General features: G+C 35.2%; 9 protein-coding genes across 12 annotated transcripts in view; 5 read left to right on the top strand and 4 right to left on the bottom strand.

Annotated features, from left to right (window-relative positions):
• LOC144447664 (uncharacterized) overlaps positions 1 to 9,766 on the top strand; it is a 75,877-nt gene extending 66,111 nt beyond the window's left edge. Inside the window, exon 5 of the mRNA XM_078137741.1 lies at positions 7,958 to 9,766. Within this exon, the coding sequence (XP_077993867.1) occupies positions 7,958 to 9,766 (1,809 nt within the window). The remainder of the gene's footprint in view (positions 1 to 7,957) is intronic.
• A 19,661-nt stretch (positions 9,767 to 29,427) lies between these two features.
• LOC144447027 (tight junction protein ZO-1-like) lies at positions 29,428 to 105,124 on the top strand. Of its 3 annotated transcripts, none has more exons than XM_078136894.1 (25): positions 29,428 to 29,579; positions 48,116 to 48,344; positions 48,951 to 49,086; positions 71,847 to 71,894; positions 76,938 to 77,062; positions 85,510 to 85,612; positions 86,850 to 87,053; positions 88,165 to 88,370; positions 90,157 to 90,314; positions 90,873 to 90,975; positions 91,509 to 91,659; positions 92,060 to 92,162; positions 92,730 to 92,949; positions 93,614 to 93,762; positions 93,986 to 94,036; positions 94,720 to 94,815; positions 95,257 to 95,348; positions 95,824 to 96,040; positions 96,500 to 96,597; positions 97,265 to 97,417; positions 98,268 to 99,711; positions 100,226 to 100,748; positions 101,203 to 101,411; positions 101,809 to 101,952; positions 102,330 to 105,124. In XM_078136894.1, the coding sequence occupies exons 1-25, from the start codon at positions 29,510 to 29,512 to the stop codon at positions 102,428 to 102,430; spliced, it is 5,133 nt and encodes a 1,710-aa protein (XP_077993020.1). In that variant the 5' UTR covers positions 29,428 to 29,509; the 3' UTR covers positions 102,431 to 105,124. The 3 variants fall into 3 exon arrangements, with proteins under 3 accessions (XP_077993020.1, XP_077993019.1, XP_077993021.1); XM_078136893.1 differs by having other exon boundaries at positions 97,265 to 97,501; XM_078136895.1 differs by lacking the exons at positions 29,428 to 29,579; positions 48,116 to 48,344; positions 48,951 to 49,086 and adding an exon at positions 55,371 to 55,554 and having other exon boundaries at positions 97,265 to 97,501.
• A 187-nt stretch (positions 105,125 to 105,311) lies between these two features.
• LOC144447663 (Ig-like V-type domain-containing protein FAM187A) lies at positions 105,312 to 110,632 on the bottom strand. Its single transcript, XM_078137740.1, has 11 exons — positions 110,493 to 110,632; positions 109,907 to 110,124; positions 108,455 to 108,496; positions 108,121 to 108,270; positions 107,658 to 107,795; positions 107,310 to 107,387; positions 107,111 to 107,168; positions 106,660 to 106,856; positions 106,335 to 106,361; positions 105,784 to 105,867; positions 105,312 to 105,340 (listed from the first exon to the last, which is right to left on the bottom strand). The coding sequence occupies exons 1-11, from the start codon at positions 110,630 to 110,632 to the stop codon at positions 105,312 to 105,314; spliced, it is 1,161 nt and encodes a 386-aa protein (XP_077993866.1).
• A 787-nt stretch (positions 110,633 to 111,419) lies between these two features.
• On the top strand, positions 111,420 to 158,744 carry LOC144447854 (dynein axonemal heavy chain 6-like). The gene is made up of 69 exons (XM_078137972.1): positions 111,420 to 111,525; positions 113,002 to 113,268; positions 113,663 to 113,860; positions 114,427 to 114,689; positions 115,224 to 115,491; positions 116,080 to 116,214; positions 116,640 to 116,774; positions 117,138 to 117,283; positions 117,562 to 117,724; positions 117,963 to 118,228; positions 118,542 to 118,650; positions 119,287 to 119,407; positions 119,584 to 119,735; positions 120,245 to 120,397; positions 120,875 to 121,126; positions 121,695 to 121,937; positions 122,418 to 122,561; positions 122,997 to 123,206; positions 123,690 to 123,902; positions 124,229 to 124,506; positions 124,945 to 125,111; positions 125,572 to 125,909; positions 126,225 to 126,506; positions 126,927 to 127,226; positions 127,501 to 127,654; positions 128,032 to 128,303; positions 128,808 to 129,020; positions 129,349 to 129,540; positions 129,936 to 130,132; positions 130,791 to 130,974; positions 131,729 to 131,953; positions 132,268 to 132,489; positions 132,878 to 133,025; positions 133,415 to 133,572; positions 133,845 to 133,976; positions 134,738 to 134,909; positions 135,187 to 135,482; positions 135,851 to 135,930; positions 136,468 to 136,699; positions 137,168 to 137,469; positions 137,635 to 137,701; positions 138,110 to 138,264; positions 138,833 to 139,013; positions 139,645 to 139,880; positions 140,572 to 140,734; positions 141,186 to 141,268; positions 141,785 to 142,022; positions 142,683 to 142,985; positions 143,573 to 143,758; positions 144,038 to 144,210; positions 144,737 to 144,917; positions 145,261 to 145,674; positions 146,079 to 146,225; positions 146,562 to 146,735; positions 147,202 to 147,486; positions 147,856 to 148,096; positions 148,573 to 148,673; positions 148,796 to 148,900; positions 149,668 to 149,782; positions 150,387 to 150,508; positions 150,837 to 151,007; positions 151,506 to 151,592; positions 151,957 to 152,142; positions 152,517 to 152,577; positions 152,886 to 153,049; positions 153,799 to 153,804; positions 154,793 to 154,867; positions 156,906 to 157,128; positions 157,765 to 158,744. Exons 2-69 carry the CDS (start codon positions 113,029 to 113,031, stop codon positions 157,866 to 157,868), a joined length of 12,702 nt encoding a protein of 4,233 aa, XP_077994098.1. The 5' UTR covers positions 111,420 to 111,525; positions 113,002 to 113,028; the 3' UTR covers positions 157,869 to 158,744.
• A 62-nt stretch (positions 158,745 to 158,806) lies between these two features.
• On the bottom strand, positions 158,807 to 167,856 carry LOC144447855 (uncharacterized). Its single transcript, XM_078137973.1, has 6 exons — positions 167,782 to 167,856; positions 164,392 to 164,999; positions 162,870 to 163,074; positions 162,342 to 162,443; positions 161,819 to 161,923; positions 158,807 to 160,051 (listed from the first exon to the last, which is right to left on the bottom strand). Exons 2-6 carry the CDS (start codon positions 164,979 to 164,981, stop codon positions 159,752 to 159,754), a joined length of 1,302 nt encoding a protein of 433 aa, XP_077994099.1. The 5' UTR covers positions 164,982 to 164,999; positions 167,782 to 167,856; the 3' UTR covers positions 158,807 to 159,751.
• A 4,076-nt stretch (positions 167,857 to 171,932) lies between these two features.
• Positions 171,933 to 172,916, bottom strand: LOC144447662 (transcription intermediary factor 1-beta-like). Its single transcript, XM_078137739.1, has one exon. It carries the CDS (start codon positions 172,914 to 172,916, stop codon positions 171,933 to 171,935), a length of 984 nt encoding a protein of 327 aa, XP_077993865.1.
• A 3,058-nt stretch (positions 172,917 to 175,974) lies between these two features.
• LOC144447847 (tubulin alpha-1A chain-like) lies at positions 175,975 to 180,192 on the top strand. The gene is made up of 3 exons (XM_078137963.1): positions 175,975 to 176,084; positions 177,884 to 178,106; positions 178,634 to 180,192. The coding sequence occupies exons 1-3, from the start codon at positions 176,082 to 176,084 to the stop codon at positions 179,761 to 179,763; spliced, it is 1,356 nt and encodes a 451-aa protein (XP_077994089.1). The 5' UTR covers positions 175,975 to 176,081; the 3' UTR covers positions 179,764 to 180,192.
• Positions 180,193 to 186,718: 6,526 nt separating this feature from the next.
• Positions 186,719 to 190,842, top strand: LOC144447238 (tubulin alpha-1A chain-like). Its single transcript, XM_078137140.1, has 3 exons — positions 186,719 to 186,832; positions 188,682 to 188,904; positions 189,280 to 190,842. Exons 1-3 carry the CDS (start codon positions 186,830 to 186,832, stop codon positions 190,407 to 190,409), a joined length of 1,356 nt encoding a protein of 451 aa, XP_077993266.1. The 5' UTR covers positions 186,719 to 186,829; the 3' UTR covers positions 190,410 to 190,842.
• Positions 190,843 to 192,295: 1,453 nt separating this feature from the next.
• Positions 192,296 to 256,536, bottom strand: LOC144447047 (semaphorin-5A-like). Of its 2 annotated transcripts, none has more exons than XM_078136924.1 (26): positions 256,406 to 256,536; positions 254,953 to 255,369; positions 237,391 to 237,487; positions 229,013 to 229,062; positions 224,799 to 224,863; positions 218,262 to 218,360; positions 217,445 to 217,658; positions 215,260 to 215,348; positions 210,837 to 210,869; positions 206,137 to 206,245; positions 205,656 to 205,713; positions 205,168 to 205,303; positions 204,609 to 204,751; positions 203,733 to 203,806; positions 203,447 to 203,530; positions 203,114 to 203,157; positions 202,731 to 202,807; positions 202,512 to 202,586; positions 201,839 to 202,059; positions 201,182 to 201,358; positions 200,663 to 200,809; positions 199,878 to 200,060; positions 199,209 to 199,400; positions 198,441 to 198,611; positions 197,618 to 197,773; positions 192,296 to 197,093 (listed from the first exon to the last, which is right to left on the bottom strand). In XM_078136924.1, the coding sequence occupies exons 2-26, from the start codon at positions 255,083 to 255,085 to the stop codon at positions 196,735 to 196,737; spliced, it is 3,186 nt and encodes a 1,061-aa protein (XP_077993050.1). In that variant the 5' UTR covers positions 255,086 to 255,369; positions 256,406 to 256,536; the 3' UTR covers positions 192,296 to 196,734. The 2 variants fall into 2 exon arrangements, with proteins under 2 accessions (XP_077993050.1, XP_077993049.1); XM_078136923.1 differs by having other exon boundaries at positions 203,114 to 203,164; positions 203,451 to 203,530; positions 224,799 to 224,867; positions 229,017 to 229,062.
• Positions 256,537 to 260,843: the final 4,307 nt, after the last annotated feature.

Raw genomic sequence — 260,843 nt, 5'->3', positions numbered from 1 at the left:
CCAGTTTTCCAAAAAGTTCTACATTTTGTTGTGTATTAGCACTGAGTTGTTAACCTACATACTGGAATACAAGACATTGGCATGTGTTACCTTTTAACCAATAATTACATGTTCCTGAACACAAAATGCCCACCAGTCGAACACAAAATGCCCACCTGTCAAATTTAGAAACCTCAGATTTATTTCCTGACTGGTATGTAAGAGAAAAGTTTTCAAAAATTACATATATAGTGATACATACATTATTCATATAAATTAGCATGACATGTTTTAGTTTATGATGCTAATATTCATTTCCATATAGGTATGAAAACTCTGAAAGTTATGAAATAAAAAATATATATATAAAATGTAGCATATTTTCAAGTCAACCATAAATAACACTGGTACAAGTATTTGTGACAGTACAAGGGATATTTGTATATTATTATGAAGTTAATCATATTTACAACTCATATTTTATGAGGCACTCAACTTTATTGCAAAACTAAAATCTACTTGAGTTTGGACATATGTTTGTGTACTAATTGCATTTGTATCATTGTAAAATGGAATATATGATCCTAAAGCTAAAAAAAAATACAGAACCTTGTGACATACATGTTCAGTATTCCATTAACATTTTAACTCACAAATATCTGGAAGATTGGTTTAACCATTATAACTAATCAGTTTTATTACTTGTATAGTCGTACAGAGACACTTAATATCAGGTCACGTTGAAATAACATTTACAAGAATTGAAAGAAAGATTGTGAAAAACCAATAAGAAATGATTTGATAAAAAGTCATAAGTGTAATATGTATTCATTTATTGCAATCGTGAGTGGCATGCTAATTTTGTAGAACTCCTCAGTTATTAGAAGGTATACAGTACTTCCACTTTATGAGTATGCCTCTTGAATTAATATTATGTCAATAACCATCCAATCGGAACTGTACATAAATTACATGTAATTCCATCTCCAATATGCTGACTTCCAACTCCATTTGCTGGAAGATTGTCACTCTTTAGCTGCATACAAGGTGACCGGAAGGTAAAAGAGCAATTAGTGAAAGGTGCAGGCAATTATTTAATTGTCATGCCAGCTCTTACCTGATCAACTGCATATTTCTTTTCTGAAGCAGTTTCAAGTAGGGAGGATATTGTACATGTACTTGTAATATTACATGGATAAATGCTTTCACTTTATGTATTTAAACTTTACATACTTCAACTTGAAGACTGACTGCATTTTCATTGTGGTACTCAGTACTTTGATGAAGTGAGTATCTCGACTATATTTTTACCTTCAATAATTGATACATGTATTTTTACTTTCAAGTAGTGTGGTCATAAGTACATAATTTGATAATAGTTTGTGTATGTGTATGTAATCATAAATCATACAATAGTATACAGTTTATATACATTTCATATATGTATATAACTTGTGGACATGTACCATACAGTTTTGGTAAAATATTATGTACATATAGACTTTCTCACACATTTATGATATAATATATCTTATAATATATCATGTCCACATTCATATGTCCCAATACACACATACTTGCATATAATAGTAGCATGCATACTGATATACATACATGTATATATACATTCACATAACACAACATACGTATATGAACATACATACGTGATACATACAAATACATGTGTACATATGTACATACACACACACACACACACACACACACACATACACACACATACATACATACACACATACATACATACATACATACATACATACATACATACATACATACATACATACATACATACATACATACATACATACATACATACATACATACATACATACACACATACATATGTACATCTTCTCATTAGGCCTACTTTACACTAGAAAATTCAGATGATCATAACTTCTGTAAATTTGCAATTAATTAATCCATAATAACTGAGAACCTGTAAATTTTCTAACTCATAAACCTTTCATAATTTATGGTATTTGAATACTCAAGTACAATACTTCTCATCTCAATTAACTTTTTCTTGATGAATAATTTGTTAAATTTACCAAGTATATCTTAATTACCAGAAATCCTAATTAGCATTCATAGCGTTTGCTTGCCATTTGCCTCAAAACATTAGAGCTGTAATTAAGCCCAATCTATAATCAGAAACTGACAGTATTGTTTTATTCGCAGAGTATAATATTCATCCAATTAATAAAAACTATACTTATTTACATATCTATGATGTTTCTGTCATACTTTGCAATGGTAAATGTATTAGTAGTCTGTAAGATACAACATTAAGGTATCACTCACTTTGATATTGGGCAGTTTAGTACTGTCTTGAGTAAGAATAGATCTGAACAAGACTATGTTTCTTACAGCCTAGTATATTGTAAGTATTGGATGGGAAATTTATAAAGATATTATCAAGGATGAATGCATAATAGAAAAAAAATGTCTGTACAGTGCTATACTTCTAATGACTTTTTATTGATTTCTTTCCACTATACTTTTCAATGCATGTTTGCCTTGAAAGATGCAAATTTTTTTACATGCAGTATTAGTACCACTGTCAGTGATAGGGTTTTCCTCATACCACTTGCTAACAGGGAGTTCCAAATGACTCACATTGTCTGAAACTACTTTTTACTCTAATGTTTGTACTTTGATATAAATTCTATCTATGAGTATGTTTCATGAGAAAAATTGTTCAAATTTTACAATATATCATATCAATGTCTTGAAAATTGTTCTCAAGTAGTGGCTGCTCCATATTTTCAATGTTTGAGATTTTGAAAACAAATGTTTTTTATCTTCAAAGGACTAGACTTCAAAATCTGATACAAAAGTACAATTTTTTAAAGTTCAAGGACAATATTGTCAAGAATGAATGAGATTTGTTATGATTGAATCAAATTTTAGAAAAATGATGTAATTCAAATCATACTTTGTAGTATAGGAAAGAAACACAGCAATGTAGTATAGATGTATATTTAAAAATATATGAAGTACTTGATTCAAATACAACATACAGTACTGCATGACTACAGGAGTTATCCACATGTGCTTGCATTGACAGTAAAGGCAGCTGGCAACTTCTACCAAATACGTGCATGCAATAGAAGATGATTTGACCTCACAACACTTCTAAAGTATTTAGTTACTATTTCAGGTAGCATGAATTCCCTGAGGTATAAGCACCTAGCCCTTTACTGCTATCATATTTGGTATGATCCAATTGTATTCTATGACAGGTCAATCAACTCAATTTGAAATTAGGGGTGAAAGGCTAACATGAAATAACAATGGCTGTAGTATTATCTGTGAGTAGTATAGGAAAGAAACACAGCAATGTAATTAATATTATCAGATTATAATTTAGATGGTAATGGCAGCACACTGGGTAGACTTCTCCCTTGAGTTGCTATATTCAATCAAATTGACAAGTGGTAGATCACACTGCTACTAAGGGAGCTGACAGCACTGCTCTGTAATTTAGTTTACTTATAATGCATTTATTCCATGCAGCATTGTACATGTAAATAGGTGCTGAAAGACTTCTTTGTGTTCAAGTATTGAATGCCTATCAAGAAAGATATGCACAACTAAATGTATACATGTGAAATAGTTAGTCTTATCTGTGATTTGAAAGAATAGCATGCTTGGTTTTTTTGGGTCAACAGCAAGATTGTTGTTATTGTAACTTTTATCAAAGCCATAACAAAAGTCTATGATATTATTGCCAACAATGGAAGCCCAGGAAGAATAAGGGTAAGACCTATCATGTTTGTCAAACTTTCAGATTTTATAAAATCATTCAAATCCACAGCTGTTGTTGATGTACGACTACTAGTCTAGTTCCTATATGGTATTATTATGATTTACACCTAGTCTATTTCCTATACGGTATCGTTACGATTTACACATTAGTTTAGAGACCAGAGTAGTGATGTACTAAGCAGAGCCATTTCTTCGATGAAATCTTGGGTTATTTAGCAATTTTTTTTTTTAAAGTATGTCTTATTATCACCGTATTTTGTGTATTTAAGCTTTCAGTGGTGCTTTGTTCACAAAATAGTCTATGTGTATGTTGCAACTTTAAATTATACCCGGATACATTACAAAGTACATAGTGAGTGCAGTGTCCTCCCATTTCAGGACATGATAAATTTTTTTGGAATTTTTTTCTGTTTATGAATCATGTACCCCAATTTATGCTCACTTGTACAGTTTACAAAAAATATAAGATAAGGATTCAAAATATTGTTCGAAAATGTGTTCAAAAATTCTAAAAATACACTTTGTCTACAAATATCTTGTCATGAAATTAATTTCTGTTTATGAATCGTGTAAGATAAGGATTCAACATGGTGTTGTTCAAAAATGTGTTCGAAAATTCTAATATACACTTTTTCTACAAATATCTTGTCATGAAATGAATAGTGTAGATTTAATATACAAATCTAAATGTATGAAAGTAAATTAATTTACATTATAAAGTTGATAAATGACTTCAATGATGTATTACAATCCTCTTTATTTTGAAATATCTCAAGTCATAAAATTATAGTAATAAAATTTAGTTATTAACATACTGAGAAGTTACAAAATTTATGATCCAGAAATTTGACAAATTAAAATTGCCTTATGTGTACCTATTAGTTGAATAATATCTGTGGGCAAAGAGTATAACAAATCATGGAAACAGTTAGGTTGTAAATTTCTAGATATAAATTATGTATCCCCTGAAAACTTACTAAAAATTATGTTTGAGAAAGTTAAAGGTGAAAAATAATTCAACTTCAAGCCATCACTGACATTAATTTCATGTAGTAGTTAGGATATCATTTATGTGTATTTAGAGTTATGGACAGACTATGAAGTAATTTACAATCATACAATTTATATCATATTAGATTTATGTACAGTAATGCTGAAAGTTACGAAATTTATGATTTGCAGAATAAAAAATTACCTCAGTCAATTGCATCCTTAATAATTTATAGTGTTTGAATATCAGTTGTATTTACAGTGTAGCATAAAAAAATGATGAAAACATTTTCTGTACCTTCATTAACATAATATTTAATGTATTCATTAGTAGATACATCCAATGTTGTCAAATTTATAATGCAGAATAAAAAACTAAAGTGCCTGAATTGCATTCGTAACTCTTAAATAATACAAATATTTTTACAGTATACGTTGTAGTGTGTGATGAAAACATTTTCATTTACTAGTAGGTTTATGCACATGCTGAAAAGTTTCAATATTTATAGTTCAGGAATTGACAAAATAAAATTTGTCTGATTTGCATCCCTGTTAGAATATATCACAATATATAGAATATAGATAGGTAATTATGTCTATATTATATTTACAGATTCCAAACTTGAGGAAAACAAAAATCAATGCTTACAACATCTCTATTTCAATGTTTTTTGAATATCACATGTATTTATGTATACAGTGTTAGTGTATCAGTATGATAGAAATGTCTTCTCAAATCATAAATAGTGAATTTATACAGAGTGAGAATATCTATACACAATCAGTGGACTGACAAATTTACTACTATAGTGAGATTGATCTGATGCTGTGTTAATACTTGCATCACGATAGCACAGGTTTATTGATTTCTTGGATGAGTATACAACCCTACCTTCTCAACCTGTCATGTTGATGTTGATCCTCTAGATTGATTTACTTAATCAGTGGTCACAACATGACCCTTTTATACATTATGCAATACTTTCAATGTGACAGCAGTACTATAGCTCAAATCCGTGAGATGAGAGATGGATTTGTAGGCAAGATGTTAAAGACAAATTATACAGGTTGGACATCATTACTGACTCAGAGAGTGTTCTGCTTATGTTGTGTGTCTGTTGGCATGGCAGCCTATATAACATATTCTAGACTTAGTCTATGTGATGTGTTAGAGGACGCGATGTCTGCAAACTGATCATCAATGTACGTTAGTACCTTTTATTTTGTTTTTGGTGTATTCTTGGATTGTTGTGAAGCCTGCAGTGCATTTTAAAACCATACAGATATCTGCGGAAGAAAATACTGAACAATTACAATGTGTAGGACCTATTCATCGTACATTCTTGGTGATGTGTCTTGGATGGTACTGTAAAAGAGGCTGTGCTTTACAGCGATGTTTTTCCTATAGCTCTCTGTATTTATGTATTAATACTGTGATTGTATTTGTATTTTGTGGAGTGTATATTTGTCCTGATAAAACATACCACAGCAGTTTCAAGAATGAATGTGAGTGAGTGAGTGAGTGAGGGAGGGAGTGAGGGAGTGAAGGAGTGAGTGAGCAAGTGAGCAAGTGAGGGTAGGAGGATGTGTGTGTGTGTGTGTGTGTGTGTGTGTGTGTGAGTGTGTGTGTGTGTGTATGTGAACAAGCGAGCATACATATATTATTATGAAAAGTACTCAGTAAACATTTGTGCAAGCTTGTGATTTTCAGTGGATGTAAATAATCTCTGTTCTATTCAAGTGGTCATGAATATGCACCTGTTCCATAGAAAATGACCAAGTACTTGTGCATCGCTTTCCAACTGAGTAGAGGCCTATTAGATTTCCCACTCTGAAAAAAATAAGAAGTTTAATTTTCATGAAAGAAAATATTTTATACATCATAGAAATATGGAAACAATGCACGTATCAATTTACATTTAATACCCAAAAAACTCAGGACGGCAGCATTTTCCCAGAAAATTAACTTGACAATGTTTTTGACATCACATCTGCTGCTTTTACTGAATATTATAATAATAATGACTATTGCATTTATAAGCCACCAGCCCATAGGCAAAGTTTACAAAATAGTGAAAAATATGTTCACTAGATATTATATTTGCTGTGACAGTAAAAGTGATAAATCAAAATAGGAATACATCATTTTACAGTATTGAGACTGAAAATGTGTCTTGAATTATACGTAAAATTGTCACCACAAGGTTTTCTTTAATATTGGTATATTGTAACATCTTGATCAGATTAAAAGTTTGAACCTTTGTCTGCTTCTGAACATTGCAACGAATATTTGTCCCCGGGTTGACTTTTTTAACAGTGAGAGCAATTTGAAACATCCTGTACTTTTAACATTCATCAAGATCCCAGTGTGCATCACATATATCATATTTCTATATCGTAGCTATGGTTTGTGTTTACGTGTATGTCAGGCAATATAAGTATACCTACTGTACAACCTACTTCAACTTCCTTGCCAATTGCTTTAATAGCATAATTAAGCCCAATGGCTGAATTTCACTTATTTTCTGTATCCGTATAAATACGTGACCTGATAACTGGTTTGTGATCGATGAATCACAGACCAATGGATTTTAGTTATGGTTTGACCCAGGATTTCCTCAGGTACAATGCAGTACCTGTGAATAACAATTGTTTTTCTTTCTTTTCTCCTTTCATTTAGTATAGGTTTTGAAACATTCACAGAATAATGATATTGATACAGAATGTGAATTGTTGCACAATGTGTTCGGTACTTTAAGCTTATCCTTAATGTGGTTTGACTCTAAAACTTCTTATGTAGGATGTGGTAAATGTTAACAAGGCTATTGACACTGGGTGTGTATTGCCATCATGAACTGTCATGTCCCATCAAATCCTAGGTGTGGTTTTGACTCCTACAGTACAATGTGGTACATGTGATTATAGGGCTAGTGCATCACATACAAGTATGTATCGCACTGTAAACAGAAACATTATTTTGGGTTAGACTCAGGAATTCCCTTGGTAGCATTTAGCTATAAACCATGTTATTGGTACTGTCACAGGTACAGGAAGCTTTTGCCTATGCCATTTAATTAGGGGATAATAATAATGATGATGAAATTATTTAATTGTGTATTTCATTTCAGTTTTTACCAGCTTTACACCTTGTGACACAATCACACATTCTAAATTAGATTAATTGTTCTATTTTCAGATCGGTGCTAATGAAACCAGTGGACTAGAAAGCTGTCAATCACCAATAACTCCCAGTGACCATTATTGCCATATATATGTGAACCCTGCCAGTATGGAGAACTTTCCACAGGACAGTCTTAACTCAGGGATCTCTGTCACTCCAGCAATGCAGCAGTATACATGTATCACAGACAGAAACTCTAGAAAACAATCATTGACGGATAGTTTACCCAAGAAGAAAATTTACCCCAATGGAAAGTACGAGCTGGAAATAAGAACAGTGCGTCATATTTTAGCCTCAGCACCAGTACAATATCGACATAGCACTCACTCAGATATGGAAAATAATAACTTTCACATGTTACATAATACTGCAGGTGATCGTGCAAGTGGCAAGTTTTCCGATATTTCAAAATCGAGAGACTCAACAGGAAGTTCTGTACTGTCAAATCAGGTTATAGCAGAAGTTAATACTATACCATGTGCAATAGGGGAAACTGCTATTGATAACTATGTTTCCTCACGTGAGAGTGTACTCAAGGATACTAAAGAACCTCCCCAAAAAGGCATTGAATGTATGGGTCTATGTCAGGCAACAGTTGAACTTCATAACGAACACTCGCCAATGAAAAATACACACATACCAGTGACTGTCAAAACTTACAATGTCAATGCAAGTGGACATCCTTCGTCAAGGAGGAGCTTTCAAAGTATTTCTGCAGCATCACTGTCTTCTGATAGCGATTCTTGTGAGGAGTACGTGTTGGAAGAACAGTGTAAAAGTTACCCTAGAACTAAAAAACAAAGGCGTCGGGAAATGCATGCATTACGTCGGAGAGAGCGTAGAAACTCAGAGAAAGAGAGTGTACACTTGTCTGTGTCTTGCAGCAGTACCAGTACCCAAGGCTCTCAAAGTGAGAAAACCTCAACAACAAATTCAAAACGACAGAGAAGTAGTAATTCAGTCGGATCACTTTCAAGTCAAGGTTCAAAACCACATGCATCACTTTGCTCCATTTCCAGTTTCAAATCCGTGGAGACACCTAGCCCTGCAAGACTATCCATATGTTCTGTTTCCAGTAAGAGTCGTACCTCTGTGAATTCATTGTCCAGTACTGCCAATAGTAAGGAGATGTTAGACTTTAGACAACCACAAGAAGAGAACATGGAACCCAGTGTGGTGAAACCAGCAAGACCAAACTCACTAGAAATTAAGTCAGTGCACAATCTGCCAACACCTTCGGAAAGACAAGGTCTCTTAGTAGCCAAGAAACAGACAATGATGAAGGAATTACACCCATCAGAAATTAAACGAAGGTATATAACTCATGACAAATCTAGCAAACTATCTGAAGCAGTCAGCAAACCCGTTGTGAGAAGGAAAACAAAAACTAAATCCAAAGTTAGACCTAAATCTCTTGCCGATTTCAAATCATTCAAAGATGCTAAGGTGTTGGTTGCCAAGTTCATCGAGCAATCTAATGGAACAGTGTCACCCGCAGTCAAAAGTGTGCTAGAAAATATCCAAGCCATGATAAAGTCTGATGAAAGACATATGGCAGAGGCAATTCACAGTGCTAATGTGTTGGGACAGTATACCCAGCCTGTACCAGAAGTACAACCACCTAAACCAGCATGTACAACAATTGAAACTCAACAAGAACCCAAAGAGACAATCTATAAAAGTACAACCAGTCTAGGCAGTAGACATTGGAGAAGCTGCTCAGATATTACAGCGTTATCTGACCACAGTGATGACAATACAGGGGAGTTATTAGGACAAGATCTTGTCAAAACTCTTACTATATGTAAAGAAACTGTACTCTAAAACAGTTTCTAGTCTACGTATGTAGCAGTAAATTGTATCTAAGTGTGTATGCTGTACAGTCATAGCAAATCGTTTAGTTGGCAAGCTTTATTCACAGAAATGCGAAGTGTACATATTTTACCTGTCTGTCATCATGCCTATAGGCCTGTGTTCACAAAAACATACCAGCCATAGGGCACATATACTACTATTGTTATTAGGTTGACATCACTGGATTGATCAGCATTGAACATTCTTTTGCATCCTTTTAACAATGAAAATAATAGTAGTGTCACATGCTGTTGTTGTTTTGTTTGGTTGATAGTAACCCTTGATCCTATCCATTGGTCTGCTAAATGAAATAGAATGATGACGTTTACTATATGCTGGTATACAGACATACAAACAATTTGAAAATTGTACGATTCATTTTGTATACATTGGTCTTTGTAGATTTAAGAGAAGCTTTGTCTCTCAAGACTGGGTAGGGCTGGGATGGATGGTGGGTGGAATTGCTCCATATCAATTTACAGAACATTATATAACAGGGAGAGGGGCCTCCATACTGATTTATAGAATGGTATATGGGTGACAGGGGTTGGGTGGGGAGGAACCACTACTCCGTAGTATAATGGGGGTGGGGGGGGGGGTTGCTATAATGATTTATAGAACAGTGTATAACAGGAAAGGGGAATGGACAAACTGGACCTATATTGAATTCAATAATCGTATCCGTCTTGTTTCTTAGACATGTTTGTAGTTTTCCAAACCTTAATCAGCATAAATGAAATGCAAATAAGAATTGCAGGATGTGAGTTATATGAAATATTGTGTACCGACATTGAACACTTTATGGTGGAGACACTGTAGTGTAATACTAAGTAATGTGCAGAATAACCCAAAGCAATTGAAAACCCCTATTGTGTGGTCAGGTTTCCATTTCCTTCATTAAATACTCCTACATCATGAAAAGTATTAATAAAACCGTCTATTACAGCAAAGTATTTACATGTAGTCATGTAGAATACAAAAGATTGACAAGTGATACATACACACATTTAAAAAGTATGAGGAAGTTGATCAAAGCCACAACAGGAAATCAAAAATTCAACTATTCCAAAAGGATTGTTAGATTACCAAGGAAATTACATGGATGTAAACAGTGTGTGTTCAAAGGATATGAAAGGTAGAATTATTAGTCTTTTGTAGCCTGTCAGCTATTTTTGTCCTGTCCAACCATCCTGACAAAATATTTGTCACAGCTGCAATAATACTGTCTCTTTATATCTTATCAGTTTATGTCAAAGATCAGACCAAAGAAAATCAATCATTAATTATTTCATATTCATAAACTTCAATGATTTATGGTGACCCGATAGGCCTTGATTATTTCTTAAAATTATCTCTCAAGAATTTTAATACATATTACAGAATATTTCAGACCAATAGGATGTGAGTTCAAGTTTACCATGTAAATGTTTAGAATGGAAATCAACATGAAAGTAAAATGGTTGTCAGTCAATTTAAATCATGCAATCCTTGAAGTGTATGATTATTGAAAACAGCAAATTAGAATATGATGTGAGAAAATCCTTTTACACATCTGTCTTCACCCGATGTAAGCTGTCGGTTTTCATACCTTGGAATTAATTTCCTGAGACAGTCATTTCCTTTTATGTGACTTGTGGATACAGAAGACAAGGTTTTTTTTACATGCATGAAACAAGATCAGTTTGTGATGCGACTCAGAAAGACCAATGTACATGAAATAACGTGACATGAATCACAATTCAGATATATCCATTGTGTTGCCATAAACAACTCTAGAGGGCAGTAGTCAAAGGTTTAGGCTGTTGCCATGTGAACAGTGCAGGAGAAAAGTTTTGTCATCATTTATTTAAAGATTACAATATCTTTTTACAGAATCAAGCTATGGTCAAAAGGTTTTTTACAAATCAAACATATTGATTGAATTCAAAAATTATTTTCACTTCAAAATAAACTTTGAATTTACAGAAATGCCAACTTAAGTTTTGCTATGACTGTTTTCAGTATTTGTTAATTGGATGTTACTATGACTATTTCCCAAGGTGCCACAATGTCTGATTTTTCCAAAAGTGTAAAGTTTGTTGGTATTAAAATCACTTAATATAATGAAATAAAAGACATAAGGTCTTTTAAATGTAACAAGCAGACTGGTTGAATTATCACCTCTACAGCTTGTCTACTATTGTCAGATTATACCTACACCTGACATACAGATTATTTAACAGTTTGCAAATACTTCAAAACATGAATGTTTTTAATGAAGTTATGTACTTTTTTACCCCAAATGAAATTTAAGCAATAATTGCAACCTGCAGGAAAATTGGCTTGACTGTTACTATCAAACATATAGGGGAAATGGATATTGCCATGGTTACAGACAAATTAATTGGCAGAATATTTCCATGATTACAGACAAATTAAGTGGTAGAATATTGCCATGGTTACAGACAAATTATTTGGTAGAATATCGCCATGGTTACAAACAAATTATTGGAGAAAGAGAGTTCCAGGGTAATCATGTGATTAAAAATTAAGAATTTATTATAATACTTTGTATATGAACAAGAGTTCAAAGTTCAAATATGTAATTGAGAGCGCAAAATATTATTTTATCTAGAAATGTTTCTCCTACCAGGTCATTAGACTAATTATGGAAGATATACAAATAGGATCTCAAACAATAACTGAGGCAGTGTTTTACATAGTCTGTAAGAATACAACATGTCATGCCATGCCTATCAGCTAGCTCTCAAACAGGCAGGGGTTGGCTGATGCATGAGGGCACCTTGTCATGGCATACCTTACAGACAATGTTATATACACAAAGAACAAGACATGAATTTATCACCCAGTTGAAAAGGGAAACTCTTCCGTCAGGAAAATTGAAGGGAAGCAGAAGATTTAGAAATCTAAATACTTTTACAAGCTAATGTCCACCAAGCTTTAGTTTACTTGGTATACTAAAGGAGTATGTCACTTTATAAAGATGCTTACGACAAGCATGACATGTTTGGGGGGGGGGGGGGGACTCTACAGTCATTACTTTAAAGTACACCCTACAATTTATCTGTCCATATTGTGTTTAATTTGTACAAAGAAAGCTGTCAGAAGAGTTATGACATATAAAATTTCTATTCTTGACAGGATAGCGATTTTTGTTATTTTGAGTGGAAGAAAGTTTGTGATGAAAAAGATTATGACATCCATAGCATATTCATTATCACAAGTATTACTGAAATAAATTTGACACTTTGCTGTAATTTAAGTAGGGATTATAAGCACCATTGCTTCTCAATGTAAACTTTGTTGCATTGTTGCTGGTCAACACTTTGTTTTATTTGGTTACAAAATGTATGTACATTTGATAAGTCACATTGAGGTAACTCTTTTTCAAGTCAACTCATTTTTTTTTTTTTTTTTGGAATAATGTTAACAAGTTTCTGGAACAGTTTTCAGTTGTACTTTTATGTTTATATATGTTGAATTTGACCATTGCAATACTCCATACTTGTGCAGGTCTTCCTCATTCTGAAATTTCAATGGAAGACACATATTGTGGACATGGGCTTACTACAGATGGGTTGGTACCAGAACCCCTTTTTATACTGATCATCCCTATATTATCAAGTTGTCATATCTGAGTACCTATTTCTCATAGGCATGTTTACACTAGACCATCCATTGTACTAATTGTATGGGCTGATGTCTGTATGAATGGATATTTCATGACATGGGGTATGTCTTCATTGGTACCATCTTGACATGGATGGTTTATACCAGAACTTTAAACTATAGATCTATGGGTTGATATCAATATACCCACGAATGGGCTTGTACCTAGCATAAGTATATTTTCATGGAAGCGATTGAGCACCCATTTCATATGAATGGGTTTATAACAAAACACCCATTGTAATGGGTTGATACAGTTATACCCATGGATTGGTAGATTTTAGCTATTTACCCACAACTTACAGCCTAGAATGGTTCTTTCAATAATGAACACGAATGAAGTGTCAGCCAGAAATTGTGTGCAAATTCTCAGTTACTGGGGTTTAAATATATCTGCTGTGTCAGGTAACATCAGTCAGATTGGAATCAGTTAGATGACATCAATAGCATCATCACATGATTGAAATCAGTCAGATGGCATCAGTAGCATCATCACATGATTGAAATCAGTCAGGTGACATCAGTAGCATCATCACATGATTGAAATCAGTCAGGTGACATCAGTAGCATCATCACATGATTGGAATCAGTCTGGTGACATCAATAGTATCATCACATGATTGAAATCAGTCAGGTGACATCAGGGAACTGTTTGGCATAAACTTATTTACCATATCTAAGTAAGGAATGGTCTGTTTACTATTTGAAATCCTAATCTAATTTGAGATTTGAATACAGAGCACCATTCTAGGCTTGAGTTGCAACAACAAGCCAAGAGTCTAGACTAATGGACTGGCTTATACCTGTAAACATTCTTTGTGAAGATGGTAGCTTTACCATCATGGTTGTTTGATAAAAAAAAAATCACAAATGTTGTACATACTATAGAACATTTATACATACTTTGTAAATATCACTCAAATCCGCTATATCCTCACAAACTTATAGCTGTTTTTGTCATTATTTTGTTTGTGTCACCATAGACTATGTAGTGAATCAGGGTCCATGCTGTTGTGTACCACATTATATTACAATAAGTTTGAGTAGCGCATGAACACAGATGTAGAAATATTTATTGTGAATCTCATGGCAATGTACCTGTAGCAAACATTCAACACTATCTTTCCTTTTCTGTTGGTGTCAGTCTTTGAACAAACATTGTCACCATTTTTTTCTATTTTCTTTTGAACCAGGGTCAAAATTTTCTAGTATTCATAATAATAATGGTCTTACCGTCCTTGTGTTTGTACATTGATTTTTTTAATTATTTTCTTATACATTGGACATCTATTTTTACTTGTAGCATTTCATCATTTTCAAAAAGAAGGTTCAGGACATGTTTCTACGACAAAATGTGATAAGTTCGAAAATGCCTCAGAATGATCAGTCAAGTAAAATTTGTATCTTTATCGAAATTCTGTGTAGCGCCCCCAACGACCAAATGACGTGTTCTTTTGTTTATACCCGACGTCATGATTTTACATTGCTGTAAATTTTCAACCTAGAAGTGATGATAGCAATTAGTTTATATGATGGAATTTTTTTCCATGCCATCAACTTTTCAATAAGCTCAATACTTCACCATTCTAGAGTACATTGTTAACAAGTTGTTCATCACATTCAAAGTCAGTCTCGTGTGTGAATTAAATATGCAATTCTGTTGTGCATAATATACTGTTGTGACTCGCAAAAAAAATATCAGAATTTTTACAAAAGTTCAATATAAAACATTTGTAATAATACATGTGATAGCAATTGACTAGAATGATTCAAACTTCCAAATTTATGTGCCTCAAACCCAGGTAACATGAAAAAAGTGCTAAGTTTATTTGATACACGTTTGGATTTTGTAAAAAAATAAAATGTACCTTTAGTATGTTGTATGGTACAGATAGTTTTAAATATAAGAATATTGTAGACTCAGAGATGACTCCAAGTTTTCCTACCAAGACATAAATATTATGTCATGTAAGTTATCTAGTTTAGTAAGATTACAACAGTAGATGTTGAAAATATGAACATTTGGACAAAAACAATAACAGTGAAAGAGACAACCATGTACAATTTGTTTCAGAGTTAAGAAGTAATGTTCTCCATTCTGAACGTTTTATTTATTGAAGACAAAGATGTGCTTGTAGAGTTTAAAATAAAAGCTGTGAAGTTTTAAAGATGTTTCCTGTCTGTGATGATGGATGTATTTATTTCCACAGAATACTGTGGTTTTTATACTGTCTAGTATTAAATGAACCCATGTCCTTCTTCTTGTGAGTTGGTGAATGACAAGAGTGTTTGAATTTGTTAGTCAGAGGTTGGGTAGTCTGGAGGGCAGCTAGCCATGGCTTCAGATCTCAAGATCTCTCTTCACCCTAGACTGTCGACAGTCGTTGGTGCCTTTTTTGCTACATTTCATCTAAACAAAGTCATCGCCTCGCTCCGTAGCATTGAATACTAATGCGTACTGATAGGAACTGCGAGTGCCAAAGGCACGAACTCCAGCACTCGCTGTTCAATCAGTACACGGCTATAGTATTGCTCCGGATCGGAGCGAGATAAAATGTAGATAAAACGTTGCAAAAAAGGCATGAACTACTGTTGACAGTCTATCTCTACCCCATCTAGCTCCATGAGAAATCATGACCCAAAAGTTGCTTGCTTAAGAAACCCGCAACTGTTAGAAGGATGTAAACAGTGTATAAGTAGTATCCTGAGCTGACAAATGTACCATATTTGGACATTATGTAACTGCCCCAATAAATACTAACTTATCATTGGTATGGTATGGGTTGAATTCGGTGGTTGGGTGATACACTGGTGAATTTGAAATTTCATCTCAGCACCTCATTGAGCTAGATATTAGACTAGATTTTAATTCATGGATAGCCTTTACAACTAGAGGTTGAGAAAAGGAAAGTATCAATAGTGGCCTGAAATGTCAGAATAAGGGGAAGTGAGAGGAATATATTGGAAATCATGAACAGAGAGGAATGATTGTGATTTATCCAAATCATTAGCTAAGACTAAGAGAGACTTCAGAGGTAGCCTACATACTAGCCTTTAAGATATGCCATGACAGGGCGCCCTCACACATTGGTCAAGGCCTATGAGGGCAGAGAATTACGACGTATCAAGTTGGCAGTCTACCCACTTGCTTGGAACAAACATTTATTGTTTAACAACTTGGGCTCCATAGCCATATGAAGAGGAGAAAATATAAATATGCAATGACAAAAACTCAGACCAAAGTTACAAAATGTCCCTTCATTGCATGCATTGGAGGGACATACACAGGCATAATAAAATAAATACATTTTCACTGCTTTCAACTCGCATTTTCATTTATGCATAAACTCACCAAAAGACAGAACTGACTAAAATACAAATATTGAACCATTGCTACAACACTTGGACAAAAAAAGGTCTTCTAAAACAATCATTATTGTATGTGACACAGATTTTGTTATACTAGTAGTTAAAGGAAATGGGGCAACTGAAAATTAAAGGTACTAAATACTAATAAGTAATGCCATTGCCATAACTAAAGTTACTCGAACCATAAACGTTTGAGAGACGCCTGTCCAACGCAACATATGCCATGTGTGCTCGAACTTCGGAGTTGAAGGTTAAGATAAGGTAAGATTGAACGTTGTGGGCGCTCGTTTAATCATTGCATTATGTGGGGTGTGATCGAGACGGATCTTTGACAAGTTTGAGTCCACCTAATGATACTGGGAGTTGGGCATAGCGCTGTTGTTGTTGTTGTTGTTGTTGTTGTTGTTGTTGTTGCTGCTGCTGCTGCTGCTGCTGCTGCTGCTGCTGCTGCTGCTGCTGCTGCTGCTCATTCAATTTCTGACAACAAACTCCAGACACTTATTATTTTCCACGATGTTATTTGATATTTTTCAACTTGATGTGGCCTATGTGGGCCTACAGCTGACAAAGAAAAACGTTACTACATGTGGGTTATACTTCCATGATGCAACTAAAAATGTATCCTCAGCATTGAAATATCTTCGGGTCTGGGTCTTTGGGTCGGTGGCGTTTCTTTTAGGTTGAATTGGTTCTAGAGTGTATAATGCACAAAAGAAATATTGGAAAAATATAATCATGCATTCACAAAATAAACTAGTCCTTGTTGGTTCATACAAAATTAATATAGTTTTGTTCCGGGTTGATCCCATTCGATATTCGCAAATTAAATGGAAAAGAACAGACATCCCACAATTAACGGTCAGGACTTAATCCCACCACTGCCACCAATGTTGAAAGTTTTAAAGGCATTGGTTATTTCCTACTAGTACGAGCATATGAATGTGTGTATGTGTTTGTTTGTTTGTTTGTTTGTGTGTGTATGTATGTGTGTGTGTGTTTGTGTGTGTGTGTGTGAATGTGTGTGTATGTATGTGTGTGTGTGTGTGTGTGTGTGTGTGTTTGTGTGTGTGTGTGTGTGTGTGTGTTTGTGTGTTTGTGTGTGTGTGGGAAGACACTGTATTAATCAATACCTGTGTTTGGAACTCATTGGCTGAACTGAAGGCCACATGTCAAATTCCCCAAAGAAAGAAAGAAAGAAAGAAAGAAAGAAAGAAAGAAAGAAAGAAAGAAAGAAAGAAAGAAAGAAAGAAAGAGAAAGAAAGAAAGAAAGAAAGAAAGAAAGAAAGAAAGAAAGAAAGAAAGAAAGAAAGAAAGAAAGAAAGAAAGAAAGAAAGAAAGAAAGAAAGAAAGAAAGAAAGAAAGAAAGAAAGAAAGAAAGAAAGAAAGAAAGAAAGAAAGAAAGCCACTATTTAGCTCAGTAATCAGAATTGTCGACGGTAACAAATGTTTGGTTTATAGTTTACTCAACCGGCAAAAACAACGTCACGTTGTGACAGGTACTGGTGTAAATTTAAAGCGTACATGACAAACACAAAACAATTTAACAAATACATGAATACAATATCACGTAAATTTACAACTAAATACATATAATTTATAAATAACCAGTTGTTCCAGAATTAATGGTTATGGCTAAAAATCACTTTAAAAACTATGTGAAAGACAAGTGTTGTGGTCTCAATATATGTTCCACAATTTAGTGTAGGCACATACTTGTATGTGGTGTAGGCCTTAAATACACGATCGCCAAAAGTAAGCAGCTAACTGTAGACTCCAGGCTTTACAGACATAGTTGGAAATTGGAACATGTATGAAAATACACAATGGCCAAGTTGACCAGAATGATAGTTTGTCATTCGTCCTCGAGTGTGATTGATTAGAAATTGTCTAGCCATGTGTCACTATTGCAGCGTGGCAATGTTATTCAACGTAATTACGTCGGAATGTCACACTTTCACTCAACTTTCATTGACATGTTAATTATATTATTCCTATTCACGGGCATCACTGTTACTTGCCCCTGGTATGCATTCAGAGTGAAGGGCCGCCTACGCAAAGCGGCGTACAGTTTTCCAAGATGGCTGGCAAAAGTGCACCAGCTCGGCTGCTAGCGAAACATAAAGCTGCTATCGTGCGGGACCTTGACGTGACCCAAGTCCTGCCATCACTAGTGTACAAAGGAATATTTGCTATCGCCGAAGAAAATGAAATTTTGGCAGAAAGGAACTCTGAGAGACGAACAACAGTGTTTATAGAGCTCCTGGCACGCAAGGGGCTTGGCGCTTTCCACGAGTTTTGTTGTGCTCTGGAAGATAGTTTTCCACACCTTCTTACGATGTTTCTACTAGACAATCCAGGTGAGTTGATATAATAACATTTAGATAAATTTGAATCTTCATTTGACAGTACATCAAGCTATGACCTTAACATTGTCGTAAAATCATCACTATCAAAGCCAGGGGTCATCCAAACCCTTGAACTTCAGTTGCTTGTTCAACGGCTGGGGAATATTGGTAGTAAGTCGCGGTGAACAACGTTGATTAGTTCTACCAACATTGATTTTTCCACGCCCATGTGAACACTATTTACTTCCTGATATATCAATTGATCACGAAATATACCAAGCACAAAGACAAACTTCCACCTGGGTCGTATACCGAGTGACAAAAATAAAGCTACGAAAGGCTGTGAAATATGATGTTTGGTTAATACGACACGAAAAATACAATATCTATAGTGCGTGCCGCACTGTAATAAGTGACCCCTGTGGACCGACTATTTCTATTTTTGTGTAGACAAGATTACCGTCAGCAGACGATAGATTTCAAGTACTTCATACAAATACATGGACATTCTTCCTTATTCGTTTTGCTACTACACATTCAACAAGAGATAAAAACACGACCTTTTTAGATAGGTTGTCGCGATAGCAACAAAGATTTAGCTTCTGTCTCGAGATAGTGACGTATTCAGGTGTTTATATTTTATAAATTGTGCAATTTGTTTTCTGTGTACAGGAACAAGGTCGCTATTTTGGTTAGATAGAAATAAATCTAAAAAGAATGAATGAAAGATGCAAGGGAGATTACAGTGGTACAAACTTTGGCATTGTATAATAAAAAGAACAATACAAAAATGTTTTGTTCATGCATACCAGAGATGTACTAAAATAAACCCTCCATGTCTATGGGGTCAAAGGTTGAATGTGAAAAAAACAAAAACAAACATTAGTAGTGCACTATTTTCCGTATTAAAAACAATTCTACTACAAGGAACATTGTGTTAAAATTTGTCAAATTAGTAGTATTTTAAAATAAAACTAAATTTTGTTCTTCATTGTCAGTGTGTAAGTAATTTATTGGAAAGGTTTTTGGGTTATCATAAGATCTTGCCAGCAGCCTAATAAATTTAGATTATAAATCTGATATAAGGTAGCTAACATCTTTGTCAAGTTTTGTTTTGCAGCTTATAAGCTTACAGCTTACAACATTCCATTAGCCCTGGAAAACATAATTCCTGCCAAATAACTGCACAGTAGTCTGGTCACCATATTGCCTTGAAAATAAAAAGAATTCCTTCTACACATGTTATACAGGGATGGGGTACATACCATAACCCGGTATTAATTTGTAACAGTATCCGTGATTACATCAGAAAAATAAAAGTTGATTGATCCCAGCTATTAAATTATATCATAGATATCCAACTATGGTTGAACTATATTTATAATTACATGAGTAGTATCAAATTAAACTTTTTTTTCCAAAAACAAACTTGAAATATGTTACCTGATTTTTTTGACCGCATACTTATTTAAATACCATGGTTACCAATAGAGGTGAATTTTCATCTGAAAATTACATGAATATGTTGTAAAAACTGTAATAATTGACATTTTAATAGTGAGTTCTGCAGTCCATAATTTGAGCTTAGTTAATAATATTTACAAACATTTGATTTTAGTGAATTAAATTGTAAGTTCTGCAGTCTATAACTTAGTAAATAGTAAATCAAAGTCACAAGTGTTTAATAGCCTTCTTTCAGTTTATGGTCATAATATTTGAAAAAAATAAATAAGTGGTTTCTATGCTACCATCACTTTGTCTGCTATTAATTCACTTATTATACTACATGTAATGGATTGACATGTTATTTATGATAGAAACGATGTAAAAAAAAAAAATTAAATTCTCCATACATGATATTATAGTAATTTGTTTTTACGTCAAAACATATGTCAACAAATATTGCCCCAAAGGATTCACGTTATATAATAACAATAACATCGTCTTATCAATATCATATCCTGTCTTTGCTAGTTATTTGAACCATTCTAATATGACTGGCAATGTAATAAATATACTATTATTGCATAAAATAACCTCAGGGATTAATTTATGCATAATGGCAAATGTGTTGTTGTGATAAATGATTTCCTAATTATACATGTAATATGTATATCAAACCCTTTGTCAATTGCACTCAAAGTTAGATTGCTGGACGGAAAATTCTATTGTATATGTAAATTGTAAATTTTGAGATTTTGAGTATTTGAAGTGATGAGAGGCAAAAAAACATTAATATAATTATTATAATAAATGTATGCTTTATAGTAAAATATAGTGCTATTGGAGTCTGGAGTGTTTATCAGGCTGAATGAATGAAAGATTCCTAGTATGTCATTTTGTCTGACCCAAACCCACAAATCAATTTTGCTATTTGAAAAATTAGACAGTTCTCATTTTCAAGGATATCCATGCATATTGCTCTAAAATATTAGATTTGCAAAATTTGGAGAATATGTACTTTTTGCTATTCTATGATTCTATACTAAATACAAATGCCCCATTTTGTGAAGAATACTAAATTTTACAGTGAAACTATTATTGTATATCCCATATGTGTCCTGAATTTAGGTGTATGAAATAACTCCATTGTGTATTTTTATGTGTTCTTTACACGATCTATTGTATTAGCAATGACATTTTATAAAAAGAATTAAGTAATAAATTATGCAGACAATAGAAACTGTAGGTGTTAATAGTTACTGTAACAATAAATACCTAGTATAAACTCTATTGAACAGTTTAATTTTGACACATTTTCTATTTGAGTGGGATTCCATGAGGGCAATCAATAATGCAAGTGGTTATTTTTAGTACCATATTTCATAAATTAAACCCAAAATATATTTCATAGCTTGTTTGATGTATTTGTTTAAACTTATTTATTTATTTATTTATTTATTTATTTATTAATCTTTCATACACAGACACCATTTCAGTGTTTAAACACTTCACCCAATTAACTGCTACAAGATTAGGTACATAGAAAAACAAACAACAAAGGAACAAACTAGCACAAAAAGTTACAGAGACATGGTGTACTTTTAAAATATACCCAATTACATTACCAGACTACATTCTTGAGATGTCTTTTAAATATCAATGGGTTCGTAGCTGATCTTATGGATAGGGTAGATTGTTCCATAGAACAGCACCACTGTAGTGAAATGCCCGTTTCCCATATTCAGTTTTAACTGCAGGGATGTATATGTTACCTTTACTGGCCTGTCTTGTGTTATGAAATTAAACCTAAAATATATGTCATAGCTGTATTTGTTAAACTTTTTGTGTAAATGAACCATAGTAATTTCATTCTAGCAAAGTTTTAGCTATACCTTATAAGATATACAGGTGAATTCAAAATGAAATTACATGACTTTATATCAGCTACATTTTTTACATGTAATTTTTATACATTGCTAATTGCAATTTATTTTATTAATTTATTTTCTTAATTATTTTATTTTACATTTTACACAACAAAAGATAATATAAATATCAGAGGAATAAAAGTAATTGCAAATGTGGGAATATCAAAAAATCTATTTTCAGAATCATCATTGGCTATAGATGGTGTGATTGTGACCTTCAAATCTATCAAATAACCTATTTTGTTTAATTTTTGGAAAGGGAAAATAAAATAATTTGTATTGCGTTGTAGTTCAAATTATAATTAACTACTGTCACTATCCAAGTACTGGTGGTATTTCTATATTTTAAGTCTGGTGTTGAATTTCTCAGTAAATGGATCGGTGAGAGGAATACTCTTTCTGTTATGACAAGTAGATAGATAGGGTAACATGGTATGTGGTTATCGAATATAGGAATTCTATGAAATGATGGATCATGTTACATTTTGGTTCTGAGTGTCTTTTTATTTGCAATTTTACTGCCTATCTCATTGTTGTGTGTGTACTTCAGCATGTGTATGTATGTATGTATGTATGTATGTATGTATGTATGTATGTACATGTATGTACATGTATGTATGTATGTATGTACGTACGTACATACGTACGTACGTACGTACGTACGTACGTACATACGTGTATGTGTATATATCATATATGTGTCACAGTGTGTGTATGTATGTATGTATGTATAATGTATGTATGTATGTATGTATGTATGTATGTATGTAGGTAGGTAGGTATGTATGTATGTATGTATGTATGTAGGTAGGTATGTAGGTAGGTATGTATGTGTGTTTATGTATGTACTTGTGTATGGCTGGATGCATGGCTGGATGCATGAATGCATGAATTGGCGACGTTGGCTTAAAGGGCACACTACTTCACAACAAAGTTGGAATTAGACTGTAAGATACGCTGTCCCATGTCGCTCTCCCCTCATCGGTTGACCGATGTATGAGGGCGCCCTGTCACGGCATACCTTACAGACTATCTGGGAATATGATAAGCTCTATCACACTAATACATGTACAATGTATACTATTACTTCTTACCTGTGATTTGGATTGTGAATCACTGAATGAACTATATGTACAGTTATCAAAGGGCTAATATGATCTACTACAAGTTTTGATCATAGCTATTAAAGGAAATTGTTGAATTATGAAAAGGAAGTCAAACAAAATCACCAATTATTGTGGACAGAAATCGTGAGAACTTTCTTGAAAGTGAAGCCTGAAGTATTTTAAGTGATAAATTGTTTTGTACTACCGGTATTTGAATTGCCAGGGACAATTCACAGACTGATAGACATTGCACCACATAAGATAATCCAAATATTGATGTCTTTGAAATATTTCTGTCTGCAGTTGTATCAGGTATTACATATTTGAATGTCCCCAAACTGCTGATAATGTCTTATTCTGGGAGATTATTTCTGTTCCCATGACCTCAGCTAGGGAGATTTTGTGTAAGCAGTTCTTCCATGATTTATGGCAAACAACTTGGCATTGACCCTCTTTTATGGGCTATTAATTGCCCAGACACAATACCAATAGTCACTTGACTTAACAAGGCATAACTTCCACTATATGGCCTACCCTACTGCAGATGAAATATCTACATGCACTGAAGGAAATACACATTCTATCTGATTCTATAAATTGTGTACTAATAGAAACAAGGAACATGTGAAATTTAGGTAGCGCACAAGTGAAAGTGAGCCCTCTATGTCTGAAGTAGGTGAGGTGAAGTCAAGGGTAAAAGCTGTAGTGACATATCTACATTTGTATACAGTGTTCAACACTGAAATCTATCCTTCTCAAACTCTGTATGCATTCCCTGAATCCAGTTCACTTTGTTTTGAATGAAAAATCTGAATTGTAAAAAATTCACAGCATTTCTCTATATGGGAGTTATTTAAAGATACATGTATTGAGCAGAGAGAGAGACACTTGCTGGTTAAAAATACAGGCAATTCAAGGTACGTGTATATACTGTATTAAGTGAACTAAACAGGTGAATGGATGCGTACGTGGTTTTGTTGGCTAGGCTGTGGCTGCTTTCTTTGTTCATGCCAGGGGCATGCTGTCATCTGGCACAGATCTATATACAGACTTTCATAGATCTATTCAATACAGTGATGATAGACTGTCATATTCAATAATACTACACATTGTGTGCATCGAGAGCAGTGGATTAGTCAATAATTATTAATTTGTTTGGCTGTTATTGAAAGAAGTCATGTTGTCTACCATTAAAATCACTTACATCAGTGCATCATTACTGGTTAGTTTATATGTCATGCACACAGGATTTTAGAATTTATCTGAAATCAAAAAGAGAGAAAAAAAAGCAAAGAAAAAGTGTTAGTCAGTTCAGTGGTTTTCAGACAGAAAAAATTGAATTGATGACATGACAGTTATGATAATGGAAACATTTATTTTTAGATATGTGATGTTTTTAGCACTAGCAATACACATGTATGTCATAGTCTATATATATTTCAATTATGAAATCAGAATAATTTTCAATGAGAAGTCTGTTAATTGCAGTGTGAAATCTAGACAAGCACTGGGGAGAAAGAAGTCATGTATTTGTTCCCACAGTCTGGTAAATTAAATCACATCCTTTTACTCAAATCTATCCTAAAGTTCTACTTATTATATTTCATCACTTTGTATGTGATATAAAATTATAATGGCATTGTGAGCTATAATAAACACACACAAATTTATAAAGCGCCTGATATCCATCAAAAGATGCCCAATGGCACTCCCAGTTCACATGAATGCTCTTTGGAATAGATAAGTTTTGATTTTGGCTTTGAAGATATCAACAGTAGGTGCGGTGCGAATGTCAAGGGGGAGATGATTCCATAATGTGGGAGATGAGCTATGATCATCAAAGAATGACATTAATATCTGCAACTATTAGTAGTAATACAGTACAAATGCAACTTGAATCTTCCAATGATGAACTGATGAAATTTCATATTTTGATATTCATATTAAAGTTGTGATGATGGAACATTACATATTTAGCTGCAGTGCAAGTTAAGTACATGTGATAATATCATTAGATATACAGTTACTGGTAAATAAAAGGGTTAACATTTTATTGCCGGGTTCACCCTAGAAGATTACAGAGTTCTGCATACTTGGCATAGTATGATTTTTATTACAGTTTGAATAAACTTTGTACTTTGTTTTCTGCCATAACAAGGATATACTACAGCTTTGTATTAAACTGAGAATCTTGATACCAATGTATTTCAATGATTTACCTCTAGTAAGTCTGTCTATGTTATATATGTATATCTATGCAGGTCATGGCTGTAATGGTATGTGATCTCTTTTTGTGATCCTTTTCGTATAAAAAAAAATAATACAGTAATTTCAGACATATATTCTTCTTTTTGCACATGGGTTGTGGCCTAGTAATGCAATAAATTGTTATAATTATATCTTTCTTGTGATCTTTTCAGACCCATGCCATTTCTGATTTATGAAAAATGTAATTTCATGAAAAATATATTTTGTTTTGTATAGCACTTGCTATGTTAGTTTTCTGATATACATAATATTCATACAGTAAGGCAAAATACATATCTATGCAGCAAATATTTAATAACTCATCTCTGTGTGATATTAATAACTAAAAAATATAATTTTGTAAGAGTTATTTAATAAATTGATGTGAACGCTGTTATTTTGATTGTTGTTGATGTGAAATGAAATAGATTTATACGTTGTATGTCTTTGTGCTGTTAGATAATCTACATATCTCATTCATACACACTCTACTATATTCCGTGTTGAGGTCAATAGGGGAATTTTAATCGACAAGTGAAAGCTTCAACATATTTTGGAATTTTATAATCACTTTGGAATTTAGAAATGAAAATTTCTACTACTCACAGTCAAAATATTTCTTTGAAACAAATCTCAAATTTTTTAAATTTTTTTTAATAAGTATGAACCCAGAGTCCATGAACATTCCTTCTTGCGCTTTGAAATGTTTCCTATGTTATTACTGCTCCGAGGTCAGCTAAAATAAATAGAACTGGTAGAAATACATTTCCATTAAGATTTTCTTTGTTAAATTTAGTGAAAATGAATGGAATTGAAATTAGACATTCCAATTATTCAGAGTGTGGAGACTTTGTTAACAGAGGGACAGTTTGATAAAAACTTGGTTGAAATGATTGTAACTATGATGTATACATCAGGTAGGTTCATGACAGCAGTATTTGCATATGCTGTGACAGATTTTAATAGTGGATTCTAAAGTTTCAGCATTGATGTTTTTTAAATTCAGGTAGGGGGTCTTTTTGTGTGCACATTTATTTTAAGTTCAATGTTTGAGTCCCAAGTTCTCACATTAGTGGTAACACTTACGATGTAAACTGGTATTTTATCTGTGGAGTCATAAAGATTGGATAGCGTCATTCTTTTGTTCAGAACCAACTTTCTTCATTCTTGTCAGAGAAGTGTTTTTCACACCTTTATATTAATCCTAATCTCAATCCATTATTGTCTTTTATAAGCCACTTATACAATCCAGGTTCTTGAATTAGTCTTATCATTTGAGCCTAAGGAGAACATAAGATCATTTTTATGTTGAAAACCAACTTTTTTAGGACAGCCTTACTTAATTCTGTGTCTCATGACCTGACCAACCCATATTTCTCTAATCTGGCGAAATTAAAAACAAGTGACACCTACGACAGGATGAGAACAAATCACAATGCCACTGATTGTCAGATGACAAATAAAACTATCAGCATTTATCTGACAAAAAGTGTCGTTTATTGCTGAAATTTGGGAAATTTAATAAAACATATGGTTCAAAGTTTCCTTCTGACTTTAATTGTCATTTCAAATTAAAAGAAAGATTACGAATTGAAAGTTTCGCTAACATGAACTCATACACTTACTTATTTTTGTATTTCTTCTAAATAGACCAACCGACTCATCATTTTAAAGATTTTATGATGAGAAACAGAGAATTTAGTATGGGCGTCCTTATAGCTTTACCACACAACTATTTTTATTTGTCTAAATTTTAACCTGATCTGGGCATTTACAGGGCTGTAAGTTTATCACATGGGTTCATTAATGCATGTCGGCCACACGATATAATCCTTTGCCATAAAAAGACAGTAATGAATCACTGTCTATGATTATAGCTGTTTTCTTCTTTTTAATTAGTGCTTATTTGCAGTAACAATAAACTGTTATCTTTAGATATGGTGAACTCTTGGATTAATTAAAAGTCAACATATTCACACCAAGAACAATATGTTGGAATTAATGTGTTAATTGATGGTGGATAAAGTGTAGCAGGTGTTACAGTTAGAAGTAACATATAACTGTTGAAGATTATAGTCAATATCTCGTCACTTAGCTGAAAGATGATTAAATAAACGAAATTCCTGAAGAGAGAATGAATGTTCATGGACTCTGGTTTCATACTATAGTAATGAAAATTTCTACTCACATAGTCAAAAAACTTCTTGTAAGCAAATCCCAAACTTTTGCTTATTTCTCATCATTGTCGTTTGTTTTTCAAGAAATTTTTGACTCTGTGGGTAGAAATTTTCGTAACATACACATTCCTGAAATTGTAGAAATATGAATATACATTTAATATGGGTATATTTTATTTTGTATATGTTGTGTTTTTAATGAGGTTTACAGAAGTCAATAACAATATAATTAAAGGAACAGAGTCCAATTAGCACTAAGCCACTTGTATCTGCTAATAATATTCAACAAGGTATAGGTTCTTCAGATTCAAATTGTCAAGTTTATAAAGTCCCATGATTAATTCCTTTAAGTGGACTAGTGAACATTGTTACCAACTTAATGGATATTCATGTTCTGCTTGTTAAACATAAAACAGTGTACGTCCAAATCTGCGTGAAGTGAAAACAAATGCAAAGGTTTGCCTTTCTGGTTCATTTTGCTGCTCTAAAGACAAACTTTGTCCTTTGTTCTGTCAACTTTATTGTTGGTTTACAACCACTTAGTCACTGTAGGAACAAAGAGTGACAATAAATAAACAAAGCCTTTACGATTTTAATTTTCTTTCTTTATAAATTTTGTCTAGATTTGAAAGTAAACCCTCGTCCATAAAATGGTTACAATTTATCACATACATGTAGACTACAGTTGACAACATTTCTTCAAACTATGACCATATTGTAGAGATGTCGGTTTTTTCAGCATTTTTATTAGCATAGCCTTACAAAGAGTTATTATGATGACTTTTCATGTACAGTTATGTAAGACCAAAACAACACTAAATGTAGTACAAATTACACAGTGTATTGAACAATAGACATTGAATTTGCTGACATAGGTGTCCCCCATACATTAATGACACTCATCATTTTAGTATTCCCCTCAAGGTGAAATTCCATAACTTGTATCAGCATGTGTATTTGTCAGTCTTTCTTGTCTTTGTCACACCTGTGTGTAGGAAGTTTGCATGGTTCAATTCAAATAAGCTTTTAAAGGACCGAGAAAAGCAGAAAAATGATATTAAATTTGAAGAGATTTCGTAGGCGTAGTTGTCTTTTTACCTCCCACTCTCACTGCAATTCGTAGGATTACAATAGATGAAAGACGTGAAAGAACATGTCTTGGCACAGGGTGAATGGTTTGCACTCTATACTGACATACAAAGCAAGCCCACTGATTTATTGATTTTGATTAACATAACACTGTAAATTTGCATAAAAATAGGCACACTTTGCATAACAATAGGTGAGGAAGATAGCAACTTACCTGTAGAGGTATTGTGATTAGTTATGCTCCTTTTGTCACTTTTAACTTAGCCAGTATGGAATTGTAGCGTAACCTGGACGCAATCTGTGTTCCTTTAAAAACCTCGGAAAGTAGTTTGGTGCAAACATGGATTACAATAACTATACGTACTACCAACCAAACCAAGCCAACTATCCGTATTATGGTTACTATGATGGTAAGTAGTGATATTAGACAGGTCAAATGTATTAAAGGTGTGTGGAGTGTGTAGTGACACAAGTTTTCTGCAAACAACAAGCAGTGAGTTTGCAAAGCCTAAGTACTCATTCAGGCGTACCTGCAATGTTTTTAGTTCTAGACTAACCTTGATGACCTAAATGTTTGATTTACTTCATTTGGCAAGCGTCACAAACAAATCGTTAACAAGTTTTTGCTGGGGAGTGGTCCTTGTCTGAGTTGAGATTAGAAGACAAGTACAACAAAGCTGGGTTTATGTTTTTAGCGCACCTGAATCAGAGACAGTTTTTTACACCGATCCTGTTTTAGACTTTGAAATTATCTCAAAACTATCCATGTTTTTAATACATAATCATTTAATTGTGTAGTTGTATCAACGATTATAGATATAAGATATATTTTGAGTTGATAATCATTGTTATGTGACTGCTTTGAATTTGACCAATTAGCCATTGATATGGAAAACAAATAACTGCGAGTGAACACAGGGGGATAAGAATGTGGAAAGCTGCTTTATTCCGATGCTATCTACGATACAATACATAGATACCTCAATAAGCTTGGCAGATTCAACATCTAATAAGTACTTGACAATGCAATGTTGACTACGTGACTGCAGTATAATTTTAATGAAGACAGTACTAACTACTTTGCTGTGTTAATTATGAAAACAACCTTGCTGTCACTCGGCAGTTTGAAACCAGGATTCATAAAAACAGCAAATGCTGGAAAATTTGGGTGGAAAAAAAAAGTAGGGTCTGTGACTTGAACTACAAAAACTGCAAAGCCTGGAAATTTTAGATGAACTGTTGTGTTCAAAGTAGATTTTTGTGATTTGATAGTCAGGGAACTTACTACATGTATTATAGTGGCATGGGATCTTGGTTCTGTTGTCTTCATTTATGGAATGCAACTTCAAGGTAATGATTAGTGGCATGGGATCTTGGTTCTGTTGTCTTAGTTTATAGAACACAACTTCAAATTGAACTAATAATTAGATGGTTGAGGGAGGTGGAGAGTGTGTTGTGATATTACAAGGTGATATGTTTGCAGTATTGTAAGATGAACAAGAAGATAGAAAATTAGTGTACAGAAGGTAGCTGAGGCATCAATTTATAATGGCCATCAGAAATAACTTATAAATGTTTTGCTGGGTTTTTTGTTGGTCAAGAAATCCTCAACCTTTTCTCAGTTAAAGTCAGCTAAGAAATGTGGTATCATCACACTAATTTTTGAAATAATAGTCAAAATAGTATTAAAATGTAGTCATTTTAGAGTCCAGTATCCAATATGTGAATACTATATACTGTATGGGAAAATAACAGATTGTTGATTTCCTTGAAAACAAGATGGTAAACCCCCAATTACTTACCCTAGTACAGGGCCTGTACTAGGGTAAACCATTCAGGGCCTGTACTAGGGTAAACCAGGGCCTGTACTAGGGTAAATCAGGGCCTGTACTACTACTAGGGTAAATCAGGGCCTGTACTAGGGTAAATCAGGGCCTGTACTAGGGTAAACCAGGACCTGTACTAGGGTAAATCATGACCTGTACTAGGGTAAACCAGGACCTGTACTAGGGTAAACCAGGACCTGTACTAGGGTAAACCAGGACCTGTACTAGGGTAAAACAGGGCCTGTACTAGGGTAAACCAGGGTAAACCAGGACCTGTACTAGGGTAAACCAGGGCCTGTACTAGGGTAAACCAGGGCCTGTACTAGTTATGTGTGTTTAATCTTCAATTTCCCCTGAACAAGTACACAGAATGTAAAAGGAAGTTCTAGATTACTTCTTCTTTTGAACTTTTGATTGCATTCATAGGGAAATTGGAATGATTACCACTACAAATATAAATTTACATATTACTTATATTGTTATAGCAGACTCTAATTACATTGACTGTGTAGGTTTATGCATGCAGTATTGTACAACCTAGTAGTTTCACAACCAAGTGATAACAAAACAACACCCACTTCCACTCCAGATGTAAAAGAATTAAACTATAGCGGAAGAATTTCAAGAATTTAAACTAGAATTTAAACAAGGGTTGTACACAATGAACCTATGGTAGTTGTTATCTTTAGTTTGTTTGTTGAAGAGACTCATCAAGGAAAATTGTCACCTGTTTTGGTGTAGAGTTCTTGCCAAGGATTCTATATTTATCACTTTGTAATTTAACTGAACTATGGACATGATTGCTGTTGTGAAAATAGTTGTGATTTAGTAGTTATTGTGTATCAAAACAACAGAGATGGATTTACAACACAAGACAAGGGTAGTCAGACTGTGTACAGGAGCTTTTACTCACAGGGTTCAAAGACCAGTAACACCTTCTGTAATTATGTGACATTAGAATGGGAACATTTTTGGTTGTGATATACTTTCTGCAAGAAACATTTGTTTTTGATATGATTTCCAAGATATAAAAGGGTGCCCCAAAATTATAATAGGTCATGACACCTATGTTACCTTGTCTAAGGAAAACACTTTTTATAACCATATACATGTACATATACTAAATTATGAATTTGAACACAAACCAAGTCAGGTGCCTTGCCTATATCTACCCCATCCTACCCAGCACACTCTTACCCACCCCATCCTACATCACCCAGAGAATAGAAGATCTAAGTGTCTTTTTACATGTAAATAGAGAACTGTAAATGAAACCAACCATAGAATACAGTATTATCTTGAATGACATCAACCATGTACATGTAGATGTACCCATACAAAACAGTACATGTTGGTTTGATAGGTTATTAAAGGGCCATGCTTCAATCCCTGGTCATTAGCGCTTTAGGATTACTTGGAATTATTCTTTTATTCTAGGCAAACTTTTTCTATAGCTGTGCCAAGAAAATGTTTTCGCACCTCTAGATTTTGATCCTAATCTGTAGTGGGCCTTTAAAGTTAAGAATTAGTAATTATGTTTTGTGAATGATTACTAAGATAGAAGGTTAGACTTAGATCATCGTCGCAAACCACAGCCTGTTTTACGGCAACGTTCTTAACAAGCCTCCCACAGGAGTCGAAATGTAATGGTAGAAATAATAACTCTGGTTTGCGAGAATGGACTCAAAAATATCATCACCAATCTCGCTGGCGGTAACAGTTTATTTTGTTTGATAGCATACCAAATAATGTAGATTATTTGCCACATGTATTGTGCACATTGCCAGTGATGTATAACTGTATATTTGACGTTGTATAAAATATACTCGTGTAGACCTGCCCCTCTTAGGAATACAGTGATGTGAGGAGATGTAGCTAATGTTTTTGAGTGTGAATGGTGTGAAAAGGTTATGAATAGTTGTAAAAATACACTAAATGATTTGGAATTATTGTAAGTAGGTGATCAGATGTTGAGAATTGAGACATAGGTCATTATTTTCACCATATGGTGGTACTCTTTTTTTTACACCCCTGGACCTGTTGAAAACAAAACAGGAATATAAAATAATTTACTGAATGAAGTTGTCCAATAGCATATCTATAGATAGCAAACATATCTGCCTGTATGGTGTGTATACTATGTATATATTTTAAACCTAAAATAAAAAGACAATGAGTGACAATCCATATTCTTTTTAATATCATATTTGATATTTTTACAATTCAAAGTAACAGCTGTAGAACTTATTGTAAACCAGGCCAGGCATTGTAAACATGTGGAAAAAAGCAGACATAACAAATATTTCAGTATTGGATAGCAATGTAAATAATCCACTAGAATATAATGAAGGTCATATTAAATTGATAGGTCATTTGAAATTAGGGTATTGTTACCAGCTGTTAACATGGGGTAGGTATAATATCTATATCTCCCATGGAAACTGTGTAGGAAGTCATAACCACTACATTGGATGCCTTGAATATTGCGGTTAAAACCACAGAAAAACGACTTTTAAGGGAAATGTGAACAAGGTTATTTAAACTGACAAGAGGTGAGTTTTATTCATGTACAACTTTATATGAAAATAATTCATTTATCAAAGAATATATATAGATGTGATTATACTAATTTTTTTTCATGTCTACTGGTAGCTATTTGTATTTGAAAGTTCTACGGACAGGGTTGCTGTTGTCTTTTTGTTAAATCTTTTTGTTTACTGGAGATGTTGCTTTTTGAAATATTTCCCCTTGCCTACATCATCCTTTGATATGTACAATTACAAACTAATCAAGATGATTTTTTTTTTTGCAAAACATGGACATTTTCATATAGGACATATTAACATGTCTTTTGTGACCACAGGATACAAAATGTGATATGCTTGTCTCAAATGTGCAAAAGTTTGATCTTTGTGAACCATACACTGTAAGATAAGTTGTGTTGTTCAGCCCTATCAGGCTTATTAACCATGAGTGCTGACTGAGCATGGCACAAATGTCTATATCGTACAGACTATGTGAACCTGTGGTCAAACAGAAAATTTGTCAAATTGTTGTAGACGAACGTTAACAGTTACAGTGTCATTCAAAAGATTTACAATATAATGTAAATTAATTTATTGTCTTTGTCATTGAACTGGGTTTTAAGTACTCTAAGTTGTCCAATTTATTTGTAATGAAAATATTTATATAGCAAAATTAAGAATGTCTGAAAAATATTAAAATGTTTGTAAAAGCATAGACTACATGGTAAAATTAAGTCTTTAAATTGTCATATTTCTAAATCTGTGACTTAGAGTGATAGTAAACTTGTATTTTAAAAGCATAAAAGTTATGAAAAAGAGTTAAATTTAAGTCATAAAATTGTAAAAATAAAGATCTAATTTGCAAGATGACATCTAAGTATGCATATTATCTAGAGCATACTATACTGCATTACAGTGTACATGTTTTTAAATCATTCAAAGAATTGCAGTCAGTATACAGTAGATGGTACTAATGTTTACAGACTGAATTATTCATGATTTGGTATTTATATAGTAAGGGATCGCTTACACACCGGATTTTGAGAACAGAGTAACATAATAGGTATTATGATCAACAATTTAATATATACCATGAATGACAACCATCATAGTGTATACATTATTTATAGAAATGATTGTGTACAGGTGCAGGCTATATACATATAGGCTTGTGTTGTATGTAGTAACTGGTGTGTATATGACCCCAGGGGAGTACTCTCACCTATATGGGTATGTGGATATCTGCCGCCCTATAGGGTGGTTTTTTGGCCCTTTAGTCTAAAATGGGTACTGTATTTTTAGAGATAAGGAATTTAAAATGTGGACATAATTTTCAATTTTGTTTGTTCTAAAATGGGGTCCTGGGAGGAACAACAATAAATTTTTGAGTAGTTTGGAGTTTCCCTCAGCTAATTAGCTGGTTGACATTTTCATATCGGTGATTACGTATTTTGGTCTAAAATAAGGAGCTCCTAAAAACTTGAATGGTTTAAAAATGGGTTCTGGGGTTGGCAGTATTGGCTGCACACCCCTACCAGACCTGACCAGTGGTAATGGTGAACCCTGGTGAAAAGCCTAGGGTATACATGTAAATTTTACCAACTGTACTTACAACACTAAGTGCAAACACTAGCCCAGAGACTTGGTTATCTGGCTTGACAATATCCTTTGCTAGAACTAGTCAGAGTATCAAGCCAGATACCCTAGTATCTAGGATACCTAAACACTGTCATGTAGCATCCATCTGACCCTCTCCTTGCATGCCAACCCTTATTTAACTTAAAACATATTCATTGTTGATGTTAGGATTGGTTGAAATGTTATTTACTTTAATATATATCCCAACATGTAGTTTTCAGGTTTCCAACAAAACATTATCCCCAAGGGAAACGACACCTGGAAATACTGCGTGTACATGTACATTTGTACATACAATAGTAAAGATGGTTTGTCTGTCTACACAGACATACTGGCACCACATCATAGTAATGATACATCAGTTCAAATTGATCAGCTAAACAGTAATAAAATGTGAATTAGTGTGTACATGTAGTTGCAACAGTTTATTAGCATTTTATAGGACTACACTACTTCAAGATTTTGACTTGTTGGAATATTTAGATATTATTCCTCAATATTTTTTTTCGTTCAGTTAAAGTGACCTTAGGGTGTCTTGTCACTATGAGTCGCTAGATGAGTAGTGACAAATCCATAGGTCATGAGTAGTTTCCAACTGAATGAAGAATAATATTGGGGAATAATACAATTATACCTCCACAAGTATAATTCATGCAAAAAAAATTGGTGATTTGGAACGTTTTGTCTCATTTCAAGCCCCTCAAAACCATTGACATAGACATGTGTTGTTGTGACGTAGAATTGCCAGCGTATATAATCCATATTTTCTGTTCAACGACAATAACTTGGCTTATGATACTGTATGTTTTGATATTTATTCTTTTAGAAAGTAGTTATAGCTAACAGAAAAATGTGAACAGATATTCTGAAATATTAAAAGTTAAATTGTGATATATTGTATAAAATAGAATGTATTTTGCACAGTATAGTAATCCTTTGTCTATGCATACATTTGTTCTAATTTACACTGTTTGCTGTTCCTTATTATATACTGGCAATGGTTCTAAGTTACACCATGTTTGCATTATCAATTCTTGAGTAAACTGCACATTTATCATCTGTTTGTTAATGTTGGTCAAATAACAAAAGTGTCAGTTACTTGTAAGGTAATATAGCTGCGGAATCAGAATTTTCACTTGGAAACTTTGCAAGTGGGAGTAAAAAAGATATGCATAAAACAGAGCTGAAGTTGATTTTATAAACAAATCAGGTATACTAAATGTATCATGCAAACTTGCAGTATGACATATTGTAGTGAATGAACAACAAAATGGCCGGACAGGATGAACCAAAGTTGTATGAGTGAGAAGTCTTTCTGTATGTAGTTTTTAATAATGTGGTTTATTTTCAGTCCACCTCAAAATAGAATGTCAGTATAGACTCCATAGTGTGTTTCATCGATACCATGTGTTGCTTTGAGTTATATGATGTTTATCATCATAGTTCTTCCATTAGAGCTGTACAGATTATGTTACTGCTTAGGAGTTCAAGAAGTCAGGTTTTGACTGTGAGGGTTGCTTACTATGACTTACTACATTCATGTACATGTTTATTAGGAAAATAACCTATTTATAAAGTGAATGGCTGGTGTATTTAATAGTGAAGTGTATTGTGGAGTAACATATTTTCAGGGATTTAATTTCTGCTGAAAAGAACAATTGGACCAAATTTCACTGGTTTAGAAAGGTATGCATGATAACTATGACACACTAATGAATTGTTTGTGTAGTAATAAAACCACGCCAGTGAGTATGGTGAAAATAAATCTAAAACTAAATTTTTTTATTTTTGAAAGGTTATGCATAGACACCATCCCTTCTTCCCACCAGTTCCTCCCCTCCCCATTGACCCTACAAAAGTATTAGATATCCTACCCTCCCATCAAGTAAAGTGTTTTTGTGTGATTTAAGTCTACTGTTCTCATCTCACAAATGATATAGGCACCTCAATAAAGTATGGTACAAATTCCATTATTCCAGTCAGATGTTTAAGAGAACACTGCAAGTATTGATCTATGCATGCACTATTTTAGAACTATACCAGAGATGTAAGGGGAGGGGGGGGGGGGGTATCCGTATAATTTCATATATACAAATTCAGTGCCCTTACTTGACTGGTCTGTGGAACTGATGGAAATTACTTTCACAGATCAAACTTGTCTTTCTTCAGTAATATGCCCATGTTTTATTACTATGGAAGTAAGCTATTGGCTAACTTAGATAGACACAAACTAAAACTGTTTTTATTATAGATACACAAGCTGATAATTGAGGTGGCTTGGTCATGTTGATATATAATTACCTTTTAATCGTAATACTAGTGGTGGAAACAGTGAGTGAGATTTAATGTGAGAATGAAATGTTCATGGATTCTGGGTTCATACTTACTGTATAGTTATGAAAGTTTTACTCACAGAGTCAAAACATTTCTTGTAAATGAATCCCAAATTTTCACTGATATCTTGTCATACACCCCTGATGATGCTGATGAGACGGCAGTGAAAATTGGGGATTTTCTTCAAAGAAATATTTTGACTGTGAGTCGAAATTTTCATTACTGTATTAGGCCAAAAAAAATTATATCTGGTTCTGGTCAGGGTAAACTTTCTAAAGTGGTGCGACGACGCAAATTTTTTTTTTTTCTCATTTTTTTTTTTTTTTTTTTTTTCAAATTAGTAAATACACATTTTTTTGACACTTTACATACTCTGTTCTATCATATTTATCTCTTGAAAAACTTCCTTTTTCTTCGAAGCAGTTTAAGCTTTGTATTTAAGCAGTCTTGGCATGTACGGTAGATTTCAGCTGCTTGTTCTCCTGATTTCAGGATTAAATAAGGAACAGGAAAGCAAAAATTATCAAAAAAAAAAAAGGATCGATGTGGGGGGTACTCAGGACACGCGCGCGCTGACCAGAACCAGATATATTTTTTGGGGGGCTATATCTATTGTTTGCTTAAATCAACATGTTGCAATAATAGTTTCACTTTGTATCTGTGTAAGCTTCCTGATAGCTTACATTTTGTACTTGTTGTCATCAGAAATGATCTGGTCTGCTTCTATAACAGATGTGTCCTGTGTACTGTAAAAGTACTGTAAAAGTTTATTGTAGGATAAAGAACATGTTTTGTGACGGGGTCATGCTAATAACTTTCTTTGTGACAACTTTTGTATCTCAGGCACACATGCATTAAATTTGGTGATAAAATCTAAGTAGATACTATGTTTGCAAACACTGATCATGTTATGAAGCTAAACAAAAGAATTTGAATCTTAATTATTCATGATTACTTTTGACCAATCAGAAGCCAAGAACAGTTAAATCAACCAATCATATACACACATTGAGTAAAGCGTCAAAACTGTGTTCAGAGTCACTAGGGGAAAACAGTTTTGTCAGTGTATTAAAACCAGCTGTATATGATCACTTAGTTTATGTACGTGTTGTTGCAAAGTTGTGAACTCTGGTTTGACTTGTAAAATTCTCCAGAATATATTGATGTAAGATTGGTACTCTTAAATAAACTGTAGTGGAAATATAGCTAAATGTACCACTCCTTTACTCAAGTTTTCTGACAGCAGTTTTGACCATTATAACCTTCTAAATCTCAAATAAACTGTAGTGGAAATGTAGCTAAATGTACCACCCCTGAACTCAAGTTTTCTGACAGCAATGTTTGACCATTATAACCTTCCAAATCTCAAATAAACTGTAGTGGAAATATAGCTAAATGTACCTATAACCTGAACTCAAGTTTTCTGACAGTGATGTTTGGTCTTGTTTAATGTCGTAACTCTCAACATTTCATATAAACTGCAATGGAAAATATAGCTACTTTGTACATGTACCACTCAGGGAAGAATCCTTACCTGTCTGATTTCTTATGTCTAGCAGTGTGTTTACTGATATCTTTGTTGGATGTTGATGTCACCTTTGTCCTTAAAGTAACTCATGTATGACAATCTAGTGTAGATGACAGTATATAGTTGGGTTTCTTTACCCTATGTACAGTCATGTTTATCTAGGTAATAACATCATAAAAAGTTTGAAACTGGTGTAAAGTACATGTATACATGTATGCTTATAAAAAGATTACAGATCATGATTTTCAAAGAAAACAGGGACCACCATGATACTGTGGCACATACATGTACATACATACATACATACATACATACATACATACATACATACATACATACATACATACATACATACATACATACATACATACATACACAGATACTGTGACACTGACTCATTGACATACATACATGTCCAGCCTTCCCATCTCCACCCCACCCCCCACCCACATACACATTCAAGTTCATACTAATGTACACAGATATTAGATACACATCTGATGCATGCATGTTCTGATTTAGTCATATAACCATCATTTGCAAACTTTTTTTCTATTTTCTGAAATATTAAATATTCGCAACCACCACTCTCCAGGACTTCAGTGTAAAATAAACTAAAGTTATTGAAATACTTAAATTGAATTTTCAGGTTTAGACAAAGTAATCAAGTTGACTCACTGTCAGTTATTTCTAAAATGTTGGTGTATGTTTTGGAATGGTCTGATTTAATTTGCTTACACCACTTTTCTGTCACCGCCATACTTTCCAACACAATAAACGGGATGTTGGTAGTTCTACTGTAGATTGACGTTATTGTTCAACAAGACCTTGTTTTCCATTGTTCACATTATTTTATTATGTCCCCATGTCACACGGAATGTGTTATTTCTGGACTACCTTTCTTTCCATTGATAAAGGAGGCTTTGTTAGAGAGGTACAGAGGTACAGAAATATTGTAGGATTTCTTGTCATCAAAGGACATTACATGTAGTTGTAATGAAAATGGTAATAAAAGATGATTTGAATAAATATGACCTTAGAGTTAGAATGGTAGGGACATAACAGTAAAAACTAGAATATGTTGGGATAGTTTATAATTTATATGGGATTGACATCCTACCTGGTACTGAGGGTCATGACCTGGCTACTCTATGTAGATGGTGAACTCTGGTCATTCAGTGTAGTTCAATAAATTTTACACTGTAGTGTTTCATTGTTGAACTGCTGTAGTTAAGGAATGTATTGTAGTAAGGTTTTTGAAACTCATATTTTAATGGTTTTGCTGCCATCGTTGTGCAGTATACTGTACATCTCAAGAATTCCCTTCAAATTTGCTAACACAGTGTCTGCCTGATGTTAACCCTTGGCTAGTCTGGTCTATCTTACAGTATAGCCCAGAACCCCTTTTGATTTGCTAGTCTGGTTTGTGAGCCAGATATAACAGTCACTCTCAATAATGTCTTTCCAATTTGCTAGCCTGGTATCAACATAACAGTGGGGCTAGCCTCATGTTAACAGTACATGTCATGTACCACACGGAAAAACAGAGTTACATTAATGTAATGGACTTGTGCATCAATATATGCATGTTCATGAGATGTTAGTTTTGGCCCAGTATCAGCAATTTGTTAACCCTGTGTTAGTTTGATGCTAGCCCATTCAGAAAGTGATTCTTGTACATGTTGTAATTTCATATGTTTGAAAAACAATTACCACTAGCTAATACCAGGGTTTGCCACCAAAAGTACATGTATATTACCATGAATAATGAGTATAAAGTTAATTTATTCAACAAGTTGTACTAGATACCGTATTCCTTCTTTATTGCTGTTGGTTCTAAAACATCAGTTTCTATGTGTTAAACACCTGCAGATAGCCTAGAACCACCTTCATTGGGATTGTTTTTTATCTATGTGTTTGTCTAAATTTGTTATGTGTGGCCATCCATGTCCCAGAATTATATATGTAAAGGTTTGTTTTGTGATTACTGTTGTTGTGACTAAAATTAAACTAAGTACTTGAAAATACTTGAACACAAGGACACCTTAAGATTAACTATGTACATACATAAACTTTTAAAAATACATTAACCTTAAGTTTGTAAATATTATCACTTATATATGGTGTGTACATATATAGGAAACAGGTGTATATTATTGTTTTCTGGAAAAAAATTTAGTATGATTTTGAATGTGTTGATCAAAGTGTTATTGAATTATCTATCTAGAAAGTGCATTAGCGGTCAAAAAAGGAGAAAAAATGGAAAGTAACAACCAATTATTTCTCACTTGGAGTCCATATCTGCAAAACTGAAGAGACAAGGGCAGATTGAAAAATGAAGTATCTGAGTTATAAGTAGTATAGTGTAAGCAGACTGTCAAACATGACTTGATAATGAAAAATCAACTCCTTTATCAATTCCAATTCATGGATTCACAAATTTGTATGTTTATCTTGGCTTGACTTCAAGCTCAGCAATGTATAATAACCCAGTGATTAGCTGTCCTCCCCTAATTGTAGAATGGAATAGTCCATGTGGTCCGCAGGGGATATTTTTGTGGGTCATGACCTCTGTAGGAAGTTGAGCTGAGGAGTCAGTGAGTGACCATAAATCTAAAACAGGGCTCTAATAAGTTAGTATCAACATCAAGTCTCAGGGTGCTGATACAAAGAAAAGTTTTCGTTTGCTAAAAGGATGTACAGAGAATCGGACAACTGGTCCTGGATAAACTAATCCTGGTAAGGTGTGTCTATTATTTTTTCTCTGGTATTTTTTTGAAGCTCTTGGGTAAAAATACTACAATTGCTCATTATTCTGGTTTACTCTTGCATAACTTGAGACTCATCACTGTCACTCTAAACCATTTGAGATTTTCAAATTGTCTTTGTATATGAACAAATCTTACATAGTTTGTTTTGCCCACTTGCTGGGTAGAGTTCAATATGTGAGCTTTGCATGGTTTATGATTAAAAGTTGTGTATATTACAGTTCAGTGATGTTACCTGGTGAACTAAAAATCTGCATACCATTGAAGTGAAAAGAAAAAATAGTTTGAAGTAACAGACCAAGTATGAATCAGTTCTTTATTTTATTTTCATCTTTAACTTTGAAGCTAACTTATAATCACATGAAATCAGTATAGCATAAACTATATTTGAAGCTTTTCAAAAAGATTTACTCTAAAAAGTAAGAAAACAATTGAACTCTGTTGCCAGTATTGTTACTTATTATACTAGTAGTAAAAGTATACAAAATGTAGTTGTGTATACTTGCCAATCAGTGGGAACCTTCATTACATTGGCCCCATGTTTGAAAGTATATGGGCCTTGAACGTACATCTTGCACTGATTCATTTCACATGTCTTCAATGTTAATATTACGTTTCGTTTCGTACCTATGAGCTTGGTTTCATTTAAACAGGAAATCACTGTAATATTAGATGATAGGTGTGGTAAGGGTTGAACCGTGAAAATATGTTGTATTTCTTTGTACTGAAAACGTAGGTAAAAATGATGGTAAAATAGAAAGCCGAAACAGAAAGTGATATAGAGGTTGTACGTTGACAGTGTGTACTTTGTTATCACAAAGGGGCCAACAGTACTGTTCAAGGGCTGTTTCAAATGAAGTGTACATAGACATACTATATTAGGTCAATATTGTACACAATGAACGTTTGTCATTACACACACCTGAAACGGTCGCCTAAGGACACCAGTAGGTGAAGTTAGGGCAATCTCCAACTTCCAAGGTCCAAAGATTGAAATGTCTGAACTTTCTCACTCAAATAATGAAAATCTTTCTGAAAATTTGTCCCCATTTTTACCAAAACTTGTATACATCATACATAGTAAACGTACACAGTGGAATTCTGGTTGTGAAATTGAAATGTTCTTTTGTTAATAGTTATTTAGAAATGCAACACTGTCACATATCGTATGATCTGTTCTTGTGACTTTAAGCCTATGGTATTTATGAAACAGAAAATTATATATCCAATTGTTTATTTTAATATTTCAAAGAATTACTGAAGGCCACAACTTGAAACCTGAACTCTTGATACTGGGTAGGGTAGTGGGTTTGGCTCACATTCTTCTGGACGGGGGTGCTGTGCACAGTGTACTATCGATTTCTTTTTGCCAGTTTGATCACAAGTTTTCAAAAGCATTAGTCTATAAAAACACAATACATGGTAGTTGTTTCACACAGGACTACTGTGCATTTCAAGATGTACTTGTCAGAGGTGCTGTGACGTTGTCATAGTAACATGACAGTCTTTGTCACCATAAATCTGAACACTTTTAATACAGTGGTGGGTTCTTTAGCTCTATAAAAGCACCATTGTAATAAGTTGTATGTGCCAAGGTTGTAGTGGTCAATGACAGAAGGAGGTTATCTCAGATTGAATGGTGAAGTGAAACACTGTATATCAACACTCACCTTTATGTTCAAATGTGTGTACTTTTGTCAAATAGTGTACCCATCAAGGTCAAGGTAGAGTCAGTGTTTTCAACATACTGTACTTTACTTCTGTAGACTTTTACCAGGGTTCATTGTGTACATGTGTGGGTTGATTGAAGAGGAAACTGCTTGGATGTGATTTGCGCACGGTTTTTTCCTGTTTTAAGGTGTTTATAACATGGCTTTAAAGAATAATAAAACAGATTTAGTTATCTTAATGATAAAATCTCTCAAAAATATCATTGCATAAAGCAAGAATACTTCCTAAACATGCATGGTTATTGAGTTTCTACGTACAATTATCAAAATTATTTTGTTTCTACAAAGTTTCATGCTAAAAAATCCTTTATTAAAGAGATTATGGAACAAATCATATGATGATAACTTGTTCAATTATTGACAGTTTACCTCAGGTATGGGTGGGGTGAACAGTAGAATAAAAAAGTCAATATAACCTAACACTAAAGTCAACTGTGTTTACCTGCCTTTATTATTGTATGTTAGTTGTTCAAGGTATTTTAATATGCCAGTATAGATTTGAGAGAATTCCCTTGTATGAACACAATAAAATGAATCAGTTATTGTTTACCAATTAACATCATTTTTATTGCAATTTTGTATTATTTGATGTTGAGGTCCATAATTATGACAGCCTCTTTCAAGTTGTTATTCAGTAGCTCTGTTTGATACAACAATATAAAACTAATAAAAAATAGCACATGCTACATTTAAAGATAGCAAGATTGAATGAATACAGTTTCATGTGACATTTTGTCATGAAATGAATTAACATGCCAGCATGCAGACACCAAATGTTGATGTCAACACATTGGCGTCCACTTGTCTGTGTCTGGTTGTACAGTTATATAGACAACAAATGTAACCAGAAATTATTGTCTTGTCATCTTGCTACATTGTAAATTAGTGTACAACATGTACATGTAGTTTGTTGTTGTTTTCTGTATGGTTGTATCAAACAGAATTGCTGAATGGTGACTTGAAATTGTAGTGTTTCTGCCAAGGTTTAGGAACCCAGCTAACAAAAAAAGGGGAATATGGTAAAACTGGCGTAGTTTCCAGTACATTGTACCCTAATAATAGTAAGGAAGACTTAGTAATATGACAGGGGAACTCGGGTAGATTTTACTTGCTTACCCTCCTTAACAAAAACACTGAATGGGCTGTAGCTATAACTGCTGTTGTAAAAGTTAGGTGTGTGAAACTGGTCGTAGGTGATATTTTTGTCCTGATCTCTGATTACCTTGGCGATAACACAAGTGGTGAGACATGTATACATGTTGTTGCTAAGTGTCATTGAAAAGCACTAAAAGAAAACAATGAATAGATGAAGTGTTGGTATATGATGATATGGCTACTTTGCGATAACCTTGATCCCTACTTTAAAAGTTTTCTTATCACCTGTTCCCAAGGAAAGTTAGATTTTGGATCAGTTTGAAAAAAGTGATTCCACTCTAGTGTGAATAAGAAATCCAACATTGTCATTGAAACCAGTGTCATGTTGGTTGTTAAACCATGTTAAATGATTGACTGAAACACTGATAATTACTGTCAGTATTGCCTTCCCTTCGCTGAGTCTCCAAAAGTTTTTGCCAAAAATACTCACTTTGATTCCGATTGAGTTGTCAGAAATTTGCTTGATAAAAGATGTTATTGTCATGTTCATTACCTTCCTATGGCTTACAGTTTAGAAGGTTGCGCTTCATCATTTGCTAAACCCATTCCCAAAACTTAAAAGAATACTGTGTTATGAGTAAATTGTGAAAATGAACAATTAAAACACATCTAGCAAAGCAGTCGGTTCCTGAGTAGTTGAAAATGTAAACTGAACAAACTTCAGAAATCAGATTGACCTGGTGATGACCCCTAGAAGTCTGTAGCCCTAGGAAGGTCTCATATAACTGTTTATTTTGTTGTATTTTTTTCTGAAATTCACTGCATATCTCAGACTATTTAAAAACATGTATAAACAACTCTTGTGTATATTTTCTTAAACCCTTGGGTTTGAAGAGTACCATTGTTGGTTGTAGGTTGGTTTCTAAACCATAACATGGTGTGTATATATGTGTGTGTGTGTGTGTGTGTGTGTGTGTGTGTGTGTGTGTGTGTGTGTGTGTGTGTATGTGTATATGTATGTATGTGTGTGTGTTTATGTATGTGTGTATATGTATATGTATGTGTGTATGTATGTATGTATGTATGTTGTATGTATGTATGTGTGTGTATGTATGTGTGTATGTATGTATGTATGTATGTATGTATATATGTATGTATTGTATGTGTGTGTGTATGTATGTATATATGTATGTATGTGCGTGTATGTATGTATGTATGTATGTATGTATGTATGTATGTATGTATGTGTGTGTATGGTCACAGTGGTTAACTGTCACTAATAATATATACACATGATAAGTAACAGCTGTTGTTTTGTTTAAAGTCAATCTAAATATTGTGTAAATGATACAAGTCTGTACAAATTGTAACAGAGATATAGAAATAGCGATCTGATTGCTTAGGGTATTTTAGCCCGGGGTGGGGGGAGTGGTTAGCTACTAGGGTAAAGATTTGATGAGGTGGGGGTACAGTGTAATGTAACTGATGTCAATAAGAAGGATTGTAGTGGTACTAATACTGTTAGATATTACTCTCAAATATATTACTTTGCTCAGCCAAGTAAAATGCAGTGACGAAAGGAGCCTTGTCTAGTTTAGTTTAGTTTATTTCAGTAAAACAACAAGATCGACAGTACAGATATACAAATAAAAACTGGTACAAATAAAAACTGGTAAACTACTAATTGCTGACAAACCCCATAGGTCATGAGCATTTCCAGCTGAATGAAGTGATATATTGGGGAATGATATAATTATACTGGCTCAAGCGTAATATGAAAAAGTGGGAAAGCTAGTGATATTTTGAACAGTTTCACTCATTTTGAGCACTGCAAAATCCGTAATGTAGCAGCTAGTTGTCATGACTTAGAACAACCACTTCTCCAACATATCCAATTTGGCTAGTTTAGTTCCTATATAGTATCGTTATGATTTATACCTTCACTCACTTGTACTTCACTTTATTTCTAACTGTGGTTAGAAACCACAGTTAGCATCCAGACTAAATTTGGCATGCGTGTGGTGTACATGTATGTATTAAAGAGGCACAGTCAAGGTTACACTGTTGACAGTCGCTCGCGCCTTTTTTTCCCTACGTTGCCGCGCTCCGATCTGGCGCAATACTACTATATTAGCATACTGATATGTGATTATAGTAGTGTTGCGCCGGATCGGAGCACGGCGACGACTTAAATTTAGATAAAACGTAGGAAAAAAAGGTGTGAGCGACTGTCGACAGTCTAAGTCTAGGTCTGAACGTAGTGATGTAGAATTTTCATTCCTGTGAAGAATGACTTTAAATATGTTATTCTACTTTAACTGAAAACCTAATTCATCATCTCTTGTTAGAGTAGTGTAACCCTGAAGTGGTTAATGAGAATCAAATACATACCAGTCACAGATTACATAATTGAGATCACAGATGGTGAGAAACCAGACAACAAAACACCCTCATTATATGACACTTTAATTAGATACCATTTGTAATCTGATCTTGTGCTCATTTCAAAACTATTGTCAGGGGGATACAGAATTAGAAAATAATTTTAGGAAACTATTAGTGTCTGTAATCAGGAGTTACTCAGGAACACAGTTTATTAGTTTTAACCTCTGTCATCTCTGGAGTCCTGGTCTACTACTATAAATACCTCTGTTATGGTGTTCCTATGTCTGACAAGTTACATATGCCCAGACTGTAAACGTATAATGATCAAAGAGTTCCAGATCATCAAATACAGATTAGACATTGAGGTTTGAGGTTTCTTACTTTTTGATGAAGCGTACACTACCTACATACTTTAATAAAGTTTATCTTGTTATGGAAAGGGTAGCTTTCTGACCAAATATGAATTTGATGTTGAGGTGTGAGTTTTTAACTTTCTGATAAAACTTTCACTGCCTTTCTTCAGAGATTATCTTGATGTTTACAATTTTGTCATCAATATATTTGTCATTACTTTATGAGCAGTATAGATATAAAAGACAGTTTTGAGTCTTCAACTAGTGTCACACCTGAGTGGGATTTTTCGTGAAGTTTCTTTTTGTTATATTGCTTCAAAGGATGTTCACGTTTATTTAGTGAACTGGTAATAGCTAATAATAGATAGACACCAGGGAATTTCAGAACACAACTGTAGAGGGCGCTATTTATCTGGTGCACAGTTTCTTGGTGGATGCAACTTTTAATGACTATAATTGTGACTGTATAAAGTTGTTTGCTTATGAATCTAGAAATGATATATCAAGTGGTCAAAATACTACACATGCAAATTATTATGTCAATTTCTAAATTGTGACTTTTTGATCAACTTTATTCACCAAATTATGACATTTTATCACTTTTAAAGTCAAACCCTGATGACTAAAGCTACTTCATTCACCAGGGTTTGACTTTTTGATTAATTTTATTCAACAAAGCTTGATTTCTAATTAACTATATCCTCCCAAATTTGAGACTTTGATAGATTTTACTAACTAGAGTTTAAACTGTTATTATCTTTCAGAATCCCTTGCAAATGAAGCAGAAGGTAAAACCCCTACAAAAGCATTGCAATTAAGCTTTGAAATGGCATTGAAGGAGAGAGATGCAGTACTGAGAGAGAATGCACAGGCTTTGATGGAACGAGATTCAGCAAGAAAACAATATGAAGAAATGAAGTATGAAAGAGACAGAGCTCTGGCCAGCTTGGAAAGCCTTACACAAAAACCATATAGCCCACCACCAGTTGGAAGGTATAGTAAACTGGCAGTCGGTGTTCTCCCTGCACAAACTAATGAGAACACTGTACCTGCTTGTACTTCAGTATCTTTGCAATATAATGCAAGTAGTACTACAAACCATTACAACCAGGATGCACAACTGTATCAAACAACCACTTGGTATCAAACGAGGTTTTTTTTTCAAAAATGGTATTAAAACAAGCACTAGACCCACAAACAGTACTTTGAAAGGAAAGACACATTTAACTAAAATAAAATCTACATCAACAGTTTTCTATGAAGCCCATAAGCAAAGGGCAGGTGTACTTTATATATATATGAGCATATGTTCACTGTTCTCAAAGTCTTCTGTCTGTTAGTTAGTCTGTCTGTCTCTGTCCGTTAACCCTCTTTGTAGAAATCTGTCACATGGACTTCCAATTGTGAATTTCTGTTTTGCATTTTGCTCCATGGTCTTTAAATACCCAAACTAATTTTTTTTGGCAATGGGATTGAATTACTTGTATAAGGAGCTCTTTTGAACTGTTTGAAGATCAGCCCTGTTGATGATGAAATGGGAATAATAAGAATGAATGCAATAAAATGTATATACTTACCACTAGAGTGCTCTATCTACAGATATCATCAAATAGACCCTTATCACCCACCATCATCACCCACATTGTACTATGAACCACAAATATACATAGATCCAGCAGCCAGGAATAGATCACCAGGTAGAAGGAGAGAGAAAGGAAGAAGATCACAAAATGAGGTGAGGAGATATCCTAATTGTCAATTCATCTTTGTCTTCTTACTGTCATAACTACAGTCATTTCTGATTTGCTAGCCTGGTGTCAGTTGAAATTGATGTGTTAACACTGGGCTTGCTGATGTAAGTCTGATGTTAGCACTGGGCTGGCTGGTGTCAGTCTGATGTTAGCACTGGGTCAGATGGATCATGGTGTCAATCTGATGTTAGTAGTGGGCCACCTGATGTCAGTCTGATGTTAGTACTGGACTAGTCTGGTGTCAGTCTGATGTTAGCACTGGGCTGCCTGGTGTCAGTCTGGTGTTAGTACTGGGCTGCCTGGTGTCAGTCTGATGTTAGCACTGGGATGGCTAGTGTCAGTTTGATGTTAGCACTGGGCTGGCTAGTGTCAGTATGATGTTAGCACCAGTCTAGTCATACAATTCAGTTGTGATCACATGATGTCTATGAGGCACAAGACAGTGTAGTGTTAACAACACTGTGGTGACCCTTTGTTATTACTTACCTTGGATATCTTATGCTAGTAGTCCAGTTAAGGAATGATTCTTGAGATGATAAAATCTAAATGTATTCTCATTGGAGTCAGTCCAGACACATAGATTTGTACAATGGCCAGCATTAGTAATCCAATTGCCAGTCTTGAGACAACTATCAGTCAACTCTGGCATGCAGTAAAATTTCAACTCCATGGCAAGCGCCCTCAAAGTTGAAAGTTAGAAATGCTTGTTTATAACCAGTGGCAGTAAATCAAGTTGAAAGTAAGTTTTGTAACCTATGCTAAGAATTTGAATGATCTATATAACAGAATTAACCCCATTCAACTTTTAAAGTAAGATGACCTGTACAGGATGGAATTTGACTTTTTCTTTTCATAATGTCAGCTTGTCAACATTGAGTTTGACAACTGCACTGTGTTGTACAGTGTTAAATTTATACTACTTCTTCAGACACACCCACATTCATGTGAACACAGTCAAATACTCTCACAAATACCTTTGAACTGCTCATGAATGACTAGGCTGACAGTTTCAATGATAAACAATGATCAGCTACTCCAGAAGCTGAGAAGGGAAAGAAAAAGTTGACCAAAAGACAAACCTTTTACTTATTTATTTCTGACCTTGATCTGTAAACTAGGTCAGTGTTTTTGACTAGACTATGTAAGAATGACCTTGAACTTATCAAAGATAGAGTTGGACTTGATGATTGTAACACATGTTTGCTACAGATTAATCTCTAGCATGAAGTGAAACAAGTTAGTGTTGACAAGATTATTAGAGGCTGTGTGATGTCTAGTTATGTCAACACTGAACTCTCATTGCAAGTCTTAGAAAACACATATGATTACACAGCACTGTAAGTGTTTTATAATGAACTCATTGGTAGACATGGAAACAGTTTTATTAGAATGATGTGTGCAGTTTTATGAAGCATATACTCTGAGATGTACTTATATTTGGAATGATTGTATCATAGAGAGTGGAATTTGTCTTTGATTGTTTAGAAAAATCATTTACTTTATTAGTTTGTTTTATAAAGAGAAATTGTGCAATTATCAAATATTGAAGGACTCATATCTTAACAGTTCATGTGAACATTGAAATATTGACTTGTAACACTTCTATTTGAGTGGCAATCCTGTCAGTTTTATAAACAGTTTAACTAAACTGTCTACTTATTCTTAGTATGTGTTCTGATTGGTTTGTATATGTTAATCAACCTTGCTGTAGGGATATATTAGTGAATTGACTTTCAAATTGATAGAAAATATACATAATCCTTCTTGGTTGTCGGTTCTTAGTATGCGATGGATGGACATGTCAGAAACCATAACTTGGAAGATTACCAGTAGCACTAGAGAGTATGGAATACAAAACCCATTCTCGCAAACCAGAGTTATTATTTCTACCACTATACTTTGAAATAAAAGTAGGGACCGGCTCGTTAAGAACAGTACCGTAAAACGGTCGTGGTTTGCGATGATGACAAAACCAAGAAGGAATTTTAACCACACTTTGTGTTCTGAAACAAAAAGGAAACATTTATGTACCCCTGTATCCACAAGAAAGGGCAGAAATTTCAGAAATTTTGGTGAATGAATTTTTCACTGATGTAAACTGCAACTAAACTTTATTTCACTATCCTATAGTATACTTTTGGTATGAGAGTGAAAAATAGTTACCAGAGATTCAAGGTGCTGTGCTTTTCACAACCTATGTTTCTTTTTGAAATCAATGCTTATGGTTACATGTATAGGTAACTGCATTAAAACTTGATCAGGTTTCTTCATAGTTCAACCTGAGATACTTAAAGGCACAGTTCAGATTAGGAGTCAAAATTTTAAGTGTGAAAAACAGTTGCCTTGCAGAGCTGTAGAAAGTTGGTCCTGAACAAAAGAATGCTCCTATGTAATCGTTACAGCTGCACTGATAGGATAACACTAATATGTTGACCTGGGATTGACTCCCAGGCCTTTAAGTGTATAAAATGTTTACTTAGTATACATATCTTAAGTGTGATACAACCCATATTGATGTAATCATGTGTTTACAGTCATATTGGTAATATGGAAATACTTCAAGTCATGTCCTAGTTAACACATACACACACCCAACATGTGATTGTGATTTACCATATTAATACTGTGTGATATGTTTATTATGATTCTGTTCATATTAAGCTTCATAAAAAATGAATACAAAAAATTGTTACCTGATGTTTGCAGTATAGAGTTTTAAAATATGAAAACTGAAAATGACATATCTCTCAGAATTGTTTGATAATTGGAATCTCACTAAATATTTATACATCACTTGGTAACTTCAGGTATTTCAATAGAAAATCGGTGAAATTTTTAGTCTGTTTGACCTTGTGGTTGGTGTGTGTATGAATGCAGTACGAAGGTATTTCTCATTAGATTCTGAAAGAGTTTGATGCAAACCATGCCAGATAAGTTATAGAAATGTGTGTTTGATGTTACGATGTTATCTCTCCTGCATTCTGCCCTTAGGGTTGATCTCTGACTTCACGTAAGTTGTTGATTCATTCATGAGGTATAGTTCCTCTTGGAGAAGAGAAACACTAGCAAAAAATGATCAGTCATTATACTTTTATAAACATAGTTTCATGTTTGTATGTAAGCCTTCAGCATTTTGTTGCTCCTCTAACTTTCAATAATAGGGTATAAGAATATCTACATTTTCACCTGTAGGCAAACCTTGCAGTTTGTTTTGTAGTATTCTGGCAAGAATGTAGAGCAGTAAGTAGACTGTAAAAAGACACATCTTTGTTTTCAAGCAAGGAATACAGACTAGGGTTAGATTCAGGAAGGGAATAGGTTTCATTTGGTATGAAATTAAGAAACTGTTGTACGTGTGTCCGTAAATTTATTATATCAGCATAGAGACTTTGCAAGCATGTTGTCTCCTTTAGCAATATTCTGTGAGTTTGAATTCAAAAGATGCAAGGTTGGGATGTGTAAAGCCAGAATTTACTGAATATGTTCAACATTTGAATTGTATGCAAACAATCTCTTTCATGGGCTTAGATAAAAAGTTGATGCAGTTCAAAACTGGTCACCAAAGGTGATACTTTTACACAGTACATGGATATTGTATCTAGGTACTCCTGCATAAGATTATGAAATGATGTAAGCCAGAGTACGGGGGTTCAATCAGCATGCTTGCAATGTTTCACTGACATCCCTCCTGTACCATGCCCTTGGGCTGCCAGGGGTTGATGTCTTAACTATACATGTATTGGAGTTGTTGTCTGTGGTATGTTATCACAAGAATGGTAGGTCTCCTCCCTGTCTGTAAAGAAAACTTCCAGTTTATTTTCTGCTTAATAGGATAAATAGAAGGAAATAAACATCAAGGCTTTTGAAATAAACATAATTATGTTGACGATAAACAAGTCCCTAACTGTGATGGTCATCTTAAATGTCTAAGCCATGGGCAGCAATATAAACATTGCATGGGTGAACAACTTGTAGTTTTACCGTGCTACAGATAGTAACATTTTAGGAGGAATTCACATAGAATAACATTTATGCTGGTGTATGCTGTACATAGTAATGGCTTGTAATGGGAAGAGTCGTTTAAATTTGTAAACAGTGCCATTTACTTAAGAACATAAAACACAATGTTTCACCTACCTGATAAACTTTTAGTACACTAGCTAATGGTTGGGTTCTTTCTTCTTGGACATGAATAGAAAAGTACATAAATTTTTACCAGATTCCTTAACATGGCAACTGTAAATAGGACTTTGTTTTAACATCAAAAAATACCTGTGTTTGAGCACTTAGCTTAGCTTCAAACTTATGCCAAGGCAAAAGTGAAATACAATGCTATCAATGAAAAATGATGAATTCAAAAGTCAAAATTTGTATCGGTGATGAATACATCAGTTGTAAATGACTTCTGTAATTACTAGGTGCAAAAATGATGATGCCATCAAAAGTAGCTCTTTTTTATCCCCATCATGTATTGCAGAAGGAACCTCCTTTCAAACTTTAGCCAAGTACATGTATATTGCACTGGAAACAACCTTATTTCAAACTCTACCCATATCGCACTGAAAGCAACCTTCTTTCAAATTGTAAGTGTAACTATTGCATATTGCTCTGTAAATAACTTCTTTCCATCTCCTTGCTGTACATGCAGTATTGCACAAGCAACTGAGATCCATGTCTAGTAGTTTGTTACTTGCAGTATTTTGTCATTCTTAACAAATGCAATGTATTATGAAGTTGTTAATGAATGTTTTATCACACTCTCTCTACAAGGGAGGTATTTGTTTGTACACAAATAACTAGTTAAGCACAGACAGGATTTAATCACCACGTCTAATCATAATACACAAGCTATCTTTCAATTTTATGGACAACTAACACATATTGCATTTTGTTTATAGTATGTTAATTCACTAAGTAATTTTTGCCAATATTGTTAATCTTGTCAGTGAAAAACTTCTCACAAACAAAAGTATTTTACTTCAAGTGTTAAGTTATCATTCAAGCATACTGATTGTAAGTTTACATTATACTTGTAGTAAGAAGTATTTTGTTTACTAACTTAGCTGTGTAAGATGACGTGATAAAAACAAGTACTGGATGATTTCACAAACCATAACAATTCAATCGCATCCTGTTGTTCCGTAAAGATAGGAATGTTGATGTGTACAAATCCCTTCTCTACCACTGTGCCCAAATCACATCATTGCTTCAGGCTGCTAACTGTCTTCACAGATGAAATAAAAATGAGAATCTAGGGCTTGCATGTAATGATCTCCTTGACCTCTGACCTCTGATAAGGAATATTGTCTGCAAATTTTCTAGCTGTCAAGTCGATGTTTACAGCTTGCACTTTCTCTGCCACTGTTTTTACTCAAAATGTTGTATAGTACTTTTATTAGTATTATTATTTTTTAAGTAAATCTACTCCAAATAATGACAGAGTTTATTGTAAACATGGCAAGCAATCTGTTGAAAATTTCAAAAGTTTGCAGGGGAAAAAACAAAAAAAAATTGACTGTTTGTGAGAGATAAATTTGTGTCATGTGAGTATGTCAGATATTTTATGGGGCAAGTTTGCTGACTCCAGTTGAAAACTGTGATGTATGAACTGAAACTGTGGTAGCTGAACAGTGTGTATATGAGAATTAAACAACCATCTCTGTTGTGTCCGGAATGAGCACCGGAATGAGTACCGGAATGAGTATGGAATTGATTCCAATGGTTCAAGTTTACAATATAGCATACCATCCAGATAACTGTAAATTTTCACAGTCCACTCGAGTAGTCCAGTCAACAGAACTATGTCCAAATGAGCCGTGAAGGAAATTTTGTATCACATCTTAGCTTATTCATTCCATTAGAAGTTTAAACTCACAAGTGTCTCTCTGCAACAAGAATTTAGAGGAATATTTAAATGTCCTGGTCAAAGGTCATCAGTTGAAGGAGCTGGGGCTTGGTATGCTTGGCGGGAAGTATGTGTGTGTGTGAAACTTGAGAATGTAGCATCATGTCAAATTAATGTGAACCAACCAGTTGCTCTCCTCTATCTTCCTAAGCCTCCACACTGCTCATAAATTATGCATGAGGTAACACTAACATTGGCCCCCTTCAACTTGCTAGCGTTAGCATAGTAAGCACTGGCCCTGAGCATACTGTGGACAACATCTCTCTCTCAGTTCTCCGGAAGACTGGTGTCGTATGTACGTACGTGACACAAATTGTACCATTTAACAAGACATTCTTGCACACACCGCCTGTATCTATCGGATTCCCTACCATCCACATCATGCACTATGGAAGACACTAAGACTGAGAAGCCTACTGACGATAAAAAAGTGGAAAAACCCAAGGAAGAGGAGGCAGGAGAAGGGAAAAAAGAGGAGAAGAAAGAAGAGGTGAAGGAGGAGGTGACAGAGAAAGAAAAGTCTAAGGAGTTGTGTATCTATGTGACGGTAAGGCAACGATAGATGGATGATAGTCAACGACATCACTGTCTCTTATTTTGATAGATTTGCAGTGCATCTCAGCTTCATGAGACATCACCCAAAAATAGTAAGAGGGTTGATTAGGTGTGTTTATCGTGATTTCCACCCTGTTCTGTTCTAAGTTTAGCTCATTAATGTAGTTTGTCAGGAGGGAGTATTAAAATTTACACAGCAGGGAGGTGAGACTTTGTTTTTAGTCATTATCGCCAAGTGGGGTGTATGTTCTTGCCTAATCCTACCACATACAACAAACTGAATGAGAGTCTACTCAACCAGTAGCTATCTTCTCATATCTCACCATGATATGGATGACCCTGTCAAAAAAAATTGGACGCATCAAATTTTTTGGAGAAATTTTCTCAATTTTACTTAAATTTTTTGGAAATTATCGTCAAACTAAACTACTGTCAACCAGAAGTGAAAATAAACAAAGAAAGTGTAAAAAGTTGCACAAATGCAAGAATTTGTGTGTCGAATTTTTGGAGGGAAACTCATGGTGATGAGTTGTAGTCTGCTGCATATGGTTTTAATCACTGAATGAGGACAGTGAGTAAAGCTGACACATGCATGATGGCCGACAGTAGACATGGTTGTAATAAAGTGCTGTACCGCAAAAGTGAACTCAGACAAGACTTTATTAGACTTTTCCTCCCTTGTGGGTACTTGCAAGACAAGAAGCTGGAAACAGACCGGTATCAAGTTCTCACCCGGCAAATTCATAATTTATATTTTACAATCTATTTTAATTTAGGACTGTATTATATCTTTAGTGACCCCAAGACACAGATAGTGAATCATGAATGATCGGGTCAACATATATTTGCGTCATTTCTAAAAATGGCCTCATATTCTCGAATATAGAAACTCTCTGTATGCTATTATCTTAAAAGGGTAATTTTATGTTGAAAAAGAAACAGCTGGTGTGAACAACAGTGAGTGGCGTGATTATGAACATATATGTTTGAAATAATAACAATAAGGGTTAATTTTGTAATAACAAGAGAAGCTTTTATAAACAGTGACCTCCTGTGGACTTAAACCAATCCAAATCTGTTTCCTGTCAGTCTGAAATTAGACAAAAATAGGAAAATGTGAAGTTTGGCATTTAAAAATGAGAGTCCATGATGAACTGGATGACCCCAATAGAGTACTAACAATGGTTGGTATATTGGCTAGTTAATTCACAGTTCAAATGAAGGGTAACAGTCATCAATGTATAATGTCTGAATAATCATGCCTTTAGATTATCAACGGATATACCCTGTAGAGACAGAGCAAAGTTTGTAGTGAAAGTTCACAAACAGGGATAGAGGGTGGGGAAAATGCTAGTTTATCTATCTGGCTGTCTGTCTGTCTGTCTGTCTGTCTGTCTGTCTGTCTAGAGTTTGTACAAAAAAAACCAGACATTTCCATTAGATTGTATATATGTGTAAAAACAGACGTCAATTTATCGTAATATTTTACAAGGACACTGTTTCATACATTGGTTATGTATTGTTACAGTATTAGAACTCAAAAAACAACAACAGTTTAACAACAACAATTGATGTAATAGGAGAAGGCTACTAGAGGCAATCAAAAGGGATCTTCACATATACTATTTTACTTCGGCACAGTTTGTAGTATTCAGTGTATGTTTCCCCCATATCTTTGTCTCAATAGTAATGATCACAATTTTGATTGTAGTTGTCATCCTGTGAAAAATCCACTTCAATAAATTGTGCATCACAAATATAATAATCTGTGTGCTTTTGCAGAAGATATTTTATTTTACATTTTTCAGATCAATGGGGTTGTCCAAAAAGGTGAATGTTGTAGAAACTGCTTTCATTTTAGGAACATATATACTATAATTATTGAAATTACAACAGAATAATTAGCTGGGAAGAATTGCACTTCTTTCTTTATTTTTTTTCGCCCATCTTGGAAATACTGATTTGGCAAAATTATAGCTAAACTGAAATATGTCTAATTAGCTTGTTTCACACTTTCAGAGTATGTATGTAAACTATATACTTATCGTATTGTATGGATTACATACATTCACAAAAATATTCTTGAATAGACTGTTAAATAGTAAAGATCTGAATATAGACTGTCTGTATGTATGTAGTGACTGACATGCGTACACGGAAAGGTCTAGATAAAAGTGTAATCACAACAAACCAGGGCCTGGGAACAGACTTTGGTGTTGATACATCACTTGGCTTGTGTTCTACATAGACTATAATTGGCTATCATTAGATACTAGTAATGTACTACGTGTAGATGATAATCTATACTCTGTCAGGACAACTTTCATTCATCCTACTCACACAGACTGGTGGAGTTCATTCTTGGTGCCTGTATTTCTTGGAGCGCATGATGGGTTCCAAATGGTAGTATTTTGGTTGAACAAAATATGTTGATGTTCAAAAGTGAACTGAGAATGCCACTTTGTTAATATATGTGTTATTACGCATAACTGGCTGTGTAGGGTTGAGAGATGAGGTAGGGTGGGACTTGTCTGATGTTTGGAGTGTTTGGAAAGTAGGGGACAAATTTTGTTTTGAGTTTAGCAAAGATAGGGATGGGACATACTGGTCTATTGTGGAGTTGAGGTTAGTGTGAGGTTTGTATGGAGTTATAGGATTAGTGGGGTATAGTTTTCATTATTGTATGGCGTTAGGAGATTTGAGGGGATTTTATTTGAAAAGTGTTAATGAAATAGGACATATGCATTTGTTGTGTCTGGCTTTGTGACACGTGTGTGGACTGTCCGTTCTCCAAATGGTTCAAGCAATATTCAGTCAAATTTTTTATAGCCTGGAGATTTGCCATGTCCATTTTCACTGAGTGTGGAGTCCCTTGGAGTGGGTTTTTTTTCTCTTGCCTTCCTAGTTTACTGACTATACGGTATCGTTACAATTTACACCTCCACTCACAGGTTTAGTTCGAGACCACGTTGGCATCCAGACTATGCCTTTCCCAGTGAGCACTGAGCACCAACAATCCCCACACGACTCAACTCTAGGGTAATTTTCACAGGCTGCTTTCTTAAACATTTATTTTCAAGCCCTAACAGTCAAGTCTCTGGGCTAAATTATTTAGTAGTTTGAGAATGTTTAGTGTCTTGTTGAACATGTGGTGGATGAGTTAACCCAGTATATATATATATATAGCCAGGAACCCAAGCCACCCCATCTACTATAAAATATATCTTTCACCCTGTATACTATTAAATAGGTTAACATAGATTCCGGTAAAAAGCTATAAATTGTGGCTAGATGATATGTATATATATGCCACAAGTTTCAAACCCAGTAATTGTTGATTTTATGGAGACCTGGGTGCCTGATACAGTAGCTAAATTTATGTGCTTGGTTCTTGTACAGTTTGGTGTATATAAATTGTAACATCAGAGTTCTTCTATTAATTATCAACTAACTAGAAAATTATGCAGTTAGAAAACAGTTTAAATTGATCAGGTTTGTGGTATAAGTATACCAGTATTGTAAACTATTACAGGAAATTGTGAATCTTGAGTTTTGACAACCAAGGGTAGTTGTATACATTTCAGGTATAAGAGAGAAAGAGAGAGAGATTTGCATCGAAATCTGAGACTTCTAAAGCTAACAAGTGCCACACACATTCCAAAATCAAGTGAAAAGAAATACATACATTCACACTTACACACACACATACACACACACAAACACACACACACATACACACACACACACACACACACACACACACATTCATACACACACCCACACACATGCACACACACATACACTCACATACACACACACCCAGACATCCACACAAATAGCTGTCTGCTAGGGTATTAAAAAGGAAGGACGTCAATTTAAACTAAAGGCCTTGATGAAGGATTTGGTAAGACTGAGAATTTTGTGGGCTGTTTTTCTGAGAATAGGAAGGATTTAAGTATGTAATCCCTTACAGCAGTTTCTTCTCCAAAAGAATGCAACTTTATCTTGATTAAAATAGTGATGAATTGTGGCAAATCAACGATTTCCATTAATTAAGTGATACTTACATCATCTTGTAAGCATTGATTGCCCAAACCCAAGCAGAGATATCTTCCTTTCTCTGATATGTTTAGATTGCTTACAAAATCAAATTTCCCTGTATAAGCAAGCACATTACAGTAGTCTAGAAAGGGGAGTTGTCCCTAGAGGGGGTGGTTGGTATTGGTCCAATTTTCGGAATAAGATCCACATGTGTGCCGATTATCCTGGAAAAAAGAAAAGAAAGTCAATGTATGCCATCAATTTCCAATTCATATTTCAAATATATATTATACAGTTATCAATCTGGAGTTATAAAAAAAAGTAACTTATGTTAATTTGCAACCCAGTTTTCAGATTGAGATTCACGTTTCAAAACATGCACTGTGAATACAAATATACAAACAGTGGGGAGGAAGGTAGACTTGTTTTCAGATTAGGAGTCACTTTCTAATCCATTGATGTTATAATTATCTCATAATTATAAAATTTAACTTTTTGTTCTTGTTGAAGAAATGTGTGTCAGTTTGTTCATTGACTCTGAAAGTATGTTATACTCACAAACATACTAAAACTGCATAATAGACACACTTTGGGTGAAATTGAAAAAAAGATAACAGTGTGTGTGTGTGTGTGTGTGTGTGTGTGTGTGTGTGTGTGTGTGTGTGTGTGATTGCGTGTGTGTATGTATATGTGTGTATGTGTGTATGTATGTATGTGTGTGTGTGTGATTGCATGTGTGTGTATGTATATGTGTGTGTATGTGTGTATGTATGTGTTTGTTATATTTTGTCTACAAGAGCCATAACAGTGAAAACGAAAGATTTTTTTCTTCTTTTTAGGAGTTGAAATTTGACTTTTTTTAATGAAGCAAATATTTGTGAAAGATAACAGTGACAGAGTGCCTTGTTGCTCATTTGTTGATTTGTAGAATTGGTATGTCACCAAATGTTAAAGATTAGAAATTTAATGAGTGTCTCTTATTTCCTCTAATTAGTCTTGTTAACACTAGTTATAATGAGGTGTAAAGTGGTTATTGTCAATACCATTGGAAACTGACATATTGGGTTTCTAAAGACCACCCCTGAAAATCTCTGATTGTCAATGCAGTGGGAATGACCATAGACCCTACATGGCTATGGAATGACCATGGATGTATTAGGTGAGATACATCCATAGAATGACTTATATGATGGGAGTAGATATAATAACAACTGAAGAAGGCTGAGTGACTTAGTTGAAATATACTAGGTAAATTATTTATGCTTTAAGTTAGGAACTATGACTTCAGAGCACTGTTTTAGTTATAAGGTGTGGTTGAGTGGATGCTGGTTAATATGTACCACTTTATACGATCGGAAATTGAGGCAAAAGAAACGGAAATCCAGTTATTTATTTCTCCAAAATATCGCTTAGAATAACAACAAAAGCAAAATAATTTGAGAAGGTTTGGGGTAAATTGATAGGGAAAATATTTGTAATGAAATCAGAACAGATAAGTCTTTGTCATGTGATGTAACTTAAGAAAGTTGGGGTATTTTTTAAAGTGCCCTGGTGGTACTAAAAACTTGAGTTGGTCCTAGTATCGTCTGTTGGGGCTTCTCACTTTGAAAGAATAGGTCATTGTCATAGAGTGTCTGGATAATTTCTGATTCTTGTATCCGATTTGTTTATTCAGAGTCTTGTCTACAAGAATGTTGTATTACTAGGACAGGTATTAGAGTCACCCTCCTACATTTTGTGTTGGAATTTGAATGGTGATCATGGACAGTGCTTGTAGACATACCTATATGCATACAATATATACCCATGCATGTACACACACACACACACACACACACACACACACACACACACACACACACACACACACACACACACACACACACACACACACACACACATACATACATACATACATACATACATACATACATACATACATACATACATACATACAATACATACACAAGCACAGACAGACAGTCAAGTTCTTGTGATGATAATAAGTCTAAGAAGCATTCCCATAATGCATTGTGGGTTCTTGTATGCAAATGTGTCTGCTGTTATTCCTTGATACATAAATGTACATAGCAAGAACCAGCGGCCAAGGAACAGATAAAGTGAAAAACACCATATGTCTGGGTTTCTGAATGAAGATCCTGGGTTTGTTAATTCTAAGATGGAATATTAGTCAGTCATTATATACAGTAAATATATAAGGATTGGAATATGAAAGGCAGAAGTCAGAAAGTCTTCAAGTAAATTATAGACATTGAAAATTTTGGTCTTGCATGGATAAAACTTCATGTCAAATTCATTAACAGATCATAAGCTGTATAAGATGACACTATTTTAGTAGTTTTTCACCGTAACCTGACACACTATTTTATGCTTTGAAGTTACATTTTTATTTCTCATAAAATTTAATGCCATTAAAGGGAAACATGTGGTGATGTTTTTGTATGCTATTATTTTATAAAATAAAATAGAAATGGGCCTGACCCACTTCCCAGTTAAATTGTTGTTTTTAGCAATTTAGGGAAATTTGTTAGCCAGAAACAAGAGATGACAGTATAACTAATTTGCATAATTAGACATGTCAGCCATTTTGTGTTCTCATACATGTAATTAATGTTAAAGCTACCTGTTATGACGTTGGTTGTGTATTATTGAGGCTGTCAATTTTGTTGAGTGATGATGTTTTCGAAAATCACTCAACAGTATGCAATTTAATATAAAGAACTAGACAGCAGAGCACAGTGAAGATGACTCACAGTGTCATCTGTGTTGTCTTTTAATAAACAGACATGATAAATGTATGTAGTGTAGCCTTCTAGAGTTCCGTTCCACAGAACCAACCCAGCACCTTTACTGTCATAAATCACATACTGAATTATCTCAGCTATGCTTCTGAACCAAATGAAGAACACAACAATAAAGAGGTACATTATTTAGCTGTGGAAGTCATCAAAGTTTTGGGTCACGATGTCAGCAAGTATCTTAAAAATGAGTCCATGTATACTGTTTTATACAACCCACTCTGTCATAGTTTGGATGTGAGCCAAGTATTTGCAGGGAGTTGTGTTTTTACATCAAGTCTTGTACAGTGAAACATTAGTAGGACATCCTCAACGTTTAGGTGATCACACACTTAATGAAACTAATTGACCGGTAGCGGCATGCATCAACTAATTGACAGATAGCGGCATGCATGAACTAATAATGGTGACTATACTAAAGAGATACATACTCCAAATCTCAAGAGAAGAAAAATCAAATCATAGCCAATTAATACATGTAGACAGACTGGTTTGATAGAAATATTGTTATTGTTATCATACATTGTATTCGGTGATTCTTCTTAGCAATTTTAATTGATAACTCATGCAGTGGCCCAATGACTAGTACGCATACACGTCCTATATACTATGCATTTTTGGGGGGTGATTTTACCCAAAGATGCATTGCGGCGCAATGACTACGCATGTGCATTCTATATGCTATGCCTTTTCTCAAAGCCGAGGAGGCTATCTACAATACCATCGTGAGGCAGCCCAGGCACCCGATCACAAATGAATCTACCCTGCACAAGCTTTGCCAATTTTTTAAATATTTTAAAGCGGTCACATGATGCCAAATTGGTGAAAATTACTTTTCTGGGTCCTGAAGCATAAAGGAAAGCAAACCTAACCCTGCCTTTGTTTGCCTATAACTTTCAAAAAGGAGTTGAAACAAGAAAATAACTTTTCTGGCATAATTGATGTTCAGTATTGACTAATTAACTTAAAGGGAGCCACACTCACCCCAAAACACTTCCTTAGTCTGAGGAAATTCTTTATTGTGAACACTCCTTTTAATATCACTGTATATACGTAACTCTGTAGTGAGTTAACGAAGTGTCCTTTGAGAGGAATCTCTCAGTCAGTGTATATACTATATCACCACCCATCATGGGAGGTGTTAGCTGAAATCCCCTCAGGACATGACTCTAGACTAACACTTAGTTTGTATCAATTTATATGTATATTAATTTGCAAATACATGTATATTAATTTGCAAATATTTAGATTTATTTTTGTCTTTCACTTTTATTATATGCACAAACTTCCAGGCTCTAAATCTGCTGATAAAAAATGATGTGTATACATAGGTATGGGTGGTAGTCCTTTGAAAATAACAGACATGACTCCAACAAGAATGTAAGCAAGGACATTTGTATTGTGTTAGGCCATCTGCTATGTAATGCTAGAACTTACAAAACATATTAAAGATTCCTGTCTTAATGAGCAAAATTGTCCAGAGATTCATTGCAATGTTTCTGAGTCAGATGTCATTTGAGAATATGAATGGTAGATTCCTTAGACTTAATTTTGTGAAATAATTTCATATGAAAATATCTGTCATATTTTGATTTGTTTATCTTGCTGTGTTCACATGAATGATTCCTGTCAATGTTCCTCAGTTTATAATCAGAAGTAGTATTATTATATCGTTAGTATATAAGACCTGAAAAATTACTCACTGAGTCCACACCATCATTTCATGATATTCTTAAAACATTGAGTGTGATTTCACCAGATTACTGTTGGCTATCAAAAACATGCCGGTTTTCAAACCACAGGGCGTCTTTGTGGTCGCAATAGAACACACGTCTAGCTAGTGAGAATGTCAAAAAAGTCAAACACATATTTGCAGTAATTGTAAACATGATAAAATTCAGGTACAGTTTCCCCAAGAGATTTGTCCTGGTGTTACTATCTGGAGAAGCTCTCTACACCAAGACACTGAAGTCTCTGCAGGGCTAGATACAAGTTTGGCATTAAGATAGTTCAAGATATATGTTCATACAAATGTTAAATAATTACTAGTATATGCTTTGGTAGTCTAGAGGCTATCCATGGCCTCACATCTTGAGATTCAAAGATATGAATAGCCCTAGACTAATGCCATGGCTTAGAAAATAGTCTTCCATTCATCTATCTTCTGTTTTCTCACCTCAAAAGTCTTAAAGGAGAGAACAGAAATTGCACATGTGAAGACATCAAACACAGTATTACATTCTGCTATATGATGCCATAGTTACTAGTACAAAATCACATAAGATAGCAGTTATCCACCCACTAGTGAATGTGTTTAATACCTAGTAAAACCGCATTGCAACAATGCATCAATGCATAACTTGGGTACACCATTAGAAATTATATCAGAATACAGCACAATGTAATATGTTCAGAGTCATCAAAACTTTTCAGGATCATTCCTGTCTCTGTGTTGTTTACTTGTAACATACTTGATGATGTCTGGAATCTATTCTGTGAAATGTTATTAGGTCACAGTTTATAAGTCATACATAGGTTTGGGTGTGGAATTCCCATAGGAATGACAGTAAATGAAAATACCGTTTTTGAGACTCAACAGAACTCATGCACTCAGATAACCTTTTACCTGACTAGACTACCTTATTATGCCCAAGTTGAAGTGTGTGACCTGTACACAGAGGAGAATTTACAATAAGGGATGATGTCATTCTTGTATCTGTATCCCTGTATGGAAAGGTTGCACCATAGATGCTTTAGAGAGAGCTCTCTCCAATGTCTATGATAACAGATATCAGGGGTGAACAAATCATTTTGTGAACTGGTGGTCCCCGGACCAGTGCCTTAAAAATCCAGTGGTCCTGCTGAAAGAATTAGTGGTCCCAGCTAGGTCCCGCTAATGTGAAACATTAAATCTTGCCTATGAATCTGTATATCCAGACGACTTTTTAACATAGTTACTAACAGTAAGGTACTGGTCCAACTGACCAGACAAGGTAAAATTAGTGTGGTCCGCCCCAAAAAATCGCTAGTCCTGGACCCAGGACCAGTGGATTTGTTCACCCCTAGATATATTTTACTTTTCTGTTATGTTTCATGGAAGGTTTACATATCATTTTGTATTTACTTGGAACCAACATATAAAAATTACCTCGTGTTATAATAGGCTGCTACAGACAATCAAAAAGTTTACAATACTAATAAAACTTCCATACAACAGTTGGTGAAAGTTACAACCTTGAACACTTGGTATGTATATTAAAAGTGTACTATTGTACTAGAATCGTGTTTGAGCATTGCAACCTTTGATGCATTTTTTTTCAAATTCAAATTCAAATTCAAATTATAATATTATGAAAGAAAAGAAAAGAACAATATATTTTTAACATAACTTATAAACATGTTTTCTATTTCTACCATTCAGTTATTGTCATTTGATTTAGTGGAAAAACATTAGCCTCTTACACATATCAATTTTGTGATGCATTAAAATTTGGTGGGCTCCTATCTCTGACTATTTGGTAAATCACAACAAAACACAGTTTTTATGAGTGAACCCCCCCCCCCCCCCAAAAAAAAAAAAAAAAAAAAAAAAAATTAAAACAATTTAAAAAAAAAAATTTTTAAATTATAAAATGCCTTTGATGAGAGGACACAGTGGTACAGTAAAATATTATTAAATAACACAGCTATATTAAAACTGCTTCCAAATCAATCTCTTCTTTTTTTAAGTTTTAAGAAAGGAAACTGTTAATGAGATGAAAACAATTTACAGTGAAATAGCATTGATTACAGAACACAATACCAACATACACCTGTGAACTTCGTCCCATAATGACCCTTCTCTGTCCAGGGTTTTTAAAAAACACCAATTGTAGTTCATTGTCTCAACTCCATTATTTGATGGTAGGAGTCATAGCTTCTTATTGTTATTCAAATGTCGGCCTAATAAAGTATCAACCGAATTCATTGATTTGTCAATGGCTTAGCAGTATACTGTCTAAAAGAGACAGTAAGAATCGGTCTTTTCTCTTAAACACATGCAAATCAGTGTTATTGAGGTCAGTGAATAGCCGTCCTTTCAAATCATTATAGCGTCCAGCTGAACGTAGCTGCCACTGAGTTCGCGGGATTCTCGATCATGATTTCTGGTCAGATTTTGGAGAAACCACAGATTTGAATTCTGGTATTAGAACTTGAATGCCAACACCTTGGGGCATGGATGTCACCTGTATGATGACCGAGTGTGCTTGAGTGCCGTTTTAAACTCACTGTCAACACTGGATTCATTCACAGTCAATAAGGCTCTGAAACCCTATTGAAAGTAGTTAGGTTGAGAAGCAGGACACAGGGAGTGAAGCCCTACATACGACACCAACCATGTGGTCCCAACAGCATTTTGATTACATTTGTATTCCAGTGGTGAGTGAAATCAACAACAAACTTGCACTTGAACTTTTTGTCATGGGAACAACTTTTATTGTATTTTAGTGAGTGAAAGTTTCTAAGTAATTGAGTGGGTGTGCACAGTGTATATGTACATAACTGATTACATGTAGCATTGGTACCTTTTGACAGTTGAAACATGATCGTCTTTAGAAGTAACCGTTGCTCAACTTGACACATAATATCATAAGCACTGTTTCAAGTCTGTGATAAGCTATATCTTTCTCTATATGAAAAACAACAACTGCTTCACCTCCACCTCAGTGGTCAGTGGTCGTAAAAAAAAAACCTGACCTTGTGGTGACATGCTTGATTAATCTAGCTGCAAGTAAAAGACAACAGCTCTGTGGTCACTCACTTGTATCAAGCCTACTGTATGTTGCATATTAGGTTCCAGTAAAGTTGGTGGGGATTCTAACCAAAATTTCATTTCTATACTTTGTAACTTTTACCAGTTACATATACACTACTGATCCAAATTCAAGTTGAAGTGTAAAGTAGTTGTAGAACAATCTACACACTAAAGCTGGCAGACGTACTCTTAGAAACTGTATTGTACCTGGCGTCAGTGGAGCCAGCCGTCGGGTATTCATACAGCAAGGAGTTACTATATTGTTCAGACTTTTATAAATTATGGTGATTTATTTTAGCATTGACTCAACTTGTTAATTGTATCGTATAGCTACTCTCATTCTCAGACTTCACAGTAATACCCAGCTCAGGTATATTTGACAGATTTACTTTGATATTGACCTTTAACTTTTGACAATGCTTACTGAAATACTTGTAATATGAAAGCAGTGTTGTGTAGGTGTAGACAGTATTATGATATAGGTGCACGACTTTCACTCTTCATTTTGATGTTGTTTCAAGAAAAAAACTTGTCATATGTACACACATATACATATATACAAATGTACATACACAAATTATGTACACACGTACACACACACACAATACATGCATGCACGCACACACGTACATATACGTACCAGTGGACCATCTAAGCTGATTTGATGCACCCTAGAAATCACACATCCAAATAGAGGTAATTATGGAATCTACCTCCATAGTAGTATTTATTCATGAGATACCATAGTTTGTAATCACAGTTCTTCAGTGTCCATTGTAGATGCATAACAATCAGCTCCACCCTATCATTAACAAAAACAATAGAGAATCATTACATCAGTTGTTGTCTTGTACAAATTAACCACACACTGTCCTTGAAAACATTCTATGCCAAAATGCCAGTATACCCATAGACAGTGAAATCTATGGTATAAACAACTCTGTTAGATCGGCAAGATAAAGTTATTGTTTTTTTTGCCAAATTTTAAGAACTTATTTATAATGTAGATTATAGCAAAACTATTGATATTATACAACCAAAAATATTGTTTTCTATTGGTGTTGTGATTTTCCCATGTTCTACAAAATGTAAGAACTTATAATGTAGAATGGGAGCTCTGTAAAAATTGATTGTTTTCTACATGATAGGTGTCATATTCATTTGTCAAGCCAGTGTATTGTGCCAGATAGCCAAGTCTCTGGGCTAGAGATAACCCTGCAATTAAATGCTAACAACCACCGGTAGATTTCATCAACTTGCCATCTTCAAAGAAAAGTACTCAATGTGTTTTATTGAGCCTAATGTGACTCCTGTCTACCAGTCCCATAAAACTCTGTTTGTAGATTTTTTTTTCTTTGATGGCTATTTTGTCTTCAGCATCAGAATCAGAATCAACCAAGTGTATATTCAGACAGTAAATCATGGTGATACATGGTTTAAAATCTCTTCTAAGTTTAGCCTTCAATTGTACAATGACCCATTTCAAGGTATCCATCCTTAGGAAGGTTCATTGTCATGAGTTGGACAGGTATAACAATTGATAAATTGTTGTTTTCAAGGTACGCACTGAAATAGTTCTTACAGTAAAGTTGAATTAACATGGAGACATTTATGCTATGGGTCATTTGAAACCACTTTTGATAGCGTTGAACCCTGAAGGAGTGACATCATTATTGTTATACCCAACCCTGGTTTACGGACAAAGAATGACAAAACCAATTTGAGAATACAACATGTTGACATCACCTTCATACACTATTCTATTATACTGCCATAATGTGCTTTTATTGGCATTTCCTCCCATTCTTTACTGGAGTCTTTCTTTTTTCTCTTTTTCCAAGCAAGATGTTGAAGGTTTTCAGACCCTAAGCGTGAAATCTTGTAAATCTCACCCATGGTTTACTACGATGTTGGTTGTACCATAATTCTCTTGAAGAATTCAGTAAATTTTACCTGTCTATGAATCTTCCAAAACAAAACAACTAACCCATCTTTAGCTTGTACAAGTCATCGCTTTGATCTGTAATATTCATTCAAATTGAATTCTTTCTCATTTTCTGACATTTTTTTCATTTCTTAAGTCATTTGTCCACTACCTACCCAGTTTGACACTCTCTCTTGTTCTCACCTACACAAGTATTGTTGTCAATTATGTTTGCGTAAGACTAGAAACTAGTTCCTTTCAGAGTTGTAATGCCTAGTAGATCAATATTTTGACATGTAACGTCTTAAAGATTTAACATCAAAATCTATAACTAAATCCCCTGTTTTTCTTTTATTTCCTGACAAGAAAGTACAAAGAGATGTTTGTTAAAACTAAGAATACCGGTGTCACTTTCAAGGCTATCAAACTTTGTTTCAGACAGTATAGTAATATGTGTACTGTTGGCTACTTGTCAAACAAAATACCTCATTTGAATATAAATTGAGAAGAGTTTGCCAACAATAAAATAAAGGCTAGAGTATTATGTATTGTAGCCTGAAGTACTACAGTATGGAAACGTTCACATTATGTATTCTAGGGAAGTATAGCTTGTCATATTCAAGTAGTGGCATATACTGTACCGTATTTTGGTATGATTGATGTGTGTGTTTACAAGTTAAGTGATGTTACAACAAAGTACAATTTATGCCAGCAATGTATCTCACCAAAGTTTGTTTTTCACATATTTGGTCAAAAGTTATATTTAAGATTCATGAACTTAGTAAGAAAAATTAGTTTATTTGATATAATCACATGTACAGAATTGATGGCCAAACCAGTGTAACATTTACGTGAACCAGACAATGTTTGGAACGTTGCCAAATTTCTATTCTTTAAGAAGTACCCCCAAAGTGTTAGCAGGAAAAGAAAGGCTTATTATATGTAGCTAGACATTTAAAATAACAATATATTATCTAAAAAAATTGATGGTTTTGAAAGAAGCCTTTGAAAGGTTTGCAAGATGAAAAGGAAACTTTGGCTAAGTTACATAAATGATAAACTATTGAAAAATATAGTCTATATATTTAGTATAATTTACACAATTCAGATAATGCAAGTAATAAAAAAAAGTAAAAGTTGTTGCCTCTTTGTGAAAAGTTATTCTTTGATTCAGACTACATTTAATAGTGTATGATTTATATCATATGAACATTGTCAGCTATAGATTAATTTCCCCAAGGGACAGACTCTACTTATTTGAGGAATTTAGGAAATCTTACAATCTCATAGTTATGACGTGACACCGCATTAATTTCTTGACTTCAATTTTGAGATCACTATCCCCGTCCCCACCCAAAACTGGTTTCTTTCCCCCCACAAGAAAACTGAGCAATGGGTTTGAATCAATTCCCTCTTTGCTTCTGCGATGGTTTATAAGGAATCATTGGTTTCATACTGAATTGACTAAATAGCATCTGCAGCTGATTCACTACTATGTTTCTATCATTGAAGAACACCGCAACCATAAATGATGAATGCCATGATAGCAATATGTGTCATTCTTTAATTTGAAATAAACAAATAACCAATAAAGATTTTTTAATCACAAATAAAACTCACAAGATATGATTGACCAATCAAAACCCACAAAATTCATTGCCTTATAAGAACAATACTTATGATTGGTTAAATATGGTCATGTGACAATTGATGGACAGTAGGTCCATCTGAGGTGACCTCTGACCCTATCAACAGACATTTATTATCAAGTCAGTGTTGAATTTGTAGGTTTTGGTACACTCTAGTCCCAAGGCTAACACCATATGTGTTTATAGAATAAACTATTATGTATACTGTAAAAATACTAAATGTTTATAAATGGAAGTCTATTGTAAACTCTCTACTACCACTATCAAAGAAGTAGAGTTTTCATACAACCTTATGTTCTTGATGACAACAGTGTTGAACTGTTCAGCTTGTTTATATTTGATTGATTCTATGAAGGCTCTGCATGCTTTGCTTTTTAGTATAAGTTGTCTTCATAGCTAGCTATGATTATGGTATCTGCCTGGTGGTGCTCTTACGCAAGTCTCTTAGTGTAGAGAACTTCTTCAGATAGTAACACCAAGACAAATCTCAGGGTATAGAGAACTTCTTCAGATAGTAACACCAAAACAAATCTCTGGGTATAGAGAGCTTCTTGAGATAGTAACACCAAGACAAGTCTCTGGGTGTAGAGAGCTTCTTGAGAGAAGTAACACCAAGACAAGTCTGTGGACTATAACAGCTGTGAATTGGATCAGTAACACTGGCCAGGTCACAAGGAATATATCGCTAAGACAGCAAGTAATGTTATCATATCATTATCAGTTACTGGTAATCAAAACAAATTGAACTTGTTATAAATCGGATACAGTAACTGTAAGGTACTGGTATGTTTTGTTAGGTGCTACGAGCTTGGTGGCCAAACTTTCTAGAAAACATAGCCAAGAGATATGACTAGCTGAAACTGGCAAACAGTATTGTCAAGCCAAATAGCCAAGTCTCTGGGCTATAGTAAACAACAAAGACCTAAGCCTCTTGAAGTGATATGGTTCCAGGCTAGTAAATATTACTTTTAAACTAACAACTAATAACGTTTCAAACTGATTTAGATTGTAATGCTTTGTGTCTTACAATTTTTTTTCCCTTCTTTTTATTTTCAGAGTCGAGAGAGAGTAGTGTGGGAACAATACACAGTAGTTCTTGAGAAGGTGAGTTATCAATGTTTCAGTTTATATATTCAATTTCCTGCCCACCATAGTCGTTTCTCTTGAGAACTCCTACTTTACTCCTGCTGTCAACATTTCCTGTTTTCCTTCATGGTAGTGTTGGAAATCACTCAATACTTCAAGTCTGTTTGAAATGTGTTGCTGACCCATCTAGAAACAAGGTCATAACCTGGGGGATATTTTACTTGTCACTAATATATGCTAATGTATGTATATATGCAAACATATTTGCATATGCAAATCAATTCAGGCTTCAGTTTCTCTACTGTACATGTATCTGTTCTTTTGATAAAGACATGTGGGCTTCATTTTATCACCATCTAAACCACAGTGAGTTGGAAATATTTTCAGATTATTTCACATCTGTTGTCTAAAGTTCTCAAGTAATGCATTACACAGTAAGTGCAACTGTTACAAGAAGACGTCACAGGCTAAATGCAAACATACATTGATCACCCTAGGAGTCTTGGGAATCTGTACTTATATAGACTAGGGAGGACTTTTAATAATTGCTGGTCAGAAATGATTAGACATGTCACATGTGGGTGGACGGTGGTCCAGCTATCTCTTACCTTGTCCTGTCTGTTTTCATAAACGTGTAAGTAGTAGACAGTGATTAAGGGTATAAGTATATGTCATAGGAATATAGCACAGGTTTTGGTTGTTTGCACTTTAACTAGTGTTTTTGTCAAGAATGGTAGTAGGTAAAATCTACTTCAGTTTCTGAGTTTCCAAGGTGTTTAACCATACAAGGTTCCCCACCAAAAGTATTGTACAAGGTATGAATCTATATAAATTTATCTCTGATACCAGAATTCCCAAACCCAACCAAAAAACACTGTCACCATAAAAGCACATGCATTGTGCGTGTGCGTGCGTGCACGCACTCACACACACACACACACACACACACACACACACACACACACACACACACACACACACACACACATACACCACTCTTCCCACCTACCCACACACACACACACACACACCACTCTTCCCACCTACCCACACATGCACACACACACACACACACACACACACACACACACACACACACACACACACACACATGCACACACACACTTATTGCTTAAAGAAATTGTATACAACCAGACTGTCACATCCTTGGACAAGATCTCTATTGCAGTAAACTTTTATGTTGAGTCAATGAATTGGTCAACAAACTTGTTTATCAACAAAATAATGTGATTGCTTAGAATATTCGATTTGAATAGGTATATGAAACACTAAAAAATTTGTATCAAATGAAAAATGATTCATACTTGTGTAGGACCTCTACAGAAACAACATAAATGCTAAATCCTCCACATGTTCCTAAACACTCATACATGTATGTCCATGAATTTGATAGTTCAGTCTAAATTTATATAAAGTGTGTCATGTCATCTCCTTCCATCAGCCAATCACTGATCAGACATGTTCTATTATTAGTACTTTTAGCCTTGTAATAGGATGATGAACCCAACCAAGTCATGATGTACATGTTTATTGGTTGGTTCCCTACTGGGTACTAAACATTGATAGATATTAAGTTGTCATGCTAACATCTCACTACAGAGTTAGATGCTGAGAATGCCTTCTAGTCAGTAGATTGATTCCTAGGCTGCCATCAGCCATCTCTCTGTAGCCCACAGACACTATGTACCGGTACTACTACATGCTAGTAGATATTAAGTTGTCATTTGAACATCTCACTACTGAGTTAGATGCTGAGAACTTCCTCCAGCCAGTAGATCGATTCCTAGGCTGTCAATAGCCACCTCTCTGTAGCCCACAGACACTATGTACCGGAACTACTACATGTTGTCATTCGAACATCTCACTCACCACTACAGACTACCAGTATGTTTAGTCAGATAGCCAAGTCTCTGAGCTAACCTTGCATGGCACGATATAGTGTATCTTTATGCAGACTAGATTCCTCAAACTCTTCATATTTCTCTTATGCAAACGTTTCCTAATCAATTTTGATGTATTGCATGATTTGAAGTAGTTAATGTATTTAATTGGCCAGGGGATTAAGATAGCATAATATATTTTATTTGACTTGATATCAAATGTAATGGTATATAATCTAAGGCTAATAAATACACAAAAAACTAATTTGAATATTGAGACATGGTTTTGGCTATCAGTGATAATAATTATCATTTTGTCATGCCTAGTGCAAGAATCTGTGACGCCATATAATATCAGAAATGATTATGGGTTGTTGTGTATATTGACAATTTGAGATAATCTCCTTTAGGCTTTAATAGTTTTTAACTTGAGCTAATGTGCACTGCTGATGTTTTCCCTTCAATGTACATATCTGAACATACAATAAATCTCTTACCTGGAATCCAGGTCTGTTGAATTTAAACAAGACAGTGGATTCCAGTTTATGTGTTACTTGTCATTCAGAATGTCCATGGTCAGATATATGTATCCATCTTACAATGCAATAGCAAATATAAAATGTTTTCTGTTGGTAAGATTATGTAGTGTTATATAAGCTAGGTACAGCTACATGTAGGTCGAGGCATAGACCGTGGTCAAGGTACCGTAGGAGGGGCACACACAGACAGCTAGATACACCCGATTAATGCAGTTTCTAGTTTATGAGTGCTGTAACTTGATGGTTAGAACTTTGAAGGAGCATGGCAATACTGGCGGTGTTTAGACAGAAGTTAGGATGTATATAAGGTGGGCATAACTACATATGGTGGATGTATATCATATTATGGACCAGGATTGTGGCAAGTATGTAGGACATCAACTCTGACACTAAGACTATTTTCAACAGGTTACCAGGTGAAAGGTCAGGGTGTAGTTCATGAATGAATGACAAGTGAACAAGTAAGTGAACAAGTATGCATACTTGTTCACTTGTCATTCATGAAAGAATGAAGTGAAATGATGAAGAGGGGTGGGGGTGATGGATGGAAGGTGAAGGGAAGGGATGGATGGATGGGTGGGTGGGTGGGTGGGTGAAAGGAGTGGATGAGTGGTTGTTTGTTGGTTTTAAGTAGTCAAAGTCAACTAATGAAGCAATGTATGTAGAAGTTCAAAGTCAACTAATTAAACTGCCCTAAATCCATCAAAGTTATTATTTCATACTGTAAGAAATAATAGGACCCAGATGATGGCATGAATTCTTAGAAGAAGAAAAAGTGATTGTACATGTACTGAAGTATACTTTCTTTTTTTGTACAATTATATTACAAATACGTTTGTTCAGGTGTGCAATTCTAGTAGTTACAAGTAGATTATGTGTGATAGCTCAGTGTCTTCAATTGTGGTAAGAAACCCTGATAACAAGTGTAGAGATGGGTGTTGTTGTATTGCCAAGAGAGTTGAAATATCTGGTCTCTATCATCAGCAAGCCTGTCATATTCAGACCACACTATCACAGGCTAGCCTTTCCTACTGGGGCCAAAGCAGTATTGTCTAGCCAGATACTGATAACCAAGTCTCTGGGCTATAATTTGTTGTTTCAGTGTACCTAGATATGAAAGATTCTATAGCTGTATGGGGTGTATGAAAGACTGTACAGCTGTATGGGGTGTTGTATCTAAGTATCATTCATAGTGTGGTATTCAGAATTCAGAATTTAGACAAATTATAATTGTCAAATGTGCTGGTATGATCTTTCAAATAGTAGAAATACCAACTGAAATGTTTTTTATTAAGGTTTTCAATCCATAGTGACAAAGAAAGCAAATATGTGGTGAAATCTACCTGTACATACTTTCCCATGTTGTATTAAAGTTTTGATGTGTAACCCTGGTAACCTAAATACAATTTGTGACTAGATATAGAGTATTTTGATGCAAGTATTCCTTTGGTCAGTTACTGGGAATGGCTGGTTGATTTCATGGTATGTTAGCTAATTGTCCAAAATTACTCTTCCAGTGAATCTTCAATTGACCGTTTCTCACCTATATAATTACCAGTGTCCAAATGATACATTAATTTATGGTTAGGGGCTGGATAGGTGGATTATTGGTCAGTTTTGAATCGTTGGAATTTTTTTGGTATGTCCACAACGATATTAGAAACCTAAAGGTCCGTTGGGCATCATTTTGAATATGACCCAGGACTAGACAAGGTTAACTGTTCTGTAACGTTTTCTCCTATATCAATGGTATGTACATTGTACTGTGCTACTCCTGTTTGTAGTACATTTAGGCTACATAGCTATGCTGGTTTTGTTGCAAGTAGGAATTGCAGGAAAGTTGTAAAGTTGATATTTTCGATGTGTTATACAAAGCAATATTGTGATTTTAATAATCTGGGTTACAAGAAAATTAGGACCCTGATTAAGTGGTTAGTGGTTTTGCTGGAGGTTTTTGAACCCAGGTTATCTGAAACGGAAAATGTGATAAAACTGTGTGGTTTTTCATAATATATACCATAATTTTTATAGAGAACTCCAGTCAAATACTTTGGATATAAAAGTGAAAATACTACATTATGATAGAATATCTCCTTGTGATAAGTAATATTCATTTATACAATGTACCTATAAATTGTAATGTGTTATTTGTGTCACACTTACAGCAGATTCATCATGGCCATTTTACTATGCATGAACCATTACATCATCAGTGATAATATTATTGGTATATCACACAGACATGGTGTGGGGTGTGATTATAATGATTGCTAATCATAATTGTGTGATTGGTAGTTCCTAAATTTGAAATCATAATCATGATATGAACATTGGCATGCTATTGAATTTATATTTAGAAACAAAACAACATTTATGAAACCCTGATGACTCATTCTGTTACAAAATAATTGTGGTTTGAACACTGTGGATCCAATGTAAGTTGCAAACCAAAAAAAAATGCTATTCAATATTAGAATTTTCCAAGGATCTGTCTATTCAAACTTACAACTAAAAAGTACATTATGTATGGGTTGAGACAAGTGAAAAAATCTCTGTTTTTTGTCTTTTTTGGGGATGATAGATTCATGTATTTTAATGTTCATTTTTGTTTCTAATTACAGAGACCTAATTTTGGATTTGGTATAGCAGTAAGCGGTGGTAGTGACAATCCACACTTTACCAGTGGAGAAACCTCAATTGTAATATCAGACGTATTGGCAGGTGGACCAGCAGAGGGAAAACTCAAGTAAGTTATAGTCTTTGGCCCCTATTTTATTCATAGTTTGGTATGATCCACAACATTATAGTATTGCTGGGGTAACCCCATGTATAATGTAGTAGGGGTGGTACCAGTGGTGAAACTTCAATTTAAATAGACATATTGGCAGGTGGACCAGCAGAGGGAAAACTCGAGTAAGTTATTGTCTTTGCCCCCACCCCCACCCCCACCCCCATTTCACTTACAGTTTGGTTAGACCTATAACATTAAGGTGTTGCTGGTATATTCCCTAGTGTAATGTAGTAGGGGTGGTATGAACTTGAGAATAACAATTCCTCATTTTATCAGTGGTGTTCTGATGTGTTGGCAGGTCTTCGAGGAGCAGAGGGGAAGTATTCTGTGTCTTTCTGTGCCCATTTGATTCAAAGTTTGGATTTGGATAGTATACATGTTACATATTACTAGTGATGATGAGGACATAGTTATGTTTAGAATGTGTAAAGAAAATGACATCACACAGTGAAATAAAATTCTAGTTTATACCATGCATTGGACCCTCTAGAGGGCGCACTATCATTGAAAAGTCACATTGTGTACATCGCGAGCTACAGTCAGGACCAAAATGAAATAGCCAGCATGTGTTTGGTAATATACCTGCCCACATGTATGCCCACAAGTATGCCCACATGTGTGCCCACTACAAGTAGCATATTAGAGATACTGGCAATCAGTAGGCCACCAGACATACATGCTCATTATGTAGCATTTCAGGTAAATGGTCGACCCATCACTAGACCACATGTATGTCCACTGAATAGTAACATGTTAGTCCATTTGTATAATCCAAGCTGGCATTCTATTTCATGTCTGTGTGTTATTAGACTGTAAGATACGTCGTGACGTTTCGCCCTCACCGGCCTCCTCTCACACGACTGTACTACTCTGCACTAGTATGTCGGACACTTCAAAAGATTTGGGCCCCGCCCTGAACTAGCGATTAGAAGGTCGTGCAGAGGTTGTCATGTAGATTAGAAATCAAATATGTAGAATAGCTTGTACGTCAGGCGATAAGAGCGAATGTTGCCATGGTAATATATGTCAATCACTCGGTCGGCGACATCCGCTCTGGGATTTGACTTGCATAACCACCGATACTACCACCACGTAAATAAACACACACACGTGTAGGCCAATATACATTACCAATAGTGACCAATAAAACTAGTTTGAAACTCTCCTAAAATAACGTACTTGTACTTCAAATTTTCATGTTCAGTTTTGAAATAAATGTAACAGAGTCATGGATGACGGTAAAACGCCAACGAAGTCCACGATCGCCACATTCAAACTTACGTGTACGGAGTGTGCCGTCTGTGGTGTACAATTACACCCTAAAAAAAGGCGATCCGTGTTTTCTACAGAAGATCGTTTCAGGTCCTATTAACGTGACTTATTTTGTGTCCCGTTACGAAAAGAAGATCATGAACGTGCTGGGGTTTGCAAGTTGTGTTTCGACCACGTGAAACGAGAGGCGAAATAACAAGAATTATAGAACCTGGTTGACCCTTGATTAAATCGATGACTTTGGGTGCTAGGTAATATATGATCGACTTCTCGTAACCAGTCGGTAGTATCGCGAACACGTCTCTTCCAGTGCAAAAAACCTCCAGACATTCTCTCTGCTTCTCTTTCAACACTATTCCAAATTCATGGGAAGACTTCGTAATGGCATTCACGACAGACATTTTGCTGGTAACTCGACGTACTTTGCTAAATGCTTTAATAAGTCAAACTGAGAACGTAATCGGGTATACATTACATTGTGTACACATGATAAGATACAAGATGGTTGTGGGCGGAATGTATGCTAATATCGGTGACGCAATTTTTGATTACGTCGCCAGTGAAATTGAAATAAATTAACATAAAAGTGTCATTTAACGGCCTCTAATCGTGTGCATGCCTGTGATTGGCCGCAACCAGTTCTGGTTGGAAACGCTGGGAAGAGTGCAGTTCGATACAGACGTGTTAGGGGTTGGCCGATGTTTGAGGGCGCACCGTCACGGCGTACCTTACAGACTAGTGTGTTATGAGAAGTGATAAACATCTGTTGAGATGAGTGGTGGTTTTCTTCATGTCACCAACCACATGGCAGAGGTCATGGTTCTTTGTAACTGTGTCCTAGTTTTTGTAGCCCTACCCTTCCTCCAAGTACATATCAGGGTGACCATATTTTTTTTAATGTTTCTCATTACTTTTTCTTGGCAACTATGGGTCAGTCAGTTAATTTTTTTTAAAGTAAATAAATATAAAATCATCATGTTTCTCTGCTTCTCCTTTTCCTCCTCTCTATCTTCTTTTTATTGGATTCCTGGTAACAAGACCTTTCCCAACTTCTCTACACAATTGTCATGTTCTCATCCCTACTACTTGAATAACTTCCATCATGAAAGGAATGCTGTGTTTGTGAACAAGTGTTGTCGTTGTTGCCATGACTGTAGGTGACATTGACAGTCCAGAAACTTGGTTATTCTTGCCAGAGGTGTCACTGTTCTGCAAAATATTAAGGATGGGCAAAAATAACTATTTTTGTATTTTAATGTTGGAGCTGAAAATTTGGTTTGGTCGCATAATGAGAAACAGAAAAAAAAATAGGGTCAGCTTCATACATGATTCCATTATATCAATGAAGTTCTCAAATAACCCAAAGTAGTTTACACCACTTGAAGTATCACGTACAACCAGACTTTTATCTCAGTTAGTAATCACCATATTACAAAAAATGAAAGTCTTGAAATGATTAGCACATGGCAAACAAACTGTATTGCCTACAGACACAGTATATGTTTTAATTCAGGAATTTGGATATTAAATTCTTTGTGTTGCCCTGCCCAGTGGCAATTGAAGATTTCATGAGACAAGCTACATGTATGTGTAGTTGAAGAAATCCATCATTCTATGTACATTTTATAAATTGAACAACAGGATATCACATACTTTATATACAGTCCTGAAGAATCAGACTTCAGAACAAGAGAAGTTCGAAGAAATTACTATAAAGTTTACAACATTTTTTGTAATTCAAATGTAGTGAAAACAATACCAATAGTATTGCAAAATAGTCATGGAGAATTTGTCTTCAATATTAGATTACATATAACTTTGGTAAATGATATTAAATATAAAGGCCAAGGTTTCAGTCCCATGTTCTAGCATTAGTGTTATCTTATCAGTGAAGCTGCAAGGATTACATAGGATCATTCTTTTGTTCAGGATTAACTTTTTCAATATTTTCTGTCAGACAGCTGTTTTTTCATAACTAATATAAACTAGACTATTTGAAAATAGTCATTAAATTAAGTGAAAACTTTCTGTGATATTTACTACATCATTTCAACACCAGATAACATCCTGTTATTCATTATTTCTGCAGTGTTTAGGTTTCTGTACTTTGTATATTTCTTGGCTATTTCTGTGGCCTCAGCCATCCCTTGGGTTTAATATGCAGGAAAATGAAATCCATACTGAAGCCAGTATTGAATCTGTATGAATTCCTATGTAGTACATGTACTTGTAAAGTACATACCAACGAAATCTGTCATACAGCTGTGTTTTAAGTTTAATAACATGTACGTCATAACTTCAAGGGATGCTAATGGCTTTCATATCCTCTCCAAGTTATCAGTATTCCTCTGAGCTGGTCAAAACAATACTTTCTGACATCTGAATCTGAATTTAATACATACTATTCCATATTTTAAAGGATATAAAAAAGTCTACCAAAGGATATAAAAGAGTTATCGAGATCATCCCATTTAGCCAGTGTATTGCTAAGATTATCGTAAAGATATCTCCAGAAATTTATTTGAAATTGAACCTGCTGTTAGTACTCCTAGTTCAGTACGAAGAAAGTATCATTTCTGATCAACAACATTCTGTTTAGCCTATCAAACTGTAACTTGTTTTTCCCTAAAAGCACAAGATATAAGCCTTAGTCAGTGGTTTAGAGATCAACATACAGTATTTGAATTCTTGAAATATTCGTAAATGCATTCTTTTCATCATACATGTCAAGCAGAATAGAACTTAACAATAATGTCTGTGAGGTACTCCAGGAAACTAACATTAGTTGATCTAGAAACTCTGAGGAAAATGAACTCAATAGTCCATAAAACACTTTAAAAGGGCATGTAGCTACTGTGTAGAATGCTATATGTAACTAGGATGTAATGAAAATGTGGTTTTACTGTAAGAGGTAGTACCTCATCATCTCACCAAGCATCAGCACTATCAATTCTATCTATCAGCATTCAGAAATGTAGCTGTGGATATTTTATTATCAATAATTTGACAGCGTCATGCACAGATGTCATAAGATCCTGCCCTTCAACTGGAAAGGACAGTACAACAAGATTTGAAAATGAAATATTGGCGTGTCATCTAAATATCCAACATATTTGGCCTCGTTTAGTCTCCCACATATTTCATCATCCCACTTAATTACTGTGTGTTGTAATGATGATTGCTTCAACCTGTCTAGGCCAGACACTACTTCTAGAAATATCTTCTGAGACCCCCCCTTCCCAACGTATATAACTCAGACATAACTGTACATACTTCTAAAAGCATCTTTAGGGTCTTCCCCACACCTTTCTTCCCCTCATCCCATTTGTGTATTGTAACTATGATTGCTTCACCCTGTCTTGGCCAGACAGTTCTAGCGCCATCTCCATGGTTTCCAACCCAACCTTCTTCCCCTCTGCCCTCATCACCTCACCAAATCACCTTCTGTCATAACTGTGATTGTTTCAACCCGTCTTGGCCAGAGATCTCCCCTTCTCTCCCCACCTTATAACCATAGACAGTGGTTATGTTATCCACTGTCTATGATAAGACCAATGTTGTTAAGGGTGTCCTCACCACAAGAATGATTTTACAGTAAACATTGTTATTAACACTGTGGGGAACTTGAAACTGACTTCATATCAAATGAAGAAAGAGGCTGTATGATCACCATGTAATATTTGAAATAGAATGGAAATTGTTTAAAATTTATCCAAATTGTGATTCAAAATGGCCGCCACACTATCCTAGCTGAGGGCCTAGCTGAATGGATGTGATACAGGATAACAAGATGATGAACACATTACTTTCTTATCTTTGCCACAACCTTCAAAAATGATAACAATTTAAATTCTACATGACTTTCCTTTTCAAGGATCTTTCCCAGATATAATGTAGTATAAGCAATAAATCCTAAAAAGTTTTTAACAGCTTTCTTCTCATTAAAAGTTCAACATTTTGACGAGAAAATATCTAAAGTTTTTGATTATTTAGATGATTAAAATTAATATATTTGGTATTTCAGAAGTTTTAGGTTTAATAAAAGTGGGTGGAAATCATGACTCATCTGTAAAAATTTGATAGACAGGCAAATGAAAAAATCTAATTGTACAGCTGAAAGCCAGATAAAGATAACAAGTGCCATTGAGGCAAGAAAGTTTATCAGTGTTCTCGTTTATCGCTGACTACACACAATTAGTTGCTGGAGTGAAATCAGTTAGAGTGAGTGAAATACTTCACGGATATTTCCCTAATGCCAACCTTGTAGTAAACAGTAGATAACACTACTACAGAAGTACAGATTGTCTTCTGGGAGTGCCACTGACTTCATTGAAAATATTTCTGGGGAGTGAAACGTGGACGGCTGTATATTTTAAACACTGGTGGTTTGGGATGTTGTATGAAGAGCTGTTAAATGACAAGTAAGAATTTCATGATTTGGAGTCATTTTGAGTTTTTGAAAAGTGTCTAGAATATGGAATAGTGTATAGATTTTCCAGCATCACTTCTCTTTTGTAGGAATATGTCAAATTCCCAAATAGCCTTGGAATGAATGTACAGACATTTTCCGGCAGGCATTCCAGCATTTTATACAAAGGAAAAATGATGCTAATTTTGACTGAGAATGTAATAATATTGTTACTTGTAAACATGTAATAATCTGATGTATTGTAGATTCAAATATATTTGTGTAATAATTTGAAATTACCATGAAAAGTAACTTTATTGTTATCCTAGACTTAGAGCATAACTGTGATTTCCCATCGTTTTAAACCCCCAAAATTATGTATGATTTCTCTTAAAACTGTTTGCAGAGTTATATTGTCAAATTCTTACTACTGTTTGTTGTATCTTCAAGTGTAATTCTTACGTAGACTTAGTGTGACTGTTGTCAAAAGATTTTGTAATATGTACCCTACTGTATCCTTGTGTAAATGAAATGTCTGAAAGCTTTGCTGCAATGAGGTCAACTGGTACTACTGTCAACATAAATTGATGAGATGTGTTTGCATTTCTGGCCATCTGTGGTTTTAATGTTTTGGTTAAAAGCAAGGCTGGTAATAGAAACACATCATTGTAAATAATATACTGAACAGTCCAACTGTGGAATGATATAACATTCTGTTCATGTACCTATTAGAGGCACAGTTCATTCGCCCCTGGAAAGTCCTTGAAAGTCTTCCAAATTCCAACCACTCCTGGAAAGTCCTGGAAAATTCAATATAATCCCTGCATGCACACTTTGGTTCATTCAACCAAACATCCTTGAAAGTCCTCCAAATACCGACTTCTCCAGGAAAACTCAGTGTAATCCTACATGGACACTTGACTTTGGTTGTTTACCCCTGGAAAGTTATTGAATGTCTTCCAAATTCTAATCACTCCAGGAAAGTCCCAGAAAATGTAATGTAATCCTGGACACTTCAGAAAAGTAGAAATGCAGTGAAAAATGTTGAAAATTTTCAATGATTGACTTGTAAACTTTCCATCCTAAATATATCAGGGACTGTTTGGTTGTGATATGTGCTACAATATATTATAATCAATTTTTAGCATCCATCTTTGCCATACCCTGAATTTATCCATGGTAGTAAAGTCTTTAGTATATTCTAAATGATAACACAGCTGGTGGAAAGAGAAACAAGGACAACTGCAGTAATTTACATAAAAAGATTCCAACGTAGAATGTAATCAGTGCATCCCAAAGAATTTGTATATAATTATAAAACAAAATTACTGTATTACACCCAAGGTAGTAAGTAGTAAGTTTATTTAACACCCAAGGGTCACATTGTGAAATAAAACTGGGTGTGTTTCATTTCATTTGCAGTGATTTTAAGTTTCATTATTTGTACAACTGTTTTATAGAGGTTGTGTTTCCCTTAGTCTAGTTCCTATAGGGTGTTGTTACGTTGGCATCCAACTAGGTTTCCCTATGACCTATAGGATAGTTTTATTGAGAACACACTACCTGGACTATAGTTGAGATACAACTACCTGACAGCTGTTTATTTGAAAATGTTTCTTCTGACGTTTGTAGTATTTATATTAAATGGAATTTGTGATTGCATACCGATAGTTATTTTAATTCTGTGATGTAAATGCATACATTCTACCTAAGGTTGTTATTACTTAGTATCAGCATATGGCATACTTTGCAGTTTTCCTGAGATAGGTCAGTATCTGTAATATCTAAGGTTTTTGAACTGCATAATAACCATGGTCTGCTTTCTACATATGTGATTCCACTATACTCACTGAAATTAACACTGTCCACTGTGAGTTTAGCAGTTAATCATGGTTTTCAAATTGCACTGTATCCTGTCAGTAAATGTAGTTTGGTCTGATTTAGGTAGTCAGTTTTGTACTACTCCTAATGTTTTCGGAGTACACCAAGTATACAGCCTTGGGGAGTGATGTACCACTGCACACTGTTACTGATAACGTAACGATCAATTGTGTACTTGTGTTTGAAAATTTGTTTATTCAATACATCAATAATAAGAAAAAATGCTGGTCTGTTTTTGGTCGTAGCTAAATATGGAAAATCTTACCAAATTAGATCAGGACGAATTCAGATTTGACATGGAATCATGATGGTTAAATGATTAGAATAGCTGCTCTTGAATTTGCTGGTTGCAGATTCAAGCTCAGTGCTACTATTTATTTCTGAATGGCTAATGTCCATGGGCAAGATTTGAACCATGATTGTACCCCAATCAACCCATCTCTATAATTGGGGACCTGGTAGGATAGAGGTTGCAATGTGAAGGCTTTATGTGCTAATAACATGAATAAAGGCTTTAATGGTTTGCTCCCCAGGGAGTTGAGGAAGTACAAAGGATTTGTTCCACTATAGGTCCATACCCAAGGTAATATTTGTAAAGTGCTTTGAACACAGTGTGGGAAAACACTATATAAAAACTAACATTGTAAAAGGTCAAGACAGAGACATTATTTGTAGAGTTTGTATACATATGGATCTTTCTACACCTGACGGCAGATTGAAGTATACGATATCTGTATAGACAGCTGTCATTGATGTACTTTATGTATGCTTGACTTGTTAATCCTTGTAATAATAAAACTGGTTAATAATACAGATGATGTTTTTGTTGTGTCTCTTTCAGAGTCAATGATCGTGTTATTTTGGTAAATAATCAATCCATGGAGAATGTTGAACACAGTGAAGCGGTGGAATCATTGAAGAACAGTGGAAACGTAGCAACTGTGGTGAGTTGTCTCTTAGTCTGGTTTTCAATGCATCTTTCATCTGTAGATGCAGTCTGTGCATGTCTTAGACTTAGTGATCCCTAGAAGTTGGTGTAATTTATCTGTTGACAGGGTAAGCTATGGTACAGATCGGTGGATGTGTGTTTATGATGGAGTTTTAGAACCCTGGTAACTTTCAGAGGAAAATACAAACTACTGTAGGGGAAGATATCTAGATTACAAAACATGACAAATGCTGATTGATTTTGCTTTCCTTACTACATCTAACAAAAACAGTATATTATCAGTACATTGTCTGTTTAGCATGAGTTTTTAGAAACCTGGAAACTCAGTGTCAATGTTATGACCAAGGATAGGTCGCCTCGTCTCTACCTTTCACTTCAGATTTATCAACTTTAATGTTTGTATTAAATCAAAACTTTGTGTAAATTAGTGTTCTGGAAATACTAATAAACCCTCATCAGGTCAAGTTCTTGTAAAAGATACTAGCTGTGGCAGGATTTCATCGTCGCAAACTGCAGCCTCTTTTACGGCACCGTCCAAAACATGCCGTCAAGAGGGAGTCGCTTTATTTTAGAAATAACAGCTCTGGTTTGCGAGAGTACAGGATTTGGGTTGAAGATAGTGCTTCATATATTTAGTCAAATTGACGTCAGTGCAGAATAGATGAAAGGATTGAGTGACCGATTCTGATATCAACATTAAATCAGTTTAACCATAACCCATATATTTTGTTTATGAGTGCTAGAAAATTGAAACATAAGAATATGATCTTTGCAGCTGTTAAGATCTAAAAATATCTTGTGTATTGATATTTTTTATGTGATCTTTGGTGTATCTTTACCACATGTGTCTACTTGTCTACTTGATGGGATGTTGACAAATGTCCAAGACTACAGGAATGTGAAAGGAGTTAATAACAGGATACTGATTGGTCAGATTTCGGTAAAGTCAAAGTGAAAAGAGTTTTCATTGGTTAGATTAGTATGTTGACCAAGTGTAACAAAATGTCATGATGTAACTCTGCAATGAGTGATACACTCAAAACTACCCAGATTTTTACAGAATGCTGATTGGTCAGATGTTAGTAGATTAGTATGTTGACCAGGTGTAACAAGGGATTGAAGAATGATAGGGTTCAAAACTACCATAATTTGCATTTTATTGCTAACACCTGTTAACGTCATCATAAATATATTTCAGTTATATTTATGATTATTTTGTTTCCATTTCACAGGTTGTAAAAAGAAAAATGCTTATGCCAATTCCAGGAACACCTGAGCCAGAAAAACTACCAGAGCCAAAAGTTGTCCATTTGACAAAAACAAAAAAAGAGGATTATGGTATAAAACTTGGCATGAAAGTGTACATCAAAGAAATAAGTGAAAACAGCATAGCAGCAAATGAAGGCACACTCATTGAGGGTGACACAATAGTTAAGGTGGGTCATCACTACTGTTGCCATGACAACCATTGTAATGATCTGTTAAGGTGAAAGTCAAATTTTAGTACTGTTCATTGTTATCTGTATCACTGCAAATTTAGGTAAGCTGAAAGTGTGTTGCCATAGCAACCACTGCAACAGTGTGTCAATTTCACATAGTAGTAAAATGCAGTGGTTTCAAATTCTTATGAAATCTTAATATTATGAATATTTTGTTTCTAACTATAATTTTGTTAAAGTATTGCTGTATACTAGTAAGATTATCGTTTCAAAAAAATCGTGACAGTATGGCAGATATTTTGTATTCATGACTCCGTGAAATATATTACATTGGGGTTATGTCTTTGAAGTAAACACAGCCATCAAAACTAAAATACTGAGATTGCTCTCATACACTGAAATCAAAGAATGCTGTCATGACATGTGTATAGAAGTATGGCGGCATCTGTTCACCAATTAAATCTTATAGCTCTGTCTGTGTTACATTGAGATCTGTTTACTTTCCAGACTACGATACAAAGTAATATACATGCACATATGTTCAATTGTGTCAGACATGAAATAGTTTGTTGGAATCTATTTATTTTAAAAAGACTGTCCCTGCTGCTGCTGCTGAGGAATAATCCCAGCAAAGTAACATATTCTAGGGGTATATAATTTTTGTGTGACATGAATTATAACAAATGTGAGAATACAAACGTGATAGACATAGTGGAAGTCTTTCTACGTACTGACGTTTTTTTAAGCAAATACACACACACACACACACACACACACACACACACACACACACACGTGCATATGAATACAAAGAATTTGTTGTCATGATATAAGTGTTTTACAGTGTTTTACATGTTAAAGACCACAACAGAGCGAGACTTTTTGACTAATTTACAATTTTCTATCAATATTACAATCAGTTTGGAAAGAAAACTTGGTGTATACCTAGGAATTCTGTGTACAGTTTACTATAATAAATATCAACAAGATTGTAATAAACAAAATTAGTTTGCTATTTTGCTATTAATTTGCTATCTGTATATGCAAAATAAGTGAAAATGAGTTGCATTGATAATGATATTTTCATTTCTGTATCTCCTATGAGCAGATCAACAACACACCAGCAGAAAATCTGTCACTCTCTGAAGCCAAGAAACTCCTGGAGAAATCAAAAGACAAACTTTCAATCATTGTTCTCAAGGAGAAAAAAGACGACGAAAGAACAGAAGAAGATACAATTGTCAGCAACAAAGCCAATGAACTCAGGGCCAATGCTGTACTCTATGATGGCACTTTTGAACAAAATATAGACAGGTAAGGTATTTTATGAAAATGTAGTCAATTCTGTGCTTTGTGGTAAAAACTTGCTGAATATATAAAATGTCCTTGGTCTTAAAATAGTTGACAAATAGCTAATGTTTTAGGATTTATACATGACTGAGTAAAAGATAAAGCCATACTCAAAACTGTGTACAGTAAATTCATTTTACATCTGCCAAGATAATATGGCATTTGTGAAGGTAGGTTATCATTCTTAGGTATTATATATTCAACTGATGAGCCACCAAGGGCCAAAAAATCATCAATCGTGGGGAATCTTGGTATGCAACACACCCACTGAAATTCTAATGCGATATCAACCCCCACCCCATCCACCCACATACACATAACATACAAATAGCATACTTTACAACTTTACAGATTCAGTGAACCATTACTTGTATTTTTATGTCTTTTTCCATTCTTTAACTTCTCATAAAAATAACAATCATTGGATTTCTTGTTTGACACCACGACTTTCTTGCCTGTGGAATATGAATTTACTGTACACAGTTTGTGTATGGCTTTATCTTTTACTTACAGTCATGTATATATCATGCATATGAAAATAATATCATAGCCATAGTGTTGGAATATACATATATGTCTTCAGTTCAAAATTGCAATAAAATATTTCATCTGAAATGTGTGGTCCTTAGCTATGTAATATTACATATGCCAAAGATACATGTGTGACATGTGTTTTTTGTGGTGATACTACATGGAGTGATTGTAAATACTCAATGAGTTCAGTCAGTTAGTTAGAAATACTGGGTACCTGCTGTGTTGTTACTTTACTCTACATGAATCATTGTGTTTGGATAGTTAAAGGATTACCTGGTATAAACATCCTAAACTAATTACTACACTCCCAAATTATTCTATTTGTAAGGGCTTGTTTTCTAAGTTTATAAATTCCTGAAAGAGCTCAAAGATTTCTAAACAACGGCACTTGAAGGCCTACAAGCTATAACTTGTAAAAAAAGAAGAATTTTCTTAATTAAAAGTTGTTATCAGAGCAAGTCTCTAGTTCCAGTAACAAGTGTAGAATTTCCTAATGACTATCTCGCAGTAGGGAGGGACATGTAGGTATGTAGTGGTAGAAGACAGACCACCAAATACACTCATGTAGTTGGCAGATGATAGTACTGTAATTAAAATGTCTAGCAGAGGATTCCTTGCAGTTTTGTTACCCTGGTAGGTGGTTCTATAGTCAAAACAATCATGTATGTTTCAGATAGAACCATTTGTGGTTGCATTTAACGAGGGCAATTTGTTCATTTGGTAATGGTTTATGTGTAGATATCCAAGATGTGTTTGAAAAGTCAAACAAAAATGTGATTGATGTAGATGTTAGTATAATATTGGAAAGTTGTTTTGACGTACATGTTGAAATTCTTTGCGACTCCTTCATTCCAGTTCCCATAACTGTTTTGGGGATATATATTTTTTATTCTTAGAAAAAAACATCACATCTGAAAGTTACTGAGCCTAGTTTTCCAATTGCCATAACAATTTTGCATTGGATACATCCTTGAAGGTTCAATCATTTTGTAACATAGTATGTTCTCTAATATTTCAAATCTTAATTTTGTTTGTCGCTTGCATTTTGTTTTTATTAACTAGGGTACACAGTACATTTGACTCAGTGTTCTTTAGTCTTGCTATGGTGGGTACTCTGACACCCCTAACCTTAATGGTACTTGTTTCTTTCCTCTTGTGTGAGCTCTTTAAAAATATAAATAAAGGTACTGATTTATGTTCAATGTTGTGTTTACAGTGTTGCATTTGATGGTGACAAAGAAGGCACACAACCAAGGTCTCCGGTTGACCAAAGATCGCCCTCTAGTGACAGACCAGGACGTAGAAGACAAAGCCATCCCAGTGAAGATGAAATAGTACCACCAAGACCTCCACCACCAGCAATCGAAGATTTAGGTAACATTTTATTTCAACTATTGTATAAATGAGTACACAAATAAAAACTGGATGGTCTCAACAAAACTGAACTCAAAAGATTTCTAAAACTCTGACTAAACACAAAGACTTTGACAAAATAGATGCACATAGATCCAGCATTTACAACTCCATAATTATCTGTGTACTTGACCTTGGCCATTAATAACATTTGAACAGTTGATAATGCCATCCCAGCATGAAAGAAAGCTTTGTCATGTTTTGTTTACACTTTTGTGTTCAATGTTTTCTTGTATGTAGAAAAGCATTGAAATTATAGGACATATAATTCACAATATATATGAAAATAGTACTCCATCTACTAAAGTATTAAATTTTGTGAATTGTCGTATTAAAATTAATACATACTGTAGGAAAGGAAAAGTAATTCCTTCTTTCTGTTGTTGACTGTTATACTACACTGAACAGGACACAGTATCTTTATTTGAGAGAGATTCATACCAAGACTATATACTTGCTGAAACTGTCGATACCAGCCACTGATAAGTAATGTATACATCATTGTTTACTATTCTATAGAAGGGTCACACCCACAAAGACCACCAACACCAGGACGTGAAGATCCTAGATATTACCCCAATGATGTCCATGCTCCACGCAGACATAGAAGAAGACTTAAAGAGTAAGTGTGTGTCTGTGTGTGTGTGTGTGTGTGTGTGTGTGTGTGTGTGTGTCTGTGTCTGTGTCTGTGTGTGTGTGTGTGTGTGTGTGTGTGTGTCACATATTTTTGAAAAGGAAATAGTCACCAGAAATCTCTGTAGTGATAAAATGTAGCAGCTGATAATTAATGTACGACAACTAGAAAGTGAAATAACACAGAAATATGTGTAATATAGTCATCGTTCATTCTTTGAGGTGGAAAAATGGAGGAAGTTTCAGACTACCATACGGTACTTATTTATGTCTATAATTTATAGTGTGAAGGTTGGAATCTCTAGAGGTTGCATATAGGTTGCGTATATTCATATAGGGTTATTCTGCTCCTGTGTACTTGTCAAGCATACAGAATTGAAAGAACAGCGCCCCCAACATTGATATGATAGTAAAAAATCCTTTTGTTTTTCGCAATTCACCATGTCGAATTGCCCAAACTATAATCATTTTAACCAGTTATAGAATAATTTTCTAAACAGAATTTCCTTGTAATATTTCCAGAGGAGAAGAGAGATATGTCGTGTTCCGCAAAACCAACAATCTTGGAATCCGACTGGCAGGAGGCAATGATGTCGGCATTTTTATTGCTGATGTCCAGGAAAGTAGTCCAGCTGCCATGGAAGGATTGCACATTGGGGATCTGATCTTACAGGTAAATATTCACAATCTCACCACTTGGGGGCACAGTTCTGAATTTGACTCCTAGATTTCCTACCACTAGAATGTAAACTGGTTTAGTTTTTTTGAACAATGAACTGTATTACAGTCACATTTTAAGGATCTTTTAATAAAACTTTCTTTCACAGGAATTATCACAGAAGCAAATTGTGAAATGTGTCCATAAAATTATTCATTGGTTGATCTCTTTCATGTTAGGCTGTATGAAATCTTTTAAAGTTGTTAAGACTGATTTTGTGATTGAATCTGCTGAAAACAAGAAAACTGTAGGGTACAGAATGGATAAGGGTAGGTGGATGCCACATACTTGATAAGTATCTCTCAGCAACACCAGATGTAGAATAACTGAACCACTACAAATCTTTGTTCCACAGGTCAATGATATTGATATGTATGGGGTGACAAGGGAAGAAGCCGTCTTACTGTTACTTAGTCTACAAGAAGAAATCAGAATGATTGTACAATACAGGAAATTAGGTAAGATATGCAAATTACATGCAAAATATATGCAAATGTATGTAAATTTTCTACCAGTAAGTCAAGTTACAATTGAATTTACCACATGTATACCATTGTATATATATTTAACAAGGTACACACAAATTATGAAAATAAGAATCTGCCATAGATATCTTTATTACTTTAGTCAGTCAGTGTGTGTGTGTGTGTGTGTGTGTGTCTGTGTCTGTGTCTGTGTCTGTGTCTGTGTCTGTGTACATGCATGTGAGCATGCATGTGTGTGTGTTGTGTCTTTAATGGGAAGAAACTGATTGTTCTGCTGTTACTAGTTTTAAAAGCCCATCTTGATGCAATCCCAGATTCTAACATTACATGTATTGCTGTCTTATCAACTCTTTCTATAGCTCTGCCAGATAACTTTTTTCACAGCTAAATTTTATCGCAATTTGAACTTGACATTTAAGAATAAAAGTTGTCACTATTTCTAATTTGCTTGCACAATTTCAAACTTTATCTGTGAGTCTTAATGTTTGTTGTCTAGAATGAAAATCTCATAGTTGATATTTTGTTTTTGTCTTTTCTCAGCATTTGATAAAATAATAGAGCATGGTGGTGGTGATAATATTCACGTCAGATCTCACTTCCATTATGAGAAAGCCTCCAAAGATGAACTGACTTTCAAGAATAATGACATTTTGAGAGTGAGAGACACTCTATTTAATGGAGTTGTAGGGTCATGGCAAGCCATCAAACTCAACCGCAATAATATGGAAATAGAAAAAGGTGTCATACCAAACAAAAACAGGTAAGTTTTTTCTCCATTGATAATTTTTCTCTTTTCATTTTATAGACATATCTTTTGGTATAAAATGTGTATGTTCATTGTAAAGCCATACTTTAAACTTCATCTGTACAAAGATGAAAATGTATTTGTACTCTGGACTCTTTTCTTTAGTCAAAAAAATTCAAAGTCACCCAATTGAGGTTAGGGCAGTAGACTTAAATTCAGCCCAGAACTTTTGAGGAAAGTTTAGTTACCTTTATCTCTCAATATACTCAGTCCATGTTCTTGTATGTTCTTCCTCTCTTTTCACTCTCAACACTTGCAACTGGTCTCCCAGCATTCTGAAAATACTGTAAACCTGGAAATGTTCGCGTAAGATTTATTTTCGCTAATTTCGCTACTAAACAAAAACGCGAAAATAAGTAGTAGCGAAAATATATATTTCTGCATAATGCAATGTACCAGTATGGTTATTAGTGAAAATTAATCTTTGTGAACTACATAAAGACTGTAAAATCGCAAAATTTTCTAGTCGTGAAAATATGCAGGTTTACAGTATGACAAAACTTGAATTTTTACATGTAAAGACATCTTTATCCATCATAGGTACTGTCCTGTGATATTGTTTGTGTCTGGGGAGGAGACAATTTCTCTAAAGTCAGTTTCATTCTTGTTATGTCCACAGAGCTGAGCAACTAGCCCTAGCACAAACTGCTTCCCACACCAACACACTGAAACAAGCACCAACAGACGGTAGGGCTGCATTCTTTAAAAGAAGAAGTGGAAGAAGATCCAAATCACTGACAAGAGAACACTTTGATGAAGTTGTCTTTGGTAAGAGTTCAAACTTCAAACTTCAAACCTCATATATCATGAGTTCAAAGGTCATGTGTCTTGCTGTTCTCCAAACAGGCATAACTTTACTTTTCTGATGTCAAATGATCGGTAATATTAATCTCTTTTGAAATATAAAACTATATTGAAATATGTCATATTTTTGAATGTTTTTAATAGTTTAGGTTTAATTTTTAAGAAAGGAATATTTTTTTTATTACAGGCGGAAAACCACCAAAGTTCCCAGCTTATGAGAGGGTTGTTTTGCGAGATCGTAAGTATACACTTTGTGACAATTGTGCATATCTTTGACATTGATATAAGTAAAGATAAAAATAGCTCCCAGTATAGGTATCAACAAATCACATTAAGTACACTGGTTAGAACAACCTGTTGACCCACAGAATGCAAACCTTTTATCTAGACAGGACAGTTCTTACTTTATGACCAAATGTTTCTTTAAAAAAAAGATACAGAGCACCAATTGTAAACATGTAATAATATTTGTAGGGTGCATGTCAGGAAAGCTGAGTGAGTTTTTATTGAGTGCAGGATGAGGTGGAGACAACAAACATTGGAGAAATAACAAAGAACAGTCACTGATTTTACATAGAAAGTAAACAAGTTTGACCATATTCAACCTAAAGTCAATGACGAGGTCAAGATACTTTAATACTGAACATGTTATCACTTGATGATAGATGGATTGGTACTTTTATTTAAGTCCTTTCCAGGATTAGTACAATAAATGTTCAGTAAACTGTGAACATATTTATTATTGCACTAGATATTTTCAGCCGAAAGACAACATTTCATACTTTAACAGCCTGGAGAATTCATTGTTTTTATTTGTTTGCAATCATGTAACCATAACTGAAATACCAGTGATTACAGGAGTGTACACAATGGCAAACATTTTACTTTAACACTGTTTGTATGATTGTTCTTCCTGTACAGCTGGGTTCCTCCGTCCAATTGTCTTCTTTGGTCCAATAGCAGACATGGCTAGAGAAAAATTACTGAAAGATTTCCCAGAGAGATTTGAGAATCCATGTAAGTTGTGTAATGTTTACTAGACTTTACTAGATAAAGATGTTTTATATAATAGTGATAATAATAGATTCTGACAAACAAATGTTTGTCAGACATCCTAATCTTAGCTATGACAAATATAAAATATCATATTTGCATAGTTTACCATAAAGGTTGCCTTGTTTTCTTTTTTCAGTGAATTAAGGATTGAAGGGAATACTATTGGTATAGTGCTAACAAGTAAATGCATGTCCCTTTACTATGGTACCCAAATCATTCACCTTTCCTTTAAAGTAGAGACCAAAACCATGTATAGTATAATATGCAAAAAATATGAATGTCAAAAAGGAATAAAAAATTATATAGACATTCAAATCGTGGGTACGTCTATAGAGGGCGGCAGACAGGGGAAGAATTATAGAGTCATGAAGATATAGACAAACTATTGATTTGTATTTACAGTGAGTGAGAAGAATGAATCTAAACCTAATCAATCCATGAAGGTACATCAAGGTGTTATTAAATTACATGCCATCAGAGATGTAATGGATAAGGTATGTACACATCAATATCTCTTACTTCTTATCAATTATTTGCATAGATCTAGGAGTATCTCCTCCATAGATTTATGGTATTTGTCAACACAATGAGATTAGAGTGTTCAGTGATGAGGTCATTACCAGAGGTTTTTCCATAAACCTATGCAGGAAATCTCTCAAAATGGCTGAACACATGTCAAGTGTAGTAGGGCTTCTTTACAAGATTTCAAAGTTGATTATGTTACCGAGGTGTTATTTTATCACTGAAACTCTTACGCAAGTTGATAGCAATAATCAATACAAGTGCACTAAAGGTAGAAATAAGGCTGACTGGACTTTCATTTACATGTTCTAGCAATTTCTGGAGCAGACAGGCAGCCATATTGTCTGTACCTTTCCTTTAAGTTGATGGCAGTAATCAATACAAATGTATAAAAAGCAACTGAAATAAGCGTGACTGAACTTGTCCTTTATATCTATTTTATTACAGCAACAACACTGTGTGTTAGACATTACACCCAATGCTGTGGAGAAACTCAACTATGCACAACTCTATCCTATTGTCATTTTCCTGAGACCAGACAATAAAAATACCATCAGGGAACTCAGAGCTCAAGTTGGTGAAGGCAAAATAGCACCTAGGAGCTCTAAGAGACTGTATGACTTAGCTCTTAAGCTGGAAGAATCATTTTCATATATATTCACCGGTAAGTTAGCAATTGCCATGCCTTCCACTTCTGCTGTTGTAGGATGATTAAAGAATAAAAGGAATCAGGCTAAAATATTGAGAGATTATTGGAAAAAGCTTACAGACCCTGGCTCAAACCCTGGAGTCTATTTTAAAAGTGGATGGTATTCAAACCTACCCCAGGATAAAGTTTGTGTGTCTTAAAATAATTAACACTACCATAGTGGAACAGAAATTATATCAATTTAACTCAAAACAGTTAAAAGAACACCACTGCAGGAAATAAACACATTTTTATAAACTTTGGATTCTGGAGAGTCATTTCATGATTTTCCGTTACCTACATGACACATTTTCAGAGACACATCAAATATATGAATATTGAAAAAAGCATGGAAGTGTATGAACCCTTTGCTACATACCTGAGAGAGCAGATGTATTAATATTTCTGACTTGTTGATTTTATTTCACTTTTCAGCCACTGTGCATTTAGGTCACAATAACATGTGGTACTCTAAAGTCAAAGATGCTATCAGACAACAGCAAAGTACTCCAATCTGGATGGCAGAAATGAAGGTAAGAACTGTCTTGTTGAAACATCATTTCACATCAATACCAAAGTAGTAGGAATCAATTTGTATTGTAGAAGCACAGTGGAATCATGTATAATATTCTGAAAACTGTATTAAGAGAAAGAGACCGTCATACAATATAACATGTTGCCATAGATAGTCGCATAATAATGTATAACATATGAGACATAGAGTTCTAGAATCATTACGTATGTACCAGAGATTACTTGCATCGGTTCAAGCACATTCTAGTGTTATAATTTACACAGTGACTGCAGTGCAATACCAAAACCTCATTGCTTACTTGTATGCAAATGATATGCAAATGAGAGTGCATGATCATTACATGTACACAGTACACTAAATTTGAGTGATGACACAATATGATTTGTTTGGAAATTTTCTGTTTCGTATAACCATATAGATAAACAGAAACCCCTTTCCACATGAGTGCCAATGTTATAACCGGGCTTGTGTTTGCTGTATTTTCTGCTGAACCTTCACAAGCATACCACAAGCACACATGCAAATGCCCCCAAGTACACCACACTTGTGCTCATGCATATTTGGTTTCTGTTGATAAATTATATGATTTGATTTGATACACTGCCTAGTATCCATTGATGGTGCTCACTTAACATCACAAATATACTTTATCTGTTTGTTCATAGATTGATGATGCTTTGACAGAAGATCTCCTGTTTCCGATGACAACTCGTCTATCATACGCCTCGTCTCCAGAAAGCGATCTTTCACTCAATGCCCTAGACCGTCACAGTAATTATGAGGCAGAAACGTCGCCAACGATGGAGAGACAGAAAATGGTGAGATCTTCATCCGACCCAAACTTAATGGGTGTTGAAGGTTATCATATGCCTCCTCCATATCCCCATGATAGAAAGTATCGGGTAAGTTGGTTGGTGTGCATGGCTGGCATGCTGCAAAATGGTCCTACTGTGGTCGGTGTCTCCTCTCTGCATGCTCTTCGTATCTCGTCTTGTATGCAAGCCACCTTCCTATTGGTCTCCTGTGTTGTCCCAAAAATGCATGTCATCGTCTGCATGCTCTCCTTGTCTTGTACGCATGCCACCATTATATTGGTGTTCTGCATCGTCTCAATTGCATGATCGTTAATCGTCGTTGTGTGTTCCCCCATTCTGCCTTTGTCTCAACTACATGATTGCTATTATCATGTTGGTTGACTGTGTTGTCCTGTCTGCATGCCACTCTCATTTCAGTTATACCTGTTTCCTGTCTGTGAGCCCTAGTGTATTGTAAGTGTTGTTTATCTTGCTGTGTATATCTTGTTCAAAATATTCCTTGCTAGTCTGATTTCAAACTGGTTTGCTTGTATGATATTGCATTTACCATTGTTTAAAAATCATTATTCATTGGTGGACCTGAAATAGCATGGTTAGTTTGAATTGAACTGGTTGCTGCCTTTTCATTCATTCATTCATTCATTCATTCATTCATTCATTCATTCATTCATTCATTTATCGTAAATATTCTGATGCCTTTACAAGCCTTGATAGCTTTACTTCCAGCAAATTTGGAAGTTTTAAAGTTAGCTTTCATTTCATTGTTACAGCTTGGTTCATTACATTTTCTACATACATCTACAACTGATACATATACATTTAAAATTGACACATCTTATTTTCATGATTGCAGGACCCCTATTATGATCAGAGATATGCAACTTATGACCATCGGTCTCGTCGCGATCATTATCAACAACAACAACGACCTGGACGTGGTGACCCCCGACACCAGAGGTCAAATTACGATGATCCATACAGAGTTCCGAAAAAGGAAAAAGATTATGACTACCCACGACAAGATCGTAGTGTTTATGTACCAACTAGAGCTCCAGGAGACCGAGACCGAGACCGAGACCGAGGGAGAGGTGATTATAGTGATTATGAGCCAAGACGTAGAGTTGATACTGATAATGTTGATCCTAGAAAAGCGACAACAAATCATACACAAGATAAGCATTACAGTAGTTATCCTAGAAGCAAGTCCATGGGAAGCCAAGATTATCCTGAGAGATCAGGTAGTCATGATGCTAAGTACCAGACAGCAGACTATGGACGAAGTCATGACAAAGAACGTAGACGAATGGATAGACATTTTTCTGATGTCCATCCATCTCAGCAACCTCCCACAAGACCACCAAGAGATTATGAAAACTATCCTGTGAAAACTAGAGAAAGGACACAGGAAAGTGCTGATCGCCCGGAAAAGCCACCTCCGAGAGATTATTATTCAGACCCCTATTCAAACAAACAGGATGATGAAAAATCTAGGGATAGATATCCTTCAACATCATCACGTTCACAACGTCACCATGGTGATAGACCATCTGAAAGGACTTCTAAAAGTGAAGCACGGAATGACCCATATAAGTACACCCGAAGTACTGCAATGTCATACAAATCAGCAGGGGGGCGTGACAATGATCCAGCCGCAAAGAGGAGACATGATTCTGATACTTACAGGAGAAACCAAGATTTGTATTCAAAACCACAAAAACTGTACACAAAAGCTGTCATGAGTGACCCAAAGGTACATCAACCAAGGAGGTACGGTGAACATCCTCCATCACCACCACCTCCCCCTGCCAAAGCAAGATCAGAATCGCATATTTTTCGTGCCATTGAAGATCCACGAGACAGGGGACATGATCCCAGAGGTATGACATCACCTGATGATGTCATGCAACCCAATGTGTATCCAACAAAATCATATCCTCACCTGGAATCAAACCCACCAATATCAAAACAGCGAGAACCACCCCGAATTCCAGATCACTACAATGACAGACGCAACGCAGACGACAGATACTACAGAAGTGACCCAGAGAGGTACCCAGAACGAGACAGGTACCCTCCAGACCGCTATCATCGACGACGAGAACCAGATAGAGAAAGGGGTCCAAGAGATAGAAGTCGTGACAGGGGGTACTACTCTCATAGACCTCAGGATGATTATTATGAGTACCAACAACACCGTGCTGAAATTGTACAGAATGATGTTAGTCAAGATGACAGTGGCACTGACCATGATCGTCGTGGTGACACTGACAGACAACAACCATCGTATCCTGTACAAGGTAAGTTATAACCAAGTCTTGTTGGCCACACCTGAAGGATACTGGGTCCAGCTGTCAATGTGATAATAATTAATTCACATAGTCTCTACTCCTAACATCACTTATCGTACCCAATGTTACTTGTTTCCTCCATTTTGTTGTGTTGTAAAATGAGCTAGTGATACAACATGTGTATTGGGACCAATATTGTTCAGTCTCGCCATGGTGAGTACTCTAACGTCCCTAACTTAAATATAACTTGTCACATTTAGGGTTGCAAAACAGGTCCACAACATGTAGTCTTGCCTTTTGTTGTTTTAACTTTCAAGGTATTATCTGCTGGAATGAAACTATCTTTAAGTTTTAGTGTGGATTTAGTTCATACACCAATCTGTATCTTCAGAGATCTGTTGCGATTGATTAATATTTGTGTCTCGGTAATAAAGTGAAGTGTAGCTGTTGATAAGAATGATAAGATGAACTACAGCAGTGATTGAATATTTGATCTGTAATTATATTAACTGTCTTGTTATAGGAACCAGAATACAGAGAGAACCTGAGGAAGTACAAGAGAAAATCACCCAACATCAGGAGCCAGCATTGGAGGCATCCCCAAATGAGGAAGATATCCCTCCCCCTTTACCAAAGGATCCACCTCCTCCTCTGGACCCAGAACCTGTGCAAAATGGACATGACTCAAGTCTTGAAAGAAATTCTAAGTTTCCAAAAAACTGGGAAAGAGACCGGCAACGGGAGCATCCGGTCTATAACCCACCAAAAGAATGGAGTGATTCCCTGGATTCTGGTACTGGGACAACTGGAAATTCTATCCATCCATACCACCAGGAATCTTACAAGGCATACAAGGAAAGGTTGAGACAGAAGAGGAATCAGTTTTTTCAACCTACAACTGTGATAACTAAAACTGTTACAACAACGGTTGATAGGAGTCCAGAACTGAGAAGTGACGGATCAGAACGATCACCCACCGATGATGGAATTGTAACAAATGGAGAGAAGGAAGATGGAGATGATGTCTTCATGCCAATACCAGTCAAGTATGTATTATGAATGTCAAATTATAAACTTTTATTTACTTTCTGTGTTCGCAGTTTGCAGAGTATGTCCTTTGAGAGTAAAATGTAGATGAAACTCTCAGACCATACTTTGACAAAGCGTGTTAAGAGTTGATACAGATGGACAATTGTTCACTAACTCCATAATTATTCTCAGAAAAAGATATCCATCTATGCACTCTTGTATATTGACAGGAGTATGCTGGAATTTACTTGAAATAGAGATATGATCATTACCTAACTACAGAATGTATTCTTAGAAAGGATTTTGTAGATGTCTGTAATTACAGAGTGCTAGATACAGATGATTATAAACGAACTGCAGAATGATTGCTTTCCATACTCTTGTGTAATGTGGAATTATAATGCTGAATGCAGTACTCTGCTTGTAGAGTAATATCGTAAAATTAACATATATTTCTTCCTCATTCTGTAGTGATAGTTCATTTGAAGCTGACGATGGCCATACTGTGGTTGCCACTGCCCGTGGTGTCTTTGATCACAATGGAGGCTGTTTGTCATCAGTGGAATCTGGTGTTAGTATAGTTATTCCAAAAGGTGCTATCCCAGACGGTGTACAGCAAGAAATCTATTTCAAAGTATGCCGAGATAACAACATTCTACCACCTTTAGACAAAGATAAAGGTAAGTGTCATTATTCTCAGTTACAAGTCAGTTGTCATTTTGAAATTCCATGCAGATAACTATGTGTTTGTCATATACAGGGGTGCTCAAGTATGACCCCCACCGCTAGGATTTCCTTAGGTGTGTGTGGCAAGAATAGGTCTTTATGGTATACAACTGCTCTAAGTCTACTAAGGAAATGAAAGAGTTTTCGGCAAGTGTAGAACAATGGCCGTTTGTCGTGGATGATGATTCAAATCAGTCCGGGGGGGGGGGGTTCTAACCCTATTGCTATCTCTAACCTAACCCCCAATCCTAAACCCCAAGCTTGAGTATTGTAAAGTCAATCCACAGTTCTACATTCTTACCACAATTCTATAATTTTATACCATACTGACTACATACATTTCCTTTACAGGTGAAACTTTGTTGAGTCCCCTTGTAATGTGTGGACCACATGGTTTGAAGTTCTTACAGCCAGTAGAGTTAAGGCTACCACACTGTGCTTCCATGACACCAGATGGATGGTCATTTGCATTGAAATCCAGTGATACACCATCAGGTAATGTAGTCTGATCAATTTTCCCGCCAAAAATATTTCAATGATGGCACACACACACAAAAAAAATTAAATATTGCAATTTTTGCCTTTTTTCACTAAATTTATATCCATTTGAAATAATTTATTGTTCATTCATCGTCATGTCACCGAAGATAACGATGTCTGGCAAATTCCTTCAATAATATTTTAAGCAAAAATTTTACAAATCAATTTTTATATTTTTAGCATTACTGTTAGTCTTGAAAACAAGTGAATTCCTTCTTGGATGCAAAATTTCATGACAAAAATATTTTCGTGAGAGCTAAGATATTTCTTTAAAAGTAGTCTGTGAAGATTATAAGCTAATGGTGACTTCTCTTCATTTTATTTGCATCTAGGTGAACCAACAAAATGGCAGAATTTAACACTAGCTGGAACAGATGAGTCACAATGTCAAGTGGGAACAAACAGTGTTTCTGTACTTGTAGACCACTTCTAGGACACAAAACACAAATATCTAATGAACTCTAAAGTGTAAAATTTTTCTACTTTGAAAGAAAATACCCCAAACCAAAATATCTCATTGTGAGGGAGACTGTTCCATGAAAGACGAACAGAGACATAGTTGTATCTACAGTCAGATCTTCAAGAAGTGGTCAGGTAGTAACTCAGAGGGTTTCCATTGTGACCTGAGACGTACCAGGATGTGTGACACCTGAACTTTGACCCAGTGCAATCAGATTGGTTGCTTTGAGAGAAAAGTTCATGAGCATCGAAACACAGTCATTGAACTAACATGTGAATTTGTGTGTGTGTCACGTCACGTTCATGTGTTAGAATTGATTGTAAATGCTGCAACTATCGACACGTCCAATAGATTTCAGCAATTTTAGAATGCTGCAAACGAACTGTGCTGTTTTAAGTGCCTTCCGACAGTCGAACGATATGTCAAACTTTGTAGCATTGGTCTCACCACTGCCATTTTGTACCAAATCAAATATTTTTTGAAAAATTAAATTTGTACAGATTTTAAAGAATTACTCAGTATTATTTTCCAATCAATCGTAGAGTCTAGTTACCTCTGTTAATATATTTTCCATCAATGCATGTTTCAGCCAAAACAAATCTTTGCAAAAATTTTCAAATTAGTTATGAAGACAAAATTCTCAACTTGAGAACTTCTCTGCGTTACGTTCTTAAAATTACTAATAATTTCCTGTAATCATGTTTTTTACTGTTACATTTACTTATGTATTCAGCAATAATTTGACTATAATATACAGATTGTCATCAATGGACAGTGTTTTGTTACCATAGCAACTGTCTGAATTAGTCTTTCAAGTCAACTAACACTGCCATTCTTTTATCCCTTTGTAACCATGGAAACACCTGATTTTGTTTTAATACCTTGTCCTGACTGCAAACAGGGAGGAATGCTGCAGTCGCAACAATTACACAGACACACCTCTTTGCCTTTAAAAAAATTCTGTGTTTGTTCTGGCTGCAAATTTTCACTTAAAAAGTTCTGTTGTGATGTGTTTCGGGGAAGAAAATAAAAATTGTCAGATAGAAAATAATGAGTACCTGGAAAATTAAACTATGATAGCTGATAAGGCAATATTAAGTTTATCAACTTCAAAATTGACTGATTTCTTGTCAGTTATTAACTTTTAAATTGACTGTTTGCATATTGAGTTTATCGACTTTAAAATTGACTTTTCCTGTTGACATGGTTACATAAGGTTTGTATTATTATTAGCCCTTGTATTTACCAGTGTTTCTTGTTATTACCCTTTGAATTTCAACCCTTTTATAGAGTCTTGCCAACCATTGATGAGGTCAATATTTGTCCATATTGACCAGTCATGGAAGCAGTCAATATATCTTTATAATGACCCCACTCAGGGGCAATATCTATATTTATTTACCAGTTGTTCTCCATTTAGTCTTTATATTGTACGTATCTTTTTTACTTTGTACTTGCATGCATCAATAGTGTTTCTTGAGTTTCACAGTTTCAGTTCAGTGTATTTCAACGATAAACTGTGTTACTATGACGACAGCTTCTCACATATTTATTATCCTGTCTCAGCTTGTCTTGTCTCTCACATTGGTGGAGGAGTTTGTGACTGACATTTCTGAAATGCTACATAAAAAGTTGGAATATTACTTACAAGTGCCTTCATATTAAAAAAAAAAAAGAATAATATATTTTTATCGTTTTTTAATGGAAAAATAAGATTCAGACAGCAAAGAAGTACACAAAATGCCATCACTGCCACTGTGTGTTTGTTGAAAATTACTCCAGTGCAGTTGGTCCCCAGGGAGTTTTGTTCTCAGTAAGTGCCAGGATGTGTGACCCCTTGAGGTCAGGAGAATACTTGTCATCATTGGTTTCTTCATCAAGTCTTAGACTTGGTGATTTTGAAAATTACAATGAATTTCACCACCATAATTGCTGTACAAATTCAAGAAGGAAATCAATTAGTGCCTTTCAGACACCAGTTTTGAAGAAAATGTCATTTTCGTAAACCATCTTACCCTTGCAGAACATTTCTCTTCAAAAATGTTTTAAGAAAATACTTTCTCTGTTTTTCAAGTTCAGAATAGGCAGCCATCTTGTCCATTTTGTAAAGCTGCTAGGGAGTCTTTGTGTCCCTCCAGGGAATCTAAAATTATGTTTTCTTTTAAATTTTAGGAGGGTCATTTTGTACCCTTCAAGAATCCAAAATGATCATATTTTCTGCTACACCCTTAGGGGGTATTTTTATGCCCCCTAAGAGAATCTAAATTTATCAACTCAAGGTCAAATATGGCCGTCTGTTGAATTTTTATTATTGGGTCATGAACCCCCTGTAACCCTTTAAGTTTTCTATTGATAACAATATCCAACCCATCCAAATGAATAAGAGGAAAAGAAAAAAATTGGGGTTGAGCAGGTTTGAACAATCTACTTTTTCAAAACGTTCCATACTTTTGGAGATAGTTACTGTATTTGACAAAGTTAGTCATGGAATTAACACTGTTAGTTTGGTTGTATATCAAAGCCATGTTGTACAACAGCAGAACTTTCCTGCAGACTAATACAATTTGCAACAAATTTTCATAATAATTTTTGTATTCTTGTTAATACTTTAGCAATAGTTTTAATATTGTATACATATATTCTCCCATTTTAATAAATAATGATCTTACAGCATTCATAGTTTGCTTGTTTTTTTTAATTTTGGATGTGAGATTGAGGGCTTGAGTGTTAAATAAGTCTGGTCGTGCTCATGTATATAGCGCCCTCAACGCCTATTCCTGCCCATGTATATAGCGCCCTCAACGTCTATTCTTGCTCGTGTCTATAGCGTCCTTAATGTGTGAATGTTACACTGTCATGATTTTTCTGGCATATCAGAAATTTCTGCAAGATGAGTATAATAAAAACTACATCAAGAAAACTTTATACACGTATTTTAAAAGAAGTTGCATGCTGTCTATTGGTGTGCGTATTTTCTTACATTCCTCAACCAATTAGAATCATCCTTACTAACAAACTACGTAGAGTTTCCCAATGTGAAGTTTCAGGATTAACTTTTATATCTATAATTGACAATGAACTCAAGACGTACATTACAATCACAATGAAAACATATTTGTAAAAAAAATAATGAAAGTTTATTCAAACTGCATCCATTGATAGGAATTCTAGGTTGAGAAATGAAAATGTTGGGCAAAAAATGGAGAAATAATCGAATGATTACTGCCAAAACATATATCATGCTTTATTTTATGCTTTGTCATATCACACAGGTTGATGGTCATACTATGTGATATGGTTTTGTTATTGCACGCTTTGATTCTTACTATTCCGTACCACAGATACACCAATAAAAAGAATAACTATAATGACAACAATTAGTCCACTGTATACCAGATAACCTTTGACCCCTGCCAAAAAAAAGGGAATGTAAACATGTCAGAATAGAGCATAGCCTGGTAAGATTCTGTAGTTTGGTGGAGGAACTAGAAATACTTACAACACCATTGTTTTCATATTGCCATCTGTGATTGGCCTACATTGTATCATGTGGTATGGACTATTGACCCATAGTGACCTCAATTTGCATACAGAGGGTAATATTCATTTCCTATTTTCCCTAGGGCACTGTTACAGTAGCACATGAGTTCTACCGGTGATTTGCTTTTACTCTACTCTACTCTACTCTACTCTACGCTACTCTTTTCTACTCTACGCTACTCTTTTCTACTCCACTCTATTTCCTCATTTTCCACATTGCACAGTACATTTGTGTACATGACTAAAAAGAGCCAAGTTTGTTGACTTCAATTTACTTGCGTTTAGTTTCTGTAATGTTTCAAATAAAATTATATGATGTACAATATTTCCACCTTACCTTTGTCCACAACAATGGCTCCAGTCACTATTGAAATAACAAAAGGAAATTAAAAAATGAAAGTTATGAAGAGAGTTACGAAATTGATCTTGTTTTTACCTAAAAGAAATCTTGTGTCATTACTAACACAATTTTGTTCAGCAAACTTTTCTTATCCTAGAAAGTTGGTCAGTATTTTGTACACTATTTTCATTTATTTCAGTCAGTGTGTAAAAGTTTAGCTTCGTTGTACATATTAAGTACATGTATTTTCACTTTCATTTTGTATAGTTCCTTTGCTCATATATCAATCTAAATCAAACCCTGTCTTGTAAAATTCCCTTACCAACAAGCCTTACAGTTGCTAGCAACTTGTTCTCCAACCAACAACTGTAGATGGCGCTGTCTGAGATGCTGAGTTTGTGAATGTGCAGCGCATTTGTACCATCGATATTCACCCGACCTTCAGATTTCATCTTCAGATATTTAGACATTATTTGTCTACTTTCATTTTGCCAACGAACTGGAACACCAACACCACCTCTGTTTGACATAAAGAAGAGAAATCTTAATAATTACATGACTCCTGACAGGAAAATTCTCTCTTACAAAACATTAACAACAAAATTGTTCTAATTCTGTAATAGACACGAGATTGGTGACTTATAACTGTGTATACTATATGAATATACGCTCCTATAACTGACATGTCCCACAGAAATCTCTTGGGGTTGTCAGAATATACATTTTCAGAGCTAGTTGACTTATTTCTAATTCAAAGATTTTTTTAACCATACCTTGGACAAACCATCGCAACTCCTTCGCCAACTTCTTCATAAACTGTTTTCCTGTTGGCTGTATATTTCATGTAGAAAGGAAAATAAAGTAAACAGCTATAGCTTGGTTTGAAAAAGAAACAAACACATATAACTTTTGACAATCAAAATTAAAAACGTTCGCAAACAAAACAAATGCAACTTCAGAAGATTCACTTGCCCGTTGGTGGCACTGTCGGTTTCCTACTCTCAGCTGGTGCAATGTTGTCAACTTTTTCTTGACCCGTTAGATCATTATCTATACATTAATACATAAAAGCAAAAAGAAAATAAAAAAAAAAAACATCTAATTCTCAAGTTAAGTATCCGTGTAAACCCAGTATGCCTGTCTAAAACCAAATAGAGAGTCTACCTGTTTCTGTTACTTTTTTCCCGTCCGTCTGTCTGTCGGTCTGTCTGTCTGTCTTTCCCTTGAGCTCCTACTCCCCGCATTTAGCATCTCTTCAACAAATAGATCCATACATTTCCCTGATTATTATCACTGCCTTGCTTCTAATTCACATTATACCTGAACAGGTTACAGAACAGTCTTCGATAAGTTGTTCATCTCGACGATACTGATGACTTTTTCTCTGCCATACAGAATCCACTGCACAAGGTATTCCCATCGGATAGTCTGAAGTTGGATGTTGAATGTAACATTGACCTGAAAATTGCAAGACGAATTGTTATCATGTTTCTTTTAATACGGCATATTTTGTATACAATATGTGTTTGGTGAACTGCACTTAGAATCCTCAAGAAAGGTATCGATCGTTTCTGTACGATATCAATATTCTTAATAACAAAATTTCAGGTTCCCATGAATATTTTGTATGTCTTTATATACCTTTATCGCATCAACAAACCATTTCATTTCGTTTCTGTATCAAGTTCGTATAAACATAAACGTTGCAGACTTTCTCGATTCTTCGGCACGTATGCTATACTGTACGAGTCTATAAAATACGCCGTGTTGGGCGCCCTCATACGTCTGCCAACTCCTTCAGTAAAGCAAAGTCGAGGGTCTCCAGAATGGTTGAAAGATGACAACATACCAATTCTAAATCTTTCTCCAGGTTGGTTACACATATTACATTCACTCCACGGACTCCAGATAGTATAAACCGAGCTTCCATTTCCTAGTGAACAAAATTGCGAACATGTGTTTATTAGTTACAGATGCAATTTTTCTTCCTTTCTAATCCAATTTGTATAGTGCGCCCTCTGTGCTGACACCAGTTATCTAAAACATACTTAACTCGAACCAAAAGATATTATACATCACGTTTCTCAGTAGCATTGTTGACAGTTACGACAACTTACCTTCAGTCTTTCCATACGACTTTTCTTCAAGGGAAATGAAAACTTGCAAGAAATTTAAAATAAACAATTGTCATTATATGATTAACAAGGCTGTGAAGAAATTATCAATGGAAGTCAACAAATACAACTTGAAAACATTACCTATAAGCTTACATGCAAATACAGAAATAACAAGTCTTTACAGCATATATATGTAACCCCTCAAATACCGGTACTTAATATCCATACATCACTACAAACAAGTGTTATTCTGTTAATGTAGAATTTCTTTAGAATTGTTATCCTACCTTGATGGAAATGTGGTTTCTCAACAACTGAGAGTAGAGAGAGAGAGAGAGAGAGAGAGAGAGAGAGAGAGAGAGAGAGAGAGAGAGAGAGAGAGAGAGAGAGAGAGAGAGAGAGAGAGAGAGAGAGAGAGAGAGAGAGAGATGAATAATCGTTAATGGAATTATTGAATTTAGATGCTATTGGGGTGCAACTTTACAATGTAATAAACTCTGCTTTTAGAGAACAAAAACAAAATTTTCAATAACAAATATAATTTTATTTTTATTTTGAGATACAAGGCGGGAGGCAAAATTTGTAATAAAGACATGAGGATATGTGACGTCAGAGAGAGTTTTTTATTGGTCATTTGTTAAATCACGTGTCTTAGTTATTATGCTTAATGGCCAGGTGTATTCACGAACTATTAATTAACACAATCTTTAAATGGCGGAGACAGTGCCACGTCGGCTGTTCTATAAGTGCTGGGAGTTGAGACATTCCATGGCTCGTTCCTTTTAGTTTTTCCCAGTGGTTTCGTCAAAGGAGGTCCGTCTTCACTTTAGCTGTCCGGAGAAATGCCGTCCCCGGGTAAAGTTGGATGCCGTCGAGAGTAAGCGGACCCTGACGTATAGTATGTGATTATGCGGACATTGCCGTAAAAGTCTGGAGAAATCTTTCGAGGACAGTTTGGTACGACGGAGCAACCGTGAGTAGAAGTTTGTTTAATTTTTTTTTGTGAATTAAAAAAGATAACTGAAGTGTACTGTTGTGTAGTGTCCTGTGTTTGACTGTTTCGACTGGAAATTATTGAGAAAGGTATTTAATTGTGATTGTGCTCTAGAATCTCTAAATTTTCGGTTCGTTACAGACATCATGCATATTATATGAATTTAAATTCAATCGTTGAAGTTCGCTCTCAATACATAGTCGCAAATCAAAGATGTTATTTCCTCGTTCCGCTGCACTGCGAAATGACAAGTGCGTCTTGGATGATGCCGTAAAAGAGGGTGTGATTTACGACGATGTCTCCATATTTGTCATGACAATAAAATAAATGATTGAGTGATTCATAATTATGATTATACTGAAAAAGCTTAAATAAAATGTTTTACTCCTCAGAGAATCAAACAAACATACAATTATCCAAACAATGAAATGACTCAATTGTGTTTCTTTCCCCATTACCTGTGATGTCATACGAAGTGATATATTGACTGCCCTTTTTACAGTGATACTTTCCTTCGTCACTCTTCAAAACGAAACCGATAACCAAATCACTGTTTTTAGAAATCACTACGCCTTCAAAAGTTCCCATGGTTACTGGAATTTCACTAGCTTCATACTTAGATTGTCTGTACCACTTGAAATTTGATGACTTCGACCTTTTTGTTTTCTTTTTGATGCTAGAAAAAAAGAGGATTATAAAAGTAAGTAAGGGCCTGTATAAATCTAAGTTTTGACCGCGATATCTAAATTCCAGCCATGAGACTGTAGTTTCACTGTGGCTTTGCTATGTTGGTGTGGACATATGACAGTTAAAATGTTACAACTGACAGCACTATACAGGTGAATGATCACTCACTCTGTTTGAAACAACCATGCAGAAACCAATACAATCTGTGCTGGCACTCTACATTTTTAAGGTAGCAAGATTTGCTACATTCGTGGACGAAGACAAATGTGTGTTGGAGTTCTCGAGCGTACTATGATATTTCCAGAGTTAAAAAAAGTCCGTGGTTTTGTTTTGGATTATGCGAACTTTGACACTTACCACGGGCGACATGGCAAACGCAGCTCTTGGTCCAAGTACACTGCCAAAACGTACGTGTCCAAAGTCGAACTGCAAAGTACGTCCAAATCTATCTGAAGAGAGCTTGGTAGTGGATTTCCTTTTTTCGCAGCTGCACGCATTGCGTGAGACATCACAGAGTTAGCTATACCTCGTTTATATCTAATGTCGATGTCTTTGGTGGATTCAATATTGTAGCTATCACTAGTTCGTGGTTCTGCTTTTAAAGTAAAGGAAAAACAACTTTTTGCAAGGATGAAAAATAAACGGCATCGTGAATTGAGATTCGGCCTACATAGATTAATTATGCAACAGTTTTTCTATAAGGTTATAGGCATTAAGAAAGTTGGAGAAGGAGTAAAGGAGAGTTGGTGATGGCAATGGGGGTGAGAGGCTGAAGAGGAGGGGGTCGGGGAGGTTGACAACGACAACGTAGTATTTGAAGATGGTTCACAACTATGTCTATTTGCTCTGATACATACCTTTCCGTGTTAAATGTAACACTTGTACTTGATTGAGAAAGCAAAATATACCAAAAATTGAAATCAAATAGATCACAAGTCGCCGTCTGGAAGACATGTCACTTTCCAATTTTTGCCATGCCAGACTTTCCTTTAGAACATTAGAATGAGTGACGACTCTCGCTTAGCAACAATTCATTTTACCCTACAAAATCAAATCTCATCGGTGTTTAATCGAAAAAAAGAATCTTAATTATTTATTATGTTCAGAATTGATAATTTATGAAAAGAAAAGTTGTTCATGACAGTGTGAATTTGATAAACATTTCGTTTGTCGACTCTTTTCACCTGTAGAGCGGATTCTATTGTTATGCAAAGTATCCGAAACGATTCGGCTATCTTCGGTTGTTATCGGTATTGTTGCCAAGAGATATAAACCAATATGGCGGCCATGAATACAAGTGAAACCTAAGTTGGTCGTCCAGCAAAACAACTGGTTAACTTTAGTTTCCGTTCGTTCCTTGTAGATAAATACCCATTTCAGATATCGAAAGGTGAGTGATAAACATGTTCTTTTGGTTAAGGTGGTTCATTGCATCTTAAATGAGCTCGTTTATGCGTTTTTCATACCTAGGTCGCGCGTGCGTTGGTGATTTTGTTGATGTGTATTACATGGCTTTACTGAATGCATAACATTACGACCCGAGTTTACCCAGAGTAGAGTAAGATTGAAGTTTTGAATGCAAGTCCGTGTGTCCATGTACACTTTTCCATGTAATGCTAAGGCATAGAAGCTTGCCATGTCAGTATCTTGTTATAACCTTGTCGCCGATTTGTACTAGATTATGCCCATGCAACCCACCAATAATGTAAATATCAAATCACTTCTGTCATCCTGCCATTACTGGCGACGGTTTCATGTTGTTACAAACATTAACGTTTATTTACATGTGTTAACTATAACTTACGGATTGCAAAATAATAGTTAAAAGTCTTTAGAAGTTTTTTAGAGCTGTGACGACGTACCGATCGATTGATTAAGCTCCAGTATTGATTAGCAGAATCAGTTGCGTACTTAATAATTTGATACGACAACCAAACAACTGAATTTGAAGGACTTGAAAAACGTAATTGTACACATAAAATATCATGTTTAATGAACTGATAGCGTCTAAGATCGAGTAAAGTCGAAGTTACGCTGTCCAAGACATCTACACTTCTCAACAAAAGTTGATTTAAAATTGATACTGCAGACGGCGTAAAATAGACGTATCAAATTCACACGTTACAACACTCTTGTGTAAGACTTTATAAGTTGATGCAGGCCACTAAATGTACAGTTGGATCAGCTGTATGTAATCTGTATATCTGTAGCAGTTAGTCAATCGATTGAATCAAAATTACACAGAGTAAATGTATATAATATTTGAAAGATGTGACAAATATTGTACTTCGAGTTCTAAGATGTTCATCCTGAGGTTTCTTAGTATTCTATTCCTAATCCTAGTTCACTTTTTGTAATATTTGTGTAATATTTGTCTGTCTTTCTATTGTACGAAATCTAATGTCAAATTTGAAAAAGAAAGATTTTGAATTTATATGTACATAAACTTGGCAAGAAGCATTGTGTCCAAAGTTTGATTGGCAGGGACATTCAGAATACTGTAGGATCATTTCTCTCAACTTGTTTTGAAAACTGTTGAGTCATCTCTTTTTTCTACAACTGTGTTTTGCATTGCAAGAAATAGTTTGCATATGTCAATTGAAAATTGAGGAAGGCAGTTTAGCATTATTGTAATGTGTCTCATCACTAGTATAATTAATAAACTACACGTCGTGTAGATTTAAAGAAATCTGTAATCCAACAAAGTCTTGAACCATGAGTATGTGTATAATGGCACCTCACCTTCAGATCAGTGCAACAACTAATAGTTCATTTTGCTACTTAAATTAATTCTCAGATAGTGAGAATATAGTCTGGTCATATCAATTATGTACTAAAATAAATTTTTAATTTTTTTTAATTTCAGACTTAAACACAGAAAAGAAGAGCAAAGATGGCTCAACTGAATGGGGAGATGAACCCTCTCAGTCCAAGACAGTCATTGAATGGTGGCTTAAATAGCAGCCAAGATTTTGGTCTTCCTGGAGTAGACGAGGACAAGTTGAAAAGTCGACTGTATTCCTATGCACCCAAACAAATATCCATCAATCCGACAGCTCTAAGGTTTCACAGACCAACTCCAGCACAGAAAATTACTAGGTCAAAACCGGCTGCGGCAAAATTAGAACCTTTGGTAAGTACATTGTATATTGTTCATCAGCATCTTATTCATACAAAATGTAATTATGGTTTGCCTGCACCTTGTTAGAACTTTCATCGTTAGTTTCTAATTTCCATAGTCCATATGTATGGTACTTAGAATCGGCATTTGCAATTTGGATTCACTTTTGACGGTAGTCACCATTTGCAGTTACCTTTAGCTGAGACTAAGCTCATGTCTTTTTTGAAATGCACAACAGGAAAGTGAGTTATGATATACAAGTATACATTCAAACTGTTTTCATGAAAGACAGATTTGTAATTATTATATACTACGTTAACTAACTTGCATATTAACACAATTGTAAACTTGAAGTGAATCTTCTTTTCCCTTTCCATTGATTTGTAATTCCTTCTCCTCTTCCCAGCCTGGACTTGCAAAGTTTCAAGAAAGAAACCAACCAGAGTATATACGTAGGAAAGCAGCTGAAGCATTAGCATTGCAGAAACAACAGTCAGATGAACCACTGGCCAAGAAAAAACGACCAGCATCAATTGAACCTATAGATAGACCATTGACTGCATCACCTCTACCAGACTTACCAGAGGATCTCAGGCAGAGACAGGTAAGAAGTTTGTTTTGAAAAAAATGGAGATACCTTGAGTAGTGGATTCATGAAGATTAAGTTAGTGGGCCAAACCAAATACAAACCCTAATTCTGATTCCCTAGCTTGATCATAGATATCAAGTTATGTGTAGTTATTGTATAATTTGTGTTCAAAATATACTTTTGGCAAAATTTGTTGTCACAGACTCACTGGTTTAAAGCTATACTTCTTGTATAACAGTTGCTATTCTCTTACTGGCTACTTGTAACTATTTTTGCAATCTCACTGAAATGTCCTATAGCAAGTATACTGTTAATAACTGAATTTATGCACAGTACCTCTTATCTACGTATTATGTGTTGTATAGCTATGGTAAAAATGAATTTTAAAAGATTAAGAATGAGAGGTGGAAAGTTGGGAATTATTTTTGTTAAAAAGTAAGTATGTTATGTATTTCATTGTGGTTGCTATAAAAATAATTCAAAATGAGCGTGAAGAAAGATTGGATACTGTTCATTTATGCAGGAATAGAATGTAAATAAATTTTGGATTAAACATTTTGTTTAAATGTGTTGTACCATAGGACTCAATGAATGGACCACGTACAGCAAGGTCACCTACACCACCAAAAGAACCTAAATCAGAATCTGCCCGTGGTAGGAATCACACAAGAGGTGCTACAGTTGCTGCACCTGTTGCCAAGGCAATAGAAGAACTGATAGAGGAGGGCTTTGATGATGTAGAAGAAATTATCAAAGTGATCCGTGAAAGACCAAAGTTGGGATTTTTATACATGACTCCTGGTGTTCCAAAGTCATCCATTGAATATCATCCTTATAATCTCCAGTAAGTTGCATTCTGTTGTTGAAATACGTGTACTTGTGGATTTCATACATTGTGTTCTAAGATTTCCACCCATGATGTACCAAACATTTAGGGAAGAATTTGTATGCACTAGGTTTTGTACATGTACCATGCACAGGCCAAGTTGTACACATTTGAGCATAAAATACCAATTTATTTTTTTGATGAGTCTAACTTCTGTCACAACAATACTCATTCATACCATATTAGTTCTACAGTCAAAACATTCATAATTAATACTAATGTCTTAGATTTAAAAAAAAAATAATTAGGCTTCTTCATGAAAAATCCCTTCGTTAAAATTAGTCTTCATTTGGAATATTTGAGTTACAAGTTATAAATTCACTTTGACTGGTCTTCATATGTGTTTTCCTTGGTTGAACAATGAAAGATATCAGCAACAATGTCAGTGGTTAAGAAATGGTATTAAAATGAAATGAAACGTTTCTACATTTATTCTTGATATAGTTATCATATTTCTATTAATAACATGATTTTCTTTTTCGTTTTTCACAGAATTGTATCACATAAAAATATCAACCCTCTAGACTACTCCACTATTAGTTTGAAAGGTGTCACTCACTTCTCAGGTGATGAGACAGATTTTACTGAGTTGGACAGATGGGAACAAGAATATAAATATTACACCAAACTTGTACAAATTCCGTCCTTCCATCTATTCCGTAAATGGAAAGCTTTCACTGTGTGGAGGAAAAACGTCAGATCTAAGAAGATTGCTAGTTGTAAGAAACAACTACAGGAAAACCTATTTATTGTCAACCCGGTAATGAAATATTTGTTACTTTTGTTAACTTTGACAAATTCAAATTAACTGTAGTTAAGTTATTGATGTATTTTTTGAATATAAACTTATCCGACAACACAGAATTCAGAGAAATGATAGGGAATGGCTTTATTCTTGAGCAACCCAAAATCTTAATGTAGATGTGACTTACTTTCTTATTTGACTGCATTCTTCATAAACATATCGATAACAATGAATTGGATTCTTAATTAAAAACAAAAATTCTCAAGAAAAGAATGAAGAAAATGTATGGATGTGTAAATGATGTTTTCAGTGAAATACTAAGCATAGACATCATCTTACTGGTATAGAAAATAGTTATTGTTGGAAAGTCACATATCACAATGAAATATGTCATACTGAAAATTGTTCAAACTAATTTCACACGACTAGACTCAGTATCCAGAGCTTTGGACTAGAACCTCTAACAATGTTCACTTTCTGCCACTAGAGGGCATAGTTGCAGATATGGTACATACTGACTATATCCATGCAGATTTGCAATGAAATATGATAGTGGTAATTTTGTATGTTTTTATAATGTATGTTGTTTTTTTACTTTGATAGTCTCTCCGTCCTGCATTGCTGAATGTCCGTGAGATGTGCTATAGAATCAGTGACATGGGTCTGTGTAAGGTGGAGAAGGGACGTACATACACACTGGAACATTTCAGTGAAGCTCAGTTTAATCAACTGAATGAGGTGAGCTATTTGACCAGATCTTCCCCATTTTTCCAGTCATTTGGTTTATTCCAGTTGTTTCTTTGAGTTTGGACTACAACATAATAGCATTATAGGGTGGATAAGGTTTCACCCCTTTAAAAGTTCTTGTGGTGATAGAACCCAGATATGTTTACCAGTTGCAATAACAATACATGGAAAATGTTTATGATAATAGCACAAACTAATGTTGTGGTAATGATGAAATTGGCACTTGTGTTAACATAAAACTTGTCTGTTTGACAAACCCACTAAAAAGGTTTAGTTTGTACTCATATACTCACATAGGTGATGTGAAGGAAAGATAAGATATTAGAAGACCACATGCGAGTTTATTGAACTTTGTTTATTTCCATTTAAGATGTCCTTCATTTCTGTATCATAATCCTTTCGTGTTTTCATCATAGGTATCTGGAAGATTGTCAGAATTCCGTGATCTTGTCAAGGAAGTTGTGCGTAGTGCATGTCGGACAGCATTGCTGGAGGCAGGATTTACACCTGATGATTATTTCTATGATGCTGAGAGTCCTATGCCAGGTATGAATGATGTTGTACTATATCATCACATCTTTGAGCACCCCTAAGTGTATGATTTTTGTACACATTATACATCCTTGTATGATATAAAGTATCAAGTGAACAAGGAACAAGATATGAGCTGAAAACAAGAGTTAGTAGATTGACTGTTGTTTCATTAATATCTGTGAAACTTACTAAACTTGCTGGACGAATGTTGTCTTTATGATATATTTTGATACTGTGATCACATGTGGATTGTTTGAGTTGAGATATTTACTGCTTACAAATCCACTTAAAAAAATTCCAATATGGCCACCAATTTTCAAGATGGCTGACACCAGGTATTTGCCACAAATTATGAGTACTACTATAATATTGTATTTTCAGATGGTGACATGATACCACCAGGCACTGCTGGTTCTAGTTACCTTATGCAGAGTAACTATGATATGGATATTTATGGTGAAGCACCAGATAAAATGACATACACAGAACAAGCCAACAAAAGGACACATTGTAGGAGATTAACATGGTAAGTGTCACTGTCTTATAGCATGTTTTGACTTGGCCACTGAGACAAACATTCAAGATGAATCAGAAATTCTATGAAGAGTTGATGCTGTAAATTGTGTATGTTACTTTTAGTAGAGAAGTGTTCATTTTATACATCCTAGGCTATTTGAAATTTGAAAATTGATTTGAAAATTTTTCAGAATTTGAAAATTGACTTATTTTGTAGTCAAAGCAAGTAAACAAGGACTTGCATGTTTACTTCTTCAGAGTCTAATGAAGGAACTTTTTTCATTACAGTTTCATTCGACTGTCAGATTATTTGATTGTGAACACAATGCATGTGTTGGCTGTGAACTCAGTATCAACTTTGTTGAACTATTTGACTGAACAATTACAAAGCACACCAACATTGGCCCAGATACAGGGACTTGATGAAGAAGAAAACAAAGATGATGATAAGGTAAGGTTACATTAAAATAAACCTGCTCAACAAATAGCGCCCTCTAGTGGTATAATCTTGTAGTTGTGTGTTGGAAACAGGAATCATTGTAATTTAAATTTTGACAAATTCCTTAAAAATTATCTTTTAATTTACAATTTCATATTTTTTTGCATAGTGTTCCAACTGAGGTATATTCCTAATTTCAAACTTGTAGATGTATTGATAATAACATTAACATTTGTAACTTGACTTGCAGGCCACCACAGCTGGTGCTCCAACCACTGTTGGTGCCACTTCAACCATGGCAGCCACCACTACTGGTACTGGTGTGACAGAGGAAACTGACCACACTTTACCACCACTGTACCTGACAGAACTACTACTAGAACCTAGTCAGTTATTATTTGCACCAGATGTTGATGATTATCAGGATGGACTACAAGAAGTCATCAAAAGATTCCAGGATTGTGTTCTGAGTGTGGCTAATCTAGTACCAGATACATACTTTGATGCATTCACAAGGTTGGTCAAAATTTTTTACAGCGTTAACTGACCGCGTTCTTATTCCCAGTGTTGTGAACATTCCTGTACAGTGTTGATTCACAGATTTTAGAATCGGGAAGGGGAATGGATGACACAGTATTTCAAATCTGAAAATCGACAAACATTGATAATGCCAACATTTTGTCAGGGATCAACTTTTCTGTCACCAACGTCTGACACAACATTTTGCAGATTGTGGTGTTGATATTCTTAAACACAGAATGCCGAAGAAGTGTAAATGTCAATTATTTAGTGAACTTGTACTGATTCAGACTTTCTTTCATTTTGATAGACCCATTATCAACAACAAATTTGAGGAGAAGACTTGTGGTGATGGACCAAGTCTTGCATCTATGTTTGAAGATGACAAACACTTGATGGGTATCGTTACAAATATCAAGGTAAGTCAAGAACACCCCTTTATGTAAGCCAAGAACACCCCTTTATATAAGCCAAGAACACCCCTTTATGTTATAATGTAGTGGATCTGGGCAGATCTGAATGTATTTAGCATGATAACATAGAATGTTTATACATGTGAGTAGTGTGCCCTCTAGAGAAAAAAAAAGTTTGTTGTAGGTCAAAATGAGAAAAACTAGGATTTATGTGAGTCATAAGGTAAGAGATAGGGGAACACCAAATTTGGTGTATCACCAAAAATTGCTGTATGTCAATTGTGCTTCATATCGACTTAGATGGCACACCATTTGTGAGGAAATATACTGTTAATTGCTCTATTTTTTGCAGAGATTGTGAATTACAGTATGCACCTTATCAGTTTGTCATTGTTATTTGATGGTTCACTGATGGTTGGCAATGCCAGCCAGAGATATGTTAGGTGGTCTAACCCTATTCTAATCCAAATACAACCCCTTTCTAAACTCCCTAGCTTGGTTAAAATGCATATCTGTAATATGTTTGCGCCAAGAAACAGCAGACTTGTCATTAAGCCATCTCAAAAGAAAGATAAGAATAGTACATATTTGTGACCATTTACAGACTTGAGTTTGAATTATCTTGTACATTGCTTGTTGTAGGATGCCATCATTGCAGCATTCAATGCAGCCAATCAATATGCAGACACTTTTGAAGCATTCCGAGAATTCTTCCGGGAGAACGAAAGTCTAGATCTGGAATTGATCAAGAAAGAAGAACATGGTATGTAGATGAAGTGTATTTTTAATCTTATCGTCAAAATGACAATTATTACGACATAAATGAAGCTATTTTCATTCAATTGTCACTCAAAATATTAAATCAACATTGGTTAAGATCCTTGCTTATTATAATAACTCATGTATTCATAAAACCCTATGAATCATCATTCTTCATAGATGTCCAGTTCTTTGCCACCTCACTGGAGAAATACCATGGTGAACACAAACGAGCAGAAGCCATCAAAATCAAACGGGCGATTGGTATGTTGATGGTGAATGCAGATCAACTGAGGAAAAAACTGATACCATCTCCACTCAGATGCTTAGATGTAAGTATATTCATTGATCTTTCAAACAAGGGACTAACATAAAGTGGTAAATTCAGTGGTAAAGTTTTGATATTATAAAGTGTCCACCTTGGCTGTTTATGGTCAAGTTTTCAGGTAATAACCAAAAACGTGAAAATGTATTTTATGAAGTCATATTAAACATATACCTACACTGATAAGTTTGCTATCAGGAATTTAACACAGATACAAACTAAAACAACTATTGCAAAATGTTGATATACGCTGTCAACAAAGGATATAATTACACCCACTGGATGGCGTCTCTGCGAGCAAGTTTTTCTCAAGTGACACATTCACCATCATTCAGTATAGATTACAGAATGATTATATTGACATAACTAAGGTAATACTATCACCTACTTGTATAACCTATCACATGATACAACAACAATAGTTTTAGTTTGCATCTGTCTTGCTTTGTTAATAGGACATCTTTCATGAATAATATTATCCAGTAGTAACCTATTCTTTACTATATCTTTCTGCAGGTGATAAATGATATATTACCAGTACTTGCCAAGCAGAGAACAGATGTACTGATAGCTGAGGCACAAGATGCACAGTATAAGTTAGAAATCACACCAACATCCACCATTGAGTTTGTAGAGAGTCTGACATTCCTTGATGAGATTCAAGAAAGAGTAAGTATTAAAACATGATATTTGGATTGATTTAATCCTATTTTGATAATTCCTTCCATCACACTGCCTAGTCAGAATTGATTGCACTACAAAAAAATCAATGGATCATGATGATTGAATGGTTAGAGTGGTCTGCTTGGAATCTGAACCCCACAAGTTTGAACCTTGCCATTGTTGTTTGTTTCTGAGTGGCTAAAGTCCTTGGGAAAGGTTTGAACCACGATTGTGCTCCAGTCAAAATAGCTTTATAGTTGGGGACCTGGTAGGATAGAGGTTGTCATGTGAATGCTAAAATCATATACATTTTAGGTGCATCACAAAGGCTACGATAGATTGTACACTACCCAGGGAGTATTATAAATGGTCGATGTGTCTCTATAGATCTGTGCCAGGGATAAGAATTGTAAAGCACTTTGAGCACAGCATAGGAAAGCATAACATAAAAAGTAATAATTATTATTTTGCTGTTTATTACAGATTGATAGTATGGATGGTGAAGCACTCGTAGTGAAAGAGATGTATGAATTGATAGAAACATACACTGTCCCTACACCACCAGAAGACTTTGCTGTCTACCAAACACTGAATCCATCCGTCAGTGCCGTCAGGAATGCCATTGATAAAGCAGTCGGTGAACGAGATGCCAACATTGACAAATTCTGTAATAGTTTAGACAAAGACATTGCAGAGTTGAATAAAGACGTCAAAGAAATCAAACAAGAATCACAGGTGAGTCAGATATATCTAAAAAATATGTGCACTGAATATTGTATTTTGGATGTGAAATTGTGAGAAATGTTTGCCATCTAATTGTCCATAGCAGTACAGAGGGTGGACAGCAGATTTAGCAGTGCATATTACAAAGTTAGCAGTACAGATTACAAAGTTAGCAGTACAGATTACAAAGTGTAAATTATGAATTACATGAAAAGATAATCAGCCTTACATGTTTGTCATTTTAAAAGCTCAATTTAGGAATTACAGAGAAAATACCTCCACTTTTACATTTTACACAAAACTAATTGTCATTTACACACGTATAATAAATTCATATGAGAGCAAAATAAATCAGTCATTACAAAGTGTGTAAGACATCAAATTATACTTATAGCATATTTTGTTTGACGTTTTACAGTTTATGCAATGTTACAGAAATACTCCATACCCCCACCTTTCATTACAATCACACTCAAAGATTTGCTACTGTATTAAATATACAAGGGTCATAGGAGTGATTGTCCAGGTTGGTAGATAAATTTGTTAAATTATAAATTTGATGAAATGTTTTCCTTTGCAGAATCCAATGATTTTAGATGGCAATGCAGACCGTGACAAGATCATGACTGTATTGTCCAGACTACAAGAAAGAATGAGTAAAATACAGAGGACAGCTTTCACTTACAAATCTTACCAGAAGAACTTCAAAGTTGAGATCACCAAATATGAAGAACTTGAAGAAGTCCATGCTGAATTGAAACTCAAACAGCTACTGTGGGATTCACTCAGAGACTGGGATGCACAGGCAGAGGAATGGCAAACTGTAAGTATGCAAGGCGGGGCTTTATTGGTTACTGGTTCACGAATATGCAAATAAAGACTAAGTACCCCTTAGGTTACAAAAAAATAGTGTACTAATCCCAGGGGTACTCTTATGGGAAAGTGAATGGGTGCATATCACTAAAAATTGGTTACTTTTTCATGAGAAATTCCTAATATGGCTTCACTTTTGTGTCTAAAAATTCCCTCCACATGGGGTCGATAAGGACATGTAGGTACTTATTCAATGCTCAAGAAATGTCTCCAATTTTTGTGTAAAAGGTAAAAATGCTTTCAAAAAATTGCATGAATCATGCATCCGTACCCACCAAGCTTGTAGCACCATGGCATGTGTAAATGTTGGTTGTCATATTCAGTGTATGTTATCAACTAATCAATCCCATAGATTTGCTATCCAACTTCCTTGATATGACAATGGAAAGAGATCTCACTCTACATTTGTGGGTTTTTTTTTGTCTTTCAGTGTGAATTTGATTGTTTAGACCCAGAAGTACTGAATGGCCAAGTCACCAAGTATGCTAAGTCAGTCTATCAACTAGAGAAGGGCTTACCACCAAACATGGTTGTACCTCAACTCAAAGACAGAGTGGAAAGTATGAGAGAGAAGGTAAGATGATAAATTGATGTCACACCAAACACATATAAACAATGCTTGATCTCTGTATTAGCGAACTGTTTTAACAAAAGCTGTGTATACCTGAAAATAAAATTTTTGTAAGAACGTATCCTTCATTCTAATGAACACTTCATTTAAAAAACAAGGTTGTAATAATTGCAGAAGTTATGGTATACCAGAAGATATCCACCATAAAGCTTCCTAGGATTTTGATGTAATCAAATTCTAAATCTTGGAAGACAGAAAACAATCAACTTAACTTTTATGGAGTTGCTAGAAATGAGCAAAAAGAGAAGATTTCTAAAACCAGTTTAGTGTAAATGAGGAATTTCAACCAACAATGCCACCAAAATCACCAACATATGACAAATATTTTGTGACGAACAAGGTGGGTATAATTTTACTTATCTTGTTTGTTACTTATAGTTGCCAATGGTAACCAATCTGAGGAATCCATCATTGAAACAACGTCATTGGGATATGATAGAAAACATCTTCAACTATCACTTCACTCCTGAAGAGCCTCTGAACTTGGGTCTGCTGGATAAAATCAATGCCTTCAAACATACTGAAGCCATTGAGGAAATTTCTGGTATGGCATCAAGTGAGGCCTCATTGGAAGCCTTGCTGAAGAAGGTAATGTACTTGTACTTGTCTGCAGTATAGTGTACCATGTATGATTGGTGGTACATGATGATGTAGTGGTCTACTAATAGTTGATACTACAAATCAGGGAGTCTGACCCTATCCTCAAAATATAACATACAACTTTATCAATTTTATTGTCTACTGAGATGCAGTTATGCCCCATCACTGCCATTTGTTTCTGAGTGGTTAAAGTTTTTGGGCAAGATTTGAACCACAGCTGTGCAGAAACTTTGATGCGATGTCATGAAGATATATTATTATGCTGAACTGACAAACCTGGAAATATTGTTTGAGCTCTTTTGTCAGCACTTAAAGTCCCACTTCAGATGAAATCTGGTTGGTTGTGAAAAACGTTTGGCCACAACAAAGAATGATCCCATGTAATCCTTATTATTATTACACTAATGTGATGACCCAGGATTGAAACATGGCCCTTTAAATAATTATCCATGTTTTGTTTGGTTTGGTTAGGTTGAAGATGCCTGGAAGACAACAGAGTTTGTAGTTCTACCACACCGTGACTCTAAAGATGTCTTCATATTGGGTGGTACAGATGATATACAGGTTCTATTGGATGATAGTATGGTGAACGTATCAACCATTGCTAGCTCCCGTCATGTCGGACCTATCAAACCTAGAGTTGAAGAATGGTTAAAGAACTTACAGCTGTTCAGTGAAACATTGGTATGTTGGTCAAAAAATAATAAATTTCTTATGAATTAAGTCATGAGTTTATAGTAATAATAGTAAGGAAGATTTTTAAGATGCATAATCTCTGCAAGCAAAGCTCAAGGTGCAGATGAAGTGGATACATTTACTGTGTTATAAGTGGATTCGCAGGTATTAAGGATTTAGAACGACTTATGATATTGTCATTCAAAACACATCTAAGTTTGCTCAGTAAAATGTTACTACTGGATTGTAATTTAATATCATGTTGTAATATCATCAATGGAAATGAAATATGATTTTTGGTACACTAAAATGTTAATTTCTGTTGATAACCTCAGGATGAGTGGTTGAATTGTCAACGTAACTGGTTATACTTGGAGAGTATCTTCAGTGCTCCAGACATCCAGAGACAGCTACCAGCAGAGTCTAAGATGTTTGCCACTGTTGATAAATCATGGAAGGAAGTGATGAGGAAAGTGAACAGACTTCCCAACTCTCTTAGAGCAGCCACACAACCAGGACTGTTGGAAACATTCCAGAATAATAACTTGTTGCTGGATCAGATCCAGAAATGTCTGGAAGCATATCTGGAATCCAAACGAGTCATCTTCTCAAGGTTAGCAAATTAAACTCAATTTTTTACACAGAAATGATGGATATTATGGTATCATTTTCAAAAAATTAGTTGCAGAAAGTACAATTATTACAACATATAAGGGTCTCCAATTGCTATATGTATGTTGACTAATCGTAGGACCTCGTATTATTAATATTTTCTAACTCTAAGAAAAAAATGTTGAATATTGTAATTTTCACTTTTTGTATAAAAGCTTCTGAAATTTCAAGAACATATCATCATTTTTATAGTTCAGTTATTATGTTGCATTTTTGGTAAATGTACCATTATTATTTATGTGACATAAAACATACACAACATGTCGATCCTTGTTTTTCATGATTTCCACTTTCCCAATTGGTATCAGGATACAAGTACTTCTTGATATATCTTGAAAATAAATCTGACATTTTCATTTCTTTCGTCGTTTTTTGTCAGGTTTTACTTCTTGTCTAATGATGAACTACTGGAGATCTTGTCACAGACTCGTAATCCACAGGCTGTACAACCCCATTTACGGAAATGTTTTGATGCAATTGCAAGATTGGAGTTTGGATCGGATGTTGTACCGAAATCCAGCGATGGTAAAGCTACCCCATCACAAGGTAAAACAAGTTTGTCCTTTCACCCTCATGTAGTAAGAACTATGACAGAAAACAATAGGAACATACCAAATGGAAAGAAGTATAGGGGTGTTCAGAAAATAAATAGCTGTGGTATTCTAGTTGTGGACTAGGAAAGAATTTGGGTCATGTTAGGAATGGGGTGAAAATAAGTCAGCTATGGTGGTCACTAGAGAAGATTGTGTGTTGTCCAAATCACTGAGCCACATGTAGATGGGTTACATCTTTGGAAACAGTCCCAGTGTTCATGTCACAAAAATAAAATGATGATTTTTATTATAGTGGTGTTTGATTCACATTTTTTATTTCAACTAATAAACAGTATCATCAGTTTAGGTATAGATATATGAATTGCATGTGTAATTATCTAATTTGCATATGGTTTACATATGAAATTATGTGATTTGCATATTGAAACATGTTTTTCTTACACCGTATACAGAGACAACAGCTTCCAAGCCTAGTGATAATGATATTTTGGCTATGCTGTCACCTGAAAATGAAAAAGTGGGACTTGGAAAAGGTTTGAAAGCCAGAGGTAATGTTGAAGACTGGCTTGGCAAAGTAGAAGAGGCTATGGTCTCGTCTCTCAGAAGACTTACTAAAAATGCTCTAGCTGACTATGAGAGACGTCCCCGTGAAGAATGGGTTGTGTGTCATGCATCTCAGGTGGTGTTGACAGTCAGTCAGATTGTATGGGCCAGGGAAATTACTGAGATTTTAGAAGGGGATTTTGATCGCCTTGAAGCCATAGCAGATTTTGAACAACAATGTTTCAAGGTGAGTAATTTATCATTTATTGACAAGTCAGCATGTTTGCAGAAGAATCTCTTTAATGCCCATTGTCATGAATTTAGTTTCTCATGTTACTCTATGATCTTATTAGTGAAAGTCACAAAGGATTACATAGGATTATTCAAGTAAAGAACCTTTTAATTTGTCCTTAGTTGAAACCAAATTGTTGCTTGGCCATAACAACCTCTCTCAAAACCAAGTCGAGTCCGTGCAACATTATTCATAGGCCATTCACTACCATTACTATGTATGAAAACCATTATTCAAATTCCTGACAGCCTATTTTCATTTTGTTGGTAGAATTTAAACCAACTGGCTGGTCTGGTGCGAGGTGAGCTAACCAAATTAGCAAGAAGTATCATTGGTGCCCTGATTACAATTGATGTACACGCCAGGGATATCGTTACTGAGATGGTACGAGGAAAGGTGGATCAAACCAACAGCTTTGATTGGACGAAGAATTTACGTTATTATTGGGACTACGACATCGACAACTGTATGGTCAGAATGTCAACATCAAACTATGTGTATGGATATGAGTATCTTGGAGCTTCTCCCAGATTGGTCATAACTCCATTGACAGTGAGTAGAAATCTTCTATCAGTTGACTGTCTCCTTTTAGTGAAAAATCTTATTTTGGATATAGAAATGATTGAGTGTAGTTAAGATTTATACTGAAAGATGTACTTATTGGAATGCAATGTATGAAATGAAAGTGTTTGCTACAGTTACTGGTCCAGAACAAGACGTACATAACTCCTGTGTTGAAGGATAGGAGTGATATCTGTTTATTCAGGGCATCGTCTATATAGAAATATGTACAAAGAAAGTTATGTAAACTTGTACATTTTGTGTTAGAGAAATCACAATCAGGATAGACTCTGGTAGATCTCTATATGGAGAATAATTGTAAAATCATCATAACATCATCAAATCACTGTAGCTAAATTTTGACTTCAATGATGTCTTACTCTTACTAAATACAATCTTTTCTCTCAACAGGATCGTTGCTACTTGTGCCTCATGGGGGCACTGCAGTTAGATTTGGGTGGTGCCCCAGCTGGCCCAGCTGGTACTGGCAAAACAGAAACCACTAAAGACTTGGCCAAAGCATTAGCAAAACAATGTGTTGTATTCAATTGTTCCGATGGTCTTGATTACAAGATGATGGGTAGGTTTTTCTCTGGTCTGGCCCAGTCTGGTGCATGGTGCTGTTTTGATGAATTCAATCGTATCGACATTGAAGTCTTATCTGTGATTGCACAACAATTGATCACAATTAGGAACGCAAAGGCTGCAAAGGTAAGAGAGCAAAACCATTAGATTATAATCCTTTATTTGTTAAACCTTCATACCATTAAAAGCTTTCTGTTCACTTGTTATCTGGAGATGTTCACTTTCAGCACAATATCTTTTTTCACACTGAAGTGCTTAGAAATCTTATAAAAGTAGAACAGAGGGAAGAAATTATATAATATTTTGACATGTTATAGAGTTGTTAGTCCACAACATGCAATTTACAGTGTTGTTTACTTTTCACTATTTCACTCTGTTTCCCTTCAAATCTTCATTTCAGGTTGCAAGGTTCATGTTTGAAGGCCGTGAAATCAAGCTTGTTCCTAGTTGTGCAGCATTTATCACAATGAATCCTGGTTATGCTGGCCGTACTGAACTACCAGACAACTTGAAGGCTTTATTCAGACCCATTGCTATGATGGTACCTGATTATGGTACGTTCTACTTTCTGTTGTGAAGCACTACATACTAGGGTTGACAATTATGAGAGGGGGTTATCGAATTGAGGGTCTGAAGGATCACAATCTAGCATAAACATTTCTTTGTAATACCAATAGTGGTATAAAATGAATTATTGTAAATCTATTTTCAGATTCAGACTTGTCAATATTAAATAATTAATATAATTGGAAATATTTTCAGATTCATATTCATCGCTATTGCATTTTGGCATCATTCTCATGTTCCTAAAGTCATATTCAGATTCATATTCATAAAGTCCTATCTTTCCAACTGTTACTGAACACCATTATGTGCATGTAGCTATCCAGATGCTAATTCAAACTCTGTTGCCTTCATTCTTCTTCCACAGCCTTGATTGCTGAAGTGAGCTTGTATTCAGAAGGTTTTGAAGACTCAAGGAACCTGGCCCGTAAAATGACACAGATGTACAAACTGTGTAGTGAACAGTTATCTCAACAAGATCATTATGATTTCGGTATGAGAGCTGTCAAATCTGTACTTGTCATGGCTGGTTCACTCAAACGTGACAACCCTGAGCTTGGTGAAGATGTTGTCCTAATCAGAGCCTTGAGAGATAGTAACCTACCTAAATTTTTAACAGAAGATGCTAGTCTCTTCCAGGTAAGATTTCTCAAAACAGTTTTTTTACAATCTCTCTATTCAGTAATGGTCTGGGGATAACCTGAAAAGGGTCATGATGACCTCACTGTTGTCACATATGACGCAATTGTGCTGCAAAGAAACATGATGAGGGGGTGTTGTCAAGTCATAGAACAGCCATATACATATATGGTTAACCAGAAAACAGAGTCTTCCATGTGTACATGGTTATGGGAATAGTTTTACATTGTCATTAGATACCATATTTTTGTATAAAGACTATATCTTTTCAGCAAAATCCATTTTCTTTTGTTATCTATTGTACTATGCATTTCATGGTACTTTTGAAATGGAATAAGCCCTACTCAAAAGTGTCATTATTTACATTGTACATGGAGAGTGTAAATCATAGACCTCTGTTTGGTAGAGGGTCTATGGGTAACTGTAGCTTGGAGACTTTCCACTGGTAATGAAAGCCATCCTTCTATGTCAGTGTAGTAAAGTTATGTTACATTTCAATTACAGGCTATATTGTCAGATTTGTTCCCTGGTGTCGAGATCCCAGCACACGATTATGGCAAACTACAGGAGTACATCATTCAGTCCTTTGCATCAAAGGGACTACAGATTGTTGACACACTGGTCTTAAAAGTCATCCAGCTGTATGAAACTATGATTGTAAGACACGGTGTCATGTTAGTTGGACCTACAGGTGGTGGTAAAACCACTGTCTATGAGGTGAGTGTGTCATGTTAGTTTGACCTACTGGTGGTGGTAAAATAACTGTCTATGAGGTGAGTCATATGTAGACGCAGGAAGAGGGACATATTGATGCATATGCAAAGGGAAACGTACATACAAATGGAAAATTTTACATCCAACCTTGAATTGCACACTTTCTTTTTTAGATAAAAACCAAAGACAGACAGGAGACAAACAGAACCAGATGGAAACACATGCTGCCATACATACAAACACTCGTGCATACAAGACAGACAGACACATAAACTGAAAATTTTACAGAAAGGGAGAAAACATCTAACATTTTCTCACACTTTAATTTCAGGTTTTGAAGGATACCCTAACTAATCTCCATGCTGATGAGGTTGATGTTGACAACCCATACTACTTACCTGTACATACATTTGTACTCAACCCTAAATCTATCACTATGGGTGAACTGTACGGTGAAGTCAATAAACTAACTCTAGAATGGCAAGATGGCCTGATGGCTATGACTGTCAGACACACAGTCACTGTAAGTAAATCAAATTTCATCTTGTCTACTTTCCCGCCAAAATTTTGTAATATTTTCTGTCGTCTGCTGAACATTTTGGAAACAATTCACATTTTAATGTATATTCTGTAAAGGACTGAGTATTTTCCTGTCAATATCATCTGTGGTGAATTCTCCTGTCAAAATTCAGTTTCAAAATTTTAAAATTTTCTGTCGTCTGCTCAAAATTTTGAAAATATCTTGTGAAATGTAGTTTAGTATTCTGTTAAGTAAATAGAGTTTTCCTGCCAAAGTTATCTTTATCATACTTTGCCACCAAAATTCAACTGCAAAATTTAGATAAAAATTCTGTTATATGCTCAGTTTTAAAAAAAAAATCACACTAAATATGTATTCTTCCTTTTTTCCTTTTTTAGGACACTTCTGAAGATCACAAGTGGGTGGTATGTGATGGACCTGTTGATGCTCTATGGATTGAAAACATGAACACTGTATTGGATGACAACAAAATGTTGTGTTTAGCTAACAGTGAACGTATCAAACTAAACCCAACTATACACATGTTGTTTGAAGTCCAGGATTTGGCGGTCGCTTCTCCTGCCACTGTCAGTCGGTATGTAGAAACAGTTCTATCATTAAAAAAAGTCTAGTAAATGCTGGTATTAAAACATACTTACCTGTGTTTATAACATTTTAGTATAAAGACTACATTTACTAGTGTATAAACTTCTAAGCCTTGTGTTGATCCTTGGGAGTGTCATCTGTTGAATCATAAACCCTCCAGGGTCAATGGTTGGATAGGCATCATACATTGTGATTTCACAGCAGTGTTGTTGCTAAGGTTGGGGAACCCCGGTAACAGAAAGTGGGTAATAGTTACAGTTTCCCATACAATCTACTATAATTTTGTGTGGAAACCCTGGTAAAATGACTTAGAAACCCCAGTAGATTTTACCTGGTTACTGCCCTTAACAAAAAGCACTATCACAGTATTTGTTATTCCCTGAATTTTTATTTTGTTATGAAATTCTGTTCATACTAATACCATGTTGCCCTTGACAACCATTCAGTGTGAATACAGGTGTATATGGGAAGATAAGAGATGGGATGAAGTGGTAAAAATAAAATGAACTTAGTCAAGTCATCTTCACAAAGGAAGCATAATAAAAATAAACGAACATAGTCAAGTCATCTTCACAAAGGAAGCATGGTATTAGTAGGATATACAACTCTGTGTATCTCATTATATATCTTTACTTATTCTTTTTCAGTTGTGGTATGGTGTACATAGATCCTGATGAGTTGAAATGGATGCCATATGTAAAGACTTGGATAAAAAAACATGTAAGCAAACTGAAAGAAGAAACTTACCAGTACGTCTTGGAATTGTTTGAACAGTATATAGATGATGGTTTGAGGTTTGTCGCCAAGAAATTGACACAGGCAATGAACCAGGTGAGGAAATGAATATAATTAAAGTGGCCATATGGATGAGGATTGGGTATTTATTGTGGATTTTTTTAATTTATAAAATAATTTTATCATGGCATCCTACTTGAAAAATCAATGTGAAACAACATTGTCTAAGTCTGTGTTTGTCACTGAATACATTTCAAAAAGCCAAAAAATGTGTAAAAATGTTTGTTATTGTACGTATAATAACAAACATTTTATGCATTTATTATGCTTTTGCAGTTCATCGAACAACAAACAAGGACTTGACATATGCTGTGTCACATTGATTTTTCAAGTAGGAAGTGATGATAAAATTGTTTTGTAAATTAAAAATCCAAAATAAATACCCAATCCTCATCCATATGGCCACTTTAAAGGCTAAATAAGAAATGTTAGTTATGTCAGTAAAATTAGTGAATTAGAAATGTGCATTTATAAGTTAGCAATGTAAAATATACCAATGGGGGGAAAAAGGCTGAGTTTTACTCAGAAATCTATAAAATGGTATATATTATATACTCCAACAGTGAAAACCATGAAATAGCTCAGAAACTTACATTTGTTAAATTCCACTTGTTACTCAGAAACTAACATTTTGAAGCCTGTTGAAGTCAAATTGCACAAAATATGTCAAGTTGTCATGTCAGTGTGTTTCAAAAATCATCCAGTTGTCTCATGCTCTAAATAAGGAATGTTCTATCAGTTTCCTTGAATATTATAAATGTATGATTAATTTTGACATTGACCCTTCTAGGTGGACATTGCCAAAGTAGCAGTGCTATGTGATTTACTGGATGCTGTTGTGTTCGGTAAGAAAGCACCAGACTTCAAGCAAGACGCCACTAGACTCAACCCATTGCTGTGTTCGGCCTTTGTCTTCTGTTATCTGTGGGCTATTGGTGGTAACATCATTGAGAGCTGCTTTGATCAGTTTGACACCTTTGTCAGGAATCAGTTTGAAGACAATGGCGATGCAAAAGTAGGTCACTGACTTGTTACTATCACAGTTTCACTTATGTCTGTCTATGTATACAGTTAGCTAGTTGTCAGACAGGGGTAATACAGTTGTTGTTTTTGGTGGTGGTGGCATATTTGCCCATCTTCTGTGTTCATCTATATAAGGTTTCTTTTAGCATAGATTCCATAGGAGCACCGCAACCCATGTATTGTACCTTCTACATAACGTAGGTGTGATACTGTTGTATGTATATTATGGGCTAGATTTTGTTGATATATTAACAGCTGCCTTTATAGCTATGTCACCAATTTCTTTTCCTCCTGTTCAACCAATAGCTGCCCTCTGGTGGTGACTTGTGGAGTTGTTATATGGACTTTGACACCAAGAGAATGGACATGTGGGAGAGAATTATACCAGCTTTCAAATATAATCCTGAGATTCCATTCTTTGATATGCTGGTCCCAACTGTAGATACAGTCAGATATGGCTACCTGATGGAGAAATTACTGAGTGTGAAGCGTTCTGTGCTGTTCACTGGTACTACTGGTGTTGGCAAGGTGAGTTGTCATGGTGTTAGTCTAGTCCCTATAAGGAATCATTACAATTTACACCTCCATGCACTCACTACGTTTGCATCCTAGTCTAGTCCGTATACAGTATTATTACGATTTTTACCTCCACTCATGGTTAGTTAGAGACCATGATGGCATCCAGACTAACATGTTGTACAGTAGTAACAGCCTTCTTACTACCTACCTCAGTTAAAATCATTCTTTGATGAGGACAAACATCAAGTTATCTAGCTCTGTCACACAAGTCTTTTTAAACCCAATTCTCAATGAACTAAGTAGAATAGATGACTCAAATACAATACTCTTTTCCTTACTGTGATCTTTTGAATATTAATATTAATAAATAATATATTGTGTTTATTTTTATCATCAGTCTGTGATAGCCCGTGGTTTATTACAAAATATTGAAGAGAAAGAGGGCTATGTGTCGGTATTCATCAACTTCTCAGCTCAGACCAGCAGTATGAGAACACAGGAAATGATAGAAGGTAAACTAGAGAAGAAGAGAAAGAACATTTTAGGTGAGTAACTGAATGACATATTTTATATGTTGTGTTCTTGCATTTGAAGGGGTTAGTACCAAAAGGGTCTAATGCCCATCACTTTTAATAATTCTAATTGTGTTCATGTGTGATTTCTGATCTGTGAAATGAAGGTCGACTTATTTTCATGCACGCCTATTGTATTGCTTGTGTAGTGCATCAAGAGGAAGTCTTGATGTCAACCAGAAATCAAGTGATTGTTATCTTTGTGATGTGCCTAGGTGGTAAAACTCAATTTCATGTACCAAGAATTAGATAGGAGCATTACAGAAGTTCACATTATGTTTGATTTGTGTAGAGTATATGTATATACTTCAGTCTTACACTTTATGTTTACTCTTTCTTCCATATTTGATATATTTTTACAGGAGCACCAGCTGGTAAGCGTGTCATCATCTTTGTAGACGATTTAAACATGCCCAAACTAGATACATATGGATCACAGCCTCCTATAGAATTACTACGACAGTACCAGGACTTTGGAGGATTCTATGACAGAGAAAAACTATTCTGGAAAGAACTACATGTGAGTTATTACAGTGTTTGAAGTCCTAACAGAGAACTGTCGTGGTTCAGCATTTTGTGTGCAATCAGTTGGGAGGTCAAAATAGGTCACAGTAAGGTCAAAGTTCACACAAAAGTAGTTGATATGTAGAATTCATAGAAATATTTTGTAATAGTTCATACAAAAATCTTATCCCTAATGCAATAGGGATGTTTGTATTATGCAATTGATGTAAAATTCTGCACCTTAGAAAACAATTGTTAATAGCTATTACATTTTTTACTTCTGTACAGGACATGACATTATCGGCTGCATGTGCGCCCCCTGGAGGTGGACGAAATCCAGTCACACCACGTATGATAAGACACTTTGCAATGCTGTCCATACCAAGTGCTTCTGAGTACAGTTTAAAACATATTTTTAAGGTGGGTTCTTCCTTTTCATTTTTCTCCCTCATTCTGTTTAGATTTCGTAATGCTCTAATTCCATCATTTACCAATAGAAAAGACCACATCAGTGATAGCTAAAGTACAAAACAGTTATTGATAATACAAAGTCCCTAAAAAGAACAAAAGTTTATTATTATAAAAATCAATTTTTGTTAGCCTTTTTTTACCGTCGTCTAAAGTTTCATGGCAATTTTAGAAAACATTGATGAAGGTATTAATAGTTCATTGAAAATATAGAGATAGGTACAAATTGTATATTTTAAACTTTCCATTAAACCTGCACTAGATGTAACTGGTGGATTATTTTTATCAGACAACTAACAACATATTCACTAAAAATTGTTAAAATACCAATAATTAGACATTGAATATGTTGATTAGGGATTGATTGTATCTGTAAGTAGTAAAGCAACAGTTTGAAATTGTGATGATTTGGGTGCTGATTTTTGGGTGCGGACCCAGAATCAATTTGATTGGATTGATTGTACTATATCTATTGTGTGTAAATCTGCACAATATTTATCTACACTGATGATTTATTGATATTCATAGTGTATGATATTATGAGTTAGTTAGTTAATTATATCCCAGCGATACAAAAAACATTCCTGTTGCAGCTAGTGCAGCTTTGAGTTGTCCTTATTTTGTGTATTTATACGCGTTACTTTTTAAAAAGTTCAATTTTGACTATTTGATTTCCGTCATAACATTCCTTCCATCCATATATACCTACACAGTCTATCATCACTGGTTTCCTGGTTGACTTCCCTGCAAGTGTTAAAGCCTGTGGTGAATCCATTGTTAGTGCTGCTGTAGAAATCTATGGCCGTATGAGTACCGATCTGCTTCCTACACCTGCCAAGTCTCACTATGTCTTTAACCTCCGTGATTTGTCTAAATGTGTACAAGGTAAGACAGATAAATATATCATTAATCTATATTTACTGTTGTTAATTTGTACAATGTTTTTTATTATTGTACTTGGTAGTTTAATACCGTGGTAATTCTACTTTTAAGTTTGTGTATTCAGTTGGAAATCTATTGTGCTTCAAATGTACCAGTACCAGTCAGCAAAGAATGAGTACTAAGTGACTGTATATGTATACGCAGTTTGTTTTAAAGATACCATCAAATGAAGTTTGTCTTGTATTGAAACTTAATAAATGTTGTTTCACCCTCTCATCAGGTATCTTACAAGCTGATGCCAGCAGCATACGGAATGAGGAGCAGACTTTCCGACTGTTTTGCCATGAATCCCAGCGTGTTTTCCATGACAGGTTGATCAATCATGAAGACAAGCGTTACTTCCATGAAATGTTGGCTGAGATGGCCGGCAAATATTTCAGTCAAAACATTGACCCAGACTCGTTTGTCAAAGAACCCATTATCTTTGGTGACTTCATGAAAATGGGTGCTGATGAGTCAGAAAAACTATATGAAGATATCCCAAACTTGACAAAACTTAAGAATGTTTTAGTAGATGTAAGTTTATTTGTTTTAGTTTCATTTATCTTGTGAGAACAATTTACAAAGTGTGTATTCTGTATGGGACAAAAATAATGATACGGTTTTAAAATAAGATTTTATAAGAAAATTGACCCTGATGTTGAGAATTTCTCACTGCCTATATGTGTTACTGAGCCAGCACAAGTTCTAAAGTATAAACCAAATCAACATGAGATAAAATCCCCAAAAAATGCCAAGATCTAAATTTTGTTGTACACGTAACTGTTTTGTATCAGTTATCCCGGTTATTTTATTTAGCAAGACATAATAGTAATTATTAACCATGATTTGTTATATCCTATCATTGAAACTAAATCATTTCTTTCTACATTTTTCCTAACCAGTATCTGGATGACTACAACATGAGCTCACCAAAAGAAATGAAGTTGGTGTTTTTCTTGGATGCCATTGAACATGTTGCCAGGTGAATAGATTTCATCCTTGTATCAGTTTCACACTATTCCCAGTTTAGTAGCTATACCCTTGGGCAATTCCGCTAACTTTACAAGGGACCACATGTTGCATAGTGACAAAGGTGCTAACACTGTTGAGGGTTTGTGCCCCAGAGGTACTTTCATCCCTGGCTTTTGTTAGGAAAACTTCCAAGTGTAGATCTGAGGTTTTACTACCAGACTAATAACTATTCCCATGTATGTAATCCATAGATCTATAAAAATGGAAGATGTGTAGCTCATTTGACATTTAACCCATTTTATGTGAAAATTAGTTTGGTCAGCATAGTAATATTGTCCACAGTGGGTAGCCAAAGAATGAAATAACAGAAATTAAGTGGCACATAGACAAAAAGCACAAAGTGAGATAAATAGTGATCACTTTTTACTGTGTATGTGAAAACAGAAGGACTTATAGATTAGTTGTTCTATCTCAAACCTTGTTGAAATGTACTCCCTGGATCCATCCATGATGCATTTCTCATTTGCTTGCTATTCCCTTATTTCAGAATTGCTCGTATGATCCGTCAAGAGAGAGGTAATGCACTGTTAGTTGGTGTTGGTGGTACTGGTAAACAGTCACTGACACGATTAGCATCACATATCTGTAACTACAAGTGTTTCCAGATTGAACTGAGCAGAGGTTACGATTACGCTGCCTTCCATGAAGATCTGAAAAAGTTGTATGACATGGCTGGTGTTGCTGGAGACAACACTGTATTCTTGTTTACAGACACACAGGTAATACCATCTCCCAATTACTGTCACATTTGACCTTCAGTGAAAATTTCTCCTTCTCATTGATAATGCTATCCATTCATTAGTTTTATAAGAATGGATAGTGCCACCAACAAAAAAATCCAACATTAACTTTTGTTGAAAATGTACTTTTGTAGTAGTAGAAGTAGTGATGGATGGTGGTGGTGGTGGTGGTGGTGGTGGTGGTGGTGGTGGTGGTGGTAGGGTGATGGTGCGGGTGGTGGTTGTGAGGGTGAGGGTGAGGGTGATGGTGGGGGTGGGGGTGGTGGTGGTGTGGGTGGTGGCGGTGGCTTTTACCATCTTTAAACCTCTTTCTCCCAGGGGTATTTGTATATATACAAGTAACTACTAGTTGGGAGAAAGAGGACTAAATATCTTGAAATTTTGAAATCCATAAAGACGTTGTTTTTAATTCTATTTTACCATCTTTCAATTTCTTGCCAAAACTAGATTGTTGTTGAGGAATTTTTGGAAGACATAAACAATATTTTAAACTCTGGTGAAGTACCCAACTTATTTGAAGCTGATGAATATGAAAGAGTTATCATGGCAGTCAGACCTAAAGCTAAAGAAGCAGGTATTCCTGAAGGAAACCGAGATGAAATCTTCAACTTCTTTATCAACCAAGTACGATCCAATCTGCATATCGTCCTCTGTATGAGTCCTGTCGGTGATTCATTCCGAGCTCGTTGTCGTATGTTTCCATCACTTGTCAACTGCTGTACCATTGATTGGTTTATTGAATGGCCAAGGTAAGTAGATAGCAAGTGGTTTTCGAATTTTTTCAATTTCTCAAAATATACAAATTAGTCAATATAAAAAAGTTGAATGTACAAGAAGTATTTCTCGTAATCAGGGATAGGGGTTGCAAACAAATTTGATATTTAATGACCAATGTTTTTCTTTGTTGTTTACAGGGAAGCTCTGTTATCAGTATCCCAGTCATTCTTTGAACAGATAGATCTTGGTGAAGATGAATTAAAGGTAAGTCAGTCTATTATCTCCATAGTGCAAATTGATTGCAAAGCTGTGACATATATAAAATACACACCCAAGAGCTGTCACTTCATATTATTTGTCTCGTAATGCAATGAAGATGACAATTGAAGTGTACATTTGTATGTCATCTTTCTGGATGTGTGAAGATCAATGATTTATGGTATCACTTCATCTAGACCTTGGGGTAATTCTGCCAACTTTAAACATGACTAGTGGTTGCATAGTACCAAAGGGTGCTGTCAAGGGCATGCCGGTCAGAAGTACTGTCATCCTTGGCGTTTGTGTGGCAACTTTTCAAGCACATATCTTGGTCTTACTGCAAGACTAGGTAGCACTGTCACTCAAAATTGAAATCTATCTTAATTATAATGATCATCTTTTTCAAAATTTCAGGGCAAAATATCTGAAATGTGTGTTGAAATTCACACCAGTGTAAGTGACATGGCAGAGAGATACTATGCTGAATTACGACGTCGTTATTACACCACACCTACTAGCTACTTAGAACTAATCAATCTTTACCTTGGCATGCTGAGCGAGAAGAAAAAGTAAGTCATCTCCCAGTCTTCCAAAGCAGTAGTAGAATACATACCACTTTCTAGTGTTACAGTTTTATTGAAATTACTTGCTGACTTTGAGCTTTATTTATTGCCAAAGTATTCTAATTGTGTGACAAAACTCAGGAAGTCATGTTGAGGTTATGACCATGCAGTAATCTGAAAGTACAGTGCAGGTGGTATATTCTGAAGAATGTACTTCCACTCGCTAAATTAGTGTGACTAACAGTCCAGTCAGAATGGGTGAGCAGCAAAGCCTGCCACCATGGTTAACACCTACCAACCATGGTGGGCTGCCATGAACAACCAACCACACAGCTGCTGGAGTTAACATCAGCATTCCAGTCACAATGGTCAACCATCTATTAACCATAGTCAAACACTATGGACAACCACCCAGTCAATGTGGTCAACTACCCAACAACCATGGTCAATCACACACCCACCATGGTCAATACATAGTTAACTACCATCAATCATCAACCATGAACAAGATCCTCTTCTTGAAATCAGAATTATACAAACTTTGAACTAATAACACTAAACCTTGTACACACAGACAACTTGTCAATGCCCGTAACAGAATCAAGTCTGGTCTGGATAAGATCCTTGAAACAAACGTACTTGTGGCTGAAATGGAAGTGACATTGACTGCCTTGAAACCTGAACTTGAGCAGAAGTCCAAAAACACTGAAGCACTGATGGATAGACTTGCTATTGACCAGGAAGAAGCTGACAAAGTAAGTTGTTAGGCTGTATAGTTGTCAATGTCATTGTCTATAACTTTGATAGTTGAGTGAAAATGAGAAAGACTGCTGCAATGTAAAATTACTCTACAACCTGAAACACTAGAGACTTTGTATTATATGTTGTTAATATTGCCATTTACTCCATAAGTACACCACACTTTCCTGCCTAATATAAAGTAAACAGATTTTCTCGATTTCTGTAACTTTTGACTTTACTTTATGCATGTTTCTGCCGTCATTATCTGAAGGAAGTTCTCTCTTGTTTTTGTGACATGTCACTAGATAGCAGATTATCTGTACATGTGATGCTGACCATCGAATTGGCTCTACACCTGAAATAGATAAAAACAAAAGAATTTCTTATACATACCATAGAGGTCATCATTGTAGTCAAGACATTAATAAACTTGTATCTCTTGATAACATAATATTTTAAGTATTGTTCACACATGAAGATGACAAGGGGCATGGCTTTATACCTTCATTTTGTTTGAAATAAATTGAAATAAATAATAAATAAAAGCAAAAGAAAATTTTTTGATAGGTGGGAGAGGTCATCATTTCAGTCAACACATGTGAAATGTTTTGCTAAAACTGTATGTGATTTATTTTATCATTTTAGGTGCGTAAAGTAGTGATGGAAGATGAGGCTGTAGCCAGAGTAAAGGCTGAGGAAACCCAAGCAATAGCTGATGATGCACAGCGTGATTTAGATGAAGCCTTACCAGCATTGGAGGCTGCTAATAAAGCCTTAGATTCATTGGATAAAAGTGATATCTCTGAAATCAAAGCTTTCACCAAACCACCTGAAATGGTCCAAACTGTCATGGAAGCTGTGTGTATTATCCTTGGTGTCAAGTAAGTCACTTTTAATTTAACAGCAAGACTGAACTTTGATTAGATTGTTGTCTTGGACTAGTCTGTAAAGTACACTGTCATGACGCCCTCAAGCATTGGCCAACCCATTTTACAGACAGTTGAGGGCAGAGCTAAAGCAACACCATTGCCAACACTGCTAGTTTTGCTATTTTTTGGGTGTTTCTCACACAAGATTTCAGCTCCCCCCCCCCCCCCCCCATTTGAACCCTGTGAAATTGTTGATACTTTATAAGTATTTAGTAATTACTCATTCACCTCCAGAAATCCCACTTGATTTGAATTGTCATGGGTTAACCATTCCAGTGATGTGATTGGTTGAATCTGCCCTACACACATCTTATCAAGCTTACAGGAGATGAATGATGTTTGTGAACTTGGTGACAACTTAAACTTTCATTTGTCTATGCATAGATATTAGAGAAAGACCTCTCTACAACATCTATGGTCTTTGTAATTCCAGAAGTAAATCATGACTATAACAAGACAACCAATCTAGCACAGGATTGGCCAAACCTATGCTACATTTAATATCTATTCTGTTTGGCAAAACTTGTCCTGAGAAAGACCAATAGATAAATTTGTTTTTTGTCATACACATATTTCATTCATTTCAAGTAGTAATCAACTAATACCAATTTTCATAAAATTTAAATTTTTTGTTTATTTTCAGACCTGAGTGGTCAGCAGCTAAGAGTTTACTTGGAGATGCCAATTTCTTGAAGAAAATGGTAGATTATGATAAAGACAATATTCCAGAATCCACTTTGAGGAAACTGAAGAAATATATTGAAAATCCTAAATTTGTACCAGAGATTGTTGAGAAAACTTCCAAAGTAAGTATACCTAGTAACACTGAAGTAAAGCACCTTCTTACACATCAAGTGTAAAGTATACTGTTTCAATTGGTCTATTTACAACAAGCCAAGCATGTGGCCTTTCTAATGTGGTCAATTAGTAAATGAAACAGTATACTTTTACACTTGATATGGATGCTATAAATGATTGTGGAACATATAGAAAATGTTTTACTTTGGTGTCATGGGTTGTATTTTCAGTAATCAGTTTATCTTATGATGTAATAAAAAAATAATTTATTTGCAAACAAATATTTACTTTTCAATAACATTTCAGTTTCAGGGTGAATATTTTTTCTTCATCCTATAAATAACCTTTTTTGTCTCTGGTAATGAGTTAAATTCTAATAAAATATTGTAATTTCTTCGATGGTTTACGATAAAACTTAATATTTAAGTTCATATTTCCATTTGTTTTTCTGTTTTCCAGGCTTGTAAGTCCATGTGCATGTGGGTGAGAGCTATGGACTTATATTCTAAAGTATTTAAAACTGTACAACCAAAGAAAGACAAGTAAGTAATAGTTAATGTTGAATTTACTCTTAGTTATTTTTGACCTGGAAATATTTACGTGAATTACCATACTTAATGATAAAACAAATGATCTTTTGTAAAGAATGAATGTTCATGAACAATTTAGGTTCATAGTTATAAATCAGAAATTTCTATTCACATAGTAAAGAAGTGTTGGAAAATAAACCCTACATTTTTGCTGATGTCTTGTCAGCATCATCAGAGGTATACTACCATTACCAAACCTAAGTCCAGATGCAGGTATCCAGATCTGAGATTTAGTTCATCACATCTCACAGACCATTTGCATTGTAATATACCCCTGACAATGCTGACAAAATATCGGCAAAAATTTTGTCCCATTTCGAAAAAAAAAAATTCTGTGAATAGAAATTTTCATTCATAACTATAGAGATCTTTAAAATATTTTGATTTGTGAATCTTTCTTGCTGAAAATATTAGTGTAATATACTTCTCCTTAAATGTTTTAATTTGTGAATCTTCGTCATTCAACAGGTTAGCAGCAGCTGAAGCCGAGTTGGCTACAACAATGGCTATCTTAAAGGAGAAACAAGATAAACTTGCGGCAGTAGAAGCTAAGATTGCAGAACTGCAGGCACAGTATGAAGAAAGTGTAGACGAGAAAGATAAACTTCAGAAGAAGATGGCTTTGACAACAGCCAGGTTAAAAAGAGCCGGCAAACTTCAACTGGCGTTAGGAGATGAACAAGTCAGATGGGCTGAGAGTGTTAAGGTATGTTTATGTCACTTCCTACAATTTGTCATGGTGGCATATCATTAAAATTATGAATGAAACAAATATGTTACTCTTTAGGAGCTGATGTCAAATTAGGTTTAAAACTTTAGATGGAAAAATTGATCCAGAACAACAGAATTATTGTAATTCAAGACATTGGATTCAAATGTTGGATGTTTAAGCATCTAATTCATGGATTGCAACTTATATAAATTTATTAATGATCATAAATATCCATTTCATGAAGAGAACAAATCCTGCTCCATATTTGGTATGAACTAATTTGCATGATTATGCTAAGTACACACTTTGCATATGTCTCCATATTTGGTATTAACTAATTTGCATGATTATGCTAAGTACACACTTTGCATATCTCTCCATATTTGGTATGAACTAATTTGTATGATTATGCTAAGTACACTTTGCATATGTTTCCATAGTTGGTATGAAATGATTTGCATGATTATGCTAAGTACACAACAGAGTTTTAGTATTCATAGTCAGAAAACAAATTTACATCAAACTCATCTAAAATGACATAATGTAAAAATTTTGATTCATGAATCATAAATGATCTATTTTCCTGTGTTTATAGAATTACTGCACTTGTAAACAGATCTTGAACTAACTATCTAATATGATATTCCCTCCTAGGATTATGATATTGAAATCGGCAATGTTGTCGGCAATGTATTTGTGGCGGCTGCCTGTGTTGCCTACTACGGTGCCTTCACTAGTACATATCGAAATGAACTGGTGGAAAGATGGACAGAGAGATGTAAGGAGCTTGAAATTCCAGTCAGTGATGATCTCAGTCTTGTCAAAGTCTTAGCTGATTCTTTTGAAATTCGTCAATGGAATGCTGATGGTTTACCCAGAGATACTGTGTCTACTGAGAATGCCATTTTAGTTACTAGAGGAAGAAGATGGCCATTGATGATTGACCCACAAGATCAGGTACGAATTTCCCGCCAAACTTGTAGTACAATATTTACAATTTTTTGAATTTTTACAAATTTTTAGATTTGTTTTTAACTTTACGTAATTCTACTTGGTAAACAATCTTGCAGAAATTTGTTCAAAAATTTCATATGTTTATAAGCCTTCCAAACTTTTTTACCAATCTCCGAGACGATGCGTAATTTCTGTCAAGTATGTGGTTCAAATTTCAAAAACAAATTCAACTTTTTCAAATTGTTTTTAATTATATGGCACCTGTCAAGATCTTTTTTACCCAGTAAAAAGCATTTAAATAATACAACAAAATTTGTAATATGAATAAAAAAACTAAAATGTTAAGTGATATTTAAAAGTTTTATTTTTTATTTTATTTTTTAAATTTAAAAAAAAAAAAAGAAGAAAATAAACAGTTTTATTGCTAAACTTTGAAAAGCTAGGACCAGGTATGACTTTGTCTCTATCCTGTCAATGATAACTATGTACACAATGCAAAATTATAAAGTTTTGCTTCTGAAAATGACAAAATTTCTAGCCTATGAAAGTTACGTTTTTAAACACCACTTGTAATGTTTTATTTCTTGCAGGCCAATCGCTGGATCCGTAACAGAGAAATCAAAAATGGTTTGAAGGTCATCAAGTTAACAGACGGAAACTTCTTGAGAACTCTAGAAAATGCAATCCGTCTTGGGATGCCAGTATTACTTGAAGAAGTCGGAGAAACCTTAGACCCTGCACTAGAACCTATACTCCTCAAACAAACATACATGTCGGTAAGTTTTCATTATGACTATGTGAGTACAACCATGGTACATAAAGAATACAACATTGGTACATAAAAACAAAAGTTTTCCACATTTGGCTGCTAGAGGGCAGAATGTTCAGGGATAGAGATTACAGAATGACTATATTCGGCATAGACTCATAGCAAATGACAGGTATAGATTATTTCAAATACCTGATGTATTGTCATGAAGAACAGAGTTTACGAATCACATTTTGTAACTGGTTTAGTTATACACATTAAATTTCATTTCCATTTTTTCTCCCAGGGTGGTCGTTTGCTGATTCGTCTTGGTGATAGTGACATTGACTATGATAAGAACTTCCGGTTCTACATGACAACAAAGATGGCTAATCCACACTATCTGCCAGAAATTTGTATCAAAGTCACCATCATTAACTTCACTGTCACTAAGTCTGGTTTAGAAGATCAAGTCTTGAGGTAAAAAAACTTGAAAACATCTTTATACAATAGTTTATCCAAATTTCTTTACAAAATACTTATTATAAATATATGAATGTTCTCTATTTGTGTGGCATGTGGTATGGTAGAATAGAGTTATGCATATTATATACTTTGCATATGTCTCCATATTTGGTATGAACTGATTTGCATGATTATGCTTAGTACACATTTTGCATATGATTGTCCGTGTTTGGTATGAATTGACTATCACTGTGCAAATTAGTTACATGCCCCAAATCTGTATATTTGTGTATCTCTCAGACTCGGCTTTAATTACTATACAATGTAATTTCCTGGATGGATAATCCATACTTGTATTAACAGAATTAAGCTTTTGATTATTATGCAAATTGATAAATTTGTATGTAGATTTGAAGTTTTCCATGATCCATGTCAAGAGTGTGTACAGTTAGATAAATCCTTTTTATAAACTTTGTGATGATAGATAAATGACACTCTCTCTTCTCAATCTTCACAATTTGTTTACGTTTTCGTCCAACAGTGACGTGGTGAGTCTTGAGAGGCCAGACTTAGAAGAACAACGAAACCAGTTGATTGTCAGAATCAATGCAGATAGAAATCAGCTCAAGGCCATTGAAGACCGTATTTTGAATTTATTATTTAATTCTGAAGGAAATATTCTGGATAATGAGGAGTTGATCAATACATTAAATGAGTCTAAGGTATGAACTCTTAATGCTTTCATCAAATGTTGTGTCAACAATTTTTAAGCGACAATGTTTGCATTTTAATGACTCTGTGATCCAAAAATTGAATGTAAAGTTTCTCAGTTATGATGAGGTGTGCTTGTCACCATTGGTTCAACGTTTTGTCATGTGGAATATAATGTACCAAACATCTTTTAGTTTCTGACCACAGTCCCTCTATCACAGGGACTGTGTTCTGACTTTTCAAAAGATTTGTCTTACAATCACACCTTGAGACACCAAATATTACTTTGTGCTAAAGCCTTCCATATGTTCTGTGTCATTCATATAAAGTCTATATTTTATCTTACCACTGTAGGTTACCTCTGGTGTCATCAAGAAACGTCTTGCAGAAGCAGAACAGACAGAGGAGAAGATCTCATTAGCTCGTGAGAAATACCGTCCTGTTGCTGCTCGCGGTTCAGTCATGTATTTTGTGGTGGCATCCCTAGCTGAGATTGATCCTATGTATCAGTATTCACTCAAGTATTTCAAACAACTTTTCAATAACACTATTGAAAGTAGTGAAAAATCTGATGATTTGCAAACCAGATTGAGAATCTGTTTGGACCAAACAACAATCAATGTCTACTCCAACGTTGCCCGAGGTCTCTTTGAAACTCACAAGTTGGTGTTTTCATTTATGCTGTGTGGTGATATCATGAGGCTGGAAGAAAAGATCAATGATCTAGAATGGAATTATTTCCTCAGAGGAACTGCTGGTATGGATAAGGTAAGATAAAACTCTGTACAGTTCTCTTGGTATTTATTGGTTCAAAACTGGTCACATGACTGTAGTCTTTATTGATTGGTTTATAGCAAGTCATATGATATGGCCTTCTGCTATTGGTTCAGAACAATTCATATGGCAGGTCTCTACCATTGGCTCAAATTTGTCACATGACAGTTTCCTGCTATTGGCTGAAAGTTGACATAAATAATCAGCTGTTCTGCTCTCTACGCACATCTCATTCTTTTTAGGATTTTAAATGTACAGGTTTTGAAAAAATTACTCAATATCAAATTCACAGTTTATGAAAAAGCTACTCAATTTTCCCACTAAAATCTTGATATATGTAAGGATTGCGTGCTAATCTGTGTTTTTTGACTGTAAATTCTGTAAATGTTGTATTACAGTCATATCCACCAAAACCAGAGAAGGAATGGTTGTCAGAGTTTACATGGAAGGCAGCCTGTGATCTACACGATACATTACCAGCATTTAAAAACATTACCAAAGAAATACTAGCCACACCAGTATGGTGCAAAGTAGGAGACTTAGAGGTAAGACAAAGTTACAACTTCTCTCTCTTTTTGGTATTGCACTTTAGTAATTTCCTACTTACCATCTCTTTATTTGGTGAAACTTACTTGAGGAAATGTAAACTCACTAAGACTGCAACCAAACGTTTTTTCTTGCAAAAACCGGTTTGAACTGGAATGTTCTAGTTGGCTTCTCATTACACTTCATGAAGACTTGCATGTTAATAAAGAGTTTCTTGACTTTAATGAAATTCTGTTGTAAATTTTTATACTAAAAATTATTTTGTTTCACTTTATATTCTGAGTCTTGATTTGTTTGTTTTTTTGTGTTGATGGTTATAATTTCTATTTTTGTAGGTTCGTTTGAATCCAGAGAAAGATGATGACTATGGTCCTGAACCAGTGTATGAACCTCCTAAAGAGGATGAAGAACCCAGCGCTGAAGATGAAATGAAGATAAAAGGACACTGGAATACAAGACTGACAGACTTCCAGAAACTCATTATGATTAAATCATTTAAGGAAGAAAAGGTACTATAAAATACTTTACTTCTTTGCCTGTAGTTGTTATAAAATAGCAAACATTTGAGTAAGCTAGGGAGTATCATGGAAGGAAAGTGTGATATAACTAGTCTAATCTGGATTTGTCCAGTATGATTCAATTTATTCGTATGTTTATTTTTTTTTGTTTTCTGCTTGATTCTAGTTTGAGCCGGTTTGATGCAGTTGTAGTCTTATGTTGAACAACATTTATTGCTTGATAGTTTAAACAAGGTTTTCATTTATACTGACCTTTCTTGAATATTTATAAATAACAAGTATAGTTTTGTCAAAATGTTGAGTTTGCCAATATTCTTGTCAACAGTTGATGAGCCCTTGTAGTCTCAGCTTTGCTACAGGTACATTGTAAAAAGTTGCGATATAAAAATAATGTAATGTAATGTAACATAACAAAATATAACATAATATGTATGAATTCTACTCTTTCATGTCCTAGGTTGTATTTGCCGTGACTGACTTTGTAAAGGGTAACTTAGGTCAGACGTTTATTGAGACTCCACCCACAGACTTGGCAACGTTGTATGAAGACATGTCACCCAGTACTCCTTTAGTCTTTGTTCTAAGTACAGGATCAGATCCCATGGGGGCTTTCCAAAGATTTGCCAGAGATCGTGGATTCTCTGAAAGAATCCTGGCTATTTCACTTGGACAAGGACAGGGTCCTGTGGCAGAGAAGTTGATAGCTGAAGCTAGAAAGAGTGGAGATTGGGTGTTCCTACAGGTAATGTTAATAACTGTCAAGATAGTATACATTATGTAGTATATCAGTGACTTGTAGATATTCTCAAATGAAATCAAAACTAGAACAATTGTAGTCTGAAGTGGAAATCAAGGACTTTGTACTTACCTTATATCAGCCCCCCCCCCCCCCCCCATATTTCTTTCTTTGACCGTTTGATTCTCTTTTATTGTCTGCTATTATTATACCTGCCTTTCTTTCTCTCTCTGTCTTGTCACCACTGCCTTCTCTCTCTCCACCATCCAATCCCTCCTTCCAATGTGTTCCCCCCCCCACCTGTAATATGCACTCATACCCATCTGGTCTCTGAAATCCTAATAATGCAATCAAAACCAAACTTTCTATTTCCAGAATTGTCACTTGGCAGCATCCTGGATGTTGTCCATGGAAAACATCATTAAAGGCATGTCAGAACCTGGAGCAGAAATCCATGATGAATTCCGTCTTTTCCTGAGTTCCATGCCTACCAAATTCTTCCCTGTGACAGTGTTACAGAACAGTGTCAAAGTTACCAATGAACCACCCAAAGGTTTGAGAGCCAACACTAGAAGAGCCTTCACTGAGTTAACACCACAGTGGTTTGAAGAACATAGTAAGTACAATGAAGTCATGTGACAAATATACTACTACCACGCCCTCTAGTGTTAGTGAGTGAACAAGGTTGGAGGTTCTTGTTGAAAGCTCTCATGTTTCTACCGGGTGTTTCTAGTAGTGTGACATCAGTTTAAACAATTTTCAGTATAGTGAAGGAAAATGTTATTAACTTTTTTTCTTCAGATTTGTGAGGGAAACATTGTCCAAAATTGTTTCAATGCTTTCAAGACAAAATAAATGAACAATTTGAAGGAAGAAAACACAAGGTGAAAAGAAAGTAACATTTATTCCCTACATGAATTTTCTAGACTAATTGTAATCAGCAGCTAGAGGAATTATCAAGATCTGTCTACATCCAAGTATATTTTGACCCATTTGTTCATCAACACACTCAGCGTAGTTACTCTTGACAGTGGTAGTTCATTCATGGGGTAATTCAGATCTTAACTCTTCCATTTTGTGTCTACTTTTCAGTTCTTGGATTGGATTGGCGTAAGATGATCTTTGGTGTTTGTTTCTTCCATGCTATTATCCAGGAAAGGAAAAAGTTTGGACCACTTGGTTGGAATATCAAGGTAACTAACGGAACAGTAAAATGTGTTCTTATATTTCCAATGTCTGTTATTTCAAGTTCACTTTCTAGTATTGATAGTAGAATATTTTCTGACAAGATACAATGTTTTTTGTTGACTTTCAGTACGAGTTCAATGATAGTGACCGTGAATGTGCCCTAGAAAACCTGAAGATGTATTGTTCTGATGGTGAAATACCATGGGATGCATTAGAATACATTACAGGAGAGGTAAGACATGTTTGTCTATCATCAACATTTTAATATACTGTTATATACCAGTGGTATACTTATGTACTTGGGAAAGCTGGTTGACATATTTTGATATACATGTACTGTCATATACCAGTGGTATACTTTAATGTACTTGGACAAGCTGGTTGACACATTTCAAATAACAATATCTATACCATTGGTATACTCCTGTATTTTGGAAAGCTGGTTGACACATTTTATTGATGTTTAACAACTGCAGTGAATCATATATAGATGCACTAAATTTTGTAAAACTTGCATTATACACATGTATTATGATTTGGCTGTACATTCCTGAAACCCATAGAAATAATGTTAGTCAGAATTTCAGTAAAGTGCTCGAACACTTCTGAATAATGTTGTTTCTGTTAGCTTCACATGCATACAACAATGTTGGCAAGAGGTATATTGTAATTTAACAATATATCCGTAAATTCAGACTAATACATTCTGATAATGATAATGAAATTTATTTCGCATTTAGTGGCTATCAACCCAAAATACACATACAAACAAATAAAGCAAGATAAAAAGTATAATGATTGCATACGTACATTGAACGAAAAGAATATTTTCTGGAGGCATGCAAAATATCCATAGGGTGTGTGTCATTATGGGAACTCTCGACATGGAGATAAATATTGCCTTTGATTTACCCAGCTTTCCAGTAGTGTTTTACAGCGATATGTAGGACCATACAATTGACACAAATCATAGATTGACCCTTGACCTTTCTTTCCCAGATTACATATGGTGGCCGTGTAACAGATATATGGGATCAGAGATGTTTACGTACTGTACTTCAGAGATTCTTTGCTCCTCACACCATGCAAGAAGGATATAAATATTCTGACTCAGGTTAGCTAATACTGTAATATAATATATGTCTTATTATTAATATCTTTTGATAACACTCCATACCTTTCTCCTGAACTTATACTTCCATTAGAGTACTGTCTGTACAATGATGAACATATAACTTTTTATTAAAAAGTCAGATGTTATTCCCCCAATATTTTTCTTCGTTCAGCTAAGAAAAATATGAGTGACCTAAGATATCTTTGTCACAAGTATTTTCCAGCTGAATGAAGAAAATATTGGAGAATAACATAATTATATCAGGGCCAGTAATATCAAAGAAAAATCAGGGAAAGTAATGGCCATTTTGAACGTTTTGACTCATATTTTGAACACAGCAGAACCAATGACGTGTGTTGTTGTGACGTAGAATGACCAGAATATATATTCCGTAATGGTATTTTTCGTTCAACTTGGCTTGTGCATGGTATAATCATTCATATTAAGCTCTGATAAAGTTACAGTGCTGCTGCAAATAATACAAAGTAATTGGTGTACGTTGTTTTCAGAGATGTTTCCATCGTACAGGACAATGTCAAACTTGTATTTAGGCTATTGAGATGATTCTCTCTAATGTCGATATTGTGTTTTTTTATCATTACAGGAATATACTATGCACCAACCCATGACACATTGCAAGAATTCCGTCACTACATTGAACAACTGCCAATCATAGATGAACCCGAAGTATTTGGTATGCATGAAAATGCTAATCTGGCCTTCCAGGTGAGTAGTCTGTAATGATGTCATCAGCCTGCGTTAATAGGAAAGGGAGATTAGACCATGTCCACAATGGCTGATCTGTCGGTCAAAGTAGAAGGGACGTGGAGTTACTGATTTGTAAATCATAAAAGGAAGGTGGAGTTACTGATTGTGTCAATCATAGTAAATCATTCGTAAAGGAAAATCTGAACTGTTTCTAGCAATCCTGGACCAATATTTTTTAATTTATATACAAAACATGAATTTGAAGAATGTTTTGGTGTGAAAAGACATTTTTTGTACAGCTGCAAGGTGATTAAAACTAATTTCTATTTTTTATTGTCATCATCAGATTCAAGAAACTAATGCACTTATATACACAATACTGGATGTACAACCACGTATGGCAAGTACTGGTGGTGGCAAAAGTAATGATGAAATTGTCTTTGAACTAGCTGACAGTATCTTAGAAAAACTACCAGACAAACTGGATATTGAAGAAGCCAACCAAGAAATGTTTAAGGTGAGTTTAGTGACAGACGTGTTTTTCTAAATAGAAGAGACCTTAAAATGAACAAAAGGTAGAAAAGTATGAAATTTAATATTTCAAGTAATTGTTAAGTTGTCAGGCCAAAAAAGAAAAAAGAAAAAAAGAATTGTTTCTGGTCATTGTGCACATCACTACAATACACTCCGCATAAAGTCTGCAGATCTGGGGGAAAAACACAAAAATAACCCTCCCAACATTAATAGCTGCTTCAGTGAAGACTACTGCAGAGCCAACCGTCAACAAGCAAATGACATCTGCTCCACATACACACTGGCTCTAAAGTACTAAATAAAAAGAACAGTAACTGTCATAAATAGTAGACTGCGTGACAGGTTTAAAAATTCACATCATCACACCACTTTAGACAAAGTGTCCTGACCAGAAAAAATTCTTTTTTTGTTCTGCCTAATCTTAAGCTGTAATAATTTGAATGTTAATTTAATTGTTGATGCTATTCATTTTACCCCACAGCCTGATAGCAAAGGTCGTATCAACTCTCTTACCACTGTACTGTCACAAGAAGTGGAGCGATTCAATAAACTACTGAGAGTCATCAAGGTACGTTTAATTACCATCATCTAATAGTCCATGTCATTGATTTACCATACAACAAATATACTGACTTTGTACACATCTAAGAACCAGCTCAGGAATTGATGTATGGATCATTTATTTAAAATATGGACTAAGCAAAGTTTTATATAAGTTGGTGAGTATCAATGGAGGAAAATTACTATGTACAAAAAATTAGCAGTATTTGACACCATACTTCTGCACTTAGCCACAACATTACAATTAATATCATGAAACATGAACAAAATGTCGTCTGGCACAACACAAAGTAAAGGTGTTATATGTAGTAAGTAAAGGTGAATTATTGGTGAATTGATTAAAATTGATTTTCAATTTATCCCCTGTACAGAGTTCTCTGAATACAATCAAGAAAGCTATCAAGGGTCTGGTAGTCATGTCTGAAGAGTTAGAAAGAGTGTACACCAGTTTCCTTAACAACCAGGTTCCTGATTTGTGGGCTAAAGCAGCTTACCCTTCACTCAAACCACTTGCTGGATGGGTTAAAGATTTGGTTCTTAGAGTAGGATTCATCAATGTAAGTATCTAGGACATTGTATCAAAACAACCCAATAATACTGGCACAGTATAACACATCAACAGTATATTTGTAATTGTAATCATGTGTACATAATACATTATATATTTTTAGTCATATTGAGTACCTTGCTGTGAATTTCTGTATATAAATATGTGAGGGGACAGGTCCAGACTAGCTGTAAGCTATTTCCTGACTCCCTATTTACCCACTTTTATATTTATTTTGGGGTAAATAAACAGATAATAATATTTACAGTGTAAAGCAACAAAATATGATCAGTTATAAGATATTAATATCAAACAGTTGATTTCATTTTTTCCTGAAATCTCATTGGAGTACAAACTGATCTTTTGTGTTGTCTTTCCTACCAGCATTGGATCACACATGGAGCACCCAAGTCATTCTGGCTGTCAGGATTTTACTTCCCACAAGGTAAAAAAAAACACCCCTAAAATTCTTCACAAAGGAATAGTTCATTATGTAGATTGTAGGTGTGTGTTAGTTGATTTTTAGTTATCATTTAAAGTGTAGCAATAGAGACAGAAATTTTGGATGTGAAACATAAAATCAGTCTTTTGTGGAGGAACGTCAATAACGGACATTTTGAGCAAAAACTCTATGTCAATGTATATGGCTAGCTAGCATAGTTTTTGAAAATTCATAAGTTCATTTTTATCTGTATGTGATTACTAAACGATGTGAAATACACATTTTGAATTACTGACTATTTACCTTTTCAGGTTTCCTGACTGGTACACTACAGAACCATGCCCGTAAATATGACTACCCTATCGATGCTTTGAGTTTCCATTTCCATGTGCTACCACATTATAGAGATCAGAATGAAGTGGCTGTACAACAACAACATTTAGGATTTGGTGAAACCATGGAGGTCGATAAAGAGGTAAGCAAGTCTCCATGTTAATAGTTTCTTTTTTTTTAAACTCAAAATGTATTTTTTAGCAGGAAATTTCATTTAAAGGAATCTATTTACCAATCTCGTTTAAGAGTCATTTGAACATTGCAGAATGTTTCATCTCATTCTGATGATATTTTGATGGATATAAAGTCTACAAGATATTTTCAGATATCAATTTTTTATTTTTGTTCATTTTTCATTATACATGTTGTAAGAAAATGAAGTTAATGGAAAACATATTTTGGATCACTGTGATTGCTGCAACTACATGTGTATACAGTTTTGCCGACAACTGACAGCAATGTTTTCAAAACGTATTTAAATGAATTTTGATATATAGGAATCAAGTGAAGAAAGTAACAAAACAAATCTAGTGTACATTTATTTCATTGTTAATGTATTGTTAATTTCTGAACAGTGTTTTCCAATGTATTCTATATATATTGATGTGGTTGTGTGTGTATAATTATGTATGTATGGTATACATGTCAAGCTATTCAGATTGTTCAACTCATCCCATTATCATTTATTTCTAATACTAGAAGAAGAAAAAGGATAGGGAAGAAAAGACAGATACAGAGACAGAAACTGTTGAGAGTTCACACTGCTTTTGTAGACATTTTTATCTAGAAAATGACGTAAGTAGATTAGGTATAGGTAGACAGTAGATGTCATGTTGTATGGTAGGTTATATATTAGTTATTATGCTAGACAGGTCTAGTGTAGACTGGAAGAAACAGGTGAGTATAGGTTTACTCTAACTGATGTAACAGGTCAGTACAGGAATTTATTACCCTTTGTAGTATAAGGTAATAATGTTTTCAAATTGTGTAGGTAGTTTAGAAAAGAATCAGGTGAGACCAATAAACATTACAGGAGGTATAGATATGGATACATGTATAGGAGAGGGCATTACAGGAATTTATTACCCATGCATAAGGTAATGATAAAATACATACTAGATAAGTTGAAAGTGCGTAAGAGAAAACAGATGTATTCAAACATATGGGTAGATAGAGAGTGTCAGACAAACACTGCAGGCATTCAGTAACTTTAGTCTAGTGAAATGATCTGAGGGCGGTTACTATGTATGTATGTACATTAGCACTTCTACCAGGGTTTGATAGTAGCGTGTCTGTCTGTGCATAGTCCAAGGACTGTGATATGTGTTTTGTTGTTTCTAACTCATTTGGATTACAGGTTGATCAGTATATCTCAAGACATGGTCTATGTTAGCTTGCTAGCACGACAGCTATAGGAATACAACATATAGACCACTGATGGCTATCAGATGATGTGTTGACTGTACACTACCATCAGATCTAAGAGATAAATACTTTGAGGCAGACTTTTATAGCTATGAAAGACACAATGACTCCACAAGGATTTCTACCGGGATAGAAACAGTCAACATTGTGATGTCATATAGCAGTATTAACCTAAAATCTGTGCTTTTGGTAATTGACACACCAAGTTTATCATAAACTATCAGGTTTTTCTCAACAACAACACTTTGATCATTACATCAAGAAAATGCAGTATTTATAGTATATACCTCAGATCTGTGGACAGTGTACAGTCTCCATAGTCGCATGAATGCACAGTTTCACAGCCATGTATTGCTTTCCCTTGCCATCTTTGACACAACTCACCGAGCCTTGACCCCTGACCTTCATCTCACCTGGTATCTTTTGCCATTTCCTTCCTGTCACTACACTACTGTTATAGAATCGAAAGAAAGGATCAGATAAAGATAGACCTAGCTCTAGTTTCAGTACGGTTGAATGTGAATTAGATCGCAACGTGAGTATATGACCTGTGTAGACCGGTAACACATCGGTAATCTACAACCAAACCACTCACCCCTGCTGTGCATGCCAAGTGTGAACAAGCACCATATTGCTAAACAGCAAATAACCTAACCACTCAACTAACGTTTGTATTTGTGTGATGTGTGTTTTCATCTAAAAAAAAAAGAAAAAAGAAAATAAAAACATTATTGTGTTTGTGGTTTCAAACTTACCAATGTAGTATACACCACAGAAGACTTCCCATACAGTGTGTTATAGATTAGTGTGTATTTACTTACAGCATGTAAACATGCCAAAATAGAAATATGGGAACCTATTATCCAAAAGTGAACCTTAAGGGTGATATTTTCATGCATGAAATGTATGTGTACCATGGGGTAGCATGATTCATTCATTCACTATAAAAATCATCAGGCCCTTGATAATGGTGTTGTTTTACTCATAGCTAAGATATCTATAATCACGTTTTAAGTTTTCTGTTGGATTGATGTATCTTAAACTCAAGGTTTGTGACATGTGGGTGATTATGGTAAAAGGGGTTGCATGGTGGTTTTTTTACTGTTTGGTGGTGAAGGTTGTCATGGAAACAGATTGACTGTTGGTAGTGGTGGTGGTGGAAGTATTTGATTATTATGAAATCTTTATAATAGTGTGTATTTTGCCTAATTTATGTCAAGATTAAGATTTTAGTTGTAATCACTTTCAAACTTTACAAAAAGAAAAAAATACGTACTCATTTGTTTTACTTGTAAATGACATCAACTTTTTGTGTGTGTATTGTACTATCCATTTCACTATTATTATGGTTCATTTACATACCAATATTTTACCCCCACCCCAAAAGTGGGAATATGACTTGATTGCTTTATTTACTACTATTTCCTTCATATATTGTTATTTGTTTTTCCGAGAGTGAGTGCCTTTCCAAACGAAAAAGCACTCGCACTCGGAACAATATATGACAGACATAGAGGTAAATCAAGTAGTCAAGTCATATTCCTACATCAGATTTCCTCCACCCCAAAGTTATCAATATAACCTTCTCCTCAAAGATTCTGTTGAGATCATTATAAAATCTTCTACAATGGAAACTAACACTGCCTTGGGTCTTGAAGCTAATTTATGAACGGTTCAATCAAATAGTTTCCTTAGATTTAGCATTCTATGAAATAAACAAAAACCAACACTATCCATAAATTGTATATCAAAACAACATACATGTGTGTTGTATACACAGTGTTTATGAATGTAGGGGACTAGACTGTAAGTTACATTGTGTCGCTCTGACCTCACCGGCCTGCTCTATGAAAAGGGGTGTTACCAGTGGCTAGTGCTGGAAACCCCAGGACCTACTTTGACCAAAAATCAATATCCTATTTTAGATCATTAAAGTTTAGACCTCAATTCATTTTCCTTATGAGGCAACATTTTGGGGCAATTAATCGCAGTTGTGATTTGGTACCGGACGATGGACCCCATTTTAGACCAGCTCAAAAAAAAACACGCCCCCTCAAAGGGCGGCACATATACGTATACTCAAATAAGGGGAGTAGCCCCCACCCTCCCCCCAGTAACATTGTTTTGACTTTGGAGGCATCAGAGTTTCAACTGACATCGGTAAAGGTAGTACATTTTGTTGCCAACCAACAATGCAATAAGTAGGTTTTTAGAGTTTAGTAGCATGATCAGGGAGCATGGGAGGGGATGACCTTTGACATAACCAACCCCATACATACAGAGATACATTAAGTGGATTGATCTCTTCAGTTTTAATGGCTATTTTTTTGTAACCGTGTATGTTGTTGTGTGATATATATTTGAAATGATGCACTGACCATACTTTTAATACTCACTCAGCACTTTGCACTCAGTAACCATGGTAACACTGATATTAAACACCTTAACAAATTCAAAGTAAGCCACTGACAGAATTGTGGCTTGAATGTTGTTGGTTTGTTCTAACGTGTGTAATTAATAACACCAAATGACAAAACTTTATCGACTAATAAAAAGTTCAATCCTACCTACAGATTTCTAGTCCAGACGATGGTGTACTTGTACATGGACTTTTTATGGATTGTGGGCGTTGGGATGACGAGAACATGATGTTGGCAGATGCTTATTCGGGTGAAATGAACCCACCGTTACCAGTTATGCACATGCAACCTAAAATGAATTTCACTCCTGATAAGTCGGATTATATCAGTCCACTCTACAAGACTGGATTACGTGCTGGTGTCCTCTCCACTACAGGTAAACAAAGTTGTTGACTACAAGAATATATGCATATAGTGTAGTGACTGACTTTCTATGATAGTAACACAAACCATCCTTGGGTCTTCGTAAAATACATTATACAGAGATTTTTTGCTGAGTTAGTCACGAGTGTTGAAGTTCATCAGAACACCCATGACTATCAACGGTTGTTACTTATCAAATTGCTAATTATATATTTGAAATCATAGAATGAATGCAGTTATTTTAAGTGTGCAGTAATAGATACAATAACTGACTACACATAAATGAAAGAAAACAATACAAAAACTGAGGTAAAATGGAAGCCAAATTGACACATACGACTTACCCAAAAACCATGAGTTAGTTCACTGTAGTTGGTTCCAGTTTGAAATGGAAGGCTAGTTTTTCTACTCAATATTCCCACTTCTAGTCCTGTACTAGCCAATATGCAATGTTTAGTATTTCACAGATTTGTGAACTAATGCACACAATACAGACCATGTAACAAGATTGGTCAATCTACATGCTTTCTTTAACCATACTTTTGATTGGCTAATATTCTGAGAAATGAACTTTATGATTCAACTTGTACATTGTAAGAACTATACCCTGTAATTTGTGAATAATTTCTGTTGATCATTTCCTTTCCAGGTCATTCCACTAACTTTGTTGTTGCTGTCCATTTGCCATCACCCAAACCACAAAACTATTGGATTTCCATGGGAACAGCATTGCTGTGTCAACTGAATGAATAAACTGACAATTTTCACACGTGTGGGATTTTCTGACGGACTTGTAAATAATTTTTTTCATATGTAATTTGACTATCACTATTTGTGTTGTGATAAACTATTACAAACTACTTAATACAGTGTAATGATATTTTTGGAGACATTTTGAACATTGAGTGTTACATTTATGTGTGATATATTGAACACTCAGATCCGTCCCAGGGATAGAATTATTCCTGATTTCAAAAATCCAGCCTTGATGGAATTTACATAGACTTTCTTTTCATACCTGATCAATGTCTATTTCACAGTGACAATTGATGGGATATCACAGCGCCCTCACACTGTAGATCATGATGAGTCTCAGACCTTTCAAAGTTTTAACCAAGCCATGAACAAAAAGACTGCTGTAAATTATTTTTGTCTCGCTATATTTATAACCCAACTGTCTGTATAATGCATGAATAAGGAAACTTACCGTCCAATAGTTTAAAACTATCCATTTTTACAATCTCCAGAATACAAATCTGTGTACTTCTTTTTTTCAGTTTGTATCCCTTCTTTAAAGTTGCCTAACAAAAATATAAACATTGCAATCTATCCAGTAAATATGTGTGGATATGTTGTTGACTTTTTTGAGAAAATTTTGAAATTTAATTTTGCATCGTGTGTAGATTGTATTATTATCACAAGAATTTCATTACATTCAAATATCACAAATGTATATCTTGTAGAAATAATTCTTTATATATTTACTTATTCTCAATAGCCACACGATATTGCTTTTGTTTTTCAAACACATTTTTATTGCGTGTAATAAGCCTCCCTATTCAACCTGTATAATTGATGAATTGTAAATCTGAAATGTACATTATTTTCCTCAAAAATGAAAATAAAACATATAACTGAAAATTCTTAACTGTGTGGTATTTAGTAGCCATATTAATGTATCATAAACTTTTCAATTTCCAACAAACAGTTTTAGAAAACCATGTCTAAAGTTCGTCCTTTCACCAAGGACTTCATTGATTCAACAGACTGAAGTAATTACTATGCAGTCTGCTCATGAAATCCTCAGTGAATGGAAGAAAGCTTTAGACACAGCTTTCTAAAACTGTGCGTGTTGGAAGTGAAAAGTTTGTATGACACTAATATGACTGAACATGTAATGTACCATTGGTGTTGTCCATATGAATTCCCTGCATTTGGTTTTCTGTCCAAAATTGAAATAATTCCAATATGTTTTTTAGAGAAACAACATATTACTGTAGAATTTTGTGTACAATAGAACTTGTTTTTGATGTGATATTTCCTTCTGCAATTGAAATATCTATTTCTAGACAAACATAACGCCAAAATGTTCACAGTATATCTTGGAAAGTTCTTGAGAAATATGTGTAATGCTGTTTTTGTTTCATGGTTCACATTGTCATCTATAACTAAGATCCCTGTTTCTGATTGGTCACTGTACAGGTGTACATATGTATCAGCCAATCAACACTAAGGATATCTTGTACAGTCCTATTTTGTGTACATTGTATATCTCTAATTTGATGAAATCATACAATGAGACAGGTACAGCAACTGCATGACAGAATACAGTTACAGGTACAGGTCTGTGATTGGTGAAATGGACACTAAATATTGCTGATGTTATGATATTGACCAATCAGAATAAGTCTTAACACAAAGAAAATTTAAGCAAGACTTAAATCGCGCATTACTTGGACAAGTGTTGCAATTGGTTGACTGGACAGCTTGGGCTATATATAGATATGGTAATGTTGTCCAATCAGAAAGCTAGCATTAAGTCGCACCCTATTTGAAGATATGTACATTAACCAGTGATTGGCTATACAGTCACCATTAGCTAACCAATCCTGATAAATCTTTCAAGTTCCAACCTCCTACGACTTCAGTATCACAATTCCTTTCTTGAGAACTTTACCATCGTTCTTTTCAAGCAAGACAGGCCAAACAAAATGACCTATTTCAGTCCCATTGTCTGGAGTTTGTTGAAGTCTACATGAGACATCAGGTTGGTGTTTGTCGTTGTCATAGCAACGGGCGTCAGCTTCAATGACAAGTGGAGGAAACTCAATGTTCAGTTGCCATGACACCCTACAACAACAACTGATGTATTTTTTCATGATGTCATTTTCTGTGAGATTGGAACTAAACTCTTCTTCAATCCAATCCATAATTCCCTGGTAAAAAGAAAGAAAGAAGTACTAGGTCAAGATCCCTGTGTACTTCACATATTATATATTCATATGACCTTTGACATGGGGGGGGGGCATTACAAACCTATAGATGTAACTGAGTTATGTTTTATCAAAGTATGGCAACAGATATTAAGTTCGATATTTTCCGATCATTACACAAAAAATAGGCCTGGTTTGTTTGTTTTTTTAAAAGAAGAAAACACTAGCTACCATTTAAATTCTGGAAAAAGACAAAAAATTTGAGTCAGATTTGTTGACAAGTTTTTGTAAGTTTTCTGAATGACAAGAAATACAAGCAATAAAACTAGATGTCAAGAGAATTTCAGAATATTGTAGGGTATATTAATAAATAAAACTAAATTTCATGAGAATTTCAGAATATTGTAGGGTATGTTAATAAATAAAATATGAGTAAAATGGTATACAATTTCTTGAAAAGCTTGCTGGTGTACTAGACTAGTCAAGATAAGGGTCAAGCCATCCTTTGTACTCCTTAGATTAGCTATTAGTTGTCAAAGACATACAACCTCTTTCTTCATAGTACATTCCTTTATACTACTATTGTCATTGATGGTTTCGACACATAAACTTTACACTAAATTTAAAAATTCAATACTGCATTCTAAACGTAATGTCATGAAACAACAATGACACATTAGTTGTCATGGAAACAAGGAAATGTCAATTTGATATCCCTTCCCTTTTACCATGACAAATGATTTACACGTCGTACAAACTTCCCCTTCTGCAATCCTACTAAAGAAGTCACCAATAATTACTTCCTTATTGAAAATATCACTGTTTATTTTATTGTTGAAATCACTGTATCTGAACTCAAATCACTGTATCTGTACTCAAATCACTGTATCTGTACTCAAATCAAAGCCTCATGGTTTGAGAAAATAAAGGAATTCTTTTCTACGGCAAGTTTCATCAATTTCAAATCCAATAATATCATGAATTCCTTTATACAAGTGTCTCTTTATTTGCTTAAAAAAACTGTTTAAAGTCAAAAGACAGCATTTGGAAATATAGAAACAATTTTTTTTGAGGTTTCTGTTAATTTTATCATTTTTATACAAAAAACTTATTAGACGTTAGAATATATTATATTCTCGTGGAAAATAATGTTAGGATGTGCATATGAAAAGTTTCCATCATTTTGTCAGTAAATTGGTTTATTATTTGGGAATAATTGTACAAGTATGACATTAGTTCAATTATACCGTGCATGAGCTAGGTTCAACAAAAAATATGGAATATATACTCTGGTCATTCTATGTCATAACAATGCACATCTATTTCACGGCAACGTATCTGTACGTCATTTGTTCTGCTGTGTTCGAAATATGAACCAAAACATTAAAAATTGCCATTACTTTCCCTGATTTTCTTTGATATTACTGGCACCAGTATAATCATGTTATTCTACAATATTTTTTTTCATTCAGTCGGAAAATACTTGTGACCTAAGGGTTGTCACTACTCCTCTTTTGACTCGCATTGACAAAAGGCCCCTCAGGTCACTCGTATTTTCCTTGGCTGAATGAAGAAAAATATTGGGGAATAATATCTAATTGTTACCTCCTTAATCTTGGTATGGTTAATGTTGGCTAAGCAGTTGTTAGATGCAAATGAAAAGCTGTTTACTGATTGGTCAATTTAGAGCTGGCCATGTCTTCATCAACCAATGTAATAACATTTTACAAATGTTCTTTGAAGATATGATGTAAATAATAAATGACTCACCATTTCCAGTTCTTGCAATGGCCATGAGTTTGTGTTACCTTTCAAAAAAGCAGACATCTCTTTCTTGAGTGACTCTGGTAAGATACTGGGATCAGCCCTCACATCCTGTCAGAAAAAAATGTGTTTTTGTTAAAGCAATAAGCAGGCAAAGTCTGCTGATGGAATATTCTCCACTAATTTACCAGGAGTGGCTATTAGTTGGTAAAATCTACAAGAGTTTCATACCCTGTACTTTATAGACGAACAGATAAGGATAAGGCCTAAAAAAATTGTTGGTTCCAGTTACCTGACCGATGTATGTATGTATGTATGTATGTACGTGTGTGTGTATGTTTTGTCTTTGTTGTTTTTTGTGTTTAACAACGCTGAGACACATTCCTGCTTCTAAGTTGTTTTGGTTAATAAAGTATTCTAAATCATAATATGAGGATTATTATTAGTGATAGAGTCTCCATTGTGAATAGACTAAAGTTGAAATGGAGCTGCCAAAAATTGACAAATTATAAATTATTGAAAGACTTACTGTTGATTCCATTTCCTGAGATGGAGATCCTGGGTATAACAATAAGTGTGCAAATCGACTTTTTAACTTCTCCATGTGATCTTTAGCAAGTTGAAATGACACCTGAAGTTGACAAAAAATGCAACATCAATTTTTTGTTACGATCTTAAATTTTCAAACTCAAAAGCAAAGTTCCTCTGCAGATTACAAAAACCCTAACTAGAGTTTTTAGTGCATCATCAGATGGCAACATTAGCAAATACAAGTATATGATATAAATATATCTGGATATTGTTTACCATTTACTATCATGTTTACAAATTTCAAATTTATATAATTTCTTTCACTAAAACACTGAGCACATATTTGTTGAAAACACACTGAAAACCTAAAATGTCCAAGAGTTTGCACAACTTCCAGATTAGTCTTTAAGTGAATTTAATTTGTATATCGAGCAGAAGAATTGGTGATATACAGGCTATCTAAGTTATAGAGAAAATGTACCGTATTTTAAGTTTTTGTCTTGTATGTATTATTAAAATTACTTACCACAAACAGATCATTAAGAAACTCATTTGAATCTGTGCTAATTCCTTCACCAGTCTCAATATCACTCCCAAGCTCCTTCAAAGCATTACTTTTTTCGTTATTTTCAAGTTGCCAGAACATTGAAATAAGATTCCCAATTCTTTTTGAATGTTCTTCAGCTGCCTTATTCTTTTCTTCGTCGTTGGCCGTTGTGATTTCTTGATATCTTTAAAATAAAGTATTAAAAAGAAAATGAGTCTTTCTAGCTCTGGAAATAGTGCTCCGGGATCACGATGCCTCAGAGTGCCAGATGTATAAGTTTCCATAGCTACACCCGAGTTTTTGCATTTCTACATTGTATTCGTTGAGGGCGCTCCAACTCGTGACCCGAGTTGACCTTTTACACTGCGGGGCTTTGGTACATGGTATGTTTGACATTTGGCACTGCTATCCTCAAAACACTTCACAGACAATAGATCAACCTATTACGTGCAAGAAGTGACCATTTCGGCTGATGCAATTAATGATTGATCTAACTCGACCTAATTTATGTTGATAGGATTGTAGGAATTTGGTCTATAATTTATTCCAAAGATAAACGCAAAAAAATAACAGACCGGCATTGTCGAGTGGTTGTTTATGGCTTGTGACTAGACTGCTTGTTATGTGTACACTTTTCAAGTCATTAATTAACAACGGAATACATCGTCACCAGCGATATGCTACGTACAGCATGCATGTATGTATGTATGTATGTATGTGTGTGTATGTATGTATGTATGTATGTATGTATGTACAGATAGAATAGAAGTACACAGGGGCGGGTACTAACATGGCCAAACTTAGTCCTGTTTGCAGACGGAATAAGTCGTCCCTCCAGTGTTGAACGAAACGCCTTGCACTGTACACTGACATTTGTTATACTAGTATAATAACGTCAATATTGGCTTCAGCAAGCAGGACTAGGCCACACTAGTCAGATAGCAGTGCTATTGTACACAGAGTGCATAGTACATAGAGGTGTCCGATCTTACACGGAAGTATGTTTTTATTAATCAATTTTTAAACAATGACAAGGGCTAACAATGTAGTTATGTAGTTTGTGATTTATGCTACTTTATAACTTTTAAAAAAAAACAATGCAAGATACGAACTAGATTTATTATGTCGCTAAACTTTGATTGCAAAACTGGTATATACCAGATGCCGACAATTTACATTGTACAGTAATATACAAGAGTACATACATACACAATAGCAGCGAGTCAACAAGTTACTTCATATTGTTCAACTGTACGTTTGCCGACCCCAAAATAAAAAATAAATAAAATTGTTTGCCCAGTACATGTACAACCATCTCAAGGCCGTCCTGTCTGGTTCACTCCATTATGTTTTGAGTATAATGCGATCATATACTAGGCATGGGACACGTTCCAGTGATTTAAAGTAGCGGCGCCCTTGCTTGCGCTAAATTTGGAAACATGCGACCTAGCAACGCCCCATAGACCACAAATAACTACGTGAAATAAGAGAAACTACTTACCGTGCGAAGAGTTGTTTGTTTTGGTCATTTAATTTTCCGGCAATTCCTTGAATTTGGGTCAATTGTTGCTGCATTCCCGCAAGTTTTTTCTTTAATTCCTCGTTCTCACCCAGCAGTTCGCTATCTTCGTGTCCATTTTGTAGTTCGTGTTCCCTCTCTTGATCAACAGTAGCTAATTTATCTTGCAGTTGTTTATTTTCTAAACGAAGTCTGTTCAATTCGCCAGTAAGTTCGAATTCCCTATCATTTTCCTGTGATAACGATCTCTGTAGCAAACTAATGGCTTCCGTAACAAGCGAGTTTGAACTACTAGCAGTACCCCTTTCGGACGCAACGAGTTTACCCGACTCCCGATTTTGTCGCTTTGGTTTGGGTCGTGGTGCTGGTTTTGGCTGTGTTGTTGGACGATCGTTTGTCTTTTGACCGTATAATGGTTGCTGGATTTCTGTCGGCGACGGTAAACTTCCGTCGCTAATCTTTCTGTAGCTCTCACCTGGCAAGCTATCCATTGTTGGACTCGTTGGGGAATTGGGTGGCGGAGTGTTGTCGAACTTCGCGTTTCCCTTGCTCCTCTTGAATACAGAAAACATACCTGTAGCTCCTGGGACCTACACGGAAACGGAATATAAATTATGACGAATGCTGTCAGTATACAATTCAGCCAAACTAGTTAGGTGAGTTTGCGCAACCAAAGACAGCTTATTCGAAATAAGCCATGGCGGACTGGTATTTGGTTTCTGAGAAAAATACCCTATTTTTCTGCGTTCCACATACGGCATAACGTTGTTATGGAGAGCGATGGAATCGGGTTTAAGGGTAGCAAATTATTGATAACCAATAGCAACTATTAACTCAGAAGCGATCATGTTCATGACCCGAAGACGATTGACAGAAAATGATGACCGTTCACGAAAGCCGGATTTTCTAGTTAAAACATATGTGTCTGTGTAATTCGGAGGCAGTGCTTTTACATGATAACATGTCGTTTGCTCAATACACATCAGGTCACATCGTTATGGCGTCTGAAATAGTTAGTGTAAATTGCTTACCTGACACAAAAGTAGTTGCAACCGTTCTGAATATATCAATACAAACAAAAGTCTATGCTGTAACCCCGTAGGCTCTTAAGTTCACTTGTAAAACTTCACTATAGACTGCACTTAATTGATCCTACTGAAGTTCTTAAGAGATTTTGGAGAACAGACCCGCATCGTGTTCGGTTAACCTTTAGTGACATTAGCTAGGTCAAAAGTTGAGCTACTGGAGATGCAAATATCATCACTTGTAAGCTTATAATTTATGACACAGAAGCGGTAGTATTAACCACTTATTGATGATCAAAAAACAGCTTGACGAGTCAGGATCGAAACTTGGTTCTTTGGGTTGATGTAGTATTGAAATGATGTGTAAAAGCGAGGTATTGATGCAAAATAAGAAACCCGTGGGCCATAATTCATTCCACTGAAACTACTCTCGCCCTATTGGAAGCAACCTGTTTAGATGTTACTCAAATGTGGGTATATATGTGAAAGGCGAAATTCAAATGTACCCCAAAGCAAAATTTATCAAATTCTGTTGTGAAAATTAACTGTACGGGCTAAGAGTTGTACAATCGTTGTGAAAATTAACTGAATGGGCTAAGAGTTGTGCAATCATCTTGATATTCAATTGATTCATTTTTGAGACTTGGATTTTGGGAAAATAGTCAATCAACTTTTGAAAAACAAATTGAACGTTGTCTGTTCATCTATGGCGATGACACGCTATTTCGTCGAGCATTTTCCATAAAAAGGAACCTATTCTGCTCATAATGCACGGCGTTTTGTGAGTAGATAACACATGTATAAAATGGCGACTCAAAACGTTCAACCAAAACAAAATACAAAAATAACTGCGACAACAACGGACGGTGAATGACCGAATCAACAGGTGGCTGTAAATACGTTACGACGCCATCTAGCGACGAAGGTTGGATCAGAGGTGTTGGCGTTCGAATTTTGACCGCAAGACTACACACCAAAAAACAACAATAATCCAGACAGTGGGCAAGTCACTTAATACAAACAAGGGATTCTGACAACAAGTCTACTGTCCTCATCACCGTGTCTCAACAGTGAAAAAGAAAGACAAAATTTACGAAATAAGGACAGTAAATAAAACCACAATTCAAACACGACCATGCGTTTGTAGAAATGTTGATCAAATTTGTTTTTCCATTACAATTGAAATTACAATTACCGTATGTTGAACATTTCCTCAAGTTGTGGGGTTTCTCATTCGATTTATAAGTTAGATATCACGTGACTACTTTGGCGGTGTCTATGACTTGGCCGCCGGGTGGGGGGGGGGGTTGTTTAATGATGTTAAGCATCAAACACAGTATAAGAGTAATCCAACCACCTCCCTTTACGCGATGACGAACAATCACATTCTAAATTAAATATAACTTTAACAATAAACAAAACTCAACACATTTCGCAGTGTCGCGGAAGAAATAACAGCACTGATTTGCGAGAATGTACATTTCAAACGTTATTCACAGTGCTAGTGATGTATTGAGGCCGGCCTTCTGTATTATTTTTTCATATAATTGGAATGTGAAGAAATCAAGAACGTAACGTATGTAAACTTAAAAAAATAACAAAACATCAAATAAACAAGTGGAAAATAGAATTAAATAATTAATATTCTACCACACTCAATATTTATTACTGTTCGCAATAACGTAAATATTGTATGAGACCACACTGAAAAATCACTGGTCTCAACAACTTAAAACTCACGACGTGTATAAATAAATGTCCTAATAAGTAGTAAAATTTAGCAACAGTTATATATCATGTTCATTTGACTGGTACATCAATCGTGATACAGGAAGGCGTCGAACGTTTACTGTGCGTACAATGACATGTATTCAATAATGTATGCCTACAGGTATCTCGATCACACTGTACACCTTTTACCTACCGAGCTAGCTATTGTATGAATGATTCTTTGTCTACATGCACACTCGTCTCATTTCAGCTAAGTTCAGAGACAAATTGACGAAACGGAGCCCATAAATTTGACACTTGACTTGAAGTTGAATAATACGTCATACCTACTCTATCGAATACCCAATAATTTACGAATTGTCTTTGAAATTTTTATCCGTGTGTTCATTAATCTATAAAATTACCGTATTGAGGACACTGTATTCTGTATTGACTGCACGCAGTTTACACGTTCGTACCATTCCCTTTCATTGTCTATAAGCAATACAAATAAACTATGACAACAGACTGATAGGTGGCGAGATATTTAGCAACGATGACAAATTTAGCTTTGATAAATTAGACACCTTTTCTGACCATGTATACATAACTACAACGTAACAATAATTTTACCTACCTTTAATTAATTTGTAGACATCAACAATTCAACAATTCAAATCCGACTAGAGATGGATATATTGTCATAATTATCTACAAACTAGATCGAGACACAGTGTACTGAGTCACTGTATGGCCATGTTTTAGCTAGGCGTATTGATAAAGGTTAAACGCCTATCACGTACTATGGGAAGCTATATATAGTAACCAGCCAGCAGATGTCTCACTCATCTCAATAGCTGAATACAGAAAACTGAAAGTTCTAACTGTGACGTCCGTGGAAACGTTAAACTATGATGTCATACTGCCGCCGCGGCTGCTATTGCCCTATCATGTAGCGTCGTATCCTTGAGTAAGATTTGAACCACGAGTGTGTTATAGTCAAACTAGCTGTTAAATCGGGGACCTTGTAGGATAGAGATTGCTTTCGATCCTATGCGCTTACAATGGGCTGCAATGTATTATATACTTCCCTGAGAATTGAGATAGTATATAGAACCTTGTGCCGTTATAGGTCCATACCGGGTACAAACTGCAAAAGCGCTTTATTTAAAAGTAATATCGCCATTAAGCGGAGATACAATATGTATTTGACTTAGTTCTGAAAATTTTGATATCATTATCATTATTGTTTAATGAAATAAATGACATTTGACCATACATGTTTCATACAGGTAAGGCGATAGTTAAAGGTAGACATACCCTGCCTAGTAGTAGCCTTTACTTTACCAGATTTATAGATCATTACATTTAAACGTTAATTACCAATAAATAAAAACGCACGTTCACGTTTTATATGACATGTTGAATATTTCCTAAATTTCGAGTTTTTGTCATATCGATCGCCGTGTACTGTCACAATACACACGCGCTCTGTCATTTCTGTCAAGGCTTCACGCTCTTCGTGTACAGAGCAGACATATCGCAGACGAACAGACAGACGTGACTCAGACATTGACTGAAAAGATACATTACTATTCACACAGCTTCATCCAACAACAGAAAAAAAAACGTGACTTGATGCTTCATGTTCTAGATCTTACATTTACACTTGAATATGCAGAAACAATGTCGCATAGTCGGCTGACCATGAAATAATGTCAAATAAATAGATCTATTATCGCCTATTTAGAAACAATGTGTTTGATTATCAGAAAGCAGTACATGCAAGTCGTGTCTCCTTTATAAAGACAATTGATATACGGTTGAGGGCGCAAGTATCGCGAAAACCTCAAAGAGACAAAGTCAAAGAGATGTCCATCTCTTGTATAATTCTCAACATTGGGGGCGCTTGACAATAATTTTACATGCCGACGCAATATTCGAGTAATATTGAAAAATATTTTTAAAACTTGTTTTCAATACGTGGTTTAAACGCACTACTAAAAATGTTAGTGCAAATTTCCGGTAACGATAAAAAAAGGCCAAAAAACAAAAATAAAAGCTCAAAATAAATAGAAAAAACTACCACTAAAATTATTGCATCTAATCGTCAGGCTGGTTGAAAATCCTCCAAATATCCAACGGCTACATATTTCGATATGTTGGGGCAGACATTTTCAAAGGCGACCAGCATCATGTTTTTATGATCAAACACGAAATTGAGGCCTTAAGCCGGACCTGTTAGAAACTCATTTTTGTGCCCGAAGCCTGTAATTAAACACTTCGAATTTCGGAACCTTCGTGTTGTGATGACTCAACAATCTTTGAATCCTTCGTTGTAGCGTTGTATTAAACAGACTAACGGGAACTACTTTCAGAAAGACGTAGAGTAGATCCTACCTGCATTTCTTTCGTCATCGGTGGTTGTAAAACATCAGACATGGCTTTTATTTGTTCATCACTCGTACGTTTGCAACTCTGAACTGCTGATCTGTTTTCACCTGTTCCTTCTGTTATGAGTTGTTCATCAAAATTCTTCCGGAACAAGGTGGTTGCTTGAGGAATTGTAGCGTTTGATTCGGGTTAAACGTCGGAACGAAAAAAGGCACAAAAACAGACGAAAAAGCCCTCAAAATCACATCAAACGCTACAATTATTGCAGCAATAACACCCCATAGTGTTGCTTTGCGCGTGGCTGGTGGAACGTGTGCATTCTGGTATTCCTCAACTTTGGTGTTGTCAACTGGAGATAGAAACCGTCGAAATTCCTTTTTGACGTCGGTCAACTTAAAAACTTCAGCGTCATCTACATCGACCTGGGATAGCAAATATTCCATATCCCAATCGACTACAGACTTCTGGAGCGACATAATTCGAGGAAACGAAGACGAACACTTTACTGACGGTTCTCCTGTGATGTCCGACCACGAGACACAATGCTGCCACACCCAAATACACACGTGTGTCTAATTATAAATACTACCACCTGTTAAATCAAAATGTTCTCATTTGATTGGCTAGACTCAATGTGTTAAGTTGTAAAGCAAATGAGAGAGCAACACTGAATAGGTAAACAACTCCCATCAATTGTAGTTTACATGATATGTACTGTTGCATTCATTGCTTTAAAGGGAGAAGACTAGTCTTGCTGCTTGACGTTCGGACTTTCTTTCGATACTATAAGCGAACGAAGTTCGCAGTGAGGGCTTACCTTGGATGTTCCATCCTCGATAGCGATGTTCGGTCATGTGTCGTATTGTATCGGAAGAACATCCGAGGTCTAGCAGATAGACTAGGAGAAGACGAGTTCCGTGTATGTACGGTGATGCAATTTACACAGAAGTTGCGTTCACAATCTGTACAGTGGATTATTGCACTCGGATTGTGGCAATTATCACAACTAAATTCCTCGTCACTTTTGATATTCTTCATGTAATCATGTAAATAAGATAATAGAAGATTTGTTTTAAGAGCTTTCACCCCACCTATCGGTACGACAAATTCCTTTCTACATAGTGGGCATCTGATCGGGCTTCTCTCATGTATGGCTGCCTGAACGGTTGATTCTAAACAGGTTTCACAGAAGCTGTCTTGACATGGCAGAATCTTTGGGTTCTTGTACTCATCCATGCAAATACGACATGTCAAAAACACGTCTGTTACCTCTTCCTTAATGTTTGAAGCCATCTTGTTCAGCGGTAGGTTTCACAGTAGTCGGTGAAGAGAATGGCGTATAGGAACCCGGACACGAGTGAACGGATAGTAAAAGTCAAACATTTATATTGAGATGGATTTGGCTGGTAAATTGCCAAGATCACTTCAGTATATATTATACTTTAGAAGTTTAAGAATGTTAAGAAGTTTGACTATTAGATTTGTTATATTGGTATCCAGTGGTTACATGTCCGGTCATACATAAAACACACACACACACACACACACACACACACACACACACACACACACACACACACACACACACACACACACACACACACACCTATATTTTAATTCAAAAGAACGAGCAATGATTCTTATGACCAATAATATTCACCAGCTTGGTAGATGAAATGACTTACACAGGATAAAGCACAAACATTTGAAAGTTTATTTTTAGCAATGAGCTTTCGATCTGTCTTGGTCGATGATCCTCATTAGAATTACACAAATTGCATAGTTACAGTTTACCACTAGGCTAAAAAAAATTGAACAGCTTAAGTATTATAACCTATGTAAGTAATTCAGTGATTTATGTTTTATGCACCATTTTCAAACCGTGAGTCGTGTCGTCTTGGGTTCGTAGATTTTGAATAAAATGTTATAATCATATTTTTGCGACTTTTACAGTTTATCAAAACTTTTGGACACTAGTACTATGATGCTAACAGAGGGATTAAAGCGTCGACAACTTTGTGGGGTTATGTAGGCCTATGATCGTGGTCACGGATACGACCGCTGGTGGCGCTCCTGAAATTCCACAACTTTTACATGTCCAGCCCTAGCCGAGGGGTACCAAGTTCAAGCTGTAATATTCAAAACTAAACAAATATGTCGAAATGCTCTGATTTTGTCCATTCGTCCACTTCTGTAATGACTATATTCTTAGAATAATTACAAAACTAGTAATTCTGGATGAGTTATGTTTCACTACTATGTAATTTCATGGTTTTAGTCATCGACATTTTCAAATCTTTCATCGTGTGACATTTCTAAGGAATTCTTCTACGGTCTTCTATGAAGTATTCCATACATTACACTGTAACTACATTGTAATGTATGTACAGCCAACTATGTCTCATGAAACTGCCAAGCGACGTTTTCTTCGGCATGAAGTTCACCGACGTCCTCGTCGAAAATGCTAACATTTGGCGAGAAATCTAAGTAGCCATCTCCACTGGTATGAGCCTTTATCTCCTTACCAATCAAATCATCAACGGACTGCTTCATATTGGGCAGGGATTTTAGATACAAGACCGCTTTCGAAGAATCGATCGGTTGTTGAACGAATTCCCTAGCGCTCCGAAGTGTTGTCAAATCTATGCAAAATATTTGGAGCTGCGTTTCCAAAAGTTGTTTCTTTCGTCTGAAAATTTCATACAGTTCTGATTTCTTCTCCTCACGTTGTCTGATGATGTATTCGGTTAGCATTTTACAATGGTAGTCAATATGTTTATCTATATCATAACAGCTGTGAATCAGTTCTTGTAAGTCATGTCTTAAAGCCTCACAGTTTTCACTTATGGTTTTTAGTTTGTCATTTAGCTGATCTGTCAATTCTTTCATTTTATTTTTCTCTTCTTCGGCAGCTGCATCCACATCTTTCTGTTTGTGCTCGGGGTCAGGATGATCCTCAGTCGCACAGGTAGAACACACAGGAATTTCACAAGAGGCGCAGTACATTTGAAGAGGCTCGCCAGGATGCTTTTCGCAATATATGGCTGGATTCAATGACTCCGGGTCACTAGCTAATTGTCGTTGGTATTGTTCCATTGATATCAAATGGTGACCTTTGGTGAGAGAATTGCGTGAATGTACCGTCGTACAGTTCACACAGAAGCTGTGTTCACAATTTAAACAATGGGTGACCGCAATGGGATTTTGACATGTCACACAACTGGCCTCGGGGTCCACGTCTTCAATATCTTTGAAGTAATCTCGCAACTCTGAGATGAAAAAGTTTGTTCTCAGTGACTTGACCCCACCGCTTGGTAGTCTAAATCTGTTCCTGCAAAGTGGACATTGATGTAGGCTGTTCGTGTCACGGTCCGACATTGTGGCCCTCAAGGTCGACTCTAAACATTCCTGACAAAAACTGTGAAGGCAGGGTAAAGTTACCGGACTCTTATAGACATCCCTACAAATACTACAGGTCAGAAAGTCGTTGGTTACCTTCTCCTTTATACTAGCCGCCATTTTACAAAGACGCACAGAATGACACTGCAGCAATCACCAACCTGTGGATGAACAAGTCCATGCGTGTCTTGTACCTTGTAATAAATATCGCAAACATCAAAGGACCTCTCTCGCCAGGGCTTGGAAGGATTCCTAACTTCAAAATAACAGCAAACGGACAGGGTTTCGTTCTGTTGTCATATTACTGTCACTGTGTTTGTTGGAATTGTAAACTATTCGGATGGTAACACTGCACCTGATACCGGTATTATACAGAATAGACGTTGGAGAGAGACGGCAAGCAGCGCAGCGACGCGACGTGTTGGTGATTCTGTCGTCTTTTATATCCAAATCGTTCGCTATTCACTACAAAGCTTCTTTCACATACAAAACTTTTGTATACTACCCCAGATTATTATAATAGTGTGAGATAATAAAGTAATTGAGTCTAACTGTTTGTTGACAAAAGCCAGGTATTGGTCGTTAGGTGTAAGCTAACACTTTGTTTATACGTACAGGTGAACTATGTATCACATGACTGGGTTACAGAAGACAATAAAAATGTGAGTGTCACTACACCATAGACCCCACATACTGCACTATCTCTTGTATATATCACAATAGCACACAGGTACAGACGCGAATTTGAGCTTTGCAAACACTTTCTAAAAATAACTATCGTGATCATGTTATGCAAAACATTGATATTTTAGCAAAATTCACAAAATATTCCGCCAGCCTGAGCCACTTAAAAAAAGCATCTATAGAAGTATATAGAGAAATACAGGGAATATTAAATTAAAAACAAACTGCTATTGACAATCATCCGCCCCTCTATTTGCTAAAATAAAATGTTTTATTTGGGGAAATATATAAAGACTTTATAAAACTCCAATCCCATACTGTCAATATTTCACGACGCTCTATTACACACAGCCGGGGGTGGGGGTGGGGTGGGGTAGGATACACAGTACTTCAAGTTGAAATACACATGAAATTACCTAAATAAATACACAAAGTACAATATTTCAATTGTTTTAAAAGGGCACAAGCTGAGTTTATGCAAAAAATATATGTTTTGGGGCATAATTTCTACCACTTGATGCGTTCAGAGAGTGCACCGTGCTGTTCACGAAAGTTGAAATAGCCGCCAAGAGTGTGCCGAGGATTGTGGGATATATAATCTGCCGTCATGCAGTCCTACTTCCGTCAAGCAAAAAAAAAGTTATGTCCTCGAATGTTCATGTTTCGTTCCCAAATTAATGTTGCATCCTATGGATGAGGATTGGGTATTTATTTTGTATTTTTAATTTACAAAACAATGTTATCACAGCGTCCTACTTGAAAAATCAACGTGTGACACAACACATAGTATACCAAGTCTTTGTAACTCAATAAATTGCAAAAATCAATAAACGTGTAAAACGTTTGTTCTTGTACGTAAATAAACATTTTCACACATTTTTCAGCTCTTTGCAATGTACAAACACAGATTAGACAATGTCGTTTCACATTGATTTTTCAAGTAGGACGCCATGATAAAATTGTTTTACGAATTAAAAATCCAAAATAAATACCCAATCCTCATCCATATGGCCACTTTAAGTTTTGTTACAAATATTTAGAAAAGTTGGTTCTATCGTTTCAAATATTGCATTATTAATTACTTTTTTTTCCAGCAACTTATCACTCGAAAATAAAGTTTGCGCTTCAACTCGTTTTGCAAATACAAGTACAAGATAACAACTAAATATAATAATAAATATGACAAAATAATAATATTAATAATGATACTGTAAAAACCATCGACTAACTTTTGCAACATTAAAATCTTTTATATCGTACAAACATATGAATGCATGGAATGCAACACTAGGTGTAGCTGCAATAATTGTAGCGTCTTGTTGCGGTTTTGTGGGTTTTTTCGTCTGTTTTGGTGACTTTTTAAGTTTTTGTGTTTAACCCGCACCTAACACAAAAACTTAAAAAGTCACCAAAACAGACGAAAAAACCCACAAAACCGCAACAAGACGCTACAATTATTGCAGCTACACTAGGTGAGGAGGAGAACGAATGACAATAAGGCCCGGATGTAGGATTCTGGCGTGACACTTCAGACACCAAAGGTCATGCATGTCTGGGCGGAGTTTATGAGACATACTCATGTCGTCATGGGGCCAGCGGTGGGATGTATTACTGTTGTGACATACGTTGAACAGAACACGTTGTGAATTTCGATTTGAATGACTCATGCTGTAATAATGAAATTGAATATCATCATCAAATTTTACATGTAATACTGTACTTGAATGAATTATTTTATTGTAAATATACATGATACAGCCCATTGTACACTCTGCTGTATCTTGTGACGATGGTATTTCTAATCCGGAAACCAAACAAACTGTTAGGTTAAAAGCAGAAAAAAAAATTGTAGCATATAATCCGATTAATCGTTGGAAATATCCCAAATATTACATAATTTATTAAATTTTAAATATATATACATTGTAAAGTCTCTTATTGTCAGCCCTGCTTGCACAGACGGTGAATTAGGGACTCGATTCTAACAATTGCCCCTCCTATGTCTGGACAGGCTAGCGTGGACAAGACAGGATGGGTGTGGACATCTCGAGAACAGTACTAGGTACACTACTATTCGTCTTTATCAACTCAAAACGGCCAAATCACGAAATTAATTTTCTGAATTTTGAATGAACTGCTATTTTGTATGCTTTCACATACCAAGAGACATTTCAACTGACGGCAGTCATCTGTCGATCAGAGAGATGACATCATGTAACAAAAATTCAAAAATTATCACATGTCTACAACTCCTCCAAATAATAGAATAGTCCATGTGATAAACCAATCGGAATCTAAAACGACGAAATCTTATCTGTAACCTTGGCAACCGTGATATATTCCCCTCCCTAACCATGAAATTTCATTCTAGTTCTCACTGTCTGACCGTCAACGTCAAAATTGTGAGGCAACGCCCTTTGTTTAGTCCAATCTCGTGAAGAAAGCCTTCATCCGTTCAAAATGGTGAGTAACACTCAAGAAGTTTAACAACACATAAGTGATTTTAATCGTGATTGTCTTTCAGGGTAGTAAGATTAAGTCGATCGACAAATGTACAGGAAAGATTTCTTCCAATGTACCCATCAAGTGAATAACGTTATCCTTCATTCATTATAATTATAACTGAAATGTACTGTCTAAATCCATACCAAGTGATGTTTCAACATTATCTCAGAATTTTACAACTGGGTAACAGCTTCATTGTAATTTTGGTTGATATTTCCATTTCGTACGAAATTGACCGTTAACATTCCGTGCCAACCAGCTCCTCATCCATGTTGCATCTTTTTAAATGAAAGGATGAATGAATGAATGAGTCATCATCATCAGCGGCGATGTCAAGTTATCGTCTTAACAACATATCTATATATATGTAGCTATTGAAGGTCGCCACGTTTTTGGGCGTTGTCCTTTTCGTGCAATATTTGTCTTACAGCTTCTTACGACTTCTTATCATTTTGTGACATATCTTGATTTTCACTCTATCCTGTTGTCAATTTTTGAACTCATTGTCTTTAAAATGTCGTTAACAATAAAACAAATCACGCGGGGGATTTACGCGGGACAATGAAAGTATGAACGATACTAATGAATCAATGTGTCTCACATGTGACAGCGAGGCCTCACTCACTTTAACATAAATAGGGAAGCGTCGGAAGACGGATATAATAAGTGTCATGTCCCCCCGGTTTAAAGATGACTAGGGTATTCCGATAGTCAATGTTTATCGTAAAGTGTGAAGGGAGGGCAGTGTCTCAGGTGGCCATCAATGGTACATGTAGAACATTTGTAATGTAAATCGTGTAGTCTGATGCCAACGTTCACGGTTGAGTGGAGGTGTAAATCGTAACGTATAGGAACTAGACTGTAGTATAAATCATGTGGACTGTCCTGAATATCTTGCGCAGAGTTGAAGCCTGTCCTGCGATGAACACTGTCCAATTTCGGTGACGTGTACAACTGGCTACTTTGAGTCATTCTTGTCAAAATGTTAATCACGACGGACATCGTGTTCCCATTACGTAATGAATAACGTTTTACAGTTACAACTTATACTCAGCGATTACACTAAACCAATATTGTAAGAAGTGTTCATTAGACAATCACATGCAAGGCTGTCAGATGAGTCATCATGTGAGGCCCAGTGTAGGAAATATTCACCGGATACATGGCATTTAAATGCGTGTGTTCTGGGCGTAGAACCTATGGATGTCCTATTTCCGATATCCAGTACATTAACTTTCAATGACCACTTCCTCCTATGTTTGCAAGGAGTTGTTGGCTTATTTGCCACGTATACCTAAAATATGTAACATTTCTCATTTGTATAACACATACAACATAACATATGGTTCAACATTATTTGTGAATAGAAAATGAATTATAACATGGTTCAGTTCATATATGAAATGTCTCCAGTGTCGTGTAGTGTACAGTTTACACATAAAAAGTCAAATATTTCCACACAGGATTGTTTGTTGCCCATGCCCCCCCCCCCACACACAGAGTTGTTTGGCTGGCGTAGCTTTGAAACCAGCTGTGAGGATACATGCCATAGTTGAGATAACCTCAGTCAAATATCTCAATAGTGTGTCTAACCAGTTTATCTCTATGTAACCAGGCTAATGTACATCAAAATGTAAACAATTGCTACACAAAATTGAGTCACAATTTACCCGAATGGCCATTTTTTTGTGCTACTTCATACATATTGAATTTGTTACCATAATACTAAAGTGATTTCATTATGTTCTTTCATTCAGCGTGAGTGTATCTCTATCCATGTGGGCCAGGCTGGCGTGCAGATGGGCAATGCATGCTGGGAGTTGTATTGTCTGGAACATGGCATTCAGCCTGATGGTCAAATGCCAAGTGATAAAACCATCGGAGGGGGTGATGACTCTTTCAACACTTTCTTCAGTGAGACTGGAGCTGGCAAACATGTACCACGTGCTGTGTTTGTAGACTTGGAACCAACTGTTGTAGGTAGGTAATAGATATTCATACAACTGTACTGTTATGGTTTGGTAAAATATTTGTATTTTTATGTCACCTGTCACCAATCTGGCATTCTGATTGGTCGAGGACCCTGCAGATATGCAGATGTATTTTTCACCAACAGCCATATTTTTGCTCGTTGTATCACGTGATCATTGCACGTCCCCTTGTAAAATTTGAACTATGAATATGTCAATCAGACTCAAGTGATGCTTAGAATGTTAATGTTAGTCATTGAAAATTACTCATGAGATTAATTCACAGTATACAAATTATATGAGCAAACATGGAAAAGGGAATTCTGTGTGTATTAATCATTATATGCATACTTCTAACAGACCAAATGTCATGCATCTTGCTAAACAGTCCTCTGGCTGGATTTTTCTCTTGAATATGTCTCGTGATCTACCAACGTTGCCCTCCCTGACTTATCTACAGCATGTATTTCACAATCAAAGTAATTACTAGGTGTATTTCAATAAACACTGTTAAAATATAAATTCTTTACTTTTCAGATGAAGTCCGTACTGGCACCTACCGCCAACTCTTTCATCCAGAACAGTTGATCACTGGCAAAGAAGATGCTGCCAACAACTATGCACGTGGTCACTACACCGTCGGCAAAGAACTTATTGACTTGGTGCTTGATAGAATTCGTAAATTGGCAGACCAATGTACTGGTCTCCAAGGTTTCCTCATCTTCCACAGCTTTGGTGGTGGTACTGGTTCTGGTTTCACTTCCCTGTTGATGGAACGACTGTCTGTTGACTACGGTAAGAAGTCCAAACTTGAATTTGCAGTCTACCCAGCTCCACAAGTCTCCACTGCTGTGGTTGAACCATACAATTCTATCCTGACTACCCATACCACTCTGGAGCACTCTGACTGTGCTTTCATGGTTGACAATGAAGCCATCTATGATATCTGTCGTCGTAACCTCGACATCGAACGTCCAACCTACACCAACCTGAACCGTCTGATTGGTCAGATTGTCTCCTCCATCACTGCATCCCTGCGTTTCGATGGTGCCCTGAATGTCGACTTGACAGAGTTCCAGACCAACTTGGTGCCATACCCACGTATCCATTTCCCATTGGCAACCTATGCTCCAGTAATCTCAGCAGAGAAGGCCTACCATGAGCAGCTTTCTGTATCTGAAATCACCAATGCTTGCTTTGAGCCAGCCAACCAATTGGTAAAATGTGACCCACGTCATGGCAAGTATATGGCCTGCTGTATGTTGTACCGTGGTGATGTTGTACCCAAAGATGTCAATGCTGCTATTGCCACCATCAAGACCAAACGTACCATCCAGTTCGTTGACTGGTGTCCAACTGGTTTCAAAGTCGGCATCAACTACCAACCACCAACCGTTGTCCCTGGTGGTGACTTGGCTAAAGTACAACGTGCTGTCTGCATGCTGAGCAACACCACCGCCATCGCTGAGGCCTGGGCTCGTTTGGATCACAAGTTTGACTTGATGTATGCCAAGCGTGCTTTTGTCCACTGGTATGTAGGAGAAGGTATGGAGGAAGGTGAATTCTCTGAGGCACGTGAAGATCTGGCAGCTTTGGAGAAAGATTACGAAGAGGTTGGCGTTGATTCCATGGCAGATGAAGGGGAGGAAGAAGGCGAAGAATACTAGACAGACTTACATTAAAGTTTAGCCAATCATATTGAAGATGAAATTGTCTAAGCCAATCATGTTGTAGATCAAATTATCTAAGCCAATCATGTTGAAGATCATAATGTCAAAGCTGCAAACTTGAGTATAAAGCTGAAAATGGTGCTACTGCTTTGAGTTTGTACACTGCCAACAAACACTATCTAATTGATGTAATCCTTTACTATCCCAAGGTTTTGGCCTTATTGACTTCACTGTAACCCTCTGTCTTCTTTCCTTCTCATTAAATCCTACCTATTGCTATACCTGAAACAGTGATTTGTGTCATTTATTGCGTTCGAGTGCAGTGTTACAACTAAAACAGGTAGTGTTCATCAGAAGACTATTGGATATTATTCCCCCAATATTTTTCTTTGTTCAGCCAAGGAAAATACTTGTCACTACAAGATCTAGCGACTCATCATGACAAATTCTTAGATCATGAGTATTTTCCAGATGAATGAAGTAAAATATTGGGGAATTATATAATTATACCTCCTCAAGAATAACTTGTGAAAAATCTGGAAAATTAATGGCGATTTGGAACATTTTTACTCAGATTTCGAGCACTGCAAAACCAGTGACATAAACATGGGTTGTCATGACATAGAAAACCAGAGTGTATAATCCACATTTTCTGTTCAAAGACAATAACTTGGCTTGTGTATAGTATAATAAATATGAAACGTACATTTATGATCAAAGTGAATTGATCCATTTGCTAGTTTACATTGTTGTTTTACTATGACATTTGTACTGCTGAACACGGCATAGTTATTATTTATAGGAAGCTGAGTGAAAAGAAACAAAACTTTCTAATTCTCTACAATTGATTGCAAGTCTGCTGTGTTCAGCAATAAAAGTTCTCTTATCTAGCAAGTAAAAGAACAATCTCAACTTGTCAAATGATCTCAGCGTTGATGTATATGCTATGTAAAGTCTTCTGTTGAATACTCTGTTTTAGTATTTAGTAGTATCTAATAATCTATGATAGAGGAGCCATGTGTGTGTGTGCAATAACGAGTTCACACAAGGTAATTTTAAATGAATATTTTGAAAATGAATAGTGTACTGTAGAATGGATTTCAATCACACAGAACTAAAGGGAAATGGCCTGAGACTGAATCTTTATTCCTGGATGAGGATGATGCCAATAGATGATGAATAGTTAGTGATATCTCAGTCAAACACTATTTAGGACTTGATGATCTCATTAGTGATATGCAAATTAGGCATGTATTTTAGTCAGAAATATAAAAAAATGGAAACTACGTCATAGAAGTGGCCAAAATTTGATGTCAATATTTCTAGAGGTGTTTAATATTCTGCAGATATCCCTGAAGGCATAGTGACACAACTGGCCTTAACAACCGTGACCACGCCCATAGCAACAGCCAAATGATGATGTATATCACAAAGATAACTTCAGGGATTCATAGACAAGTGAACATTCAAAATGTATGTAGATATGTGTAGCAACATGACCCCGCCCATAGCAACAGCTAAATGATATTGCAAAGATGACAACAGGGGTGGATAGGCAACTGGATAATCATTCAGCAAATGAACACCAGCCCTTTACCTAGTATGGATCAGCATGTGGATAAACATTTTAAAAAACTGTACAGTTGTGTTACGCCATTGGTCATTTTAATTATGAATGAGACTGATATGATATGAAATTGTCAATTATTGTTGATTTTCTATCATGTAAATTATTCTGGACAATGGCAAATTACGCAATCAATATTTCTTCCGACGCGACGAGGGTTTTTTCTGTAATCTGAGTATTATTGTAATACCAACCAAAAGAATTTGTTTTTCTTGGGCCACTATAATATAATATGATTTGTCTGTTACACTGTGTGTAAATATAAAATAATGTGCTCTACTATTTATAAATGTATCGTGTTCTGACGTAACATGATTTTCCTAGTGTTATGAATGCAGGGAATCAACACATTCGGTAAGTACGCCGCGTGACGGGCGCCCTCACACATCGGTCAACCCCTAAGGGCGGAACGACATGATGTATCCTACAGCCTGAATGATTCTATTGTTCCATAAGAAATAAATTTGCCAATTGTCTCAGTCTTTTTGAAGCAACTACACTTACATAATCGACAAACTAGATTACAGGTTATTGAATATGTGTATTGATTTTTCATTTTAATTATGAGTTATGAATTTCTTGTATCGATTTGCAGTTTTGTAAATCACGAACTGCAAATTACGTAATTAATATTTTTCCAGACGCGACGAGTTTACTGCGAGTGTATTCGTGTATTATAATTAACCATTACCATTAACCATGTTAACCATTACGTCGGAACCGTTCTCGCAAGCCAGGGCACGAAATACGTAACTACGGGTACGTTTTGGACGGTGCGGTAAAGAGGTGTGCGCTTTACGGCGTTGACTATTATGGACAAGTTCGAGTAATACACTCGTAAATATATGTATTCGCCACGAAAATCGGGAATACTAGTTCACCATCAACGATCAGATCCCGCGTAGCATAACTAATTTGAAAAAAGTCACAAGTATAACATATTTGTATAATGTATTCTTTCATTGAATGAATGAATCACTCCATCCATGCCAGTGTTAATGTATGAATCATCGTAAAGAAGAGAGAGAGAGAGGGGCCCATAGTATGCACAATTACATGTAGTTGATTCATGTCTATATTATCCTAGTCAGTATTTTGTAAAAACGTTTAATCTTTGAACGGAAAGACTTCATTTCATGTAAAAAAACATCGAATTTTAATTGAGAGGAAAACGCCCACATTTTGTATAATAATAGTTGTCAGTATGAAAACATTACTTCCGGGTAGTTTATAAACGACCATTACTCCAGAACATTTTAATTTTCGGGCCCATCATGTGATATCAACTATAAAGTACTATGTACTATATAATTATATATTGGTACTCGATGCACTTTAAAAAGCGTCCTTGAGGGTATATTGCGGGCTCGTGCCTCTCCACGACTATTTGTTTTCCAGTGAAAAAGACAACTTGATTTTTGAATTTTTGACAAAATTTTCGATTTTGTTCTTTAATATTTTCCGTTAACTACTACATTTAATAGTTTACTTAGTACTCATTGATATTAATGCCAATTTATCATGGCTTGGACATTGCCGTAAAACAAACAGCCAATTTGAAATGGCTTAGACACTTTCGTATTGTTACAACCAGGCCTCTTTCAGGTAAAAAAATTCCGAAAAAGAGAACAAATTACATGTATACGAGAAAGAACCTAGGGAGTCATTGCAAACTCTGTTATCGTTCATGGTTCAACCATTCATAGTATAATACTTTCAATATGGTTATTCAAATAAAATCATCAATCTACACGTCAAATTTTTGATAATTTTTCCTCGTGAGATTGACGAACAGGAAAAATTCATCATAATTCCAGTGTATTCTTATGGCAACCATTGAATGATAACATAGCATTCACCGTACATGGTTTAAACCTGACTCTCAATTCGACAGATGATCTACTCAACACTTTCCAAACGTATGGACTCTACTTGGCTTTCAAATCCAGGGACTACTTTACTCTACTTGGCTTTCAAATCCAGGGACTACTTTACTCTACTTGCACTTTCAATAGAAAGTGACTGATATTTACTTTCCCACCTAGATATGACTCACATGCCACACCCATATAGAATAGCTGTTCGAAAACGATGATCACACAAGAAAAACGATTGTCTCGTAGCGTTTATAGGGGTGAATATGATTGGCTGTCACCCAAAAGCTGGTTTGCACAGTTCATAAAGAGTGGCTGTAATTGGCTGTTATGATTAATAACAACGATTCAAGACTTAACGACTATTTGGATTGGTACAGACAGAACATGGATCATGATCTGCTCAAATCAGAGGACAGCTTACAAACACTTATTATTCTATGTAAAGTAGACTAGTAATTCTAGCTGAAATCTCGCTCTGTAAATCTGCACAATTTCCAACCACACATTTAAACTTTGTAAACATATTTTCAATGAACATTTACTCTAGCTCCAGAACCTTCCTCGACATTACTGATAAAGGATGCCGCCCTCACTTTCATATTTTTTTCGTTAGGGTTCATGATGTCACATCACTTCACAGTAATCCACATTTAAATAATCAACCAACACAATTCAACCAAGTGAAAAAGGAAACTTTGTATCAAAACTTGGAGTTTTGTGATATTGATAAATCAATGTAAAGCTTTTAATCTTACGAAACCAGGTTTTATTGCGGATATGAGGTCTACTTTGCATACGGATTTCCCGTGACGGAACTAGATCAGTGTTGTTTGCTATCACTTCGAATGTTAGAAACATATGTATGCATATACCAAACGATAGCAAAATACAGCAACAAATCACTTCAGATTTAGTGACAGTCGTAAAATCACCAGTTCCTCCACTACAGAACACATTCCCGAATATTCTCGCGAGAGTGGACAGATACTCTGGTTCGCGAGAATGGATAAACTTGACCGCATACACATTTTAAAGTAGTCATATGGATGAGGTTCGGTTGCTTATTTTGGATTTGTAATTTATAAAACAATTTTATCATGGCTTCCTGCTTGAAAAATCAATGTGAAACAACATAGACCAAGTCTGGGTTTGTCACTAATTGCAAAAAGCTAAAAAATGTATCAAAAAGTTTGTTATTGTATGTACAATAACAAAGGTCTTTTGCAATGTATAAAATTACAAACAAGGACTTGGCATATGTTGTTACACATTGATTTTTCAAGGAGGATGTCATGATAAAATTGTTTAATAAATTAAAAATCCAAAATAAACACCCGAACCTCATCCATATGACCACTTTAAAAATACTACATGTATAATATCATATCAATATGACAGAAATTAATATAAATTTTAGCTATATTGAGTAGCTTTACATGTAAATATTGTGTGTAATTATCAAGTTTATAATATTACACAATATTTTACATGTTTTAAATTACCTACATGTGAATTCTCTGGCACGTGGAAATAAATATGACAATGTGAAATATACACATAACGTGGAACACCTCGAATACCTCGTTTGCCTCCTGGCCATTTATTTTTGATAAATCCGTCGTAATAATTAGTGGACATTTTGATGAGAAAAGACGCTACACAGATGTGGCCAAGTCGTCTTAATTTCGCTGAATGTCAAGATACCTGTGTTCTGTTGCTTCTTTAAACGTAAAGGCACACCTTTGATTTCATATTCGTCACCACCTCTCGAGTAGAAATTTGCGTGGTTGCCAAGGTGATCAAGACAGAAAGTCCATCAACTATAATAATCTGATATCATGGATTTCCTTTGGGATGAATGGGGTATTATCCTTCAGTCTGATTCATTGTTATATTATACATCAATGACATTAAATAATCATCCTGTTTCCATCGTATATTCATGAAAGAGTTGTGTCCACTTGTTTCACTAACTGCTGTAAGTCTAACCTATATCAACCGGAAAAATGTTTGGGCAGATCTTCCCGCGTGATTTTTGTTCACTCGAGTTTCACCGTTAGCGGTGTAATAAAAGTATACCTGATTCTTTAAATTGGCACAATTTAAAACTTTAAACCCCCCCCCCCCCCTCTGTCTCTCTTAGCCCGGAACCTAGTCACGTGGGTATTTTGCTCTCGCTTTTCCCGTACTACGTCTGGTAAGGCGAATTTTAACTCAATATGAATGACCAGTACAGGCTGTTGCTTCATTACATTGAGTAACGCAAGCTTACATCATGATAATTCAGATCAATTTAGTAGACCAAAGAAATGAAAAGACTTGACATCACTCCAGGCTATGCTGTGTCTAATCATCCGGTGTGACAAAAAGTTCTTTCTTTGAACTAAACAAGAAAGATTGGCTGGTAAGAACGAAACTATAGTATGAAATGGGATGTAGGAAAAGTGTTGAAGGAGTAGGTACTGCAAGTATACATAAATACCGTCCATGGTCAGATTTGACTTTTTTTTTTCAAATGAGTCGATTCAGGGCACGCAAAGTAGCTAGTACATATTCAGCCCTAGATGCAACCATGATACGTGTGTGGTGCAGGCGGTATATAGACGTACTGGTCATCACTGAAAAGCTATGGTTAGATTTACATGTAATTTACAATGTAACCTTTGACCCCAAAGAACAATATTACAAAATGTCACCCGCTATAAAAACACACACCTTACTAAAATTAATTAGGAAATATAAGAATAATATCAGAAACATGATCTTATAGGTGTCTGATCATACTTTTCGTCGTTATTCCAACTTTTCGTTGCCCTAAAACGTTTTGGAGTGGGCGGTTTAAATATATAAATATCACATAGTGATGGAATGTGTGTCAAGCCTACGGCCCAATGTCCCTATGTTTTTCAAACTGGTATTTGTTACATATGAAATGTTTTGACGTGAGTCAATGTTTTAAAAATCGCGGGAAAAAAACTCATCAGATTTACCAGAACACTGCACTGCCACTACGTAGTGTTCATGTCCTCCATGAACACTCCTAGTTTTCTCGTCTTTTCGCCAATTGGTTTGTGTCATCATCACGTCTGCAAATAATAACTGCAATGTTTACTTTAGCGATTAAAATTGAACGATGTGGTCTGGATGTGGGTTACTGTTAGCATTCTAGTCGTGAAGCGTATCTTTAATTATTTCCATCTGTTTGACTTTTCCCACCCCTTTCTCCATGATTGAAGAAAAAGCAGAAACCTGTCAAGTCACGTCATCTTGCATAAATATATATTTATAGCTGTCCCCAACAATCCCTCATGATAAGTACTTTACCTCGTAAGGGAATGTAGTGATCCATCTATCTCATTATCGTCTGACTGCACCAATCATAAGCTTTATCTGACCAAGTCTAATTTGTTGTCATGGCAACGACAGAGAATAAAATCCCTATTTTGAAAATTAACATTACAGTTTGTCTCTCACTCTCTGACTGTTACCGTCAACGTAGTGAGGTCTACGTTCTGTGAAATTTCTTGGACGTTTTTCCAGTTTACTACATCTCTTCAAAATGGTAAGTGAGAGACACAGCTTCCGTCTTTAGTTTGCCATACTGCTAAAGCATTAGTCTACCTGCAGACTTGAGAACGTCTATCGCTACACAATTCCGTTATCGAAACTGACATTTTGAATTTTTGAATTTTCGCTCCGTACGGAGTGTCAGTTAGGATGGCGGAATAGTGTAGCGATAGCCGTTCTCAAGTCTACATGTAGGCTACTATATAACATGTGTTGTAATGAATGAGTTTACAATGTGATTATGTGTGCGGTTTCTCCACGAATGAATTGACCTCGATATTATTATAGTGGCCTTACGTAGGAAAAACAGTCATTCGTAGAACCCAGAAGGCTGACCCAGTTTGCATGTTCCAACAACAAATTATATAAACCATTTCATTTCCAAAGAAAACAATTCAAACAGGACGACACGTCGACAGTTAATTACTGCCAAGAAAATGTTGTACCTATATTCATATATGTAGTTTAATTACTGACGAATTCGCGCGGGAATTTTTCGCGCCATTTTGAACACATCTCTATATAGTATATGATCGCTTGCAGGATTGTTTTTCCGTAGGAGGAAGAACATAATATGGAAGACCACATAAATTACTCTTGGTTAGACAGCTTAGGATCGACTACGCCTTGTGAATACTAAAATGCTCGGTTCAATAATTTTGTAACGTAATAATTATATAGCGTGTGGCCTGAGTGGCATAACATTGATCAGAGCAAAAAAAGGAAAAACAATAAGTTTGCAAAATACACAACATCCGAAAATTCTGCTTAGGCTGTGTTTCATATTGAAAAAAAATTGAAAAATTATCGTTTGCAGCTTTAGTTACATTATTAATTCATCCGCAGTTGAAACAGTAGCTCACTCGAGTTTCACGTAATTTTCATAGCCATCATCAACCACACAGAGTAACACGACGCGATGCCGTTCGTGTCCACAGCATAGAATAACGTCATTATTTATTTTGTTGAATCCGATTACAAATCTCTGGGGATGATGACAGACTTGCAAACGCAGTCACGTGACCTTTCGCTCTTGCATCTGTTATTCCCAACCATGTGGACTGAGATCAGCTTACCAGACACGTTTCTTATTTGTTATTAATTAAATGAACAATAACACTTTTATTTAGGACTTTAGTGACCTAATATTACTCTACAAGTGTGCTACATTTGTTGGAATTCGACTATTTTGGCAATTAGTTACATAAATTAAACCTTCATTGTTTCATTTACCCCATGCCCTATTTCATTGTAGAACCCCCCCCCCCTCCCCTCACATTAAGTATTTTCTAGAAATTAATTTGATATAAATAATGCTTTAAAATTAAAGCTTGTAGGTCAGACTACAAAGTGACTTGTTTGTACTTGCATGGTTGTAAATTAAAAATCTCTGAACAGACCACACTATGATTTGTACTGGAATCTGAATTGGATGTTAATTTTGTTTAATTAAATTTGATTAATTACCCAAATTTTGTCCTAAATTTTTCATATTCAGGTAGCTGTAAAACCTGGGATATTTTGTTCGTTGAATAAACTACCTTCACCAGTATTTTATGCAAATGTCTTTGTAGCATGACTCATATCAATGAGGCCCCATATCACTCACATAATCCTATTCATTCCCTGTACTGTAAATATTTTGTTTTTGAGGGTTTTTTCAGAAACAGATAAATACAAAGAATTAGAAAGCTTTGAGCAGTGTCCTACAGTTTTCTAATTAATAATCACTAGTTTTTGAGCTAAATTTCATTCAATTGAAATACGATTTTAATTTTTTCATGGCAACAGCACACTTGACATATAGAATAACTACATTTCATGTTTATTTTGCTCTCATTCAGCGTGAGTGTATCTCTATCCATGTGGGCCAGGCTGGCGTGCAGATGGGCAATGCATGCTGGGAGTTGTATTGTCTGGAACATGGCATTCAGCCTGATGGTCAAATGCCAAGTGATAAAACCATAGGAGGGGGTGATGATTCTTTCAACACTTTCTTCAGTGAGACTGGAGCTGGCAAACATGTACCACGTGCTGTGTTTGTAGACTTGGAACCAACTGTTGTAGGTAGGTACTATATCATTATATAGAGGGAGGGTAAACCACTATATTTGTAAAAACCACCTGGAGGAATTTGGTTATGAAGGTGGATTGCTAGGTAGATTACCTTCAATTACTCAAACTGCCTCTTGCAAAACATTGTTAATCTTACTAACTTGATAGTAAAGGTATCACAACAATGATCCTTATTAGTCAATATATAAAGCAAAGGGCAAATACGTTGTTTCTGATATCTTGAAAAGGACTAGTAGCACTGTTATTGGACCTAATGGTAATACATATGTGGTTTTCAGAAAAATTATGGTTGCATTGGATAATCTTTTACATAATGAAATCTAATAAGTGAGAACTAACCTTGTATTTACCTTTATTTTTATTCAGATGAAGTCCGTACTGGCACCTACCGCCAACTCTTTCATCCAGAACAGTTGATCACTGGCAAAGAAGATGCTGCCAACAACTATGCACGTGGTCACTACACCGTCGGCAAAGAACTTATTGACTTGGTTTTGGACAGAGTACGTAAACTGGCAGACCAATGTACTGGTCTCCAAGGTTTCCTCATCTTCCACAGCTTTGGTGGTGGTACTGGTTCTGGTTTCACTTCCCTGTTGATGGAACGTCTGTCTGTTGACTACGGTAAGAAGTCAAAACTTGAATTTGCAGTCTACCCAGCTCCACAAGTCTCCACTGCAGTAGTCGAACCCTATAACTCTATCCTGACTACCCATACCACTCTGGAGCACTCTGACTGTGCTTTCATGGTCGACAATGAAGCAATCTACGATATCTGTCGTCGTAACCTCGACATTGAACGTCCAACCTACACCAACCTGAACCGTTTGATTGGCCAGATTGTCTCCTCCATCACTGCATCCCTGCGTTTTGATGGTGCCCTGAACGTCGACTTGACAGAGTTCCAGACCAACTTGGTGCCATACCCACGTATCCATTTCCCATTGGCAACCTATGCTCCAGTAATCTCAGCTGAGAAGGCCTACCATGAGCAGCTTTCTGTATCTGAAATCACCAATGCTTGCTTTGAGCCAGCCAACCAGATGGTAAAATGTGACCCACGTCACGGCAAGTACATGGCCTGCTGTATGTTGTACCGTGGTGATGTTGTACCCAAAGATGTCAATGCTGCCATTGCCACCATCAAGACCAAACGTACCATCCAGTTCGTCGACTGGTGTCCAACCGGTTTCAAGGTTGGTATCAACTACCAACCACCAACCGTTGTACCAGGTGGTGATTTGGCTAAAGTACAACGTGCTGTCTGCATGTTGAGCAACACCACTGCCATCGCTGAGGCCTGGGCTCGTTTGGATCACAAGTTTGACTTGATGTATGCCAAGCGTGCTTTCGTCCACTGGTATGTAGGAGAAGGTATGGAGGAAGGGGAATTCTCTGAGGCACGTGAAGATCTGGCAGCTTTGGAGAAAGATTATGAAGAGGTTGGCGTTGATTCTGTTGAAGGTGAAGGAGAGGAAGAAGGTGAAGAGTATTAGATCAAAGCAAAACAAAACTATCTTCCTACATTTCTATAGCAATTAGTGTTATCAAGGTATATAATCATGTATACAAGTGTCATCACATTTGTGAAGTCACTGCTTAAATTCGTTAACTCGCACATCATGAACAAAATATTCTAGTAAATTACCACCAACTGCTGGATGGAGATTTCTATAATTCCTACCTATTTCATTCCAAAGTTTGATATATTTACGACTTCTCACAAGTCAGAAATAAAATGACACTCTTTGTAGGAGATAGTACTGGACTTACAGATCACGTTGAAGACACTCTAAAACGTGGATATTGAACTTTATCTTTGGAACACGTCTCAGCACTCTTATTTCTTTACTTGTATCCTCTTTGTCAACAATGTATGTACATTTCTCTCTAAGTTATCATTCTGTTCCATGAATAAAACTTCAATATTGCACCTACATTGTGAGTTTTGACAAATTTATTGTGACGACAGTTTACCCATGAATTACAGGCTTCAAATAATGGACACATAAGTTTTGATGGAAACTTTGTCATTCAACATTTTACATAGTTGAATGTATGACATATAATGCTATAAATATGTATAGTATAGTACATACCTAGTCATGTGACACCCAGATCAGTCATATTCAGGTTAATGCATAACGAAGAAGAATGCCATTCAGAAGCAAATCAGAGATGTGGTCCAGGATTATGTAGTGTTGAACATTCAAAAATCCCTCTCAACCAGGTGCTTCATGGGAAGTTGGTTGTGTTCTATGTTCCTGTAGATCAAATGGACTCAATTTAGTAGTCGTGTTACTGGAAACAAAAAAGTAAATTTTGTAACTTGAGCTGTTGTGACATGAACAGTTATGACCTGGCTTATATTTATATGTAATACTGCCCTCTATGGTAACATTAAGTATTTGTTTTTCTGGAATGTCGGTGATTTTAGAGGTGAACCCCTCTAGACCCTGATGTGTCAACCAATAATCTGCCAAGGTTATTTAGCACAATGTTCTATATCATGAAAATGTCTAGTCTGTAAGGTGTGATGGGGCGCCCTCACACTGGTCAAATAGAGCAGCACAATGATCTTTCAGTCATGATCTACAGTCGAGCAATAACTTTGGTTTGCCCACACCAATGAATTGACATACAACAATACAAGTTTGCAACAATGTTGCATATCAAACTATTGTGTCCCTGTGCCCTGGCATGACAATTTTAATGCTGGCAATAAAGCAACAAATGACTGGTTGACTTCTGTAGTGAGAATATATAAAGATAGGTCACTGGATAGATTTAGTAGGATGTCATCACTTGGGCTGCAATGTTTCACACCTGTAATGACTGACACATTCTTACTCATTTGAAATAAAATTCTATATGACACTAACCTAGACCCCATATTTAGCTGGTCTAAATACAAAATGTTCCTATTTTTTAGCCAACTGACATTGTATCTGTGATAAAGTTAATTGAGTGCTTATGTACAAAAGCGTGGTAATTGAAAATGACGTTTCGGGGGTAACATGAAATGATGTCATCATATAGCTGATGTCATATGTTCTTGAAACTGGAAGGAACATGATATTTTCAAATTGAAACAAATCCACCAAAACTTAAGTCACAAACTGTGACATTGACACTTGGATTACACAAGGACTAGGTGCAATCAATATAATTGTACATGCATGTATACTATCAGTGTGTGTAGTAAGTATTAGTCAAGTGCTATCCTACATTGAATCTCAAGGTGTCTCTTTACCTGGTCAACTTTAGTCATCAGATGACTTTGTAAAAGCTAGTTGTCAGGGTGAGTTTTCTAGCCAGACAAACAAAACCACTACAACACCTCATTTGAATACAATGCACTTTACCAATGTTGGTCTTTTTTTTTATTCAAAAACATTTCTGCCATTTCAAAAATTCAAAAACAAATAAACTAACGTACAAACAAAAATAACATTTCAGTAAAAGCGCAAGTGTAAAGGCTACTCGGGCTGAAAAAAATATTTAAATTTTTATTCTTCATTGTCATATATGGCAAAAAAGTGTGATTTGAGTGGATTGTAGAGAAATATATATTATGTATAATCAAAATATTAGCTTAGTCAATTTACTGCTAAAATGTTGTAGGCTTGGTGTTTCACTTATGGGACATGTTTTTGAGAAAGACATATTTCATCTCTAGACTAACAATAACAGAGACACAACAAACACAGCAGGATCCTTTGCCCAATCACATTGAACACTGATAAGCATTGCTATTCTTTCACAGTGCAGTAAAAACAGACTTCTAATGAAAACATTACACATGGACTTGATGATTTTAATGGCTGTAATTGTATATTTTGTAGCTGATAATCAACACAACAACTTGACTACTTTTACATCCCCACTGTGAACTGCACCCAAGCCTACATCATTTTAGCTGTAAATGTCATGTCACATGAGTGAAACACCAAGCCTCATCATTTTAGCTGTAAATTGAGCCACTTCAATAATAGAAAATACTCTCAAATTGTTCTGCAATTATGCTATAAACTGAGGATTTGTCATTGCTGATATATAGATTAGGTAAATACAGACTAAACATGTCAAACTGAGGTGCTGACAAAATATCCGATCGTTTAGATAACTACATAGAGGAAAGCTATGTGGACGGAATGGAGCATACACTGGCTTTGTCTTGTTGGAGAAGTGAAGTGAAGTGAAGAAAATTGTGTATATTTCAGGTCAAAATATTTGCTAACTGCTAAACTGTATCTTATGGATTCACTAAAAAGGTATTTTAATGGTCATCAGATTATAATTTACTTTAATGTCTGACAAAGGTTTTCATTCTTAAACATTGGTTATGAGTTGTGAGAAGTATTTCTACGCAAGTAGTAGCATTCAGTGATTGGTCAGGTGCTCCTGGCATCAATGATTAGTTCTACAAGTTGACCACTAGGTGGCAGTATAATCGGCTGTCTGAGAATTTTGTAATGTGATTCCCCATACTTTGTACATAGAACTATTAGTATTACCGTCCTTGTGATGATAGCTATTCTTGACAGATCAAATGCTCAGTATCCTATACTACACTATACAAGATTGAATTATGATACACGTATATCAAGTGATTCCTACAATCAAATTCAATTTCTTTTTAATGAATGTACGGCATCGTCATAAACCATAGCCTCCTTTACGACACTGTCCAGAGATATTTCATAGTGTTGCAGAAGAAACATCAACTCTGAAGGATGTACAGAGAATGGTTGCTAGCTAAACCCATCATGAAATTTATGTTTTAGAATTGGTATGTGTAAATAAGAATCAATGTATTGTTTATAGTACATGTATTGGTATGTGTACATTACATACTGAACTTTACAATGTAACACTGCATAGCAGTATGTTCTTGGACATAGTAACTGTAAGATTTTGTATATATCACATACTGAACTTTAACAATGTATAGCAGTATGTTCTTGGACATAGTAACTGTAAGATTTTGTGCAATATAAAGTATGAGGACAATAGCAATAATTTATAAGTTGTTACAAGTTACCCGATTGTGCAGTTTGCTACTAGGACGACTAATGGGAGTTAACACTGGCCATCAAAGTTATTAAAATTCTTATATTGGCAAGACTAGCAAATTGAGCATTAAAACACATTGCAAACATGGACATCAAGTCAGTGTACATAGTACCATCAATGACTAGTACACAGGTACACAAAATGATTGAATTGTTTACACATGGACATCAAGCCTGTGTACATAGTACCATCAATGACTAGTACACAGGTACACAAAATGCTTGAATTGTTTACACATGGACATCAAGCCTGTGTACATAGTACCATCAATGACAAATAGATACATAATTCAGCTAATAGTAGACGTCAATCAATCCCAGTAAAGGTTTGATGTATTTTTCAACGGACAGTATGAAGTAACAAAAACTGCAAATAGTCACAGCAACTAGCAATTGACAAAAAATATGAAATTTTCATATTTTAAATGAAAGATCATTAAATAGAGCAACTTTTCTGCCAGATTGCAATAAAATTATTACATAGATAAATATGATTTTTCCCTCTCTCACAGAGAGAGATACACTGATAATTTGGTCAAAAAAATGTACCTGGCTAAATCCACAAAAAGTACCAGTACTCATTAAATTAAGTATATATGCATCAGTCAGTCCATTCATAGCAGAAAGAAGATTTTCATGTTATATATAGTTTGGAATATTCTTATGGAAAAAATGGAAAATAATACAATAAGTAATTATTGAAAGTTATTTTTTAAATTAAAAAAATGTACAAACAATAAAAACAAAATTATGAACGGAATCTTGTAATTTGTGTAAATGAACAAAATTAAACAAGATAGTAACGACTTCAAGTAAAATGTGAAAACTTAACTCAGAGAACTAATATTTGGTTCAAATAATCAAAAAAAAAATCAAATCTAGTTCTACAATACACAACAATGCATATTATGTTTGAGATTCCTGTTTATCCATGTATGGTGGATACAGTTTCCTCTTCAATCTAGGGCATCAGTATAATGATGAAAAGTGAAAACTGCAAATACTAAAAACTGCACCTTATAACCATCTTTTGAAAATCTACTTGCTATTAAAGCTACAAAGCTGACACTAAGCTGTCATTGTTTTAAATTAACTCTGCCTATTTCATAGTCTGTAGGGTACGCTGTGATGGGCACCCTCACACATCAGTCAACTATCACTGTAAGGTATGCCATGACAGGACGCCCTCACACATCATCAGTCAACCCCTCTCAGAGGGAGACAGAAGGCCGGTAAGGGTGGAGCAACACGACGTATCTTACAGTCTGTCTATATCAAGACAGTTCAAAACCATTCCTTGTCAGGCATGCAATACGTAAATAACTGTTTTTGTTTCATTTTCCTCGTAAAAACAATGACAGTTCTTAACCACTGCATAACCTAACAAGGTTGTTTTCTAATATACATGTAGTTTTGTGCAAAGTTGCAATACTTGATACTTCACTTGTTGACAGTACAAGTACCTCGTCGGTCAAATCCTTGTGTTTTAACATGTAGTCTACAACAATGACAGCCACACTTCTTTTATTCAGTCAACCTGTCATTTACATTCTATAGACAACACCTCTCATTTGAAAACAACATGTGAATTCACACTTGTAAATTGGTTTGAAACCCGTCCAAGACTATGAAAGTCTCCGTAAACAAGACAGCTTGAAGCTATCTTGATTAGGACTGTTCTTACTAAACTTATTCCAGTGTAAAATACTTCCCATTTTCATGTTCACACACACACACAGGATTAAGTGGGAAAATGAACACTCTCAGAACAAAATCCAACACACAATGAAATATGCATTCCTTGGTGAAGAGACTTATCTCCTGCGTTTCTATAAAAACTGAAGAGGACATGTTTATTTTTTTTTCTTCAACTATGAGTAAGTTGCAAGAATCTAAATCTTCACTTCTGCACCTGGTCCAGTACTCTCTTTGTGTTTTGACACAAATGCAGACAGCCTTTTAAGGACACCACTTCCTTCACATAGCAAATTACTAAATTTTACCCTTGGGGTATGGGGAGGACATTTTTATTCCAGTAAGTCATAAAATAAAAGGAACAACTAATGCCACAGAGTGTAATGCCTTTATCTACCACAGTAGCAGTGATGGCGAGTTAAAAGAGACAAAATTACTATCACTGCAGTACTTTATTTTCATGACAAGAAAGATACAACTTATAAAGACGTATACAGCATTATTCTAATATATCAAATATAGATTCTCTAATAGTTATTTTTTATTTTCTGGAGATTAGCCCAGTCACCAAAAGTTTTTTGTTTTGTTGTATATTTTCAGCACCTGGAAAAGTATTTCCCTTTACAATCAAAACAATTCTGTAAGTATAGTCAGGTAGATTCTTTTCATTTGGCACATTTTTGACTGATAAAATTTACACAATCAAAATCTTACTCTTCTTTTATCTATTAACTAACCTTTATTTTTTCTGTAAACTCATTTCTGAGGGACAAATTCACCCTCACGTTTTCAAATTTGATAAAACTAGGTGGGGTGACAAAAATAGTGTTTTATTTTTATACAAAGGTTGGATATTTCAGGTTAAAATGAGGACATTTTTACATAGGGATGTTATAGAAAAATAGTTCAATATATGTCTATTTTTTGGCAGTGAAGTTGATGGAGGCTACAAACCCATCACCCCTATTCTTATATAATGGATTATCCTTCTCTAAGAAAACAATTAGGAGGTACCAAGATAAAGGAATGATGGGTAGATCTGCATGATTGTCTACATCGTCCCACTGTTACAAAGATAAACACCTGAAGTTCTTTGTCCGTATGCTTGATTGATTGTCAGATTACTGAAATAGGAGCTTCCATTTGTACCATTACTGCTTGCCATGCTGGTTCGAAGTCCTTTATTGTTTATACCGTCCTTGTAATTTAATTCACTGTATCCGTCTATCGTTGGGTTGATATCCCGATTATCTGTACTGCTCTTTTTGTGTGTTTTCTTCTTTCCTACGTAGCACACTACACCAGTAATGATAACGGAGACGAAGACACATGCAAAGCCAACAAGTAGGAAATATTTATAGTGGTACATTCCCGTATTATCACATTGGGTCATTCTTCCTACTTCCATGTCTGTAAATGCAGAGAATAAATACAGGTTTCAATTAACAATGTGATTCAGAGTGCCACGGTCATTCTGTCCCAACATGGAAATTTGATTCATTTTGCACATGGTTTCTACTGTCATCATCGTCATCGCCATTGCCGTTGTCGTCGTTGTCGTCATCGTCGCCATCATCATCATCATCATCATCATAACTGCAACATTGTTTGACAAAGTTCCAACAATGTCTGACCAAATTTCAACATTAACCAAATTGCTACAAATGGGCAGGTCTGTAGTAAAGGTTACTACATATATGCAGTGGTGTTGACCCCTTTCAACTTATGTTGAATTTTGAGTCTTAGTTTTCTAGGCATAATGTAAATATTTAACCCCCCTCTTTGTAAAACATCCAAATGATCTAACACTATATACTGGTGATAAATTAAAATGACCAATCATTGATGTTAGTTTACAACCATAAAAGCTACAAATAATCATAACCCATGATGATCATTCAGATGGAGATAGTATATGAAATTGTTATATCTACCTGGTATAGCATTAAATATACATTTTTTGCTATCGGTCTTTCCACCTTCACATTGCCCTATAGCAGCAAATGTGAATGAACAATTTCTATATCTGTGTTGGAGATTATCCGGCCCACATGCTGTCCAAGAACTCCATGCATGCCATCCATCTTTACCTACAAATATACAAACACCATGGTATTAATGGCACATGCATGAATACATTACATTATAGCCATTTGTTTTTCAACAGTTCTGTGTTCTGCTACATCTATTATCAACTTGTTTCACCATTTTGTAGAGAAATGCTACAACTGACCCACTTTGTTTTATTCTGAACATATATGTATCAATTTGTTGCAATATTTTATAGCTATATGTTAGATTTGTATCATATCAATGTTTCAATATTTTGTAGGTATATGCTACAATTTTATCAATTTTTTCACTATTTTGTAGACAAATGCTACAACTGTCTTATTTTGTAGCACTATTTTGAAGATACAATGTTATTGCAATAACCATATCAATTCCTTGCAGTATTTAGTAGAGATAAGCTATAATTATATCCATTTAGTATACAGAAGCTATCATAAATTTGAAAACATCACGTGTGTTGATTATGTTTAGTTTAAATTGATATATAACTTCTGGTAAATTCACGACATAATTTCCTGAGTTACTACATATTACTATTCTCATGAAACAACTCATTTTTCACTATTTGTTCGTATCAGTTATGTACATGTTATGATATAGCCTTATTGTGCACAATATTGGCATGATATATGTGGTAGTAGTGATTGGGTAGTAAGGTTAAAATGAATTGTTAAATAAATTTACCTGGACAGCGATGTTGATTGCATGGTTTTCTTTCCATATCTGTTCCCTGACAATACTCCCCATCTCCTTGAGGTGCAGGATTGGTACAAGTACGATATCGTCCCCGATAACCACTACCACAGCTAACAGAACATTCTCCCCATTCTAACCAACATGACCATGAACCATTCACTGGATAATAATCAAAATAAAATTAAAAAGTCAAATTTTTACAAACATTGAATCCCTGAAAATGACTGGGTAGAAATGTTTATTTGTAACTATGAACCTACAATCATTTTTGCATACAAAACTTGTTTCAAGAAATGATCTGAACACAATATTCTGGTGTTTAGTACATAAAAGTATTCATTTTTTCAACTCCTAGTAATATTTAATTTCCCATGTATCACTGATGATGTTTTCTTGAATATGTACTTCAAAACAATTATTATGAGTGGTCTCCTGACATTACATATCAGCTATAATATTGGGACAAACTTGACATGATCATAAAACCCCAAATGAAGAACATAATAAAATGTACATATATACATCCATCCATACATATGGTATAATGTACAGACATATTGAACAGGTTCTCTACAGACATACATTTAGACATAGACATGAGAAGATCAGCATTTCTCCAAACATTTATATCATAAACATGCACAGAAACACAAATAATTGTCACAGAGATTCTAAAACAATTTTCCATCCTCCCAGTATTGAAATCGTTCTGAATCACTATTCTCACAAGTTTATTTATAAGCATGGTATACTGACCTGTACACGTGGTTTCAGTGACACACATTTTATATTGCATTTTCTCCCCTTCACAGTCATTAGCTGGAGTGCCGTCCAGTGGATGTTGGCAGTCTCTGTCTCTCACTTGTCTTCCTTCACCACAACTGACACTACAGGGTGACCAGGCTGACCATTTAGACCATGTACCATTCAGTGATCTTATTCTTTCCTCTAGGGAACAGATTGAAAGGAAAATTGGTTACTTTCTGAGAGGTTTTTAGACAGTACACAAGATCATTTCATTTGGGGTAAATGAACAAGATATGACTGTCCACAGATAGATGGACAGGGGTCATTTCTATAGCCCCCTCCAGGATGTGTGAGTTGGAACTAAACAGACAAACAGAAGGGTGGACAAACAAACAAACAGACAGACAGTTCATTCCTATAGCCCCCTCCAGGCAGTACCAGTTGGGGACTACTAAGACAAATAGAAAGATGGACAGACAGACAGACAAGCAGACAGACAGATAGACAGACATAGGTCATTCCTCTAGCCCCCTCCAGGCCGTGTGAGTTGGAACTAAACAGACAAATGAAAGGATGGACTAACAGACAGACAGACAGACAGACAGACAGACAGACATAGGTCATTCCTATAGCCCCCTCCAGGCTGTGCCAGTTGGAGACTACAAAGACTTGACATACCTGGCTCAACACATGGATTATTAAGCTGTGGACAAAACCTCACTTCTTCCTTCACACCATGGTGAATGTCATCATAAGAAGACACCCTAGCTTTAAAGATATTCTTTTCTCTGTGTTCATAGTATCCTGTATCAGATCTGTTGTATATCATCCATGGACTCCAGGGACTACTCTTTCTAAACTCTGTGTATAGTGAAAACAGTAAACACATTGAACATTTCATATATACTACACTGTCAAAACAAAGTTCTAGTAGGGTGAGGAGTAAGCAATAGACATCACATTATGATCATATAAATTTGGATTTGGGCAAAAAGTTTTCAGCAAATTAAGCCATTGCAGTGTAATACTGGAATGCTGGACTTATCCTCTCAACATTCATGTCACTTGCTTTTATTTCTAACTTGATGTTGCAATGTTAAAGTAAACATAAATTCTCAGACAAATATTGATCTTACCTACATGTACTTTAAAATTTCACTTCTTTTTTGTGATTCATTGTGATAACCAAGTCTACTTTACTTTCAATATTGAAAATCTCCAAAAAGTAGCCAATCATGTATGCAAACCAAACTTGTACAATATGTAATAGAATTATAGTTGCTTATAAACCCCTATACTAACAACATCATATTTGTACACTATTCCACCATACATCTCCGGCCCATGTAGCTGTACAATTTCACTGATGGAAGGACTACACAATCTGTCTTCAACTATGATTTCACTGAAGTATTAAAAGGAAGTGACCTGTCTACAATCTACAGCAGTGGTTTATTTCATACCTTGACAAACATGTTGATTGCAACCCCTGTATTCGATATCATTACCAGTACACAGTGTTCCATTAAGACAATTTCTGTTTCTATGTTGTGTTCCTCCATTACATGGTTTACTACAATTACTCCACTTTGTCCAGTCACTCCATCGACCTGCACAAAAATAAAATGATATATATTAAGTCTTTTCTGTTATGATCTAAAGACTTGAGGTCAAAGACATATCCTACAATAATATACATACTGATGAATGAATGGTTCTCTTGCTCCAGACAGTAACTCCTTAATGCATATGTATTACTATGAAAACAAATCATCTCCGTCTCATCATCACTGTTGCCGTCGTCATCATCATTGTTGTCATCGTCGTCATCGTCGTCGTCGTCGTCGTCGTCGTCGTCATCATCATCATTCATCATCATCATCATCATCATCTGACTTGCAAGCTTGTTCATCATGTTGAGTCAGATAGCCAAGTCTGTGGGCCCCCTCTAACTGTGCAGTAGAACAGTTAGTTGTACTTACCAATGGGTACACATAGTGGTAGCTCACATTCTTCTTGTTCTATACCTTCACCAATACACTGTCTCCCTCCATGTTGAGGAGCTGGATTGGTACATGATCTCTGACGTGTTTTCACGGCTAGTCCACAGGTTTGACTACATCCTGACCATGCTGACCAATCTGTCCATCTACCATGTACTGTGGTATAAACATTAACATTATAGATATATGTATGTTGAAGATTGTATTTTATTGAAGGTCAATGTCAAATTAGGAATTAATGTAGGTGGGGAAAACAGTTGTCTGGCAAGGCTATAAGAAAAGTTGGTCCAGAACAAAGAATGCTCCATTGATGTCATACTAGTAGCAGTAATGGAGGAACCTGGGATTGAACCATGACTTTTTAAAGGCCTAAGTAGGGTTAATTCTAGGTGTGAAAAACAGTTACCTAGCAGAACTATAGAAAGTGTTTGTCCTGAACACAAGTACACTACTGGTATGTATGTTAACCATGGCAGCACTGAGATTCATAAAAAAGTTCTCCTTAATTCTTCCACTTTTGATTAAGAAATAGAAATAATTTTTTGAACAAATCACTTGTCCTTCTTCAGTGTCTAACTGGATCTGACAGAGTGGGCTGTAATGGAACAGGAGTGGCACAGGTTTGAATGTGTTTACCTGTACAGTTTGTTACTTGGATAGCTTCTCCTATACAATCCTGACCACCACACTGAGGTTCTGGGTTGTTACATTGTCGTGTTCTACATAGACATGACCCTTCACTACCCATGTTGTTACACTGTCTCCAATCTGTCCAGTTACCAAATTCACCATCAATACTAGGTTTCTCCAGTACTGGACAACTTGTCATCTCTTGATGCCAATCAGCTTCATCAAAACTGTCAAATAAAATATAATATGATAAAACATGTTTATATTCCATTTTTTGCCAAAATGTCAGCGAAAGATTTTGCCCCAATACATATAAACTCAGGTTATGCCCCTTTATAAGTTCACAAAAGAAATAATTACAACTCTTCTTTGCTTCTCATCCAAAGTACACCAAAATATATGTTTCTCAACCAGACATTCTAACCCAAAAAAATGCACTATTCATTAAATTTCATCAGTATCCTAAAAACTGAAATATTTTTGAACATTTAAATTTAATGTAATGCACAGAACATGAATACTGTCTTCAGTTTTCAAAAACTCCTGAATTTTGACCAATTTCTAACTTTTCACTGCATTATGTACACTGCACTTGAACTGAAACTGACTCCAGAGTGTAAACAAAATGTTCAAGGACAACACTACTAAGGTCAAGTTCAAAGATTTTGTCTGTTCTTACCTGTGTTCATATGGTGTGCACTGTTTAAGATTACCATTCCAGCCACAATATGGATCCATCGCATCAAGACACTTCCTGTAAAAGAAATAATGTTTACATTTGTGATAAATAGCTATATTTTGGATAAAAGATCATCAGTTATTTCAAAATTCAAGCTATGAAATTAGAAAGCATCAAACCATGCAAGGATATTATGTATATACATTCATTTTTTTTTACCTTTTTGTTTGATATTTGTGACATCTCTGCACTGGTATTTTGATAATGCTATCCTCAGACCCAACATAGAGGGCGCCCTGCAAAATAAATGTTTTAAAATGGAATGTCTCTGTTGTTATCTGAATCTTTACATTGCTGTTTACACCATAGCTGTCAAACTACAGTGACAATAGTATGGGTAACTTGGTAAACATGAGAATCTCATTTTAATGAGTTGGTACTACTTAGTCATTTTTCTCTCTCTATATTAACTGTACGGAGAATAAAGAACAATTTTTATGGGACCTGTCCTCTGGATGACTAAATAGCTTAATAACTGTATGTTGAATCCTGTATTTATTGTACTATATATAATCACAAATGTCATTCTAACTGATACTTACCTCACTCCTTACTAACTTCATGGTTTTGATAGGCTTGGATTTGTCTGTATTCTGTAGAAGCAAAGGTTATACAGTCACTATTTATTACAAACAGACACACAGGAAAGTTGATGTGATGGAATTCACAAAGTGATCAACTCATCTACCCTATGTCCTAAACATTGCAAACAAAGTTTGTGAAATTTGAAAACAAAGGTGAATAGTTTCTAGTACCATGCACTGGCAAACCAAATTTGTACTGAACTTCTTCATTCTTACATGCCATGTAAGGAAAAACATTTTTCACAAAATGTATAGAGAATCTTTGTAAGACTACTTAACACAAAATCAGACTCACAGCAAATGGATGAATTTCTTCTACAAGACATGCTTCAGTCTTACCAATGGGTATGACTACCTTCTTCAGAATGCCGGACTCTACACGGAATAAAATGGAAAACCAAAATATCAGAATGACAATCACAGGTAATTCTAATCCCTTAGCACACTCTGACAAATTGCTATGATGGTATACAAAGTGGTGAAGATATTCACAGTTATATTTTTCTTTTGAGAGAACACAAGTCTTGTATCAAGATATATTTACACTAATATGTAAAGAAACCTAGTGGATACTGACCTGTACCAATAAACATCACATGGAAAGAACGGTCATGTTTTCCTCTCACAACATCCACAACAATCTCAGTAAGTCTGAAACAAATCAACGTACAAAGAAACTGTAAAATTTTCTGACATTACAATTAATTGAAACAGAATATAGTATAGTCAGTCTTGGGTATAAATTGTAAATGATGTGACCATGCACTGTCTATAGTTCCTCACACAAAAATAGGGTTGATGTTACTGGAACTTTTGACCAGCCAAAGTGTGTCTTACTTGGAAGATTATGCACTACTATGAAAACTACTGCTGTGAACACTACTGTTATGAACAACTGCATCTTGCAGTCTTAGTCTTTGGGGCAGATGTAGATCAGAGGCCACTCAGCTAGAAATACATAATTTTATTTATGCTAGGGGGTCTAAAGGTATACCTACCCCCAAGCCTAACCTAACTTTACTCCTTAGCTTGAATACAAATATGTATCTATTGTAAAATCACTCTAATGTTTTAAATTCTTGCCAATGTTTCATCTATATCAGTAAAGCTGCTAGACCCTCAAGCAAGTTTGCTAACTTTTAAAGTGACCTCAGGTCACATGGCAACAAAGGCACTGTCGAGGGCTTGTGCACTGTACTGACACCCTTGACAGACTGTAAGATACATCGTGCTGAAGTTTGAGGGCGCCGCATCATGGCGTACCTTACAGACGAGCTACTAGACTCTCAGGCAATTTTGCTAACTTTGAAAGTGACCACATGTCACATACTACCAAAGGTTCTGTTGAGGGCTTGCCCATGGTACTGATGCCCTTGACTTTTGTTCAGTACCCTTCCTAGCAAAGATCTTAGTCTTACAAGATTTCATATGTCAGGTGAGTGACCACACACACCTTTCATCATGTTCTTCTTCTTTATATATAGCTCCTGTATATTTTGGTTGGACAGCTCTATCCAGTAGTTGATAACGTCTTGCTTGTTCAAGTTTCCTAACAGTCTGCTGAGGTCTGGCATACTCTGTACCCATGGTATCACACTGTTATAATAGACAGGTACAGTGTTAAAGATATCAAGATATTGCTGCAAAGGAAAACCTACCATTTTGAAATATCAAAATTTGGCACTTTATCATTTATCATCTTCAATCCTCTATCCTAGTGTCTAAGTGATAACATAAGTGACGTGAGATTTCACAAAACCTTACATCAGAAATCACAAGAGCGCCCTCTATCATCATCAAATGTATCTTAAAGGCCCAGCATTCAATCTCATGTTCTCATATTGGTGCTATTATATTAGTGGAGTCATAGCACTATGTACGATCTTTTCTTTTGTTCTGTACCAACTTATCCAATATCTCTGCCAGACAAATGTTTCCCTCACCTAAATTCTGATCCTAATCTGAACTGGGCCTTTGTATTTTGTTTTTGAATAATGGATTAGATATCTCACCTGGAAATCAGGATTGGGGTTAGGTGTTTGTACCCATGCTGACTGTGCATTCTCTTGGTATTTAAAGGGTCCACTAAATGCCTCATGGATAGAGTCACTGTCATACACACAAACAGCTGAACCATGGATACTGTTTCTGTGAAAATAAAAACACAAAAGTTTTTTATATACATTTATGTACATTCCTATGTATCTACCTACCAATCTCCGTATCTATCTATCGACCTACCTACCTACCTACGTACACACACACACACACACACACACACACACACACACACACACACACACACACACACACACACATACACGCACACGCACATGCACACGCACACACACACACACACACACACACACACACACACACAAATTTGCAGTGAAGAAGTCATATAGAAGCTGGACTTATCTGCATGTAAATGAAAATGCCTTTTAATATAGAAGAGAATTTTGAAAACATTCCCTAATAATGATATCAAGTCATTACTTACTTTGAAGTTGTAAAAACTGCATATGTAAGATTTTCTTCTTCAATATAGTATGTGCTTTCTGTATCGAAAGATAAAAAGTGAACTTTATAGATAATTGACACTAAACATGACAAACATATTTTGGTAATTATCAAAACTACAGTAGCATTAGTCAATAATAAATAATATATTTGCTTCAAAATGTCTTTGATATCATAAATTTTCGGAAAGAGTAAAATTGAAGTCAAAACAACTGGCACTCAATTGTCACAGTCTGTACAAGCTGTAAACCATGCCATCTCAATAAATGTAAAGAGTGCCCTCACAGTCATAAATATTGTAATAAGGTTGCATATGCAGACTGAACAAAGAAAGAACATGACTGACAGTCTGCAGGCAAAACTTTTCAGATTATCACATTATATCATGTGTGTTGGTTAAATTTCTAATTCTGAGCTTTGGTTTAAGATAATGAAAGTCATTTTGTCAAAAGTATACTTACGTATTTCATTGAAATAGAATGGGAATTCTCCAGGAAGAGAACAATTCAGTCGAGCTTTAGTAAAAGTTGTCCAGTTATCTTCCAACAAGAAATGTCCGCCAGCGTCATTCTACAAAGTAAACAAACAGAGAGTGGCAATCTGTGGTTTTAGAGAGTTCAGTATGGCCCTGTAGGAGGCATATACATAATAGTCCAACTGTGTACCTTGATAGGGTTCATTTCACTATTCAATCATAACAGTCAAGGAATTCTGATCCAAGTGACTGATAAAGTGTGGATAGATTATTTTCAGTGCATAGGTCTGGAAACACGTATTATTTTTCAACACTGGGACCAGCTACGTTTAGCTCTTAGTGTACATTTTCTGCACCTCACTCTTCTAAAGATTACATTTTTTCAGTGCATAGGTCTAGAAACAGGTATCATTTTCAACATTGGGACCAGCTATGTTTAGCTTTTAGTGTACATTTTCTGCACCTCACTCTGACTGACTGATAAAGTGTGGATAGATTATTTTCAGTGCAAAGGTCTAGAAACAAGTATTATTTTCAACACTGGGACCAACAAAGTTTAGCTTTTAGTGTACATTTTCTGCACCTCACTCTTCTAAAGATTAAATTTTTTCAATGCACATGTCTGGAAAAAAGTATTATTTTTCAACACTGGGACCAACTTATTGTGGGTTGAAGTGTTCATTTTCTGCACCTCACTGTTTTACATGTAAAGATTACATTTTTTCAGTGCATAGGTCTAGAAACAAGTATTATTTTCAACACTGGGACCAACTTATTGTGGGTTTATACTTTACAAGTAGTGTACATTATCTGCAACTCTCTGTCTTCAAAGTTAACTATTGGTCTGGAAAGAAGTATTTTTCAACTTGGTTGAACATTGTGGTGTCATTTTCTGTACCACTCTTTTGTCAGTGCAGAGGTCTGGAAATGTGCAATACTTTCAACATTAGGACCAGCTTATTACTGGTTGCACTTTTTAGTGTACATTTGCTGCATCTCAGTTCTGATGATCATATCTTATCTTATCATAACGACATCTGGAAAGAAGTATCATTAAGGAACTATCTGTCTGGAATTCAAGCTAAACAACACAGCAATTCTAGAATTGTAAATGACGACAGAATGTATAACTATTAGCAAAGGGACTAGAAACACACTTATTTGGTCTAGACAGAATGCACATTTCTAGAGTGAATATATTTCCCCATTGTTAAAGTCCTTCACATGTTAAGTGTAGCACTTAACTTTTGTGGTTGCTGTGTTTTTTTAAAACACTTTTACAGTAAATCTCACATTACATGTTTTATTCTGGTACAACTGTTTACTAAAACACATAAAATCTTGCCATTAATACTGAAATCTATGCAAGTTACATTTTAGTTCTCTCATTCAATATTTATCTGTTGGACACACTAGATCTTAACAGCAGACATGTCTCAGTAACATGCTGTCATTACTAACCTCAGTAATGTACATGCCAACATAGTATATCAAATCATCTCTTCACCCATCTAGCATAAAGCGAGATCTTCAGATTCGATGCCATGGTTAGCACTACACTACAGTGACCTGAGTGACTTTTTTTGTCAGTTGCCTAGCATGTTGAGTGGTTTGTTTTGACTGACGAGGGAGCCCCATACTAGAGGACTGGACTAGCTGTTTTAAGTAACACTACATAGCTAAGCCAATGAGGACTGTAAGAGAGTCTAGCCAGCGACCTCAGCTTCAAGCTGACACACTATTCTCACTATTAAATTCCACAAGTGATGATTCATTTAAATTCTCAGGGGGGGGGGGGGGGGGGTATTTGTTTGTACACAAAAAACCCACAACTTGGGAAAAACAGCCTGAAGAATCCTATGGATTTTAAAGGGGCAAGTCAGACCATAGACTGTTGGCGGAGGGTCTATGGTCTGACAGGGGATCATTTGAGGACAGTGACGAGATGGACACACATAACTGTCCAATGATCATACTTCAAACAAAAGAATAATCCTATGTTTTCTTAAAATAATGTTCATCTCATCACTTCTGTCATGCCCCTTTTAATAATACAAAACTCACTGAACACAGGTTACTTCAATCAAAAACTGGGATTATCATCAAAATGGCAACCCATTGCTTATAATTGTTGTACAGCCAATCAAGATACTGTGTCCTTCAGTTCTGTTTACTTTACTACATAGTATGGTACAAGTTTGCTTTTCACAGCTGGACTCAACTGTTACTGTCTTGTCTAATATTAATCACTGTGCTCATTAGAAATAAAACATTATACAACTAAACATTCCATAGTGATGGCAAGTCATGTCTCATACTAATTAGTGCATTTATCTCAAATTACTGGTAATTAAATAATTACTCAACTCTAGTTAGGTGCATCAACAATTTAAACCTATTTCTAGGGGGGGGGGGGATTTTTTACATTTGCTATAAACGAAAGAAAGTCATGGTCTAGACAGAATGGTATTTGGGGTATTTGTTTGTACACAAAAAAAACTAGAAGTTGAGAAAACCAGGATTAATACAAGGTGTGTTTAACAAAATGACTATGAAAATGTTAACTTATAAAGGGATACCTTTTTTCTATAGTACCTGACTTGTCTAATTTGTTGCAGGATGCTGTCTTCAATATCAATTTTCTACATACATGTTATATATCATCAGAAAACTTTATATGAATTACAAACTAATAACTGATATTCCAAAAGTTGGGAAATCAGCAGAGATTTTTTCACACACAATTTTTTAAGACACTCTTTGATATGATTGCCACTAACATTACATTAGGCACAAGTACATGACACATAGACTGTCGACAGTCGCTCGCGCCTTTTTTTCCTACGTTTTATCTAAACTCCGGTCCGGCGCAACACTAGTATAATCGCAAACTGATTTCGAGGGCCGAATTGCGAAGGCGGGCCTTCGGCCCTCGATATCAGTTTGCGATTAGACTAGTGTTGCGCCGGATCAGAGTTTAGATAAAACGTAGGGGGAAAAAAGGCGCGAGCGACTGTCGACAGTCTACATGACACAGTACATGTTTAATATCGTGTAAACTGACACTACTTTTCTGAGTGTATACATTTGTTGTGTCACTTCCAGGCTACTCTTTCTTTCTAATTTAGAAAGTCTGGCTATGATAAATCATTGAGGCTTTAGACATCTTAAGTGCAAATATTTATCTTGTTCTTTGTACAGACTAATCTGTACATGTTAAATGTCACATAAACTTCATGTGTGCATTTATTTATTTATGATCATCAGCTGTTGTATAATTTGACGTAACTATTTCTGAAAATAGTTTTAATACAAAGTTGTTTTTAACCATGCAATGTAATCTGTTGCTGATATTGTCCTATTGTCTGAGTAACCTTGTATGATTCCTTAGGGGTTTGAAATGTGTTGCATTCAAGTTAAACTTTTTGAAAAACACCACATTTGTGTCCATTCTTCATATTTCATTTGATCAGTGTGACAATAGAACCGACTTGGGAAAACTAGTAGAATGAACAAATTAATGATTTTCAGAAAACAACAAATCAAAGATTCAAGGTGTTTTGTACACATATTGTAGAAATAAACTGGTGGTACAGTATAGTAAAGATGAAGTGGTAATAACAGCCAGAATCTACAACGTCCTGTTCTACAGTAGTCTAGTTCCTCTATACAGTATCATTATGATTTTACTTTCACTCACTGTGGTTAGACCACATAACACAGTGGCATCCAGACTAGTTCTACAGACAATAGTACACATGAAGAAGGACATGCCTCTATCATTTGCATGAATTTCATGCTAAGTCACCTTCATGGTATTATACATGTTTTGGTACAAGCAGACACCTTAGAATAACTATTGTTTGATGACAGGGTCACTTTGTATGTAATGATGGTGATAACATGTCCATTACTAGCAAGGTGGATTCCAAACCACTTATAGGGCATGGTGTTTTGTACTGAGTGAATATAGTCAGTGGATTTGTAAAATCATTGTTTTGGTGACTTTTCCCCTTTCATCCTTGTAATGGTGATGATATCACACATGCAATTAATAGCATGGTGGATTCCATGATGTTGTTTTGTACAGCCAGAAGATTTGTGAAATCATTATTTGGTCACTTTTACACTTTTAATGCTTGTATTAAATGACAACACATAATAATTGGTACACATTTTCAGAGTCAATTCAATTCAATTCTATTCAATTTAGTATAACTTTATTATTTGAAAATTTCAAAATTTCTCTTCCAATGTGCCTTCCTTCAATAAATGAATGAATGAATGAATGAATGAATGAATGAATGAATGAATGAATGAATGCGATAATAACAGTATTACCCCTGATATTGATATCACAAAATCAATAACATGATAGAGTTTGTGCTTTATGGTGTTTTGTGCATTTGTTTATGGAAATCCTTCTATTTGATCACTCTACATGTTTTAAGCCAGTTTTATTTATACACTGATCAAATCAAATATGGAGAAATAGTTGAAAAAGTGTCAAAATCCTTCCAAGGTACAGAGATAACATAGCAATTGAACTTTATCCACTATGTAAATAAATCAAATGTTGATCCTTACTGTAAGTAAACAGTTCTCATTGTCAGCTTAGAGCAGTTTAAATAAACTTTATTTTACACAACAATGGGTCAAAATAAACATAACTCCATAAATACTTACCTTGCAAACTCTTGCAACTCTTGAGTATATAGTCTAGAGAAAACAGAAATGTCAACATAGTCAGATTTGAGTGACAGTAGAGTATAAACACACAACCCTAGATAGATTTAATAGCTTAAAGACATTATAAACTGACAAAGAGGGTCCAGGTATCTGTTACAGTAATTACCAAATTCACCAATTGGGAATACAGGTCTGGATGTTATCAAGGTCCTATCTTTCTATGATTTCTACAGCCCCAAGGAACACTTCCACTTTGTTTTGTTATTTGTTTACACAGTTATTCCAAATCTGGAATATCTGGGGAATACAGTTCCCAATGTTATCAAGGTCAAATCTTTCTATTCCTTCAACCCCAAGGAAAACTTCCACTTCAGTTTTTTCATTTATTTGTTTATATATTTATTTTAAATTTGGACTATCTGGGGGCTTGAGGCACAACTTTATTTATGTAAAGGTTTTATACAATTCTTGTAGGTGGGACAAAGGTTATGGTATCTACTACTGATTTCTTCCAGCTTGCCAGGTACTCACTGTCTGTTTACAGATAGAACAGACTAAGCAGACAATGTTCTATTAGTTTGTCAAGCATGTAAACAGGTAAGCCAAACAGTCAGCTGTGTCTATGTTAATATGTATATCTGTGTGTTTGTAGAAAGAAAATGGCTAGGTGTGAGTCCTGACATCACCATGCCATATACCACCATCCGCTGACCTGAACAAACAACAACAACAACAACAACAACAACAACAACAACAAAACACACACACATAGGAAGCCACAACAGTCAGCTGTGTTAATGTTGATATGTATATCTGTGGGTTTGTAGAAAGAAAATGGCTAGGTGGGACCCTGGACACCACCACACACCACTTATACCCCCCCCCACCCCTCAAACAACAAACGACAACAAAACAAACAGACACACATACATGTACATCACAACAGTCAGCCATCAAACAACACACCCTACCCACAGGAAGGTTTGGAGCATGGTGAAGTCTTTTGAGAAATCATTAACTTTACTCCATGGCTTCTTCAATACTAAGAGTTTACTTTGCACATAAGTTGGTATATTTCTCTTGGGTCTATGCATCAACTTTATTTGAAAGCATGACAGGATTCGCTTGATGTCTTTCGGAAATGAGTTTCAGATGAACCTTATAGTGAATGGACACGGCTAACAAATGGAAAGTACAGGAGTAACAATGTTATAGGTTTCAAACCCTGGATGTTCAATTTACTACAGGCATATGTCAAACTAAGACATCAAAGGAGAAACATTACAATCAACTTCATAGACTTCACAGTATTAACTACTAATGCTGTGATTTATACCCTGAGGCATGGCAACACTACCCAAAGGACATGCCAGGAGGTACTATTAGTTAGACACAAAGACAGCAGACAATCAGAAATCTTTGTATTTGAAACTGAAGACAGACTGTTATGACTTACAAAGATGTGAACAATACAGGCTCTTTAAAGGGATCTAGTGAGATGGACAACAGATGGGTCATTTCACCACGCTACATTAAAGTTGTTCTGGACAATCAACCTACTCTTGTATGACTTTCCAACTAAATATATTGACATTGTATGAACACTTTACTACGTCTTGTAGATCTTTACAGATTCATGAACATTTTTCTCATTGCAATATTGTAAAGCTGGACATTATTAAGGATTGTTACCATAGCAACAAATCTCTGTTGAGCATCATTCTCTTTTTGGAAATAACAACATTCAAAAGTTCCCACTAGAGAATGCACCTACATCACACTACATCATTAATTACAAAATGTATGTCACACATTATCAAGATTTCAATAGTCTAGAACTATAAATATACGTGGGTTCATCTACAATCTCTCTATCCACTGCATAGTCAAACGACTTTGTCATGTGTGTTCTTACATGACTCACTTTTAGACTGGTGGTTGAGTTTGTAGTTTAAACTGAACAAAGTAACCAATTACAACCACCTATCAGTGTGTGATGACTTACTACTGTCATGCACTGTTCAGCCTTTCCCCAGCAGGAGATTTAGCTAGATATTCAGCTAGATTTTCAGTAGAATTTGTCCATTGGACTATATGTGGAGAGCGAGAGATTGTAGAAACTGACTACAGTTACTAGCGTTTCCAACCAGAATTGGTTGCGGCCAATCACAGGCATGTACATGATTAGAAGCGTTCAAATGAGAGGAGGCCAGTGAGGGCGAAACGTCACAACGCATTTTACAGTCTAGACAGCGTTTTACTGTCTCGAGATTCATAACATCCAACTCAATTATTCCTCTAGTCTCTACTGGGTATTTAATTATGTTCTTCTTTAATTAATATGAACATTTATCTAATCTACTGTAAATTAATAAATGGACCACTTGGATATCAGGTTTGTATCATCACCATAAGTTCTTATTACTTGCAAGTAACATTTTGCTTGGCAAACTGTCCATTTGTCTGTCAACCTGAACAGTTGATATGTTACTGGTAAGTAACTAGAACCCTTGGTTATGATACAACAACAACTAATTATTACTGTTTTACTGACAAGATGAAAGTATTTAAAGACATGAATGGAATGATGTCAAAACTGATGATCCTAAGACAATTTATCAAGGACAACCTGCTTTATCTTAGTTTAATAGTTTTAAGAAATTAACTTAAGTTTCAGTCTTAAGAACTTGAATCAATTTTGTAACAGTTAATAAACAGAATAAAAAATTGATGATTCTAGACAAAATACTGCAAGGATAATGAAAATTGATGAGTCAAACAAATTTTGCAAGGGTAATGAAAATTGATGATTCTAACAAAATACAATTATCTGAATGTCTTTAACTAAGAACTTCACTTTCATCCTTCAGATAAATCTTTCCAGCCTTGATGGTCAAATTGTGTAACATTACCCAACAAATATTTCATTTATACCTCCACTGAATTGGCAAGGTGTTTTCTACATTCCATTGTGATGTTTACTACAAACTCACTCAAAACAGAATCAAGGAATTCTCACAGGAATAACAATTTATTGACAAACACTTTAGTAAAGACTGAGATTTTGTTAATCCTAATTAATCACCAGTTTCGGTGTGCATTCTCTGTACGCTGATAGTTTTTGTAACTGACATTATCACTTCAAATCTCTTCTAAATCCTACTGTGTCTATACAAACGGTGGATCTTCAGTACAGAAATGGGATTAACCCATTTACGTCATCAAATAAGTTATCATTTGTCACAGTCACAATGGTAAGAATTGAAATACAGGCATCATGCCAAGAGTTTCTGTTCTGTCTTAGTTGTTTATTTTCTGCTTACTTTAATTCATGCAAACAACAGTTGTGCAGTATAGTGCAATGAACAACACCAATAGCTGCAATGTAGTCACAATGACAAGACTTGGCAAGCAGTCACAACACCAAGAGTTGCTGTGCGCGCACGCACACATGCACGCACACACACACACACACACACACACACACACATACACACACACACACACACACACACACACACACACACACACACACACACACACACACACACACACACCAAGATGTGTTACAACACAAAGACTTGTGCATTGCCAAGAGTTGCTATGCAGTCAATACCATCAGCATACGGAGAATGCACACCAAAATGGTGCTTAATTAGGATTAACAAAATCTCAGTCTTTAGTTAAGTGTTTGTCAATAAATTGTTATTCCTGTGAGAATTCCTTGATTCAGTTTTGAGCAAGTTTGTAGTAAACAATGCCAAGAGTTGTTGTGCACACACATATGCAAAGACAGGCTGTGTTACAATGCAAATTTGGTGGGCAAAGTGTCTTGTTAGCATTCATAGCACAGTGCAGAGTTGCTAAGAGTTACTATACCAAAAGTTACTGTCCATAACCACATGCCAAGACAGGCTACAATGCAAAGACTTGGTGTGCAATCACAATGCCAAGAGTTGAGATGCAGTCACAATGCCAAGAGTTGTTGTGCACAAGCACAGTGCAGAGTTTCTAACAGTCACAATGCCAAGAGTTGGTGTCCACAAGCAGAATACAAAGACAGGCTACAATTCAAAAACTTGGTGTACAATCACAATGCCTAGCATTGCTTACAGTCACAATGCCAAGAGTTGCTGCAGTCTATAAGCACAATACAAAGCCATACTGTTACAATGCCACAACTTTAAGCAGTCACAATGTCCACAAGCAAAATGCCAAGCACTTACAGTAGTCTTTATTATTACTATCAATATCTACTTTTCCACAAATACTAGTACTACCAATATCTACTTTTAGAAATTCTATAAAGTCTATAATAATTTTTCTTTATAAAGGAAACATAGAGTAATGGTCATTACCATTTGAACACATTCTCGACATCATACGTCACAACACCTAGAATTGAATCATTGACACCTACCTTTCCACAGTTCATGTACTCTACTGCTGTTTCTCTAAAGTAAAAATATATATAGGATCCAATCTCATAGGAGGATACAAAATTTGGCTCTGAAAACAAAACAAGAGTATTCATGTAAGAAAAGTATATGAACACATTCTATAGCCTGTAATATCAAATATGAAGTTTATTCCCCACAGAAATTTTATAACCACTGTTTACTATTTCAAATACTAGCACAAAGTTCATGTTACACACAGGATCCTGGTAGGTTGTAATATATCACAGTCATATAACTCATGACCTGGACTTCTGACCCAGTAGCAATGAAGCCATATCACTGATAATAAATTTCAAAATATCTATGTGTCAACACGGCTGGTCATCATGTTCAAAGGTACCATGAATAGCCTGGACTATGTGTACATCCTTTACAAGGATGTCAGAATGAAGGTCTTTCCAAATTATTACATTCTTAAAATCTGGTTTCCCTGAAAAAATTCCTATTTGATACAAAACAATACATTTTACAATTAATTCAAAAAGTGTACAAGGAAAAAATGCATTATGATATTTTCGGTATGAAATCAACTCAAGTCTGAAGACTCTAGCCAAGAGACTTGTAGTGGTGATAGCCAAGACTCTGGCTAAACTTAAGACTATCTTGACAAGTCAAATCATACACAGTTACACTCAAAGTATATATCACCAGATATCTTTACTTCTTTTTTATCATAACACAAGAAAACATATTTGAAAATTGTGCATTGTGAAAATGCGTCATATCGAATTATAAGTCACAACATCCCTTAATGACTACACTATGAAAATTGTACAATTTCAGTTCTCATGTTTAACCAGGATATGGAGAACTTTTTCAGTTGATTTAACACACTACATGTCAACAGTCAGCTTCATAAATGTAATATTAGAAAGCCGAGTTTGTCAACAACTGTTCTGTACTTTCAGTGATTTCACAGCTGCTGGAGTACATGGTATCATTAATTATTACCCTTGGTTTTGATTTGATCTTACTCCATGCGTTACTGGAAAAACACACTGCAAAGAAGATCAAGAACAGCCTATGCTGTGTCTATTTGATGAACTGTGAACAGGGTAAGAATAAATATACAAACAACTGACTATATCATTGCAAAGGGTGAAAGCACTTCATCAGAATTTACAGTTAATGTGTTAAATCGATGACAAGAAATGATATAATTCAGTATTTTTATGATTGAAATAAAATTAAGAGTACAAATCAATTGCTAAAATTCTTTCTATGACTAGGAAAGGAATTATACATACAAATTGTTTATGGAAATCAGAGTGCTTACAAACAGGTAAAATCCTTGAAATAACTATGGATGGAATTACACATTTTTATAATGGAAATCAACTTAAAATGCAATTTATGCAGCCTTGACCTGGTATGACCATTTGTCATCTTTACTGTCATTCTCCGTTAGTTTTGAAATGAAAGAATTTAGTGCAATACTTAATTTTAATAGCCTAATTGCAAACTTTCCAGACAAAGTACTTTTTTTCTATAATGTCAGATTAATTTTTAGTTTCATTACTTTCTGTTTATTTAAAGATATGACCCCTACATTTTAATTCACTTTGGTGCCTTGACAGTGCAAAGCTATTAACCTCAATTTGAAACCTTCACTGTGCATGCTGTGTTGTTACAGTAATAATTTATGACCACAAGTGTAACCTACTTCATCAGTTGTATGCCAGGCTCATCAAATCCATAAACTCTTTGTCCTCATGTATTGGAAGCCATAAAATGCATAATGTTGTTTGCTTTTAGTCTGGCAGGTAGCAGTGTCTTTCTGATTTGTCAGTATTTAGAACAGTTGTGACAGAAATGGGGGCACTGATAAAGTTCTATGTATGACAACTACCTAATTATGAGTGGGGAGGTGGGTACTGAGGAGGGGTGTAAAAGGTATAAACTGCCCTGGAAATCACACTTTATTCTAAGAACTAGTAGCAGTGTTGTGTCAAAATACCGATGGATGTGTACGCTTTTAGAACACTGATGACAAAACTGGGTTTGGTAAACTTCACACTGTATATATTCTTGATGTGCAAACTTTTCCTGACTATGAAATCGAATTTTCCAGCTGCAATTTTCCAGGCTTCCTTTACACAGATGGGTGGGGCTGGGGGTGGGGATGAAGGGGTTAATACCACTTACCACTGAGCCATTTTGAATTAGACTGAACTGTTCTAAGGGTTGGTAAATTACCATAGACTCTTTTAATGACCGGATCTCTAGCAGTAAAATCTGTGACTGTACCACTATAAATGTCCCCAGTAGACGATATCAAAGCTGTGTTGTTATGGTCAGGATTGTATGGACACTTTGATGTACCATGAACACTGCTGGTTACAAAGTTTAAACTGGTAATCTGGACATTAAGAGGAGAAATAAAATTATGGTATTAAAATCACATAGATCAGCTTTCAGATTTTAGCATGCATGGACAGTAGTCTGAAAGATCACTACCTGTATTTGACATTACTGGGAGATATATTTTTCCTTTGATGTTTCCACTCTGATGTCATCCAGGTGGATTGGAGCAGAAACAACAACAGCTCTTCTGGGCTAGCATGGACAGATAATATATCAAACTTTACAAGATGTGGGTACCGGTGTACATATTTGTATTAATATCGAAGTTATTGGTAAAAGAAATTATCTTAGAATTCAAAATTAAATTTTTTTTTAAAAATTTCATACAAGTTTTATTTATTTATCTATATTTACTTTATTACAAGACATTAATTTAAATTGTACATCTCATAAAACTAACATAATGAATCTAACTCTCTCTGTTACTAGACATTTGTGCATTTATTACATTTATTTAAATTTACAAGGCACTTCATTTTGACTGTATATCCAGCTCTAAACTAATGAAAATACACACCAGGCATTATCAATACCTTTACCTTTGTGTATCTTTTGAGCCCATGACAACTTGTCAAAGACATTATGTTTTAGTACTTACATTTCGCCAACCACATTGAGGAGCAAAAGCATAGGTACCACATACAAAGACTGAATTTCCCCATGGCAGTAACACTCTTATGAAATTTCTACAATCCTCCTGCAATATATAAGAAAAATTGATAATACTGTAAAAATAACAATACTAATAGCTGATCATCCAGGACAAAACTAATGTTATGTTATAATCTAACAAAACCCTATGATAATGCAAGTGCAAGTGTGGTGTACTGGAGGTAGTTGCGGCATGAATGCTTGCAGTACGTGTTCTGTGGCCATACTTTCAGGAGTATACCAAGTGAAAAACAGAAAACACAGCAAGCAAACAAACAAATACTCCTAAGCACACACTGGAACTGATGGCATGGGGTATCTGTAATTATGTTTATCCGAGCATATACAACATACAAAATGTATATATGTGATCATGTAAACAAATGCTTGTGCCATCATTTGCATACAGGTATGCAATAATATTTTCGGTGCAAATACCACTAGTATGCAGGCATAACAGTACAAGTAATCACTGGTACATATGTAATAATGTTTTCGGTATTGTACTGCCAGTGCAAATACCACTAGTATGCAGGTACACCAATGCAAGTAATCACTGGTATATGTATTACTGATAGGTTACTGAATTTGCTAGGTATTCTGCTCTACAGATACACACTGGTCTAGGTATGCATCTCCTATAACTGCTGAATCCATATTGTCTAATTGTACCATACAACACTGAAGAGTCTTTTCTCAATTGTCTGTGATTTTACTACTTTTTCCAGACTTCATTATCAATGACTTTTGTTCGTACATCAAATACTATAAGTTGGGAAAAAACAGGATTTTAAGGATGTTTTACCTGGGTTTCCAAGCAAATTTCTAGTACAGGATATTTAAACTATGATTTCCCTCTCTGTACCAGTGTAAATCTTATTAACACCACTATATGTGATATATCGCAATGACAAGTAGAAAGTTGACCCTGTAATATCAGTTGCTAGGTTTGTAGTAAGTACTGTAAACACTATCTCCACTATAATGTATTGACTGTATGTCTTAGCCGTCAAATATGTACTTTAAGACTTGAAATGTGTACCTTTAGTTACACAGTATAAAATCTTGCTAAAACATTAATGGCACAATTTGTAACTTTATAGGTTTTGTTTGTTACTTTTATTTCATATGGGCATATATTTATATTATTTTAAATATCAAACCACGTTGAATCATAAGTAAGAACTGATACAACCCTAACAAAAACCAGGTATTCAGATATGAAATCAAAATAACTTTGACATAATTTTTTACTTTTATACCAAAATTTGAAAAAACTTTGTCTGTGTTACGAAGCTTCTTCTAATACGCAAAATGAGTTTTATGATTCTGTGTTCACACAAATTTACTTATTAATAATTTGTTGATTATGCAGTTCAAATTTACTCTCAGTGTGTACATTTGTATTAATTATGTATTTTCTACATAGACTTTGACTGCAAGTAGGGGCCTTAATTAACTGACTACCAGTACGCTTATTTTAGGTGACTTTAAATTTCATTGGCAAGTTGAATATTAATGAGTACTCATAACTAATTGATGATTACTAACTGAAGTCCACAACAGTATCAATGAATTAGCTATTTTTAGAAATTAAATTTTGCTTAATTATAGCCTATGCTAATTTAGGTGACTTTAAATTTTCTATTACTTGCAAGCTGCATTTTAATTAGTACACATAACCAATTTATGATTATCTTCAACTCCACAACCGTATTAATGAATGACCAAAAATGTTCACCAGCAAATTACTTACATGTAGATGTACACAGGTTATAACACACATTCAAGCAGTTCAACATTTTCAATGTAGAATCAATGATGAATTTCTTTTCAGAAATTAAATTGTGCAGTTCATTACATTTTATAAACTGTGATAAAAGTAAGTTTTAAGTTATATATCATTTGCATAGCAGCTCTATCAAAATACCCCCACCCCATACACTCCCCTATCCCTACCAAGATTATTCCGTTCTAATGTCTACAGTTTGACATCTATAGCAAGGTACATGTTTTCAATGGAAAAATTGTGTTCTATTCACAAGAAAAATATTGTTTTACTGTAAACACTGCTCTTTAGAACACTTAAGTACAATTCTTACACAGTTCAAGTATAGATGTACATACAGATAACATATCAAACCTACCACTGTACCAGCTATATTGCATATTCAACCTGCAAGTGTGTGTGTGTGTGTGTGTGGGGGGGGGGGGGGGGGAGGGGGGGGCTGTGTTGTTTATCAGTTTGTTTTTAAGGGGGGTTGTGGAATGGGGGGAGAAGAGAGGGGAGAAGTATTCTCAAGATAACCAGGTTACTGGAGGGGGGGAGAGGTATTCTCAAGATAACAGGTTACTCAGCTTTTCGGAAATCAGGTGATATATACAAACAGTTCTGAGAAGAAAACACAGGTGGAAAGACCTTTGTACAGAGTAGAGATTTCACCTATAAACACTCCTTATCCCCAAAACAAAAGAGTTTTACTAGTAGTAGACATTTAGGATTTACATCTTTCTACAGATGTTACTTCTTCAGATGTTTTAGTTCTGATCTTCAAAGGAAAGGAAGTGAATGAAGCCCAGCTTGCACAGTCAAATTAAAACCAGCAGACAGATGGTAATATACAACTTGAAATGATAAGACTACAAAGTAGATGGACAGGAAAGACATTAATCTTTTTCTCAAATACAGTAATTAATCTTTTTCACTAATTTCCTGCATTTAATCAGGAAGTGAGTAAGGTTGCACTTTGTTTACTAGACTTTTTTTCAGTTTGATACATTACCGATGATACCACTTCAGTAACAGCTGTTTTAGATTGTAATCACTTTGTTTTAGATAATTACATATGTCTAGACTGCCTTGTCTTTCCGGGCAGTCAAGCAATTCTTTCAACAAAATTGACTGTCTTGTTTGCTACAAGATAAATATATTCACACTGCTATGTAGTTTTCAGCAGTGCTGATTTTGGTAGAAATAATGGGTGTGAACTCATATACTGCAGCATTCTGCTTATAGGCATCATCGCATGTCAAGTCTACTCACTGGATGACATCGTGATCATGTGACTACGCAGTCAACAGATCAAGTGTATAGACAGGTTATTTACACTGTGTGGGCCAAAATTAAGATAATCATTTGCTTGTACAGCACAGGTATGATTTCCAGCCTTTAAAGATTCAGTAATGGACAAATATGTACAAAAAATTCATGAAATTGTTTTATCAGATTTCAAACAGTTTTTCAGAATGTGTGCAGGTTATAATGCACAATCAGTTCAAAGTTTTTTTTCACCGTTGAGCTTTCAATTTTTAATACATAAATATCATTTATTTTCACTGTCTTAATGAATAAAAACCTGCACAGAATACTTGATCAGGACTTCAAAAATTCAGGAAAACAGTTCCTATTAACATAAACCTGAAACTAACACTTTCATCAATAGATGCATGAGGCATCTTCTAGTCTTTGCATGGCTATTTGTGGTGACCCTGGAAATTGTGATGCTTATTAAAATAGCAACAAAATCCAACCAGTCAATATTCATACTTCAGTGCTTCCTTTATTAAATCCTACTGATTTGAGAAGGCTGAATGCATTATGAATTAGTAGCTGGTGGTTATAAACAGTAGGGTCTTCCGGTTAATTTTCAATCACTGTTACAGAAGGCTGACAGTCAGATGTCAGCACTACTACTGGGATAGCTAGGACAGTGTATACCATCTCACACAGTTTGATTAGCCTTTCATGTCAACCTATATCTGTGTGCATTATTAACAATAGTATAGAATTACACATGATTAGTTGTCTATCTGTCTTTCTCTCATTTTGGGGTCCATGTTCCTGCTGTCATCAATTTAAGCAACTGGGTTTTTATCTTTGTATGTGCAAGCTACTTGCTTTCCTTTTTTCTTTCCATTCTCTGACACAAAACTGTATCAAAAGTTACTAAAAGATTATATAGTCTAGTGCTCTCTCTCTCAAGTACCCTGAACAAAGCCTCCCTTCCCTTCAATCACAAGTACCCTGAACAAAGCCTCCCTCCCCCTTCACTCACAAGTACCCTGAATAAAGCTTCCCTTCCCCTTCGATCACAAGTACCCTGAACAAAGCCTCCCTCCCCCTTCGTTCATAGGTACCCAGAACAAAGACTACCTCCCCCCTTCACTCACAAGTACCCTGAACAAAAGTCCTACTAAACAGTACAATTTGAATTATTCATGACCAGTGAAACTAGAATATTTTCAAATAATTTGCCATCTAATGTCCTACTGTACAGTGCATCTAACAGATTCCAAAACTGAGTTGATCCCATCACCATAATATTGCCCTATAACTGCTCAAAATGGAAAACAGCTGGAATACTCTGCTGGATGATCTTGACCGAGTCCTCTCATCTCAGCCGACACTGACACTGTCACGGACATCTAGCAGTAAAAGATACCAAACTACTGGTATACTGTATGTATCATAGTTTTATCACTTTCATGTTTAAACCTGAACGAGACCCCTGAAGTTTTCTGGAAGTTGGAAAGTCAACATAATTTGAAAATTAAATTTAAAAAAAGATTTTTTCATATTCAAATGTATATTTCTATTCATAGCAAAAATACATTTCGCTCACATCTTGTCAGCATCATCAAGGATTTACTCTGTCAGTAGAAATTTTCATTTGAAAGCTATGAACCTAGAGTCCATGAATATTCATTCTCTTATGTTTTTGACATGAGGACAGTCCAAGAATTTGTAATATATGCGCCAATGTTTTGGACTAGTCTTTTTTTATTTTGCAATGCGTAGGAAGAATTTAATCTTGACAGTTGCTATGACAATGACAAAGTATTTTTAGAACTTTCTTTTAGCAATGATACCAGATTAAAGTCCTCTTGGAATGATTTAAAAGGAGTGTGTATTTTTAGTAGCCTGAGTAGCTAAGCTTATCTCCTTGAAGAGAAGTTCATTGACTTCCAAGACATTCTTCAAGATTACAACAACACAAACTACACTTTCTTAGCATAATCTCTACAGGTTTAACCTTTCAACATCTATTATGGATACTTCTTTCCATTTTGCGAATCACTTGCAGGATATCTCCCAGCTGTCTGCCATTATTTGATGCCAATCTTTATGAATTGAAAAATCCTGGACTAAGGTTGAAATGTGAAATGTACAATCAATGAATCTTGATTGGCATTCCAAATTCTTTCAAAATGCTAACCACTTCCAGATATTGCTAAGAGTAGTGAGTTCAACACGATTACTAATCTTTACGAAAATGAATGTAAAAGAACATAGTAGCTATGAATTTTCTTCTGTAAATTGTGTATCACAGGTCTACCATACTATGGAGGGGGGGTGGGGGGTGGGGTGTACTCCCCAGTTTATTCTTTTGGCTTGAAATCCACAGAAATTCCTTTACAAATGGTGTTGCTTTGGTGACATTTGTTACACCCACTCCGACTCAGACAACTTCTAATGGAAAATAAACTGGTAATGCAGAGATGCTGTGCTCTGTATGCATGGATGTAAAAACAAAGCAAGTTATCATGTCGATGATCAATTGCTTTGCAAGCCATTAAAATCATCAAGTCCAGTTGAAATTTTTTCAGCAAAAGACTATCAATTATATAAAGTAAAACACTGGTGCTACAGTGGTAGTGCCACTAGGAAAGTATATACGATGTAATTAAGATAAATCCTAGCTTTGTAAATATACATAATTTTTCTAGTTTCTAGTTTCAAGACATCTTCACTACTGCCTGGGGAGAAATTCATTTGATTTATGCAATGGACAGCAATCTTCTTCTCTGTACTCAGTTTTCTTGAAAGCCTATACATGAATAATACATGTACAAATCATCTATCACTACACCATCACATCAGATGATACATGTACAAACCATCTATCACTACACCAGCACATCAGATGATACAGCTACACAACAGCTTGAGTCATTTGATGATCACACACTCACTATTACATGAGTATTTAATGACACTCCAGGTGATTCAGCTGCATATTTATAGCATCAGTATGAAGGTGATACGCTCTAGAAATTCCAGCATCAGTATGAAGGTGATACGCTCTACAAATTCCAGCAGTATAGATTTGAAGATATCAAGATTCAGATGTACATTTGTCGTTCTGTACACAATTTCTGGGATATATGTTTTACGTGTTCACAAAAGTCTGTTTATATTTCAATTATTTCAAATTTAATAAAAATTTGATGGACAAGACATGATAAAAGTTAACCTCATCCTCTGACCACACTCGATGTACTCAGTCAACTGGGTTTACTGAATTGTCTGTATTAAATATGTACCTGAGATTACTTGCATCAGTTCACATGCATACTAGTGGTATTTTCACTGCAGTGCAATACTGAAACATTATTGTATACTTGTATGCAAATGATATGCAAATGAGTAAATGAGCTCTTAAAGTACAAGTTGTAGGTATATGTGTAACACATAAAGACTTACCTCTGATTTGCCTTTCATTTTATTTTTACATTCTTCCATTGCCTCTGCATCTGCTTTCCATTCTACTTCCTGTATATTTTGAAGAAAAGCACAGACAGAGACAAAATAATGATTATAACAGTTTGTTTACACCATTACAACTCAAAGCCCTTGATAGGTTGTTAACATTACATGTACAGTACGTGACTGGAAGTATAATACTATATTCTAAAATACAGTGCTATATTGTTGTAACTGGTTGGTATTCATCAATGAAGTACTTGTACTTTATGTACATATAACTGTACTTTTCATTTCTCATACTATTATGACACTGACAGGAGTAACTATGAAATAAAATCTTTGGTGGGCTGTGCTAAACAGATTGTTTGAATGAACTGGCACTTTACAAATTCACCAATTGATTGATTGATTGATTGATTGATTGATTGATTGATTGATTGATTGATTGATTGATTGATTGATTATCATACATATATCTTTTGATAATGACTTTTTTGTACAATAGTTATTTGTCCCCTATAATTACTGAATGCCTTTGGGTCTGCACGGAAGGACTCCAAAAGAGTTGAGCTGGAGACCAGGGGAGAGACTGCTGTTTATATCTAACAAATTCTTTCCTGACAGTTTATCCACTTTGATGCCTGGCTGTGTACTTTGTTAAAGCTTTCCGGATGAAGCAAGGTCAAGAACTGAAAGTTGCCCAGAAGTCTGGTATATGTATTTAGTAAAGCTTTCCTGTCAGTACTTACATTGATGGCTAGCTGTAAACTTTGTTAAAGGCCATATCAATCTAGGATTCAGTGAAAAAAAAAAGTTGTCTGGCACTGGCAGAGCTTTAGAAAAAGTTGTCCTGAACAAAAGTCTCATCTAATTCAAGACTCAGAAAATACTAATGTGAGGACATGGTATTGAATCATGGACCTTTAAGCTTTCCTGATGTAATGGAAAAGAGCTGAAGTCTGGCATATGTATTTAGTAAAGCCTTCTTGAAAGTTTGCCAACTTTCAATGGCTGGCTGTATACTTTGTTAAAGACCCATGTCGGATTAGGATTTGGTGAGAAATCCAGTTGCCTGGCAGAGCTACAGAAAAGCTGGTCCTGAACAAAAAAGATTTTATGGCTCCACAGACAAGATAGCACTAAGCATGCATGGGGAAAGAACTAACGGTTGACCTGAAGTCTGGTGTATAAGTAAAGCTTTTCACTGACTTTGACACTATAGTGTATACACTAGTTTTCCTGACAGTCTGTCATGTATGTATGATCAATAACTGAAGTATTCTACACAAGTCAGCTACCGACTTCACTAAACTATAGTAAAGCTTTCCTGACAAGTTTTCTGACTTTGGTAACTGCCTGTATACAAAAGCTTAATTTATTAAAATGTTCCTAACATACACTGACCAACTGAAGGTTGTCCTGCAGTCTGCTATGTAATGACTACTATAAAGTAAAAGCCTTTCTGATGTAGAGCAGTGAAATGACCTTCAGTTTGCTAGACATGTAATCCATTCAGCTATGTAGGTCACTTTGTAAAATCCCCTAGATATTTTACAGAAATAATTGATCGAGCCACTAACTAACCATCTCTTGACATTCTGCACATACGCTGGTACAATTTGCCCTACTTCTCAATATGGTTTGTGTATGTCTTTTACAGCCTCGCTGTGTCCTTGTCATAAACATACTTTTCATCACTAGATGACCATAAATCTCTTTGCATGATATCATACTTTTCATCACCCAAAACTGTATTTGTTTTCATTCATTTATAACAGTAATGATAGCTTTATTGCAGTATTTTAGACAACAAGTTAAGTGATGCTAGGTAGAATGGAAACCCACAAAATGCTATGAATAATAATACTTTAACCATAGACATTGGAGAGTTGCATCTATGTTAGTTTACATGTAATTAACACTGACTTGAAATATTGTCCCTAACCACAATTTGCACCAAATTCGGCTAGATTCTGTATTAACGACAGAAATACCAAGACAAATATTTAAGTAGAAGACTATTAAATTGCCTGCATCATCATAAACCACTGCAGCCTCTTTTACGGTACTGGGTAAGACACATCATCAAGAGTTATTATTTTTCGTTGTGTAAGTGGAACAATATGCTTTGGCTTGCGAGAATAAATTCTCTGTGGCGGGTGCATGATGATGATAAAATTTACATCTGAAAAATCAGGAAAAAATGGTAATTTTGAACATTTTGCCTCACATTTTGAACACAGCAGAACAAGTGATGTAGACACATGTTGTTGTGAAATAGACATACGTTGTTGTGACGTTGAATGACCAGGGTATATATTCCATATTTTTGGCTTATGCATGGTATATCTATAAGGGATGTTATGATTCTGCACCACCGATGCAAAGCTGCTGAAGGCGCCAGCATCTTGGTTGGTTTACCCTTTGACCTCAAAAGACTCAATGTCAAAATAAACAACCTAGAGTATGTTACGTGCACACAGACACGTGCCTGGTCTGATAGCGTCTATGGACCCTGTATCACTGAAGAGGAGTGTAACCTACGATTAGGAAAAGACCATAAATATGCCAAAAGTATGCAAAACTGTCATAGAATAATATAAATGATACTGATAGTTTTAGTACCCAAAGTACATAAAACCTATATCATTACATAAGCTATGATCCATTTCTTTGTCTGTCTGTCTGTCTGTCTGTCTGTCTGTCTGTCTGTCTGTCTGTCTGTCTGTATTGATTGATTGATTGATTGATTGATTGATTGATTGATTGATTGATTGATTGGAAAAGATTTACAGGACCAGTTCCAATGTGGATTAAAATTTAGGTGTCAAAAACACTGACAGCAGTCTGGCAGAGCTACTCAAAAGTTGGTAAAAAAACAAAAAGAGTAATCCTGTCTAATCTGTATGGCTCCACAGATAAGATAATACTAAAGTGAGAACCTAGGACTGAAACCCTGGCCTTTAAGAAGTATGAAAGACATCAAATTATACGATTCTAGTACTCCTGGTATAACTATAAAACACAGCTACTTGGACATTGACTTTACAAGTATCCCTTTACCTATATATATCTGTTGCTTGGCACCTACGGATTGTTTTTATTTCTGGTAGCCAACATTGATAGGAAATTAGGGAATGTATGAGGTTGATAACCCTACTCATTTGCAAGGATGTGTACAGGTGTGATCGATGGTCTGAGGGAATCAATTTCATTCACTAAGTTTTATTACAAAATACTAGTATGAAGGAAGTTGTCCTAGATGTATGGGTATGTAGATGAATAACGTTGACCTTTGCTTGTCAGATATTTAAGATAACAGGAAGCAACAACTAACCATGCAGTGTCAGTGATACCATTAACTCTACATCCTGATAATCAGGTGGTATGTGACTTGAATAATTGTCAATCTATCAAATCAAATCAAATCAAATCAAACTTTTAATACTTTTCAGTGGAAGTTTTTCAGTATGAACTTTGTTGTTGTTTGTATCTGTGCTAACATTTTATTAGGCAATCATTTCCAAATGTACATTTTCAGTAAATTTTGGAAATAATTCCTCTTCACATGTGAAATTGTTCAGAAAGTAAACTATATATGTGTATACATGGAATAGTACATCTGCCAGTGTTTATTTATATGCACAGCTGTACAATTTTCTTGTGTGTGTACTCTGTATGAAGTGTAGACCAGCATCAAAATAAGCATATCGGCTCATGCGATTCATCAACAGTATTTTTCATCATATTATGTGATATTTTATGCATTTCTAACAAACCAAATAATCCAAAATGCACATACATGCTTCAATTGTAAAAGACCACCACTACAAAAAATTTCAAGACATAATATGTATTTTATCCCCATCCGAAATATGTATTTAGTTGCTTCAGCAGAAATACGTACTCTGGCTTGTAAGAATGCCCCATAGTGCACTACATCCCATATCAAAGGTTCAGAAATGGCATAATAGTAAATTTTATTTACTACACCACTACTGGGTTTTTCCCACACCAGTCAGCACTGTCAGGTTCCAACTCACACACAGAAAATGTAGCCCCAATGTAGCCTTACCAATCCAATTGTTATGCATATGACCATGCCCAAAACAGACTCTTCAAGTATCAATCTACCTGATGAATATCAATGACCGACCAGCACTCCTGGGCTGGGAAGACCCTGAATGTGTGTCAATATAAACAAAATGTACTAACCTCAATGACTGTTAAATCAGCCAGTGATAGTCGGAATAAATTGTCTCTGTAAAAAAAAAAGAAATCAAATGAAAACAATAAAATATGACATAAATGACAAACATTTTACTCATGATGAAGCTTGCACCAATATTTGTACACAACTTATAAAGGATAAATCAGAAATTGTAGGATAACATTTATTAGAAGGAGACATGGGGAGCGTAGAAGATAATGCTACTGTCATAGAATTGAATCTGTGATTCCTCTACATTCATTAATTATTTCTGAACATAGTGAAATCATAAATTTGGCCTGTAGACAGGCTTATTGTTTCAAGCACGATCATTGAATAGCTCTACCTACAAAGCATTTACCATGTACACCTCAAAATTTCCCCTGATCTTACTTAATTTCCACAAAAGCATCAAGAATGTTAATATACCATATATTCAAACTCAGTTCTTTTATTCTCTATTTGAAGATTTGAAGACTCCATTACTGTCACTTTTTGAGTCCTTCTCAAAATATGGATTTACATTTTTGCATGTACAAATTGCATTCTATCAACTGCAGGCTATCTCTAAACCTGTTAACCACCAAAGTTTTATCTCTGTTTTTTAACACATAACATGTCAAAGGTATGGAACAATCTCAGCGTAGACTAACACTACAGATTTTATTACCAACATAGTCATGAATAGTATTAGACACCCCTCTGAGACTTGAATTATCAACTATATATAGATATGAGACTATTTCATATCTGACGCAAAGGTTAATAGATGAAATATTTCAGAGGTGACCATTACACAAAGACAGGCAGGTGGTCTGATATATTTGGATATGAAATGTTATGACATCAGGTTTGACAGATGATACACTACATCAACAACAGTGCAGAGAAAATATATCAACTGCATTTCCAGAAAATTATCAGAAATGCACCAATTTTTCATAATAAAGTTTTTGTGCCGAACAACGATAGGAATACATCTACGCTTCAAATCCAAGTAAAAGGGTTTTCCATCCTATTTGTTAACATTCACAATTACATTTACATGTACTGTACACCTGGAAATTGTCGTTTAAGAATTATTTTTGCTTTTATCACTGGAAAACCAAAAACATCAAAATAAGCAGGGGTTAAAATGCGTTCTTGTACACAAACACAATATACCAGTCTGGTAATTAGTAAACATTAGTCTTTGAGGAGACTATAAAATCGTTGAAGACTGTAAAATCACAAAATTTTATATTAGGGGAAAATACATAGGTTTATAGTATCTTGGCAATGGTATATCATCTTTCAAAAAGAGTTGCCAATGAATATTTATAATATTACTTGTGACAAGATTGAAATATCAATGCAAAAAAGAAAGGATAAAAGAAAGATATTATTTATTTATAATCCTTTCTTTTTGGCATTGATATTTCAATCTTGTCACAAGTAATATTTCATGCAACTTCGGGGTCTACACATACACAAACTAAACAACAAATGATCAAAAGTCAGAATTTGCACCGCAGGTGGTCTTTTATGTTAGAAGTCGCACTAAGCAGTCTTATGTATCTGCAACAAGTTGAACAAAGGCGTCCAGACAGTGACATTCCTCAACCTAGGTCAAAATGTCACAATTTTCAAAGGCATACCTTCAAGCTCAAAGTTTGACAGGAATTTGCTGAGCAACTTTGATATTTTCAATCATTACACATAAGGTTTTATGCTGATAATTGTAACACCTGCAGTACTGCATTCCATGAATCCTATGTGGAACTACAAGATTCCCAAACTCTAGGTATAATTCAAATACACCTGGAAAACTGGATGATTGAAATATCGGTCATTTATAAAGTGATCTTTTCTTGATCAAAGTCATAGAATAATGTCTGTCTAGGAGATGAATCGATAAACTGACACAGATAACTATTTCTATTTGGCTACCAAAGAATTCAATTTTTTACTTCATAATGGTGAATACATGTGTTGTACTTTCAAATATCTAAATTGCAGTGTTTTTCTTAATAAGTAGGTACACAGTTTACTAAACTCTAGCAGCATCACCAGGTATTTTACTATCGTTTCCCACGAAATGATACTTCCTGCGTACATGTATGACAATATAAGCTATTTCACCAGATCTCCCCCAAATCTCTCTGTTACCATAGTTCTCAAACCCTATCAAATACTATACTATACTGGCACTCTCTCACAAACAATGCAAGTTTTAAATTTCATGTTGTGGTAATTTTACACACTTTACTAAAAGCTGAAAAACAACAATTAATTGGCATACCATGGTAGTATATAGTCTCATTTCATCCATGAAAACCAATGGCAGCTGGTATTCATACTAGACTAAGTTATATCTCACACAATGTGAACACATGAACACAATCAAATCTTGCGAGAAAAAATCTTCAGGGTTCAACCCATCTGTATTGAAACAATACAGGTTTTAAATTTCATCTTCTGGTAATTTTACACACTTTTGCTTGAGCTGAAAAGACCCATTAATGGCCAAATCATGGCAAGATAGTCTTATTTCATCCATGAAAGGCAATGGCAGGTATTTCAATACTACAAGTAATGTAAAACGTCTGTGTAATACCCTGATATCAGACTTTTCTACATTCTATATACTCGTTGCAGTTACACTGAAGATAATACTAGTACATTTGGTTACAAACGTTCAACATAAATGACCTAAATCACTATATCTAAGGACAATTAATCATCACTATACTGGTGCTCATAGTGTTTCTTACATGACGTGGGTATACATAATGATCAATAAAACAGTGAATATAAAATCATTTTCATTTGAATACATAACCTGAATACTACATTATCTGACAAACAATGTAGGTTTTAAATTTCATCTTGTTGTAATTTTACACACTTTACCAGAGCTGTAGTTGCATTTTACCCATGTAAGGCAGTGACAGGTATTCAATACTATAGGTAATATAAAACATTAATCTCTGCTAGAGGTGCTCATAGTCATAGTCATGTAGTGTCTATTACATGTACATGATATCTGTATACATAATGAGCAATCACATTGTGTATAAAATCATTTTTCATTTGAAATACATAACTTGAATACTGTACACTAAAACTGTCTGACAAACAATGCAGGTTTTAAATTTCATCTTGTGGAAATTTTACACACTTTTAGTACTAAGAGTTGACAAGACCCATTAATGACCAATAGCAAGATAGTTGCATTTCACTCATGAAAGGCAATGACAAGTTTTCAATACTATCGATATTAATGTAAAATGTCAGCATTATACCCCAATATCACACTTGTACATTACATTTGTATATCTACATTCTACACTTGAGGCTGTACTGCTATACTGGAGTTCTTCTGAAAACTACATTCTCCAAAGTAACACTTCATTCTATCTGTAATTTTACACTCTTTTACTAGAGATGACAAAGACCAACTAAAGGCTACATGGCAAGATAGTCTATATTTCACTCCATGAAAAGGCAATGGTACATATTCAATACTAAATGTATCAATATAGATCAGAAGTGCATATTTACATAATCTACCATTTATGTTTGAGGCTGTACTGGTGTTATTCTGACAACTCCATACATTTTATTTCTGAAAAGTACATCTAGTATGTCATTCTATCTGTGATCACTGCTTAGCTGGGGATGTTTATAATCTGTATACTTTATCCATAGATTAAATCTTGCACACTAAAAAACAACTTACGAATACACGAAACCTATCAATTTCATCCATTCTTGTTATGTTTGTAACATTTCATGCACTACTTCTTCACTATGGCTGCTACCACGTCAGCATAGTACCAGCTGACTTTCATGTCTGGCATATCACTAATACTTTGCACTTACAGTTTTTAAGTAAAGTATAAACTTTTACTTTGTACAGACAAGTGCTGATTATAGAAATAGATAAGTCTAAACACAAGGTAGATTTAGTTACTGAATTACTCTTATGTGCAGTTTATAGGATGATTTGACAAATTACACCTGGTTTGATGGTCATTGACTTGACAGCCAATAACATGAAAGGGATACATTTGATACTTTCTAGCCCATAATCACCCACATGAAAAATGTAGTGAACTTGATCAAGGCTTGAAGGTGATGTAGCAAGATCCCAGTTGAGGCACAGCATGTTTTGTACGACAGTATATGTGCACAAAACTAGATAACTTTTTAATGAAACAACTTTTCCTTACAGTATATATATATACATACTGTGCAGTTAAACCAAGAAGTGGGGTGTCTTGAAAGTGAATGGTTCCGTGCAGCCATTTTTCACCACTGTCTTAGTATATGACAAAACCCAGTTGGCATGGTTACATACCAGAGTAATTTCTTGTACTTGTAGAACTGATGTGTTCTACTGTTGCAACATAGAAGCCTGGTGGCTTCACAGTGATACAATAGCAGTGTTTAATACATATACATTTGTAGTTTGGATACCAACCTGATATCAAATAATCTCTAACTCTGTCTGGCTAAATGAGAGTTCCCTCACGTAAAAATAGGGCTTCTGGCGCATAGTTGTGGCATATAAGCTATTGATTGGTTTGTGGCAAGTATGCCATTACACTTTTGTAGCGCATATGCCACTTATACATATGTACATGTAAAACTGTGTCCTTCCTTTTTATCTTTCAAATGGATATTTCATTGACTTTATATCTGGTATATTTACACTGCTTGATGCAAACAAATGCAATTAAAGAATATTTGTGCAATAAACAAACTCGTGCAAAGTTTAGTTTGTAGAACATTTATCTTTACTGTGTAGTTACCTAGGGTACTTGGCAATTTGTCAAACTATACCATGTTTTTGTAACTTATAATCTAACAACATAAAATCCTGTACATGTAATGTACTCCTTTCTGACATATAAATGCAGAGTAACTTACAGGTTGCATGTATTGAAAGCTGGATAGTTTATCTCTGTATTGATGACAACAAAAACAGCGGTCACATTTGTACATACTCATTACAACAAGTTTAAGCTGCTAATGTACACAGTACAGTTATGAAAGTAATATTCTTTGGATCCAGGGTAACTGTTTTTATAGTCTGGATGCTGAAACAGATCTGAAAGATTTGATATGAAGGATAGCACTAGACTACTGTTTTTATAGATTGGTCTGGTTGCTATTAGTTGTAATCCTCCCAACATAACACTGCATACTTTTATCCTTTAGGGATGTTGCACACAGATTATACTGAACATTTAACATTTACCATGCATGACCTAGCTTTTGAGGTCTAACTGCAAAGTTTTACTTCATGATAATCTTACGTCTACCCCCCCCCCCCCCACGTCCTCACCATGTTGTCCATAAATGACCTATCACCTGATATCTAACTACAAAGCTTTATTGTAATGATAACCTTACAGCATCCCCTCTCCCCATGCTGTCCATCAATAGCCTTACTTTTGAGGTCAAATAGCAAAGCTTTACTCTGTGTGGTGTCCTTACAGCTATCAAGGGATGTAATACATGGATTGATTATAGCCTTGCATAAAATAATGGATAAGGTACATGTCTGGTGTTTTTCATTTTAGTAAGAGAAATGAGACAATATAGTGGATTGATAGCTGCATAGGTAAAGGTCTTTTGAAGGATAGGGTGTGCTATTCTCAAGATCTTGTTTAGAGTCATATATCATATGGACTATTCAAATGTACTGGTACACTGGTAGTAAGTTTGACCTAAGGTTCCCACATCCACTAGCCCAGAGACTTGGCTATTTGGTTCAACGGATGTTCTGGCAAGTGACAATGTCAGGCATGACAGCCAAAGCTCAGGGCTTCTCCCACATGAAATACTACTACTTCTGGATGTAGGAACCCATAGTGGACATATAATACAAGCGGTTTATTGCTGGCAGACTGAAAGATTCACCACTGTTTATGCTGTCACTTATCAATGTGGAGTATAAACAGGGATGATGATCAGTGTTACTCTATTTGGCTGGTTGAAAATAACTTATCTCATACATGAATTCATGTTGCAGACAGTAACACTTATGTGAAAAGATGATTTCAAATGATGAAATGATGAAATGAAACAAGTGTCAACAGTAATAACTATGCTTATCCTATACATGTACATGGAACAGACAGGGAAAGGCCCTGTTCTTTTTATGGTAGAAATTTTCAAAAACAGACACAGATGACATCAGAATAGATTCTATTCTGAGAATAAGATGATTTAGAAAGATGAAATTATGAACGCAGGTGGCATGGCAACAGTAATATCCATGGTAGATATTAACCCAATATGATACAATATACATGTATGGAAAGGTCCTGGTGTTTTTACAGATGCAATTTTCCACAACAGATGTCATAGTATTTAATAGTGAGTATGCCATGCCATGGAAAACTCCAATGTTGACGTATCAAACCAGCTGGACATCCTCTCATTTATTTCAAACTACCTACTAAGTTTATTATACCTCCCTGCATTTTTCTAGATTACCTACAATTCTGCAAAAGATCATGTAACAAAATATCCCTATTTGTACGACCAAATAATGCCTTATATTTGTAGATTTGATGATATCATTAGTGACAACAAATGAAAACCAACTGTGTTATTTTGTGTGATGTAATTTCCCTTCAGGAAGTCGTGTATGTTTTCAATTTCCCTTCCTACATTTATCCTTGGCTATATAACTTATCATTGCCAAACTATAACAAGGTACATGTATCTTCTATATATTGTAACATGTATATATAGAAATATTGAGACTTGATGGAAAGTATAACTTTAATTATTTTTGAAACATATTTTTCTTTCAGTTTTGTATGAATACATGTATATATTTAAGAGCAAATACATGAAAATAAGTTTCATGAACTTTTGAGTACTACATTGACATCAGTTTTGTATACACCAATGCATATATGTCATCAAATCTAATTTGATATTCACCAAATTTTTTCCAAATCTTTTATAAATTCGTCACAAAATATTCAATGCTATGTGCATTTTTTTCAGAAAACTGCACATAGATTTTATTTCTATAATTTAAAAGTACATATTCACATTGAAACATTTCGTAGTATTTTACATAGTATAGTTTACTCAGTTTGACAGTAGTTGGCTACTACTAGGGAACATACAGAATGACAGCTAAGAAACAGTAGCAATGTGACTTGGGCTGTGTGATTTCCTGTGAGTTATGAAAAACACATGTTTTCCAAAAAACTTGCAGTTAGTACACAAAAATTACATTTATAATGGCCTTCACCTTCAATGTGTTTTTCATTCATTTCCCGATCTCAGGAAACAGATCAGTTTCTTTCCTGGTCTGAGTCATTGTCATAATAATTTTACAAACTTTATATTTATAGTAAAACAGAAGTCCTGGTCTGAGTCACTTTCATAATAATTTTACAAACTTTATATTTATAGTAAAACAGAAGTTGAAACTACTATTTCCTTTAAATTTAGATGTGACAAATCAGCTATTTTTGTTTTGGGAAACTGTTTTACTACAACTTATTGGTGACTTAATTGGAAAGTTTCCAACAAATTCAAATGTTTGCAGAATCCCTGAATATTCTATAGAAAAGATGAACGCAGACAAACCTTACAAATATTAGCAATCATTTGCTCAGATCATCTTATTGCCAAACTTATACAAATATTAATTCATTTGATTGAATACTTTCCTCAGTTAGTTTGCAAATCTACTACAGTATAGTACAGCTCAAGAACACCTTTCTGATTTGCTAGCCTGATGTCGGATTGATGTGAACACCAAACTTGGGTTGTTACAGGAATTACCCCTCTCTGTTACTTATATATGTTGGTGAGGTGTTAGTGCTAGTGGCAGTGTTAGCACTGAGATGGCCTAGTGTTAACATATGGCTGGTGCAGGGATTATGCCTCCCAGCTGCTTACACATGCTGGTGAGATGTTAGTGCCAGCACAGTGTTAACACTGAACTAGCCAGGTGTAAAATGGGCTGCTAAAGGAATTTACCCCTCTCTGTTAATTAATATATGCTGGTAAGGTGTTAGTGCCAGCCCAGCACTGAGCTAGCCTGGTGTTAACATGGGCTGCTACAGGAATTACCGTCTCTGTTACTTATATATGTTGGTAAGATGTTAATACTAGCCCAGTGTTAGCACTCAGCTGGCCTGGTGTTAACATAGGGCTGGTACAGGAATTACCCCTCTTGGTTGCTAACACATGTTGGTGAGGTGTTGTTAGTACTAACCCAGTGTGACTGTTAGCACTGAGCTAGCCTAATGCTATCAACGTTGGAGGTGATGCTTGAGCTGTATGATAATGTGGATATAGAAAAGGAAAATGGATGAAAAACGTTATCAGCAAATATACAAATAACCAAATACCTACCTAGCACCTACAATAAGCTGTGAGTTGTCTTCATCTACAACTAGTCTATGATAGTTTGTTACATCTTCTCTCTCAAACGTCACAACATCGCTGAGATCTGTAGAAAGGAAAAATGACAGCAATTTATAATTTCTATAAATTTCATTAAAATTAAAATCGTTGCAATGCCAGTTGAAGTCACATTTGAATGAAAGCCTTGACACAGAGGGAAAAGCATTTCTGACAAGTCTATTGATCTGCTTAGCCATGAGCTGAGTGGCTAATAGTTGGCATTTCCATTGAGCTGATTGGCTGGCTAATAGCTGTCACTGCCATTGAGTTGATTGGCTAATAGTTCCATTGAACTGATTGGGTAATAGTTCAAATTTCCAATGTGCTCATTGGCTAAGAGTTGACATTTCCATTATGCTGGTGGCATTTCCAGTCAGCTGATTGGTTGACATCCTTGGTACATTGTCACACAATTGTCGTGCTTTCAATACCCAAAATTATTAACAACCAATGGTATATCAGAGTTTTAGGAAATAGCAATACATCTTTATGCTTATCATTCTCTATTTTCATTTCATGAAATCTCTCACGGTTGCACCCACTACTCTCAGTGTTTTTGCTAAGGGCTGAGTAAGTAAGTAAAATCTACCGGGGTTCCCATGTCATATTTTACCTGGATTCCCAAACAAAATAACCAAAGACTTTATGGGCGAAACTGCCATTTTACCACTTCCACCCTTTCTGTTACCAGGGTTCCCTAACCTTAGCAAAAACATTGACTCTTTAGAGGCCTTGCAAGAACCCTATACATGTATTCGACCAGAAAGTGAGATTATTACATCATCAAATTTTAATACTGCTATTCTAACCAAACAAATCCCCAACGATTTTCAGTACAAATTATATTTGTCTCCCTATTACACTTCCTATTAAAATCTGAACAAATCTTATAAATCAATCTTATATTATATTTATGAAACAGCGACAGACTTCTTTACACTATTAAGGCTTTAAATTGAAAGAAAATAACTTCTCCTATTTCAGGAAATCTGCCCTCAAAAAGAACCATGATTGCATATATACATGTATACACACAATCTTATATGGTTTACTGCAAGTTTGTACAGAAGAATTGTCATGTTGTGCTAGTAAAACCATTTCATGAATTTTTATTGAATAAATCTTGTAGGAACAGCTAGCGACGTAATTAACTTAAATTTTATTGCCTCAAGAAATCCCATGGTAATTTGAAATTACATGACTTGAAAACTTATGACAACAGTACGCAGTCTGCATCTCAAACATGCGTACATAGGTTTTGTGTACGCATATAAAGATATAAACCTTAGAAAAGTAGATAATGAAGTCAATGTTTGTAACATAATAGTACGATACACATCCCTGTAGGATAGGATCACCGAAGGTTACATTCCAGTTGAATCAAGAATTTGAAATACAGCATTATGCTAAAATCTTGGGCAAAGGTCTTTTTGATCTATACATAAACTAAAGACAAGAAGAGTTTTTCAGATTTCAAGAGATATGATATTCACATTGTGATATTTTGCTCTTTAATTCTTATTTCGTTATTTTACAGTCAATCCACTTTATGCATATTTTGATATTCTCCCATCTCGCCGAAGATACCACTGTATTAAATGCTCCAAAGTTCGTTACAGCAAGAGTTTTGTCCAGTCAGCCGTCAGATTGTTAAATCATTACTAAGTTGTATTTGCGTACTAAGTGTATTTGTATTTGTATTTATATTTGTAATTGTATTTGTGTAGTTGTGTCGCTTGCACTTTTGTGAGTTGTATACTACATATCCTTGAGGACAATAAATAAATAAATAATAATAATAATAATAATATAATGCTATATGTAGCACTGACATCATGACAATACTGAAAGACTTGGACTGTCAAAATCATCTTAAGCATAAAACATCTGTGACTGAAGCAATGAATAATCCATACAAATGTTGGCCTGACTACGACACTGTAGTCTACAGGCTATAATCCACTGGGTTTGAACCTGAAGAGCTCTTTACCCAATGGACTGGGTGAAAGTATTTTCAGATCCAACCCAATGGACAGCATATAGTAGACTAGTAGTAGTAACTATGCTAAGACCTTCCTGCTGTATTCAGGACATAACTTTTGTAAATAACTCAAAAGACTTGATAATTTATTGAAAAGATGATTAATTATCTTTCTGGAGCTCGTGATTTTGTATCTCTATCTTGCTCAAAAACACAACCACAATACCAAGACAGTTAGTATTCATTCATTCAAGTATATTACTTGGTTTCTGACAGTTTCTGTATTTTCTATTGTATAGGAGCCTGATTCAAATAATATGTAATAAATAACAGAAAATTACTGCCATATGCAAATTTAATGATGATGATTCATTATCAAAGGTGAATATTTAGAGACCACAACAAATCATGCACTGTACACACACTAGCACACTAATTTCTAAACCATATGGGGTATTTATTAATACAATCATATCAATTCATGCTAATTCTGCCTACAAATGCAAATCATGTAAGCAATAACACCAAAGTAAAGCATTTTCTGTACATACCTCAACTGTTTATAGCATCCATTTCAAGTGTAAAAGTATACTGTTTCATTTGCTAATTGCATCACAAACGCTGCATGCCAGGCTTGTAAATAAACCAGTTGAAACAGTATACTTTTACACTTGATATGAATGCTATAAATGGGTATAGCACATAGAGAAAGTGCTTTACTTCAGCGATACTCAGTGTATTTTTCTGTATAAATGAGTGAAAAGACACCAAACTTTAGTTCCACAGTAAAAAATATCATACTTATTGTTGGGCCAAATCCCTCACCCACATCGTTAACAAATGCTTACGATATTTGATCCCTCTATTTCAATAACAACTACCCCAGGGAATGCTTAAATCTATCAATTAAATATTTTTGTAAGATATCCTGCTAACATTTCATTCATAGGATGCTAGGAAAGTGTGACTTACAAGGATTGAATGACTACATCCATACGTTTTCTAATTGTAAAACCATTAACTATTGATATACAATTACCTATGTAGGGATAAAGACAACATAAATCTGGGAAATGTCTGGTTATATGGTTAATGTTATTATCCATTGTCCATTACAATGTAAATCCTTTGTGAATACTTACACAGGCACTCAAATAAATCTGTATGATTTTATTTTTTTAATGTATAGTAAATAAAAGAAGGTACGCTAGCCGTATTCCCGATTTGAACTGCTGACCACAATTACATCCTTATTTGCAAACTCTTGTGGCTTCTGATTGGATGATAGCGCAGCTGGCCGTACAATTTGAAATCAAAATAGATATCATTTTTAATGCAAAAGATGCAGTATTCATTTGCTAGAATTAATACTTTATATAACATTTTGGGGGGATGAAATGTTGTAATCCAGGACGTCCAGTGTTATGCTAATGAAGGTATAATCAGGGATCAGCAGTTCAAATTGGGAATATGACTCGCCGTACCTTCATAGCTTCTCTTATTTGCTATACAGTTTTTTTTAAATCATACAGATTGATTCAAGTGCCTGTAAATACCTACATGTATACTAATATTCACAATAAAGCATGTATTGTGAATGGCAGTCTATCAATACAAGATCCCCAAGGCCTTTAAACAGTAGTCTAGATGTTATCCATGGTTTCAAAACTCACAATATCTCTCCACACCAGATTTTCAAAATCAGATCAGACACTGCTTCTTGAAAGAGAAGCCTGATGGCTTCAAAACTCACAATATCTCTCCACACCAGATTTCAGATTCAAAATCAGATCAGACACTGCTTCTTGAAAGAGAAGCCTGATTTTACTAGTAATAGGGATGAACAACACAACAATCCTTACAGTCTACCAAGACCTCTAAGGCCTTTAAAGTTTAAATACAATTTTCTTCCAAACTAAATGTAGGAAATAGTCTGTAAGTGTAACATACAACAACATGATTGAACATGTCATACCATACTCTCAAGATAACAGTGTATTAAAGAAAGCTTGACTATGGCTGCACAACATATCTTATGGTCTACTAGAGATTTAATTATTATTCCAGATTCGACTTTCAAGATGTTAGAATAGTGTTCTTTTAGTTGTAGTAAAATTCATCTTTGATCACATAATTCAACATCAAAATCATTAAATACATTTTTTATGATGATATTTTATTCATTTTTTAATTTTGAATTCTTTATATCACATTCTTTGTGTTCTAGTATCTACAGGACAGATCAAATGTTTTCATTTGATACTAACTACTTTATCGTATGATAAGTGTAACTTTCAAACCATCTATCTTTTTCATTATACAACTGCTGGTAAACTACACCTAACATTCTTTCTGTGCAGTCCATGAAATTAAACTTGTGGAAATGTTCAGCATAGGATTTCTTTCATTACTGTCGCTTATCAACTGAAATTCTAAAACATTCTGTAAGTGTACAGAATGATAGTGCATTCATTAGAGCAAAGGTCACCACATATTTGGCACCCTGACAAGTATAGTATGGTATGTGTATATACCACATCAATGAATAGTAATGGTATAAAGTGGATGATGATAAACTTAAGTAAGACAATGTACTCAAAAACTAACAGGAATTAACACAGAGTTGGCATCTGCCTTCCCCACCCTGACAAATACAGTATGGGATTGTATACGGTGTATCACATCAAAGAATGGTGACGGTATCAAAGTAGATGATGATAAATTAGAATATGACGATTTATTCAAAACTAAGCAGGAACTGACTAGACACAAAGTTTGGTATCTGCTTTCCCCACCCTGGCAAGTATAGTATGATACATGTGTATGTGTCTATGGCATCAATAAATACTGATGCCAAGTGAATGGATGTTGATAAATTTAACTCGGACTAAGTATAACCACTTTGGTTTATTCAAAACTTGCAGAAACTGACAGAGTCTGGCCTCTGCCTTCCCTGAAACCCCTACAAACACAGTGATTTGCAGGTCAAGAGAACATGAATACCAACCTCATACAGCCTCAATCCATGCACTCTTTGCAATGTCCTAACAACAAACTAATACCTAGATAGACATAGCTCTGAATCCATGTCTTTTTCAGTATTTGACAACAGTAGATAGTGGTAAAATACCCAGTTGTAAGACTGGGTTCCAAGTTATGAAAATGTCAAATTATTAAAATGTACATTAAAAATTGAATTCTTCCAGTCTACAATTTGAATATTTAAATCTTGTAAACCCCAATAAATATTCAAATTCATTAGAAATCTGAAATCTGGCAAACTTCTCAGTGATCAGTTTTACATTTCAAACCATTAATACTGTGTACACTACTAAGTACTATGCATAAGTAGTAACTTGAACAGTTCTCTTACGTGACAGACTCATTACTGTGGCTTCTCATATATCCAATGCTACATACATTTTACATCTTAATCCATTGACCCTACAGCAAAATAGGGTCTATGCTTAATCAGATCAGCAACGATTTGTCCAGTCAACTTTCTTCATCCCCTGATATGTTCGAAAATGTATTAAGTAAAAAACAAAATAAATAACACTACAGCTTTGTAGAAACTTTGTAAAAATAATTGACACATTCTACAATCTTTGACTTCAATGAGAATAGGTATGCTCCCATCCTAAATACATCCTTAATTATATAATTTCACTTTTTTACAATACTGTAAGATACAGTCAAAAAAAACTTAGATAACATCCTGTCCCATTTCTGTGAAGCCATGTCAAGCATAATCTTAATATTTACTAATAAGGGATGTCTTCCAAACAGGAAGCCATAAGCTATCAAAAGGTAATTATAACCAAATTAATACACAGATAAACAAGAAGGGGGCTACTGACCTGTCATTCTAAAAATAAACTTCTTTATTAGCAAATAACATTACTGTTTACACATAACATGTCATTTGGAAATTATTTGTCTCCTTTCTTCCTAGACTGTAAGAAACTGAGATAGGTCATCCTGTTGTTCAGCTCTATCAGGCTTCTTAACCCCTTCAATACTGAAAACATTCCCACCAAAATGCTTGTTTTATGTAAGTTTTTGGCATATATCAACTTCATTTTAGACTGGAATTAAGGAAATGTTACTTCCTAATAAAGTAATATTATTGTAATTATGAAAATATTCATATAAATTGGGTTCCCATATTATTTAAAACTTGTCTCTAATCATGAAAGGGTTAACCACACTGGCTGAGTATGGCACAAATGTCATATCTTAAAAGACTACCTTCTTCCCCTTGGCTAACCCTAGATCATGAATTTATATGAAAATTTACCTACATAAAGTCATCTTAACCTCTCTCCTTCCGAAATGAGCCCTTCCCCTATGAGGTTCTAAAACCTTAAAATTACAGTTACACAAAACACTCAAAATTTTAACGAAAATTATTTCTTCATTTATATAATCTTTGAGTAAGAAAGATACACATACAACATAAAATCCAGTTGGCCTGAGATAATGAAGTGTTTACACTATCAAATTTTACAAGTACACTTTCATAACTAGTGTCTATGATAACCAGATTTAAATGGACCCAAGGTTTGTTTTGAATTCATGAGAGACAAGTTTAAATACCATCCTTCCTCCCTTCTTAAGTGGTAATTTATGGGTCTTATGACGTCAACAGAAACCATGACATGCAAGTGATAAAAGGAAAGTGGTTAATTCTAAGCAAAAGAAATACAAAGCTTTACTATCCACCAAAGAAGACTCTCATACAGTTTATCTGAAATAACCTAAACAAACATTGACAATTGTACTGTAGAACCTGGTAGTTACAATACATCATCACTGAGTCATACCTCCTTCAGTTTAGCCAAGAAACACGACTATTGTAGAATTCAAAATAGGTTTAAATGGTATGCTGTGATAGGCTACAGAAAATTGCTGGTCTGTGTGTGTGTGGGGGGGGGGGGTTACTTCCACAGAAAGTTATACGAAAATGGGAGGGGGAAGGTTATTCCCATAGAAAGATATGGGAAGAAGGAGGGGTATGCCCATAGAAACATAGGTAGCTGGGTAGGTGCTGCCAAATGGGTCACTTTTGCATGAAAAAATAGCTAAATATGGGCCAACCTTTCATTTGATAATTCCCTAATCATGGGGTCAATAACATGGGAAATGTCTTGATGCTTTAGTTTAGAAATACCTTCACAGTATCAGAATAAAGGTAACTGATGAACGGATGATTGTCACTGGCATATGGTAACAATGGGTTTGTTTGGTATTATACAAGTGTAGATGTTTTGAACCTTGCCCATATTCTATCTGAAAATTTGGGGACTACCTCCCTCCCCCCCTCCTCATATACCCCCCAGTTGCAATTTTGTCCAAGTAGGTTACATTGCAGTCTCAATATGGTCACAATTGTATTCTCCCTTGTTTGTTTTCGTACCTGTTGCCATGAAACGAACCATTAGTCATAAGTTTTATCAGTCTCTGTACACATGTATTACATGGATTACTTGTGTTAATTTTTTCTTAAATAACAGGTATTGCACAATTACATGTACTCAGACTGTGTCAAGTTATGTCTTACTCTAGAAGAAACAGTTGTCTGCAAATAACAGTGATAGCCTGAAAGATCAACAAGCAGACCAACAGCTGGACCTTTCAGACTAAGCTTTGAGTACCTGCAAGATTCAGCTCAGACTCTTGTAAGATAAATGTTTGTCTCTAGATGCTACTGAGATTGATGTACAGATAACACTAGACTAGATACATGTATACAAATGATAATACGTAGTGTTTGATAGACAGCTAGACAGTGCAACAATCTGTACACTTTTCTTTGTTTATTGTGTGGGGCAACAGCTTCCCTCTTGTAACATTGTTTATTTACATTATTTCAATACACTATGACTCACAAAGTTAGACTACATAATTAATGTTGAAGTTTTGATTGATTCCATTTTCTATTCATTTTGCTTATTATTATCATTATTTTAGTCCTGATTATCATAACTTTCATCTTCCTGTTAATCCTCTTTCTACTTCTTTGTTTACACAAAAAACTACAAGTTGGTAAAAACAGAATTTCAACCCTATAACCTACATTTTTAGAGATCAGTGGAGTGTCTTTTTAAAGAAATTCTACATTTTAATTTCTCTTTGTATTCCTTTATTTTTGTGCGTTTATATACCTTAATATTTCATTCAATACTTGTATGAAATAAATCACATTTCTCTAAGTTCAATAGATACCAACAAAGCTTGAAAAAGCAGACTTGTTATTTACTTACCCCACCTAAGGATAACAATTTATTGACAAAAGCAAACAATAATATTGACATTGTTTTATTAATATCTCATATTTTTAATGGTCTCCAAGGGCATTAATACAATAAATTAATAATTTCCCTAGAAGGTATTTTACACTGGCAATTATGATGATTAGAATACTTTGGTTCTTTGAAAAAAAAATATACTCTTAACATTTAGCTGTTGATTTCTAATCAACAATTATGTCATACGAAATTCGGGGAAATGTACTGAATACAGACTTACAACTGAAAGTACTGAAGAAATGAGTTCTAATTATTTGAAGCTATACTGAGCAGCAATTCCAAATTAGGAAAATCCGTTGTTCAAATATCAGATAACATTTCTTTGTACACAGGATCTTGTTAGAATTTTCATACAATAGAGGATTGTATGACATTTCCTGCCATGAACAATATACCACTTAACACTACCTTTCGCAAACTACAGGGATCATGAAGTTTAGTCTAGACCCATGCAATCAAAATCATCACTTTACCACCTTTACAATGGGTAACACTGAAGTAAAGCACTTTCTCTATGTGCTACACTCATTTATAGCATTCACATTACAACCAGTAACACTGAAGTAAAACACTTTCTCTATGTGCTACACTCATTTATAGCATTCATATCAAGTGTAAAAGTATAGTTTCAATTGGTTTATTTACAAGCCTGGCATGTGGTCTTTCTAATGTGGTTAATTAGCAAATGAAACAGCATACGTTTACACTTGATATGGATGCTACATACAGAAAACGCTTTACTTTCGTGTTATGGGTTGTAAAGAGCGATCTTGAGATTCAATGTCATGGATAGCACTAAGATAGCCTGGATGTCAAAGTCTCTAAAAGAGAGATCTGAAAGCATCGATGAAGGACAGCACTAGACTTCAACTAGATTACATGTACATAGGGTTAGATTTGTAAGACTTTTGTCTTTACATACATTATATATTATATTTTTGAATTCAGAAGTTACAGAAAATTGAAGTACCATTTCGAGTGTAACTACTGTGCAGGTTGCGGGCTTGGTTTTGTTTGATTTGAACAACCTGCAAATCAACCCACAGTTCAGCCTGTCAGCCTGCAAAGTAACAAGACTGCACCATTTCCTGTGATCAATTTTCTTTCCAAGTACTACAACTGATCAATATTTGTCACATAATACTTCAGGAAGTTACATAACACTACAACTTTTCCTTATTGTTTACTCACTTCTTTTCTTGATTAATTCCATTTAGTCAACAAATCGTGTAACAATCCCAAAAAGATTTAAGACTTTATTTTCTAAACGTTTGAACTGCTTGGTACAGTAGGTCATACTGAAAGTTAGTGAGGTATCTCACTTTATGAGTACAGGTACGAAAGTAGCCTGGAATCCATGCGAATGGGGGTTTTGAATTTGTTGGGATATCAAAATTCAAAATCCCCATTCACCTGGATTCTAGGCTAGTAGTAGTACAGAAGGACCACAAGAGAAGCCATGGGGGGGGGGGGGGGGGGGTTTAAACAAAGAATACAGTTATATTTAAATGAGATTCACACAATTTGTTATTGAAAAAGTGACTCCTGCAGTTTTTGGCTTAAAACTGCCCTTGTCTTCAGAACTGTTATGGCAAACATGTTTAATAGCAGACTTTTTGTGGCCACACAAATTGAATGATAACCCTTGCTTGCTAGTGGGTATTCTGTTTGCATGTTAGGTTCATTAGTCCAAGTAATGTGATGTTGGCTATGTCGTGCTGCAGCTTGTCATGTTGTTTCTCACAACTGAAATTTAAACAAAATCGTGAATAGACTATTGGCCACACTACTATAATAGACTTCAAAGCAAACCTTTCCAATAAATAACTTTTAATCATAAGCTACTTTCCTCTATGAAACATCTACAAAAGCTTCAATGAGCCATGGTCTCCAATCTCTTTTAAAATGTTCCTGACTTACATGTTAATAAGTCATCCATGATGTGCTCTGACAAAAAAAATGAGGGGTACAAAATTGTTCATTAGCTTACACTATCCATAGACCCTACCCTTTGTGTTGGGTCTTTGCTCTGTCACATTGCAGCATTCTACATTCGTATGTATGTATTACAATGTAAACTATAACAATATGAGGTCCAGCCATACAGCAACTAACTGTATATAATTGTCAGTTTGAACTTTATACGTGTTTACATGTAATTACAGAGAGCTTCATGTAAAATCAACAGAAGTTCTAATAAGTGCCTATTATAACTTAATTAACGTGAATGGTAAATCTGACCGATGGGGGTGGATGGCTCAACTGGTGCCACGTGAGGGAAGAATATGGTCAAAATCCAACTCTAGGCAAATATATAGTACTTTAGTACTCTAGAGGTTTGTGGCTTTGCATGTCTGCCATCAGATCTTGATATTTGAAGCCACAGATAGTATCTATACTACAACTATACGGGGCGCAATGGTTATTTGAATTTCACCTGTCTGTGCTGTGTAACTCAGTACTGATCAGACTATGCCAACTCTGAACTCAGAATGTGCTCTATTACTCATCTAATTGAAAACAGTAACTTCATAAAAGCTAGAAAGCTAAATGTCATTCTCCTACAACATGATGTTAAATCACCAAACAACATTACTAGTATCTGTACATATCTATATATGCTGCCATGTCAAATTACTTCCATCTTACTTCCACCTTTTATCAGAGTCGTAAACTTGAAACATTGGTGACTTCAGTACTTCCTTACCATGAAACTTGTGTCAGTAACAATACACAACTTGTTTACCTTCACTGTACATATGATTACTTTTGTCACTGAACTGACATATTTAAATGACGATGTATAAACTTACAGCCCTTATACAATTATGCATGTTAAACTTAATCTATCCAGCAGAGTATTAACTAGAAAAAGTTGTCATAGATATCTGAAATACCGAAAAAGTCCCAAAATGGAAATGTCATATTATATCACAAATAACACAGATATACCAAAATAGATCTGTGATTCTTATACTTGTATTGGTATGTAATGAGATATTAACATATTTGTATGCGATGACCAACACTGACGATAATGGGGTGGGGTAAAAATATTGAAATACCATCACCCACTACTTGCTGTTATTAGATACCTCATGGTTTGAAACTTCCGGATAATAAGTACTTGAATGACCTATGTACAGAACAAATTATACATTAACAAATACTCCATTTGTCCAACTATCAAAATATGATAAAAGGTTCCCTCCTCACAGACTTGTACCCTAGGTAGTGTAAAAGTGTGAAATCTGATGGTACATTAACCAAGAGAAGCCTGATAAAATTCCTTTTTAAGATATAATATTAATAAACTGATCAGGTAAAACAGTTGGTTAATTTCCATATCAGGAAAAGTTCATATCATTGGGGGAAAGTTATGGCAAATTACTGAAGAGATTAGCTTTAAATTCCTTTTCTTTTTTAAGTTTTATTTTTGAGTTTTATTTCAATGGTAACCTTGTATTGCCTGCAATGAAAATCATACACACAAAAAGCCAAAAATACCCCCCCCCCCATACACACACACACACACATAAAAAGAAGACATGCACATTATACACCTTTTGAAAGTATTCTCTCTTGCTACAACTTCCACTTCCACCCCCCACCCCCACCACACATCACATACCCTTTGAAGGCTTCTGTGTCTCCCTTGCCTATCCCCCCACACACACACATCACATACTCGCATACCATTTGAAGGCTTTTCTGTCTCTTGCTGCACCCCCTCCCCATACACACATCACACACACTTCAGAAGGCTTTCTGTGTCTCTTTTGCCACATCTTGTGTAAGATTTCTCAGTTTGTCTTTCCCTAACCCCCCCCCCCACACACACATACACATACATACATACATACATATACATACATACATACATACATACATACATACATACATACATACATACACACACACACACATACATACATACATACATACATACATACATACATACATACATACATACATACATACATACATACATACATACATACATACATATATCACACATGCTTTTATAGAATGTTTTCTGTGTGTCTCTTGCCACACCTTTCTGTTTGATCATCAAAACATGGTACAATGAAGTTACAGGTACACAATGCAATAACAACCAGCAATAATCAATACTAGTTCTTAGTAAATTCAAAGTGGCTTAATTGGCTCAACTTTGGAGTAAAATCAACAAAAAGGATTAATCAAAAATTTCATTCAATACGTGAGATTCCACACCAAATTCGTAATTCTTGGATTTCAGCCAACTCAACCAATCCTATCAAACCAATAGCAGTCAGGAGAGGTATCTTGGATTTTAGACATGTAAATAACAGTCTGGACTTTTGTCTCATTTCACATTGACTTCTTTTATCTTTGATACAAAACCACATAAAGGTAATCAACATAATAATCTTCTGAGCGATACCACAAAAAATAGAATATTAAATATCTCATTTCCTTGGAAACAGGCAATCCCTTATTTCCATAGAGAATTAAGATAAGATTAAGACTGCTTCAAGTTTTAATAAAATTTATGAAGAAACCAGTGTTCCCTTAATTTTAACCGAGATTCATTTTAATTTACACAAGCAGTTTTCTTTTTACATTTCTCTGTTTCAATAGATGATTTCCAGGTAATTTACCTCTGGTGCTAAATAAACATATATACTTTTATATAGTAAAATAAATAAACATATCTAATTTTATATAGTAAAATAAATAAACATCTAATTTTATATAGTAAAATAAATAAACATATCTAATTTTCTATAGTAAAATAGTTATTTCATCATTAGTACTTGTATTAGTTGTAAATCCTCAAAGTTTATTTATATTATTCCAAATATTGTATTTTGTTTCTGTATGCAATGTAGCTATGGGAGATGTACCACTTGAAATTAGTTTTCAATTATCTTTCTTGTTTTGGCAAAGTACATACTAATTTGTGGTTTCCTCCACCAGTGCTTGATTTTCTCCTAGCAGCATGCAATTAGTAGATAAATATACAATCTTGTGTCAACTGGATTTAATTAAAATTATCTTTTTCTAGGCTGCAGAATAATAGAAACAGTGCTCCTAATCATTGTATGAATTTATGTACAACTAAAACACATGAATATGCCAGGACAATGGATGAAGAATACTACAACACCACAACACCACCCCCAACACAGCACAAAATCTGATTTAGCACGGATTCCAGGCAAATAACATGAATACCACAAAAAAAAAAAAACATTTGTGAAGCTATTGATTGAGGGTCATTAGAGTGGACCATGCACTCAATTATAAATTACAACTGGGGACAACATGAAAGGGTACACTGTTACTGCAGAATTTCACTGGGACATTTGTATATACTCGTGGGACAGTTTTACAGCATGCAGATATCCTAGATTCTCCTTAGAGTATAGTACAATGTTCAGACTTGCTAAATTTGATACATCTAAGGTGAACAGGTGGAGGCATGCCACATTTCTTTGTTTTATCCTTAGATAATAGGTAATAAAACAGACATATAACATTTCTGTCTGGATCCTTTCCAGGGATGTACTCTAAGAATTCCAATTCATCACCTCTGAAAGGCCATCTCTGTTATTCCTGACTCATTGACATTTTAATTTAATTTCACATGTAATAAGTGTCAAATATTTTCATTCTATCTTTCCAGTATGATAAACTTCACACAGCCCTGTTTTTGCCTGAGGATTTTCGCATTCTATATTTACATATGAAATTATGCACTCTGTTGTTGTTGATTAATTTATATTATTTTATTGAACCTGGGCCATCACAAAACTCTCTGGGGAAAATACTGCAGTATAGATCAACCAAGAAATCTCATTCTTGCAAACCAGAGTTATTATTTCTACCATTACATTTGAACTCCTGTGGGAGGCTCATTAAGAACGATGCCATAAAACAGGCCGTGGTTTGCGACAATGAGAAATCTAAAAATTCTATATTAATTAAGGGTGAAATATCATTTACATCTCAGGTAAAGCAGACATAGTAAGTATTATTAAACGTTTTAACTTGTTTGTTTGTACAATAACAAGTGCCTGGCCAGGTTACCATTGTTAATAGCCAGGGTTACGGCTTATGACTCCAATATCAAAGAAATCAGTAATCAGTGACCACCTAGCCAATCAATCAAAAGTACAATCTTTAATACAAAGCCATCAAAACATTCTACCTAACTGTTAGACTCACACGTTGCTTCTCCCCTCTACTGTCTATGGATTCTTTGACACTTTAGTTTGATACTAAAAACCAACTGTATACACTCATGGAAAAACTGTATGTTACTATTTTGTTAGAATATTCATGTGACAACCTCATCACCACACAATTACAGTACATTTGTAAATTTCTCATAATAATTTTTAGTTCAAACTTTTTGAAAAAGATGATAGCTACCTTAGATATATATATGTAATCATTAGTTAAAGTTTTCCATGGTCAGATATTGCACATTGCCCTCATAGTATCTATTCAAGGACTTTTAGCAATCTGAGTTTTGGAAAACCAGAAACAATCTTTTTTCTGATTATTTGTATGATAATTAAATCAATACCTATGAAATTATGTGGCAGCATAATCTCAAACTTAGTCTGTATTAGCAAAACATTCATAAAACTATTTTTATTTAAATACTTACTTAGTCTACAGGCTATCCATGGCTGCAAATCTCCTCTCGTGTCTAGCTCAATGAGGTTGAAAAGAAATCTTTGAGATTGTAGCCAAGGATAGCATATAGACTAAGTACTATACATTTGTAACAAACTTGCAACGGGCCTACATCTGACCAAGAAATGTCTCCCATTGTCAACACCATGCTACACCAAACCCTATGAAACATGATTGCCAGTGTGACATATACTTGTATGAGTGCTTATACATTCCTCTCTGGCCATAGCAAGTGAAACAAACTACAGCACAAAACACCACTAGCATGTCTGAAAATAACCCCCTCACCCCCACCCCTCCTGAGTACCGTACCATGTATGTACTCTCACACACATACTTGGCCCCAGATCATGGACTGTATTGTATTTTGACAGGTGTTTAGCTGAAACAATAATTTTTGTAAAGATATAACTGTGTTCACTTGATTGTGATGTGTACATCATGGTTGTCTTACTCTTACGTACACATTTACATTGCCTGTAGTATGTCTGAAAACACCCTACTGACTCTAACATCATGTTTACAGTATTGTGCAAATATCACAAGTGGAAACAAATGCACTGATCAGTGATGCAAGTAATAACTGGACAGGACAGGGGTAATGATGCTGAAGTTGTATGCAAAATCGGATTGAAAAACTGATTGCAAAATGTAAAATGTCAATTGCCATCAGTTACCTGAACCCGAATATGATTACATTTTTGAATACCTTTTTCAATCCGATTTTGCAAACAACTTCAGCATCATTAACTAGTACCATTTGTAATAATAAAGTTCCCTTGCCATACTACCAGATACCAAGTGTAGTTCATAAAATAATTTTGGCCTCTAGCAGCATGGAACAATACTATTGGTTTGTTGATATTAATTAGTATGTTTGAATTTAGAAGTGATCTTCAGTCCATGACCACTCATTTTTGGTTTTGGACCACCAATTTTAAGTACTCTATTTGGACCATTATTGTTCTAAAAGAGTGACAGAATTTAGCTGTAGTTCGAAAAACTATGATTTATGAAATATTGTTGATTCATGATCAAAAATGTGTACATTATTCATTGATTCACCAGATTGCAGGAAATGTTAGTCATAATTTTGTTCAAACTATACCATAAACTTAATCCAGTAATATTATAGCAACTGAAACATTGACTACTGTTATCTTTAACTGTGGATGACCAACATCTAAAACTGGTGGTCCACATGATGATGGTAAAAGTTTTAAACCCAGGACTATCAGATCAAGAACCGAAAACCTTATCAAAATACCTAAAGGTTAAAATACTTTTTACTTGCATTTATATAGTATTATAGCCTTCAGGTCACACTTCAGGTCTTTCTATTAACACCCAGTAATAGAAAAACTGGTGTAAGTTTTAGGGAAAGCTGACGAATGAGAGAAACCTTGCCCCTTGTCCGAAAAATATTTGTTTCAAAGACTAAGTAGGAAATGAAATATTGATGACATGTAGTAGTATGTTGGACCATCTGTTTTGACAACTTGTGTAAGTGAGTAACTGGTATCACATTTAACCTTGACCTTGTCAATTTTATCTGATGATAAAGTTCAAGATGGGGACTATCAATATAGGAAGTTGATAATGAGAGATGAAAGGAGGAGTCTGACTAGGGATAAAACAGTGCTTTGTTTTGCAAATTATACAGAGAAATAGGTTCCTGTAACTTGATATTACTAGTGATCAGACTGGTACACAAACCAAACAAACTTGTATGGTTGACTGTCTCCAAAGTCAAAATACTCTATTGCTAGATGATTTTGTGATGGTTGGTTTTTAAATGTGTGTGCATGTAAATAACAAAGGCAAAATAGTTACCAAAAACCTGATTCTCATTACATATGGGCCAGTATGTTGGTAATTCGTTTTTTGTTTAGGGCCACAAAACCCTAAAAATATAACTTTCTAATTTAAACAAATTCTTTCTTGTAATATGTTTTGCTCCAAAAACCCAACATTTTTATAATCAGTAGCCTGGGTAAAGTAATAAAACTGCAATGTGTAGGTAGGGTTGCTCGTTATCACAACCATTTTTCAGTTGGTAGTATTGTATGTATGACCACTATCAGTTCAAGGCTGTGGTAGATTCAGCAATAATTTATCATGCGGCATTCCTGTATCTACTGTATCACTGTAAACAGGATTGCGCTAGAGTAAAAATTGCCTAGAATCAACGCCATCATGGTTTTTTTTATACTGGGGTAACTTTAATCTTGAATCAAAACAGGCACAGTATATACTCTACGATAGAAAGACTGTAGTACAGGGGATCATCACAAATGTCCAATTGTTTGAAAGGATGACACTCGACAGAAAGATTTGTCATTTGTTGGCAGAGTCTTGGAGACAAATCATAGACAATGGTGGCCCCCTTCTGGCTGCTCTGTCTATTGACAAATTGACTTTAATTCTGATGGGTGATTGTAACATACTAAAAGTTTGGGGAGGCACTTGAAGCATTGGGTTTCATCTTGAGTGCAATTGTCAAGAGGTGGAAACATTGTAATACATTACCTGGGAAATGTAGAACTTGAGCCACTGGTGGCTGACATTCTGACTTCTCCAATTCATTTGTTGTAACTGTCAGTGAGGATAACTGACAGATGAGAAAGAGGAGTAGATACTGTGTGATGCTGCCAGGCATCATGGTGTCAAGTCAGTCCACAATGGAGAATCTTAGCTGTCTTGGTATTCACAGTAAAAAGGTTCTTTGTACTAGCTCAATGTATTAACTTTCCACAATGATATTTCAATTACACATACACTTGTTATTAACACTCTTATTTTTTTCCAGTCCCTGGGTTGTATTGTCTGGTTCTGATGGTATTTTGTCTATCCACAATGGGTTTTATACAATCAACACATCCTGACAAGCAAGCTAAAATGTAGTCTCCCAACTTGAAGAGTTTTTAAACAAAGTGAATGGAAATCCTGTAAAAACAATAGTTACAAAAGTTAGTCAAGCATTAAATTTCTTTCTTTGATGATTGATTTTTGTTGTTGAAATTCTGAACAAAGTGATGTCAGTATGTCAGTGGAAACTTGAGTGACACTCTATAAAATAGTACAGTATTCTACATCAATATATCTGCTTTTGGTTTTTACTTTCAGCCAATGTTCAACACAAGTTATATTTTAGGATTTAGTAATATAGGCCAACTCAAAGGTGTGTACACGTGCTTTGCATTGAAATTGTGTTAACTATAATAACAGGCTGGAGGTGTGGGAAAACAAACCTGCAAGTAAATGGGATAATACTGTCTTTAATCAATAATGACGAGATGTTTTACTAAAACTTTTACACCTAAAATGAGATCCCTAAATCTGCATGTAAGATGAAAATAAATTATTAATCTTCACTTCACTAATTGACAAATAACAAGACACGAAATCAAATTATAATGCCCTGGTCAAAATTCAAAAATTGGACGGTTTTCAATGGGTCAAATGTCATAAAAAAATTACATTGCTGCAGTTTTTAATACTGGCTAAATGGTGCGGCGCATCTGAATACTTCATTTTGCCAAACACCCACGGTAATAAACTTGCCAATACTTTCCGCCATATTCCCACCTAGTATTAAATCCTGGTCAAGATATCAATATCTGGCACGTACATGCGGATAGCACCGAGTGTCGTCTGCTTCAAAAAACGATTTTTTTTTTACTGCAAACGAACTCTCCCAACTTCTTGCCCCGCTGCACGCTGTACACTTACGTATGACTAAACTGCTGCAAATCATTATTTTGGAGATGGATCAAGACGTTTGAAGATCGAGGGCAAATTTACGATCTCCGGGCAGAAGAAAGGTTTATAAACACACACAGTGTGTCAGGCTCCGTTCGTTCGCATACACTAGCCTCAGTTGCACAGCATGGCTACGTACATTGCAATGATAGCGGGGTCGAATCATATATGCAGTACAAATTGCAAAATTAACGGTTTCTTTGAAAGGAGGGGAACTTACCTGAAGTGCGATTGTCACGTATGGTCTCTACGAAGTATACACCAAACTAATTGTCTGTATTGGGACAGGCGCAGAGCGTAAAACTCGTTACTTGTATAAAGACGTTAGAACTGTGAGTTTCGTCTTTCTTCTGTTCATCAGTGTGTTCCCGGTCCCACTTTGGACGTACGTACGGTTTATAAAAGCTCTTCAATCAATTTAGCGACTCCCCTCTGGAAGAAAAGGCCAACTAAGGAAACTTTCATGGGAAGTTATCGATTGCTCGTTTGTTCACAAGAAGTTTAGATTTTGGTGGGCCGATTTCAGTCGTGATCTGATCCTTACTAAGAGCTGTTCTTAGTCAAATTTTCAGTGTAGTCTGAAGATAACTGGTGACTCATCAAACGGCGTGGGTGGACTATAAACAGAATAGCCAACAAGCGTGTTTCCACAGTAACACCTCTGACGCCCATTTACTCAAAACTTTTTGGCAAATAGTTCTGAATGTCTTACCTGAACTAGGAATACATATATTTATTCAAAATTCGAAGGATAGAACAAAATTATGAATTTCAGTACATGTATATTAAACCACTAATACAATAATTGTACATTTTTCAGAACTGTTATATACCATTTACATGGGATTCCTGTCATCGATCGCATGCACGACACTTTTCCCGTTTCTGGTTAAATAATATGTCGACAAATGAATATACCAAGAAAGTGTACATCGTGTTCTTTTGAAATATATGGTACTACCGCGGAAGTCATTTGTTCATGATGTTGTAAAAAGTTCAATACATACATGTAAACGGCAACGTGTTCTCAGAACGGAAACTGACCGTGGGCGACACTGTCACTGTCAAAGTCAATGTAACTTGGGGAAAAAGAATTTCCTGTCATATAATGATTATAAGGACTTCTCCATGGCAACCAACCCGAAGAATTCTTGCCAAAGACGCTGTTGGCTCTCATAGTAGGTGAAGCAAATAAAAAAAAATAAGTTGACCACATTTTCCTTCCAAAACTTTGAAATGAACTTAACAAATTAAAAAAAAAAATTAAGATTATGAGACAAAAGATCTGATGACAGTCTAGTTTTTTCCGATCCGATCCGATCCCGAATTCCTTATTCTTAAATGATTAGAAACGTAACACCTGTCATAAACTTGTAATGGTAATAATGAAAAAAAAGGCAAAACATACCACAAAATTAATTCTGAACAGTTCCTTTAGTGGTGTATGAGTCGTAGTTTGACTGGGGTTGTTTACTGGGCCAGGCATGATTGAAAGTGACCCAGCAACAAGTAACCAAATGACGTAGCGGAGTCAATAGATCGATCAATCAGGTGTCAGACTGTACTTGTACTTGTATTTCGACAAAGACCAGACCTGACCCCTGACCTGACCCCTGACCTGACCTGTATCACCAACTTCTTTGAGCCTAACCCGTGAGACTAGAACAAAGGTCAATATTGTTTACACTTACCTGTGTACATGAATTGACGCAGATAGCACAGTAGTCAAAAATACAAACCAAGACGGGAATACCGGTAGAGTATGTGATATTTCTGAAAGCAAAGGGAACCAACACAACCATGTCGTACGTCAATATTGAGCTAATTGAAGTCACACGTCGACAGCTTTGTCGGAAGGTTTGGGTGTTTTAAAGGCGATCTAACACCTGGATAAAATAACATTCGGACACTCTTAATCTTTGTTTTCTCACGACGTCAATGGTTTTACTGTACTAAGGAGAAATTTAGACTCCCAAGTCGAAAAAAATAAAGTTTTTCCCAATGCTTTGCTACTGAACCAATGAATTCAATTCTTTCTACTTTTTAACACTGTTCATATTCTGTCGCATCACCATAATTTTCTATCATAACTTAATATACAGATGATGCTAAATTCGGCCAAGCCTCTTCAATTCTTCAAGGCCCATGACGCAATCTCAAGTTCTCGCATTAGCCAGAGCCAGAAAGACCGACATTTTCTACAGACGGACCAGATAACTGTTTTTACATCTTTACATCTAAATTAAACCCTTATATCACACACGAATATTTTTAATCGAAATGCGAAAGAAGATTGCCAACATGCAACAATCAATCAGCACTGAAGTTGTTATATGAAGGAAGTAAAGAATAAGAATGGTTCAGATAAACTTTAAAGTTATACACAATGCAAAAGATGTATAAAAAATGAACTGATCCGTATAAATGATATCATGGTATATTTTTTATCAGATCCTGAGCAGACTGTCACACGTAACTGAATCCACCACATAGAGTTTGTCAATACCCACGGGTGGTATTGTAATATGGTTTTGTTGTGATAGGATTTCTCCATGGGTAACTTTCCAAGTAGATATGCAACACCAGTCATGGAACAATAAATAAGTGACTCACACCACAAGTTTACAATTTCATAGAATGATCGATTAGCAATGAACGATAACACGATATAGATTATTTTGTTTGTCAATCGATGTTTGTTTGTTCAAAGTCATGATGTTTGTTTATATTGTTGATTTGAGAGAGAGAGAGAGAGAGAGAGAGAGAGAGAGAGAGAGAGAGAGAGAGAGAGAGAGAGAGAGAGAGAGAGAGAGAGAGAGAGAGAGAGAGAGAGAGAGAGAGAGAGAGAGAGAGAGAGAGAGAGATCGGTGATATCACGATCAGGCTATACACTAGACTTGGGTAGGGGTTGAGCACGTGGGTGAATATCCAGAGATCATGTTTATATGAGACATGGTCCATGGCCCGCTGAAACTTTTGTTATAAAAGACTCGCAATTTCAGATTTCTCGTATTTCACTGTTATCGTCTAGAAACAGCACTATAACACTACACACCAAGATAACGTACATAAAAGAATATGACATGCATGGTAGAGCTGATCTAGATGAATGGGGTAAAATGTACTCTTTGAACCTAACACCCCACCACCCCATTATCAATCACATGTCTGAATATATATATTCAATATTGAGATTCTTATCTATCAAAGTATCACATACTAATTCGTTGGAAAAAATTGCTTCAAAGCTTTAGGTCCAAAATTTTATACTATATGCGATGAGACGTAACATAATTGGATGAAAATAAATCCGAGTTTACTTATTTATATCAATGCGACAAGAACTTGTATTTCTCATTTAATTCCGGTGTTAATGATGTTTTTTTCTTTCTTTTTTTCTTTCTTGAAAATTTAATGTGCTTATATGTAAGAACAATATAGTAATAATGATAGTTTTGTTATACATACTGATACTTATCAATTCGGACAACTCTTTCCCCCATTATGATATTGGCAAAGACACATATGGCAAACATTACATCATACTATTAAAAATGGGAGATTTGGCCAAGATCATGAATGGCTATGAGTGACGAAACAGTGAACTGTCTTAAATATTAGGTACCCTCACTATCTTCAACATTATTATTATCTGCAAGTTCTTAAATGACTTGGTTGAATATTATACAACTAACACTTTTTGTTGTTGTCTGATTTTAACTTTGACTTGTTGAGGTCAGAAATTATGCCAAATATACCTGCCCGTGATGAAGTCTTAACACAAGGATTTAATATTGACGACGGTGGGGGCGCTATACCATCGCTATGTCTTATTCACATTCCAACAAGTGGTACGGTATATGTTCATCAATTTTGCACCAAGAAAATAGCATTAGTTCACAAAGTTGAATTTATTAATATAGACTGAAAGTTTGTACAGATGAGCTTTCATTATTCAAGTGGTAAGGGTGTCGATACCGGTATTGCTATATTTGTCATTTCCCACGTGACCACACAGCTCTGTGCCAATTGTTATGGGTAACCACAGCTTTATGGAAAACTAATTGCATACTCTTTGTTTAGTTAGGTTGTAATTTATATCGTAAGAATTTCGACACGGTGAAACAGCTAAAAGTCGATGTTTCTACGAACTATGAGACAATTTTGCCCCCATGTCGCTCTGGAAAAGTGCGCTCCCGGAGACCCGACATATGGATGAAGACGTGTCGGAGTTCTACGGCGCATATTTCCAGGGCTAGCCTCCCTGCAGAGCTACTAAATGATGTGTATTTTGACACGTGTAAGTTTGAGGCAGAAACATGAGCTCGGCATCTTTACGGTCTATTAATATTTCAATGTTTATCAATTTGAGAACAACTATAATAATATACTTTTATGACTTATCAAAAATAAGTTTATAAAATCATGTATTTTTCGTAAAGATTATACAATACATATCTACTGGGTTAGCAAATTATAAATATCATACTTAGTAATACGTGTATTCGTCACAGAAATTCATTTCTTCTAAGATCTGACAAACTAATATTTCCTGTATATTTCTAAATAATTGGAATATTTCATACGTTCGATTTCGTCTAACCACCTCGTCCTACGTCACGATCTGAAACTAACATACTTCACACCGAGTTCATGCT

Source organism: Glandiceps talaboti, chromosome 16 (assembly GCF_964340395.1).
Source record: "Glandiceps talaboti chromosome 16, keGlaTala1.1, whole genome shotgun sequence".
Lineage (NCBI taxonomy): Eukaryota > Metazoa > Hemichordata > Enteropneusta > Spengelidae > Glandiceps > Glandiceps talaboti.
Note: the sequence above shows the minus strand (reverse complement) of the source record. Positions and strands in the feature narration are given on the sequence as shown.

Coding starts and splice junctions, on each gene's coding strand:
- LOC144447027 (XM_078136893.1), top strand. CDS start 29,510: ATGGATTACAATAACTATACGTACTACCAACCAAACCAAGCCAACTAT. Junction 91,660..92,059: donor TTGGGGATCTGATCTTACAG/GTAAATATTCAC, acceptor TTTGTTCCACAG/GTCAATGATATTGATATGTA. Junction 94,037..94,719: donor GAGGGTTGTTTTGCGAGATC/GTAAGTATACAC, acceptor CTTCCTGTACAG/CTGGGTTCCTCCGTCCAATT.
- LOC144447663 (XM_078137740.1), bottom strand. CDS start 110,632: ATGCGTGCAGCTGCGAAAAAAGGAAATCCACTACCAAGCTCTCTTCAG. Junction 108,271..108,454: donor GTCGTATGGAAAGACTGAAG/GTAAGTTGTCGT, acceptor TTTGTTCACTAG/GAAATGGAAGCTCGGTTTAT. Junction 105,341..105,783: donor TGTATCTGTGGTACGGAATA/GTAAGAATCAAA, acceptor CTCATCTTGCAG/AAATTTCTGATATGCCAGAA.
- LOC144447854 (XM_078137972.1), top strand. CDS start 113,029: ATGGCTCAACTGAATGGGGAGATGAACCCTCTCAGTCCAAGACAGTCA. Junction 117,284..117,561: donor CATTGTAGGAGATTAACATG/GTAAGTGTCACT, acceptor TTTTCATTACAG/TTTCATTCGACTGTCAGATT. Junction 139,014..139,644: donor ACCAGGAAGAAGCTGACAAA/GTAAGTTGTTAG, acceptor TTATCATTTTAG/GTGCGTAAAGTAGTGATGGA.
- LOC144447855 (XM_078137973.1), bottom strand. CDS start 164,981: ATGTTTTCTGTATTCAAGAGGAGCAAGGGAAACGCGAAGTTCGACAAC. Junction 161,924..162,341: donor CTCAGGAAATGGAATCAACA/GTAAGTCTTTCA, acceptor TTTTTCTGACAG/GATGTGAGGGCTGATCCCAG. Junction 160,052..161,818: donor CATTGCAAGAACTGGAAATG/GTGAGTCATTTA, acceptor TCTTTTTACCAG/GGAATTATGGATTGGATTGA.
- LOC144447662 (XM_078137739.1), bottom strand. CDS start 172,916: ATGTCGGACCGTGACACGAACAGCCTACATCAATGTCCACTTTGCAGG.
- LOC144447847 (XM_078137963.1), top strand. Junction 178,107..178,633: donor CTTGGAACCAACTGTTGTAG/GTAGGTAATAGA, acceptor TTTACTTTTCAG/ATGAAGTCCGTACTGGCACC.
- LOC144447238 (XM_078137140.1), top strand. Junction 188,905..189,279: donor CTTGGAACCAACTGTTGTAG/GTAGGTACTATA, acceptor ATTTTTATTCAG/ATGAAGTCCGTACTGGCACC.
- LOC144447047 (XM_078136923.1), bottom strand. CDS start 255,085: ATGATGCCTGGCAGCATCACACAGTATCTACTCCTCTTTCTCATCTGT. Junction 203,807..204,608: donor GAAGAAGAACATGATGAAAG/GTGTGTGTGGTC, acceptor GATTTGTTTCAG/ACTTACTGAGATTGTTGTGG. Junction 200,810..201,181: donor ACCACTATGTGTACCCATTG/GTAAGTACAACT, acceptor ATTTTTGTGCAG/GTCGATGGAGTGACTGGACA.